Source organism: Schistocerca piceifrons, chromosome 3 (genome assembly GCF_021461385.2).
Source record: "Schistocerca piceifrons isolate TAMUIC-IGC-003096 chromosome 3, iqSchPice1.1, whole genome shotgun sequence".
In the NCBI taxonomy this organism is placed as follows: domain Eukaryota; kingdom Metazoa; phylum Arthropoda; class Insecta; order Orthoptera; family Acrididae; genus Schistocerca; species Schistocerca piceifrons.
In genome coordinates, this window is record NC_060140.1 from 712,035,975 (window position 1) to 712,324,332 (window position 288,358).

A 288,358-nucleotide genomic window follows, 5' to 3' on the forward strand; every position below is an offset into this window, starting at 1 on the left:
CTTGGTTAAGCACCTGACACAGATCTTGAAGTTGAGGTGGAAAAACAAAATGTATGTTGTGTACAAAGCTATAGTCATACATTGCTTTGTTGTGTTACTGCTGAAAAAAACAATGCATCAAACTGCTTGTGAAAGAACAACATAGGGATTCTTTCTTGCAATTGATAGTCTATGGGATATGGTTCTCCTACAGTTCAGGTAACAAAAGATTACGTGGGTCTGTGGAAGCAACTACGATCGCTGGCCACCTGTTCTACATCTACATCTACATTTATACTCCGCAAGCCACCCAACGGTGTGTGGCGGAGGGCACTTTACGTGCCACTGTCATTACCTCCCTTTCCTGTTCCAGTCGCGTATGATTCGCGGGATGAACGACTGTCTGAAAGCCTCCGTGCGCGCTCTAATCTCTCTAATTTTACATTCGTGATCTCCTCGGGAGGTATAAGTTGGGGGAAGCAATATATTCGATACCTCATCCAGAAACGCACCCTCTCGAAACCTGGCGAGCAAGCTACACCGCGATGCAGAGCACCTCTCTTGCAGAGTCTGCCACTTGAGTTTGTTAAACATCTCCGTAACGCTATCACGGTTACCACATAACCCTGTGACGAAACGCGCCGCTCTTCTTTGGATCTTCTCTATCTCCTCCGTCAACCCGATCTGGTACGGATCCCACACTGATGAGCAATACTCAAGTATAGGTCGAACGAGTGTTTTGTAAGCCACCTCCTTTGTTGATTGACTACATTTTCTAAGGACTCTCCCAATGAATCTCAACCTGGTACCCGCCTTACCAACAATTAATTTTATATGATCATTCCAATTCAAATCGTTCCGCACGCATACTCCCAGATATTTTACAGAAGTAACTGCTACCAGTGTTTGTTCCGCTATCATATAATCATACAATAAAGGATCTTTCTTTCCATATATTCGCAATACATTACGTTTGTCTGTGTTAAGGGTCAGTTGCCACTCCCTGTACCAAGTGCCTATCCGCTGTAGATCTTCCTGCATTTCGCTACAATTTTCTAATGCTGCAACTTCTCTGTATACTACAGCATCATCCGCGAAAAGCCGCATGGGACTTTCGACACTGTCTACTAGGTCATTTATATATATTGTGAAAAGCAATGGAGCCGGCCGCGGTGGTCTAGCGGTTCTGGCGTTGCAGTACGGAACCGCGGGACTGCTACGGTCGCAGGTTCGAATCCTGCCTCGGGCATGTGTGTGTGTGATGTTCTTAGGTTAGTTAGGTGTAAGTAGCTCTAAGTTCTAGGGGACTTATGACCTAAGATGTTGAGTCCCATAGTGCTCAGAGCCATTTGAAAAGCAATGGTCCCATAACACTCCCCTGTGGCACGCCAGAGTTTACTTTAACGTCTGTAGACGTCTCTCCATTGATAAAAACATGCTGTGTTCTGTTTGCTAAAAACTCTTCAATCCAGCCACACAGCTGGTCTGATATTCCGTAGGCTCTTACTTTGTTTATCGGGCGACAGTGCGGAACTGTATCGAACGCCTTCCGGAAGTCAAGAAAAATAGCATCTACCTGGGAGCCTGTATCTAATATTTTCTGGGTCTCATGAACAAATAAAGCGAGTTGGGTCTCGCACGATCGCTGTTTCCGGAATCCATGTTGATTCCTACAGAGTAGATTCTGGGTTTCTAAAAACGACATGATACTCGAGCAAAAAAAATGTTCTAATATTCTACAACAGATCGACGTCAGAGATATAGGTCTATAGTTTTGCGCATCTGCTCGATAACCCTTCTTGAAGACTAGGACTACCTGTGCTCTTTTCCAATCATTTGGAACCTTCCGTTCCTCTAGAGACTTGCGGTACACGGCTGTTAGAAGGGGGGCAAGTTCTTTCGCGTACTCTGTGTAGAATCGAATTGGTATCCCGTCAGGTCCAGTGGACTTTCCTCTGTTGAGTGATTCCAGTTGCTTTTCTATTCCTTGGACACTTATTTCGATGTCAGCCATTTTTTCGTTTGTGCGAGGATTTAGAGAAGGAACTGCAGTGCGGTCTTCCTCTGTGAAACAGCTTTGGGAAAAGGTGTTTAGTATTTCAGCTTTACGCGTGTCATCCTCTGTTTCAATGCCATCATCATCCCGGAGTGTCTGGATATGCTGTTTCGAGCCACTTACTGATTTAACGTAAGACCAGAACTTCCTAGGGTTTTCTGTCAAGTCGGTACATAGAATTTTACTTTCGAATTCACTGAACGCTTCACGCATAGCCCTCCTTACGCTAACTTTGACATCGTTTAGCTTCTGTTTGTCTGAGAGGTTTTGGCTGCGTTTAAACTTAGAGAGAAGCTCTCTTTGCTTTCGCAGAAGTTTCCTAACATTGTTGTTGTACCACGGTGGGTTTTTCCCGTCCCTCACAGTTTTACTCGGCACGTACCTGTCTAAAACGCATTTTATTACTGCCTTGAACTTTTTCCATAAACACTCAATATTGTCAGTGTCGGAACAGAAATTTTCGTTTTGATCTGTTAGGTAGTCTGAAATCTGCCTTCTATTACTCTTTCTAAACAGATAAACCTTCCTCCCTTTTTTATATTACTACTAACTTCCATATTCAGGGATGCTGCAACGGCCTTATAATCACTGATTCCCTGTTCTGTAGATACAGAGTCGAAAAGTTCGGGTCTGTTTGTTATCAGTAGGTCCAAGATGTTGTCTCCACGAGTCGGTTCTCTGTTTGATTGCTCGAGGCAATTTTCGGATAGTGCACTCAATATAATGTCACTCGATGCTCTGTCCCTACCACCCGTCCTAAACATCTGAGTGCCCCAGTCTATATCTGGTAAATTGAAATCTCCACCTAAGACTATAACATGCTGAGAAAATTTATGTGAAATGTATTCCAAATTTTCTCTCAGTTGTTCTGCCACTAATGCTGCTGAGTCGGGAGGTCGGTAAAAGGAGCCAATTATTAACCTAGCTCGGTTGTTGAGTGTATCCTCCACCCATAATAATTCACAGGAACTATCCACTTCTACTTCACTACAGGATAAACTACTACTAACAGCGACGAACACTCCACCACCGGTTGCATGCAATCTATCCTTTCTAAACACCGTCTGTACCTTTGTAAAAATTTCGGCAGAATTTATCTCTGGCTTCAGTCAGCTTTCTGTACCTATAACAATTTCAGCTTCGGTGCTTTCTATTAGCGCTTGAAGTTCCGGTACTTTACTAACGCAGCTTCGACGGTTTACAATTACAATACCGATTGCTGCTTGGTCCCCGCATGTCCTGACTTTGCCCCGCACCCGTTGAGGCTGTTGCCCTTTCTGTACTTGCCCAAGGCCATCTAACCTAAAAAACCGCCTAGCCCACGCCACACAACCCCTGTTACTCGTGTAGCCGCTTGTTGCGTGTAGTGGACTCCTGACCTATCCAGCGGAACCCGAAACCCCACCACCCTATGGCGCAAGTCGAGGAATCTGCAGCCCACACGGTCGCAGAACCGTCTCAGCCTCTGATTCAGACCCTCCACTCGGCTCTGTACCAAAGGTCCGCAGTCAGTCTTGTCGACGATGCTGCAGATGGTGAGCTCTGTTTTCATCCCGCTAGCGAGACTGGCAGTCTTCACCAAATCAGATAGCCGCCGGAAGCCAGAGAGGATTTCCTCGGATCCATAGCGACACACATCATTGGTGCCGACATGAGCGACCACCTGCAGATGGGTGCACCCTGTACCCTTCATGGCATCTGGAAGGACCCTTTCCACATCTGGAATGACTCCCCCCGGTATGCACACGGAGTGCACATTGGTTTTCTTCCCCTCTCTTGTTGCCATATCCCTAAGGGGCCCCATTACGCGCCTGACGTTGGAGCTCCCAACTACCAGTAAGCCCACCCTCTGCGACCGCCCGGATCTTGCAGACTGAGGGGCAACCTCTGGAACAGGACAAGGAGCCATGTCAGGCCGAAGATCAGTATCAGCCTGAGACAGAGCCTGAAACCGGTTCGTCAGACAAACTGGAGAGGCCTTCCGTTCAGCCCTCCAGAATGTCTTTCGCCCCCTGCCACACCTTGAGACGACCTCCCACTCTACCACAGGTGAGGGATCAGCCTCAATGTGGGCAGTACCCCGGGCAACCACAGTCGTAGTCCGATCGGGGGATGCGTGGGACGAGCTGGCCGTCCCCGACAAACCCCCATCCGGACCCCTACAGTGATGCCCATTGGCAACAGCCTCAAGCTGTGTGACCGAAGCCAACAATGCCTGAAGCTGGGAGTGAAGGGATGCCAACTCAGCCTGCATCCGAACACAGTAGTTGCAGTACCTATCCATGCTAAAAACTATTGTGCAAAGAACGTCTGAACTAATCTACAGCGAGCGCAAAAATCGACACAAAATTTAAACGGTTATTAAAATACAAGATTGCCTAGTAAATGCAGTAATGCTGCTACTTGCGCACTGCTGACACACTGCTCGGCGGCGGAAGGAGACTACGCGATTTTACACTATTCAGGTACTAAAACGCGATGCTACAACTCTCAAATACTATAATACGCCCGAAATTTATGAATTAACCAATGCAAGTACCAAAAACACGTAAAGAAATTAAGAATTAAACTATGTAACAAATGAGTGAGCTAGGAGTATACGACTTGCTGCTGCAGCTGCTTATCCAACGGCGGCAGGGAGCACACTGATTGTGACCAACCGACACTGGCCGTTCAAAACAAAAACAGAAAACAAACGACTACGCGAATTTACACTACTCAGGTACTAAAACGCGATGCTACAACTCTCAAATACTATAATACGCCCGAAATTTATGAATTAAACAATGCAAGTACCAAAAATACGCAAAGAAATTAAGAATTAAACTATGTAACAAATGAGTGAGCTAGGAGTATACGACTTGCTGCTGCGGCTGCTTATCCAACGGCGGCAGGGAGCACACTCCAGTGGACAAGTGCAACTACATGAGATCGTCACTTATGATCAATACCAGGATGCAGATGGTATTTTTTCACGATATAATGGAAGGCAGTGACTTGGTAATACTTTATCAAATTCTGTACTGAGTGATGTTAGTGAATTGTTTATAGTTCATAGTTTTTATAAGTTGGATCATACAAAATAAGGAGAAGGCAGAGTATGTTTGGGTGATAGATATAAATGCACCCTGAGAGATGCAGACCTTCTTCGCACCACAGTACCTGTATGTAGTTTCCAGACACACCGCAATGCAATAGCAAAATCCTCATCCTTCTTCCAGTTCCTGTACAGTGTGGAGTCTTCCTAATTTTCCCAATAAAAACACCACTGTAACTTCTCATACTATCTTTTCTACTACCTCATGTTGCAGGAGGAAGCTATATCTGTCACTGGCCTTACCTATTTGCGTGGCTAGTTGATCTATGAAAACATGTTCCCATTTCCAAATGGTCAAACATGTATTGCCATGGGGCAGAGACTAAGCAAAAGCTACAAAATTCAGAGGGCCTGTCAAGAAAACCACATTGGAATTTTTGTGTTTGGGATCCTTAGCAGGCAGGTTCGAAAAAGGTGACTCATTTAGAGATATCACAGTGGTACAAATATGGTTCACAGGTGGCTGTAATCATTAAAAGAGGTCTCCATAGGATCCAACGCAAGTATGTGGTTGAATGGACAGACTTGATTCCAAATCACATACAGCATTTCTACCAGAAGGCGTAACACTATCTATGACTCTTGTGTGTGACTGTAGAACCAAGATAGCTTTTTATGCAGGGTGACAGTAACATAGCCATTGCGATTGTGTTTTTAATAGTGCAGTCCTTAAATGAAATGTATATTGCTGATGGTATGATCCTTTAGTGGTCAGCTTCAAATGTTGCTATAGTATTCATCGAAAAAAACTTGTCTTCCCTCCAGGAATTCCTATTTTAGCTATCTGCTGAATGTAATCCGACTACTGAAAAAAAACTATCCATCTTCTAAGGTGACTCTCATGATCGATTTAATTAATTATCTAATCAATCTGATGCCAATAATGTGCCATCTGGTGTGTGGAATCGATGGCTAAAGTACCACTGATATGATTCTTGACTTGGTAATTAAGCATTTCTTTTTTTCGTTGCATTGATATCTTTTAACAAAATTTCAATCTTCCGCCTGCAAAGGAAGAGAAGACCACTGTAATAAAATCAGATGCATTACCGAATTTATAAAGTGATATGTAGTTTGCTGTCATCTTAAGAGTCTGCGTTTGTAGCGAGGCATTTAGATACTTAATGGGAGTTCGAAAAGGAGGAGACGTCCTGTGTCAGAGATAGAACTTAGCACTCTGTCATGAGCCAAAAATGAGCTTTATATTATACTCCCATGATGCACGATGGAACAGATATTAAGCTGATTATAACAGACTTTTTCCTACTTGGTGACAGAATACTTGGAGGAAATGTAGCCCTAGCCATATTGTTACGGGATTTTCAAAGCAAGTAACGATACTTTAGTGATGTGAAGAAGCGTGTATGCCCTCATTTCCTCTGTCTTATAAAATAACTTGTATAAAAGGGAGAAATCCACATTTTGCATGAGAAATTCAAGGTGTACTATCAACAACATCGCTGTCTCGGATTTGGTAAAGTTAATTTTTTAAAAGGGGTCTACGTCAGGGTTGGAATTGGTTAGAACTACTGTACACAGCCAAGACAAGGCTGTTTGTTTCGCAGTGCAATGCGGGTGGCTGCAAGGGTGGTCACGAGGAGCTGGCAGTCAGATGAAATGGATTAGCTCAGCTTGTGATGGGCAGTGAGGTACAAAGAACAGGCCAGTCTGTCTGATCTTGTCAGCAGTTCTGGGAACTAGCGAAGTGACCAGTGTGGTGGGTGAATGGGGATAGAAGTGGATACATGTATTGCGTGAGATTCAAAATGAAAGATGTTTGCTCTGGATGTATTGATAACATCTGAATTCCTACCACTCCAGTCATTCACTGATGCTCTCTATGGTCAGTGGTGGTGCACTCTGGCATACATACACATCCGTGGGTGTGGCTGCATTGTGGCTGGAGTTTTCACTGACCTCTGAGCAATGGTGCCGGTTGTTGTGTGAGGGATTGGTGCGCTGAATGTGGACATTGGGACATGAGTGCGTGGGATGTGCAAGTGTTTCAGCAATCTCCGGCATCCAGCCCTGACAACTACTGCAACAGAGTGGTTCGCTGCTTAAGTGCATTGTGTTTAGTGCTTTCAGTACATTGCAGTGGACTAAGGACTCTGTCTTGCAGTGGCAATTGCTGTTGTCTCTATCACGCAGCAGACCCTTCCTCCTGCTCCTCCTCCTTCCGAATGTAGCCGTGAGAACCAGTTTAGGAATTCTATAGTGCTTTAAAAACCCCAATCGCCACGTCAAGTTCCTGGCTGATAACCATCTCAGACATCTATCCATGACAATTACAGCTACTAAGAATTGGATTGTGGTTTAAGTGTATTATGTTTAGTACTTCTCAATACATTGCAGTGGAATCTGTGTTGGACCAATATTTGTTGTTGTTGTTGTCTCTATCCTATCATGGTGTAACTCAGAAAACCAGCCCACTTATTAATTCTATAGCGCTTTTAATAAGAAAGTATACTTAGCAGACGTGTAGTTGTCGGAAACTCCATAAGTATCATGGTCTAAATTCACGTCAAAATTTTAAATTCCAGCTATTATTTCATACGTCACTGCTTCCAGTCATGATGCCAAATAGTAATATGTTTGGATTATTTAATGAAATTTTCTCATCAGAAACATAGCACTACTGTTTATGAATGCAAACTACAGTGTAGTGTCAATCCATTTATTTCAAGTAGTTTCAAACTATATATATATATATATATATATATATATATATATATATATATATATGTGTGTGTGTGTGTGTGAGTGAAGCAAATTGTGTAATCGCTTATACTAACAATTTGATTAATACCTCCTCTGGGCACATCTTCTCTAAGCAACATTTGTGATATCTTCAACATACGTGTGTGTTTGACAATATCCTGCATATTGCCTAACACCAGATTTAATAACTCCTGAAATAGTTCATGAAGTGTACAACAAGAAAGTGCACCAACAAAGGCTGGGGCAGTTTGGAGTGTGTGTGTGTGTGTGTGTGTGTGTGTGTGTATGTGTGTGTGTGTGTGTGTGTGTGTGTGTGTGTGTATCCCTAAGGAAACAAACAGTGTAGAGTCCACGGCAGAACGAAGGAGTGTAATTGTTTAGATATCCCAAGCTAGTTCCTATATAATCCACAAAGAAATCTACAGCTCTCTCCCTCTCATTGTATACAACGATCTTTGTTAAAGTGTATTTCGAGTTACTCTGCTACTAGTATTGTGACATGGTCAGTTTTTGTGTGTGGAATAGCTATGTTTATCTTACGTCCTGTACATCACGATAACGTGACCGGAAATTAACTATTTATTAACTTCAATAGTGTTTCTGTATCGATTCCCTGTCAGGCATCTGCTTTGGAAGAAAGACATCTCTCATCTGCGCTGGTATCTGTCGGGTCGGTTCATGCATACGGACCACTTGAGATGGTGGGGGATGCTTTTGTTCCAGGGATTAGCGCAGTACTTCACGGGACTGTGGAGCAACCAACAGCTGACAGGGCTATGTGGGGTTTCCTATCGTGGGGTTTCCTACAAGGGTGCAGCAGGCAGCGAAGCTGTCCAGAGGAACTGGTTCCCTAACGAGGTGTTTGCGAACTGAGCCTCCCCCACTGCTTGTCTACCCCAGTCGCTCGCCCTCAGTGCAGGTGTTGTCACCGTTCCTCAGACAGTGTCGTCGTCGATCAGCATCAATAATTTCGCAAAGTTAACTTGCCGATTCTGGAGTTTCGTCATATACGTCATACTAAACTAATTATTTTTATTTGGCGTATCTCATTCACAAAAGTACGCTTTTAATGGTATTTATAAAGTCTAATACACAAGCTGCTATTTACTGAATTTTTATCTAAAAAAAACTGAAATTTTACTTGGTAAATTTCTTACATAACATGATCACTCGTCCTGTGAAGCTTCCAGAATTTTTGGGGAGGAAGGGGAATGGGGACTCAGACAGCTGGTTGCCCACTTTTCTGCCAGAGACTTTTAAACACTATCATATTTGCCTTTATTGCGCTCCAACAGGAGTATTTTTCAGTTGATTATTATGTAGTTCATTTTATAAAGATGAAATTCCAACTGGATGAACTTTGGTGGAGTCATCTATATTAAGCAACGAATTTTATCATCTGTAGACATCAAGAACAACACTCTAGTTATACGCCGCATCTAACAACAGGGAAATAATCTGTAATTTCTTTCAGATGAACAAGCCCATTGTCGCGTAAATCTTTATCTAATTACTAACTGCAAACCCGGCGTTGTCCGAATATTAATTCATCTCAGTTTTATGTCAGTTCATCCCCTCTTCCCTCATCTCTCTTGTCCATTTAGTCCTATCTCGTCTCTCTATCCATCCGTCTCTCTTTCCATCACATCCATCTGCCCCCCTCTCTCACAACGCTTCCTCCTCCTCTCCATCCTCCTCCCATTCTCCATCCATCTTCCCGTCTCTGTCCACCTCCTCCTTCGCTTTTTCTAATAGCACATCAAATTCACAATAACACCCCTAATTTAAGTATTTATTACAGTGTTCCATTAGTCAATCATCACCTTCCCCCTTTCTCTGTTTACCTGCTGCTCCCTCTCTCTTTTAATCTGCTTCTCTCACTTCTCTGGATACACCTCCTCCCCCCTCCGCGCCCCCATCACGTTCTCCTCTCTCCGTATATCTCCTCCTCCGCCTCCGTCATGCCATCTCCTTCTTCTCCGTCTATGAAAAAATACGTATATCAACTTTCATGCTGATTGACGAGACGATGTTGAATTTATTTAAAGGTAGGCCAACCATCCGCCATCCAGCATACGTTGGCTTGTGTAAATGCCTTCACCACGAAAACATACACACATGAGCCATCTCCCAAGCTGGTCAGTCAAACGGTGTGCAATTCTGTTGTAAGGCACCCTCTGCTATACACCGTATGAAATTTTACGTAGTCGGTGAGGTTCCCCTTGTTTTGAAGAACAAATGTACAAAATTTCGTCAAGATCGGAGCAACACTGTGGCTTTCGTTGAAATCCGTAAGTAAAGTACCCTCCACTTCGCACTGAACGAAGTTTTATGTAGACAGTGACCTTCCTCTTGATTTGGGAAATAGGAATTCATTTTTATACACCCCGATCGCTCTATGCCGACTTAGCTGCGAAACATAAATAATAGATTCGAACAACAGAAATCATGTAATGATTTCTGTCGTATCAGGGGCAACATAGCTATTAAATAATAGTAACGAGATTACGAGAGCAGTCACTTTCAGTGTTACGTACAAAAACGTTATATCTTGTAAATTATCACGACACAAAATGAAGATGATAAGCAATGTGGGACTTACTTCCGTTTGTGTTTGAAACTCTCGGAGAAACCCTGTGAGGAGGGGCAGGGGGCAGCAAGAGGAGCCACAATTTGTTTTGCCGGCCCGGGCCTCTGACAGGTTTATTGTCCCGCTGCTCGTATGACACCACACGGTAGGAAACCCCACGGTAGGAAACCCCACGACACTGCCGACAGTGGTGTGGCGGGCCCATTAGCATTTCCAAAGTCTACATCTACATCTACATCTACATTGATACTCCGCAAGCCACCCAACGGTGTGTGGCGGAGGGCACTTTACGTGCCACTGTCATTACCTCCCTTTCCTGTTCCAGTCGCTTATGGTTCGCGGGATGAACGACTGTCTGAAAGCCTCCGTGCGCGCTCTAATCTCTCTTATTTTACATTCGTGATCTCCTCGGGAGGTATAAGTAGGGGGAAGCAATATATTCGATACCTCACCCAGAAACGCACCCTCTCGAAACCTGGCGAGCAAGCTACACCGTGATGCAGAGCGCCTCTCTTGCAGAGTCTGCCACTTGAGTTTATTAAACATCTCCGTAACGCTATCACGGTTACCAAATAACCCTGTGACGAAACGCGCCGCTCTTCTTTGGATCTTCTCTATCTCCTCCGTCAGACCGATCTGGTACGGATCCCACACTGATGAGCAATACTCAAGTATAGGTCGAACGAGTGTTTTGTAAGCCACCTCCTTTGTTGATGGACTACATTTTCTAAGCACTCTCCCAATGAATCTCAACCTGGTACCCGCCTTACCAACAATTAATTTTATATGATCATTCCACTTCAAATCGTTCCGCACGCATACTCCCAGATATTTTACAGAAGTAACTGCTACCAGTGTTTGTTCCGCTATCATATAATCATACAATAAAGGATCCTTCTTTCTATGTATTCGCAATACATTACATTTGTCTATGTTAAGGGTCAGTTTGGAATGCCCTGACTCCAGGTAGCCTGTGCGGGTGGTGAGATGCAAGGACGTTTTTCAGATATGTTTAAGTGATCTGTGAGTGTGTAATTATGTGTGTCCTTAAATGATCACGATAAAAACTACTGCAATTGTTTAAATATTCCACCAAGTGCAATCAATTTCCTGACAAATTCTTTAAATAAGCTATATTCCTTACACCACCTAGTATCCTGCAAATTGTTTAAATAAACAGTATTTCACACACTGAAATCGATTTCCCGCCAAATTCTTTAAATAAATAAACTGTATTCCTTACACTGTCTTGTATCCGATAAATTGTTTAAATGAATAATATTCCACATATTGTCTAAACTGTTTAAACAATATTCCATAACTGCAATAGATTTCCTGCCACATGGCCAATCAACAGTCTTTTTCTCGTCAATTTTCAGGTGGAGAAAAGGAGAGGGAGGGCGGGGGGTTAATTAATTGATCTAATTGATTAAGGGGAGTTGGAAGTTCCAATCCTGACAATGTTAGCTTTAGTGACTTGGCTTCCCTGTATTTCAGGAACCACTGTAGCCATTGAAATGAAAACTTTTACAGGACATTAAACTGTATGTTCTGAGTCTACTGAAGAACAATAATTGCATTTTAGCCACTGTTTTCGGAGATACGATTTTTTAACTACATTGTTAAAATTTTGTGTAGTTTTTTGAACGATATACTAAATAATTTTAATTACACTTAACATTATGTTCTTCTTTTAGTTCAGTAGACTTAGGATATATATGTTATTACGCCTTGAAAATTTGAATACTCTACTTGAAGTTGTTTCTAAGATTTAGGGAAAAATGCGACAGAAAATGTAAATTTTCAGGAATGGTTTCATAAGTTTCAAAAGACTGTAACTCACTTAATATACGCTTAATTTTATTTTTATTTTTATTCAGTCACCCTGCACTATACTTTATATCATCCTCTCGATCTTTTTCCAACTTTTTTCTTCTTTTCTTCTTTCTGGGCTCTTTAGTGGCTAACTGTGATGCATGCTCTGCTTTATCAATGCGAAACTTGTCCACCCGTTCAAGTTCATTGATGCAGTTTGCTCCAGGATTAATTCCCATATGCTGTAGCACTTTCACCCTATCAGTGTTGCCATCATTCAAAGCAATAACAGCATCACTGACCCCCCGCCACTTTAGTGTCTTCATTAGAACAAAAACATTTTTTGGTAAGCAAGTCCGTATAAGATTGTTGAACGAAACATTGGGATTCTGAGTCTGGCTATGCAGACACTTCTTCAGTAATTCAGGATTTGCCAGGTCTCTGTTAATAGATTTCATGATATCCATGACTGCTGTTGGAATGGAATGTTTGTGGCTGTATGAACTGTTTGAGTACTGGGCATTGCAGTAATTGCACCATGAATCAGGTCCAGGAGGGCAAAGATAGTGTATTGGTTTTTCATCAGTTGACAGTCTGTGGAGGAAGGTAGCCCATACTGCCTGCTTCATTTTCAACAAATCCTCAGTATTATTTCTAATGGCCATCGCATAATACTGCTGTAGTTCATTAATCACTTTGTCTGTCAGCCTGCATCTTATGGTTTTACCATCAGAAAGTTTCTTGTCTCTCAAACTTTGTTTAAATGTCCTCAACCTGGTGCCCATTCTTTTCTGGACATGATCTTTATAACACAGAAAATCCTCATCCATCTATAGAAAAAAATTACCGATTTTATTAGATCTTGAAGCAATGCACGTAAAAATTTTAACACTTCGGTTTGCCTCTGAATGTATACTTGCCCCTCACACAGGCAATCTGCACTAAGAAATTACCCTGATTCTCTCATTGTTCCCCTACTAACACTGTCTCTGAACTGTCCACAGTAAGTCACTGTCTACCTTACATTCCTGTACATTACTTATGATACTCCTCTTATACGATTTTCAGGTGCTGTTTATATTACCCTACACTCGTTTGACCAGAAATCCATGTATTCCTTCCATTTCACTTTACTGAGCGCCACTATATGTAGCCTTGAGCCTTAGAATTTCTCTTGTAAGATTCTCTAGCTTCCGTCCCATGCTCAAACTTCTAATAGCCCATGCTCCGACTCGTAGAAAGTTACCCATTCGTTGGTCGTTCAGTCTTTCAATCGTGGTGGTCACCTCCGCCTTCGCAGTCAACTCCCTTAGATCCGAATCTGGTACTAGTCCGTAATCTTTTGCCAATGGAGAGCTCTTCATGACACTTGTTCAATTACAGGTCGCATGTTCTATGGCTGATCACACAGTATAGTTGGTGAATAGTTTGAGTCTCATTTCGAATAGGTACCTGACCCATAGTCTTATAGTTGGTGACGATTGCTGCTGACTTTCTAGCGATAATTCATGTTTATAGTCACTGGCAGGCAAAAAATATCATCCGAAATTGTACTTAATGCTTAATCCAAATATTGCTTTGAACAATTAGATCGAAGTGTAAATGGTAGCAATAACACTAGCCGCTTTAGCAATAAATAATCCTGAGGAAACAGAGAGTGCCGTGATACAAAGATTAGTAATTATAGCGTCGTTCTAGCGAGACTTGATACCGTAATGTCAAATCACTCAAAAATAAACGCAAAATATATCTATTTTAGAAAACAGATAAAAATTTGCTGATGCCTTCCTGAGAGACAACATCCATTCCTTCCAAACTAACTATGTAATCGTAGACCGGATGTGCCTAAGATTCAGAGTAATAATATTGATGGCAACTGAAAGTTTAGTGCGAATTACAGTAAACTAGTAAGAAATAAAAACAATTGGGTACAGTACACAAACCAGATCAGGGCACTGTTGCAGAAACAACGAAAAAAAGCATATAAGACATAAAAGAACTCATATTCTCCAATACTGGCGATAGTTTACAGAATCGAAATTAAGCGCTTTCTTATCCTTGTAACGAAATTCTGTCTCGAAATCTGGCAGAAAATCGAAAGAGATTCTGGTCGTATATACCTGCAGAAACACACAAAAGTACCTTCACTGCGCAGTATCAATGGTAATGTTACCGAAGTAAACGCCACTGAAGCGATTAACAAATCTTATGAAATCTTATATCATTAATAGTTACTGAAAATGAAAAACATATGAATTGTTCTTTTTCATTTTTTACTTTGATTTTTACTTGTATACTTCAAGAGAATCAATGCGTTCCCGAGGATGGTACCTATGATGAAAACATTCAAAGCATAAACATTCGGAGGACCGCGTGCAATGTGCGAGTTGAAAACAGGGGACTTCTGGAATCGACGAACGCATTTCTTTGCTAGTCGTTAAAAGTATGCGTCGCGGGGTTGAAAGAACGGGGTGCACTTTGGCAGAATTAATTTTTAATGGACACATTGATATTCCGATTTCATGAAAAACGGCCCATCGTATGAGAAAGGATAGCTTTACCCACACTACGAGTTAGTAATGTACAGAAAGGCCTTCATTTTTACGTTAAGTTTATAAAAATTTGTTCCAAAACTAATGATAGGTTTATTTTTTGAGAATTTCATATCTTATAGCTATAACGTCCACATTCTGATACCATTACATTAATTGGTTTTCTAGTTATTGCACTCGAGTGCCAAATTTGTCACTGACGTGGAGAGAAAAACTGCAAGCAACACTTTTCCGGGAAGTATTAATCCATACTGGGCGGTATAGGAGTACCTCAGGCGATTCAATCGACCAATAGCTTTTTCCGTAACTTTCTCACGATTAAAGATAACATTCTCATTATTGAGATGTGATACATCCCGTTTGAGGCGTTTACGCCGCGGAAGCGGACTGATGAAGTGGTGTCGCAATTTTGACCGTCGTCTTCTCGAGAACTATTCAGTTTCGGCACCGTAGCCACAATAGCCGCCTTTATTTTCGCCTTTCTTTCACACTGCGAAGTTCCGACTGTGTAAGAGAGCGACTTATGGGGGGTTACCCTTGTGAGTAAGGAGTCTATTTTTTTTTTTTTTTTGAGTCATCAGTCTTCTGACTGATTTGATGCGGCCCGCCACGAATTCCTCTCCTGTGCCATCCTCTTCATCTCAGAGTAGCACCTGCAACCTACGTCCTCAACTATTTGCTGGATGTATTCCAATCTCTGTCTTCATCTACAGTTTTTGGACACTACTGCTCCCTCTAGTACCATGGAAGTAACTCCCTGGTGTCTTAACAGTTGTCCTGTCATCCTGTCCCCTTCTCCTTGTCTGTGTTTTCCACGTATACCTTTCCTCTCCGATTCTGCGCAGAACCTCCTCATTCCTTATCTTATCAGCGCCTAATTTTCAGCATTTTCAGCACCACATCTCAAATGCTTCGACAGGCTTCAGTTCCGGTTTTCCAACAGTCCATGAGGAGGTACGGTGGCTGAAGCCACGGCTGAAACGGCCGTCACATCTCAGTCCAGCCGTCCTTTTATGGTGTTTTCCTTCTTTCACTATATCACTTCACTCCCACAGCCAACAACAGTCAGATTCTGTTACATGGCGGGAAATTTTACTTCCGCTTAGCAAGTATCTCTTTTACACTTCTTTCATGTCTTTGTCAATTACTCTTAAGAAACCGAATGCACTCGTCTTACTGAAATACAAAATTTATTATCACAAGAGACTAATTTCGTAAAAACAAAGTCTGGGATACTAAATGCTTACATTTAAAAATGAAGCACTGATATACGTCAATTTCGAGTATATGGTAAGTGGCCAACTGTTGTATAACAAGCATCCGTCTGCTTGGCTGCAGTATCTAGCAAAGAACTTACACGTTCAGCAAAACAATGTATCAGTTTGAAGAGCATTTCGCGGAAATTTTCTTGTACGGTCTCGTTCCACAGCTTCCCTACCCTGCTCCTTTCCAAACCCGTGAACCCCTCACCAAAAACATGACCTCGTCCTACTCCGCACATCTGGACGCCAGCTTCTACCAATCACCGTCAGTTGCAGGCCTCGCCAACGGTCATGGGGCAGGATAACTCCAAAACCCCACACGTTCTGGCAGTTGTCACGGTGAAATATGGTGCTACATGTTACTATTTAAGGGCTCTGAGCACCATGGGACTTAACTGCTTAGGTCATCAGTCCCCTAGAACTTAGAACTACTTAAACCTAACTAACCTAAAGACATCACACACATCTATGCCCGAGGCAGGATTCGAACCAGCGACCGTAGCGGTCACGCGGTTCCAGACTGTAGCGCCTAGAACCGCTCGGCCACACCGGCCGGCTACTGTTTATGTGTTTTCAATTTAGTTGCTCATTACTATTGTTTGAATGTTACAATATATTTTTATTATTTGAATGTTACAATAATTTTTTCTCTCACTGTTTCTCATATTCTTTCTGTGGGATGGTACATCCCACGAGTACATCAACTCTGACACAGTTTTACTTGTGCGTTCTTCCGTCTCAAAGAAGACATCGGTTTTCATGACAGCACTAAAACCTCTTGCTTTATACATTCTACAACTCTTCTCACTGTAATTAGCATAATTTCTCCACCGCCGTTCTCTAATCAATTCGGTGTAAATCAAATTTTCAGGCCAATGATCACAGCAGATTTTCTCTAGTGAACTTGCTGCGTACTTTTGTGAAGCGAAGCCTGCAATTTTTTCCGTTAATTATACTCATGAATCTGTGAGAACTTTCTTAAACGTATTTAGCACACAGTAACTGACCATGTAATAGCCATATAACAGCGCGAGAGGAACAAAAGGAGCTGTCAGACGGGTGAGAAGAGAGAGATCCTGTTCTCAAATGGGAAGATTAATGCGGCGCGTAGCTGTGATAAGATCAGCACCACGAGTTTTTATACTTTTATTTGCGGGCGAAACTAGGGCGAATCACTACGAATTATCAAGTAATATCGAAGAGGAGCAATGCGAGCAGGAACACCGTTATTATAGCAACTTTCGAACGTAATCGGACAGAAATACACGAGATAGCTCCACGATAAACTCATACCTGTTAGAATCGTTCCTCCAGCCGTAAAGGTGATAGCACCCACTTCTACTATCTGCTATCGCAGAATGCTGCACTGCTTCCCTCGGAGTAAATATAAAGCCTCTGAGTTTCACCATCTATAGAAAAAAAAAAAGATCTTTCGTAGGTGATCGGCAGTTTATTTTCGTTACTGAATGATTAGAGTTAGCGACATTGCGTAAAGAGTAATTCTCATGGTTTTGTTGTTGTGGTCTTCAGTCCAAAGACTGGTTTGATGAAGCTCACCATGCTACTCTGTCCTGAGCAAGCCTCTTGGTCTCCGAGTAACTTCTGTGACCTACAACCCTCTGAAGCTGCTTAGTGTATTCATATCTTGGTTTTCCTCTACGATTTTTACCCTCCACGCTTCTCTCCAACACTAAACTCGTGATCCCTTGATGTCTCAGAAGGTATCATACAAATCGATTCCTTCTTCGAGTCAAGTTGGGCCACATATTCCTCTTCTCTCCAATACTATTCAATACCTCCCCAGTAGTTAAGTGATCTACCCATCTAATCTTCAGCATTATTCCGTAGCACCACATTTCAAAAGCTTCTATTCTCTTCTTGTCTAAACTGTTCATCGTCCCTGTTTCACTTCCATACATGGCTATACCTCACATAAATACTTCCTGACACTTAAATCTATACTCGAAGTTAATAAATTTCTCTTCTTCAGAAACTGTTTCCTTGCCATCACCAGTCTACATTTTATACCCTCTCTACATTGATCATCATCAGTTATTTTGCTGAACAAACAGCAAACCGCATCTGGTGTTTTAAGTGTCTCATTTCCTGATTTAATTCCCTCAGCATCACCTGATGTAATTCGACTACATTCCATCATCCTCGTTTTGCCTTTGTTGATATTCATGATTATACCAAGTTATTTGTGAAATGCAAAATCTTGTATACATTTGACAAAGCATTTTTGCAGTTTGCAAATGTCCGATGGTTGTACCATGTTAATCGTGAAATGTAAAATCCTGTATACCACCGACAATGCATTTTCGCAGTTTGCAAATGTGTACGTATATTACTTGGACAGTATGGATATTAAATATGTTTATGTTATTATGTGAAGTAATGTGATTAATTAGGCATGTTCTCCTTGTTCATAGAACTGGATAATGGGATAATATCTATTGGAAGCAAGTGCTTCTCAAATTAAAAAAATCGCACTTGCGGATTTGTCGTTGCCGCCGGTGTTGTACTGAGGGCGGCGCCACCAGCCAGTGTTCGAGAGCACACAACTGTGGTGGCTGGCACATGTGCCGCATATCGTATGGAGGTGTAAATGGGATGAAGACTTGCAGCCTTGCCATCAGTTCTCAGCGGAACTCAGGAGCAGCACCGTTCTCCCGAATGGCGGGGACATGGATCTTCAAAAGATCAAATCATGTTGATTTTCGAATCCAGCGGGACCAAGAATTATTACACCGGGAAAGAATACGAAGTCACATATGTCACATATGCTTGCATCTAAATAAATCTCATGTTCAAGTGTGAGAAAGTTTTTCAAAATGTTGGCGTATTTGAGGTGGGACCTTGCTACCAGCCCGATATTTACCTAGCTGGACGTGGGGAACCACCTGAAAACGACACCAGGTTGGCCGGCTCGCCAGCCCCCGTCATCAATCTATGAGGCAGATTCTATCCAGGACAGCCTCGCACCTCCATATCCCGGAAGCGGCCAGTCAGTTCGCTAGGTTTTCCGGGCGGGTTATTACTAATACTCTTTTATGCCATCCTCAAAATCCGGTGTGCTCATATTACACTCCCACTTCCAACACACTAAAGAACAAGATCATCGATTTTTCGAAGACGTCCGTAAAGTGTAGCAATGATAGTGTGGTATGGGTAAAACCTAATAGTATACTCACGCATGCAGTCACAACAAATGCCTCTTCCACTGCCAATTGCTGCTCTGTCAAACATTATCACGTCAGTGAGTCCAGACTTTCTGCTGTCATTGCCTTATACAGCCACCCTTCTAGAGGTTGTAGAGGGGACTTAGTACGTCAAGTTTTACAGCAGGAACCCACGTCCGGAAACGTCATCCAACGACACTACAGAGCGTCAAAGACATAGGCGGTGGCGAATATAAATGTATATGTACAACATGGTGATTCCATGGTGATGCTACAAATTTTCGACGATAATGGACAAAGATAAATATATCAATCTGAGGTAAGGGGCCATGTACTGGAAATGAACGAGTCGTAAGTTACAGGAGAAAACTGTTCTGCCACCTCTGACAGTGGAACACATGTACTGGTACTGTTGTTGCTAAGACTGTAGGATAGGCAACTTTTAAGGGGGTTGTGTGGACCAAAACAAGAAAAAATCTCTGGTAAATGTGGGCTCTAAAATGCATACCTTAAGAGCTATGAGCCATTGTGCAACACAGGAGATGTGTTTCACACTGACAGAGATGAACAAGTGCCCATAACTCAGCAGGCACGCATTTCAGAGCCCATGTTTACTGGACAATTTTCGTTGTCTCAGTCCACACTACCAGCTGTGAAAGTTGTATACTCTACATACTTAGCAACAACAGTAGCAGTGCACGTGTTACACTGTCAGATATGAGAATGATTCTTGCCTGTAACTGCCGACTCGTTCGTTTCCGAACCATGAACTCTTGCCTCAAATTGATACATTTATCCGTCTCCATCATCTTTGAAAGTTTGTAACACCATCACAGAATCGCAGTGAATATACATACATTTACAGGCACCGGCGCTCTGCAGTGCGTTGTATGATTTTGTTACTTGACATGGGTTCCTCTTATTAAAACTTGATCTACTAAGCCCCCTCTACATCCTCTAGAAGAGTGTAAAGTGAATTATGGAACACCCTGTACATAAACAGCTGCTAAGGTTCAGAAGTAGGGTAGTAACCTGCTACGAGGTGTCGATTCAATGGAAATGGGAACATAATGTCCTAGCTCCACCAGCATTGTACGACGTGTAAAATGGTTCAAATGGCTCTGAGCACTATGGGACTTAACTGCTGTGGTCATCAGTCCCCTAGAACTTAGAAATACTTAAACCTAACTAACCTAAGGACATCTCACACATCCATGCCCGAGGCAAGATTCGAACCTGCGACCGTAGCAGTCGCGCGGTTCCGGACTGAAGCGCCTAGAGCCGCACGGCCACAGGGGCCGGCTGTAGGAGGATGACTGTATCACACAAACTATACTATAAGTCGCAAGAGACGCTCCCTGTGACTCTGTGTCGTTTGAAACTTTTTTTTTTTTTTTGCTGTAACACATTTTGTACACTGCCATACATTTTGTTTCTTACGCCACGACTTTGAGGTCTGTGACAGGTTCTAAACTGATATTAACACATTTTAATCCATTGGTTCTCACAGAAAACTAAACACCACATGGTGTAAATTAGTTGTTGCTGCTGCTACCATAGCACACCTCACACACTGGATGATTTTAAATAAAAGACAGTTAGAACATAAGGAAACTGGAGTAGTTTGACGACGTTGTGGAGCGTTTTCAAACTGATTTCCGGAAATGATTGACGACCTCTACATTAAACTCATTTGTCACAGTGACAGAATACCTCATAGTTTTGCGGTCCTTTTCGATTGATCCCTCACATTACAGTCATGTACGCAGTCACTGTTTCAGTGCTAGCCATCCCTAGAAGGTGTTGCCGCTCCACCAGAAGACTTTCTACATCTCAAACAAGCGACAGCAGTCAATCATTATTTGGTAAACAACAGCATACCAGTGGACGCATGGGATGGAAAATACACCATCAATGTACTGTAATAATAGGCATCACAGTTGACAGTGAGAACAATTTCAGGAATTTTACTGTAATTTCAACACCAACCAATGATGTGACAGCATGTTTCATAATTTCCGTATGATCGCTAAACTGACCCTTCTAATACTTTACGAGTATCATTGCGAATGTAGATAGATGACTGTGCAGTATGTGCATTCATTGTTAATTCTCGAGCATATACATCATCAAAGTATACCAGACAGTGTTCTACATATTTCTAGCACCTCAAGCATAGTGCATAGTTTACGATCTACACTATGTGATCAAAAGTATCCGGACACCCCCAAAAACATACGTTTTTCATATTAGGTGCATTGTGCTGCCACCTACTGCCAGGTACTCCATATTAGTTACCTCAGTACTAATTAGACAACGAGAGAGAGCAGAATGGAAGCTCCGTCGAACTCATGGCCTTCGAACGTGGTGAGGTGATTGGTGATCGGGTGTCACTTGTGTCATACATCTGTGCACGAGAGTTCCACACTCCTAAACATCCCTAGGTCCACTGTTTCCGATGTGATACTGAAATGGACACGTGAAGGGAGATGTACAACACAAAAGCGTACAGGCCGACCTCATCTGTTGACTGACAGAGACTGCCGACAGTTGAAGAGGCTCATAATACGTAATAGGCAGAAATCTATCCAGAACATCACACAGGAATTCCAAACTGCATCAGGATACAATGCAAGCACTATGACATTTAGATAGGAGGTGAGGAAACTTGGATATTATGGCAGAGTGGCTGCTCATTAGCCACACATCACGCCAGTGAGACTGAAAGATACTCTCGCACTATCTTTGACAAACCTGCCCTGCAGCACCGTTAATGATTTAATCTGCAGCTGACAAGAAGTAGACCGCTACATTTCGTGTCTCGTGAATGAATGGACCTTGTCGAGTCCGTGTCCATCCAAGTGTACAAGATTTCTCCAGATGCTCCCACGTCGAGGAGGTTAGCACCCCTTATCAGTGTATAGTAGTAGATTTGAAAGTGTTGCGATGTAATAGCAGATGGTTAAGAAGAACAAGAAACTGGTGGTTTTTGTGCATGATAGAGCTCTAGACGGATGGTGTTCGAAGTACTTTACATAAATCAACTACGCTACCAATTTTAAAATATTGTTCTAGGGTCTGGGACCAGTACCAGGAGGGTATGGTAAGAGAGGACATAAACACATGCACTCCTAAGGCTACCCGGTTCTACATTTAAAACAAGCTAAAATGTTAGATCGCTTCAATATCCAGGAGGGTATGGTAAGAGAGGACATAAACACATGCACTCCTAAGGCTACCCGGTTCTACATTTAAAACAAGCTAAAATGTTAGATCGCTTCAATATCCAGGAGGGTATGGTAAGAGAGGACATAAACACATGCACTCCTAAGGCTACCCGGTTCTACATTTAAAACAAGCTAAAATGTTAGATCGCTTCAATATCCAGGAGGGTATGGTAAGAGAGGACATAAACACATGCACTCCTAAGGCTACCCGGTTCTACATTTAAAACAAGCTAAAATGTTAGATCGCTTCAATATCCAGGAGGGTATGGTAAGAGAGGACATAAACACATGCACTCCTAAGGCTACCCGGTTCTACATTTAAAACAAGCTAAAATGTTAGATCGCTTCAATATCCAGGAGGGTATGGTAAGAGAGGACATAAACACATGCACTCCTAAGGCTACCCGGTTCTACATTTAAAACAAGCTAAAATGTTAGATCGCTTCAATATCCAGGAGGGTATGGTAAGAGAGGACATCAACACATGCACTCCTAAGGCTACCCGGTTCTACATTTAAAACAAGCTAAAATGTTAGATCGCTTCAATATCCAGGAGGGTATGGTAAGAGAGGACATAAACACATGCACTCCTAAGGCTACCCGGTTCTACATTTAAAACAAGCTAAAATGTTAGATCGCTTCAATATCCAGGAGGGTATGGTAAGAGAGGACATAAACACATGCACTCCTAAGGCTACCCGGTTCTACATTTAAAACAAGCTAAAATGTTAGATCGCTTCAATATCCAGGAGGGTATGGTAAGAGAGGACATCAACACATGCACTCCTAAGGCTACCCGGTTCTACATTTAAAACAAGCTAAAATGTTAGATCGCTTCAATATCCAGGAGGGTATGGTAAGAGAGGACATAAACACATGCACTCCTAAGGCTACCCGGTTCTACATTTAAAACAAGCTAAAATGTTAGATCGCTTCAATATCCAGGAGGGTATGGTAAGAGAGGACATAAACACATGCACTCCTAAGGCTACCCGGTTCTACATTTAAAACAAGCTAAAATGTTAGATCGCTTCAATATCCAGGAGGGTATGGTAAGAGAGGACATCAACACATGCACTCCTAAGGCTACCCGGTTCTACATTTAAAACAAGCTAAAATGTTAGATCGCTTCAATATCCAGGAGGGTATGGTAAGAGAGGACATAAACACATGCACTCCTAAGGCTACCCGGTTCTACATTTAAAACAAGCTAAAATGTTAGATCGCTTCAATATCCAGGAGGGTATGGTAAGAGAGGACATAAACACATGCACTCCTAAGGCTACCCGGTTCTACATTTAAAACAAGCTAAAATGTTAGATCGCTTCAATATCCAGGAGGGTATGGTAAGAGAGGACATAAACACATGCACTCCTAAGGCTACCCGGTTCTGCGTTTAAAACAAGCTAAAATGTTAGATCGCTTCAATATCCAGGAGGGTATGGTAAGAGAGGACATAAACACATGCACTCCTAAGGCTACCCGGTTCTACATTTAAAACAAGCTAAAATGTTAGATCGCTTCAATATCCAGGAGGGTATGGTAAGAGAGGACATAAACACATGCACTCCTAAGGCTACCCGGTTCTACATTTAAAACAAGCTAAAATGTTAGATCGCTTCAATATCCAGGAGGGTATGGTAAGAGAGGACATAAACACATGCACTCCTAAGGCTACCCGGTTCTACATTTAAAACAAGCTAAAATGTTAGATCGCTTCAATATCCAGGAGGGTATGGTAAGAGAGGACATAAACACATGCACTCCTAAGGCTACCCGGTTCTACATTTAAAACAAGCTAAAATGTTAGATCGCTTCAATATCCAGGAGGGTATGGTAAGAGAGGACATAAACACATGCACTCCTAAGGCTACCCGGTTCTACATTTAAAACAAGCTAAAATGTTAGATCGCTTCAATATCCAGGAGGGTATGGTAAGAGAGGACATAAACACATGCACTCCTAAGGCTACCCGGTTCTACATTTAAAACAAGCTAAAATGTTAGATCGCTTCAATATCCAGGAGGGTATGGTAAGAGAGGACATAAACACATGCACTCCTAAGGCTACCCGGTTCTGCGTTTAAAACAAGCTAAAATGTTAGATCGCTTCAATATCCGATCTAATCGTGAGTAATGCATGGCTGTTAATATTCCAATGCAAGAAATATACTTCCAGCGCATGACATACATCGTTCTTGAAGACTTTCTGTACTATAAACTATGGCAACAAACTGTAAAGTGAAAAACTACTTCCTTAAAATATCGAATCAGTGTGATACGTGCACAATGTAGCTTTCCAGAGATGTAAAACGTCGACTATTCACATCCGATCACGGATCTCAAATTGTACTACGCGTACATGAGTCCTTCATAAAATGATCGTTAATAATGGAGAATAACCTCTCACAAGGAAACAGATAAACACATAGTAGATGCGTTTGACATGTGAGATTATACGTCATGCTGCCACTAACTCTGTAAACAGTACAACTGTGAAGCGGACGTGTACACGGGGATTGCAGTGGCTTACAAACACCTATCGCTAACTTAGAATAATCTTAAATGTGAAACTGAAATCTTGATTTTATATTAAAGACACGACATGGGAATGGAGTATGTCACATAAGTCTTTGTTCATGAAGAGGAATGTATCGAAAAAGGATAGTAGCGTTTCATCACACATGAGATGGAAGTCCTCCGATGACTGAGAGGTTTGTTGTTAATGATCGCAAGTAGACAGTGCTCTAAGTCACATACCGAACACGTCGTTATATATGAGTCGAATGCAGGCTACGTCACATTACTGATGCATCCTGACAGGACAACGGAAAACAAATGGTTAAATGACCAGCAGCAGCATCTTCCTCCCTCTTTAGAATGCATCGTCAGTCTGCCATTAAATTGTAGATCGTTAGAGCTCCATCTCGGTCAATCACCCCAACCACTCAGTCTCATCTCTAAACGCAGATGCCAGTAAGTTTAGAGGCAGATGGTTCTCTGTTTCCCTGGAAGGCATCAGACAGAGTAGTCAACTCACGTGCATCATTGCTACCTCAATAGACATATGGTAGAATGCTGCCTCAATGGAAAAAAGAGTGTCTGTTTCCGTGACTCCTGGCGCTTCCATCTCAACCTTTTCCTCTTGATGTCACATACTCGTTCACATATACAAGAAATGTTCTGTGTCAGTCAAAAGACAACCAAGTACTTCCTCAATTTCCCTGCATTCCGGTGTATTTTCCCTCAATTTATACGAATTTCCCGTCATTTTCGTAGTTCTATCGAATTTATGTCACTTCACCCCATGCGATCATGACAACACTCCTCGTTGCGTACTCTAAAACTACTTGTAGTACAGCTGCCAACACCTAGCACAAATGCATTATTTTTCTGGTCAGGTGGCACACTATAGCACTGTAGCTGATTGCATCCAGTGGCCTCTACCTACATATTCCACACTTGCAGTGCATTTGCTCTGTTTTCTGTATGTCTGTGTATATGCATTTATCGCAGATGGCTCCATTGACTTGGTCCTCCCACTGGTGGACCCAACTTCGAACATAGAACACATCTTCCAACGTAACGCGTGGTTGGTCCACTTGCGTGTGTGGCAGATCCACGCTCTAACGCTAACTCAGATGTAGTATGTTGTGCATCTGCATCCCAACATTGCTCCGGACTTTGTGTGTGGTGGATCCACCTTCAAATCGTATACCGGACGTGGAATATTGTGGATCTGCATCTCAACGTCGCTCCATACATAACGCACAGTGGATCCACAATCGAATGCAAACTCGGGTCTACTGCGGGACGTGGCAGCCATGCACGACACAAGCGCATACATAGACATAATGACATAGTAAAAACAGAGCAAATGCACTGCAAGTGTAGAATATATGGGTGGAAGAGACTGGATGCAATCGACTACAGTGCTATACTATGCCACCCGATTAGAAAAATAATGCATTTGTACTAGGTGTCGGCAATGCAGAAGTGATGACGTGATCAGATGAGTGGAAGTGACATAAAATCGATGGAACTACGAAAATGACGGAGCATACGTACAAATTGAGGGGAAATACACCGAAATGTGGGGAAATTGGTGAAGTACATGCATATCTTTCGGCTGGCGCAGAACATTTCTTGTATATCGGAACGAGTATGTGACAGCAAGTGGAATCCCAGGAAACGTTGACATGGAAGCGAAATGAACCAGGGGAACAATCATTTCTTTCCATTGACGTAGCATTCTACTATATGTCTATTGAGGTAACTACTATATGTCTATTGAGGTAACAGTGATACACACAAGTTGACTACTCTATTTGACACTTTCCAGGAAAACAGAAAACCATATGCCTCTAAACTTACACGCATCTGCGTTAAAAGATGACAGAGAGTGGATGCGTTGATCGGTCGAGATGGACCTCTAACGATCTGCAATTTAATGGCACACTAATGATGCATTCAAGAGTGGGAGCTAGATGCAGCTGCAGGTCTTTTAACCTTTTTTTTTCTATTGTCCTGTCAGGATGCATCAGTCATGTGATATAGCGCGCATTCGACTCGTATACACTATGTGTACTTGGGTGACTTAGAGCACTGTCTACTTGCGATCGTTAACAGCAAACCTCTCGGTCATCAGAGGACTTGCATCTCATGTGTAATGTAACGGGACTATCCTGTTTCAACACATTCCTCTGCACAAATGAAGATTGATGTGAAGTGTCCATTCATCTGTCACGTCTTTGGTGTAATATTGAGACTTCAGTTACATAACTAAGGTGATTCGAAGTTAGCATCAGATGTTTGTAAGGCACTGCAATCCCTGTGTATATATCCACTTGGCAGACGAACTCTTTACAGAGTTAGTGTCAGCATGACGTGTAATCTCACATATCAAAAGCCTATTCCTTGTAAGAGGTATACTTCTTACCAGCGATCATTTTATAAAGGACCTATGAGAGCATAATACAATTTCCGCACCGTGATCGGATGCGAATAGTGGACGCTATACATCTCTGGAAAGCTACATTGTGCATGTATGACACTGAATCGATATTTTAAGGAAGAATTTTTTTCATTTTACGGTTTGTTGCCATAGTTTATCGTAGAGAAGGATGTATGTCATGTGCTGGAAATATATTTCTTACATTAGAATTTTAACAGCCATGAATTCCACATGAGTAATAGATCGGAAACTGAAGCGATCTAACATTATAGCCTGTTTTAAGTGCAGCACTGTGTAGCCTTAGGAGTGTGTGTGGTTATGTTCTCTCTTACCAATACCCTCCTGGTACTGATCCCAGACATTAGAACAGTACTTTAAAATTGATAGCCTATTTGATTTACGTAAAGTGCTTCGAACACCATCCGTCTGGAGCTCGATCATGCATAAAAACCAGCCATTTCTTGTTCTTCTTAACTGTCTGCCATTACGTTATAACACTTTCAAATTTACTATTATACACCGATAAGGGGTGCTAACCTCCTCGACATGGGCGCATCTGGAGAAATATAGTGCACTTGAATGTGCGCAGACTCGACAAGCTCCATTCATTCACGAGACGCAGAATGTAGCAGTCTACTTCTGGTCAGATGCAGATTAAATCGGTAATGGTGCTGCAGGCTGGGTTGGTCAAAGTCAGTGCAAGGGGATCTCTCAGTCTCTAATTTTATCCTAAGACTGCAAGAATTCCCTGTAACACCCATCTGCATAGTGATGGATCGTAAATTATGCACTATGCTCGAGGTGCTAGAAATATGTAGATCGCTGTCTGGTATACTTCGATTATGTATGTGTTCGACAATCAAGAATGAATGGACGTAGTGTAGAGTCATTTGTCTGCATTCGCAATGACAGTCGCAAAGTAGGGAAGGTGTGGTTTAATAATGATACTGAAATTATGAAACATGCTGTCACATCATTGGTTGATGTTGAAATTACTGTAAAATTGCTAAAATTGTTCTCACTTTCAACTATGATGCTTAATATTACATTACATCGACGGTGACTTTTCCATTCCACGCGTCCACTAGTACGCTGTTGGGTACCAGATAATGATTGTCTGACATCACTTGGTTGAAATGGAGAAGGAGTTTTGGTGGAGCGGCAACACCTTCTGTTGATGGCTAGCGCCGAAACAGTGATGGCATACATGACTGCAATATGAGGGATCAATCGTAACGGAGTGCAAAGCCATGAGCTATTTTGTCATCGTGACGGATGAGCTTCAATGTAGAGGTCGTCAATCGCTTTCAGACAGCAGTTTATGAACCCTCCACAACGCCGCCAAACTCTTCCAGTTTCCTTATGTTGCAACTGTCTTTTATTTAAAATCATCCAGTGCGCGTGATGTGTTATGGCAGCAGCAGCAAGAACATGGTTTACACCATACGACATCTAGTTTTCTGTGAGAATCAATGAATTAGAATGCGTTGTTTGGAACCTGACACAGACCTCGAAGTCGTGGCGGAAGAAACAAAATGTATGGCAGTATACAAAGTGTGTTAAAGCAGAAAAAAGACAACGTTTGAAACGACACAGAGTCAAACGGAGCGTCTCTTGTGACTTATAGTATAGTTTGTGGGATATGGTCATCCTCCTTCAGTACACGCGATGACACTTTACACTGGTATGTGCAATGGATCAATACCTGTGTATTTAATAGGATCATAACATGTTCTCGATGGCGGCATGCACATGGTATTTGTTTTCGATATATGAGAGGAGAGAGATGTGGTATAAATCTTATCGAGTTTTCTATCGGATGAAGTTAGTGGAGCTTTTATAGTTCGAATTTTTTCTCTGTTGGATGGTACAGAATAACAATGATAGGATGTTAGGGTGATAGACGTGAATGGGCCCTGAGGGTTGCAGATCTGCTTCGGACTGCAGCACCTGTATGTAGTTTGCAGTCGCACCACAATGCAGTAGCAAAATCCTCGTCCTACTCCCAGTTCCCGTACTGTTTTTTATACTACCTCGTGTTGCACAGCAAGCTGCATTTGCTGCGCACCTTACACATCGTACAATGTTGGCAGAGCTAGGACAACATGTTGCCTTTTCTACCGAATGGTCGAAACACGGTCCTGTCGCACTAACTCAAGTCACTCTGTTTCTACACCAGTTGCAGAAGTTGGTAGATACGGCTCTCTCCAACTTCTCCTCAGTTCCAGCTTAAATTGGAACCATCACATGCTCAAAGTTGCAGAAATGGCAGCAGTTGCAAGAGGCAAAGAAGTATTTAAATTTTACTGTAACAGATAGTTTCGAAAAAGGTGACTCATTCCGAGATTGACAGTGCCAGAAATGTGTTTCAGTAATGGCTGTAATCATTAAAAGACTTCTCCATAGGATACAACACAGGTATGTGGTTGAATGGAAAGACTTCATTCCAAATCCCAGACATCATTTGTACTGGAAAGAGATCTGAAAAGCTAGTGTAAATTTCTTACGACCTCAATCACCACACCATCTCAATCAACCATCGCTTATAACCCAGTGGGTATATCACCAAACCTCTGTTGTGGCATCAAGACAGAACGATTACAAATACTGGATAAATATCTAGCGGCGGCATGAAGCAGTTGCAAATACCGGCTTCATACAACGTTCCTTAGCCGAATCACTTTCTAAATTCGGTAATTTTATTATGAGGTTGCACTGTCGGCGACATGTAACCGTACTGTTGGTCTGATAATATACACTCTGGCCATCACCATCTATATTCAGTATCATGATATTTGTCTGGAAAACCACTTCATTTGGAGGTAATGCAATACCTCGATTTATAAAGCCAGTATAGCTTTTAACGTGAATACTTATGAGCACCTATAGAACGAAGACCGTTTGTAACGGTAACATGCAGTAGTTGTTGCGATCGTGTTTTTTATTTAGCGGTTTGTAGGAGGATTAGTTTTCTCTTTGTACCACTCACAAGAAAAACTTATGAGCTATCTCCACCTATCGCTGATTTTCGGACAGTATTGTTTCGTATCACCAGCAATCAATTATTGGTGAAGTATTGTACTTAGTAGTAGGGGATGCAAGATAGGTTTGCCTTGAGCATCAGGCTTATAAAGTATGTGTTTGAGTTTCGACATGTGCAAAGGAAATGAATATGTCCTGTCGTAAGGAAGGTATGGATTTCACGTGGAATAATGTGACAGCAAAGGGAAAAGTATGTCAGGTCATAAGAATGGGACAGATATTTCTATTTCCAGAGCCACAGCCGTCAGAAGAGTGTATTAACAATGCTTCGCTCATTGTTGAATGTCAACCAATTGAGACCACAGTCGTAGTATATAATAATAAGTACAGTGTATCACTGTACTTATTATTATATATTACGACTGTGGTATATATGTAGCCGGTTACCTAGGACGATTCTGTCTGTGGGTGTGTGGGGCCCAAGGGCGGTGGCTTATGGTGGGAATGATTCACATTTCCTGGTAATGGCAAGAGCTGTCTGAATGGAACGACTTGTTGGGATGCAGGAATGTACCTGACCCAACTATGCCGTCCTCTAGACGGCTGGATAGCGAACTAATACTCAGTATGTGCAGGGCAGTCATCGTGATTGTATGTGTTCTCGGTGGAAATTTGAGAAGATTCAATATGGACATGTGACTGCACTGGATCATTTTTCCCTCCCATGTAAATTGTCCTGTTGACTGCTTCTGCACATTTCCCATCTATATTTGGTTGAGAGAACATCGATTGTGGTGTGTATTGTATGCATCTAGGAGGTGAAGCACGGGTGGAAACCCGTTTGCCGATTCTCTAGACATGAGAAACACCGTAGTTGACTTCGTATATTATTAAGGTGATTTGGAATGTCTTATATCACCGACATCGGTATTCGCGAGTGGAAATATCAGTTTCATCTATTTTTTTCGAGGTTTCAAGTAAAGGTTTTCGCAGATGAGATAAGTTTCTAGTTATTCAGTCCTTAACAGCGCGCTCCAACTCGCTAAAGTTCCGGGTTTCTAGAGAAATAATTTCCGGTCTATACCTGCGGAACTACACTGCGCAAGCAATATCGATACACAAGGTATGTTACTACGTGACTGATATCGAGAAGTATCGCGAAAATGGTATGATATTCTGGCAAACCATGTGAAATTACGTTTGTTCTTATAATCCCAGAGTCTGGAGATAGATGTAGGAAGCAAGCAGGTTGGGGCCGGAAACAGTAAGGCTTTTGTGCCGAAGGGAACCAACCACGACTTTGTACAACAGTTCGGAAAGTGACTTCGATCCACTGAGGGCGCTCTGGTCACACCCTGGGGGCGGACAACTTGTGACCATTGGCTGTGGTGGATGACCGCCTGACCTAGCAGGAAGTATCTAGTGCAGTGAGATGTATATACGGTGCATGTGCTTATTCTGTCTGTCTTTGCGGTATATGTGCGAATGTCTGGCGGTCGATAGCTATATGCATGATGCAAAAGGGGCGATTTTGTATGGCGCAGGATACGAATTGTATGTTTACTACATCGACACAGTACGTGGTGATATATTGCTGGGTTTACGACTTCCGTGATGGGTTGATGTGTGATGGATGGGCTCTGCCATTAGGAGCACTCTATGCTATTCTGGAAAGCATTGCAACAGATTTCTATTGCACATTTGGAGGGAGACTTGGCTGATATTTACATAGACATGAGATGTCAGTATAGTCTTGAGAGCCTTTTAGCTGCATCTGTGACGGTGAGCTGCTATGCAGACATCTTTCTCGGCACTGAACGCTGCAGCTATGCATCAGCCACAGTGGTTATGTGAACACGTGCACGTCCAGAGGGAGACTTGGTTCTTATTTACGTAGACATGTGATGTCAGTATAACACTCGAAGAATTCTAACTGTATATCCGAAAATAGAGGCGACTTTCACCTGCTGGCTGCAGGCGGCAGTGCTGTGAGAGCAATGGCTCCTGCTCCTGTATTAGTCTCTCTGGCACTGGCTTGCGTATGGCTGGCCCTGCAAAGCGCATGTGCGGTGTTGGTGGCGTTGGCATGTGTGCACATTGGAACCTCTGTAGGGAACAGTTCGCTGATACGTTTCGGCTGACGACAGCTCGAAAACGTTTTTATGCGCTATGAGTGTTCGTGCAATGCATTATTTTCAGCTGTTTAAGCGTTGTGTGTGTGTTCTCACAGCTTTACATATGCATTATTTGTTCACAATTTCACAAGTAGTGGATGCGTCTGTTGCATTATTTTGTGAACAGGCATGTAGGCTGTACAATGCATTGTTTCTACAGTTTACAATTAGTGAGCATGTTTACAGAGCCTTTTGCAAGCATTATTTTACAATTTATGATTTGTTTCCGTGTCTGTACATCAGTGTACTGTATTATTTCGGTAAATTGCGAATAGTTTGCACGTCTGTATACTGTGTACTGCATTTTTCGATAGTTTACAATTAGCGAGCGTGTTTGCAGAGCGTTTTACATGCAGCATTTTGACAATTTACGAGTTGTTTTCGTGTCTGCACATCAGTGTACTACGTCATTTCGGTGATTTACGGCTACTCGTAGTTTGCAGGTCTGTAGGCTATGTATTGTGACACCAAGCACGTCAGATCGAGTATTTTGAATCAGTGTAATACATGAACTACGTGAAATCCATCGCTAAATAAATTGTTCCAAAATAAATAAAGTACAGTCCTTCCTACACAGCAGCCCAGAACAAAATAAGTGCTTTTCCCGCCATTTTCCCCCGACCGCCTTGGGATGACAGTGCCCTCTGGTGGCAGTATTGTGTACTAGGTCAGTTGGACTCCGGACCTCATGGTGAACAAGCTGGATAAAGCTATTGCCTATGGCAATACGAATTGCTTAAATAAACACTGCATGCAAAATAAAGACTTACGTCCATCCTATCCAGCAGCCCAGCACAGTCTGAGTCCTTTTCCTGCCAATTCCAAGGAAGAGGTGCCAGTCGGATGACTTAGGCTAGTGGAGATAGCCCAAGTGACGTTTTTTCCCCATGAAAACCTGAACTTCCCACCATTTTCTTGGGAAGGGGGAGAGGGGAGGGGAGGGTTTAAGTTAGTGGAGATAGCTCAATTGACCTATTTTCTCGCCAAAATTTGAACTTCCCGCCATGGCGTCATTGTGACGTTGCCACTTCTATCTCTGCCATCTTGGATCCGCCTTGTTGAACAAATCTGTCATCAATGCAATGTGGGGTGTTGCCGCCCTTGTCCCACTCCCTGGGTGCCTAAACAATGCCTGATCCTTTCAAGTGACTTATAATTAAATTGCATGCCTACGGAATATCCTCTCAGTTGAGTGACTGGATTCGTGATTCCCTGTTAGAAAGGTGACAGTTCGTAATAACTGATGGAAAGTAATCGAGTAAAACGGAAGTAGTATCTGAATATCTTGGGCTCTCCAAGGGAGTGTTACAGGCCCTCTGTTTCTACTGATCTACACAACCGATTTAGGAGGTAATCTGTGCAGTTCTCTTAGAATGCTTGCAGATGATACTGTCATTTACCGTCACGTTAAGTCTTTAGATGATCAAAGTGAACAACAAAATGATTTAAATAAGATACGTGTATGGTGCAAAAAGCGGCAACTGACTCCGGATCACGAAATGTGTGAAGTCATCCATATGAGCAGTAAAGAGAGTCCGGAAGTTTCACGATAAATCACACAAATTTAAAGGCTCAATTAATTACTTAGGGTTTACAATTGTGAATAACTTAAAATGGAACTATCACATAGTAATGTGGTGGAGAGAGCAAACCAAAGACTGCGGTTTATTGGAAGAACACTAAGGAAATGTAACAGGTTTACTAAGGAGCCTGCTTAACCTACACTTGTCCGCCCTCTTCTGGAGTATTGCTATGCGGTGTGGGATCCGCATCAGATAGGATTGACGGAGGACATCGAAAATGTTCATAGTAGCGCAGCTCGTTTTGTACTATCGTGAAAAAGGGGACAGAGAGTGCCACGGTATGATACACGAATTGGAATGGCAAACATTAAAACAAAGGAATTTTTCGCTGCGGCAGCACCTTCTCATGAAATTTCAATAACGAATTTTGTCTTCAGAGTTAGAAAATATTTTGTTGGCACCCACCTTCATATACAGAAATGATATTCATAATAAAATAAGGGAAATCAGTACTCGTACGGAAAGATTTAAGTGTTCGTTTTTCACACTCGCTTTTCATGAGTGGAACGGTAGAATAGTAGTTGTTTAAAGATGGTTCGATGAATCCTCTGCCACGCATTTAATCGTGAACTGCAGCGTAATCATGAAGTCATCGATGCAGAGGCAGACGTAAACAACACGTTATAAGAATGTAGACCTTAACATAAAATAGTACTCTGTGTGTAACCATAAATGTTTTCTAAATGAGTTTCAGATCAGCCTGTATTGTGCAACTCCATACATAATAGAATTCTTGACCCGCAGGAGCCATTTAGTTAGCGAACTAAAATCCATAAATCGAGTCTTTTTTCCTCGCGGCGTACTTCAACGGAACCGGTATAAAGCATAGATGGGAGATTACCGCGAGTCGGAAGAAAGCGTCTGTGTAGAAGTGGATCACAGTAATCAAATGCCGCTTAAGGAAGTTAGAGGAGCCTTTCACCTTTAATGGGTCTTGAATTTTCACTACAGTGCTCCTATTCCTTTTAACAATGGTATTGCTACCACAGTTTCAGGGCGCATATCTGCGTCACCAAAATACCCCATCCCTTGTTCCAGATATTTAGCATGGGGTGTCATTTCCTGTCATATATGACCCTGATTATGTATCCTTTATTTGCTGAGATCTGTTTACCCACATGTTGTCACCGACCCATAAGACGATTCCGTATTCCAGTTTAGCATAAGAGTTCACAGAACTCATTTCATACCCAAATGTCGTGATCCCATTGGACATGTAAAAAATTAATTGCAACTGCGTACTTTTTAACTATCTTTAAATCACTCACGTTGATATCTGTACGTTAAGGCTACGACACGCTATAATTTCTGAAATGACATGTATTCGCAATATTGGTTTACGAAACTCACCTCGCAGTAAGACTTCCTTGAGAACAGAAACATAACGGGCTACAGTTTTATCTGAAGTTACCTAAAGAACGAAGAACAGTTCCGGTTTGCACTAACGCAGGTGGAACTGACGAGGGAACCTCCCCATCGCACCCCCCTCAGATTTAGTTATAAGCTGGCACAGGGATAGGCCTTGAAAAACTGAACACAGATCAATCGAGAAAACAGGAAGAAGTTGTGTGGAACTATGAAAAAAATTAGCAAAATATACAAACTGAGTAGTTCATGTGTAAGTTAGGCAATATCAAGGATAATGTGAGCTTGCGAGCGCCGTGGTCCCGTGGTAGCGTGAGCAGCTGCGGAACGAGAGGTCCTTGGTTCAAGTCTTCTCTTGAGTGAAGAGTTTAATTTTTTATTTTCAGACAATTATCAAAGTTCAGGCACTCACACATAATCAACTTCGCTCTCCAAAATTCCAGGACATGTTCAGATTTGCTTGGACATATGCAGGATTTGACGGTCTACACACGGAAACATTTGAAAACGTAAAAAACATATGTTTTGACAGAGCACAGGGAAAACTGTGTGACTGCGACTCTGTTGCATTCATTTGTTGCAGTTTATGTGACAAACTCTTATGTTTTCATCACTTTTTTGGGAGTGATTATCACATCCACAAGAAAACCTAAATCGGACAAGGTAGAAGAATCTTTTTCCCCGTTCGCCAGGTGTGCAAGTTAGGTGGGTCGACAACATATTCCTCATGTGACGCATATGCCGTCACCAGTGTCGTATACAATATATCAGACGTGTTTTCCTGTGGAGGAATCGGTTGACCTATGACCTTGCGATCAAATGTTTTCGGTTCCTATTGGAGAGGCACGTCCTTTCGTCTACTAATCGCACCCCCCTCAGATTTAGTTATAAGTTGCCGTGCGGTTGCAAAATGCAGACACTAAACTTATTACAGTGAACAGAGACGTTAATGAATGAACGGACAGATCGTAACTTTGCGAAAATAAAGAAAGTAAAATTTTCACTCGAGGGAAGATTCGAACCAAGGACCTCTTGTTCCGTAGCTGCTCACTCGTAACTTTGCGAAAATAAAGAAAGTAAAATTTTCAGTCGAGGGAAGACTCGAACCAAAGACCTCTTGTTCCGCAGCTGCTCACTCCAATAAAGAAAGTAAAATTTTTACTCGAGGGAAGACTCGAACCGAGGACCTCTTGTCCCGCAGCTGCTCACTCCAACCACGGGACCACGGCGCTCCTCGGCTCACGTTCTCCTTGATGTTGCTTATGTTGCACATGGACTACTCAGTTTGTATATTTTGCTTATTTTTTCATAGTTCCACACAACTTCTTCCTGTTTTCGCGATTGATCTGTGTTCAGTTTTTCAAGGCCTATCCACTGTGTCAATTTATAGCTAAATCTGAGGGGGGTGCGATGGGGAGGTTCCCTTGTGAGAAAAAAATTCTCGTGATACGTAAATAAAAAATATATTATATTGATGGACGCGATTAGATGCATTACCAGAACTCAAATCTACAAGAAGTGTTTCCGTCATGCGGGAATCGAAACTGAAGAAATAAATGCCGCAGAAACTGACGACACGTTCGATGACACTGATGATCTGTAGCTATCTACATTGTTACCAGAAATCAACTGTAATATTCTGAATCAGTGTGATAGTGAAATGTATGCAACAATATATGATTACTTTGTTACAACCGTTGCGCAGACTGAATACGAAGTTATAAATGAAGCGAAGAATCAGCGCCACTGAGACGATCAAGTGAAGGAGGGAGAAGAAGAAGAAGGTTATGTTAGGTTAGGTTAGTGTTGTTTAACGTCCCGTCGACAACGAGGTCATTAGAGACGGAGCGCAAGCTCAGGTTAGGGAAGGATGGGGAAGGAAATCGGCCGTTCCCTTTCAAAGGAACCATCCCGGCATTTTCCTGAAACGATTTAGGGAAATCACGGAAAACCTAAATCAGGATGGCTGGAGACGGGATTGAACCGTCGTCCTCTCGAATGCGAGTCCAGTGTGCTAACCACTGCGCCACCTCGCTCGGTAAGAAGAAGAAGATAAGGAAGAAAGAAATAAAGGGCCTGTCCCTACAGTGAGTGGCGCTATAGAAGTCAGTAGAACTGTAAACATGTTCTATGAGACTAGGGGAGTGATCAGTGAAATATCAAATAAAATAATGAACATAGAACTTAATTTAGTAAATGTGTATTGGGGAAATATTCAGCAGACTAAAGTGACTTATTACTTCACTCCTAAGGAAAGAAATTTTGTGGGTACTGGACATACGGTATTCATGTAAGCTTAAGAGTGAATACTGTAAACAAAATAAAACAAGGCTAAATAAATTTGTTCTTTTCCATTTGCCACCACAATAGACTGAAAATACGAATCTCGGTTGCAACGATACTCGTTTATAACAACATAATTTTCGAGGTCCTTTGAAAGTTGTTCAAGCCAGGATCCATTGTGTGTTTTGATACTACATACACCACTTGCTATAAAATATAGATCACTTCTGCATTAACACAAAATCTAACTGTAATCGGTCATGGCGCAAATACTGACTAAAATCAAAATGCGAATCAAACATCGGTTGTGTTAGACTTGCGAGAATATCTGCTTACAGTCCAACTGTATGCTATTAAGCAGAAGCTATCTCTGCAGAATACGTCGTCTCCTTCCGTTACACTTGTTGCTCAGAATACGCGTCTGGACAACGATTCACCATCTTCAGATTCCGGAAAATACATATTTCCCTATATTACATATATGAAGCAGGAACCTCACAAGTCTTGAAGAATTTTCTGAACCAACATTTTATTTTAACAGTAGCATGAGAAGAGAACCCTCACGTGTGCGGGAAAGATGAAGATATAATTCTTTCGTGATTATAAGCCGAAGCGAATACAGCACTTCACATTCTTAAGAAAAATTTAATTAGTGGTATGTTTCTGAATGTTCTGCTAGGTTGTTTCCATTTCGTCCATAATATGGGACCAGAAACTCAACAAGCTACTGCAAGTACACCATTAATCAATCGCGCCGAGAAAATTTAAGACACCACAAAAGAAAAATCCGTTTGCATAGAGGTCAAACTACGACTGTAAAAAAACAAAAAAAACAAAAAAAAATCTTTTTCTTCCTATTCTGCTAGCGGTGGTACACCGAAAGGATTTGATTTCTCTGTCTGATAACCATTTGATTTCTCTGTCTGATACATTATCTCCAAGTATAGCAAGTATAATAACATACTAGTTTCTATGCTGTTTTATCCGTGTTGTATCTTGTAAACTTCGCGGCCGTTAACGATAGCTGGTGAATGACGAAACCAGCCACAATTTCGTCATTGAGTTCTACCTTAAGTTATATTGCTCTCTCTCTCTGGGTGAATACGATCAACATTTTTCGTACAAAATTAGTTGATTTGTTTTTCAGTTAGTGTACATTCTAGAATAGGAGAAGCATCATTGGAGCTGTGAATAAATAATGTACGATGCCCCGGATATAAGTGCAAAACATTCCTATAAATCACTGGAACGCTCGTAATAATATTTCAGTTACGTGTAATGGGGCTTGAAAATGCATGCTGAAACAAGTTGTTCGCCGGCACGAGTGGCCGAGCGGTTCTAGGCGCTACAGTGTGGAAACGCGCGACCGCTTCGATCGCAGGCTCGAATCCTGCCTCGGGCATGGATGTGTGGGATGTCCTTAGCTTAGATAGGTTGAAGTAGTTCTCGGTCCTAGGGGACTGATGACCTCAGATGTTAAGTCCGATAGTGCTCAGAGCCATTTTGTCCTCAAAGGGCTGAATCCAATGGCAGCGAATTATGTTCATGATACTGTTTAGTAATTTTCATATATATCTGTTGACGTGTGGGGGAGGGTACCCTATCAGTATCAATTTCCCTCTTTCGTATTCCATTCGCGTAATCTTTGATAGATGAAAGGGTAGAGCGATTTTCGCTTATTTTACCACTGTGTTCATTAAGCGAGATATGTGTTAGAAGACTCATTTTGGAACGTAGTGTCTTTTGAGTAAGGCTCTTCATGATCAATACATTTTTCCTTGTAATGTCTCCTTCACTCTGTGTTTTGTTGATCATTCATGTGACACTCGCGTAGTTGACTAAACAATCCGGTGAAGAATCATGCAGTTCTCCTTCGATCTTCCCTCATCCTTTCTGTAATCCAACTTGGTTAGGATCCCAGAAAGCCGGCCGGAGTGGTCGAGCGGTTCTAGGCGCTACAGTCTGGAACCGCGCGGCCGCTACGGTCGCAGGTTCGAATCCTGCTTCGGGCATGGATGTGTCTGATGTCCTTAGGTTAGTTAAGTTTAAGTAGTTCTAAGTTCTAGGGGACTGATGACCTCAGAAGTTAAGTCCCATAGTGCTCAGAGCCATTTGAACCATTTTTTTGATCCCAGAACAACTCAAGAATTGCTTGAATGAGGGTTTTATAGGTGGCCACTTTCGTACATGAATATTATACTTTTGATTCGTCCAGTAAATCAGAGTGTAGAATATTTCTTACAAACCATTAAATTTATGATATTTGATATGTACACTGTTGAATCAAAAGCATCCGAACAACTCACAGATGCCGCTTTATGACATGTTGCATTGTCATGCTGACACACTCACTGTCTCCGAACTGTTCCTCTGCTGTAAGCAGTACATAGTACTGTAAGATGTGTTGCTATACTTCCATATTGAGCGTTCTCACATCCTAAACGCGGAAAAAAACTCTCACCGCAATACCACTTCCTTGGTACCTCACTGGTGGGACTACATATGACGGCAGGTAACGTTCCCCAGCCATCACCAAACCCACTCCCTTCCATCGCATTGTCACAGGATTCAGAGTGATTCATCACTCCAAATCATTTCCAGTCATTCACTGCTCAGTACACCACATCGAGTGTCTCTTAGCACGATAGAGATGTGTGTGGCTTATGAGGAGCTGCCCATTTTTTTTAAAATTCCTTACGCTAAGTAACTGTGCTACCTGCAGTGTTGGTAGCAGCACTTTAGAACTCAGGAGTGATTCCTTCCGCTGATTACATGTGATGAAGGGTTCGACGGTCAAATGGTTCAAATGGCTCTAAGCACTATGGGACCTAACATCTGTGGTCATCAGTCCCCTAGAACTTAGAGAACTACTTAAACCTAACTAATTTAAGGACATCACATACATCCATGCCCGAGGCAGGATTCTAACCTGCGACCGTAGCGGCCGCGCGGTTCCAGACTGAAGCGCCTAGAACCGCTCGGCCACTCCGGCCGGCTCCTCGACGGTCCCTGTACGTCAGTACGCGGTCTGTCTGGTGTTGTTTTAGCTTTTGCTGTTTCTTCTCATTTTCACTTCACAGTCACGTCAGCGTCGAGTTGTGGACCGTTGAAAGAGTTGAAAAGTATCTGATGTATTTGTTGACATACAATGAATAGCCCATGTAGGAAGACAATGAGCTCTCCTAACCGATCCATTCTGCTGTCACTGCTTCTATACTGACAACACAACACTGCCGTCTGCGTTTACGCTGGGAGGTCTGGCTCTCGTCACATCTGGCGGCCAACTCCGCACTACAAGGGGATATACGGGACGTCATTTATTTCAGTAGCTGTTGGCTGATCGTGCAGTCAAACTGTATCGGACAGGCAGCAACTACGCAGTGTGCTTCCTCTTGCCATAAGCGCCAAATCGGTACGATGACGCTCAAGAACCTCCTTATCATATCCCTAGACCAGGGGTTACCAACAAAATTTTCTCGAGGACCCCCTCGTAGAGCATGATTGGTACCTTGTCATATCACAGTATCAAGTACCTAAAAAGCCGAATTAAGAGTCTTTTTATTCGTTTTCTTTTTAGACAAAAGATTGACATATTCATTATGGAAAAAATATTGAGCTTAAAACTTTTTCAACTTAGCCATCATTGTTATTGTCAAATTTTTGTTTATTGCTCAAAATCTTCGTCTTTAAATCTGACTGTTTAATATAACAAACTACTGAAAAAAATGAAAATTGAGTATGAACTGAAAATGACAGGAAAAAATTAAAACTGAGTGTATTGGTCTTTCAAGTATACTACACTTGAGATTGCATTGAGTAGACATTGTGAAAAACAAGAAAACAATAATTTCATACAAGGTATTATTTATTTGAAAATATACAGTTACAACAGCGTACTCCATCAGTATACAGTTAGTTTTAATTTTCAGTTCTTAATGAGATGAGTTCAATCTGACCTTTGAGTCCATTATTTCTGAAATATTAGGTTCCAAATTTGAAACTTTCACTCTGAAATTCGACCGCATGTCGAGCCGATTCCTATATTTGTTTTTCATGAAACACATGGAAGAAAATGCTTGCCCACACCGATAAGTGGTTGCAAATGGAAGGATCTTTTTCATTGCCTTATCTCCAAGTTTCTTGTAGTCCTTGCGTGCTGATGCCCAGAAGTCTGTAATTTTATCACCGATGAAAATGTTTATCATCGTAGCACAGCTGGACAGATCCACAAGTTGATCTTGCTCTTCTTCAGTGAGGCCTTGGAATTTGTCTATTTCTTCACAGCTGAAGGGATTTCGAATACATCTGTCGTCAGGACCAGGTTCGGGGAAATACTCTCTAAAAGTGGTGGCTAGGCTGCGTAGATGCTCGGCTACATTGATCTTGATCTGGTCAGGCAAACTCTCCTCTGATGACTCCAAGAATCGTTTTAAAGTAGAAAAGTTAGTTAGTGACTCGTTTTCTATCCTTGACACCCAGATCTGACACTTTTTGACCATAGCACTAATCTTATCCTCAACTTTGAACATGTCTACATTTTTTCCTTGTAAATTCAAGTTTAACACATTCAAGTGTTCAAACACATCAGCTAAGTATGCAACTGAGTAAAGCCAAGAGAAGCTAGTGAGAAAATACGCGTACTTTGTGCCAAGAAGGTAGGCACGAACCTCGTCTCGAAGTTCAGAAAATCTTGACAAGATCATACCTCGAGAGAGCCATCTTACTTCCGTATGAATAAGCTCACTGCTTATCTCTTCACACATCAAAGAAAATAATTTGAACTGCAGATGTCGAATTTTAATGTAGTTGATGATTTGAACTACTTCGTTAAGAATCTTTTGCAAAGGTTCAGGCAATCTTTTGGCTACAAAGGCTTCACGATGGATATAACAGTGAGTCCATTTCACCTCAGGGCCTACTACTTTGATACAAGCTGTAAGTCATGTATTTTTGCCAGCCGTTGACTTTGTTCCATCCGTCGACAAGCCTACACATTTTTTACGGGTGACATCGTGTTCATTGAGATAATAATTTAATGCAGTAAAAATAACGTCTGCTGTTGTATGCAGTAAGTAGTTCGCATTAAGAAAGAAAATCTTCGAACACTTGGTCCTCCCATAAGAATCGTGCGAAAACCAACATTATAGCTTTTTTTGATATGTCTGTGCTCTCATCCAATTGTAGAGCGTACATGTCACTCACGCAAACTCTAGCCAGCAATGTTTCTTCGATGTTAACTGCCATATCAGTGATTCGTCTTTGAACAGTATTATATGAGAACGGGACAGTTCCTATTATCTTGGTAGCTGCATCACCTAACATTCTCTTGCAAAGTATTATTGCTGATGGTAGTATAAGTTCCTCAGCAACTGTGTGGTTTTCCCACATTTAGCAACAAGCGGAGCCACCTCATAAGACGCAAGGGTTGCATTTTCATTTACATTTGCACCACAGTGTTTGGTAATTGTTTTACGAGATGTTTTCAACTGTCCTAATTTATTTTTGAAAAAATCTAATGACTTTGTTTGAAGATGGCGCCTGAGTTTTGCTGGTTTCATACATTCACTCGAAAGGCTTTCATAGCAAATTATACGTTGAGGTTTAGGCTGTTGCTCAAGTCCAGTGAACGTAAAACCGATTTCCAAGTAATCAGAGTTATATTTTCTAATTTTTCCAGTAAGCTTAACACTGATCTTGGAAGGGTTAGGTTCAAGGGACGCCGACGATTTAGGTTCAATGGACACTGACAACTTCGGTTCGAGAGTCACTGACTTACTTGCTTGAGCATCAAATGCATTATCTTCCTCTTCATCTGTAGGCCTTTCTCGTTTTAACGAACCACTTTTTAACCAACGGTCCATTTTTAACTACGCGAACTGTAGCTTCCGTGAATAACAACGCTTACAAACACCGCTGTTTTAGTACAGAATATTGAACATTTAAACAACACGGTCTATGAAAGCACTGGCAATAAATTAACAATGGCCGATTGCGAGTTTCTGTGTAAAGTGACTGTCAGTTGGCAGCTACAAAGAGGTAGCGCGCGCAGTCTAACGGCATACAGCAAAACTATTTGGCTCTATCTAATTCTAGTTTTGCGCTAGAGTGTCCTAGTGTCAGTTGGCTCTAAGAAGACGCTGGACGCATAAGTTAACGTTCGATAAAGCTCTGCTCATGCAGGAAGCGGCCAAAACAAAAAATCTGTTGCATAAGTTAACGTTCGATAAAGCTCTGCTCATGCAGGAAGCGGCCAAAGAAAAAATCTGTTATCATACGAAATATATTTAATATATTTTTTATTTTAATAGCATCTTGCGGACCCCTCTGGCATAGCTCGCGGACCCCTGGGGGTCCGCAGACCACCTGTTGGGAACAACTGCCCTAGACAAATATCGTCAGATGTTGGCGACTGTAACAATGCGTCAATTGCTTCGGGTAGCATTTTCTTCACTGTCCCATCGCAGTTAATGAAACACGACCTGTGACTAGCAACACCTTGAACAAACAGACGAAGGAATAAGAGCAGCCGGCCGCGGTGGCCGAGCTGTTCTAGGCGCTTCAGTCCGGAACCGCGCGACTGCTACGGTCGCAGGTTCGAATCCTGCCTCGGGCATGGATGTGTGTGACGCCCTTAGGTTAGTTAGGTTTAAGTAGTTCTAAGTTCTAGGGGACTGATGACCTCAGTAAGTCCCATAGTGGTCAGAGCCATTTTAATAAGAGTATCGACTTCCCTGTCCACAAATGAGAGAGCCTCCCATATCGTATTAAACGTAAGCGACGCTGTTTTCAATTTTCTCAAGGTTACAGAGAACACGACACAGAGAAATGGGAGGGTCGAAACTAACGTTACTAAGGTACTTATCTTGCATCATTGTGTACTGAACACCGGATCCGGTATCGTGATTCCGAATAAGTATTTGAAAGCAATTCATTGGTTCCATCCCATGATAGCTGCAATAACAGGTCATTATTTACACTCGAGAGATGACTGCTCGCTGGCCCTCAAATGATGGACGACTCGCAACGAGCAATCGATACTCGAGAGGTGCTTGGCGCGCGCGGTTCCTTTCACAGAGCCTCGTGCGTGTGTGTGCAGGAGATGCTGTGCAAAACAGCCGTCACGAAGTGGTGCTGACTAACGCTGCAGGGTGTACACGGCGCGCCGGGTTCAACGCGGCGAGCAAACGCTGGCCGCTTTGTGGCCGCCTGCTGACTCAGGCTCGCATTAAAGAGCTGCCGGCCGAGCCTTTCATTGCTGGTCCGCCGCCCTTCCCGGGCGTGATCCGGCAGGCTTTCACTCGCTCCTCGGTCTTCGCCAGTCTGCTCGGGATCCCGACCGCCGCATCGCGAGGGACGGCGCACGTACCTCTACCGTACCCGCCAGAAATTACGGGTCCCACTCACGTTTTAAGACTGTCGCCTATTTCGACAGCGAGTGAAAGGATGAAAGGGCAGGTGGCGCCAGACGTGGGTCAAAATCGGGACGGAATTGATGCAGATCTCTCCGAAAGTAATTTTACTGTCGTCACGTAATTAGGGAAATGGAAGTTCTCAAGAGACCGCTTATCATCGCAGTCTGTTGTCGAAGTCAAGGCATCGATCGCTGATAGCGTGTAATTCACGAGGAAAGTTATTAAGAAAACTCAGTAAGTCTTAGGAGACCACGATTTAACTCTATGTTATGTCGAAAGATAACGTAGTTAACAAAGAGACACACTTTTGAAATAAACAATGAGCGGTTGACAACCAACGTGTACCAGTGTTCATCATCAAGCACCTCTTTTGTTCGATTCCCTCTCTATTCTTTCTTTCACGGTCCTTTCAAATGGTTCAAATGGCTCTGATCACTATGGGACTTAACATCTGTCCCCTAGAACTTAGAACTACTTAAAACCTAACTAACCTAAGGACATCACGCACATCCATGCCGGAGGCAGGATTCGAACCTGCGACCGCAGCGGTGGCGCGGTTCCAGATGAAGCGCCTACAACCGCTCGGCCACACCGGCCGGCCTTCGTAAGTAGTGATAAATTGTGTATTTTCACGCTGTGAGTGCTACGAAGAAAAGGATTTCGCTCTATAGCATTAGCTAGAATCAACTTCAGTGATTTGTGCAATTGCAGCAGCATTATCGTCACTAAAAACAAAACAAAAAAGAAAGCGTTCGCCAAAAATGTGGATATCTACGGAATAAACTAATATTTTTCGGAATTATAGGAAGTTAAGATACCTGTTCATAACATATTACGTACCGGTAGTGAACCGCGTTTGTCGCTTACTCTTACTCTAGCACATATTATAACTAACATATTCTGTTACATTTAATTTTCCATTTCAGCAGCAGATTTTACTGTCTGTATTAGTCGTTAATTAACGCAGTTTTCGAGTTTCTTAGTAACTATAACCTCAAAAGAGTTTCTAGATACATATCAGCTTAGTTTCCCATGGATTATTTGCACTTCACGGTAATGATGTGGAACGAATCATTTTATATCCGCAAATTGATGTGTAAACATGGCTACATGCTGAACATTTAGTAGGATTTTTTTTAAAAATTTTTTATTCATGTGTTGCGTCTCCACCCTTCGCCTTTAAGACGGCATGTTCACTGAGGTTCCTGAACGTCTGTGGAGGAATCGTAGCCTATTCTTCCTCAAGAGACCAGACCAGAAAAAGGCAGTGGTGTTGGTTGCCGGAATATGGAGGGAATTCGGTGCTCTAGCCCATTCCAAAGATGTTCCATTGTGTTCAAGTCAGGGCTCTGCGCAGTCCACTCAATTTCAAGGCTTTCATTGTTCACAATCCGATGCCTCACACACGCTGCACTGTGATAGAGTGCATTGACATGCTGGTACAAATACTCATTGTCTCCGAACAGTTCCTCGCAAAGCTGTAAAACGTGTTCCTATCCTTTCACAGTTAGTTTTTCTTAAGTGCAATCAGGATAGCAGACCTTAATGGGGAGGAACACCACTTCCTCCGTGCTTCACTGTTGGCACGAAGCACGACGGCAGGAAACATTCTCCAGGCATTAGCATCAGCACAGCTGTTCCACTGGGTTACCATAGGATATCACCCCAAATCACCTCCACTCTCCAGTGACCCCCATCATTACGTCATTTCAAACGTCACTAAGCGTTGACTACAGAAACGTGTGGTTTACGAACAATTGCTCGACCACAGAATCCAATTATTTTTGATTCTCTACGTACAATCATCATGCTAGTTGAACTTCTGGTTGCACTTTAAAAGTTAAAACTAATTCCTTCGCTGATTTCGTGCGATGTTTTTACAACGACCCTTCGCAATACTTGATGGTCCCCCCTCGGCATAAGGGCTCTTAGCTGTGGTTGCTTCTTCACATTCCAGTTCGCGATCACATCACCACATCAGAAGGGCTAAAATGTCCCTGACGGACTTGTTATCCAAGCAACAATCAGTCGTTCGAAATCACTGAGCTCTCTTGGCCTACCCTTTCTGCTGTTCCTCTAACAGGGGAACCTCCCCATCGCACCCCCCTCAGATTTAGTTATAAGTTGGCACAGGGATAGGCTTTGAAAAACTGAACACAGATCAATCGAGAAAACAGGAAGAAGTTGTGTGGAACTATGAAAAAAATACGCAAAATATACAAACTGAGTAGTCCATGCGCAAGGTAGGCAACATCAAGGAGAGTGTTACCTTACGAGCGCCGTCGTCCCGTGGTTAGGGTGAGCAGCTGTGGAACGACAGGTCCTTAGTTCAAATCTTCTCTCGGGTGAAAATTTTAATTTTTTATTTTCAGATAATTATCAAAGTTCAGGCACTCACACATAATCAACTTCGCTCTCCAAAATTCCAGGACATGTTCAGATTTGCTTGGACATATACAGAATTTGACGGCCTACGCACGGAAACATTTGAAAACGTAAAAAATATGTTTTGACAGAGCACAGGGAAAACTGTGCGACTCTGAAACTGTTGCATTCATTTGATGCAGTTTATGTGACAAACTTTTATGTTTTCATCACTTTTTTGGAGTGATTATCATACCCACAAGAAAACCTAAATCGGGCAAGGTAGAATAATCTTTTTACCCATTCGCCAAGTGTGCAAGTTAGGTGGGTCGACAACATATTCCTGTCATGTGACGCACATGCCGTCACCAGTGTCGTAAAGAATATATCAGACATGTTTTCCTGTGGAGGAATCGGTTGACCTATGACCTTGTGATCAAATGTTTTCGGTTCCTATCGGAGAGGCACGTCCTTTCGTCTACTAATCGCACGGTTTTGCCGTGCGGTCGCAAAACACAGACACTAAACTTATTACAGTGAACAGAGACGTCAATGAATGAACGGACAGATCGTAACTTTGCGAAAATAAAGAAAGTAAAATTTTTACTCGATGGAGGACTCGAACCAACGACCTTTCGGTCCGCAGTTGCTCACTCTAACCACGAAACCACGGCGCTTATTAGCTATAATTGTCCTTTATGTTGCTTATCTTGCACATGGACTACTCAGTTTGTATATTTTGCTTATTTTTTCATAGTTCCACACAACTTCTTCCTGTTTTCTCGATTGATCTGTGTTCAGTTTTTCAAGGCCTATCCACTGTGTCAATTTATAACTAAATCTGAGGGGGGTGCGATGGGGAGGTTCCCTTGTAAGGAAAACACAATCCTGCCAGCCACCTTTTATACTGGCGGCTCGACCTCCCGTGACACCTAGCGGACAAATCTGCAGAACATACGTGTGCCGGACTCTTTCGATCAGATAGTGTAGCAGGATTTTACGCTCAGAAAACTAGGACGAAGCATTTGTAAGACTTTGAGAACAGGAGAACAGGATACCAAGTGACATGGAACTGAAACGAACAGCCAGTGACAGAAGAAAGGGACTGCATCGACTAGGCAGTAACGCAGTGTGTGTGTATGTGTGTGTGTATGTAAGTTACATAAAGCGACTGAGTAATACTTCAATGAGGGACTTAAAACATACCTTTGAGAGGACCACGTGGAAGAGCTATGTATGGCTCAACTTTAAAAGAATTGTTGACAATTCTCTAGAGATTGTACCTATAGTCCGATTAAAATTGCTGGTTTCCTCCAAGCAGAGCACTCAGCGACATGCCAAACTACTAGTTTATTTTCAATTCCTTGTTCGGCTTTCTTTATTAATCTGTTTGAGTCCCAAACTCCGGGTCTGGCGGTCATATTTCGTATCACACACAAATACACATACACACATACACACACACGCGCGCGCGCGCACACACACACACACACACACACACACACACACACATCGATGCTAACGAAATACACACTTTTCATACACAGCACTAACCAATCATTACGGGTCCTTCTGCACAAGACGTGATTCAGCGCCACATACACAGTTATTATAATCACAAGATAAGCTTCGTGTCAAATTGCGTGAGGCCCTATTTTTGAGCGCTGGATCATTGGTGTCATACATACAATAAATTTCCTCATTGTAATTGCGTAGCGTAGTGGTTTGTGTATAAATCTGACATGTAGAACGTGATAGCCTCGAATCTCGTGGAATGCAGAGAAATCTTTTGTTATTTTAAAGAACTTTATTATCATTTTTATTCGGTTAACTGCTTTCAATGCCATTTTTTTATTTCTATTACTTCGCTACGTTATTTATATCATCGTACTGACTCTTTATTTGCTCTGATTTTTCTTTCTGTTATTAGTTTCTTTTTTTTTTTTTTCAATCTGCTTGTGTCGCCTACAATCTTCAGCCAAGTGCCAACCGAGACTGTTCATCGATTAGGAACACGGCATTCCATGTAGCCAGTGTGAGGATAGTTTCAGGGAAGCAGTGGCAGCGAGAAATTACACTTTGTTACTACCGCTGAAAATGAAATTTTGCTGTGGAAAATGGCTATGCAGACAAATACATAATGGAACTGTTATGTCCACAATTTACCCGTAGAGGTGACCCGTAAACGCCGTCAACAAAGCGAACGCCATTTTACTGCTGCCACAGATTGTCGATCGCCGTTTTCTCGGGTACATTACACACCACGAGGTCGTCACTAGGTTAGGATACGAGTCTAAATTCAGCATTACAAAACCCATCGTCTGTCGCAGTTCAGTCATTGGTCATTTAAAATCAGCTGTGGAGAGAGCATCTCGCATTTCCGACATACAAGGTGATTATAATTGAAGTTAAATGTACAAAACGCTGTAGAAATAACACCACTGGCCAAAGTGACGTCAAATTGCAGCGGAATATTATCGGATAAGGGGGAAAATGTATGGCAAAAGAAAAAAATTGTGTGAAAATTGATCAATAGATGACGCTTTATGTGTCAGAATACGTAAATGAAAATACCTGTCATGCGTACGACCCACTGAAGTTGGTATAAACACTACGGGGTACGGGTACGGGTAAAGCGAGGTACCAAGGTTAGTGTTCAGAAGAGATAGGAAATGAAATTGAGAATAGCGAAGCAAAATCAGAGATGCTGAACTTGGTTTTCAAATGTTATTCTACAGAGAAAAACTCAGTACTGCAATTTAACTCTTGCACTAGTGCAAGGATTGTTAAAATTGTATGAAGTTTCAGGGCTCCCTGTCAGATTCTACATGGAGCTGGCCGCTGAGTTAGCCCGTCTTTTAACCACAAAACAATGCTAATTCTTCGAATAAAAACCGTTCCAGGTTGATGGAGATCAGCGAGACTACCGTCCATTATCTCTGACAACCATTTGTCGTATAATATTAGAAGATATTCTTTCGAACGTAATGACGTATCTCGAACAGATTAATCTTTTGCATGCGAACTAGTGTGGACTCCGAAAACACCTATCATTTCCTAAAGAGGCGGACTGCCCACAACTAGTCCACTCCGCTACTAATTTTGAAGAGTTAAACTTACAGAGTTATGGAGCCACCACCATCCTACACAGTGTCTTGGTGATGGCTACACTCTAACCCTATAATCAGCATTTTGTAACTCGAATCGGAACTCATCTGGCCAGGCCATGATTTTCCAGTCGTCCAGCGTCCAGCTGATGTGGTCACGAGTCCAGGAGAGGCACTGCAGGCGATTCCTGCTGTTAGTAAACGGACTCGCGTCGGCCGTCTACTACCACAGACTATTCCAAATATTGCCACACAGTCCTGACGTATACTTTTATCTCACGTCCCGCATTGATTTCTGCTGTTATTTCATGCAGTGTTGCCTGTATGGCATGTGACTAGGGCCTCCAGTCGGGTAGACCGTTCGCCGGGTGCAAATCTTTCGATTTGACGTCACTTCGGCGACTTGCGCGTCGATGGGAGATGAAATGATGATGATTAGGACAACACAGCACCCAGTTTCTGAGCGGAGAAAATCTCCGACCTAGCCGAGAATCTATTCCGGGCCCGTAGGACTGACATTCTGTCGCGCTGACCACTCAGCTACCGGGGGCGGCCGTTGCTTGTATGTTAGCATTGACAATTCTAAGCAAATGCCGCTGCTCTCGGTCGTTAAGCCAAGGTCGTCGGCCACTACGTTGTCCGTCGTGAAAGGTAATGCCTGAAACTTCGTATTCTCGGCGCACTCTTAACAGAGTAGATCTCGGAATGTTGAATTTCCGAAATGGACTGTCTCATGCCTGTAGCTCCAGCTATCATTCCGCGATTAAAGTCTGTTAATTCCGGTCGTACGGCCATAATCGCTTCCGAAATCTTTCCACGTGAATCACCTAAGCGCAAACGACAGATCCACCGACAGCTTCCAGTGACAGTTCTGCAGTCGTGTAATAACGCAATAAAGGGTCTTGCCGTCTATGTATTCGCAATACGTTGAATTTGTGTCACTGACACTCCCTGAGTGTTTCTCTCATTCATTTATTTATAAGTGTACTTACCTCATTGAAGCTGTGTCACTTCCATACTACCAGTTGAGAGTGCGGTTGTTCGCTGTATGGAGTTAAACTGCACTTTTCGTATTCTCCCTTTATTCCTCTCTCTAATTACTTGCAACAAACGCAAATGAATGTGGAGTTGGTGTGTCACATAGAGCAGAAATCATAGAATATTTTAGTGAGCTGTGAAGTTGTAAAACAATTTACGTGTTGTGACTCTTCAAGCTTTCCCGGCGGATGTGTTGTAAATAATCTTCACGGGTTTGCCGCAGGATCACGTTGTGCAAATTCCACAATATTTCTTCGGTATTCCTTGTCAGTGTGGGGCAGCGTATATAGGCCAGACATGCCGCACAGTACAAGAACGCTGCGATGAACATCAGCGTCATGCACGCCTTCGTCAACTTGAAAAGTCGGCAATTGCGGAACACTGCCTGAATACAGGACATGGTATGGTTTATGAAAAGACACCATCATCTTTCTGGGACTGTATCATTAAGGAAGCAATACATATCCGTACAACCGATAATCTAATCAACAAGGATACGGGATTTCAACTGAGCACAGCCTAAAACCCTGCATTGGCTGATATTAAATCACGATGCGAAAATCAAGATTCTTCGATAACAGGACCGTCATAACACTGGCCTAGTACGGCCGTTGGTGAGTAACGTCTGGCCGGCCTGTTGACAAAAGCAGCGTACAGCGCACGTGCGGGGGAACCGCTCTGCAATTTTCGGCAGAGGGAGTTTGAATAGGACAAGTCACTGCGCATGGGCGATTTCCGCGGCTGTGCATTCTTCGAGGGCGTGTTCTAAATGGTTCAAATGGCTCTGAGCACTATGGGACTAAACTTCTGAGGTCATCAGTCCCCTAGAACTTAGAACTACTTAAACCTAACTAACCTAAGGACATCACACACATCCATGCCCGAGGCAGGATTCGAACCTGCGACCGTAGCGTGTTCTAAAAACGGGGTGTCGGTGTGCAGATAATATCAGTCGTACCTAGCCACGAGCAAGGTTGAACCACGTGAAGATGTCGGACAGTTGCTCTTAGGAAATATTGTGGAATTTGCACAACGTGATCCGGCGGCAAACCCGTGAAGACTATTTACAATTTACGTGTTGTCTGCTACATTAGGCTGTTCTATGTTAATACAGGTCAGAGGTGTTCAGTCACGACTCTCAGTTTTTGTTACCACAGTTCACTGTAGTTACAGTCTCTCATGGCACCACACCAACATATTTGTAATACGTTACCAGTGTTAAGACGGGGTAATTACACTTTGCTCTGTGCGCCACGTCCAAATGGTTCAAATGGCTCTGAGCACTATGGGACTTAACATCTACGGTCATCAGTCCCCTAGAACTTATAACTACTTAAATCTAACTAACCTATGGACATCACACAACACCCAGTCATCACGAGGCAGAGAAAATCCCTGACCCCGCCGGGAATCGAACCCGGGAACCCGGGCGTGGGAAGCGAGAACGCTACCGCACGACCACGAGCTGCGGACTGCGCCACGTCACTTCATTTCATTTAAGCTGTTAGTTGCTCTCTGCAGGCGAGTTTTTTCTAGCAGATTAAGGATATTTTTTTGGCAACCACGAAACCACGCACGTTCTCGCACACCTTCCGAGGCAGCTGAATACTTGGGTCGTGAGCACGTCCCGGCGTTCTTCGAAACTTCCGAAGTGTGCTAGCGCACCGCAGAGTCCGTGAGAAATACCGTCGGTCTTACGGCAATTCACACAGCTTACCGGTGCATTCCTTGTGGGTTATCTCTTCTTAAAACTTTCCTTGGCGCGGCTGAACCGGTCTGGGACCGAAAGCCGTAAGGCGGCTGCGTGAGGCTCCAGACGCTGCCGCTAATGTCGAAAGCGTGTTGTATAGCACGCGGGCCCGACCGCTCGCTGACGGATACTAATGCGCCGTTATAAAAAGAGAGACTGCCGACCGCTTAGACGGGCGGCCTTCCCACACCGCCGCGCTGGTTGGCACCAGCAGGTACAGCACACAGCCGCTGCCGAGCGTCGCGCATCAAACAAATGACTGCCGACAGCGTCCACACGGCCCGCCAGGGTCGTTACGGAGGCGGCGACACAGGAGGACATCGCCAGCCGCCGCTTCGGTCTGCCCGGTTGCTCAGTCCGAATTAACGACGGGAGGCAGCAGCATGTCACATTGCGCACTCACTGGGCACAATATTAGTCACTCTCTTACAAATGCACAAAACTCGCTTTGGAGCGCTGTAAGTGGTGTGGAACTGCTACCAGGTCTTATGACACTCCACCGCTGACGCAGGGAACGGCAGTGAACTGGTGTGTATGGGGTCAGCGCAATATGACTGACGTGGAGACGTGACACGTCGAAAGGCAGAAATGACTTATCGTGTTTAGACAACTCACTACTACACCGCGAATGAAACTGCCCGACTTGTTTGCGCGTCGGTGTGGTCTACCCAAAGTGCCTGCATGTTATATTGTACTACTCGCCGCCCTGTAACATCCCGCAAGAACAATGATCGTAGAAACATCGGAACGCATAGGCACCGGAGAAAAGTGGCACTTTCTACCAATGACAATTGATTTCACACCTGACAACAACTTCTACTGTAAATCTGAACCAGTTTCAGTGTGAACGTTGCGAATCGTACTGTATTCAATGGACTTACGGAATCGGGTGCGCCGCAAGAGGCCATTATTCACCCTGGCTCATAATGAAATGTGCGTATGGCATATTTGGCCAGAAACCCCTATAGCGAGCAAAATTAGATAAAACCGGGAACGATTCAAAAACCAACGGAGACTGGCCGACTGGCCGGAAGCGTCGACTGAGAGCTGGCAGGTCGTAACAGGTGGACAACACGAGAGAAAGACAGATGATCGAAGTGGCATGAGAGGGTAACGAGACCAGAGGGCAAACCAAGATCGAAAACTAAGACATATCGAATTCAGTTCCAAGGCGACAATGGTCTAGTGAATATAGATTCTGACATGCATACCTTAAGAGTTATGAGCACTTCTTCACCTGCAATACTGTGAAACAGCCGGCCGCTGTGGACGAGCGGTTCTAGGAGCTTCAGTCCGGAACCGCGCTGCTGCTACGATCGCAGGATCGAATCCTGCCTCGGGTATAGATGTGTTTGATGTCCTTAGTCTAGGGACTGATGATCTCAGATGTTAACTCCCATAATGCTTAAAGCCATTTGAACCATTTTTGAACTGTGAAACAAACCCCTCTATTGCAACCTGTTTCCTTTCCATATATTGAGAGGGGTTGGTATGGACCAAAACAAGAAAAAAATGAGGAGTAAACATGGGCTCTGAAACGCATACCTCAAGAGCTATAAGCATTCTTTCATCTCCGCTTCTGTGAAATAAAACACATTCCTTCTATTGTAGAAGTGGTCGTAGCTCTTAATATATACATTTTAGAGCTCATGTTTAGCAGACGTAAAAGAAACATTCTTCACAATGATGAAAATCCGAGGGCAGATTACCAGTAATACGAGAATTGTCTCAGTCTGTTACGCAACCAAGTTGCTGACAAGGATAGTTACTAGAAGAATGGGAAGGAAAAACTAAGGTTCTGTTAGTTTGCTTTTGGGAAAGGTAAATGCAGTAGAGAGACAGTTCTGACATTGCTCTTGATAATGGAAGGAAGACTAAACAAATATTGGAAAAAGGATTCAGCAATATAAAATATTCTGATGTCACAAAAGTCAGGGGCTAGCAGAATGCACATATAAAGATAGCGGTAGTATCGCGTACACAAGGTGTAAAAGGGCAGTGCATTGGTGGAGCTGTCATTTGCACTCGGTTCAAAAATGGTTCAAATGGCTCTGAGCACTATGGGACTTAACATCTATGGTCATCAGTCCCCTAGAACTACTTAAACCTAACTAACCTAAGGACAACACACAACACCCAGCCATCACGATGCAGAGAAAATCCCTGACCCCGCCGGGAATCGAACCCGGGAACCCGGGCGTGGGAAGCGAGACGCTACCGCACGACCACGAGCTGCGGACTTGCACTCGCTTGATGTTGTTGTTGTTGTGGTCTTCAGTCCTGAGACTGGTTTGATGCAGCTCTCCATGCTACTCTATCCTGTACTCGGTTGATTCCTGGGAGAAAGTTTCCGACGTGATTGCGGCCGCACGCCGGGAATTAAAATACTTTCAACGCGGAATAGTAGTTGGATCTAGACGCATAGGCCGTTCCGTTCCGTAAGTCCTTAGGGAATTCAGTATTCCGAGATCCACAGTGTCAAGACTGTGCCGAGAATACCAAATTTCAGGCGTTACCTCTCGCCGACGGACTTCAGTCAACGAGCGAGTGCAGTGGCTATGCCTAGAGTTGTCAGTGCCAACAGAGATGCGGCACTGCGTGAAATAACCGCAGAAATCAATGTGGGAAGTACGACAAAGGTGTCAGTTGAGACAGTACGGCGAAATTCGGTGTTAGTGGGCTGCTGGCAGCAGGTGACCGACGGGAGTGCCTTTGCTGACAGCACGACGCCGCCTGCAGCGCCTCTTTTGGGCTCGTGATCGTGTCGATTGGACCCTAGGCGACTGGCAAACTGTGGCCTGTTCAGATGAGTCACAGTTTCTGCTGGTAAGAGCTGATGGCAGGTTTCGAGTGTGGCGCAGATCCCACGAAGCCGTGGGCTGAAGTTGTCAACAAGGACCTGTGCGAGCTGGTAGAGTCTCCATAACGATGTGGGTTGGGTTTACACAGAATGGACAGGGTCCTATCGTCCAGCTGAGTTGATAATTTACTATAAATGTTTACATTGCTCTAATTGGTGACAATTTACAGCCATTCATCACGCTCCCAAACAACGAAGCGCCATGTCACTGGACCACAATACTGTTCGCCATTGGCTAGAAGAACATTCTGTACAATTCGAGCTTATGATTTGGCCATCCAGATAGCCCGACACGCATCCCATCGAACATAATGGAAAGGCTAGTTTGTGCACACAGTCCTGTACGGGGAACACTTCCGCAATTATGGACAGCTACACAGACAGCATGGCTCAGTAATTCTTCAGCGGACTTCAAACGACTTGTTGAGTCCATGCCACGTATCGAGTTGCTGCACTACACAACGCCGGACAAAAGGAGGTCCGACACGATGTTCTCAGAAAAATAGATGTAAGGTCTACGAAAAGACAGGTAATATTCACCATTTATAAGAGCGAAGGAGGAACAACAAGAATGGAAGACCAAGAACAAAAGACTAGGATTAAAAAGGGTGTAAGACAGAGTGACGGTGTTTCTGCCCTCATGTTGAACCTACACATTGAAGAAGCATTCACGGAAATAAAAGATAGATTCAGGAGTGGGATTCAAATTCAGTGTGAAAGAATACGAGTGATCAGATTTGCTAATGACGTTTCTGCTTTCAGTCACGGAGAGAAATATTTACAGGACGTAATGAATGGAATCTATGTTCTACTTGGCGCAGAATGCTCACCATTACAATTGCGGACAAGGAAGCAGATGAAGTAATTGTGCTACCTTGGCAGCACAAAAACGTATGACAGATGAAGCAAAGAATAGCGTAAAAAACAGATTAGCACAACCAAAGAGGGCACTCCTGGCCAAAAGATGACTCCTAGTAGCAAATATTATCTTCCACGTGAGGAAGAAACTTCTCAGAATGTTCGTCCGGAATTTTGTATGGAAGTGAGCCATGGATTGTAGGGAAATCAAAGAAAAAGAGGACCTAAGTGTTTGAAATGTGATGCTATAGAAGGATACTGTAAATCATCTGATTCTATAAGAATAGTGAAATTATGTGAAGAATAAGGGAGGAAAGACATATGCCGAAAACATTGACAGGATAGTACGACATGTGATAAAACGTTGTGGAAAAACGTTCATGGCATCAGAGGGATATATATCTGGTAAAAACAGTAGAGGAAAACAGAGATTGGAATACAGCCAACAGATAATTGAGGACGTTGGATGTAAGTGTTACTCTAAGATAACGAGGTATAGCACAGGAAAGGACGTCGTGACGATTCGCATCAACCTGTCAGAAGACTAATATCTCTCTGTCTCTTCTCTCTCTCTCTCTCTCTCTCTCTCTCTTAGTATCCGAACTTCACAAAACCCTCTTGTACACTTTGCTGCACCAGCGCGCCTAGAAGAAACTCACGAGGAAATGTGTGTAGAAGAACTTCTGTGAAGTTTGTAGGGCGAGAGATGAGATAGTGGCCACAGTAAAGTTCTTAGGGCGGGTCGGTTGAACATCGCGACAGGTAAAGATTCGGGGTTCCAGTTCCGGTCCGACACAAAGTTTTAATCTGCAACAAAGTTTCAGATCGGCGCACACTCCGATGCATAATGCAAAGTCATAAATACTTCTTCGCTGTTGGGTGTTTCAGAATAAGCATGAATCAATATTTCCATGTAGCTCACTGTAGGAGATCTACTGCGGCTAGACGTTGTAAGAATTTACATAGTCAGACGCGGTTGGGTCCAGTATACACTGAGCCGACAAAAGTTATGGGACACCTCCTAATATCGGTCGGATCTACTTTGGCCCGGATTAGTGCACCAAATCGACGTGGCATGGACTCCGTAAGTCGTTGGAAGTTCTCTGTAGAAATATTGAGCTTTGATGCCTCTATAGCCGTCCATAATTGCGAAGGCGTTGTCAGTTCAGGATTCTATGCACAAACTTACCTCTCCATTACGCCCATGCGGAGAAATCTGGGTGGCCAAATCATTCGATCGAATTGTTGGGAATGTTCTTGAATGCTGAAGCGAACAATTGTGATTTGGTGACATGGCGCGCTGTCGTCCATAAAAATTCCATTGCAGTTGGGGGACGTGGAATCCGTGAATGGCTGCAAGTGATCTCCTAGTATGTGGACATAACTATTTCCAGTCAGCGATCGGTTCAGTTGGACCAGTGGACCCCGTCAATTCCATGTGAACACAGCCCACACCATTATGTATCCATCAACAGCTGGCACAGCGCATCGCTCAAAACTGGGGTCCATGGCTTCATGGCGTCTGCACCGCACTCGAACCCTACCATAAGCTCTTACCAACTCTATTTGGTTCAATCATGGGAGTCTGGTGGCCACGGAAGTACTGTAAACTCTTCCTGATGCTCTTCGGGCCTCGCACGTACACTGCCAGCTCTGTAACACATTGCGTTGTCCTGTTGGTAGATGTCATGCCACGATGACTTCATGCGGTTGTGGACAGCGTCCCCAGGGAGAGATAGATATTAGTATGATCCACAGTGCCTTCCAGAATGACGAGATCACCCAGGGAATGCTACGAAAACATTCCCCATACCATAAAGTTGCCTCCTCTGGCCTGCACCCTTATGTTTCAGACGTGTCACGCCGTACACGCCAACGGCCATCTGTCCGATTCCGATGGAGCACAAAACGCGTTCAGGCCACGGTTTTCCAGGTGTCTAGGGTCCAATCGATATGATCACGAGCTCAAGAGAGGCGTTGCAGGCGATATCGTGCTGTTAGTAAAGGCACTCTCTTCGACCATCTGCTGCCATAGCTCATTAACGCCAAATTTCGCCGCACTGACCTAACGGATCGTTTTTCGTACGTCCCGCGTTGATTCCTGCGGTTATTTCACTGTGTTGCTTGCAAACATCGCCGCTCTGAGTCGTTCAGCGAAGTTCCTGGTGAAAGGCAATGCCGAAAATTCGGAATGCTACGCACACTCTTCACGCTGTGGATCTCCGAATGTTGAATTTCCGAAATGGAATGTCCCATGCGTCTAGGTCCAACTTCGACTCCACGTTTAAAGTCTGTTAATTCCCATCGTACGGCCATAATCAAACTGTACACGTTTACACGTGAATTACTGCCTGAGCACGGCGGAGGTTCGAGTCCTCCCTCGGGCATGGGTGTGTGTGGTTGTTCAAATGGCTCTGAGCACTATGGGACTTAACTGCTGTTCCCCTAGAACATAAAACTACTTAAACTTAACTAACCTAATGACAAAAAAAAAATGGCTCTGAGCACTATGGGACTCAACTGCTGTGATCATCAGTCCCCTAGAACTTAGAAGTACTTAAACCTAACTAACCTAAGGACATCACACACATCCATGCCCGAGGCAGGATTCGAACCTGCGACCGTAGCGGTCACGCGGTTCCAGACTGTAGCGGCTAGAACCGCTCGGCCACCCCGGCCGGCTGTGTGTTTGCCCTTCGGATAATTTAGGTTAAGTAGTGTGTAAGCTTAGCGACTGATGACCTTAGCAGTTAAGTCCCATTCACACACACACACACACACACACACACACACACACGCCGGCCGCGGTGGTCGTGCGGTTCTAGCGCTGCAGTCCGGAACCGCGGGACTGCTACGGTCGCAGGTTCGAATCCTGCCTCGGGCATGGATGTGTGTGATGTCCTTAGGTTAGGTAGGTTTAAGTAGTTCTACGTTCTAGGGGACTGATGACCTAAGATGTTAAGTCCCATAGTGCTCAGAGTCATATCACACACACACACACACACACACACACACACACACACACACACACACACACACTACCTGAGCAGAAATGACAGATCCAGCAAAGCACTGTGCTTTTATGCCTTATCTACGCGATACCACCGCCATCTGTGTATGTGCATATCAGAGCATCTTCCACTGACAACGTGATGAAGAGTTGTCCAAAATGCACATCTTGCGCTCTCCAGTCAGTTAATGTGACTACCGCCTATGTTCGCCTTCACCGTGCAATAACCGCTCACAGAAGGCACGTGGCGTCACTAGCAATGAGAAGTATATAAGACGTGCCAGGGTGAGGCGGACAACAGAGCAGCCGTTGTCACAATGCAGAAGAGAGTGATTTGTCTCACATCCAAAAGGGCGTGATCATTGGCTTTTGGGCTAAGGTGGTAGCATTTCCGAAACGACTAAGTTTGCAATCTGTTCGCGTGTTGCTATAGTCAAAGTATACCGTGCGTGGCAAAATGACGCTATCTAAAATCGACGCCGAGGGGTCTGCACCGCACCACAGGCCACCGATGACAGGGGTTAAGAACAGCTGCGGAGATGTGTACGGCCGAGCAGACGTGCAACTGTTGAGCAGTTGACAGCACAGGTGAACCAAGGGCCCACCAGTAGTGTCTCTTCAGCGAACGTTGCTGCGTATTGGCCTCCGCAACAGGAGCGTGATTCATGCGCCCATGCTAACTGCTGTTATTGGCTACGGAGGTTATAATTTGCAGCCGTTATCGCAACTGGACGTCCACTGAGTGACAACAGGCAGCCTTTTCAGATGAATGGCGTTTTGTGCTCCATCGGAATCGGACAGATGGCCGTTGGCGTGTACGGCGTGAAACGTCTGAAAGACAAGGTTGCAGGCCAGAGGAGGCAACTTTATGGTATGGGGAATGTTTTCGTAGCATTCCTTGGGTGATCTCGTCATTCTGTATGGCACTATGTATCATACTAGTATGTATCTCTCCTTGGGGACATTGTCCACAACCGCATGAACTCATCGTGGCATGTCATCTACCAACAGGACAACACAATGTGTTACAGAGCTGGCAGTGTACGTGCGAGGCCCGAAGAGCTTCAGGATGAGTTTACAGTACTTCCGCGGCAAACAAACTCCCCTGATTAAACCAAACAGGGAATCTGTGGGACCACCTCGATCGGGCTGTTCTCACCACGGATCCTCAACCGAGAAACCCGGCGCAGCTGGCCGCGTCACTGGAGGTGGCGTGGCTCCACATCGCTGTCGGTACCTTCCAGAACATCTCTCTCTCCCTGCTCATCTCACAGCAGCCTGTGCAGCGAAAGGTGGTTATTCAGATTTATTGTAGGTGGTCACCTTAATATGACAGGACAGTGTAGCCCCAGACGTTATTTGTGGTTAAGATTGGGTTGACTGTTGTCGAACTAGGATGGTACGCAGGCAGCCTGGTGACCAATATCGTTGTCACCTTGGAAGGCGGAAGTGGCTTTGAATCACCACGCTTCTGTGAAAAGATCTATGCGTTAAGCATTCAACAGCTACCTCCCTCACACCTTAGCAGAAGATCTGACAGAGAACCAGTGAAAATTCTAGTCGTATGTAAAATCGCTAACCGGTCCTAAGACTTCCATTCAGTCCCTTTTGAGAAATTTGGTGTGGCAGCTGAATAAAGCAAAGGGAAAGACAAAGTTTTAAATTTCACGTTCAAGAAATCGTTAACACAAGAGAATCGTACAAACATAACGTCATTTGACCATTGAACAGACTCCCATATGAACGACATAGTAATAAGCACATCTGGCGTAGACAAGCAACTGAAAGATTTGTAAGCAAGTAAATTATCAGATCCGGATGGACACCTAGTTCGATTTTACTAAGTGTACTCTGCGGCATTGGCCGCTTACCTAGCTTGCATTTATCATGAATCTCTCGCCCAGCACAAAGCCCCAAGGACTGCAAAAAAGCGCAGGTGACTCCAGTATACGGGGTGGTCCATTAACAGTGACCGGGCCAAATATCTCACGAAATAAGCATCAAACGAAAAAACTACAAAGGACGAAACTTGTCTACCTTGAAGGGGAAACCAGATGGCGCTATGGTTGGCGCGCTAGATGGCGCTGCCATAGATCAAACGGATATCAACTGCGGTTTTTTTTTAAATAGGAACCCCCATTTTTATTACATATTCGTGTAGTACGTAAAGAAATACGAATGTTTCAGTTGGACCACTCTAGTGCGGTTCCAGGCTGTCGTGGTTGCATGTGGTCGTCTCATTGAGCAACGTTCAAAACCTGCTCTGTAAACGTGCATTTAACAAATAGTACCCTCTCATGTGGAAACTGAAATGTCTTTCTTTAAATAGTTTATTTATTTGATTGTCTTACGATTACCCATTTTTCATCGGGGCTCCTCTCTAGTAGCGAATGATTAATTATAACCAGCCTGTATAATGTAGTGGTTTTCATTGCCTTCCGAACCCTCAAGTCGTTGACAATTGCTGAGTCTTCCGCCTTTTAGGGGCAGTGCCCGATTCCAATGGCAAGAGGGAGCCCCGAACCTCTCTCTGCTCCTCCGCCCTCTTTGAAAGGCCGTTTGCAGAACGAGGGCGACTGCTCATGCCGGAAGATTTCGGACACAATTCTGATGATTTTTTACTCAAAATTTACGCAGTGCTTTGTATTGAAACCCGGCACCTAGGTCGTTCTGGTTACTAGTCAGAGATACCGAGGTGACTACAGAAAACAAAACGTATCCGGTGATGTAAAGCTAAATTGGCGCTGATAATGCAGTCGGTAAAGCATCGTGAAGATAAACGTTTCGAAATCGAGTCTCGGTCCGGCGCAAAGAGCACATACTCCGAGAAGTTTCAAATCAGCGCACACTCCGCTGTGAAGTGAAATTTCATTCAGGAAGAAATAGCCTTGTTGACGTATTGGGATGCGCCCCTTTTGTGACGGCGAACGCACGTGACCTTAACGCGGCCACGCGTCCACACGTGAGGCGGCGCCTTCTGACCCTAGAAACACACAGTGGCGGACGTAACCCGAGCGGGCGCCGGCTGAATTATTCAGGCGCCGCTCTCATATGCATGCCTACGTGTATAGGTGGGACTGTTCGTCAGGGGCTCGTTGAATATTCCCGGGCACAGAGCTCGCGAGCAGGTGTCCGCGGGCGCCCGCCCGCCCCTCCGACTCCTTTCGCCGGCCGACCGCAGGAGAAGTCAACAACCGCGGCTCCGTCTGCGCACGAGCGCCATTTGAATAGCCGGCGGGATGCTCGCGGGGTGTCCGGGAGGTCGCGTGTAGCAGCGGCCGACCGCCACCTTAAAGGTCACCGCGTCGACGGGCAAGGACAAGGCCGGATTTGCATCTCAAAACGGAGGCCGCTTAGTGGAGACGCTGTCCCCCATAGTCTGTGTGCCGCACGGACGACAGCCGCGCGCGTCTTCGCAATTCGTGCCGCGACCTCGCGTCCGGCCGCTGAAGAAATCAGTAACTACAGCAAACAAAAAAAAGCGTCTCGCCATCCAGCATTCACTCAAACTTCCCTTATCGTTAACTAATAAGACTCTGTAATTACCTGACATGGTCAGAAGGAGATCTAGCTCTATGTGAATGTAAAAAAAATTCCAAAATGGAAGTTGTATTCCCCACATCGCAGTTAACCCGGGCCAACAAGTGCAAAAATTATCACAGAAACAGATTAACAGATCATGCGTCCAACTTTCTGACAAGAATACTGTACAGAAGAATGGTAAAGAAAACTGAGGATATGTTTAGATGACGGTCAATTTGGCTTTAGGAAAGGTAAAGGCACCAAGCAGGCACTTCTGTCGTTGCGGTTGATTATGCAAGCAAGACTTAAGAACGAAAGAAAAAAAAGGGAAAACAAAACACGTTCACAGGAAAAGAAAATTGAAAAGTTGTGGTAAGTACTATGACACCAAACTGCTGAGGTCATCGGTCCCTAAGCTTACACACCACTTAATCTAACTTAAACTAACTTACGCTAAGGACAACACACCCATCCATGTCCGAGGGAGGACTCGAACCTCCGACGCGGGGAGCCGCGCCAACGGTGGCAAGGCGCCTTGTCCGCAGCTCGTGGTCGTGCGATAGCGTTCTCGCTTCCCACGCCCGGGTTCCCGGGTTCGGTTCCCGGCGAGGTCAGGGATTTTCTCTACCTCGTGATGACTGGGCGTTGTGTGCTGTCCTTAGATTAGTTAGGTTTAAGTAGTTCTCAGTTCTAGTGGACTGATGACCATAGATGTTAAGTCCCATAGTGCTCAGAGCCATTTGAACCAAGGCGCCTTACACAGCGCGGCTACACATTCATAGGATTTATCGACCTGGGAAAAGCGTCCGAACATGTCAAATGGTTCAAATGGCTCTGAGCACTATGGCACTTAACATCTGAGGCCATCAGCCCCCACGAACTTAGAAGTACTTAAACCTAACTAACCTTATGACATCACACACATCCATGCCCGAGGCAGGATTGGAAACTGCGACCGCAGCGGTCACGCGGTTCCAGACGGAAGCGCCTAGAACCGCTCGGTGACAAATGGTGTTCGATGAAAAAAAGATAGAAGTAATTTATAAGTAAAGACTGGTAATATTCAACATGTTCAAGAATCAAGAGGAACCAATGAGAGTGGAAGACCAAGAACGAAGTGCTCGAATTGAAAGGGTGTAAGGCACGTATGAACTCTTTGGTCCCTATTGTTCAGTCTATGCATCAAAGAACCAATGATGGCCATCAAAGAGACGTTCAAGAGTGGAATTAAAATTCGAGGCGAAAGGATATCAATGATAAGTGAAAGTGAAGAAGAATTACAGAATCTGCTGAATGGAATGGGCAGTCTAATGAGTACACAATATGGGCTGAGAACAATCGAAGAAAGACAAAAATAATGAGAAGTAGCAGAAATGAGAACAGCGAGCAACTTAACAGTGGGATTAGTGATCACGAAGTAGATGAAGTTATGGCAGCAAAATAACCTACGACGAACGAAGCAAGGAGAACATAAAAAGAAGGCTAGCATTGGCAAAAAGAGCGTTCTTGGCCGAGAGAGCTCTACTATTATCAAATATAGGCGTTATTTTGTCGAAGACGTTTCAAGAATATACGTCTCGAGCACAACATTGTATGGTAGAATACATGGACTGTGGCAAAAAACCAGAAAATAAGATAATCGAAGCATTTGAGACGTTATGCTACATAAGGATGTTGAAAATTAGGTGGACTGATACGATAAGGAATGAGGAGCTTGACGGAGTATCGGCGATGAAATGAATATGTGGATAACATTGACAAAAACAAGGCTCAGAGGATGGTAGTACTTCTCTGTTACAGCCAACTGCCCAACGCTATAATAGCGACTATTGCAACAATGCCGACCAGCCTCAGACTGCACACAGCACAGCCAGTGATTTTCATACAGAGCGCTACGTGGCGTCACCAATATAAAAACCTGAACAGCCTACTTAGAAGTTTACACTGTTCATCTTTCCCCCTATTTCGCACGTATTTTCCGCGCTTGACTTACGAAATTTATAACCTAACATCAATCATTTTCGTGACCGGAATATGCATTTCACCTCACTGAAAAGAAAAAATAAACCCTGTTTTAAGACGAATAACACCTGATGATGGACCCACAGGATCCCAAATGCATCATGTAATTAATAAAACACGAAAAGTTGTGACTGAGTGAGTTTTTTAATTCATACCTCCAGTGTGTTAAATACAGTCACGTTTGAAGTTGTGAAATATGGATAAAATTAAACATCCGGGAATTCAACATAAAGTTAAAGCTTGTTCCTCTACCTACCCTGCGTGACACTAATGCAACCCAGGTTCATATTCGTCTTGTTCCTGCTATTGGTCTTCCTCCACTTCCTTTTTCGGAGTTTTCCTGTACATTCTTGGTGGCTTAAATTACTGATTTCTCTGCTTCGAAGAGTCTCCTGCAGTCAATGAGAATTAAATTTCTTTGCATATTTAGTTCACCAGGCATTCCCATTGATTAAATCGTTGGACTGTACCATCATTGAAACATAGCAGAGCATTCCGCACACTTATTTTCAAACACAGCAGAGCATCCAGCACGTCTACTTTCAAAATATTTAGTACAACTATAAAGGCTTTCAGTATCCATTCACATACACAGTTGCTAAAACTCTCACTTGGTTTTTGATTCCTACCACGTAATTGCTTCTCTAATAAGCTTATGTCACTGAGGCACTGGAAACTAAAACGTAAAAATAAAGTGAGAACAAAATTCTGATTTTAACAAAGCAATATGAAATGGAATGAGAATGTGAGGACTGTAGTAGGGAAGGCGAAAGGGCGACTTCGGTTTATTGGGAGAGTTTTGGGAAGGTGCGGTTCATCTGCGACGGAGACCGCTTGTAGGACACTAGTGCGACCCACTGTTGAGTACTGTTCGAGTACTTGGGATCCGCACGAGGCCGAACAACAGGGATGACATCGAAGCAGTTCAGACGCGCGGTTTTAGATTTGTTACCGGTAGGTTCGAACAGCACGCAAGAATTACGGAGATGCTTCGGGAACTCAAATGCGAATCAGTGGAGGGAATGCGACTGTCTTTTCGAGGAGCACTACTGAGAAAATTTAGAGAACCGGAGTTTGAGGCTGACCGCCGTCAACGTACATTAAGGACCATGACGATAATATTAGAGAGACTGGAGCTCGTACAGAGGCATATAGATCGTCGTTTTTCCCACGCTGTATTTGCGAGTGGAACACAAGAGGAAATAACTAGTAAGTATACAGGGTATCCTCCACCACGCACCAAACGATGGCTTGGAGAGTATTTAGACAGATGTAGATGCATAAGAAAAAGAGTAGGTCTAGAGGCATGTTACAACGATGTGTATGTAGTTGGTAGTACAAGTCTGAGGCAGTTGTTTTTGTGGTAGAACTTTAGATTGGCATATCAGACTGACAATTTGACTGTTCAGAACTGTATAGACTCAGCAAGAAGTTTTCCAGTCATAAGTGAATGCGTGAGACCGCGTCGATTATGGTATCCAATACTTTTGCTATTATTTTCGCTGGGTATTTCCTTTTGGTCAATTGTGACTGATACACTATTTTTGGGACTAGTACCGGTAGTGACATATGTGAAACACACCATCAGCTTAAAATAACTAAGATATATTCCAAAAATTGTATGTGAATGTCTTGCGGTTCTGGTGCAACTTTTTCCATTAATTTCGTTCTCAATGGAATAATATTTTTCTTCGATTCTTGAATATTGCGTGTTTCGGAACGTTGGTGACAGTCTTATTGGTCTACAGATAGCTCTTGATAGGAAAATTAAAATAAATAAATAAGTAAGTAAAATCGTTTGCTAAGCACTCAAATTGACGTATTCAATATGGCAAAAAAGTTTGATTTTGATGTATAAACGTAGCCATTCCTTATAGCTGTCGTATCTGAGCATCTGAGCATTTTTTTATGATAGTAAAAATTTTGTTGCAACCGAGTGAAAAGGTTTCTCAGGATTATGTATCCTTGACAAGTCACACACAGTTCCCCATTTTATAAAGTAGTTCACGTCTTGCAATTGGGCACCACTCACTACTAAAGCCGGTCTGTTCCCTTGCCTAATTAAGCACTCCGTCTTCAGGCCACAAGTGGCCCATCGGGACCATCCGACTGCAGTGTCATCCTCGGTTTAGGATGCGGATAGGAGGGGCATGTGGTCAGCACACAGCTCTCCCGGTCGTTATGATGGTTTTCTTTGACCTGAGCCACAATTATTCGAGGAGCTCGTCAATTGGCATCACGAGGCTGAGTGCACCCCGAAAAATGGTAATAGAGCATGGCGGCCCGGATGGTCACCAATGCAAGTGCTGGCCACGTCCGACAGCGCTGAACTGCGGTGATCTCACGGAAACCGGTGTATCCACTGCGGCAAGGCCGTTGCCCTGTCTAATTAAAATGCTACGAAGTTCATGCCGTTGATGATAATTTCAGCGAATATTTTTTTCACCGCAAACAGAAGACCAGTAAGTAATACACAGATTTGTACGTCTTCTCCGTCTCCTTCGTTGCAGAGTAGAATGATTACAGCATTGTTCAACTTTTAGGAGAATATCTTCCTCTATATACATTCTGTAAATAGTTTCGGAAATTTAGCTTCGTATGCTTTCTGTATATATCAATTAAATTAATTAAAGAGAATTTTAAACCAAGTGCACTCCGCTTTTATTTATAAAACATCTTCGGTAGTTATTGATGTTTCTCTACACATTCTCCAAACCACCGCTTCTCCCCTCCCTGCTAGCAGCGGTTGATGTCGAAAGACTTCGTTTCACATAGACATGTGGGAGTTTTTGTCATTCTGCAGTATTTCTTGCGCTACATTTTGTTTTTTTAACTTATGTCGTAATACCGTGAAGAGTGAGAAGCATACATAACTTCAGTTAGTTTTACAAAGGTGAAGTGTAAAAAACCAAAATGCAGCGCAAGAAATACTGCAGAATGACAAAAACTTTTTTAACTTATGTCGTAATACCGTGAAGAGTGAGAAGCATACATAACTTCAGTTAGTTTTACAAAGGTGAAGTGTAAAAAACCAAAATGCAGCGCAAGAAATACTGCAGAATGACAAAAACTGCCAAGTGCATATGTGAAAGTAAGTCTTTCGAAATTAGCTGTTGGTAGCAGTGAGGGAACAAGCAGTGGTTTGGAGCATGTGTAGAGAAACACCAATAGCCATGGAAGATGCTCTATGAATAAAAGCGAAATTCGTCTGGTGTAAAATTCTCATTAATTAAATTGCAGTAAACTCAAGACGGAAAAACCAGTAATTGAATTTAACAGCTGCTGCGGAAGATGGCCATCCAAACAAACGTATTCTGCAAACAGTTTTGCAATTTTTTTTTCCTTTACTTTTCCACTAGCTTCAAACAATTCTATCGAATATTATACTGACGCATGAAATAAATGCATGAATACTTTACTTTTGATCAGCGCTGGATTAGCCACGTAGCAAGAGCTAACAAATACTACGGGTCCCGCGCATTACAGGTCCCCGCGCCAGTCTGTAAGAAATTCTGTAAGTTAGATATGGATGGTATACCGTCCACTAGACAGTGGTGTCGAAATCTACAATGAGTAACAAGAACTTTGACTCATTTGTAAAAGTGAACGCCGGCCACAACATAGCCTAAATTATGTGTCGTAAGTTAAGAACACAGCAAAACTTACAGGGAAATTTGCTATTGTAGTTCGAGGTAGTCGTAATAACCCGACTGGGCAGAATAGCGTTCTAGAGTGAAGGTTGCTTTCTTATTGGTGGACTATTGGTGTAGATCGTGTTTAAGTTTCACAGTTCCTGCGTTTCTTTTGCGTCGTCCCTTTGCCGATCGCTGTTGACTAACATGATTGAATGCTGCTGTTTAACAACGTTAGAGGATCATCAGAAACTCAAACACCGTCTTATCTAGTGATTGGAAAATCAGTTAACAGGAAAAAGTGAAGCACAGAAAAATGAGATGAGCTATTTTGTTTGTATACGCTATCAAGTTTTTTTTTAAAAAAAAAAGAGAGAGAGAGAAATGACTCTGCGTGTAACGTATATAAAAATATAGGTTATCTTTATAATACCTTTACTTCTGAATCCAGTAAATAAAGTATTTTTCACTAAGATACCGGGGACGGAACTGACATTTTGAAACCACCCTTACATGGATGTAGGATTGCGTGCCAGGTTTCACACCGTCCAACCATTTTCCCTAGTGGACCCTCGTTTGTTAAAATGTGGCGAAAATAATTTCTCGTGAGACACTATCCCTTTAAAAATAGCACTAATCTACTTAATAATCCCATAGCGTAATGGCCGGGGCTCTAGGCTCGTAAACTAAAGGTCGCGTGTTCAATACCTACAGAACGGTGATGTTCTTAAATCCTTATCAAAATGCGAGTGGTTTGTATTTTTATTCGTTTTATTTGGTTTTAAGAATAATTCTTTTTTTAAATTTAATTTCTGAGCATTGAATGCCTTTCTTTAGTCATTTTTGTTTAGTCCTTGTATTAACTTTATAATATTGCACAAATTGAATGAATTTGTATATTAAAAAAATATTATTTCATTAAGGTCGCGTATGTTTTCTCATGATGCGAAAAGAATTTATGTTTTAAATATTTGTACGAAGATAACTATCCAGGAAAACGTACGTCATTTTGGCACCAAAGCAAAGCGCTATATTAGTTTTTATCCTAAGCTTTGAGGCGTAAAGCATACCAATGGCCTCTTCTTATTATCTGCTATGGGCCCCACTCTGGCTTAATCCGGCGCTGCCTTTCTTCATGTATTGAATTATTTTGCAAATTCTGCCTAGCTTTCCTCCCAGAAAGTCATTACTTCCATTATTACTCATGGTTCTGGATCATCTCTTGAGCTATATCATTTAAAGGAATCTTGGAATTAATATGCAGTTTTTTGTGTGTTCTCCGTTAAAGTGCTGTTCGCCGTGTCACCTAATGAAACATGGCTGTGAAAACCATTAACACCTTTAAATTCATACCACTTACGTATCACTGTTGCTGCTACCGATTAATTAATTTAACGCTCCTACTTAGCCATCGTGAAGTTTAGTACTCCACATTTTAATCGCAGGAAGTAATAATTTTTCGGTTACGCATTACTTAATTGTCATTATAATAATCTCCTATTGTATGATACATAACAAATTAAGTACAAAACCTCCTTTTTTATACCCTACTAAACTGTAAATTTTGTGAGGGTTTAGTAATCTAGGGTTAATTGTTGGTCTTTTACTACTTCATTTATTGCTTCGTGTTTCCATGTAATGGGGCCATGCGGGATAGAAATTCTAAATCTTCGAAACTTGCTAGAGTTACCAGATATGTTACAGTTGCAGATACGATTCAAAAACTAGATTAGATTTTCCCATAACTGTGTATTTGTGAATGTGGAAACAAAGTACTTCTAACAATGTGTTAAAATTTGTTTTTTGTCTAGTTTATATTCATTGCTGATCGATGTCGGTTTTCATCTGTTTGCTTGTTTAGCTCACATGTTGCAAAATGGCCTCTCCGCAGCAGATATCATTCTGTGCTCTCGAGTTTGCGAATTGTAATTCCGCGATTACAATGTAAAGACGTTCCAGGTTGAGGTACCAAAGTGATCCTCCGAATGCGCGGAACATTCGCAGATGGAGTAGACAGTTTGTAGACGCAGGATGAGCATATTTGCGAAAAAAATGTCGCACGAATTCAGATCTTTTTCCAGGGTAGTCCTACGAAATCAAGTCGTTTTACCAGTCAAAAGTCACAACTGCCTACAACAAGAATTTGGCGTGTTTTGAGACGTCGGTTGGTTATTAAACCGCACAAGTTACAGCTGTTACAGGCTCTAAATCATGACGCCAAACGTCAAAGTGTGGCATTTTGTACCGAGTTTCAGGATGCTGCTAACAATGGTAATACTTTCGCACAACGCATCGTGTTCAGTGACGGAGCGACTTTCCACCACAGTGGGAAAATAAAAAACACAGAGTTCGAATTTGGGGCCTGCAGAACGCGTATGCACTCACTGAAAATGCACGATATTTACCCAAAGTCAGTATGTTTTGTGCTACATCCCACTCATCTCTTTACGGTGTATTCTTGTTTGATGGAAACACAGTTAACGGTCAGCAGTATTTGTTGTGTTACGCAGCTGGTTGTTTCCTAGGCTGAACAACGACAGCTTCATTTTACAAGACTGGGCACCCCCTCACTGGAATCGCCAAGTGCAAGAATATCTGAACGAAACTCTACATAGCCGTTGGATTGGTTGTCAAACATCCGGCGACTTAGTGCTTCTCAGCTGACCTCCACGATCGCTGAATTTGACGGCCTGCGACTTCTTCCTGCAAGGTTTCATGAACGACAAAGCTTATGCACCGACATTATCACAGAACCCAGAAGAGTTGAAGAGCTGGATCCGTACAGTCGTAACATCAGTGACAATGGATATGCTTATTGAAGTATGGGAGGAATTCGACTATAGATGTGATATTGTTCGTGTCGCTCGCGGAGCACGTCTCAACATCTGTAACCTAAACTTGAGAGATTCGTAAATATGTGTCCGAAGTTTCAACGTTCTGTGTCTTACAGTTTAATAAATATATGCGTTCGAAATACGTGCATTCTTTTTGAAATACGCTGTATTTTTCTTATTCTTTCAACAGATAAATATTATTTAGGTTACTGTCGCTTACTTACTATCGATGTGCATTACAACTGCATCTGATAGAATTAGAAACATAAAAATAAATATGATATAGGAATATTAAGCGTAAGGGCACACGGCCCTTACAACGCGGTGTATCGGTGTGGGTTCACTGTAACAACCGAGTTGGAAGATTATTCGGAAGGGAGGAAATAAAATACATTTACTCATTTCTTTTACAGCTGTACTCACGTGCTGCAATTCAGGCCTGTCACAACAGAAGCAAAGTAATTGCTCGATTTTAAGCAGCAGTTGCCTCACACCAGATAATTTTTACGAGCCGGCCGTAAATATACCCGGCCGAGTGTGGCGATTCACCTCGCTACAGTGGTCGGCGGCGGACCCGGCAGGAATTACATCCCAAGGCACTGCGTCAGCACTGTACGTCTTCCTAAGAGAGCATTAATTTCTCCGCAGGTGGAAGCTTTCACAGTGATGGCCCGTAACGCTTTCTGGGAAAAGCAATTGGTGCTGCGATGAAGCTTTAATGTTAAATGTGGAATGTTATTTCACACCAGCAACAGCTAGATCTCTTATACCAGTGGTTTCCAGCCTCTCTGAGACCGTTTCCCTTGAGTTCAATCAGATATTAGCTAGTACCCCCTAACCCCTCCCGTCCCCCTACCTTCATTCGCATTAGCACCTAACAAAACTTGAGAATGAAAATGAAATCTCCCTGAATCCTTTTATTTTAAAATGACGAAAGATAAATTATTTTTGCTGTCTGTAAGTCTTTTATGAAATCAGAAGCTAATGATTCAATGGGACAATTGGATGTCCAAAGGAAGATTGCATCATAATTTGGAATAACACAGGCTCTGCAATATTGTATCTATCCTTCGACACTGGATAAGCGACTGTCAAGTAAAGCGTCTCCCCTGTACGGGATATACGTAATGGGAGTACCAGTACAATTTGTAGACAATTGATTGATGACGCACGGAAGTTTGTGTCTGGCCCCAAGCAGTACTCGCATTCAACGTTCAACTTGAAGAGGGGTCATGTGACTTTCGCCAGACAAAGTGAAGAGAGCAATAACTAAAACAATAAAAAAAAGAAAAAAGAAAATGGTAAGGCGATCTCTAGCGATAAGCGGGAAATCCGGGATCGAGTCCCGGTCCGGCAAAAATTTTCTTTAGTGTCATTCCATTACACAGCTGCTGGTTGTCCATATTCTCAACTGCGCACACATTTAAAGTATTTCTTTGCATTTGGTTTGTTCTCAGTGCTCATCAAAAGTCATGTTCCAAGTCCATTCAATTTCTCGTCTGTGTTTTCATTGCTACCTCTGTCGAAAGTGTGGTACCACATCTACGAGGTGCGACAGTAATGTAATGAAACTGATTTTCTTTGCAAGATGTGGCAACCCTGTAGGCTTGTGCATGCACATGGTCTATAAGCTGCTTCTAGTCCAAGCGGCACATCGATGCAACTGCTCAGTCATGAGTTGTGCTGTAATAAGTGTTTGTGTCTCTCGTCACGGAAATGGAACCGCAAAATATTGCGCAACGGTATGCCATTCCTTTTCGCGTTAAATTGGGTGAAAACGCGACGACAACTTACAGTAAGCTTCAGAAGGCTTTTGGAGAGGAGGTTATGTCAAGAGCTTAAGTTTTTCGTTGGCATAAAATGTTAAGTGATGGCAGAACGAATACTGAAGATGAAGACCGCAGTGGACGACCATCAACCTCACGGACGGATGTCAACTTGGCCAGGGTGCACGAACTCGTACGATCTGATCGAAGATTATTCGTGAAAATGATTGCAGAAGAAGTGAACATCAATCGAGAAACGGTTCGTCTAATAATAACTGAAGATCTTGGTATGAGAAAGAATTTTGCAACAACGGTCCCCAAAAATCTCACGCCACAACAGCGAGAAACACGGAAAAATATGGCAGCCGATGTGTTACAGCAAACGGAAATCAATCCAGAATTGCTGAGCCGTGTTGTCACTGGTGATGAAAGTCGGTTTTTTGATTATGATCCAGAGACAAAACACCAAAGTTCGCAATGGTGCTCAAAGGGATCACCCAGACCTAAAAAAGCTCGCATGTCCAAGTCAAAAGTGAAATGCATGCTTGTGTGCTTCTTTGATTCCAAGGGAATTGTTCATAAAGAATGGGTGCCTCCTGAACAAACAGTTGACCAATATTACCACAAATGAATTTCAGAAAGACTTCGTAAAAGAGTTCTTCATTCAGTGCCAACATTGCTGATAATTGGATTCTGCATCACGATACAAGTAATGCGCCATCCCATACTGCTCTGTCAGTACAACAATTTTCAACCTCAAAACAAATTTCAGTACTATCACAGCCACCTTATTCACCAGGTATTGCTCCGTGCGACTTTTTTCTATTTCCAAGAGTCAAAACGGCGGTCAAGGGACACCATTTTCAAACAACACAAGATGTCCAATATGCTGTGACGACGGTCTTGGAGGATATTACAGAAGATGAGTTCCATAAATGTTACCATAAATGGCAGAAGCGCTGGAAAAAGTTTGTGCAATCAAAAGGGAACTACTTTGAAGGAGGCAACGCTAAACTTGACTAAAACGGTAAGCAACATTTTTTTTCACATCAGTCTCATTACTTTATTGTCACATCTCATACACATCCTCAATGCCATGATTTTTTCTGTACGTTGTTTTTGAGCACTGTGTGTGCGTGCCTGCATGTGAGTGTGTGTGTGTGTGTGTGTGTGTGTGTGTGTGTGTGGTTGGTTGGTTGCTTGATTTAGCGGAGGGGACCAAACAGTGAGGTCATCTGACACACCGGATTAGGGAAAGGTGGGGAAGGAAGTCGGCTGTGCCCTTTCACAGGAACCATCCCAGCATTCACCGAAAGTGATGTGGGGAAATCACAGATAACCCAAATTAGGATGGCTGACGCGAGTCTGAAGAGTCGTCCTCCCGAATGAGAGTCCAGTGCGCTAACCACAGAGCCACGTCGCTCGGTTGTGTGTGCGTCCGTGCATATGTGTGTGTGTGTGTGTGTGTGTGTGTGTGTGTGTGTGTGTGTGTGTGTATTAGAATGAATGCTGAAGCAATTCTAGGTACATTACGAGTGCTACTTAAAACTCTTCTCAGAAAAGAAAACCAACCGTCCACAGTGAGCACAGGTACGTGCTACAAAACATGCTTCCTCTGCACCATACCGGTTCCAACCTCACCCTGCACCTCCATTTAAAATCAACTAAATTAAAACGCATGCATTATACTTACTGTTTGTAAATCATTTGACTGTTGGACTCCTTATTTCTGAAATGGCAAAAATTGATAGATTTCAGGTCTTGTGTCTGGCCTCTACCACCAATAACAATAATTAATAAGAATATTACTCGTACAGCACTGTGGTAGCCATTACGGAGTTAGTGTTAAGTTCTGCCGTCAATTAATGCGTTCGCATGTTTCAAAGTAAGTAACGAAGCAATTTCTGCTCCGTTGCAGGAACTACTTACAACTTGGAGAAAAAATTTTCATAAGATGTTTGGCATTTGTTGCACGTCCCGCTTTTATTGTCATACAAGCACAGTACAAAGTATGTGTGTTGGCGGTGACTATGTGAAGAAGATGTTCACACAATCCTTTTATTTGCTGTAATCTCGATCAATGCATATAATGCATTAACACACGAATTTTAAAAAAAGGTAATTACTGAGCTCATGAAAGCAATATTAGTCTTACAATATTTATGGTAATCATAATAGTAACAATTATGACAATGATTCTTTAGAAATTGTTTCGTGACTGAGGCACTATCGTACCCTTTGGTTTTACCCCTCATGAGGTAGTTATTCTCAGGTTGGGAATAATTGGTCTGTACTATGCAATCTGAGCCTCACAGGATAGAGCTAGTATCTGCCGTCTCGAGAAGGCAGGCGAGCTCGTTGCTAATGTCAACTCACATCTGTTCGCAACAGCCTTGCATGTCAAGCATAGCGTACCTCTGAGTGAATCTGTAACTGTCCCACGAATGTACAGTATTCTCCACTATCCTATCAATTCTAAGGGCATCCTATGTTTATCGCCCACTACCGACCAAGGGCCTTCTCTAGAGTGTTTTTCAGCTGACTGCAGCGATGTCGCTCCAGCATATTCTGTAATGTCGTCTACCTACCCATTATTTCCTCGCCATTTTCATCTTTCCATACGTGCTGGTCTCTCTACCACTCACTCGTCTCGCTAAGTGTCACCCACCTACATATTTCTTTCAACACGGGCACTATTACGTATTCCACTCTAATCTGCCCGCTGATCTACAATCCCTCCTGAAAAAACTTCATACACGTACACATTATCGGCCGGTAAGTATATGATTAGATTAGCAGTTGTCTGTGATAGGCAAGACGTCAGGTAAAGAAGCCACCAGATTGCACTGGTACTGTTCGTGTTTAGTGTTGTTACCAGGCCTGGTAGAGACACTGTGGAGGACACAGAGATGGCACGTACTTGTGTCAGACAGCTTTACCACAAGTGATGATCGCCGTGTTGTGGACCATGCACATTATTATCCCGTCACATCTCTGACTGCCCACTGAGAACAAATAACGCCTCCATGCAACTTTCTTTGACACCGCGCACCATTGGTAGGAGACCAAGAGCTGCCGGACTAAGGAATGGCAGGCCTATGTGTAGGTTGCCGTTTACACCACAACAAAAATGACTGTGTTTTGAGTGAGGCCAGGACCGCCAAGCATGGACTGCGTCTCATTGCGTGCAGCAAGAAAATCACGGTTCTGTAATACCCTGGATGACAACCATCAGACAAGAAGGCGGCGACTTGGGGAGAGACCTCATTTTTCCAATAATGTGGAGAGGCAAAGCAGTGTTACTCGTGGAGTTATGATGTGGGAAGCCATTTGGCTACTAGTGACTGAGGGAGCGCTGTTGGCAAAACGGTACAACAAGGATACCCAGTGTCCTCCCGTGTTACCATTTATGTGACAGTATCTTGGTGCCACATTTCAACAGAAGAATCCTCGTCCGCAACTGACACATGTCTCTACTAACTTTCTATACGATACTGAGGTATTCCTGTGGCCAGCAAGATCGCCAAATCTGTCCCTCCCGAAAGAACAGCCAGCTCGGAAATCAACTGCGACCGAGTGTGCACTATCCGGGACATCAAGGACCTGTTACTACTAGTTGCAGAGAAAGCTTCATTCAGGAGGGGATATTGCGGCTTTATAACACAATTTCCAACCGCATCATTGTATGTATAAAGGAATAACGGGATGAAATGTCATACTGATAATTGGGCTCAAACTGTCACGGATGTCTGTAAATTTGATTCGATATTGTAATCGCTGAAATAACATCACACACTCTCACAACCATTGAAGTTTTATTTCGTTTCTTTCGTTTCCTCTTGCCTTTCACGTGCTTCGCTTTCGTTGTCAGGTAGTGTATTCCTGTATTTCTGTTCTTTTCTCTCATAGTGATTTCCAACATGTACCCTTCCATTGCTGAGTGAGCTATACTCAGTTTTTGAAATGTTTCCCGGAGTAAAACTGTATGTCTCGTTGCAATACGTTAGAACTGATAACACACACTGACTGTAAGTTTCCTGCTTCTTTTACTCTTCATCAGAGCCATCAGTATTCAGAAATACAAACAATGGATAATTTTCCTGTATCATCATTATTCATCAGTGCCACTGCCGAACAGACAGCAGAAAAGAAAAGAAAATATGGGTAAGGATGGTGTCAACTTGAAGCTTGATTTCAACACAAGTACTTTAATGACCCCCTTCTATTGTAAGTCGTACCTCCTTGCTTTTCTCCAGACGTTTGAAGTGATTTACCCACCAGGTATATGGGACTTGCAGCTTAACGTGCAGCTTCGCATATGAGTAATAAGTCGTTTTCGAGGTCTTTGATTTAATTTGTGATATTTCCTGCAGTAAGATGATAATTTGAATATTGTTATTTTAAGCCACGCTGTGTCTGTACACTGCATGCTAAAACGCCTAATAACGTCAAGAAGTAGTTCGTTTGTTTTACGACAGTGAACTCCACTAGTGTAGTCCACATGTAAAAATATATTTGAACTGAATTAAAAATAATTATCGTGTAAAAAGGACAAGGCTCAAACGCATAGCATTAAAATTGTAAAAATTATTCAAAGTATCAGTTTTCATAAACTATTAACAATTATTGAACAATCATGTCAAGTTAAAAAGACGTCAGACCAGGACTCGAACCCAGATCCCTGTTAACAGCAAGCAACTATCCTGTCTACGTTTGGGTGATAAGCATAGAAGTTAGTCTCAGTTTGAAGCTTTCATATACAAACAAGGGTACTACGGGTTTTGCGTGGCGTCGCCATCTTCAGATACGGCGTTATTACAGTAACTGACAAAACACTTTTCGCCAAAGCAGATGAAAGACCAGTATGCACCGTACAATTAAGCTAATGTACACTTAATTTCAAATTAAGGGTTACAGAAACAAGTGGCCCCCGATTTGACTGCCGGTTCTGTCCAGCACACAATTTAGCCTTGTAAAAAACCGTTATCGCTTCGTATATTCCAGCGCCAAAGCAGATGAAAGACCAGTATGCACCGTACAATTAAGCTAATGTACACTTAATTTCAAATTAAGGGTTACAGAAACAAGTGGCCCCCGATTTGACTGCCGGTTCTGTCCAGCACACAATTTAGCCTTGTAAAAAACCGTTATCGCTTCGTATATTCCAGTAAAGAGAAATGATAAGTTGTCTTCATAAGAATTAGGATCTCTTATTGAGTTTTACAATGTGCGAACAGTTGCGTTGACATTCTTTTTTTTAGATCGCGATTTAAAAGATACCTGTTCTAGTGTACATTCTTTCTTTTTGGGTAATAATTTACAAGTTCATACTATGAATACTATGATCATCTACGATTGGTAGAGCCACGCTTTTTCAGTTACCTCTGTGTGTCTCCATTGAAGCGTGGTCGTACATTTGAAGTCCTGCATGGGCCCTATACCAATAGGATAAGTTAGCGTGTGTCTAACCACAAGGCCATATAGTTAGAATGGGAATCGCCATCCTGCCTATTGTTGGTTCTGTGCTTGGCTGACTCGCTTTCGGTATGCTGCAGTTGCAGTTCTGCAGTGGTGAAGATTCTGGATCTTTACAATTACTTGTTGTGGTGATCAATAGGCGGTATGTGGGTTATTTCACTCTTGTGTTACAAATATTCACCCAATTATCAAAAAAAAAAAAAAAAAGTGGTTCAAATGGCTCTGAGCTCTAAGGGACTTAACTTCTGAGGTCATCAGCCCCCTAAAACTTCATAACTTAGAACTACTTAAACCTAACTAACCTGAGGACAGCACACACATCCATGCCCGAGGCAGATTTCGAACCTGCGACCGTATCGGTAGCGTGGTTCCAGATTGTAGCGCCTAGAACCGTCACCCAATTATCGTGCAGTCATTCCGTTACACAGAAATTGCAGTGCATCATAACGTCAAAGGTTATCCTTGTGCATGGAGATACGAAGCCTCATAGTTAACTAACTCTTCGTGAAAAGGAAACTTATTTATGGTATCGAGTAATAATATCTTTTCAGTCCACTGGGTTGTAGATCTTCTGTATTATACACGATTCAATCGCATTAATATGATCACGGCCTATGTACGATGTGAACGTGCAGTAACCACTTACACACGGCAGATGGCAGCACTAGCCGCTGAGGGTATATAAAGCGTGTTTAGGGAACCCGGTAAACGGCACAGTCGTTGTCGTAACGCGGAAACGGAGCAATTTATCTGACGTCCAAAGGGACACATCATTTGCTTTCGTGCCAAGGGTGGAAGCATTACCGAAACGGCTAAGTCTGTAAGCTGTTCGCGTGCCTTCGTCGTTAAAGTGTACCGTGCATGATTAAAGCATACCGTGCATGGCAAAACAGCGCTATCCGAAACAGGCGTCGAAGCAAGCACGGACCACAGATAACAGGGATGGACGATGATTGCGGAGATGCAGCTGTTGAGCAACTGACCGCCCAGGTAACTGTCTGCTCAACAGCCGTTCAGCACACGTTTCAGGGTATGGGCCTCCAGACCGGGCGCCTGGTTCACGCACGCATGCTGACCGCCCTTCATTGGCGACGGAGGTTGGAATTGGCTCGCCAGTACCGCAACTGGACGTCCACTGAATGGCGACAGGTGGCTTTTTCAGATGAGTCACGTTTTATGCTCCATCGGCAGTTGGCAAGTAAGCGTGAAACATCTTAAAGCGAATATCCTGTGACAGTTACTGCCTGGGGAGTGTTTTGGTGGCATTCCGTGGGTAATCTCGTCATTCTGGAAGGAAAAGTGGATTAACACAGGTATACATCTATACTTCAACAAGTAGTTTGTTTTTCTCCAGCACAGTGGCGTCTAGCAGCAGAACAATGCAACGTCTCACACAGCTTGCATGGTACGTACGTGGTTCGGAGAGCACCGGGATGACTTCACCCTACTCCCCTGGCCACCAAACTCCCCAGATTTAAATACAATCGAGAATCTGTGGGACCAACTCGATTGGATTGCTCGCACGGCGTGGATCCTCAGCGGAGTGACCTAGTGCAGCTGGCCACGGCACTGGAGTCGCCATGGCTACACATCCTTGTCGGTACCTTGCAGAACCTCACTGACTCTCTATCTGCACTCTGCACGCTCGCATCTGTCCCCATTGCAAAAGGTGATTATTCAAGTTTTTGATAGATGGTCACATTCATGTGGCTGCACTATGTGACTGGTTTGCAGTCTTGCTGGAAGTCTTGCCTGGAGAATATACACTCCTGGAAATTGAAATAAGAACACCGTGAATTCATTGTCCCAGGAAGGGGAAACTTTATTGACACATTCCTGGGGTCGGATACATCACATGATCACACTGACAGAACCACAGGCACATAGACACAGGCAACAGAGCATGCACAATGTCGGCACTAGTACAGTGTATATCCACCTTTCGCAGCAATGCAGGCTGCTATTCTCCCATGGAGACGATCGTAGAGATGCTGGATGTAGTCCTGTGGAACGGCTTGCCATGTCATTTCCACCTGGCGCCTCAGTTGGACCAGCGTTCGTGCTGGACGTGCAGACCGCGTGAGACGACGTTTCATCCAGTCCCAAACATGCTCAATGGGGGACAGATCCGGAGATCTTGCTGGCCAGGGTAGTTGACTTACACCTTCTAGAGCACGTTGGGTGGCACGGAATACATGCGAACGTGCATTGTCCTGTTGGAACAACAAGTTCCCTTGCCGGTCTAGGAATGGTAGAACGATGGGTTCGATGACGGTTTGGATGTACCGTGCACTATTCAGTGTCCCCTCGACGATCACCAGTGGTGTACGGCCAGTGTAGGAGATCGCTCCCCACACCATGATGCCGGGTGTTGGCCCTGTGTGCCTCGGTCGTATGCAGTCCTGATTGTGGCGCTCACCTGCACGGCGCCAAACACGCATACGACCATCATTGGCACCAAGGCAGAAGCGACTCTCATCGCTGAAGACGACACGTCTCCATTCGTCCCTCCATTCACGCCTGTCGCGACACCACTGGAGGCGGGCTGCACGATGTTGGGGCGTGAGCGGAAGACGGCCTAACGGTGTGCGGGACCGTAGCCCAGCTTCATGGAGACGGTTGCGAATGGTCCTCACCGATACCCCAGGAGCAACAGTGTCCCTAATTTGCTGGGAAGTGGCGGTGCGGTCCCCTACGGCACTGCGTAGGATCCTACGGTCTTGGCGTGCATCCGTGCGTCGCTGCGGTCCGGTCCCAGGTCGACGGGCACGTGCACCTTCCGCCGACCACTGGCGACAACATCGATGTACTGTGGAGACCTCACGCCCCACGTGTTGAGCAATTCGGCGGTACGTCCACCCGGCCTCCCGTATGCCCACTATACGCCCTCGCTCAAAGTCCGTCAACTGCACATACGGTTCACGTCCACGCTGTCGTGGCATGCTACCAGTGTTAAAGACTGCGATGGAGCTCCGTATGCCACGGCAAACTGGCTGACACTGACGGCGGCGGTGCACAAATGCTGCGCAGCTAGCGCCATTCGACGGTCAACACCGCGGTTCCTGGTGTGTCCGCTGTGCCGTGCGTGTGATCATTGCTTGTACAGCCCTCTCGCAGTGTCCGGAGCAAGTATGGTGGGTCTGACACACCGGTGTCAATGTGTTCTTTTTTCCATTTCCAGGAGCGTATATATATATATATATATATATATATATATATATATATATATATATATATATATATATATAATTTTAATTCATGCTGTATTATTTGCGAATCGAGATAGTCTTTGTGATTTATCTGCAATGCTCTGACAGCAACCTAAAAGTTGCGTCATTTGAATGAATTACTTATATTTCATTCAACCTGTCATTTCTTTTCCTCGCACGTAAAATAGTTCCATGCTACCATGTTGTTATGTTGTGAAGACCTATTGCTACAGGCTTCATTATATCAATGAACAGTCATGGGAAGAACAGATGACGGATTCACTCTTACGTTACTATTTTAGTCCAGTAATAATAAATGTCTCATCTTTGCTTGAAAGAAATTAGAGTTGTAGAGAGATACATCAACTGACGCTGCACTGGAATGATAAGGACTTCGGAAGACTGTGCACTACGTGTTTGTTAATAATAAGATATTTTGTGGAATGTAAGATAGTGAGGAGCTCTCTGTTTTGAAAAGCATGTGTATATTTGGTTCATCAGGTACGTAGTGGTCTCATTGGTTTAAAGAAGCATCTGAATAATTGTTATGTCGAGTGTAAATCCAATGTTTACAGATACGAGGAAAACAGCTCCAGTGCACTGCTTTTGGCTAAGAGCTGAAAATATACACTCTATATAGCTTTTGGACAGTTCCTTTATGAATGCTTACCTCTATGCATTTCCATTACCGTTGCCCTTCTATTAAGTTAGTGTGTCTACTTTGTTAATGATTCTAGGTCAGATTGCATTTTCATTTGTGTACGGGGGCATAAACATTCGTGTAAAATAGAATAGTTTGGTGTATCAGCGTTTTATTAAAATACTCATGTTAGTAGCTCATTCTTATAACACAGGACCCTCGGTATTTTTCATCGTTGACAATAAGAGAGAAACTGAAAGATATTTAAATACAGTATGTCTGATGTTTATTTGTGAAGCAAACAGTTTTGCAGTGGGAGCGTCTATGAAATCAAGCATCAGCACTGAATCGATATTCTCCCACTGTATCTGCTAACCAAGTTTCCTGTGGCACGAAGCTTCACAACCGTCAGACTATGTTGGAAAGGTTTGGAATGTAATTAAAATTATTTATTCAGTATGACGTCATTTCGGTTTATTATTTAATTTCTAAGTGATAGCTTACTATGAAGTGATTCAATAAATCATTTCTTTTGAGGACACACTTCCGTTGTGTTCCATACGTATAAATGGTGAAGACTCCTGGAATAGTTAAAGCGCCATGTCACGGATTGTGCGGTCCCTCCTGTCGGAGGTTCGAGTCCTCCCTCGGGCATGGGTGTTTGTGTTGTTCTTAGCATAAGTTATTTTAAGTTACATTAGAACAAATAAGCCCTCGGTCACAAATATTAAGTCAAAATTGACCAGGTTTCGACACTACTATGAGCGTCGTCTTCAGAATTGAACTAACTGTTCTAAAACATAATAGGTATATAAGACATTAATAAACTAAAGTGGGTACTGACTGGAAAGAGATACAGTACTTACAAGTCACATTCTAAAAAAAAATCTAAGCCGGAAAGACGACGTCATGAAAAGTTGTGAATAAGATAAGATGGCGAGCCGCTAAGGGCTGTTCGTATCTGAGTGAACACGGGTTGCAACAAAACTGTAACTAATATAACTCTGACATAGTCACTGAACCTTAGCAGCTATGTTCAAAGTTTTATCATTTTAAGTTAGTTTATGTAGAGTGTAAGCCCTTAGGACTTCATACACATTTGAACATTTGAATATTTAAACATGGATGACGCAAGGAGACTGTCGTCTTAAAAGGATCTAAACATTGACACAATTCATTTTGAACTATCACATTAAAATGGCGTAATAAACCGAAATTACCATCCTGAGGAATAAATATTTTTAATAAGAGCTCACACGAAAAATGCTGTTCTACCTAAAACATTAAAGAACTGTGGACGCAAGTAAACAGAAAATGATCGGCAAGGTATTGTCTGCCTAAGGATACAACCATGTTTTTAGAATCGGCGCCATCATGGGGACCTAAGTGTTCAGCATACAGAGAACCGAAGATGTCCAGTGTTACTGCTCAGGTACGGATCGGAAAGGTACAGTGACTAAGGTATTGGACTCGTATTTGGGAAGGGTGGTTTCCAAATCACCGCTTGGCAATCCTGATTTAGGATTTTTATGATTACCCTACATATGTTAACACTCAACCTTATCGAGAGCATGAATTATGTTTTTGTAGATGTTTTAGTTCTTGTACCACTTCAGAGCCCAAACTTAGAAGTTTGTGTTCATTGAAGTAATTCAATAATCAGTCTTTCATAGTTTCTCTGTTATTTTTCAGAATGATTACAGCTGGGAAAATGGCGATACTTTTCTGTACCTTCTGCATTGCCTTTATTTAGCACATGCCTCTTGGCTGTTTCAAATTATCTGGAAATTTCTCCGATGGAGATGACTCACTTACTGAATTTGTTAATGGAGGTTTAATGCTCTGTATGCGTTGTTTCAGTACTCATGTTGGTACTTCATCTAAGCCTACTGACGTTTTTACCTTCTTGCACGGTGGTTGGTAATAACATAATTGCATTTGTCGCACAATAAGTAACACAACATTTTCTTTTCTGGAAGCAGGTTGGTTTTATTTAGGAATCCAATACACCATCCTATTCCCCACTCCTCTGGCTACAAAACCCTATATTTAAACATAGTCACCGTTCAAACGACGACCTTACGCCACATTACTGGGAGGTCCTGTATGCCCGTCTGGTATGACTCTACTCGTCGTTGCCGGAGCCAACATTTTGTCGACACCAACCTGCATAGGGAGAAATGATCACCACGATAAAATATTTGGAAATCAGAGCTTGTACGGAAAGATATAGGTGTTCGTTCTTTCCACGCGCTATACGAGATTGGAATAAGAAAGAATTGTGAAGGTGGTTCGATGAACCCTCTGCCAGGCACTTAAATGTGATTGGCAGTGTATCCATGTAAATTTAGATGTAGATATCTCAGGATATAACACCGTTGAAAGTGCTTATAAGATGTAAAATGTCACATTACAGAGTACAGAGCATTGTTTTATTAACTTCATGGGTATACTGTTGGATTTGGATCTAGCCTTTGCAACAAGACAGAGCACTGCTTTAAAAATAAATATGCTTTTGAAGGCTGCATGTGTGGTTATTACCTAACGTCTAGTTACAGACACAATGTTCACAAACATTGGTTGTGCAAGTAGCCCAGATAACCTTCGCCCTTCGCCTTTCATTTGTAATGCTGTTGCTTTAATGAGTGAATGCAAAACTAACGCAGTGGCTCAGAGCTGAGATAGTGTTGTGCAGAAAATCTACATTTCAAATCAACATGCCCCTAATTTACATCATTCACTTCCTATTGTTCCAGCTTGACAGTAGAGAAGCACGTGGCAAATTTTACGCTTGAAACGATTCTTCTTTTCGCATCGTTTCATTAACTAGGTAAGGTGACGTTGATTTGTGTACTCCAAAGAAATAGGCACCGTTGTATGAATTAGATCTGGGGTGACAGAAATATCTTGTGCAGATCTTTGGACCAGCAGTTAGCGGGACGACTGACATATCTCACGCAAGGCTTGGATAGAGTCACTCAGTAAGAAACTTTGCTCAGGATTTCGATTTACTGCACTTTTATTTCGCGTTTTTATTCGTTTTGGTCGGTCGCGCTGTCGTCGTCTGCCGATCGTAGGATGCCTATTTTTCTGTTGTTGCCATTGCTGATGAAATCGCTACAATGTGCTTAAGAAGTGAATCTCAATTTCAGTCGGTCGCACTCGCTTGATGCGAGCTTATTATTACTACTGACGTCGCGATGACATATAGTAAACCGTTTCGTTTTTCATTTACATTCTGATTGCAATTGGAATTTGGACTGTGTGAATGTGTTTGACTTCTGTGCTCAAGTGGGTTTGCGTACGGACGCATTCCATTAGTATTCATGCCAATTATGTATATAAACATCCGCCTCAGCAGATAGTAAATTAGTTGATATATAGAAAAATTTCTTGATAACTGTTCTCTTAATAAAACCTATTTGGTACTTGTTTTGTATTTCCCTTAACAGTTTCGTATAATGTCGATTAACAGTCCTCATTGTGTACTGTCGTGACTTATAAAAAGATACTTTTTTTATAATAGAGCAAATTTATAGCACACCTTGCGTCCACATTCTACTTTTTCCAGTCTTTCTTTTTTCCTCACCACATGCTGAAGAAAGTTCACACCCTATAGCAGGCAATGTTACGTCCCCTCTTAACTGTTTAACAACGCCAGTCTCAACAAATATTTTGCAATCAGTAACACTACTGAAAGAAAATGGCGTTCTACGGATCGGAGCGTGGAATGTCAGATCCCTTAATCGGCCACGTAGGTTAGAAAATTTAAAAAGGGAAATGGACAGGTTAAAGCCAGATATAGTGCGGATTAGCGAAGTTCGGTGGCAGCAGGAACAAGACCTCTGGTCAAGTGAATACAGGGCTATAAATACAAAATCAATTAACGGTAATGCAAGAGTGGGCTTAATAATGAATAAAAAAGTAGGAGCCTGGATAAATTACTATGAACAGGATAGTTAACGCATTATTGTAGCCAAGATAGACACGAATCCCACACCTACCACAGTAGTACAACTTTATTGCCAACTAGCTCCGCAGATGATGAAGAGATTGAAGAAATGTATGATACGATAAAATAAATTATTCAGATAGTTAAGAGAGTCGAAAATTTAATAGTCATGGGGGACTGTAATTCGGTAGTAGGAAAAGAAAGAGAAGTAAAAGTAGTAGATTAATATGGACTGCCGAGCGGTTCTAGGCGCTGCAGTCTGGAACCGTGCGACCGCTACGGTCGCACATTCGCATCCTGCCTCGGGCATGGATGTGTGTGATGTCCTTAGGTTAGTTAGGTTTAAGTAGTTCAAAGTTCTAGGGGACTGATGACCTCAGAAGTTAAGTCCCATAGTGCTCAGAGCTATTTGAACCATTTGAATGTGGACTGGTGATAAAGAATGAAAAAGAAAGCCGCCTGGTAAAATTTTGCACAAAGCATAATATAATCATAGCTAAAACTTGGTTTAAGAATCATTAAAGAAGGTTGCATACGTGGAAGAGGCCTAGAGACACTGGAACGTTTCAGATAGATTACATAATGGTAAGACAGAGATTTAGGAACCAGATTTTAAATCGTAAGACATTTCCAGGAGTAGACGTGGGCCGTGACCACAATTTGTTGGTTATGAACTGTAGATTGAAACTGAAGAAACTGCAAAAAGGAAGTAATTTAAGGAGATAGGACCTGGATAAACTGAAAGAGCCAGGGGTTGTAGAGAGTTTCAGAGAGAGCATTATGGAACGATTGAAAGAACAGAAGAAAGAAATACAGTAGAAGAAGAATGGGTAGCTTTGAGAGATGAAATAGTGGAGGCAGTAGAGGGTCAAGTGGTTAAAAAGACGAGGGCTAGTAGAAATCCTTGGGTAACAGAAGAGATATTGAATTTAATTGATGAAAGGAGAAAATATGAAAATGGAGTAAAAGAAGCAGACGAAAAGGAATACAGACGTCTCAAAATTGGGATTGACAGGAAGAGCAAAAAGGCTAATCAGAACAAACGCAAGGATGTACGGCATATATTGCTAGGGGAAAAATAGATACTGCCTACAGGAAAATTAAAGAGACCGTGGGAGGAAAGAGAACCACTGAATGGATATGAAGAGCTCAGATGAAAAACCAGTCCTAAGCAAAGAAGGGAAAGCAGATAGGTGGAAGGCGTATAGAGAGGATCTATACAAGGGCGATGTACTTGAAGGCGGTATTATAGAAATGGAAGAGGACGTAGATGTAGATGAAATGGGAGATACGATACAGCCTGACGAATTTGGCAGAGCACTGAAAGACTGAGTCGAAGCAAGGTTTCGGGAGTAGACAACACCCCATTACAACTTCTGATAGCCTTGGGAGCGCCAGCCATGACAAATGTCTACCATCTCGTGAGCAAGATGTATGAGACAGGCGAAATACCCTCAGACTTCAAGAAGAATATAATAATTCAATTCCCAAGGAAAGCACGTGTTGACAGTCGTGAAAATTACTGAGCTATCAGCTTAATTGGTCACAGCTACAAAATACTAACACGAATTCTTTACAGAAGAATGCAAAATTTGATAGAAGCCGACCTCGTGGAAGATCAGTCTGAATTCCGGAGAAATGTAGGAACACGCGAGGCAATACTGACCCTATCTTAGAAGATAGGTTAAGGAAAGGCAAGCCTACATTTATAGCATTTATAGACTTTGAAAAAGCTTTTGACAGTGGTGATTGGAAAGCTCTTTGAAATTCTGAAGGTATTAGGGGTAGAATACGGGGTGCGAAAGAATGGTGCAGCTGATTCATGAAAGTATAGGGTGAGGATCTTGGGCCACACATAGTCAAATACCTGTTGTCATGGGTACGAAAATAAGTCTTTTTTAGGTTAAATCCAGACAACAGGTTCTCCTGCCTAAAGAGTATCTCCACTAGTTTAAGGAATATTGAAACAATCACTCACAAGACAGATTTTAACACTCCAAATATCACACATACCAGATGTCACAAAGAAAAACAAACCATTGGAAAGAGTAACATGGGGCATTTCACAGACTTAACAATCCTCCATCAAAACATGCAATCAATAAAAAATAAAATACAACTATTAGAAGTTGAGCTCCAATCTTTGAACAGCACAGCAGATTGCGTTACTGAGCTTTGGTGTAGAGACAGAAATCCAACATGTGGTATTATAGTTGTATGAAAGGGCAAACTTTTACTGCGAAGCTGCTTCAACAGGTAGAGGATCATGCATTTATATCAGAAAAGGAACACAGTTCGTATCAAGACATGACCTCAGTACAGTAAATGAAGACAAACACTTTGAAATATCAGCTATTGAATTAACAGGGCTTGATATCACCAAGAAACTAATCATTTTGTGTGTGTATAGATCAGCCAGTGGTAGTGTGGAACTTTTCTCAATATATTAGGAGAAGTTCTAGATAAAATCTCATGTACAAAGCTCAACATAATTCTGTGTGGGGACACTAACATCAACACTAATTAGAATTATATATTAATACCTTCAGCTGTTGATGGGCGTTGATATATATCAACGGGGACGGGAGAAAATGTGCGGCCCGACCGGGACTCGAACCCGGTATCTCCTGCTTAGATGGCAAACGCTCTATCCATCTGAGCCACCGACGGTACGGAGGATAGTGCGATTGCAGGGACTATCTCGCGCACGCATCCTGCGAGACCCACATTCTCAAGTTATACGTCCACACACTATGTTCGCAGTGTTCCTACAATACACACTCATTACTCGTAGAAGACATTATTACCTTGTCCCGTAACAGTTCGGGTAATATTTGTGCAGCCGCACAGAAGAAGACGGTCATGGCCGGTACTGTTTACGCTGTTCATTCCATTCAACAGCCCCTATAATTCTTCTTCATTTTCACTGAGGATATCAATGTCATTAATGAACAGTATCATTAATGTGTTTTTACGTTGAATTTTAATGCCGCTCTTGAACCTTTCTTTTATTTCCATCATTGCTTCTTCGATGTATATATTCAACAGTAGCAACGGAAGACTACATCCCTGTCTTACACCTATTTTTAATTTGAGCACTTCGCTCTTGGTCTTCTAGTCTTATTGTCTCTTGGTTCTTGTACATATATACGGACATGGTGTCTGTTCTTTCGGACATGTCCGAAAGAACAGACACCATATCCATATACAAGTATATAGTTCTGGCAATACCGGCCATGACCTTCTTCTGTGCGGATGTACACATATTACCCGAACTCTTACGGCACTTGGTAAGAATGTCTTCCACGAGTAATGAGTGTGTTGGGTAGAGCTCTACGAATGTAGTGTGTGGACATATAAGGTGAGAATGTGGCTCTCGTGGGAGGCGTGCGCGAGATAGTCGCCCTAGCACAATACTAACATCTCTTTCTCTTTCTGAGTTCAACACCTCATTCGTTATAGAGGGATGATGGCTCAGTCTTGCAGGATAGCAAACGGGAAGTTGTGGTACAGAAAATGGACAAGAGATCACCTGCGTGTGTGTGTGTGTGTGTGTGTGTGTGTGTGTGTGTTTGTGTTTGTAGTGAGTGAAGTTTTATGAAACAACGTGTGTATAGTGTGTGCAGTGACTGATAGTGAGATATGAGTGAACAGTGTGGCTTTACAGTATTTAATAAATTATTTCGGAGAAAAATATTATATACCAGGAGTAAATCTAATGATTGTCGCTAACTAGAAGTATGTAAATGTATGTGTATACGAATTAGCTTATTTTAAATTGTTCTAAACTTCTAAATACTTTGACATGTTCGATATCCTTGTAAAAAGAGATTTATGGGCGAATAAAGCTACTACTACTACTACTATTTACTAGTTGTACAGAAACTAGATGACAGTTGTAAGAGTCGAGGAGCACGAAAGGGAGGCACTGCTAGAAAAACGAGTGAGAAAGGGTTGTAGCCTATCCCAGATGTTATTCAATCTGTATATTGAGCCAGCAGTAAGGGAAACATAAGAAAAATTTGGAGTAGCAACTACAATCCACGGAGAAGAAATAAAAACTTTGAGGTTTGCCGATGACATTGTAATTCTGCCAGAGACAGCAAAGGACCTCAAGAGCAGTTGAACGGAATGGACAGTGTCTTGAAAAGAGGATATAAGATGAACATCAACAAAAGCAAAACGAGGATAATAGAATGTTGTCGAATTAAATCAGATGATGGCGAGGGAATTAGATTAGGAAATGAGACACATAAAGTAGCAGATGAGTTTTGCTATTTGGGGATCAAAATAACTGATGATGGTTGAAGTACAGAGGATATAAAATGTACACTGGCTATGGCAAGGAAAACGTTCCTGAAGAAGAGAAATTTGTTAACATCGAGTGTAGATTTAAGCATCAGGGAGTCTTTCATGAAAGTATTTGTACGGAGAGTAGCCTTGTATGAAGGTGGAACATGGACGATAAATAGTTTAGACGAGAAGAGAACAGATGCTTTCGAAATGTGGTGCTGCAGAAGAATGCTGAAGAATAGAGGGGTAGGGCGTGTAACTAATGAGGCGGTACTGAATAGAACTGGGGAGAAGAGGAATTTGTGGCACAACTTGACTAGAAGAAGGGATCGGTTGGTAGGACACGTTCTGAGGCATCAAGGGATCACCAATTTAGAAATCTCCTTATGTCACTTGTGTCCACAATTCTGCACACGCAAAATTGCTGTGATTCCCAGACACGGAAAGACTTTATTATTATTCTCAGGACAGTCCACGCATGCCGGAAGGGCTTTGAATAGTACACCGTAAAACACCAACACTGCAAGATAGTATTACATGCCTAGACAGGTCGCGACAGTAATAAACAAGTCCCTTCCTGTGCGAAAAACACCGCAGTTGTGGGAGTGCAGAACGTAGTCAGTCAGTGACACATGGGGATTTGGGTCGGTCCCGGAGGTGTGCTCGGATACCGTCCGCGTAAAGCTGGAAATTTCGTTGGTTCAAACGGTTCAAATGGCTCTGAGCACTATGGGACTCAACTGGTGAGGTCATTAGTCCCCTAGAACTTAGAACTAGTTAAACCTAACTAACCTAAGGACATCACAAACATCCATGCCCGAGGCAGGATTCGAACCTGCGACCGTAGCGGTCCTGCGGTTCCAGACTGCAGCGCCTTTAACCGCAAGGCCACTTCGGCCGGCTGGAAATTTGGCATTCGCAATCAGGAATACATTTCTTCGATTTCTTGTAGCTGTCCAGCATACATTGCATAGTACACCGAAAATTAGAGGTACAGCAAACAGTAATACTGTAGACCCAATTGAAAAAATGAATTTGATAGTGACATCTACGTAGCTACGACGCGGGCCGGTGTGGCCGTGCGGTTCTAGGCGCTTCAGTCTGGAACCGCGTAACCGCTACGGTCGCAGGTTCGAATCCTGCCTCGGGGATGGATGTGTGTGATGTCCTTAGGTTAGTTAGGTTTAAGTAGTTCTAAGTTCTAGGGGACTGATGACCACAGATGTTAAGTCCCATAGTGCTCAGAGCCATTTGAACCATTTTTTTCTGTAGCTACGACTTCCGTGGCAAGAGTCTATTAACTGATTATTGTGAATTTTTTTACAATTAATCTGCATGGAAGGAGAATACAGGAATTCTGTACATTAACTGGTTAAGTGATTTACGCTGGATAGATTACGTAACACTAGTAGCTTCTTAACAAACTGGAAATGTGTACGTTGCATTTATTCAGGTGCACATACATGTAACCACCAAATCAACTAAAGTTTTACAGTTACTCTTAACGACCCTGTTTCAGAACTCTGGCAGGTACACGGTAGAGAAACCTAAAATTTGTGGTACCTGTTAATGACTATAAATCAGAGCATTAGTTTCAACATTTTTGTAACAGTAAGGATTCAAGAATATACCGTGGAATTGTTAAGGACCCTCGCGGTAGTAATCGGTTGTCAAAGTATCCTCGTTGTGTCAATAATGGTATCGATTGCTCACTCATCTTCTTTTGCACATCTGGAAAAACCTCTGGCAACACGAAATAATATGCGTGCCAGTTTTTCGACGTTGAAAGCTCTCGTAGAAATGAACGGCAGCTAGACCCCTGGTGCTAATGTTTTGCAAGGAACGATGCTAAGCATTTCCAGCTTGAGCTGGATACATGTCGCTTTAGTGCTGAAGCCAGTCGTGCAGTTTCGCTTGTCCTACGGACAAACTGTATTACAGTGCTCACTGAGGTAACACACAAAGCAAACGAAACAAAAGTACGGATACATTATAAGCTTTTAGAAGGTCGCTCACATCTCATACGTTATTTAATGGCAAATTCAATTATTCAGGAACATAAAAAGGCGTTATATACCTCTGTGATATTCTTATGATTTTCGCGTAAGATTAAGCCAAGTTTGCAAAGCAGGAGGTTGTGAAGTTTAACGTAATCACGGAGGCGGCTCTTGCAGTTACAGCTACGTCTGAAGGAATCTGAGATGTCTCCGCGATTTTTAAGGTCATTGCAGAAGATATTTTAGTTTCAGATCCTCTTGAACAAAGATTGAGGGTAGTGTGTGTGTGTGGGAGGGGGGGGGGGGGGGGGGAGAAAACAGCCCTTGACGATAAACCTCGATGCATTACTCGATCGTTACCCCGTCTGAACAATCTGAATCAAAGTAAACAAGCTTTGTGAATTCTGTTAAATTTAATTTGTTATTCGTGAAAGATGTGTACAAAAGCAGCCAGCTGCCGTGTAGATTTGCCGACATTTGATGAATGACAGTGGAAAATGTTCCAAGTGCCATTTTTTTTCACAAAACGCGTTTTCAGTGCGGCTGTGTTTTTCGCTGTCTGTTGTCTGTTGCGTGTCTCTAGATTTGTTCCAAGTGTTAAATTATGTAGAAAATGCTTCAGGCAGCCATTATTAGGTTGCACATGGTGTTTGTGCCAGGCAGTACATCCCTCTGAAGTTCCACGTCCCATGCATCAAGCCTGGATGGTTTGAAGAGGCAGCACACAAGTTTTGGTACTGATATTTTGCAGTTATAGAGAGAAGAAGGAAAGTAAGCAAGGCCTTTGTTCGGCAAGATTTGCACAAAACTGTCGAGTCAGCTGAAGCTATGGATCCAGTCCACGTAATTTCAGTACATACAACTGACTTCTTTGACTGTAAAGATGCCGCTGAAACACTGTTGTCAGTGCAGGCGTGTAAGATATAAAAATGTAGTATGATCAAAGTGTCTCTTACTCATGCGTCTCAAATAGCTATTAAAAATTCTTACTTTGAAATGGAAGAACGAAAAAAATGTCATTATATTCAAAAGGGGAAAGACAGTGGAAGATATGCTTATACGGTGTGTTCAAAAAGTCTCTCCGTAGTGCCGTATGATTGTTAACCGCGAGTTCCGTATGCCACAGTGATTATACTGAAATGAAACGCAGTGAAATACACGTTATTAATTTACTGAAATTCATTTTTACTTACAAATTTTCACATTAAATGTTGAAAGTGTCCCCCCTATTGTTGAAGACACAATTCAATTCGTCTGGTAATGTTTCCAGACACAAGCTGTAACGTTTCTTCTGTAACAGAAGCAGTGAAAGTGGATATTGCAGTTTTCAGTTCATTTATTGATTTTGGACGGATTTTTTTTTGGACAGTTGGTTTCGCTGCACCCCAGAAGAAAAAGACAGGTGGTGTTAGGTCAGGCGATCGTGGAGGCAAAACTCCCTGTGAAATTATGCGATCACCAAAAACATCAGCAAGCAGTTGCATTGAAACGCGAGCTGTATGCGCGGTTGCACCATCTTGTTGAAAATAACCGTTCAATATTTCATTTAACACAAGTTCTCCTATGAGTGGGGACAGAATATCTCTGCAGTATCGTTGCGCGTTTATTGTTCCGTTGAAAAATATGGGACCCACAATCCGACGTCTAGAGATAGCAATCCAAACTCCTATTTTCACAGAATGAAGTGTTTCTTCATGAATACACAATGGATTTGCAGGACTCCACATACGAGAATTTTGCGAGTTCATGTACCCGGATAAATGTAACCACGCCTCACCAGTGAAAAACGTTTCATTAAGAATATCCCTTCAATTTTGTTGAACGAAATTTATGAACCATTGACAATAATGCAGTCTCTTGGCATGATCAGTATTTTTCAGTTCTTGCACGACTGTCACTTTGTATGGGAAAAGTTCTAATTTTTTCCTTATACCTATGTGGGCCGTTCCGACACTAGCATCGATTTCCTGGGCGAGTTTTCTTACTGACTTGTTCGGACTCATGAACATTTTATCGGAAATATCGAGTAGTTTATCCTCAGACAAAACGCTAGGACGACCACTTCTCGGTGCATCTGTCACTGAACCCTTACTTCGAAATTTGTTAATCAAATCTCGTACAGTATCGCGATGTGGGAGTGTTGTCTCCGGGAAAACTGAATTAAATGTTTGACGAACTGAAACCGTGTATTTACCGCCAACTTTGAACACTTGTTCCACTAAAAACACACGTCCTTCAATGGTTAGCATTTTGTCAGTCAGAAAAACGAAACAAACGAACAAAGGGACTAAACTTAAACGTTCACGTCAACACGTAACGACACACACCAACGATATTATGCTGGCTGAGATAAACGAAACAGAGGAATGTTGGGATAGTCAACTCGAAGGGAAGTAACACAGGCAGGCGAACAGTCATACGGCACGCGCGGCTAACAATCATACGGCACTGCGGAGAGACTTTTTGAACACCCCCGTATGTCACGCCGTACTTCATCTGAAAGATCAGACATGTTCATCAGTTGCATAACAGAAATACCTGTTGAAGATGCTGTCACTTTTTCCTCAACAGCACGGAGTTTTACGCTAAACATTGCAACATCTGATCCCAAGCATCAAGCTGTGCAATACACAGAAGGCAATACTGAGAGATTTTTTTCATGAATTTAATTTTGTTATCCTCATATAAAAAATTAAAACAAGAGAGAAAATTTTTTTCAGTTATATTACTTGAAACTTTACTCCTGTACGAGTATTACTGTACTTGTATTATCACAAATAAAATGTAATGTCTGTATTTATGGCACTTGCAACAAAAATTTTCTTTTTGTTAGTGAGAACCTGTAAATTTCTTCGTATGACACTAAGAACGTTCTTAATAGATTGTTTGTTTCATAATTCTTTTCATTTCTGTACGAGGATACATCCAGAGTTTATATTGCCTGGGGAGAGAGGTATATGCGTCAATTATCGGGAAGCAGCACCAAAAATCGTCTGCCCAGAAACGCGCTCTGGCACAGATGCGTTCTAAAACATTAAATAAATATTAATCTCGAAGTTTTAGTGTGCGATCTGGTAACTTACCTGTTCTCCCCAACGACGTACAACAATACAGGCGTGGCACCGACAGCTATTCTTTCTTCAAGTTGTTCCTCTCTGAATAGCCGAATTTTAAAATGCAAGTCGTCGCATCGGGAGAAGAAAATTAGGACGTACTTCGACAGTAAAAGAAAAACTTGCGACTCACGCACAGTAGAACTTGTACTTAAAACAATACTGAGACAACTCGACTACATACCTCTTTCTCGCGCCAGTTCAGAAGACCGACAGACAGCGAGATCGGTAAAAAAGACAAATGAGGTACATAAAATAATTGCTGTTTTTCGTCTTTCATTTTTTTGTCAGCGGAGATATAATCATACATCCTAACGATATCTTTGCAGCACGGAGACGAGGCGCTTTTGTATGGACTGAGTGAACTGCGTTGTGACACACAATGAAAAGATTATATAATAAATAAGATAATAAATAATATATGATAAGGTAATAAATAAGATAATACATGTGGGTGAAAAAACACCGGAAATCGGCCAGCAAGAGTACGAAGACTGAATGAGGTCATCTCCAGGACCATATATATAGAACAGTAACTTCGAAAATCACCACTGAAGCTGCTTAATAAATAAAAGAAGCGCAAAGCATATGGCGAAAACCAAACTGCACTTCATTTAGCTGCAAAGACGGACCGCACTTCCATGAATTTTAAGGAATTGTTTTCATTAATTCTTCTATATAAGCAATCTCACTACCCAACATCTGGACGCTTTACATCAGCCAGAGAGATATTAAACGTCGCTATTCAAGTAATTCACGGGTGATGCTACGGGAATTTGATTAGGAAATGAGACTCTTAGAGAAGTAAATGAATTTTGCTATTTGGGGAGCAAAATAACTGATGATTGCCGAAGTAGAGAGGGTATAAAATGTAGACTGGCAATGGCAAGGAAAGCGTTTCTGAAGAAGAGAAATTTGTTAACATCGAGTATAGATTTAAGTGTCAGGAAGTCGTTTCTGAAAGTATTTGTATGGAATGTAGCCATGTATGGAAGTGAAACATGGACGATAAATAGTTTAGACAAGAAGAGAAATGTGGTGCTACAGAAGGATGCTGAAGATTAGATGGGTAGATCACATAACTAATGAGGAGGTACTGAACAGAATTGGAGAGAAGAGAAATTTGTGGCACAACTGGACTAGAAGAAGGGATCGGTTGGTAGGACACGTTCTAAGGCATCAAGGGATAGCCAGTTTAGTACTGGAGGGAAGTGTGGAGGGTGAAAATCGTAGAGGAAGACCAAGAGATGAATATACTAAACAGATTCAAAAGGATGTAGGTTGCAGTAGGTACTGGGAGATGAAGAAGCTTGCACAGGCTAGAGTAGCATGGAGAACTGCATCAGACCAGTCTCTGGACTGAAGACCACAACAACAATTCAAGTAATTAAAGTATAGTTGCATGCAGTTTATGTAGATACTTCCATATAAATTAAACTCATTGAAAATCATCACAGATTAAAAGTAATGACAGAAATTCCTCTGACGGTTTGCTCCTAACCTTGTTAATTAGAAGCAGACGCTTCGCCCACGAGCAATGACATGATCCAGCCGAACGAATAAACCGGGCAACTGTGTGTCACTGAGGGAGGTAAGGTGAGGTTAGCGTGTCCTTAAGTTAAGTAACCGAGTTCGAGTTAGAAACTCTTCTGCCTGTTCCGTGCTGCAGTTCGTCTGATGTTTCTCAGAATCAATAGCGCTGCCGTACCACCAGCTGGTGAGATGTGACACCTGATAACAACGTGGAAAGCTATACTTAACAATGGCTAAATAGGAGTGCCAGCGCAGTGAGTTTACTGAAAGCTTCTTAAAAAACTGCACTTCTCATAATAACTATCATAATTAACTCGAAAATTGAAAATAAACTAATAGCCTACACGGAGATTTCGGCTGGATCATGTCCAAGCAGCGGCTGACTCACATGAAGCGTTGCAAAATTTACTATACAATATCTTACTGTTTCATTATTCTTCGTATTCTTTTGGATGACTCTGACTCATCATTTATTTAACAAACACCGTATTTATTGCATAGGAATATCGCTGTAATTACAGCCTATGATTCCTCCGTGACATTTTCTGTATACAACATAATTTATTTTTATTGACATTCGTGTTTAACATTTGGCGGGTAATCCTCGACCTGTTATATCGAAATGGAAAATACCTTCTCACATAGTGAGCCCCTCGTCACACCGACGATTTGCTTCAAGTACCTGCACTTTGTTCCACATTTGAAACGCGATGCTGTCGTGATTCTGACGGGAATGAATTCAACAAGCCATTGGCAGGGTTACCGGTAGTAAGTGGTACCAGATGTGTACTGTCACACAATACCCGTAAATTAGGCCCGGTAGTTTGTCAACGAGGAACTGGCACACGATAGCTTCCCAGATGTGTTCCTACGTGCCGATTCTCGTTGAAAGCAAACTCTAACTCTCGTAGTATGTTTTTAACCGCATCTACAGGGTGTTTCAGAAGTGACTGTCAGTATTCAAGGATATGACAGGAATAATCATTCGAAACAAAAAACTCAAGTAAACATGGGGGCTAAAATGCATACCTTAAGAGCTATGAGCAATACTTGATCTTCGATACTGTGAAACAAATCTCTTCTACGGCCAGCTCTTTGCTTTCCATATTTTGGGAAGTGGTAGTATGGACTAAAACAAGAAAAAAAATTCAATTAAACATGTGTCCTAAAACGCATAACTTAAGAGCTATGAGCAATTGTTCATCTTTGCTATACTGAAACACAACTCTGAACAAGTTGCTGCGGTCGGCAACGTCTATATAAGATAATAAGTGTCTGGCGCAGTTGTTAGATCGGTAACTGCTGCTACAATGGCAGATTATCAAGATTTAAGCGAGTTTGAAGATAGTGTTACAGTCGGCGCATGAGTGATGGGGCACAGCGTCTCCGAGGTAGCGATAATGTTGGGATTTTCCCGTATGACCATCTCACGAGTGTACCGTGAATATCAGGAAACGGTGGATTGATTAGTTAGAATAGAGAAATACTACTCAAGAAACAAGGAAATTCTATATGAGAGTTAAAGATATAAGGAAAAGATTCCTCTAAGCGCTGCAGTCTGGAACCACGAGACCGCTTCGGTCGCAGGTTCGAATCCTGCCTCGGGCATGGATGTGTGTGATGTCCTTAGGTTAGTTAGGTTTAAGTAGTTCTAAGTTCTAGGGGACTGATGACCACAGCTGTTAAGTCCTATAGTGCTCAGAGCCATTTGAACCATTTTGAAAAGATTCCAACTCGGAGCAGTTTTCTTCAAATGGCTCTGAGTACTATGGGACTTAATATCTATGGTCATCAGTCCCCTAGAACTTAGAACTACTTAAACCTAACTAACCTAAGGACATCACACAACACCCAGTCGTCATGAGGCAGAGAAAATCCCTGACCCCGCCGGGAATCGAACCCGGGAACCCGGGCGCGGGAAGCGAGAACGCTACCGCACGAGCACGAGCTGCGGACAGCAGTTTTCTGTAAAGATAAGGAGGAAAATGTGATTGGAGGAAAAGAGCAGATTTTAGACAGTTGGATGGAATATTTCAGTGAACTACTGAATGCAGAATTAGAAAATAAAGGTGGGGTAGATGCCAGTATGGCAGAAGTAGTGGAGCAGGAAGTAAACAGAGATGAAGAGCACCAGGGATCAGTAGCATAACCCACACTGTAAGAAGTTAAAGTTAGTATCAAGACTTTTAAACACAATAAAGCTCCGGGAGAAGAAAATTTTACAGTAGAAATAAAAAAAAAATATGGTGGGGAAAAACTAGTAATGGTTTGGCATGAGATTATAGTGGAAATATGGCGGAAATAAAATATGCCGAAACAGTGGAGTACAGCAATACTCTGTCCTATAGATAAGAAACATGGCAAAGTTGACTGCGGTAATTATAGAGGAATTGCACTACTCTGTATAGTATGTAAAGTATTAGGAAAAATCATGGCTGGGCGGTTAAGAACATGCGTAGAAGAGTACCTAGAAGACTACCAGCGTTGTTTCAGAACTATTAGATGCAATACAGACCAGATTTTCCCTATCAGACAAATCCTTGAAAAATATTATGAGTACAACATCGATGTCCACCAGCTGTTCATTGACGTCAAACAAGCTTATGATAGTATCAAAAGAGATCAACTTTGGAAGGCAATTCAAGAGGCAGGAATCCCTAACAAACTGATAACATTGGTTCAAACGACTTTGTGAAGAACAGTATGCAAAGTAAAGGTCGAGGGCACTTCGCCAAAGGCATTTGAAGTTGACCAAAGACTGCAGCAGGGTGATGTGCTCTCTACTATTCTGTTTAACGTCACCTTGGAGACTGTAAAGCTAAAGACACAAAGCAACAACCCTGGGGGAACACTGTTTAATAGAGTGACTCAGGAGCTTGCATATGCGCATGATATGGATTTGTTATCCAGAAGGAAACAGGATCTGAAAGAAAAGCTTGAGAAAGTAGAAAGATATGGTGCGGAGGAAGGGCTGACCATTAAAGAGTAAGTATATGTTAACATCTATGAAAAGATATAATGAAGGAGAAAGAGGCATGACTTTGAACGGAAAAGAATATGAACGCTGTGAGAGCTTTAAATATCTTGGGTCACTGGTAACTGAGGAGAAACACATGCAAGGACTGCAGCTGCTTTGCTCTGGTTAAGGTGTTTAAAGCAAGTAGCGTTAGTTTGAATCTCAAGCTGACGGTGTAGCGTACAGTAGTTAGACCTGTGGTGATGTACGGTTCGGAGATCTGGACTATGGCAGAAAACGATGAGGAGCTGTTGCTGAGATGGGAAAGGAAGATACTTACGAAAATCTACGGGTCTGTGAATGATAGGGATTTTTGGAGAATCAGAAATAATAAGGAGATCAGAGAGTTGCACAGCAAACCAGATGTCGTGACTTAAATGAAGAGTAATAGATTACGTTGGCTGGGACATGTAGAAAGAACCGTGGAGAACAGCACAGTCAAGAAAGATTTCAAAGGAAAACCCGGTGGACGTCGTATAAGGGGCAGACCAAGGACCAGATGGCTAGACAACGTGGAAGAGGACTTGAGAGGGACGGGAGTGAGAAAATGCAGGGCCAAAGCAGCCAGAAGAGAAGAGTGGCCAGATGTTGTCCGGGAGGCCAAGGCCCTAAAAGGGCTGTAGCGCCAAGGAGTACAAGTAGTAGTAGTAGTAGTAGTAGTAAGTAAAACATCAAATCTGTGAGATCGCTGCCACCGGAAAAAGATCCTGCAAGAACGGGGCCAACGACGACTGAAGAGAATCGTTTAACGTGACAGAAATGGAACCCTTCCGCAAATTGCTCCAGATTTCAATGCTGGGCCATCAACAAGTGTCAGAGTACGAACCAATCAGCGAAACATCATCGTTATGGGCTTTCGGAGCCGAAGGTCCACTCTTGTACCCTTGATGACTGCACAACACAAAGCTTTACCGCTGGCCTGGTCCCGTCAACACCGACATTGGACTATTGATGACAGGAAACATGTTGCCTCGTCGGAAGGGTCTCCTTTGAAATTGTATCGGGAGGATGGACGTGTACGGGTATGGAGACAACCTCATGAATGCGTGGACTCTGCATATCAGCAGGGAACTGCTCAAGCTGGTGGAGGCTCTATAATGGTGTGGGGCACGCGCAGTTTGAGTGATACGGGTCCCCTGATAGGTCTAGAAACGACTTTGACAGGTGACACGTACGTAAGACTCCTGTCTGCCACCTGCATCCATTCGGGGCCATTGTGCATTCCGATGGACTTGGGCAATTCCAGCAGGACAGTGCGACACCCCATACGTACAGAATTGCTACAGTGTGGCTCCACGAACACTCTTCCGAGTTTAAACACTGGCCACCAAACTCCCCTGTTACAGCATCGGTGATTTCAGCCGTAAATAGAAACATTAAAAAAGGTAGGAAGATTTTTCTGTTTAGCAAAAGTGACAAAAAGCACATTTCAGAGTACTTGACGGCTCAACACAAAAGTTTTATCTCAAGTACAGATAATGCTGAGGATCAGTGGACAAATTTGAAAACCATCGCATTAGATGAGTATGTGCCAAACAAGATCGTAAGAGAAGGAAATGAGCCACCGTGGTACAACAACCGAGTTAGAAAACTGCTACGGAAGCAAAGGGAACTTAACAGCAAAAATAAACATAGCCAAAGCCTTGCAGACAAACAAAACTTACAGGAAGAGAAATGTAATGTGAGGAGGGCTATGTGAGTGGCGTTCAGCGAATTCAAAAGTAAAGTTCGATGTACTGACTTGGCAGAAAATACTACGAAATTTTGTTCTTATGTCAAAGTGGTAGGTGGATCAAAACAAAATGTCCAGACACTCTGTGACCAAAATGGTACTGAAACGGTGGATGACAGACTAAAGGCCGAAATACTAAATGTATTTTTCCAAAGCTGTTTCACAGAGGAAGACTGCACTGTAGTTCCTTCTCTAGATTGTCGCACAGATGACAAAATGACAGATACCGAAATAGATGACAGAGGGATAGAAAAACGATTAAAATCGCTCAAAAGAGGAAAGGCCGTTGGACCTGATGGGATACCAGTTCGATTTTACACAGAACACGCGATGGAACTAGCCCCCCTTCTTGCAGCGGTGTACCGTAGGACTCTAGAAGAGCGTAGAGTTCCAAAAGACTGGAAAAGGGCACAGGTCATTCCAGTTTTCAACAAGGGACGTCAAACAGATGTGCAGAACTATAGACCTATATCTATTACGTCGATCAGTTGTAGAATGGTGGAACACGTATTATGTTCGAGTATAATGACTTTTCTGGAGACTAGAAATCTACTCTGTAGGAATCAGCATGGGTTTCGAAAAAGATGATCGTGTGAAACCCAGCTCGCGCTATTCGTCCACTAGACTCAGAGGGCCATAGACACGGGTTCCCAGGTAGATGCCGTGTTTCTTGACTTCCGCAAGGCGTTTGATACAGTTCCCCACAGTAGTTTAATAAACAGAGTAAGAGCATATGGACTATCAGACCAGTCGTGTGCTTGGATTGAAGAGTTCCTACATAACAGAGCGCAGCATGTCATTCTCAAAGGAGAGAAGTCTTCCGAAGTACGAGTGATTTCATGTGTGCGACAATGGAGTGTCGTAGCACCGTTGCTATTCACAATATACATAAATAACGTTGTGGATAACATCGGAAGTTCACTAAGGCTTTTTGCGGATGATGGTGTAGTATATCGAGAGGTTGTGACAATGGAAAATTGCAATGAAATGCAGGAGGATCTGCAACGAATTGACGTATGGTGCAGGGAACGGCAATTGAATCTCAATGTAGACAAGTGTAATATGCTGCGAATACGCAGAAAGAAAGATCCCTTATCATTTAGCTACAATATAGCAGGTCAGCAACTGTAAGCAGCTAATTCCATAAATTATCTGGGAGTAGGTATTAGGAGTGATTTAAAATGGAATGAACATATATAATTAATGGTCGGTAAATCAGATGCCAGATTCAGTGGAAGAAACCTAAGGAAATGCAGGCCGAAAACAAAGGAATTAGGTTACAGTACGATTGTTCGCCCACTGCTTCAATACTTCTCAGCAGTGTGGGATCCGTACCAAATAGGGTTGATAGAAGAGATAGAGAAGATCCAATGGAGAGCAGCGCGCTTCGTTACAGGACCATTTAGTAATCGCGAAAGCGTTACGGAGATGATAAACTCACGTGGAAGACTCTGCAAGAGACACCCTCAGTAGTTCGGTACGGGCTTTTGTTGAAGTTGTAAGTAGGCTGTTTAGGTTTTTGTGCTGGTAACGCCACGTAGCGCTCTATATGAAAATCACTGACTGTGCTGTGTGAAGGCTGTGGTTGGTTTGCATTGTTGGAGTATATGCTATTGTAGTGTCGGGCAGTTGGCTGTTAACAGCGCGTAGCGTTGCGCAGTTGGAGGTGAGCCGCCAGCAGTGGTGGATGTGGGGAGAGAAATGGCGGAGTTTTGAGAGCAGATGATCTGGATGTCTGTCCATTAGAGACAGTAAATTTGTAAGACTGGCTGTCATGAACTGATATATATATATATATATATATATCTATATATTATGACTTTTGAACACTATTAAGGTAAATACATTGTTTGTTCTCTATCAAAATTTTTCATTTGCTAACTATGACTATCAGTAATTAGTGCCTTCAGTAGTTTGAATCTTTTATTTAAGTGACGGTAGTGGCGCTCGCTGTATTGCAGTAGTTCGAGTAACGAAGATTTTTGTGAGGTAAGTGATTCATGAAAGGTATAGGTTATTGTTAGTCAGGGCCATTCTCTTGTAGGGAGTATTGAAAGTCAGACTGCGTTGCGCTAAAAAATATTGGCTGTCAGTTTAGTGTTGATCAGAATAGGTAAACAGCGAAATGTCTGAGTACGTTCAGTTTTGCTCAGCTGTTTGAAAATCAAATAGCGTAAGAATTTTATCAGCACAGTAATTCATAAATTTTTCTAAGGGGACGTTTCAAAGTTTCGAGAACAGATCTTGACCCAGGAGTCAAGCAGTATGTTGCTCCCTCCTACGCATTTCTCATGAAGAGACGATGCGGATAAAATCAGAGAGATTTGAGCCCACACAGAGGCATACCGACAATCTTTCTTTCCACGAACAACGCGAGACTGGAATAGAAGGGAGAACCGATAGAGGTACCCAATGTACTCTCCGCACTCGCAGTTAGGTGGTTTGCGGAGTATGGATGTAGATGTAGATGTAGACATGAATATCATTGAGCATATCCGGGATGCCTTGAAGCGTGCTGTTCAGAAAAGTTCTGCACCCCCTCGTACTCTTACGAATTTATGGACAGCTTTGCAGCATTCATGGAGTCAGTTTCCTCCAGCACTACTTCAGACATTAGTCGAGTCCATGCCACGTTGTGTTGCGGTACTTCTACGTGCTCGCGGGGACCCAACGCGATATGAGGAAGGTGTACCAGTTTCTTTGATTCTTCAGTTTAGATACTGCCTTACCCGTAGTAGTCTTCGTGTTTTCTTTTTCTGCCACCTTTCGTCAGAATGAACGTAGCACAAACTGCAGAGCAAAGAAACGGATGCCTAGCAGACTGCTTGAACAGGCGAGCAATGTGTGCACTCGATAGCACACCCGCGTGTAGTAGCGTTCTATCCACTAATTTGTGCGCGTGCGTTCTTGTTGCAATGCAGTGGCGAAGATCCATCGTGAGGACATACTTATGGCGAATAGTGTGTTTAGCAGAGATCAGCCATCGCTAGACAAATTACGGCTCAGCCGTCAGACATCGGAAGTATGAGGGGCAGTGCTCAGTGTGGGAGCCGCCTGCAGCCTCGGTCAGCGGCCGAGCATGTCTGGACCCGCCTCGCCTCGCCGGGAAGACCGGCTGCCGGCGGCGGCGACTTGAGACGCGGCCGCCTCGCAGCTGCAGCTGCCGCCGCTACACCGCCTCCGCACCTCCCTGGTTGCCCCCCGCGTGACTCACGGACTGCGTGACGCATCCGTGTACGAGGCCACGCACACGTCGGTATCTCGGCGCTCTCGCCTGTGTATCTCCGACGCACATTTCCCAACAAACTAGAAAGACGAGTCTGAAGGATGCGTCAGACTTCCGCAGAGGGCAGACGTTTAAGACAGGGCAGAACTTTTTTTTTTTGGAGGAGGGGGGGGGGGCGACGTCATCAGTCTTATGATTCGCTCTAAGCGGTCCACAGGAATTCATCTTCTGTGCCAACCTTTTCACTTCACGTCCTCAACTATTTGCTCGATATACACTACTGGCCATTAAAATTGCTACACCATGAAGCTGACGTGCTACAGACGCGAAATTTAGCCGACAGGAAGAAGATGCCGTGATATGCAAATTATTAGCTTTTCAGAGCATTCACACAAGGTTGGCGCCGGTGGTGACACCTACAACGTGCTGACATGAGCAAAGTTTCCAACCGATTTCTCATACACAAACAGCAGTTCACCGGCGTTGCCTGGTGAAACGATGTTGTGTGCCTCGTGTAAGGAGGAAAAATGCGTACCATCACGTTTCCGACTTTGATAAAGCTCGGATTGTAACCTATCGCGATTGCGGTTTATCGTATCGCGACATTGCTGCTCGCATTGGTCGAGATCCCATGACTGTTAGCAGAATATGGAATCGGTGGGTTCAGGAGGGTAATACGGAACACAGTGCTGGATCCCAAAGGCGTCGTATCACTAGCAGTCGAGATGACAGGCATCTTATTCGCATTGCTGTAACGGATCGCGCAGCCACGTCTCGATCCTTGAGTCAAAAGATGGACGTTTGCAAGACAACAACCATCTGCACGAACAGTTCGACGACGTTTGCAGCAGCATGGACTATCAGCTAGGAGACCATGGCTGCGCTTACCCTTGACGCTCCATCACAGACAGGAGCGCCTGCGATGGTGTACTCAACGACGAACCTGGGTGCACAAATGGCAAAACGTCATTTTTCGGATGAATCCACGTTGTGTTTACAGCATCATGATGGTCGCATCAGTGTTTGGCGACATCGGGGTGAACGCACATTGGAAGCGAGTATTCGTCATCGCCATACTGGTGTATCACCCGCCGTATTGGTACGTGGTGCCACTGGTTACACGTCTCCGTCACCTCTTGTTCGTATTGACGGCAATTTGAACATTGGACGTTACATTTCAGATGTGTTACGACTAGTGGCTCTACCCTTCATTCGATCTCTGCGAAACCCTATATTTCAGCAGGATAATGCGTGACCGCATGTTGCAGGTCCTGTACGGGCCTTTCTGGATACAGAAAATGTTCGACTGCTTCCCTGGCCAGCACATTCTCCAGATCTCTCACCAATTGAAAATGTCTGGTCAATGATGGTTGAGCAACTGGCTCGTCACAATACGCCAGTCACTACTCTTGATGAACTGTGGTATCGTGTTGAAGCTGCATGGGCAGCTGTACCTGTACACGCCAACCTGTTGAAGCTGAAAGAGCAGCTGCACCTTTACACGTCATCCAAGCTCTGTTTGACTCAATGCCGAGGCGTATCAAGGCCATTGTTACGGCCAGAGGTGGTCGTTCTGGGTACTTATTTCTCAGGATATATGCACCCAAATTGCGTGAAAATGTAATCACATGTCAGTTCTAGTATAATGTATTAGTCTAATGAATATGCGTTTATCATCTGCATTTCTTCTTGGTGTGGCAATTTTAATGGCCAGTAGTGTATTCCAATCTTTGTCTTCCTCCACAGTTTTTGCCCACTGCAGTTCCTTTTAGTGTCATGATGCTGTTCCCTGATGTCTTAACAGATGTCCCATCAGCCTGTACTTTCCTCTTGTCAATGTTTTCCAAATATTTCTTTTCTTGCCAATTCTGAGGAGAACTTCATCATCTCTTATCATACTATTCCACTTAACTCTCAGCGTTGTTCTGTAGCACCAGATCTCAAATACTTCTTTGCTCCTTCGTTCCGGTTTTCATATAGTCCTCGTTTCACTACTCTACAATGCTTTGCTCCAAATGTACATTCTCAGAAATTTCTTTCTTTAATGAAAGCCTGTATCTGGTAATACTAGACTTATCCTGGACAGGAATATCCTTTTTCGCCAGTGTTAGTCTGCATTTTAAGTCCTCCTTGCTTCGTCCATCATGGATTATTTTTCTGCCTATGTTGCAGAATTCCTAAACTTCATCTGCGTTATGATCCCCAATTCTGAAGTTAAATTCTTCGCTGTTCTTATTTATGCTACTCCTCATTACTTACGTCTTTCTTCGATTTACTCTCAGTCCATATTCTGTACTGTTTAGGCTGTTCATTCCATTTAACAGCCCCTGTAATTCTTCTTCATTTTCACTGAGGATATCAATGTCATTAGCAAATTATATCATTATGTGTTTTCGCGTTGAATGTTAATCCCGATCTTGAACCTTTCTTTTATTTCCGTCATTCCTTCTTCGATGTATAGATTCAACACTAGCAGCGAAAGACTACATCCCCGTCTTACACCCTTTTTAATTTGAGCACTTCGCTCTTGCTCTTCCAGTCTTATTATTCTCTCTTGCTTCTTGTAAATATTGTGTATTACCCGTCTTTCCGTATAGCTTATCCACATTTTTCTCAGAATTTCGAACATCTTACACCATTTTACACTGATCAACGCTTTTTAATGGTCGACAAATCTCATGAAAGTATCTTGATTTTTCTTTAGTCTTCCTTCTGTTATCACGGAACTGACTGTCATCTAAGTGATTCTCAATTTTCTTTTCCATTCTTCTGTACATTATTCTTGTCGGCAATGTGGGTACATATACTTTCAATCTGATTGTGGAATAATTCTCGCACTAGTCGACAGTATGAAGAACGAAAAATAACATACATCAGCAGTAGCTGCTAGTCTGCGTGGAACAGAACCTTATGTTCATAAACGAACATCATCATGTTCATAAACGAACATCAGCGATCTAATACCCAAACTAAAGGTAAGAAACTAAACATACTTGAAACAAACCATATACATAAATTTGAGTCCTCCTCAGAGATAAGGATATCGTCGTGAATGCTCGATTTTGACAAGGCCGCTCTTATTGCCTACATACGTACACGATCCGACAGACACGGTGAACATCAGTTAACGTCTTTTTGCTGATGACGCTGTTGTGTACGGAAAGGTGTCGTCCTTAACTGACTGCAAGAGGGAGACCAGATTCGTGTGATGAATGACAGTGGATGCATCGCAAAAAACAATCATGTAACATTCGAATACATCAGTAATGATGTGCTGCTCGACACAGTTACATGGATTAAATGTCCAAGCATAACGTTGCAACGAGATATGAGACGGAACGTGCCCGTCATGTTTGTAGTCGGGAAGGAGAATGCTCGACTCCGTTTTATTGGAAGGACTTTGGGAAAGTGTAGCTCATTTATAAAGTAGAAAGAGTATAGAAGGCTAGTACCAGCCAGTCTTCAGTACTGCTCGAGTGATTGTGAGTCCCACGAGAACGAATTGAAAAGAGGCGTCGAAGCAATTCAGAGGCGTGCCGCTAGATTTGTTACCAGTAGGTTCGTTCAGCACGCAAGTATTACGGAAATACATCGTGAACTCGAGTGGAAATACATGGAGGGAAGACGACGCTCTTTTCGAGAGGCTCTGTTGTGGAAACTTAGAGAACCGGCATTTGAGGCCGATTCTACTGCCGCCGTGTATTTAGTTACTTAGATATTTACATGGGCCATGATAGTTTCTAAGTAAGCTGTTGCCTAGTCTGACACATGAATCTCAACAAATCTACCCACATTCCAACAGACTCTAAATTCATGACAGCTTCAGTACATATCTATTTGAATATACTATTTAAAAAGATAACCCAAGTCTTATCTCAGGCTTTTCTTGGATACATCATGTAACATATCACCCACACACGACAAACCTTAACACCGCTACTAAATACGCCCTCCTTTAGCGCCCTCATTATCATGACTCACGGATCACTACTTATCGTAAGTGTAGCATACGGAGAACATGCATTATGACCACTGTCCTTCGCGAGTATAAATCCAGGTTGCTGGCGTTGCTGCACACGAACTAGGTACATGAGCCTCGTAGTGTGTGTCACAGCAGGTGACACTAAAGGTCTTACGAGTTGCAGCGACCTCTCCAGCGGGGAGTGAGTTACTATTTTAGACCAGTTTAATACTTCGTAGCTGTGCATTTAAATAGACTTAACGCTTTCCATAACACATGGCAACATTAATGACTTTAATGGTATATGCCCATGCACATACTGATTTCCTCCTGGCGCCAGACATAACCGAGCGTTCGCAATGTATGTCAGTCAAGGCAACTAGTGTGACGTCACATGTTCGTTCTGAGATTCGTATTTCCCACAGAGGTGTACAAATTCTCCTTCTAGCCTGCATGCCCCTACCTCAGCCGCAACCGTTTAAGCACCTCAACCTGCCGCAACGTGCACTGAAGCACAGGCGTTAAAGCAGGCCAATTAGACTTTTGGCAAGTCTGGCAACCTTCACGTGACCCGTTCACTCTCTCAGCCTGACAACTGGTTGCGCTATCAATCCAACGTCACTAGTCAGGTATATTTTTACATAGGTAGTTACACTGCATGTCAGTTATCATAACGGTGGGAACAGCAAAATGAACATACCAAACTTGAAGGAGGTTGAGGAGAAATTAAGAATTGGATTTATGTCAGTCATTAAACAGAGTGCAAGTTCAGCAGGGGAATAGCTGTCGTGTCTTTATGTAGCAGATTCAAATAATTCGGTGGGTGTCTCACAATGCTAATTGTATAAGAAGTTGCTGAACACTCAACCGGAAAGCTCTCTACGTGTTACGACATGTTTGTAAATTTCACCATTATAGTCCTCACTCGATAAATATTTTGAAACAGGACAAAGACTTAGTGGCTGACAGGTGTATGGAAATGTGTGCTAACGACTCGAGATCTTTTATGGTTGCAGTAAACAAGCTTTCCAAATTTAGGGCAAACATTTATTGAAATAGGGAAAATAATGTGGCTCAATGGATATTAAAAACCATAATCTGATGGTATGCAAAGTAGTGCGAAGAAAGGTTAATATGAAAGGAAAACCTCTTCGTTCAGACATGTACTTTTTAGATTAATACAATACGAAAAACTAACTTCGTATTTGCTAAAATACTTCCGGAGAGTTTAGAATAAACTATTTTCACCACTTAGAACGAATTCAGTGAACCCTGAAAACACATCCTGGAAGAAGTACGTTGAAATTGGTTTACCTGTGGCCATATCTGGTTGAAACAAATCAAGGTTACAGAAACAAGACTTCCAAATTCTTATGTTAGTTGGCGTTGCAGTAAAACACATCTCGACTTTCAGAGAAGGTTCTGTTTACTACAGAAAACATGTACAGAGGTGGCCTGATCATCGTTCGAACTGAGAATAGCCAGTAATAGCCGGAAGTGGGTGAAGTTACAGAGAAGATAGTTCACATTAAAATAAATGAATAAGCCCGAAATACGCCGAAAAGGGAAAAAATAAAAATCCACCATTTTATGGCCTACAGTAACCCAAAATGAATATATATTACAATGAGCTTCTTCCTGTGATACTTGGGTAAAAAAATGGTTTTCGTCAGTAATGAACGAGTACAGAATAAACTTGGATGGAAGTAAAGCAGCCTGCCCGCTCTGGTGGTCAATCGGGCAGCTTTCCTGCCTTGCTTACAGGCAAGCATGGGCTTGTTAATAACGGTATGCATGTGCCTCTGTGCCTCTGACTTCCCGTGGGCCCCGGTTGCTGGCACATGACACTATAAGGGAAGTATATGATCGGAAAGGACAATAATTTTAGCGACGATACACGCCACTAATGGGGAAAACGATTGACAGAAGGGGAGAAGGTTAGCTTTTTATGGCCTGAGAACAAGAATCTCAGAAACGGCGAAGCTGGTCGGCTATTGCCGTGATGCTGTCGTGAACTTCGATGGAAAACACTTCAAAGACAGTAAAACCATGAGTAGGATACAAGATGTTGGACATCAACGCCGTCCGCAGCTCGTGGTCGTGCGGTAGCGTTCTCGCTTCCCACGCCCGGGTTCCCGGGTTCGATTCCCGGCGGGGTCAGGGATTTTCTCTGCCCCGTGATGACTGGGTGTTGTGTGATGTCCTTAGGTTAGTTAGGTTTAAGTAGTTCTAAGCTCTAGGGGACTGATGACCATAGATGTTAAGTCCCATAGTGCTCAGAGCCATTTGAACCATTTGAACATTAACACCTCATCACAGAACATGGTGATCGCAAACTTGTTCGTTCTGTACAGTAGGAAAGGCGACTACCTTGGGCAGATCTGACGACAGGGAGCAGACACAAGAGTTTCGGAGAGTACTGTTCAGTGCACATTGTTAAACACGGTGCTCCGCAGCAGACATGTTCCTATGTTGGCCCAACGACATCGTCAATTAACACACCAGTAGGCATGATATCATCAGGAATGGATCGTGATCAAATTAAGCGTGACGCCTGATGGGATAAATTACAATCGTGGTTGGATGTGAAGGGCTTCTCGAAACACGTACCGCTCCACCGAACACAGCTGGTGGGGCCAGTGTTATGCAATGGGTGACATTCAAATAGGCTTCCATCTACGTTGGCAGTATGAAATAAAACAGCCTCTTGTTTTACATTCCTTTGGCGATACTCTAATGAAATACTCTGCGAAGAGGCATTCATTGAAAGTTTCGTAATGCCAATTGTATCTAATAAGTGATTTCCTGTAATACATTAAATTTCATAAAATTTATTATTTCATTTGTTTACTTGTATGCCACGTTCATCCAATATATGCTAGCATTATTTTGCATTCACTAATAGACCCATAATTAAAAAATTAGGTTGTCATTGTTGTTTTTCAGTATTTTGCATAATTTGATGTATATCTTATGTAAAAGTATTTTATATTGTATACGCCAGTTTGGGCATAAAATAAGAAAGGTTTTGTGTATAGCTATTCGTAATAACTTTTTACTTGTAACTATTAATTTTAAAAATTTGCACTCCAGTTTTGTTCACTTCATTCTTAAGGACATATAAATAGGGGGAACAGAAGGCTCAGAAAAAGCTCAGTTGGAGACTGTTCACAGACGCGACCATTGTGTCGCACGTCAGTGTAATAATATAATTGTTGTACTACGGTTTTGTGAGTGAGTAGCCTGTTATATGGAGTGGGCTCCCACCAAGAAGACGTTGTGCAGATTGTCATTAATAAATCACTATAAAACGACTTGGTTCCTGGATTATTTCATGGAATCCACGTAACTAGATCCAGTTTGCAGATGAAATGGACTGGGACGACGACTTCAGCAGCAGTGGCAGGAAGCATATTACTCCGAGTTACACCGAACTAAGATATGTATGAGCAGTTAACTGAACTTTGTGTGTCACTGCAGAACTAATTACTGAAGTGTAATGTTTGGAAACTGTTCTAGCAGTAAACATATGTATTTGTCTCAAAGTTATCTTCCAGAGGTGGAGGCCAGAGTGATCAGTAATACATACCCCAATGATCACACGTTGTTGATGTTATTGTAGCACAAGTATAGGAACAAACTTTCGAATTCTCTGTTTAATCAAATAATCTTTCAACGATTATTTTTGCGACAATTCCAGTGTCTCCCATGAAAAAAATAAAATTTCGTTACAAGTATACAAAACGCTTCTCGACAGCTGCGGACAACGTGAACATTGCTCCTAACTGCTTGCATTCCATTATGCTTAATCTCTTCCTCAATAGCGAAGTCATATTCTAGCAGGATGTCTGCCTCGCAAGCCAAAATCATGGTACAGTGGTTTGCGTGCCACAATAGTTAATACGTAGTGATGTGTTGACTACCAAATTCGCCTGTTTTGAAGCCGATGCAACAAATAAGGAAGCTATACGGCAACAGCTACTCGACCACATGCTATCGGCTAGTAATTTACGGAATTTGTGTGACCTGTGCTGGTGACGCCTACCACCTGAAAGCTATCGAGGACTTGTCGAATCAATACCATGAAAAATTGCGTATTTGTTCCAAAGGTTGCCCTACATGCTTTTAAGTAGGTAGCCATAATGCTTCGTCTCTTGAATCACCTTGCAAGGAACCCTTTCCGTCATCAACATCATGGTTTGCCTATTGTAAGGTATGATACACCATCCTGATATTTACAGAGTGCAGTGAATACAAAGAACTGGAGAATTTGGGGTACCGTTAAATCGCGTGTTCTTCACGAAGAGTCACTGCAGTCCCCATGAATGAATGTGTGGTATGAATTCGCAGGCATCTTTATTCTCGGTCCGTTCATACACGCAGAGGGCCTGTCAGGTGTACCTTGCCGTCAGCGCGTTATCGCGACCTCCTTGCTTAATACAACCTTTCATCAACGTTTTACCTCCAGAGGTTTTCCAGATGCATGGCCTGCGAGATCACCTACTTGAATTCATGTGACTTTTGGCTCTGGGAATATTTAAAAGAAGGCTTCTACAAGGGACACATTCGGTGTCTACTTGATCTGAAGGCCAGCCTACAGGAACGCGTTTCTCAGATTCCTGTGGGGAAACGCTGCTGAAGTCGTTTTATTGATGGAGCATCTATACGTCGTCTCCGGTGCTCATACTGAACAAATTGCAAGAGCCGCGATTAATAATGAAATCAACATTATGCCTTTCTCACTTACTTGACCTTTTCTAATCAAATCTCGTTCCTAACCCATTGTATGCTGAAACATACATATTTCTTGGATTCACAGTGCCAGAGTTGCACCTGGTGACCAAAATTAAAACTATTTTTTTTCAGCGTAAAACGGTTCCGCGTTAACGCATTAGAATATCTACCAAGTTTCGCTGCTATACAATAATTGCAGCCCACACTGGACCTCCATGAGTACGTTCACTTTAATTCTAACCAACTGGTGTTTATTAAAAACTGGTTACATAAGTAGTATTAAAGACTATAGTAAAGACTATCATCTCACGTATTAGCAAATGCTATTTAGAAAGCCGTAAGTGGTCGGACCGTAGTCACATTCACAAATATATCACATATATGTAGTCTTAAAACAGATTTTATCAACATCATTACAGCAAAACCCGTACAAATGACTGTGGAACATCATAACACAGGTAACTAGTCGGGGATGGATGATTATATCGCGATGACCTAATGCAAATAAAGAAAAAGATACACATGGGGAATATGACCCTTACCCGTGGTAAGAAGACTCGAAAGCCATTTTTGCTCTAAATTGAGGGCTGGAGAGAAGAACACAGTTTTAGTGAAATGAGTGTGATCGAATCCGTATAAAATATTCATCTACTCAGGAAGACGCCGTACGGTGCGTGAAGGGCATGTTGTACCACTACAAGAAAACAAAGTCATTTCCCCTCCTGTGCACTCGCAATCAGAGCGAGGGAAAGGTGACTGTCTGTATCCCTCTGTGCGAGCTCTAATTTCTCTTACCTTACGTTCGTGATCCTTACGCATAATGTATGTTGGCGGCAGTACGATCGTTTTGCATTCAGTTTCAAATGTCGATCTTCTGAAGTTTCTCAATAGCGTTCATCTTCTCTCCAAGGATTTCCATTTGAGCTCCCAAAACATCCTCATAATACTTGCATGTCAATCGAATGTATCAGTGACAAATCAAGCAGTCCCCCTCTGAATTGCTAAATGGCACTCTACTAATTCTGAAGTGGAACATAACTGGATTTATTTTCCTAATCATCATTAAGTAACTTTTTTCTCCATTTACACCTAAAAATTCATGAAATAACTTCTTCTGGTAAGCATGTTCACAAGCCATGTGGTTACAAGAGGATGTACATTCGATGAGCCGGTCTGAGCAACGCTGTAGAGAAACTTGTATTTCCTTGCAGTCCTTAAAGTAACAGAACCTAACAGTGTTCACAGTAGCTCAAGAAGAGCAGTGGAATTTATTTCGTGCAGAAAACATAAATACCGCGGTTTAAAGTATCACAGATCGGTGTATGTGCTATGTTTCAGTATATTTCTTCTGCTATTAAAACAGCAACATGTATTTTGTTCTTTTCAAACATACAAACTCAGTCTCAAACTCTTATTTGTTTGTATGTTTCTTCCCATGATTCATATCTGTTACATAGTGTGAGCTACACCTTGGTTAAGTTTAAACGCATTAAATAAAAAATCCGAGTGATGAGGCACACCAGTTACCACGACGGTATCGAATTTGGAAGCAATTGGTTTTAAATCCACGTTCGGTCATTTATTAGCCTTCTTATCCTTACACTACTAGAGCTTGGTCTTCGTCTCTTAATGACTACATCACCAACCGTGCTTTAAAGTTTACTCTGTTGTTATGAACTGATGTACTGATGCGATCTAACACACCTGCTGATACGAAGAAAGTAGGAAATTTACTTGTTTCTCAGTCTTGAAGCGTCACCGCCTCCTTTAGGCAACATTCCAAAGACAGAGTGCTCAGGCATTCGTTTTACTATTGTGGCACGCGTGTGGTATGCGGCCCCAGCGATCGAATGAAGTATGATCGTCCTCGTTACTAAGATCCTCGGTAATGGCCAATAAGAAAGACACTGGCATTATATTGCGGTCAAACATGTCGAAGCTGCCAATTAGTTGAAACCAAACGTCTGGGTTCATTGTCTGTGGACCGTAACGACTAAAGCCTACCGAAAAATGTAGCCAAGGGAAAGCAAATAACATACATAAATTTCAGATCGCTGTTAACAGACTGAAGAGGCCACTCTCTGTGCTTTTTTTTGACATGTTCTTGTCACATTATTGAGCTTCTTCTACTGGAATGTGGCCTGTGTAGTCCTCGGCTTCTTCCCAATAGTAATTACTGACGAGAGCTGATGAGTACCAATGTTCTCTCAAGACAGGTGCGTTTATCCGACGTAATCTAGAAAATTCGAAAGACCCAGCTAGCTACGCTCTAAATAGTGACCGAGAAGTAAGTAGCTTCTGAAAAGCTTGTTATCCCTTCTGATGAAAGGGCGCTTTCCAGGTTAATGTCTAACCGGACCCAGTCGAACATGAGCTTGTAAAAGATAAAGCCAAGGAAGACGTAACAGATTTCTCTCTTTACAGATCCCGAATTTACAGGCTCAAGGGACAATTCTTATTACCTGACATTCTCTTCATTCCATATACAGATTAAATTCAATGCCTTCAAAAACTGACACTACTGCTCATCCTTTGGGTAAAATGTCCAGACGCTAGCGCTGGCGTATCTCTACTGTTTTGATGTAATTTTACGTAGTGTAAACAAACTCCTGACTACTCGAGCTAGCCACAGATTTATGAAGATATTGGTCCACTTCTGGAATGCAGTGCAGTAGCAGTTCTGCATGGTGAGGGTTAGACGTGTCCTTGATAGGTAGGGATGTCGTATTTTGTGAAATAAAAAAAAAGGAATGACGACTCGTCATTTGTTTACAACAATATTCTCGAAACTGAAATACACATACATGTCATATCAAACAAGACATTACATAGCTCTTCCATATATTTAATAGCGCACAAAAACATTAACAATGCGGAAGTACACATATAAAGAACACAAAAGTACATATTTATCATTTTCAAGGGATAGTTAGTCAAATTCAGATTGATTTTAATTGCGTTTCACTGAACCTCTGGCACTTTTTAGTAACTGAACATTACTCTTTGTAAATTTAAGTGATTCTGAACAGAGCTTGCTTTCATAGATCATTATCGCCTGGAGTTCTGCTGAGTACGTTTCCTGTGTCACACTATTTATTCTGGCTGGATGGAAATATTCACGCTAGAAAAGCACTGGAACCAGGGTTACTGAACAAAAATCCTACCACTTTGATAGTTAGGTACACCTAGCGCCAGCACTGAAAAAAAAGAAAACAATTAAAGCCAGTTTGCAACATAATCACCATCTTTGTTCTCACTGCTGCTAGATGATTGTTGAATGCCCTGTGTATGTTATCAATGCAAATATTTTCGCTTTGACGAAACAGTTCCACAACCTTTTTCTAAATTTTCGAACTCAGGGGCTGTCACCTATCATATCATACCAAAATAAGTTGTCTTTCCCTCTCTGCTGGATTTTAGAGTTGAGAAATATAGTAACACGGCCTCCTCTGAACTATCTTTCGCAAAAAATGTTAGACAGTCATTTTAGACAGTCAGGGATACGACTGAAGTAGCTTTTGTTTCCCAGTTATGAAGAAGTCAAGAAATGGCTGGTGTTAATGAGAGCCACGTAACTGGAATATGCCTCAAATTTCACTGCACTTCAAATTCATAAATTCAGAGAACTATTTCAATTCCTCTCTTATTTTGGCTGAAACAGAAAAGTGATTATATACCTTGAACACTATATTTTCAACATTAATATCTAATCTGTTACTTGCAGACTTAATTGTGTTTTGTATAATATAATTAGAACAATTAGCTTTCAGTAAGTTAGCGTTTTTATTTCTTAGCAGCTGATATATGAAATGCATTTTTCCAAATTTCACACAAGCATTTTCAGTACAATAATAAGACTCGTCATTCATATCGAAATTGTGTTTTTCTAAGTTCTGTAGTAACATGTTAATAATTGCTACATATGTTTCCTCAGCGCTTTCAACAAAATCTAGAACTTTATTCTGCAGTGCCGTTAAGTGGATAAAGTAACTGATGCAAACTGGGAACATTTTTCCAATGCTTTTGTTTTAAACATGGGCTGCCAACGAAAAAAATGTTACAGTCTTCTCTGGACACAGTACAGTAGACACAAAGCTATAAACACTTTCAGGAGCAAATATCTTCCGCTTTAATGTGTCGTGAATGGAAGTTTGGAAACAATAGCAGAATCATTAAAAATATGGGGCACAAGATTCTTTCCGTACACCAGACTACGTTTCGTTGCGTGATACACCAAGCCAGGTTCACACCTGTTGCTGTTATCATACTCTTATTTACTGTTTAAGTTAATAAAATAGCTCGATAGTTTATTTGAACTTCCACAATTACAGTTTACGGTAATTTGGATCCTTTAAATGCAGTCATGCCATTTTCTTTGTAGTATTTGATCTCTCCCGTCAGTATTGTTTTTTCATCTAGTTGTTACATCTTCAGTCCTTATTAGGTCTCTAAGCCTTAACGCAAAAAGCGACCTCAGAAACCTCATCACAGCTGCTTCAATTATTTCCTCATGGCCTTTTCGTAGGATCCAGTTTTCACTATCACACATAAGCACAGGCTTAGACACCACATTGTCTAGTCTTAGCATCATCTTCTTCTTTATATTTGTTCCATGATCCATTTATTGCGTTATTTTTCAGTATGTTTCGAACCACATCTGAATTAGTTTTGTATACTGATGTCTGTGTTTCGAGATGTTTAAGGGAATATACTTGTTATATTATTTTGTTGTTTATCATTACTTTAGCTCTTCTTGGGTGTTTCTCTCTTTGCCATCACTAGATTTATGCACAGATATAACCATATGAACCATCTGTATGTTTGCAAAACTTTATTCAATTTAACATATTTTCTTGTAAAGCCCCTTCACTGTCTGCTAGGAGAACTTAATCATCAGCAAATAAAACAGTGTTAATAAATCTGTTCCGTCCTATTTCCAGCTTCTTGGGGTTTTTATAAATGCACCCGTCTAGAACTTTATTGCTGAGATGGCGTTGCCCAGATTCGCATTTATTCCAATCTTCTATTAGCCCATCTTCTTCTCCCCCCCCCTTCCCCTTCCCGGTTTATTTCCCGTTTTAGTCCATCTCCTCCTATCCCTTTGTCCACAATTCCCCTCCCTCTCTGTCCATTTGCAAGCTCCCCTCTTTGCACCTGCTCCTTCCCCCTCTTTCCACCTCCTCCTAATGCCAACTCCTCCTCTCTTTGCCCTTCTCCTCGTCCGCCTCTCTCTGTTCCTCTTTCCTCTTCTCTCTCTCCATCTCTCGATATCTACCTACTCCCTCTCTCTGCTCATATCTTCCCCCCCCCCCCCCCGCCCCACTGTCTCTATGGACCTCCTCTTCTTTCCTTTCTCTGTTCATTTTCCCCTCCCCCCTCTCTCTATCCATCTCGTTCTATCTGTGCCTAGCTCATCCTCCCTCTCTCTGTCTGCCCGTCTCATCCTGCCTGTTCTCTCCCCACGTTATCACGCCCACCCCAATACGAGGCTAGTGGTTTTCATCCACATGGTATTCCTTTCCATATCGGGACTAATATATGTACCAAATTCGGTTGAAATCCTTCCAGAAGTTTAGGCTGAGCTTTCTGCCTGTGGCTTTGCTCTCGAACAAAAATGTCAAATATATTTCATGTGTATTTTGCGTATTTCACACGTGCTTGTACACATATTTCATCTGCATCTCTAGCGAATTTCGCCCTGCAGTTTATAACGTAGTATCTCCTGAACTGTGAATGGTAAAATGATATATTTTTCTAAGTACATTAAATGGTATATGTGAATACTTTATGTGAAATGTGTTGTGAATGGACTTACTGGCAAAGAAGTAATAAATTTAAATTTCATTCATGATGCGGCAGTTTTTCACGCATTTCACTGTTCATGACGTCATATCTCCTAAACTATGTGTCGTACAATGATATAATTTTGCTGGCCCATTAAGTGGTATAAGTGAATACTGGTTGCGAAGTGTGGTGCGAACATAGTTTTAAATTACTATTAAAATGAAACGTAATGCTCGACGCGGCTGTTTACTGCCTGAACAGCAAACGAGTAGAAAGCGAGAAACGATTTTCCTTTTAACAATTTGTGGAATTGTCAGCGAGGAAAAGTTTCTTGAAGGTTTGAAATTATGTTTAAAGTTTGTTACAAGTAAATAAGCGCTTTCACTCTCAAATAATGGATGCATAATTTATGGGTATTCGTGCGCCGTGGCTACATCCACATCTACATCTACATCTACATCTACATACATACTCCGCAATCCACCATACGGTGCGTGGCGGAGGGTACCTCGTACCACAACTAGCATCTTCTCTCCCTGTTCCACTCCCAAAGAGAACGAGGGAAAAATGACTGCCTATATGCCTCTGTACGAGCCCTAATCTCTCTTATCTTATCTTTGTGGTCTTTCCGCGAAATGTAAGTTGGCGGCAGTAAAATTGTACTGCAGTCAGCCCCAAATGCTGGTTCTCAAAAGTTTCTCACTAGCGATTCACGAAAAGAACGCCTCCTTTCCTGTAGAGACTCCCAACCGAGTTCCTGAAGCATTCCCGTAACACTCGCGTGATGATCAAACCTACCAGTAACAAATCTAGCAGCCCGCCTCTGAATTGCTTCTATGTCCTCCCTCAATCCGCCCTGATAGGGATCCCAAACGTTCGAGCAGTACTTAAGAATAGGTCGTATTAGTGTTTTATAAGCGGTCTCCTTTACAGATGAACCACATCTTCCCAAAATTCTACAAATGAGCCGAAGACGAGTATCCGCCTTCCTCACAACTGCCATTACATGCTTGTCCCACTTCATATCGCTCTGCAATGTTACGCCCAAATATTTAATCGACGTGACTGTGTCAAGCGCTACACTACTAATGGAGTATTCAAACATTACAGGATTCTCTTTCCTATTCATGTGCATTAATTTACATTTATCTATATTTAGAGTTAGCTGCCATTCTTTACACCAGTCACAAATCCTGTCCAAGTCACCTTGTATTCTCCTACAGTCACTCAACGACGACACCTTCCCGTACACCACAGCATCATCAGCAAACAGCCGCACGTTGCTATCCATCCTATCCAATAGATCATTTATGTAGACAGAAAACAACAGCGGACCTACCACACTTCCCTGGGGTACTCCAGATGATACCCTCACCTCCGATGAACACTCACCATCGAGGACAGCGTACTGGGTTCTACTACTTAAGAAATCTTCGAGTCACTCACATACTTGGGAACCAATTCCATATGCTCGTACCTTAGTTAGGAGTCTGCAGTGGGGCACCGAGTCAAGCGCTTTCCGGAAGTCAAGGAATATGGCGTCCGTCTGATACCCTTCATCCATGGTTCGCAAGATATCATGTGAAAAATGGGCGAGTTGCGTTTCGCAGGAGCGATGCTTTCTAAAGCCGTACTGATGCATGGACAGCAACTCCTCTGTCTCAAGGAAATTCATTATATTCGAACTGAGAATATGTTCGAGAAACCTGCAACAAACCGATGTTAAGGATATTGGTCTGTAATTTTGAGGATTCGTCCTTCCATCCTTCTTATATACAGGCGTCACCTGCGCTTTTTTCCAGTCGCTCGGGACTTTACGTTGGGCAAGAGATTCGCGATAAATGCAAGCTAAGTAAGGAGCCAATGCAGTAGAGTACTCTCTGTAAAACCGAATTGGAATCCCATCAGGACCTGGCGATTTATTTATTTTCAACCCATTCAGCTGCTTCACAACCCCAAGGATGTCTACCACTATGTCATTCATACAGGAATCTGTACGAGATTCAAACGGCGGTATGCTTGTACGGTCCTTCTGCGTGAAAGATTTCTCAAATACTAAATTTAAAATTTCAACTTTTGTTTTGCTGTCTTCCGTTGCCAGGCCAGACTGATCAGTGAGTGAGTGGATGGAAGCCTTCGACCCGCTTACCGATTTTACGTAAGACCAGAATTTCCTTGGGTTTTCAGCAAGATCTTTTGCTAAGGTATCACGGTGGTAGTGGTTGAATGCTTCGCGCATCGCGCTTTTTACAGCAGCACGAATCTCTACTAACTTTTGCCTGTCCTCATTCTCCCGATCTTTCTTGCACCGCGAGTGCAACTGCCTTTGATTCCTGAGCATTCTCCGAATTGCGCTGTTAAACCACGGTGGGTCTTTTTCGTCCGTAATCCACTTTTTCGGCACACACTTGTACAATGCGTGATTTACAATGTGTATAAAATTTGTCCATAATTCTTCCACGTCCAACGTACCGGAAGTAGATGAAATCGATTCATTTACTAAGTGGGATGCTAACAACTGCTTATCTGCTCTTTCTAGTAAGAATACCCTCCTAACCTTCTTGACCGACTTTTTAACTTTCGTAACCATAGTCGTAATGACAACATCATGATCACTAAACCCTGTCTCTACACTGACACCGTCGATGAGGTCTGGTCTGTTTGTGGCTACCAGATCTAAAATACTTCCATTACGCGTTGGTTGTCGATTGAGCTGCTCAAGACAGTTTTCGGATAATGTGTTCAAAAGTAATTCACACGACGGCTTGTCTGTACCAAATGTAATGAATCCATAGACATCCCAGTCTATACTAGATAGGTTGAAGTCGCCTCCGATTAATATAGTATGATCCGGGTACTTCTGCGATACAGAATGTAGTCTCCCTCTGAATGATTCTAGAACTGTCACGGTGGATCCTGGTGGCCCACAATTAACTTTATTTCCCGTAGCCCTGTTAAACGTGTCCAGACAACTTCACAGTCACACTCTACTTCGACCTCAGTAGAGACAATATTTTTGTCAACTGCAATGAAGACACCACCTCCTACGGTATCTAATCAGTCTTTCCGATACACGTTCCAAACCACACCAAAAATGTCAGAACTTCCTATCTCAGGGTTCAGCCAGGTCTCAGTCCCGAGAATAATTTGCGCGCCACACGCTTCCTGGAGGGCAGTAAATTCAGGAACTTTATTCCGAACACTGAAAATTTACTGCTAATATCTTGATAGCTGAAGTGTCTTTACACTGAGCGCGTCCTGATTCCCTTGCCTGCACGTCTACTGATGAGTGTTCATAAGGACACCTCGCACTACTGCCTACCCTAAAAAACACCCATGTGCACGCCACAAGTACTCTGCTACCCGAGTAGCCGCTTCCTTTGTGTAGTGCACCCCTGACCTATGTAGGGGCATCCTACAATTCCCCACCCAATAGCGCAAATCTAGAAATCTGCAGCCAAGACCGCCACAGAGTCGACGAAGCCTCTGGTTGAAACCCTCCTCTCGGCTCCAAAGCAAAGGACCCCGATCCACTCTGGGAACGACACTGCCTTTTGAACCGCATCGACACCGTTTGATAAATAGGTACTTCTTACCCCCAACAGCGATTATCTCCAGAGAACAAGTGATATGTATACCAGATTTGGTTGAAATCAGTCTAGTGGGATAGGAGGAAATCTGGAACGTAATTACATACATACATACGTAAATACATTTTTCTGAAGGGTATGGATTATTATTGTGTTAAGAGGTATACTTTTCAAGACATTGTTCAGTGAAGTTCTAAGTCTAAAACCTTTTTTTTTTGCGTTATTCGTATCTTGGTAAATACAGCGTGGTCCATTGATAGTGACCGTGCCAAATATCTCACGAAATAAGCATCAAACGAAAAAACCAGAAAGAACGAAACTCGTCTAGCTTGAAGGGGGAAATCAGACAGCGATATGGTTGACCCGCTAGATGGCGCTGCCATAGGTCAAACGGATATTAACTGCGTTTTTTAAATAGGAACCCCAATTTTTTATTACATGTTCGTATAGTACGTAAAGAAATATGAATGTTTGAGTTGGACCACTTTTTTCGCTTTGTGATAGATGGCGCTGTAATAGTCACAAACGTATTGTGTCGAGCCAGTTGCTCGGCCACCATTGACCAGACGTTTTCAATTGGTGAGAGATCTGGAGAATGTGCTGGCCAGGGCAGGACTGGAACATTTTCTGTATCCAGAAAGGCACGTACAGGACCCGCAACATGCGGTCGTACATTATCCTGCTGAAATGTAGGGTTTCGCAGGGATCGAATGAAGGGTATAGCCACGGGTCGTAATACATCTGAAATGTAACGTCCACTGTTCAAAGTGCCCTCAATGCGAACAAGAGGTGACCGAGACATGTAACCAATGGCACCCCATACCATCACGCCGAGTGATACGCGAAAAAATGACGTTTTGCCATTTGTGCACCCAGGTTCGTCGTTGAGTACACCATCGCAGGCGCTCCTCTCTGTGATGCAGCGTCAAGGGTAACCGCAGCCATGGTCTCCGAGCTGATAGTCCATGCTGCTGCAAACGTCGTCGAACTGTTCGTGCAGATGGTTGTTGTCTTGCAGACGTCCCCATCTGTTGACTCAGGGATCGAGACGTGGCTGCACGATCCGTTACAGCCATGCGGATAAGATGGCTGTCATCTGGACTGCTAGTGATACGAGGCCGTTGGAATCGAGCACTGCGTTCTGTATTACCCTCCTGAACCCACCGATTCCATATTATGCTAACAGTCATTGGATCTCGACCAACGCGAGCAGTAATGTGACGATACGATAAACCGCAATCGTGATAGGTTACTATCCGACTTTTATCAAAGTCGGCAACGTGATGGTACGCATTTCTCCTCCTTACAGGAGGCATCACAACAACGTTTCACCCGGCAACGCCGGTCAACTGCTTTTTGTGTATGAGAAATCGGTTGGAAACTTTGGTCATGTCAGCACGTTGTAGGTGTCGCCACCGGCGCCAACCTTGTGTGAATGCTCTGAAAAGCTAATCATTTACATATCACAGCATCTTCTTCCTGTCGGTTAAATTTCGCGCCTGTGTAGGTCATCTTCGTGGTGTAGCAATTTTAATGACCAGTAGTGTACGTTAAAGGTTCGTAACAGTTGGGCCTTTGTAAGGTCTGATGTACCTGTCGACTGGCCTAGGGGAAGGAAAGCGACGTCCGACGAGGGTGAATGCATAGCTGAGCCCGGCGCCGCAAGGCGGGTGCCACGTGTGGGGACTACGGTAGCGGGGACGACTGGCGGCCCGCCTGTGTAATCAGGCGGCGGAGGAAGCCGATACGAGTATCAGGCGGTGTCGGCGCCCACGCGCGGCCGCCGGCGCTGGCGCACTGCGGCGCGGCCCGGCGCGTGGGAACGGCAAACAGCGCCAGCCGCGGCGGCGGCGGCGGCGGCTCGCCTATCTGGCTGGCAGGCAGGCTGGCTGCGAGTCCGCGCCTCGCCGCCGCTCTCGTGTGACGACACGACAGCCAAACAGCGCCGCCGCCTACTGCCCGACCCGCACGTACACGGGCTATCGCGAGCAAACACCTCCGGCGAGACCCCGCGGTCGGCTGGCAGTTTCGTAGTAGCCTAACTCAAGGACGCCGTCACGAGCGAAGTCAGCTCAGCCAGAGATTTCGAAGGTCATTTTTTTTTGTTTTTTTTTTTAATCGTACGGTGATATTATACAATATACAGTTGATACAAGGCAAATGATTTTATGCATTATACATATGATATGAGACAAGATTAATCCTTAACGTCCGTGTTTTTCAACCAATTAATTAAGCTGGGTGTGAGAGTAAATAAGTCGTCGGGATTCCATGGTATGAATGAGGTGGACAGCGTTGGACTAGATGTTCAAATTATTAAAATACTAAAAAGCCCGCCTCGATTGCGAAAAAAGCACCTAGTGTTAACCCAGGTTTCGGCGTAGATAACTACACCTTCTTCAGAGCAACAATAAAACCCACACGTCCCTAAGAAGACCTTTGTCAATGATTAAAAGAACACCATAGCTATACATTTATAAACGAAAAACAAAAGGAAAACACAAACAGTACACATTCACAAAGTCAAAACCACTACTTAATGGTGTACGCTCCACCTCACGCCAGCCTATGTTCGATGGGCCACGACCCGCCATAAATTGCAGCTACAAATGGTCGTTCACTTACAAGCCTGACCCGCTACCTATGCACATGCGCAAGACAAGGGAAGTTACTTGAATGCGCATGCGCATATGAATACGAGAAAGTTTATACATGGGCCGGGGCTAAATAGCACAATATTCCCAACCGTGGATCAACGTATATCGAAAAATGGAATGGATAGAACAAGAGACGAGCTAAATAGGAGATGAAACCTAAAGATAACCGCACACGGTTGCTTATGCTAGTAAAGAAACTTATATATGAAGCTACCTATGACAACAGGAGGAACTCTTAAAAACTACACCTAAAGCCAGTAGTTAGCCTAGGGGGGGGGGGGGGGCTGAGCGGACGTAATCTAAGGACGTCGTGGTTATAAACATATAGGGATAAAACGTGAGGTGTTCAACGGACTAAAATCACCTTCATCGTAAAAGGAAAATGAGGATAAAAAGAAAGATGAACAGCTTGACCAACCGCGCTCGCCATTCAGCGCACCCATGTGAGAATCCCCAGATCATCAGATTTACAAGTATGAAGAACAAAGTAAAGGCGCGAAACCTTCAAAAAACTTTCTATTTCTTAGTTGGAGTTGGTCGTTAAGGATATTGTCTTTAGCATGTTGCAGATGCCTAAATATCGGCATTTATTCCAAAACATCCAGTTTTAAGCCTTTAACCTCGGCATGAAGTAACTCGATATTAACTGGAGGGCTCGGCGCATGAGCCGTTTGTACAAGGCGTTCCGCATAAGTAGAGCCCTTAATACCGTCACCGCTTCTAGTAGGAATATGCTCTTTATACCTGAGACCCAGAGCTCGCCCCGTTTGCCCGATGTAAAATTTTGGACAATCCCGCATGTAATTTTATATACTCCTGATTGGGAAAGTTTATCGCTCTTACTCTGCAAGGAGAGAATTAAATTCCTATGTAAACTATTATTAGTAGAACAGGCGACTCTGAAATTATGGGCTCTGATTAAACGCCCCAATTTGTAACTTATATTGCTTATGTAAGGGATAGATATCGTTGCCACCAGTTTGTCATCTAACGCATCCCCTAGGGTGGAAGACGTAATATTATTTTTATTTATTTGCTTGTTATACATCTGTCTTACCAACTGAGGCCTATGGCCATTATTTATAGCAATATTCTCAAGTGCGACCACTTCAGTTTCTACCACATCTGGTGCAAGAGGGATAGCTGTAACTCGATGAATATTAGAAGGAAAAAAAAAAAAAAAAAAACATCCTTTGCGCATTCGGATGGGCCGAGTCTGCAGGTATAAGCATAAGCAACCGTGTGCGGTTATCTTTAGGTTTTATCTCCTATTTAGCTCGTCTCTTGTTCTATCCATTCCATTTTTTGATATTCGTTGATCCACGGTTGGGAATATATGGGCTATTTAGCCCCGACCCATGTATAAACTGTCTCGTATTCGTATGCGCGTGCGTATTCAAGTAACTTCCCTTGTCTTGCGCATGTGCATAGGTAGCGGGTCAGGCTTGTAAGTGAACGACCATTTGTAGCTGCAATTTATGGCGGGTCATGGCCCATCGAACATAGACCGGTGTGAGGTGGAGCGTACACCATTAAGTTAGGTAGTGGTTTTGACTTTGTACATAGGTACTGTTTGTGTTTCCTTTTGTTTTTCGTTTATAAATGTATAGCTATGGTGTTCTTTTAATCATTGAAAAAGGTATTCTTAGGCACTTGTGAGTTTTATTGTTGTTCTGAAGAAGGTGTAGTTATCTACGCCGAAACCTGGGTTAACACTTACCACTAGGTGCTTTTTTCGCAATCAAGGCGGGCTTTTTAGTATTTTAATATATTATCCAACGTTTGCTGAAGCGCTACGATGTTGAAGATTCTTAAGATGTTAGTTGTGTGCTCTTCCTGATTACATTCACACATTGGTCAACTGATCCAGCAGCATTTGTACCTGAAGTAGCTACAACAACCATGTCGAGTCCTTAACCTGTTGAGCCGGCACCAGAGGTTCCTCGGTAGGTCAAAACATTTTGGCTTCTTTGTGGTATCAAGGTGATGCGCTCTTGTTCCCAATGTTTTTGTTGACCATTCATGCTTCCAGCTTTCATTTAGATCAAAACCATCCGCGATGAGTTGTCCTGCAGTAACACTTGCTGGTCTTGATCGCAATCGTTTCTGTGGCGGGTGACAGAACTCCTGGTGAGTGTTCATCGGAGGTGAGGGTATCGTCTGGAGTGCCCCAGGGGAGTGTGGTAGGTTCGCTGTTGTTTTCTATCTACATAAATGATCTTTTGGATAGGGTGGATAGCAATGTGCGGCTGTTTGCTGATGATGCTGTGGTGTACGGGAAAGTGTCGTCGTTGAGTGACTGTAGGAGGATACAAGATGACTTGGACAGGATTTGTGATTGGTGTAAAGAATGGCAGCTAACTCTAAACATAGATAAATGTCTATTAATGCAGATGAATAGGAAAGAGAATCCTGTAATGTTCGAATACTCCATTAGTAGTATAGCGCTTGACACAGTCACGTCGATTAAATATTTGGGCGTAACACTGCAGAGCGATATGAAGTGGGACAAGCACGTAATGGCAGTTGTGGGGAAGGCGGATAGTTGTCTTCGGTTCATTGGTAGAATATTGGTAAGATGTGGTTCATCTGTAAAGGAGACCGCTTATAAAAGAGCAGTTGAACGGAATGGACAGTGTCTTGAAAGGAGGATATAAGATGAACATCAACAAAAGCAAAACGAGGATAATGGAATGCAGTCGCGGAAAGACCACAAAGATAAGATAAGAGAGATTAGGGCTCGTACAGAGGCATATAAAATGTAGACTGGCAATAGCAAGGAAAGCGTTTCTGAAGAACAGAAATTTGTTAACATCGAGTATAGATTTAAGTGTCAGGAAGTCGTTTCTGAAAGTATTTGTGGACGATAAATGGTTTGGACAAGAAGAGAATAGAGGCTTTCGAAATGTGGTGCTACAGAAGAATGCTGAAGATTAGATGGGTAGATCACATAACTAATGAGGAAGTATTGAATAGAATTGGGGAGAAGAGAAATTTGTGGCACAACTTGACCAGAAGAAGGGATCGGTTGGTAGGACATATCCTGAGACATCAAGAGATAACCAATTTAGTATTGAAGGGCAGGGTGGTGGGTAAAAATCGTAGAGGGAGGCCAAGAGATGTATACACTAAGCAGATTCAGAAGGATGTAAGCTGCAGTACATACTGGGAGATGAAGCAGCTTGCACAGGATAGAGTAGCATGGAGAGCTGCATCAAACCAGTCTCAGGACTGAAGACCACAACAACAACAGGTTCAATAGTTTAAAGTGTACACAGGGCATTTGAAAGTCTTTCCGACAAACTTCTAGCGGTGACAGATCGCATCATGGGGAACAACATTTCTTGAAGGCAAATCGTTCTCTGAGGTTCCCGGCGACGCCAGGCCTCATTGTATTGAATTCGCCGTCCTTGGGTCACGACATCTAATCGAACTGCAACGGCCTACTAGCCAGGTATGCCACACTTGCATACTATGTAGCACAGTAATTTTATTGAGTTATTTTCAACAATAAAGCCTTCAGAATGAGTGTCTCTAAGCGGAGAAAGATGTTTCATATGCTCGGCGCATAACCTTTCACATGGAGCATACAACTGGCTTATAGACGATACACATTGCATACGAGCGTCACAGAGTATCTATGCCCTGATGCTTTTCATGGGCATAATCAATTACTAGACACACCTAACATCGAAAGGAAGCGTCGCCGAATACTTTGTCTGTAACAAAACTTGTTTCCTGTGACCCCTACATGTTTGTCGCTCAGACTTTGGAACACTCTATGTATGTATGCCTTGATAATCTACTTTATCTATTCCGTAGTGGTAATTATACTATTTCAAAACACCTATTCTTGAGTACTGCTCGAGCGTTTGGGATCCCTATCAGGTCGGACTGAGGGAGGAGATAGAAGCAATTCAGAGGCGGGCTGCTAGATTTGTTACTGGTAGGGTTGATCATCACGCGAGTGTTACGGAAATGCTTCAGGAACTCGGTTGGGAGTCTCTACAGGAAAGGAGGCGTTCTTTTTGTGGTATCACCGCCAGACACCACACTTGCTAGATGGTAGCCTTTAAATCGGCCGCGGTCCGTTAGTATACGTCGGACCCGCGTGTCGCCACTATCAGTGATTGCAGACCGAGCGCCGCTACACGGCAGGTCTAGAGAGACTTCCTAGCACTCGCCCCAGTTGTACAACCGACTTTGCTAGCGATGGTTCACTGACAAAATACGCTCTCATTTGCCGAGACGATAGTTAGCGTAGCCTTCAGCTACGTCAATTGCTACGACCTAGCAAGGCGCCATGTTCAGTTACTATTTATATGGTGAATAATCTACAGTCAAGAGCGACGCTCATCATTAATGGATTAATGTTAAGTATTCCACCAGCTACGTCCGTTTTTCTAAATTCTAATTTCCTTGTCCTGTTCCAGACCTCACGCCAGCCTGCGTGAGCTAAAACGCGTGCCTTTCGGCTTCCTCTAGTAACACGCTGTTGGTTCTCCTGCCAACCCACAACACTTTTCGTGAATCGCTACTGAGGAAATTTAGAGAACCAGCATTTGAGGCTGACTGCAGTACAATTTTACTGCCGCCAACTTACATTTCGCGGAAAGACCACAAAGATAAGATAAGAGAGATTAGGGCTCGTACAGAGGCATATAGGCAGTCATTTTTCCCTCGTTCTGTTTGGGAGTGGAACAGGGAGAGAAGATGCTAGTTGTGGTACGAGGTACCCTCCGCCACACACCGTATGGTGGATTGCGGAGTATGTATGTAGATGTAGATGTAGACGTAGATGGTGCAGTGGTAGAGAGGGTGATGCAGAGATTTTCTTGGCCTCCCCCAGTAGAGCTTGTTTCCGCCTTAAGTGAGGTGGAGGATGTGACTCAGTACAGGTAACCAGTGGCATGGGGTTGATTTGATGGAACCGGTAATGCAGCGCATTGTGTCGTTAAGTTTTGTGTCTACCTTCTTCACATGTACACTTTCCAACTAGACAGGTGCACAGTACTCGGCAGCAGGGTGCACAAGACTGATGCCAGTTAAACGCAGACAGTCAGCAGAGGTTCCCCAGGTGGTACCACTGAGCTTATGTAGTATGTTGTTCCTTGCAGCAACTTTATGAGAAAGCTTTGTGATGTGTTCTTTGTAGCTCAGGGTTCTATCTAGAGAGATTCCGAGATATTTTGGGAAAGGATTGTACCTCAACGTTTCTCCATTGAGCAGAACTCTTGGTTTGTAGTTCGCAGCACGATTCGCTAGATTGAAACAAGAGACTTCAGTTTTTGATGTGCTTGGGAACAATCTCCAGGTCTTAAAGAATGTTGACATCTTCTCCAGATCCTCCGTAAGAATTCGTTCACCATCTTCGAAATTACTGCTCTATGCCACCAGTGCGATGTCATCAGCATAGAGGAATTTGCTGATGACATCGCACTGGTAGCATAGAGCAGTAATTTCGAAGATGGTGAACGAATCCTTAGGAGGGTCTGGGGGTTGATCGTTGCTCACGTCCGTAGGTATAACCTAAATTACCCTACATGTGACCCCTGGGTGGTGCTAAACGAGCAAGTGTCAAAGGTGATATACAATATCTCCGGAAACATAACTAATAACCGTCCTTTTCAGGATCATCCAACTGGAGACGAGAAACACCTAGTTCGTATAATGCATTTTAATTTCGAAGGTGAAAAACTTCGACGAGAAGCTGAAATGCATAGGTGATGTCTCGAAAAGAGGTTACAGAATAGTCATAAAAAAAGGCCAATCGATGTAAGGATTCTGTGGAAACATAATTATGTGTACAGATGGTTAATCTATGAAGGAAATCGAACATCTCGACGATTTGCGCCTGTTATCGTTATCGATACTGGAAAGAATCGTTTCCGGGTATTCCAAGTCTTTCGATAATGTTTTAACGTTAACTTTTGACTGTTCTGTATAATTTCGCGTTTGCTGTCGTAATTTCTGAGAGAAAAAAAAGGTTTTAATGGGCGGACAGACAGATGAATAACAAATGACAAAAAATATTTAATTCAGTGTGATATACAATGAAGCGCCAAAGAAAGTGGTATAGGCATGCGTATTCAAATACAGAGATATGTAAACAGGCAGCATACGGTGCTGTTGTCAGCAACGACTATAACAGACAAGTGTCTGACGGAGTAGTTATAGTTACAACGCTTACTGCTACTACAATGGCAGGTTATCAAGATTTCAGTGAGTTTGAAGGTGGTGTTACAGTAGGCGCACGAGCGATGGGACACAGCATCTCCGAGGTAACGATGAAATGGCGATTTTTCCCATAGGACCATTTCAGAAGTGTACCGTGAATATCAGGAATCCGGTAAAACTTCAAATCTCTGACATCGCTGCGGCCGGAAAGAGATCATGCAAGAACGGGACCAATGGCGACTGAAGAGAGTTGTTCAACGTCACAAAAGTAGGACCCTTCAGCAAATTGCTGCAGATGTCAGTGCTGCGCCTACAAGTGTCATCGTGCGAACCACTCAACCAAACATAATCGATATGGGCTTTCGGAGTCGAAGGCCCACTCATGTACTCTTGATGAGTTCACGACACAGAGCTTTAGCCTGCCCGGGCTCGTCAACACCGACAATGGGCTGTTGATGACTGGAAAAATGCTGCCTGGTCGGACGAGTCTCGTTTCAAATTGTATCGAGTGGATGGATGTGTACGGGTATGGAGACAACCTCATGAATCCATAGACCTTGCGTATCAGCAAGGGACTGTTCAAACATGTGGAGGCTCTGTAATGGTGTGGTACGTTTGAAGTTGGAGCGATGTGGGACCCCTGATGCGTCTAGATACGACTCCGACAGGTGACACGTACGTAAGCATCCTGTCTTATCACCTGCAACCATTCATGTCCAACAGTCTTAGACAATTCCATCAGGACAATGCGACACCCCACACATCCAGAATCGCTACTGAGTGGCTTCAGGAACACTCTTCTGAGTTTAAACACTTCCGCTGGCACCAAACTCACCAGACATGAACACTATTGAGCATAACTGGGATGCCTTGCAACATGCTGTTCCAAGAGATCTCCACCCCTCATACTCTTACTGATTTATGGACAACCCTGCAATATTCATAATATCAGCTACTTCCAGCACTACTTCACACATCAGTCGAGATCATATCACGTTGTGTCGCGTGTTCGCGGGGCCCTACGCGATACTAGGCAGGTGTACCAGTTTCTTTGGCTCTTCAGTGTAGTTACAAATTGATAGTTTTCGGATTTTTTCCTTTACTTGTACCCTGAAACGTTCGTTCTTGCCTAATTTCATGATTCTGAGTCAACAGTAAGTATCCTTCAGGTTTTACAATGTTACTTATAATCCGTATTGACTGCAAAATGTTTATTCATATGACCGGTTTCGGTTCCTCTAGAACCATCTTCTGATCTGATATTTCGGTTACAGGAGCAGCCCGTCCACACACAGCAACCTTCACATGCTGCGTCACATATGACAATGTAAAACCACTGATTGCGGTTATCCCATCAGACATTATGTCTGTTTTTGCAAACTTCATGTTTTAGTGAGTGAGTTTGCGAATATCAAAATATGTTACATAAATGACCTGTTTTTCGATTACATTGACTTGGAATCTTAATTTTTGTACACCGCCGAGGGACTATAGACCTCAGTAAGTGACATAAATTTCACTTCGAATTCCTGACTAAAGAGTGTTTTTAACAGCCGAACAGACAGAAAAAGAGGGACAGACGGACAACAAAGTGATCCTACAAATGTTCTGGTTTTACCAAATGAGATACGGAACGCTAAAAGTAGCAAAACAACAGTGATGGAATGTCGGAAATGGCCGCTAAAGTTAGTGGACCAGTTCTGCAATTTAGGCAGCAAAATAACTGACAATGGACAAAGTAAACACACTCTAAAATAATGTCTCTAGAAAAGAAATATATGTTTATGGGAATTTAAGTCGCCAGATGGACTTTTTGTGATTTTTTCCAAGGCGTTTGATTGAGTAGATCCCCTTACACTCTTGCAAACAATCAGATTTTTTTCGGAATCGATGGCTTTAGACACAACTGGTCTGAATCACACGTAACAAATACAAGGCAAAAGTAGTGCTGAATAATTCAAACAATGTTGGAAGGGTAGAAAATTTTAGTGACGGGGAAGAAATCACAAAGGGAGTCACACAGGGTTCAATTTTGGTTCCACTGAAACTCCTTCTGTATCTGCATTACCGTCCACTTAAGATTCAGGAAGCAGAATTGGTACCTTTGAAACGTCCCATTTTGAACAATTATACAAGACTGTGCTTAAACTGACACACAATATTTTTAGCGCAACGCAATCTGGCTTTCAATAATCCCTACAAAAGAATGGCCCTGACTAACATTAACCTATACCTTTCACAAATCACTTACCTCACAAAAATCTTCGTTACTCGAACTACTGCAATACAGCGAGCGCCACTACTGCCAGCTAAATAAAAGATTCAAACTACAGAAGGCACTAACTACTGATAGGAATAGTTAGCAAATGAAAGATTTTAATAGAGAACAAACAATGTATTTACCTTAATAGTGTTGAAAACTCATAATATACATAGCAGTTCATGACATCCAGTCTTACAAATTTCAAAACTCCGCCATCTCTCTCCCCACATCCACCACTGCTGGCGGCTCACCTCCAACTGCGCAATGCTACGCGCTGTTCACATTCAGCTGCCGCTGCCCAACACTACAACGGCAGACAACAATGCAAACTAGCCACAGACTGCACACAGCACAGCCAGTGATTTTCATACAGAGCGCTACGTAACATTGCCAATAAGAAAACATAAACAGCCTACTTACATAGCCCCCATGCTCCCCACAAAAAATTTTACAAATTGTTTTGGGCAGTGGCCAATAATGATTTGATAAAATTTTTCATAATTACAATAACAAAGAAATCAAATGAACACACTTATTGATACAATGTTGGTCAAAAGCTAAAATTTTCTCACAGTCCATAAAGACAGTCCTGATCATTCATCACAGTAAAATAGCTGTGTTTTTCTCAAAGTCTGAGCAGTAAAAGAAAATGAACAGGGAAGTTGTGGATTTCTATGCAGTCTTGAAGAAGTAGTGTTGTCCTTCCAACGGAAAGACAGTGCTGACTCTTGACATGCAGACAGGTAATGGGCCACAACAGAGCAGTCCCACAGCAGAGTCAGTCGAAGTTCAAGAATATTGGTAGGTAGGTCATCACAGAGCAGACCCACTGTAGTCCTGGTAGAGATTACGGTAGTGGTGGGCCACCAGAGGTGCAGACCCACTGCTGTCCTGGTAGAAATAATGGTATTGGTGGGCCATCAAAGGTGCAGACCCACTGTAGTCCATGTAGAGATGGCCAGCAGCCATCTGTTGTGACTGTGCAGGTGCACAATCACCATCGAAGAGTCTTGCAGAGAATGTAGCAAGTCCATAAACCACCACTTGTGCACTCACAAAGTTTTTTTTAATTGTCCTTAGAACCAGCAATGCTGTTATCCAGTCCCTTGCTGAATTATTAACACACATGCAAACACTGTCAGTCCATACTTCTCACATTTTGTCCATATACTATGACCAACAGAAACGTGTGCAGTGAAATGTAACTTACAAGTTACTTAATTTGATGAACTGGTGTCAATTACAATTTTATAACATAAGAATACAATTACAAAGGTACAAAATACATCATTAAAGAACATAACAATACAGATAACATTTGTAGTACAGGCTTTACAAAAGAATCGAAATAACATATACATCAGTGTTACAGGAATTATGACATGAGTACATACATAAAAGATCAGAATAACTTTCGAAACATCAACTTCACACATGAGCATTAAAACAGAACAGAATACATAGTGTCTAAACATCTTTACAAACAAAAAAACATATTATCAGAAAAATTCTACAACATAACTCTTATTAGCTAAACACATAAAGACAGGAAAAAGACAAATACACAATGGGACATAAACACATAGCAAAATAATACAAAGGGAAGACAGGGTTCGTTTTCATTGTGACATTTGGTACTGCAGTCCAACCCAAAACTTCATTCCATAGATCTTTCGTCTTATTTCAACATTTGTTTCTACCAAAAAAATCCTGTCCAAGCATGCTTTCTGTATTTATATGTTCACATATTTCTTAGCTCATTATTTATTTTCCATTATCTTACATCATTTATTTCCAAGAAAATCCTACCTAAACTTTTTGTCTCTAAAACCTACTTTCTCTTTCAGAATACTTTGTTGGGTAAACCATATTCTTATAGCTTCTCAATGTATTTCTCCCAATTCATCACAACTCGTTCTCTTACATAGCCTACCCCATTTTAAGCTAACTTAAATCTACTGAGCTCAGATATATATACTAAGGGACGAGGCAATGCAGCAGCACAAAACAATTAACACAAACATCAATGACAAAAAATTCAAATTGGCAAAGCAATTGCAATATTACAACTAATATAAGGCACTGTGCAGCAAACAAGAAAAATAAATCCGTAGTAAAACTGGCTTAACAGCATAATACAAAGCGAAATTTAGTAGCACTATGCCTGGCAAACAGCAGCAGCAAATGCAATAACTTATATCTAAACATGACATAGCTCAAGCAGAAAAAATATTACACTAAAGACAACAGCGCAGACAAGGGAAATGTATATTAACATCTTAATGTCTACGTAATTAAAGTGGTGCACCACACAAAAGAAATTACCAAGTACTTGGAAAGAAAATTCTGTATGCAATTCCTGTGAAGGGAAATGTTTTTTTTGTGCTCCTTCGTTTTTTTTTAAGTCCATCATAAAGTTACTATTTACTGGATCTGTAGGCATAAAATATTTATATTAGTACATCTATTAAATTTTATTTTAACCAATGCTGCAGTGCAGCTAGAAACTAGATATTAAACAAAATGAGTAAATAAATACATAAAGCTAGCCATATGGCATTTCTCTCAACTAGCAAGACAATAGACGTGAAATGTTTCTCATCGTTTCATTAGGTATTTTAGTAAATATCATAAATTAAGAGCTCCACAGTATAATCGTACGTTTTCAAGTTTGAGCGTGTCGTATTTGCGATGCTTTCTACAAAGGAATGTCAATAGCGAGGATAATGGCCTCCCCTTTTTTTTCTACCTCTGCCTCTGAAAAGGCACACACTAATGGCTTTTTCTCCAGGCGTCTGACACAGCTGGGTGCCCACGGCGCATTACGTGCAGATGGTCACTTAACTTTCTTACGGAAATATTTACGACAGCAGTTTTCGCTACAGTGACAGTCTCATATAAAAATATTTCACAGGTCAAGAATTTGCGTTACAAATCTGTAGAAACAAAATCCTATAGACATAACGGAGTCCAAAAAAATGTCGTCAGCATTGTAACACATTCACACATTTACATACATTTCATAACTCTTAAAGTACGATTCTTGGTTTCCAACATCCTTTTCCACAAATCAGAGTCCCTAACCACTACTCATTATTCATATACGTATTCGTCGACACTTCTTCAATATTTCATCATAATAAATACGTAGCATAATCAAATTCCTCATATACGGTAGCATCATCTTATTGATCATAAACATACCTCAACAGCATAATGCACATCGTCGTCATAAAAATAACATCATAACACCTCAGTCAAATCTCAAAAACGTCATAGCTTTCTGCAATAATGTCAAAACCTAAAAAAAATTCTCTGCTCATTTCAATAGTGTCATCTACCTCAAACGAACTTTAAAACCATGCTCCCTTACCAAATACATCATTCAAAGCTCTTATAGTATCACAACGGTTCCGAAAAAATATGAACAGTTCACAAAGTACAGACAAAATACAATTCCATAAGTGTGAAGTTACCCAACTGTGTAATTGCGTAAACATGTGTCACTGGTGTAGTAAAAAAAATGTTTATCTCTCAGTTAAATGATCAGATAGCTGTGTAATTTGTGTGTTAGAAAAATATGGTACCGATGTGTAAAGTTGTATAAGCAAATGCCATATTAGCTAGGGCTCCTTGTGTTTGTCAAACACATGGTACACAAAGTAAGCGTGTACCCCCCTGAGGATTAATGTAATTATACCCTCAGGTGTTACAGGTTACAGCAATCGAATGAAATGTATCACGGAAAACCTTTGTATCATTGTACTTCAAATATCTTTAAAAATAAATGATTTAAGTGCAAAATTAATCACTCAAATACGTGTCCTGTAGCGCTAAATGTGCGTCTTGTTGTAAGACAATCTCTGTGGAAGTGTCGTAGTTATTGTCCTCCGAAAGCTAAGTTCTGCAGAAGCCAATGTACTTACCTCATGATAAACAAAAGTGAAATGCTTTGCGTATAGATATCTTAGTTATTACACTTATTGTCGTGATAAAGAAAGTACTGTGCCGTAACGTATTGTTGTGCTACGGAAAAGGCAGTCTCATTGTAGTTATACCACAAAAGTTACTACTAAAACATGTTTTACTTTCCAGAATAATACAGAAAAACTGTGTAGATATAAAACAGAAACACCGCAAAAGCAACATTGTATATTGTCACTCATTAGTAGCGTCGTAATAAAATCGTGTAGCTGTCACATAAACTAACTACTGTGTCATCTGGTATCTCACAGAAAGTACTTTAAATCCAGAATGTATTTCAAGTAAACCAAAATGTTGCATTAAAATCTCATTAGCAGTACCAGTATATGTTCTAAGTATGTAAGCCTTATAGTCGTTACGTAATCGTGCAACTAACAAGCAAGAATATACACACACAATAACACTGTGACGTCTGTTCACTATAACAATGCATTCGTAATATCTGTTTAAATAAGTTCTCTTGGTTCTTGATTGGATATTTAGCTTCAAACATTGTTGCATGGTAACAGTTTCTAAGTCTGACAATGCATACTAGAAATGTGATGTGAAGAGATTTATGGCAAAGACAAAGTTAAAAAGCAGATTATCTTTCAATAAACGGTTTTACGTGTGAAATGTGGTGTAAATCTGTACTCTTCCTAGTACGCAGAGTTTCAACTTCAACGCAATTATCATGTGGTATACGTCGGATTCTGTAAGGTCCATTGTAAACTAGAAAGAATTTGTGACTCAAGTGTTTCTTCTTATGTGACAATGAATGAGCTTTAATGAGAACTTTCTGACCAATATATAATTTCTTTGCATTTGCTTTACCGTGTAGTTTACTCTTTTTGTCTGCTGCAGATTTTATATTTTTAAGAGCCAAGTCAATTAAGTCTTTGTGTCGAAGTTTACGTGTATTCGGGAAAGGTACAAGCTCTCTGATTCTGTTCGGTGGTTCTTCATTCTTCAGTACAAGAGTAGGTGGTAAAGCAGTGGAGTCATGAGGCATTTCATTCAGCACGTTTTGAAATAAGTGTAAATATCTGTCCCAATGCTGATGCTTTCTGTGACAATAAAGTCTGCAAAGCTTATTGATGTCTTTCATAATCCGTTCGGAGGGGTTACAATGTGGTGAGTACAATGAAATAAAAACAGGTTTGATTTTATGATTCCGAAGCATGCGTGACCAAACAGCAGATCTGAATTGCGGTCCGTTATCTGAAATGACTTTACTAACGTGTCCAACTTCACGTAAGAAATTTTTAACAAAGGCGTTGGATACAGACCATCCAGTGGCTTTACGTAACGGAGTGAAAGAAACAAATTTTGAAGTAAGTTCAACAGCGACTAGAACGTACGAAAATCCATTAGATGTTCTGACAAGTGGTCCCAAGACATCAACAGCAGCAAATTCTTTTAATTTAGAAGGAATAATAGGAAACAACGGAGCACGATGTGAGATAGTAGATGGTTTCGCCTTTTGACAAAGTTTACAAATAGACAACACTCTTCGAATTCTCTTTTCCATATTGTTAAAATAACAAGTCGTTCGAAGAACATGATAACATTTTCGTGGACCAAAATGTGCGTAGCTGAAATGAATGTACCAAATGAGCTTATTAACAAAATCGTCTGGGATGCAAAGTACCCATAGCTTGTCATCAACAGTGCAGCGTTTGAAGAGTATGTTGTTTCTAACCGGGTGATAATGCCGAATCTGAGTGTGTGTCTTTTCATGCCATTTACTTTTAATGTCTTTCCAAATCGGATCTTTATCTTGTTCATGAGCAATGTCCTTTAGAGATGTGGAGATGAAGTTTTCAAAGGCGACTTTCTGAATGTAAAGAATACTGAAATTTTTCTCGAGGTTACCTTCTGTGTTACTTTTCTCAAGCCCAGCCGGTGCGCGTGACAGTGCGTCCGCAACAATGTTTTCCTTGCCGGGAATGTAGACTATTGTGAAGTGGAATTCTTGCTGAAACAATGCCCAACGTTTTAACCTGTCATGATTTAATTTTGAAGACATAAGAAATTGTAATGCACGATGATCACTGTATACTTTTACGTGCTTACCAGAAAGAAAGAAACGGAATTTGTTAAATGCCCAAACGATAGCTAAAGCTTCTAATTCAGTAACGGAATAATTTTTTCAGATTTTGTTAGCACTCGGCTAACAAAAGCAATGGTTTTCTGAACGGTAGTGTCATTTTATATGGCTTCTTGAAATAAATGGGCACCAAGAGCGACTTTAGAAGAATCCGTGCTAAGGCAGAAATCTTGTGACAGATCTGGGTGAGCTAGTATTGGCGCGTTAAGTAACGCTTCTTTCAAAGAATTGAATTCCAACTGTGATTGTTCGTCCCAGTTCCAAATAGTATTTTTTCCAGTGAGAGAACAAAGTTTTGGTGTAACAAGAATTTGCATATTCAGAAAACGACGGTAAAAACTTACGAGACCTAGAAAACTGCGGACTTGTTTCTATGTGGATGGAACTGGAATGGCTCTGATTGCTTCTAACTTTTCAGGATCCGGCTGAATGCCTTCAGAAGAAATAATATGTCCCAAAAACCTCACGTTTGACCTACCGAATTCAGACTTTTCCAAGTTAACTGTAATTCCAGATTCGGCAAAAATACGTAACAGACTGTTGAGGATGCGATTATGTTGTTCCCATGAAGCTTCTGCTATTAGAATATCGTCCACATATAAGGTTCAAACCAAAAGGAAGTTTCCGAAACTGATAACAAACGCCGAAACAAAGGAAAGCTGTGTATTTTCTACATTCTGGATGAAGTTAGATCTGATAAAAACTGGATCTGAGATCAATGGAAGACAACACTTTTAAACCATTAAAATTTTGAAGTAGTTCTTCCAACGTTTGCGGTCTGTCTGTTTCAGGAATAATTATAGTATTGATTTGTCTCGAATCTAAGACAAGCCTGATCGATCCATTTTTTTTTTTCTCAACAACATGTAATGGATTGTTGTATGAGCTTACTGCAGGCTCAATAATGCCCTCGTCAAGCATAGATTGTATTTCTGTTCTAACACGGTCCCTATAATGTGCTGGAATTACGTATGGTCCAACACAAAATTTAGTATGCTCACGAATACGAAATTGGTATTGAAATCCCTTGATCGTTCCTGTTTTGTGAGTAAAAACTGTGGAATGTGCTTGTAAAATCTCAAAAAGGTCCTGCCTATCAATGTCATTACAGTTCTCAATTGTTTGAATTTTATTCTGAATTAACTCATCAGTGTCAAATACGCCGTCGATATCATCCCTGTCAGTACTTGCAGAGTGATTGTTAGTGTCAAGTTTCGTCGAAAATTCCGAACTGTTGTCTAGCAGAAGGTAAAGCCGATTAATTTCCTCATCATGGTTTGAGAGCCAATCTTCGAATTTCAAAGCTATTGACTTACCTTCTTTCTCTAAACTTATTTCAGCATCGTGAAAGTTTAAGATTGCTTTGTATTCATTCAAAAAGTTTACTCCCAATATAATTTCCGTCGACAATAATGGAACAATAAGAAAGTTCATAGAGAAGCTGTGGCTTTGACAAATGAATTCTAAGTTGGTTTGTTGACGTACATCTACACTTTTTCCAACGATTGCACCTTGTAATTTAATCTTACGTAACGGAAGTGTGGGGCAATCGTTCGATTTGTTGCATTTGCTAAAGGCTGTTTCACTAATTACTGTAATGGGACTGCCAGAGTCAAGTACTGCAGTAAATTTTACGTCATTTACTGTAATGTGAATCACAGGATATGCAATGTTGTTATATTTTACGTCGTGTTCCTGGAGTAAGATGTCCCTAATGTCTTCCATTTTTACGTAATTACTAGCTACGGCAGCTGCGTCGTCAGTTTCATAAGTACGTTTTGTGGCTGCCAGCGGTATGAGTCATTGCCTATTGTGTCTTCGTTGGCGCGCGTCGTTATTGGGATTTGGAGACCTGACTTCTACAAATTCACCTTGTCGAGAGGGCCCTGCTCTGTTTGAATCCCGCCAGTTCTGATGCAATATCGTGTGTCGTCATGTCGGTAGATTCCATAGTTTCTTTCTTGTCGGTCATGTGGTGGAGAATTTCTCCCTGAATCGCAACTGCGCGCTGGACCATTGCGTCTAAAGTTATTCTGTCTCCCCTGATAATATTTATTTTGGTTCCTATATTGTCTGTTTCTCTGATTGTCTCTGTGATTGTTATTACCGCAGAGACGTGATCTTTCCCTGTAATTATTACTACTCTGCCAACGGTTGTCATACGGGTGGTGTCTGTTTTGGTCACGATTTGTGTTGTGAGAATAGCCTTGTCGTGTCCAGTTATTATTTCTTTCATCGCGGAATTGCGACGGATGTGACCTGTAATTGTTGTGTTCCTGGTTTCGCGTTCCGCGATTGTCAGTGTCAATTTCTAATTCTTGTAAGAGTCCCTGAAAAACTTCAATGTCGTCTTTCCAACGTCCTTCCGAAATAATATGTCGTAAATGTTCAGGCAATTTGATTAAGCAAATGCGGATGAGTTCTGAGGGGCTGTATGGGTTTGACAGGTACTGATTCTTGTGCAACATGTCTTCAAAATATTTCACAAGTCTGGAAAATTCAGATTGTTCGAAATGTTTCATCATTATGATGCTCGGTCTTGTGTAGCTTGAGACCAATATGCTGAGAGGAAGGCATGATAAAATTCTCCTTCACTGTGACAATCGTGAATGACCGATCGCATTCTTACAGCTGGTTCATTCTCTAAATAGCCACACATAAATTCTAATCTGTGCTCTAATGACCAGTTGGGAGGAAAACAATGAGAGAATTGATGGAGCTACGCTTGTGGATGAATGTTGTTGCCAGAATTCTTACATTTTTAAATTTATCGGTAGTAATGAACAGCTTATAGTCAAAATCATCGTGTCGGCGAGTCGCATATCGGTCATGGTTACGTCGTTTCGGCGGTTCCATTTCAAAATTCGGTGCACCTTGCCAATTTCTTTTATAATTTCCAAAATGCGCTGTGTTATTATTTTGTGGCTGTTCCGTATTTCTATGTCCCTCTTCCCGTATTGGGGCGCGAGTGTCCTCTGAAATACGTAATTCTTGTATTACCTGTGACAACTGATCTTGTACTCCCTGGATTTCCTGGATTTGTCTTTGGTGTTGCGTATTAATTTGATTCTGATTTTGTTTGAATTTCCTAATTTGTTCACACTCTTCTGTATCATTAAAGACTACCGGTTTTGTGTCATTCAGATTATCATCTACCTTCGTAGATAAATTATTTAGCTGATCCGAAAGTTCAACTACTTTCTCTGATAATGAACTAATTTTCTCCATGTGTCTTTCTTAACCAATTTTCAGAGTATTTACTGTGTCCTTTAAGTTTTTCTGAGTTTTTGCAAGTTGCGTAACCGAATCAGTAGATACAACTGAGTCAATTTTAGCTTGCAAGGTCTCATGATTTTCATGAACAATAGTTTGCAGTTCTTTTATGGCTGCTTCATGATTCTGTAATGGATTTTCATGACGCGAAAAAATAGGTTGGAAATGCTCACAAATTTGTGTTTTTACGTCATTACAGACTTTTTGACATTTCGAGTCGATTTTATGTAACTCAGTAGTTAAATCTTCACGTGTTTGTTCAAGCGTGGTGTGAAGATTTTGTTCCATTGCGTCTAACTGTTGCTGTGTTTGTCTCTGGTGTTGTTCCATTGTGTCTAACTTTTGAAGATTTTGTCCCATTTGTTTCTGATTTTGTTCAAGCGTTGTGTCTAACTTTTGTAGCCTTTGTCCCATTTGTAGCATTAACTGTAATAACAATGCGCTGGTGTCTGAAACATGTTCCTCAGTGCTTTTCGGCAGTGAAGTTGCAACAGCAACATTCACATTTTGACAAGCAGAAAATGTGTCTTGACTTATTTGAGAAAATGGTGAGGACCCAAAACCTGAATCTACAGTATTTGCAAGATTGTGTCCTGTCATTTCGGATTCCTGAGCCGAACTGTTGCTGACCGATCGATCGATAATGCTTCCCTGTTCACTACCTGTTTCACTGTCTACACCATTATTTGACGCCCGCTCCATTTCCCTATGCACAGTTACCAAATTACTTCTTTGAATATTAGTTAATTCATTACATGGTGGCGCTAACACACTGCTTTCGTCTTCACTGTCATTTCTCAGTTTACTTTGGAGCCTAGTATTACGTTTTTCACACGCCATTATTGTCACAATATTTCACACAACAACACAGAAAAGCACAATTTGAAGAGCAAAAATAAGAGAACACATTAACATAGCACTGAAAATAATATCTAGTTAATTGCAAGTGCAGCTGCGAAATACTTGGTGCAAATCTACATGCATGCCACAACAACAACGAAAGACTGCAACTACAGAGGAGATTCTCTCTACAATTACACACTACAATAGACAATAGCTACACTAATTACACAAACTACAAGAAAAAATCGGAAGATTCCAGTGAGGTATCCTGGCAGGGTCGCCATATGAAACGTCCCCTTTTGAACAATTATACAAGACTGTGCTTAAACTGACACACAATATTTTTAGCGCAACGCAATCAGACTTTCAATAATCCCTACAAAAGAATGGCCCTGACTAACATTAATCTATACCTTTCACAAATCACTTACCTCACAAAAATCTTCGTTACTCAAACTACTGCAATACAGTGAGCGCCACTACTGCCGGCTAAATAAAAGATTCAAACTACGGGAGGCACTAACTACTGACAGGCATAGTTAGCAAATGAAAGATTTTAATAGAGAACAAACAATGTATTTACCTTAATAGTGTTGAAAACTCATAATATACATAGCAGTTCATGACATCCAGTCTTACAAATTTCAAAACTCCGCCATTTCTCTCCCCACATCCACCACTGCTGGCAGCTAACCTCCAACTGCACAATGCTACACGCTGTTCACATCCAGCTGCCGCTGCCCAACACTACAATGGCAGACAACAATGCAAACTAGCCACAGACTGCACACAGCACAGCCAGTGATTTTCATACAGAGCGCTACGCAACGTTGCCAATATGAAAACATAAACAGCCTACTTACACCTTTTACAGACGATAGTAGTATTATAATAAATCCCATTAAAGAGAAAGTCACGGAAGATAATGTTACTGATGTTATTCAAAGAATTAGTAAGTGGTCTGCTGAAAATGGACTCTCCCTAAATTTTGAGAAAGCCCACAATATTCGTTTCTGAACAAGTGAAGTCATATCAAAAATTTATGCAGCACATGAACCAGAGTCAGTAAACAGAGTAAAGTACTACACATTTTCGGGTGTACATATTGATGAAAACTTGGACTGAAACAAGCACATTCCGAGTCAGTAACATATTCTGAAATAATATTCTGTACTATTTCATCACTATTTAAATACTACTGATCGTATAAAGGAGAGCAGTAAGAATAATATGTGCTCTTCACCTGCGGGCGTCATGTAGGTGCCTTTTCAAGGAGTTATGCATTGTAACTGCATCGTCACAATACATATATGGTTTTTCACAATTTATGTTACACATTTCTACAGCTTGTAGACGGGACTTAGTAGATGATACGTAGGAACCCATGTCCAGAAAGTCATCCAACAACGCTACAGAAAGCCAAAGTTGTAAGCAAAGGCGCCTGTAGACGTATGCATATGAAGATGATGTCGTGATTATTTTACAAACTTTCAGGAATGATGGGAAAGGATAAATGTATCAGTCTGAGGTAAAGGCCCTATACCAGAAACGAACGAGTTGGAAGTTGTGGACGAAAACCGTTCTGATGCCTCTGACAATGGAATACACGTATCGATACTGTTGTTGATGAGATCGTAGGGTAGGCAACTTTCAGAGGTGGTAGCAGAGACCAAGGCAAGAAAAAATGTCTACTGAACATGGGCTCTAAAATGCATAACTTGAGAGCTATGAGCACTCGTCCAATAGAGGAGATGTGTTTCACACTAGCGAAGATGAGCAAGTGATCATAACTTCTCAGATATGCATTTAACAGCCCATGTTTACACGACATTTTTTCTTGTCTTGGACCATGCTGGCACCTCTAAAAGTTGCCTACTCCACATTCTTAGCAACAACAGTACCAGTACATCTATTCCATTCTCAGAGTTATCAGAATGATGTAACTTCGTTTTCGAACCAGGAACCCTTACCTTAAATTGATAAATTTATCCGTCTCCATCATCCTTGAAAACCTGTATAATCATTACGGAATCACTCCGTGTATAAATACATTTGCAGGCCCCGGCACCTGTAACTTTGTCGCTCTGTACCGTAGTTGGATGACGTTCCCGTACATGGGTTCACTTCAACGTTTAGAAGTGTGCAACATCATTAACGAAGCACCCTGTATATTGGCTAATGAAATTCGTCATTAATAATCCATCCTTCTTTAGCCATTATTAAGTCTGTCTGTGGCTCATAAAAGAATTAAATATTCAGCAAAAAAAACTGATCATTTACCCCATAAACATAAAATATGTGCCAGGTACCAAAGCAAGCTTCAAATCTAACATAAAATCATTCCTTTTGGACAACTCTTTCTGTTCCATAAACGAATTTCAGTTTAAAAACTGGAAGCCTGAAGAAAACCTCGTTTCTAAACGAGGTTGCACGAGTAGAACTAAAATACAAAGTGTTCATTAATGTTAATACTAATCATGTTCATGTGTCCTGTCAACTGTCTCGTTCCACATAAAGAATGGTTCGTAACATGTATCAATGTAACTAACAAACCTACTATGCAAACAACTGTTGTGTGTAAATCTTCAAACATATTTTTCAACCTTTGTGCCATCAGCAGTGGGTTGGTTTATTCTGTTTTCCAAAATGCAAGCATTTTTTAAGTATTAATTCTTATAATGAACAGTTTATGTCAGTTGTAACACATTTCTGAGTTTTGCTGGACATTCTTTACATTATTTTATACTGATGGTTTGTCATTTGCCACTAACTGATGTTACTGTGAATTTGGCTGGCGAGTGAACGAAACACTTCCTGTATAGACCTAATTTTGTTGCGTGAAAATATTTCGCGACTATCTGTTTTTCTCTCACTTAACAGAATTACGTTTGCAGGTAAAGTGACTTGTTATTTACGCCAGCCAAACTCAAAGTAACATTATATAGTTGCAGATGACAATCTTTCGGTGTACAATAAGGTAAAGTAGTTCTTAGAGAACCAAGCAATGTAGAAGATAAGGCAATAGCCACTACAGAGGAAAAGCTCGTTTAGGCCTACATTTCCTTACAATAATAAGAAATTCAATGATGTTTGCATTTTACAGAATGAAATAAACGTACGTACTGACTATGGCACATAAGTGCTGAAACATGTCTGGACATTTATAAACAACAGTTGTCTGTATAAGAGGTGGACGTGAGTGCCTGTAGGTCCACAATTTAATCTGCAAATGCGGCTGCTGACATAGATGATTAAATATACGTTTATCTGGAATGTAACCTTATACGTAAAGGAAACCTCGTCGATAAAAAGCACAGACACGAAGAGTCAAGAAGCTTCTGAATGTGATATTACAGAAGAAAGCTGAAGATTAGATGCGTTAACCGATGGAGAGGTACTGAAGCGAATAGGTGAGTAAATAGCTTTATGACACGACTGAAAGAAAAGATAGGTTGGTAGAGCGAAATCTGGGCATCAAAAATTTGTTAGTATGGTAACGTGGGGAAGTGTTTAAGGCAGGGCTTAACAACCGGCCGGTTTTGAGCGTGAGTACTCGCGTCTGCTCACGCATGTGCTCGCGAGCAGGTGCAAGGTCGCGGAGTAGGGAGGGAGGGGGGGAAGGGGAAATGCGCGCGCACGTTTGAATGTGATCTCGCGTTCTTAGCAGATTTAACTAGCCATCTGAATGCTTTGAACATTTTACTACAAGGTAAACATCTGCTAATTACTCATTTCATAGATCGAATACGAGCTTTTAACATGAAATTGACACTTTGGGTGAGTCAGCTGGAAACAGGAAACCTAGCTCATTTTCCTAAATTATCATCCATGCAAGATGTTCACAAAGACTATGAACGTTATTCACGTAGTTTAGTTGATCAGCGCTTTCAAGATCTGACAGCACTAGACAGTGATTTTGATCTGTTCTCTCCATATTCAGCGAATATTTAAGAGATTCGTCCTGAGCTGCAGCAAGAAATTATTGACCTGCAGTGTGACAGAGAATACAGAGACAAATTTCAGAACAAGAAAAACATTTTGGAATTCTACAGACACTTCCCTCAGGATAGATTTCCTCGTTTGCACAAACTGGCGGCTACAATAATATCAATGTTCAGTTCCACGTATGTTTGTGAACAACTGTTCTCTGCAATGAAATGTAACAAGACGCGCCTGAGAAACGCATTGTCTGATCGAAATTTAAACTGCACGCTGCGTCTAAAATGTACAAGAACAATTACTCCGAACACAGACGCAATTGTAAAGGGCAAAAAGTACAAGATAACCGAGGATCCCACACGTCAGTGACACCTTTTATTGTGTAACAGTTCACAAGTTAATGCGAATGTAGAGGCATACACTAAGCTAATAAAATTATGTGGCATGTGTACATTCTCCTTCATTTGTTTCATTTGTCGCATTAATAATTCGTGAGTGATATCCCTGCAGGTGGCCGCGGATTTACATTGACTGGCGGCAGCTGTTGTGTGCCCCACGTGACTCTCCCCAGTCTCCGCTCTGGTCCGGTAGTGGGGGTAGCGTGCTCGCGCTGCCCCGTGCTCGCGCCTTCCTGCTCACAGCTTGCTCCACGAGCACGTATGTTGTGAAGCCCTGGTTTAGGGGATGTGGAGGGGGGAGGCGCAAAATCAGTAGAGGGTGACAAAGTTTAAATGGGAATAGGTTGCGATAGTTATATAGAAATGACCATACTTGTACAGGATAGACTATAGTTAATAATTGCATTAAACCAGTTAGCTTACTCAAGACCATAAAAACAACATCCATCTCAGACACCCATATGAATGCGCTGTAACATGTACACTCTTTAGCAACGTAAAATTTGTGCATTGTTTTATCAACAATGAAAATGAGTACAAAAATTAGAAACCAGCGCAATATGTGATTACATTCCTCCATCACCCTTCAGAACTGCAAAGATGTAATCGAACCTATCCTCTCTGACGCCAAACTCGCGTGAATATCTGCTCCATTAAAATCGTATAGCTCACTCACAATCCCTAAACGTCATACGCTCCTACTCACTTATCACACGCGCCTACCCTCCCAATTTGCATCAACTAATAAATTTCTGGTTTCTCCTCTCTTCCTGTGTACAACTTCGAATGTCATACAGCTGCTGCAAACAGGACACCACCCACCCAATAATGTGAACCCTCATTTTCAGTCCTAATGCTTTGCCGTACGCGCACTTCGCAACGAAATTTTAATAACTTCTTCGTATTTGGTCATGAGTTCGGTTAACGATATATCCATTCCTCCATATTTAACGAAATACTGCTCTTTCTCTACATGTCGGGGCTATAGTTATCCGAGAACACACAACACTAACAGTCTCTATTTAGCCACTAACTGGCTCCTTGTAACATATTCTGAAATTGTAACATTTACAGTTTCACAGGAGAACAGTTCAAAGGAATATAAAGGTATCATACCACATCACGCGCTCCAATTTCGCAGAAACACTATAGTCTATATCTATGTAAAGAATCGTTACCGAGTTCACGCTTTCGACTGTACTTTCTCCAACTAACATGGCATTAGTTTTCTGATCCAGAGCAAAGTACCTCTGAATAGTAATAGTTAGGGCACTGTAAACTCGAACCTGGAAGTTGCAACTGCCTGCCTGTTGTTGGCGCCTGAAGTCAAGCGTGACTGCCTTAGACGACAAGAATCCTTCTAGAACTCTCGGAACTGTCGATAAGACTCTACGATCAGGATCCACCCAACCTGCCTCCTCCGACCATGAACTTCTATGGCCGTCTACCCGATTTCGAGAATTCAGAGCAACTCCCAACACTAGTTAAATTCTTGAGCCCCTTTGACTAACGCCAGCGCAACGGCTGCAAAATGAGGTTCTTGGTTCTCTTCCGCGATAATTCTTATTCCTTTATTATCACTAGCCTTGGATCCCAGTCGAAACTTTAATGATCCCTTGGCTTTTGACCATGAAATGTGTCAACGACCTACCCATCCAACCACGTTTAAGGAAATTCTGCTGTTTCTTTTCAATGCTGATCGAACGAAAGACCAATCAGAAACACGAAAAACGTATTTGTTGCCCACTGAAGGCTTCCTGGAGTCTCACATAGTAGTCAAATCTGGTAATAGTCGCTTCCTCCCCCCTTCGTCCTCTTGAGATTGTCACGTTCATAATAAAGGATTATGAATGCAAATATACAGAAATCAGCAAAACTGTGCAGATGAAACTGTAGACGCTAATGACTGTAGGTTAACATTAAGGACTATAAAAATTGTAACTGTTACACTATACGGGTCGCTACTGTGCTACTGAGAAAAAAAATTAGAAATGTGGCATCAACAAAGAAAATAATGAAAACATGGATCACCCAGTTTTTCACTATTGAAAATATCCTATCTTCTATTAACCCTCTGTACCAAAAAGACATAGTAAGTAGAGAAGAAAATTATAATATTTTAGTTGCACAAATTGATGAAAAATTAAGCTGGAAAATCCATATAGCAGACATGCTAAAACATTTAACTTAGTCTACTTTTGCCATGAAAACTATTAGCAGCTGTGGGGCTCTTGCAATAAGTAACTTTATTTCGCGTATTTTCATTCACTGATGCCTTAAGGGATAATATTTTGGGTTAACTCCTCACTTAGGGAAAAGTATTCATCACGCGAAAGAAAGTAATTAGAAATGCGTGTGCGTTTTTCACACATACATCCTGCAGACATCTCTTTAAACAACTGCAAGTATTGACTACAGCCTCACAGTACTTTTATTCACTTATGAAATTTCTTGTCAAAGTCTGTCTGAGTTCGAGAGTAACAGTATATTTAGAAGTACAACACTAGAAAAAAAATGATCTGCTTAATGAAACTAAACAACGGATCAAAAAAATCTATAATTCCAATTTGTCTTGAAGGGGGACATCCAATGGTACCACACTCGACCGACCCCGGGCGTGAGTGGCAGGAGAAAACTGAAATCTTTAATGGGGACCCACGCATTTTATTGAAGATTACGATTCTATACCAAAATCGACATAAGTTGTTCTGTCTGAAGCATTTTCTTCGTTTCGTCGCAGATGGCGCTGTAATTGGAGGAATAGAAATGGGTACACAATCATAATTTACAACATGCTAGTCAATGGTTCTTGAATATCCAATGGCACGTGGGACCCTACCTCCATGCTGTGAGGGGAGGTATGTCAGTATTTCATGAGTTATTTTGGAAACCCCATTTCGCAACGTTGTATTCCTCCGACGTATCGAACAGGGGACTACTCGACGCGCCACCGTGGCCGATTAGCGAACTACGACGTATCACAATAGGAAGCACACTGCTCTAAACGTTACAATACTTGCTCAATCCTTATTTCCTGCAGGTCTGCCTGTCATCTGGAGAACAAGTGTGCAAGTGGGCGATGAATATTGCTAACATAAAAGAAACAATTGAAAGGATCCTGATTTACGGATAATGTAGGAGAAATCTTGAGGCTGCTGTTGCCTTGTGTGCTGAGCGTTTTCCGGAGAAAGCCCGCTCTTGTTCGTTCTTTTACAATTATGTGTATGCCTTTGTCTGATGGCAGCGCATAGACCGGAAAATGAAACGAAGCAAGTGTGTTGCAGGAGAAGCTGATGAAATTGCTGTACTAGCGGCAGGTCACCACAAGCCACGGATGAGTGCCCCAACAATTATAACGCGATTCCGGTATGTCCGTAGGTAGTATTGTAAAAAATACTGCATTGTCGTAATTATCATTCATGCCACGTGTCACTGCATTAAGAACTTCCTGGCGCCGATTTCCACAACTGGGTAGTGTTTTGTTACGGGGCACGTCAACAAATGTTGTAAGTAGGCTGTTTAGGTTTTCATGTTGGTAACGCCACATAGAGCTCTGTATGAAAATCACTGACTGTGCTGTGTGCAGTCTGTGGCTGATTTTCATTGTTGAAATATTTGATATTGTGGTGTTGGGCAGTTGGATGTGAAAAGCGCGTAGCGTTGCGCAGTTGGAGGTTGGCCGCCAGCAGTGGTGGATATGGGGAGAGAGATGGCCGAGTAAGACTGGATGTCATGAACTATATATATATATATATATATATATATATATATATATATATATATATATATATATATATATATATATAACTTCTGAACACCATTAAGGTAAATACATTGTTTGTTCTCCATCAAAATCTTTCATTTGCTAACTATGCCTATCAGTAGTTAGTGCCTTCAGTAGTTAGAGTCTTTTATTTAGCTGGCAGCTCGCTGCATTGCAGTAGTTCGAGTAACGAAGATTTTTGTGAGGTAAGTGATTCATGAAAGGTATAGGTTATTGTTAGTCAGGGCCATTCTTTTGTACGGATTATTGAAAGTCAGATTGCGTTGCGCTAAAAAATATTGTGTGTCAGTTTAGTGTTGATCAGAATAAGTAAAGAGAGACATGTCTGAGTACGTTCAGTTCTGCTCAGCTGTTTGAAAATCAAATAACGTAAGAGGTTTACCAGCACTGTCATTCTTAATTTTTCTAAGGGTGTGTTTCAATGTAAACAAGCCATACCTTCTTTGACGAGGTACTACTTTCCGATGAGTCTATATTCAGAAACCATGGAAGTATTATCCGGTATAACATGCATTACTGGAGTGCAGACGATCTCCACTGGTTGCGGCAAGTTGGCCATCAAAGTCCTTCGTCGGTTAACGTATGATGTGGCATCATGGGGAAGAAACTCATTGGTCTGCATCTTACTGACGACACGTTGAATGGACGCAAATATCGAAAGCTTTTGGAGCAGGAACCACCGGTACTACTGCAGGATGTTGCCCCGGACGCTCGACAACATATATGGTTTCAGCATGCTCGGTGCCCAGCACATTACGCAATTGAAGCACGCGTGGGAGGAGGGTGTGTGTGTGTGTGTGTGTGTGTGTGTGTGTGTGTGTGTGTAGATGGTGTTTGCTCCTTGCAGACTATACGGTCTACGCCAGCGAAGCAGCGGGCACCCCGCTAGCACAGCTCTTTGACGATCTAATCACGGATGTGGAATATCTAACACAGAGCAGATATATTCTGAACTTTGTATAACTGTTTCTCTTTAACAACTCCATCTAAAAACACATGACTTCTTGAACATAAATAATTAGTCATTTATACAGACAGAACGGCAAATGACCAGAATGTAACCAAATAAATATGTTCTTATCCTTTTTTAAAATGCGTTTTCTACTTTTTTCAATTGACATAATCCACATTATAAAGCTTAATGTGAGTATGATCTACGGAATTTCGTAACTAACTAAGTAACAAAGATATTCCTAGATTGTGTGCCATTCAGAACATCTTAATAACTATGACAGTCCCCTCATCGATATTAATGTACGTAAAATGCCACTTTGGAATGAAATCTGACTCGAGCAGTCACTCCACTAACTACCTATTCCTACAGTCATGGAAAACGTACGTTACGATAAAAATTCTTTTTAAATCAACGGAACCCTTCCGACAATGAATAAGGTAATGAATAATGCCAGACCTCCTTGAGGGACACAATATCCTACAACGGAAGCTGTATCTGAATTTTCTAGGGACACGCTGTAGTCAACATATTTAGTTTAGTGGGTTTAGTTCTCATTTTTTAATATCATTAAGATCATTTGTTGCAAAGCCATTATCCAAAATAGAAAAAGGAGTGAACCGCGGACATGACGCTACATGTTGCCACCAGAGTACGACCTATGAGTCGAAAGGCGACAAAGAAGCTTCGACAGCTCGGGAAAGAGGAGCACTTCACTGTTAGCTTGAAAGACACAAGTGAACCGGAGTGAATACGGACTCTAAATTAACTCTGGTACACTTGGCAACCAGTGATTAGTTTCCGGATGTTTTCCACACTCGTCTTCACACCTGTCCCCCATATTCCGAAAGAAATAGATCACATCTACTGTTTGAACACATATATACACTGAAGAAAGTTCACGACAGTAACTGATTCATAGTTCACGAGACTTTGGTCCTTAAGACAGCAATTGTAGCAAGAGGAGGGGCAGCCGGGGACACAGTGTAAAGTAATTTAATTAATATATCACAGATGGGTAACTGTTCATCATTTGTAGATCATATCACACGGGACAAAAAAATGAGAAAGAAGCGAAGTCTTGTATATAGTTGTCTAAAGTCAAGGTCAACGATAGTAAAAGTTGTTATTATGGTTGTAATAATCTAATGTGTCAACTAGAGGAGTGTTTAACAAAACGTAGAAAGTTTGAAGAACGTTTCGAGCTTGTAAAACTAGCATAGCTTTAATACAGCACATCACTGAAGAATGTTCAGTAAACTCAGGCAAGAAATATGTGAGTCGGTCTATGGTCCCTGCTACATTACCTATTAGATACTTACGTACTACACGTAAGGGTTTCTGTTGTAGACACGGACTGTACGAGGACATATGATTAGGATACGATACGATCGCTACCCTAACTTGGAAAACTAATCTAGGGCTGCAAACTATGGCAATAGATTATATCATTAACACTAAATTGGAGATCTTGTCCATTGCGTGAAATAATACATGCGACTGTATACGAATTTTGCCTATTCCATTTTCAGCCGCCTAGTCACGTTCGACCGATATACGAAGAATGAGATGGCAACTGTTTGAAGATACAGGTTAAAAAATGGTTTATATGGCTCAGCATTATGGGACTTAACAACTAAGGTCATCAGTGCCCTAGAACTTAGAACTACTTAAACCTAATTGACCTAAGGATATCACACACATCCATGCCCGAGGCAGGATTCGAACCTGCGACCTTAGCGGTCGTGTGGTTCCACACTGAAGCGCCTAGAACCGCTCGGTCACACCGGCCCGCTACAAGTTAAAATGTAGCAGTAAAAACTGCACTGAATGGTGGGTACAAATTGGTCATAAACACTTATTTGCGCAAGCATTTATCAGCAGCTCTTCATTTTTATCTGTGACGGAAATTTCCGAGAAGCGCTCTCTATATTCTGTATCGGACGTCACAGAGAAAGTAAATACATCGAAAGAGGTCGTGGGTTACAGATAACGAAAGTTGTCTTACACAAACGTCATAACGCGGAAGAAAGTTTTTGGGTGACAATTATGACAAGCAGAAGCGTCCGTATTGTAGAGGTTTGTATTACTATGTACTCGACTATACAACCGTAGCTTCTAGTTTTTTAGACTGAATATGATCATTTTAACCTCGTGAAGCTAAGTGATTTTAATAGGGTACATAAACAATCTACATCTACATCTACATCTACATGATTACTCTGCAATTTACACTTAAGTGCCTGGCAGAGGGTTCATCGGAACATTTTTATACTACTTCTCTACCATTCCACTCTCGAATGGCGAGCGGGAAAAAGGAACACCTAAATCTTTCCGTTCGAGCTCAGATTTCTACTATTTTATTTTGAAGATCATTTCTCCCTACGTGGGTGGGTGTCAACAAAATATTTTCGCATTCGGAAGAGAAAGTTGGTGACTGAAATTTCGTAAATAGATCTCGCCGCAAAGAAAACCGCCTTTGTTTCAGTGACTGCCTCCCCAACTCGCGTATCATATCAGTGACACTCTCACCCCTACTTCGCTATAACATGAAACGAGCTACCCTTCTTTGCACTTTTTCGATGTCCTCCGTCAAGCCGCGCGGGATTAGCCGAGCGGTCGACGGCGGTGCAGTCATGGACTATGCGGCTGGTCCCGGCGGAGGTTCGATTCCTCCCTCGGACATGGGTGTGTGTGTTTGTCCTTAGGATACTTTAGGTAAAGTAGTGTGTGCGCTTAGGGACTGATGACCTTAGCGGTTAAGTCCCATAAGATTTCACACACATTTGAACATTTTCCTCCGTCAATCTTACCTGGTAAGGATCCCACACCGCGCAGCAATATTCGAGTAGAGGACGGACAAGTGTAATGTAGGCTGTCTCTTTAGGGGGTTTGTCTCATCTTCTAAGTGTTCTGCCAACAAAGTGCAGTCTTTGTTTCACCATTCCCACAATATTATCTATGTGGTCTTTCCAATTTAAGTTGATCGTAATTGTAATTCCTAGGTATTTAGTGGAACTGACAGCCCTTAGATTTGTGCGATCTATCGTATACCCTAAATTTATCGGCTTTCTTATAGTACCCATGTGGATGATCTCGCACTTTTCTTTGTTTAGCGCCAATTGCCACTTTTCGCACCATACAGAAATTCCCTCTAGATCATTTTTTAATTGGAATTGATCGTCTGATGATTTTACTAGACGGTAAATTACAGGGTTATCCGCAAACAATCTAAGGGGGCTGCTCAGATTATCACCTAGATCATTCATGTAAATCAGGAACAGCAGAGGGCCTATGACACTACCTTGCGGAACGCCAGATATCACTTCTGTTCTACTCGATGATTTACCGTCTATCACTACGAACTGTGGTCTCTCTGAGAGGATATCACGAATAGAGTCACGCAGCTGAGACGATACTCCATATACACGCATTTGACTAACAGTCGCTTGGAGGGACGGTATCAAAAGCCTTCTGGAAACCTAGGAATATGGAATCGATCTGAGATCCCTTGGCGAGAGCAGTCATTACTTCATGGGAATAAGCGTTGCACAAGAACGATGTTTTCTGAATCCGTGTTGGTTATGTATCAATAAGACATTTTCTTCAAGGTGATTCATAATGCCAGAGTACGGTATATGCTCCAAAATCATACTGTAAATTGAGGTCAGTGACATGGGTCTATAATTCAATGGGTTACTCCTATTTCCTTTCTTGAATATTGGTGTGACCTGTGCTACTTTCCAGTCTTTAGGAATAGAACTTTCGTCAAGTGAGAGGTTGTATATGATTGCTAAGAAAGGTGCTATTGTGTCTGCAATGCTCTAGTCTGAGAAGCTGTCAAAATGCAAAATTAAACTGTTTACACCAAAAGTCCTTTTATCATAAACTTTACTACCAAATAAGAACCAAAAGAGCTTATTTTCAGGTATAGTGAAGAAACTGTTTGAAGACATAGTAGGGGGCTGCTGAGACTATGGCTCTAGTGTGAGATTTCAATAGATTCTCCAATGCGTCATAAGTAAATGACTATTTTCGGTATATAATAATTACTGTAGTCAATAAGGGAATGTAAAATTCGTTAGAATTCACGTTGGCATATGACTGCGTACGTATGTAACATCAAGTCGAGCGTTTCGGCCACTATTGCTGCTAGCATTCATCAGATAACTTTTTGCCAAAGGTGTGGCTGATTTTCTCTCAAACGGTGTTACACTCGAGCAACAGTAAGCTTTAAAGGATAGAGCGTCCTTCAGTTACCAGCAACTTAAGAGATCCAGAATAAATCTTCCCTTCCGCAGCGGAGAGAGTGTTGTTTCGAGGCCTCCTTACAGATTAAAACTGTGTCCGTGGACAAGAACGTAGCCCGGAACCTCGCAAGATTCGGGACTTGCATCACGGTCCTGTATACCATCAGAAAGTTTCGACAAGACAGTTTTTTGGCTAGGAACTCTTCGTACGTTGTTAACTAAGTCTCCCATGTACAAATATATGCCCAACAGGATGAGGTCCCCAGACGTAGGAAAAATAGTTTGCTTTGGTGGGGATGATTCCAATGGATTCGGGCCTCCACCCTGTGAAGCTGCTGGACACTGGTCGTGGGAGCTGTTATGATCTGGTGTTAACACCTCATCGAAGATACGGTAATTTGGAAGTGGCCCACTAGGATAGGCCGTATAAGAATACGAAAATAAGGAGGCTTTGGCTATTTCAAAGGAATCATTTTGCTTCACCAAAACACCTAGAACGGGTGTGGCAGCCAGCTCCCATACGTAGGTCCAGTTGTACCTCTTACAAGTCAGTGCGTGTTGTCAGATTTTAATGCGTTATCAGGACAACTGTAGTGACTGAGATGACCACAGACATCGCAATCTTATAGTTTTATTTCTTCTCCTTTAACTTTAATTCCTTTTACAATTTTCTCTAGAGGTTCCCTTTACTGCTTTGTCAATGTAAAGATTGAATAATGTCGAGGATTAGGCTACAACTCTGTTTCACCAACTTCTCAGCTCCTGCCTCCCTTTCATGTCCATCGTTTTCGTAACTGCAGTCTGCTTTTTGTACAAATTATAGGTAGCCTTTCGCTGCCTGTATTTTATTCCAACTATCTTCAGAATTTCAAAGAGTGTATTCCAGTGAACAGTGTCAAAGCTTTCTTTGTAATTATGGATAGCAGCAACATAACCTATAGAGTGGAACAGACTGGGGATCTTGATGGCAGAAATGTATTTTAGCAGTTATTAGCAGATACCATTTATTAACATCACTTCTGCTGCACATAATTACCAAAAATATAAAGCAGAACGATTCCAGTATAAATTAAAATGAGCACAAAAATAATAAAAACCTTAACTGCTTTCCAATTAATAATTTGCCACAACAATTGTGCAAAATCTTTGGTGAGTACAATACCAATTACTATAACTCAGTAACAGTAGAATTAACTCACACTTCAACATACGTAAAGAATATGCATGGCATAATTGAATTCTAAGTCGAATCCCTCGAAATCCTCCAAAAAAAAAAAAAAAAAAAAAAAAAAAAAAAAAAAAAAAAAAAAAAAAAAAAAAAAAAGAATGTAGGGCTGCTGAAATCATAACTTAAAATCCACAACAGAACAAATGAAGTACAAGATGCAAGTGTATAAATGAAGGACATATACAGAATTATTCACTATACATGAATGTGTTAACTAACACTATGGACTAATATCAGGCAGAAGTGTCAGAAACTCAAAGAGCTAAACGATAATCTGCCAGAGAATTCCCCAAACACACAAGTTGTAATAACACTGTCCAATGGGATCTCAATAACACTGTCTTGGCACAGATGCCTGTAACACTTCCTTTGAGCAGGTGAAAGGTGTTCGTCTATTAGAGCACATCTTTCACTAGAGTATAGCCTAACAGCTAGATACGGTATTTGATCATTTTCATATGCCATCTTTATCATTTTCTACTCAGACCGATGCCTATAAGAATTGATCAGCGGGGTAGGCATTTTATTTTAACCCTAACTTTTCCCTTATGATCAGCAGCGTCTGTTTCATGAACACTCCTTGCCTTGAAAAAAAAATTGCTCAGGTTTCCAACCGCGTCAAGTAATCAAAATTACATGAGCTTTCAGCCAAGTACTCGCAGGCCATTGTCAAGCGACACGACTGCCACTGGACTGGTGGTCTCACAACAACTGCGATCTAAAAGGTACATCAGAATACCTGGGGTCTACAAGATACGAGGGCTACTCAGAAAGTAAGGTCTGATCGACCGCAAAACGGAAACCACGGGGAAAATCTGATTAAGCTTTGCAAAGATGTGTCAGACATAGTCTCTAGTATTCCCATTGATCGCATCACTTCGCTCTTTGCAGTTCTGAGCGCACAGTGAGCACGTAAAGATGCCTAGAAGAATAATCTCTCCTTGCAAGTATGAATGCCTGTGAGAGATTTTGCTTAATTTCACGCAGTCCACACAACGTAATTGTCATGCGTTTCCTTCTTCATGACAGTTTTCCGTCGTACACTGCACGGGCAATGAGGAGCTCCTACTGCGTTTTCGATGGAAGGTGTCTGATAACTTACCATTCAGGTCGTGCTTCGCTCCCTCTGACTTACATCTCTGCTCACTTGAACCGCTGGCTATGAAGACAACATTCTGGCACAGACAACAAGCTGCAGATCGGCGTACAGAATTGGCAGAAAGCACAGGCGGCTGCCTTCTATGACGAAGGTATTGGAAAACTGCTACAAAGCCACGACAAATATCACAGTCGGAGCGACGACTATGTAGAGAAGCTACTGGAATGTGTAACTAACTGTTGCAAATGAAACATTTTTGATTTTCAGTGTGGTATCCATTTCGCGACCGATAGGACCCTACTTGCCGAATAGCCCTCGTACCTTGCGAGTATGGCCATTCTTATATTGGACAAACAGTACGCAAGAAGAGCATGAGAGGTTTTATCGCCTACGCTACCCCGAGAAATCTGCTTTAGCTGAGCTTGCTTTAAAAAACGGAAACCGGATAAAAATTTGACGAAACGTCTGTCGCGGTTCTCACGAACGGCTTCTGGGACTGTGTATTTAAAGAAGCCATTGAAACAAAGCACAAGGAATCGAAGCACAAGGAGAAAGATGTTGGCAGAGAACACTAGCCCTCTCTGTCTCGGTGTACGTGAGTTGGGGCATGTAGGTGGAATGATTTCTCCGGCCGAATTCGTGGGCGTGTGTTCTACTGGTTACTGGTTTTCACTGTGCTCTGGATCCAGAGGGCTATGCCAGACAGGCCAAAGGGAGGGAGCCAGACGAAGTGTGTCTCACAACGACCTATCAATCCTGTCTCCTTTCCTATCCTATCCTATCCTTGTCATTTCTAATTCCCTACAGCATAGGGCAGATAGGGCTCTACAGGCGTAGTGAAACCGGTCTCCCTAAGGGAGTAAACCATATACAAATCCAGATCCTCCAAGTTGGGGGTTGATCATGGGGCTAACAACTCCATATCGGAAAAAACTCATTGTTCAGCAACCAGTTCAACCAGTTCACAGAGGGAACCGGGCTGTCTCAAATTTACGACAACCAAGGCACGTTAAATGGCAACGAATTTGTTACATCGGAACATGGAATGTAAGAAGCATCTTTCAGGCAGGAACCAGTAGGAAGCTCGAGGATGAATTATTGAGGTACCGAATTGATGTTACAGCATTTCAAGAGATAAGATGGAAACAAACAGAGGTGGTTGATCTTCAGCATTATGCCTCCATCAATAACGGGGAAGAAGAAAATAGATTAGGAACAGATTTTATGGTAAAGAAGTCCATCAGTCACGCCATGGTGGAATATGAAACAATAAAACCCAGATTATGTCAATTGAGGCTGAAGGGAAAATTCTCCAACTTGTCGCTGATTAGTGTGCATGCCCAAACGGAAGATGCAGCTGAAGAAGACAGAGAAGAATTTTATGAGAAATTGGAGCAAGTATATGATAAGCTGCGCAAAAGTATGATGTCAAATTTTAAGCTAGGGGATTGTAATGCTGAAGTAGGTAAAGAGAAAGAGAACCAACCGGTGGCAGGTCTTCTTAGTAAACACTTGGAATCAAATAACAATCGTTGGAAACTGATTGAATTTGCTTTTAGCGAAGGACTAGTGATTAAAAGTACGTGTTTCCCACACAAAGACATTCATAAGGAGATTTGGATATCATCAGATGGGTTGACGAGAAATCAAATAGGTGATGACCTGATAGGTGGACGGCATGCCTCAGATATCTTGGATGTGATTAGCCGCCGAGGAGCGGATATTGATTTAGACCATTTTTTGGTAAGAATCAGAACCTTACAAAGGATTGCAGTTAAACCCAGAAGGGCTGGGTTGGAGAAAAGTAAGGACTACAATGTGGAGACGCTCAAAGATCAGAAGAAAAAGGGAATCTTACAGGGACAAAGTGCAAGAGAAGTTGTAAGAGATCAGCGAGATGGTGGGAAAGGATATCAGCGTACTACGGAGGAAACTAAGATAGCTTTAAACACAACAGCTCAAGAGGTACATGGAGAACGAGGAAAGCAGAAAAGAAACAGATGCTGTGATGAGGAGATGTCAGAGGCACTAGATCATAGAAATCCAGCTCGACAGAGAATGTTACAGAGACTTACACGAAACAATGTGGCTATATTTAAAGAGAAGAGAAGGGTAGCTAAGAACTTAGCGCGGATTAAATAGACACTAGACGGAAGAAAAAAGATGGATGAAATACAGAAGAACTTTGAAAATAAGCAGGGGAGGAAATTCTTTTACGGGGTGGGGCAAATAAAGAGAGGATATTAGCCAAGGGTGGATATGCTGAAAGATGAGACGGGCAGTTTGATAGTTAGGAAGGAAAAAATAATAGAAACAAGGGCACAAAATTTTGAAGTGTTACTGTCAAACACCTCCCCCCAAGAACCATGGACCTTGCCGTTGGTGGGGAGGCTTGCGTGCCTCAGCGATACAGATAGCCGTACCGTAGGTGCAACCATAGCGGAGGGGTATCTGTTGAGAGGCCAGACAAACGTGTGGTTCCTGAAGAGGGGCAGCAGCCTTTTCAGTAGTTGCAGAGGCAACAGTCTGGATGATTGACTGATCTGGCCTTGCAACACTACCCAAAACGGCCTTGCTGTGCTGGTACTGCGAACGGCTGAAAGCAAGGGGAAACTACAGCCGTAATTTTTCCCGAGGGCATGCAGCTTTACTGTATGGTTAAATGATGATGGCGTCCTCTTGGGTAAAATATTCCGGAGGTAAAATAGTCCCCCATTTGGATCTCCGGGCGGGGACTACTCAGGAGGACGTCGTTATCAGGAGAAAGAAAACTGGCGTTCTACGGATCGGAGCGTGGAATGTCAGATCCCTTAATCGAGCAGGTAGGTTAGAAAACTTAAAAAGGGAAATGGATAGGTTAAAGTTAGATGTAGTAGGAATTAGTGAAGTTCGCTGGCAGGAGGAAAAAGACTTTTGGTCAGGCGAATACAGGGTTATAAATACAAAATCAAATTGGGGTAATATAGGAGTCGGTTTAATAATGAATAAAAAGTTAGGAGTGCGGGTAAGCTACTACAAACAGCATAGTGAACACATTATTGTGGCCAAGATAGACACGAAGCCCACGTCTACTACAGTAGTACAAATTTATATGCCAACTAGCTCTGCAGATGACGAAGAAATTGAAGAAATGTATGATGAAATAAAAGAAATTATTCAGATAGTGAAGTGAGTCGAAAATTTAATAGTCATGGGTGACTGGAATTCAGTAGTAGGAAAAGGGAGAGTAGGAAACATAGTAAGTGAATATGGACTGGGGCTAAGAAATGAAAGAGGAAGCCGCCTGATAGAATTTTGCACATAGCACAACTTGATCATAGCTAACACTTAGTTCAAGAATCATAAAAGGAGGTTGTATACCTGGAAGAATCCTGGAGATTCTGACAGGTTTCAGATAGATTATATAATGGTAAGACAGAGATTTAGGAACCAGGTTTTAAATTGTAAGACATCCCCAGGGGCAGATGTGGACTCTGACCACAATCTATTGGTTATGATCTGTAGATTAAAACTGAAGAAACTTTAAAAAGGTGGGAATTTAAGGAGATGGGACCTGGATAAACTGACTAAACCAGAGGTTGTACAGAGTTTCAGCGAGAGCATAAGGGAACAATTGACAGGAATGGGGGAAAGAAATACATTAGAAGAAAAATGGGTAGCTTTGAGAGATGAAGTAGTGATGGCAGCAGAGGATCTAGTAGGTAAAAAGACGAGGGCTAGTAGAAGTCCTTGGGTAACAGAAGAAATACTGAATTTAATTGATGAAAGGAGAAATTATATAAATTCAGTAAATGAAGCAGGCAAAAAGGAATACAAACGTCTCAAAAATGAGATCGACAGAAAGTGCAAAATGGCTAAGCAGGGATGGCTGGAGGACAAATGTAAGGATGTAAAGGCTTATCTCACTGGTGGTAAGATAGATACTGACTACAGGAAAATTAAAGAGACCTTTGGAGAAATGAGAACCACTTGTATGAATATCAAGAGCTCAGATGGAAACCCAGTTCTAAGCAAAGAAAGGAAAGCAGAAAGATGGAAGGAGTATATAGAGTGTCTATATAAGGGCAATGTGCTTGAGGACAATATTATGGAAATGGAAGAGGATGTAGATGTAGATAAAATGGGAGGTACGATACTGCGTGAAGAGTTTGACAGAGCACTGAAAGATCTGAGTCGAAACAAGGCCCCGGGAATAGACAACATTCCATTAGAACTACTGACGGTCTTGGGAGAGCCAGTCCTGAAAAGACTCTACCATCTGGTGAGCAATATGTATGAGACAGACGAAATACCCCCAGACTTCAAGAACAATATAATAATTCCAATCCCAAAGAAAGCAGGTGCTGACTGATGTGAAAATTACCGAGCAATCAGTTTAATAAGTCACGGATGCAAAATACTAACGCGATTTCTTTACAGACGAATGGAAAAACTGGCAGAAGATCAGTTTGGATTCCGTAGAAATATTGGAACACGTGAGGCAATACTGACCCTACGACTTATCTTAGAAGCTAGATTAAGGAAAGGCAAACCTACGTTTCTAGCATTTCTTAAGAAGCTAATAAAATTAATTAAGATGACCCTGGAAAACAGCAAAAGCCAGGTTAAAGTTCAGGGACGTCTGTCGAAATCGTTCCCAATGGAAGAAGGCCTAAGACAGAGAGACCCATTATCTCCAGTACTATTAAACCTGGTATTAGAGAATGCGGTAAGATCAATGACCACAAACGCAGGAGGCAATATTTACGATGGACTTCTGCAAATCTTAGCCAATGCAGATGATGTAGTAATAAGAGCTAGAAGTACGGAGGCGCTTACACCAGCCTTCATAGAGTTTGAAGCCACTGTCAAGAACCTTGGTTTAGAAATTAGTGAGACAAAATCTAAGTATATGGTAACTGGGAGAGTTAGAAGAAATACAAATGATCTACAGTTAGAAGGGTACAACTTTGAAAGAGTAGATAGCTTTATTTATCTTGGCTCAGTAATAACATCAGAACACAGAGTGGAGGCAGTTATAACAAACTGAATTAAGGTTGCCGACAGATCATATAGAGCCACTACATACCATGCTCAAATGTAAAAGCCTAAGTAGGAAACTAAAGCTGACACTTCACAAAACAGTCATCAAACCAGTTCTTATGTATGGCAGCGAGACACGGGTACTGACGGAGGCTTTGGAGAAGAAGCTAAATGTATGGGAAAGGAATGTGCAGAGAAAGATTGATAGTCCTGTAAGAGAAGGTATATGGAGAATCAGGACTAATGAAGAAATAAGGGCTCTGTACAAAGAACTTGGTTTGGTAACCTCAATCAAAGCGGGAAGGCTAAGATGGCTAGGACATGTCCAACTGATGACAGAAGAAAGGCTCCCGAAGTAAATTATGATGGGATATCCTGGTGGTAGAAGAAGGAGAGGACGACCGCGTGTGAGATGGCTGGAAGATGTGGAAGCCGACCTGAGAGCAATGGGCGTAAGGAGGTGGCTCAGGCTTGCTGACAACCGAGACGATTGGAAATCTGTGACTGAGGAGCCAAGGCCCTCAGAGGACCGTAGTACCATTGAGTAAGTACGTAAAACTGGTTTTCGCTGTAAAAGTTTCGAGATCTTCCGAGAGAGTCCGTCCGTTGAAACAGGCCAACAAGGAATCCATACGGCGTGCTCCTGACACTAGCCGACTGAGCTGTCGTGTTGCACTCGGAAGCTAGAGCTGTGGTTACCTGGAAGGCGCCCCAGGAAGGACGTCCTCTCGCATGTGTGATGTAGCGAACGAGGCAGCTGAAGAGGGGGCGAGCTGGAGTCTGGACCAGTTGGAGATGCGGTTGACCGATGGGGACGACCAATGAAGCTGTACCACGAGGCAATGATGCTGAGATGCAGTGCAACTACTTGCTGGCATACCGTTAGTTCGTGATCAGAGCTAGTTATAAGTCCCAATTCTTTGCACCAAACTGTTACCCAATTGCTGACGTCTTGCCACATGTGGCGTAAGCTAAATTCTCTACATTCCCCTGTTTTAGTTTGAACAGTCTGTTTGCTCTTGTGTTAGTGTCTGTGATTATCCATTTCTTCTCTCGCCCTTTTCCTGACTTGTGCAAATCGGTTAATGACGTTTTAAGTTTATCAACACCACGAATTCTCTGAATGAGTAGTAACAACTTTCCCTCTTGTTCTTTGCCCTCAGCAAGGTTTATCTGTGTTGCAGCATGTTGGATCATGCACAAGCTTATAAAATCTTTTCCATTGGCCCCATAGAGGCACACTCCCCTTCATGCTGATCACTTTGTCTGTTAAGTTACTGTCAAGTCTGCATTTCATAAGGCAGAGTAGCATTTAAGAACATTGTTTGTTACGCAGTTAAACTTCCTTCATGTATAAAGTAAGCGTTGCACTTGTAGGATGCGAAACCTTCATCAGTGGATGTGGTAAAAAGAAAATAGGGATTGGCAGTTAAATATATTAAAGAGTCATTTTGTTTAATTTTGAGTAGAAACACAGGTTACTGTCATTAGTTTATCAATAGATCACTTTAAGATACCACACATAAAAACACAGCCGGCACCACAAACCAGCATTCAGTAGTATATCATGCAGAAGACTCAAAATAAAGCTTTCACTATCTTTAGCTAAGTACCAGTGTGCCTGCGAGAGAATGTCTTAATAGCGCTAAACGGACGTGGTTAGTTCCTTAGGGAGTTCTACGTATGAGATACAACGTGAGGGACAGTCAGTGTCTACGCGCTCCAGGAACAGAGCACCTCGCACCATTTTACATTGTCGAACAGTTATTCGAGATCGACAAATCCTAGAACGTGTCCTGATTTTGCTTCAGTCTTATTTTCATTATGAACCGCAACTTCAGAACCTCCTCTCTGGTGGCTTTACCTTTCCTGAAGCTAAGCTGATCGTCATCTAACACATCCTCAGTTTTATTTTGCATTCTTATTTGTATTATTCTTGCCATAAACTTGCATGCATGAGCTGCTAAGATAATTTTGCGGTAATTCTCGCACTTGTCGGCTCTTGCTATCTTCGCAGTTGTGTGCATGACGTTCTTCCGCAAGTCTGATCGTATATCGTCAGTCTTATACATTCTACACATCAACGAATGTAGGCGTTTTGTTGCCACTTCCGAAAATCATTTTGTAAATTGTGATGGAATGTTATCTATCCTTTCTGCTCTATTTGATCTTAAGTAATCCAAACTCACGCTCTATCTTTTTTTTTTTTTTTTTTTTTATACTCGCTCCCCTGTCGTTCCCAGTTTCTTCTTCTAATAGTTCATCACACGATTCCTCCCCCTCACAGAGGACTTCAGTGTACTCTTTCGACCTATCCCCTCTCTGCTCTCCATTTAACAGCGGAATTTCCATTGGAGCCTGAATGTTACTTTCCTTGCTTTTAATTTTATCGAAGGTCGCTTCTGACAATCACTTCGTTTTTGACTTCTTCTCATTGTTCATGTAGCCATTACGCCTAAGCTTCTCTGTACTCACTATTTATTTATTTCTTAAATGATTTGTACTTCTGTATTCCTGAATTTCCGTGAACGTTTATGTACGTTCTCCTTTAATCAGTCAATTGAAGTATTTCTTCTGTTACCCACGGTATCGTCGCAGTTACTTCCTTTGGATCTTTGTTTCTCTTTCCAATTGCTGTGAAACCCATTCTTACATAAGTCCATTACTCTTCAATTGAGCTGTGTACTGACCTGTTCCTCCATTATTTAACGCAGTATCCATAGCCTCAGACAACTTCAAGCATTTTTCTTAATTCCTTAGTATTTCCGTGTCCCACTTGTTTGCGCATTGCTTCTCATACAGTAGCATTTCTCCTCTCTTACTCCTATTATCATACTCACATTCTACCGTAGACCTTTACTCCGCTCCTTCTCCTACACTCACATTCCAATCCCCCATGACTATCAGATTTTCTTCTTCCTTTACATAGTGCGTTACCGGTTCAGTGTCCCCGCGTATTTTGTCTGTCTCTTCATCTTCTGCTCTCGACGCCGACACGTGCACTGAGGAGACATCTACATCTACATCTACATCTACATTGATACTCCGCAAGCCACCCAACGGTGTGTGGCGGAGGGCACTTTACGTGCCACTGTCATTACCTCCCTTTCCTGTTCCAGTCGCGTATGGTTCGCGGGAAGAACGACTGTCTGAAAGCCTCCGTGCGCGCTCTAATCTCTCTAATTTTACATTCGTGATCTCCTCGGGAGGTATAAGTAGGGGGAAGCAATATATTCGATACCTCATCCAGAAACGCACCCTCTCGAAACCTGGCGAGCAAGCTACACCGCGATGCAGAGCGCCTCTCTTGCAGAGTCTGCCAGTTGAGTTTATTAAACATCTCCGTAACACTATCACGGTTACCAAATAACCCTGTGACGAAACGCGCCGCTCTTCTTTGGATCTTCTCTATCTCCTCCGTCAGACCGATCTGGTACGGATCCCACACTGATGAGCAATACTCAAGTATAGGTCGAACGAGTGTTTTGTAAGCCACCTCCTTTGTTGATGGACTACATTTTCTAAGCACTCTCCCAATGAATCTCAACCTGGTACCCGCCTTACCAACAATTAATTTTATATGATCATTCCACTTCAAATCGTTCCGCACGCATACTCCCAGATATTTTACAGAAGTAACTGCTACCAGTGTTTGTTCCGCTATCATATAATCATACAATAAAGGATCCTTCTTTCTATGTATTCGCAATACATTACATTTGTCTATGTTAAGGGTCAGTTGCCACTCCCTGCACCAAGTGCCTATCCGCTGCAGATCTTCCTGCATTTCGCTACAATTTTCTAATGCTGCAACTTCTCTGTATACTACAGCATCATCCGCGAAAAGCCGCATGGAACTTCCGACACTATCTACTAGGTCATTTATATATATTGTGAAAAGCAATGGTCCCATAACACTCCCCTGTGGCACGCCAGAGGTTACTTTAACGTCTGTAGACGTCTCTCCATTGATAACAACATGCTGTGTTCTGTAACAGAAGTGATGGGGTGCCTCATAACATCGAGTGAGACTTCCTTTTGCCGGGGCGTAGTGCAGCAACTCGACATCGCATGAAGTCAACAAGGATAATTGCGAAATTGGGCCAGTGCAGGGCCTGCCGCAGTGGCCGAGCGGTTCTAGGCGCTTCAGTCTGGGACCGTGCGACCGCTACGGTCGCAGGGTAGAATCCTGCCACGGGCATGAATGAGTGTGATGTCCTTAGGTTAGTTCGGTTTAAGTAGTTCTAAGTTCTGGGGGACAGATGACCTCAGATGTTAAGTCCCATAGTGCTCAGAGCCATTTGAAGCCAGTGCAGGATGTTTTCTACGAACTGATCTCTAGATTATGTCCCACAAACGTTCGATGGGTTTCAGGTCGGGCGATCTAGGTGGCCAAATCATTCGCTCGAATTATCCAGAATGTTATTCAGACCAACCGCGATCAATTGTGGCCCGGTGACATGGCGCACTGTCATCCATAAAAATTCCAGCGTTATTTGCGGGCACTATGGCGCTGCAAACCATTTCCAGTCAACGATCAGCTCATTTAGACCAGAAGTCCCGGTTACTTCGATGTAAACACAGCTGATAACATTATGGAGCCACTACCAGCGTGCACAGTGCCTTATTCACAACTTGGGTTTATGGCGTCGTGGGGTCTATGCCATACAAGAACCCCACTAACAGATCTTACCAACTGAAATAGTGACTCATCTGACCAGGTAACGGATTTCCAGTAATCCAGGGTCCAACCAATACGAGCACGAGGCCAGGAAAGGCGCTGCAGGCTCTTAGCAAAGACACTCATGCCATCGCCTGCTGCCATAACCTGTTAACGCCAAATTTCGCGTTACTGTCCTAACGCATACGTTTGTCGTATGTCGCACATTGACTTCTGCGATTATTTCACTCTTCTCTGTTAGCACTTAAAACTCTGCCAATGCCTCTGCTCTAGGATGTTGTGCGAAGGTCGTCAGCCACTGTGTTATTCGTGATGAGAGATAGTGCCTGAAAGTTGGCATTCTCGGCACACTCTTGACACTGTGGTTCTCGGAATATTGAATTCCTAACTGTTTACGAAATGGAATGTCCCATACGTCTAGTTCCAACTACATCTTTGCTTCCAAAGTTTGTTAATTTCCGTCGTGTGGCAATAACCTTTTCATATGAATCAACGAGCGAGGTGGCGCAGTGGTCAGCACACTGGACTCGCATTCGGGAGGACGACGGTTCAATCCCGCGTCCGCCCATCCTGATTTAGGTTTCCCGTGATTTCCCTAGATCGCTTTAAACAAATGCTGGGATGCTTGCGTTGAATGGGCACGGCCGACTTCCTTCCCCGTCCTTCCCTAACCCGATGAGACCGATGTCCTCTCTGTTTGGTCTCTTCCACCAAATCAACCAACCATATGAATCACTTAAGTACAAATGATAGCTCCACCAATGCGCACCCTTTTTATACCTTGTCTATGCGGTACTACCGCGATCTGTTTATATGTATATCCCTATCTAACGACATTTGTCACCGCATTGAATACCTGAACTTTTTTCGTTGGTGTTGGTTTGCTGTCGATTCATATGGGAACACTGAACTGTTACCCTGCAACTGTAATACCATTTATTCTGCTGCTGATATTACCCTGTTCTCGTCTAAACAGAAATCTTCTTTCTATTCCATTTCACTGTTACCTAGTATATCTATATAGAGCCTTAGCATTCCCTTTTTCTGATTTTTTAACTTCCCTACAACTTTCGTTCCTATTACCAAGCCCATATTCTTCCTTAACCATTTCCTCTACTCCCTCCTTAGAACCGTATTCCAATCCCCCATGACTATTAGATTTTCATCTTCCTTTACGTACTGAATTATCCATTCAGTATCCTCATATACTTTCCCTTTCGCTTCATCTTCCTCTTGCGGCGTCGCCATGTATACCCGAAATATCATTGTCGGTGTTGGTTTGCTCTCAGTTCTAATGAGAGGAGCCCTATCACTAAACTGTTCTACCCTACATTCGCATTCATAACGAATCCTGCTTCAGCCGCACCATTTTCTGCTGCTGTTGATTTTACCCTATATTCATGTGCCCAGAAATCCTTGTCATCTTTCCGTTTCACTTCACTGACCTTCACTGTATCTAGACTGAGCCTTAATATTTCCCTTTTCAGATCTGCTAGGTTACCTACCACGTTCAAACACCAGACATTCCACGCCCCGACTCGTTGAACCTTACTCTTTCGTTGATTATTCAGTCTTTTTCTGCACCTTGACAGCCCCCTCCCGGTAAAGGAGGGATCTTCATGACATTCTTCAGTTACATACTACTTGTCTTGTGGATACGCATAATGTGTCTGTAATGCAGCGGTTTCTATTGCCTTCTGCATCCTCATGCCGTTAATCGTTGCTGGTTCTTCCGCCTTTTAGGGGCAGTTTCCCACTACAAGGGCAAGAGTGCCCTGAATCTCTGTCGACTCCTCCCCACTCTTTGACAAGACCATTAGCAGTACTATGTTGACTTCTTATCCCGAAAGTATTCGGTATCATTGATGATGCATTTTATTCAAAATTTAGGCAGTGGCGATGTTAGAAGCGGAGACCCACGATGTTTCGATCACTAGTCAAATACGCCACCCCCTCCCCCCCTTTCTCTCTCTCTCCCTGTTGTGTGCGTGTGTATTTCTAAAAGAATCGGTGGTGTGATCAAAATCCCATCCCATGACTTCTCAGCTCCCATGCACACGCTTTTCCACTTTTAATTTAAAAACGCTACTCAAAACTGATGAAAACAAATGGCGATGTATTGTTGGAAGACGGGATAGTCCTATCACCCCCTCTATCTACGATGTGATGAACATAGTTTCCCAACAGCCGTGCAATTGTATTGGACTTTACCCCCGGAAAATAGGAGTCTGGACGCAACAGAATCTCAGCCGAAAAAGTGGTCTCAGCGGATCGAATTAGATATGGTGCTTGTTTTTCAGGTCAATGCGAGTTCGCTTCGTGGAAATGATAGGTAAATCTAGGTTGTAGTACGTCTATAGCGGGACAACGACTCTAAGTCTTGTACGAAATAGGCTATCATTGATGAATAGCACGTTGTGTGCCACTTGATACCTCGAGGACGCCACAGCCATTGGTTGAACAGTAAGGCTAAAATAAAACCACACCGTCTTCCTAGAAATTTGCTGTGATGACCGTTCAACAGGTGCCGTAAGGTCAAGCTCTGCCCTATGCATTAAAAAATGTGAGAGACAATCAGCCTCGAAGTATATGTTAGCAACATAAAATTCACGGACATGTTTTTACTGGAAATTAAATCGACCAACAATGACTGTTGGATCAAAACCGCCCAGATGCAGACAATAAAGTAACCGAGACGTGAATATTTGGATTGCGTGAGAGATAGTCAATACAATGCGCCGAGCAAATAGAACAGACGCTTTCCTTTGATGTTTAGATAGAAAACGGCTAGACAGCTCTTTTAGTTTCCTAGCTATCATTCTGGGAAGAGAAAATATCTCAGCGATGTAACACTCTTTACAGAAGACGTATGTATCCAAGATCCAAACTTTCTGAAGCAATTTAAAGAAATGCCATTCATGTTCCAGGTTTTGCACGTTGTGTCTTCTCCGTAACGGAATTCCAGTTAACTATAGCCGTTTGGAGAGGAGAACGATCAGTTATAACTCCCAAAGATTTATGTCTATCGACCATCGACGCACACGAAATGATAGCATTAGCAAAACCCCGTAGTTTCATTTACCTTCGTTGATGCGGGCACCAGCTGCAAGGCAAAAGACATCTAACGTAGCCCTGAGCAATGGAATCTTAGCGTGAAATTGGAGTAACAGCATCGTATTGCCCACTTATGCACGCATCAAGATCGACTCGCGCATCAGTATCCATCCTTGTAACTGGGCGACGATTCTTCGAAACAGAGGCTCACGTGATATAACCAGTAACGACTTTGTAAGCGAACTTCCCCGAGGGAAACCCCTACGATGGTAATGGGAGGTGTCAGTTGGCTATTGACAGCCACCGAAGCTTGGGTACATGTAGATAAAATAGCCCGTTAATGGTGAACCCAAAGGCATCCAGTACCGGCAACAGGAAGTTGTGGCTGACCCTGTCGGACGCTTGTCAAAATCAAATAAAGTCACGGCATTTCCAGCAACACAGATAGCCAGCTTTTCAGCGCCATCGCCAAAGTCTTATAATCAAAATTTAATACGTTGATTGGGCGAAATTCATCAGTTGCTGTCTGACTTCACTTTTGGAGATATTAACACCATTTCCCCAATTTTAAACGAGTCGGGCACAAACCCACCTCTCAACATTTCGTTCAAAAGCAAAGTAAAAGTAATACCCAAGAAATGCCAAACACGCACACGGAAGTCCTTTGGCAGACCATCCAGCCACGACGACTTACAAGAACGTGATCTGCTAATAAGGTAACAGACATCGTCATACTGAAAATTATCTAGAAACGCAGCATTATGAGCAGGTGTAGGTCTACGATCTAGAGCCTAAACAAACAAACTGGATGACGTATCGACAGGAATGGTCCAACATAGAATTAGTGTCGAACATGAAATATGTCCTTCCGTGCCGTCGCGACATTACTCCGTCTTCAGAGAGACGTGATACACACTTGCCGACGCAGTCTGATGTCGAATCAGATGATACAGAGAAGTCATTTCATCCGCTACTAAGAAACGTGGTTTGGAACACATCCTTAATCCTTCCATTTGAGACTGCTTCAACCGCAACAATTGCACCTTTACACGCCTGACGTCTGCAGTCGGTAGTGGAGTCCAATGACTGCTATCACAAAGGTCACGTAAGACAGAGTCGCAAAAATCTTAGGTCCTCAGAAATTCCCGTGCTCTATCAGCTCAGAAACGTATCAACGTTCATCGGAATCTCGGATTTTCGATGTGAACCCTGTACTCCAAAAGTTGAACGGAGTCTACGGTCACACCCTTTCCAGATCATCTCATCGAGAGAGGGCTCCTCCAAGTGGGCCACATTTAGCATCCACGGCGATCGTAACAATTTCACCGACTGTCGCGTGTGATTTAAAGTTGCAGTAACTGCACAATGGTCCGTGAAGATGGCGGAGATAACATCGACAGACAAAATCTTATCACGCACCCAGTCACATAAATAAAAATTTTTCAAGCCTGCTGCTAGAAGCAGCAGTAAAATACGTAAATTTGACAACTGTCGGATGTTTACAGTTCCAGACATCTTACAGTTTCAAGGAACGAACTAAATCTTGCAATTCCCTACGGAAATTAAAACTGGGAGATTGCTCTACGGGGCGCAACACACAGTTAAAACCACCACCTACCAAAATACTCTGTGGACTTTTCCGTAACAAATAAACAACTTCTTCCTTGTAAAATCTGGAACGGTCAAAGTACACCCGCTACCGTGCGGCCGTAAAAGAGACTCAAGGTCAGTCGAAGAAAGGTGCATACTGTACCTTTGCCATTATTAAGAACTTCAACCCCTTCAAAGGGAGTGCCCTCCCTAAAACAAGAAAGCAGTCCTCGTGGACACACTCGGGTGCCACATTAAACACAGTGCAAAAACCAGAGAGAGAGAGAGAGAGAGAGAGAGAGAGAGAGAGAGAGAGACGAGTAAATTGAACGTCTTGAAGGAATGCGACATTCGTACAGGAATCGCAGCTACACTATGTGATCAAAAGTATCAAAAATGATTCAAATGGCTCTGAACACAACGGGACTTAACAGCGGAGGTAATCAGTCCTCTAGAACTTAGAACTACTTAAACCTAACTAACCTAAGGACATCACACACATCCATACCCGAGGCAGGATTCGAACCTGCGACCGTAACGGTCATGCGGTACCAGACTGAAGAGCCTAGAACCGCTCGGCCACGCCGACCGACATCAAAAGTATCTGGACACCCCCAAAACCATACGTTTCTCATAGTAAATGCATTGTGCTGCCACCTACTGCCAGGTACTCCATATCAGCGACCTCAGTAGTCATTAGACGTTGTGAGAAAGCACAATGGGACGCTCCGCGGAACTCACGGTCTTCGAACGTGGTCAGGTAGGTGATTGGGTGTCACTTGTGTCATACGTTTGCACGCGAGATTTCGTCACTCATAAACGTCCCTAGGTCCACTGTTTCCGATGCGATAGTGAAGTGGAAACGTGAAGGGACACGTACAGCATAAAAGTGTGCAGGAGGACCTTGTCAGTTGAGTGACAGAGACCGCCGACAATTGAAGAGGATCGTAATGTGTAATAGGTAGACATCTACCCAGACCATCACAGGATCCTCTGCAAGTACCATGACAGTTAGGCGGGAGATGAGAAAACTTGGATTTCATAGTCGAGCGGCTGCTCATAAACCACACATCACGCCGGTAAGTGCCAAATGACGCCTCGCCTAGCACAAGGACCGTAAACATTGAACAATTGAACAGTGTAAACACGTTGTGTGGAGTGACGGATCACGGTACACAATTTGGTGATCCGATGGCAGGGTGTTGGTATGGCGAATGCCCGGTGAACGTCATCTGCCAGCGTGTGTAGTGCAAACAGTAAAATTCAGAGGCGGTGGTGTTCTGGTGTGGTCGTGTTTTTTAATGAAAGGGGCTAGCACCCCTTGTCGTTTTGCGTGGCAATATTAAAGCATAGGCCTACAATGATGTTTTAAGCACCTTCTTTCTTCCCATTGTAGAAGAGCAATTCGGGGATGGCGACTGCATCTTTCAACACGATCGAGCACCTGTTCATAATGCACGGCCTGTGGCGGAGCGGTTAGAGTCATCTCTAATGGACTGGCCTGCTCAGAGTCCTGACCTGAGTACTATAGAACACCTTTGGGGTGTTTAGGAACGCCGACTTCGTACCAGGCTTCACCGACCGACATCGATACTTCTTCTCAGTGAAGCACTCCGTGAAGAATGGGCTGTGATTGCCCAAGAAACCTTCCAGCATTCGATCTACTGACGAACTTAATAACGTCGTCAGTGTGCGTCGGAGTCGACTGCCTAGTCCACTGACGGGTCAGATGCTGGGGGGCTTGTAGCCTCGCCTCTGGAATCTTTATATTTCTTCTTTTTACGATCCACCCTGTACTCAGGCTGCATGCGTTGTCTACAGAGACTACGAGGCAATACAGCATCAACAGTCATGGACGTAGGTGGTTCTTGAATATTAACCAAAGTGTGTGACAAACAAGGAGTCTTAGAGGCGCATTCCACAGGATGGGATTCCTGAAGTTCAGATCGACGCACAAGAGAAGGATCGGTCATCACAACATCTGCGTCGACAAGTGGGACTTCGTGGCCACCAATCGCCTCCGCCGGAATAACGAAAGTAGGGCGTTCCGACGTCATCTGAATTAGTGAGCCGGCCGCAGTGGCCATGCGGTTCTAGGCGCTACAGTCTGGAACAGCGCGACCGCTACGGTCGCAGGTTCGAATTCTGACTCGGGCATGGATGTGTGTGATGTTCTTAGGTTATTTAGGTTTAAGTAGTTCTAAGTTCTAGGGGACTGATGACCAAAGAAGTTAAGTCCCATAGTGCTCAGAGCCATTTGAACCATTTTGAATTAGTGACATCAAGTGAACAGGTAAATTTAGGGGCGCCTAAGTTTGCTGCTGTCGAACCACTGAATCATTGAAACACCAAAAGGAAGAACGACTTCCGCACCCTTGGGTGGTTCCAAATGGTTCAAATGGCTCTGAGCGCTATGGGACTTAACATCTGTGGTCATCAGTCCCCTAGAACTTAGAACTACTTAAACCTAACTAACCTACGGACATCACACAACACCCAATCATCACGAGGCAGAGAAAATCCCTGACCCCGCCGGGGATCTAACCCGGAAACCCGGGCGCGGGAAGCGAGAACTCTACCACACGACCACGAGCTGCGGCCGGGTGGTTCCATGGAAGTTACATCAACCGCGGGAGTATTACCAGGAGAAACACTGGAGACCTCAGCAGCTGTTTTTACGCATCATCGACCTCCATCAGGAATGAAAGACTCAGCACTACAAGACACATGAACCGACAAACGTACTTCATGGAGGAGTAGTGAGGAGTTGACGTATCCAACTCCTCACCATCGTGAATACATCTCTTATGTTGCACTGCCAACACTGCCGTCATTGCAACACGACCGTGCTGCAAAGGTAAAGACGGAAAGTCTGGAGCAGTAAGCTGCGCGTCCCACTGTTAATCCATTTACACAGGGAAAACGTGGCACCTATCTTCTATTAAAAACGAGATCAGCTAATATCTATTTTCGGTGCTATTCAAATGAGTTATTCAATACAAATACCCTCCGCAGGCAGTTACGTCTAAGGTGGGCACTTTCACTGCAGGGAAAACATGTCCCAACTTGACCACTATACGTTATATAGTGCGGTAGCTACAGACTTGTAGATGCGAAGGAATGTTACATTCGATTACCATCCCAAATGGGCGGAGTCTGCTGTAACATTGCAACCAGTGTTGAGTGGAGCAGCGTTCGCCTCGTATACACCTCACATCTCCATAAGTGAGCAGAACACCTTTCAGTAAAGTGTCATTAACTTCGACCTGGAGATTGAACACTCGGACATTTATACAATCCAGTCCCACGTTATTAAGAAGCGCCATACATATGGAACCATCACGATGCTTAGAGAGAGCGTGCGAACCATAACGCAAAAGCAGCCTATCTACATGTAGTGGATTCAGAAACTTAACGAAACAGACATAGTTATCAGAAACGAAATAGTCATTATGAACCTGGTCAAATGTTACAAGAATGATATCAACGAGCCAATCACGAATCTCCAAATATTCGGGTGGCACGGAATGCTTGGATTTGTTGAAATAAAGCTGACTGTATCTTTTCTCGGAACACACTCGGAACTAATGGCCAACATTATAAGCAGACTACGTAGCTACCAAGGGATACACACAACAGATAAATGTTACGGATCAAATGGCGATGTAACACACACGACAACACCAGCAACATTGAAGAAAAGATGTCCAGGGGCGAGCGATACTACGGTGAGGTGGTAAGTCAGTAACCTTCCCGCTCGGCGCTCGAGCCGGAACTAAATTGCTCCTAGACCGCGGGTGCCATCGTTCTTGCACGTGCTGTATATCATCAGCCTTTCCTTACAGATCAGTTCCATTTTTCTCATAATTTCGAACATTTTGCACCTTTTACATTTCCAAAGGATTTTTATAACACTGCCTACGTTTCTTCATTTCTCTACATTTTCGCTTCTATTATGAAGTGCAACTTCAGGACTGTCTCTCTGGTGCCTTTTCCGTTCCTAACGCCAAACTGATTGCCATCTAACAGAGCCTCAATTTTCTTTTCCATTTTTCTGTATGTTATAATTGTCAACAACTACGTGAATGAGCTATTAAGCTGATTGTATGATGTTCTCGCACTTACCTGCTCCGGCTATCTTCGAAATTATTTGATTAATATTTTTCCACAAGTCTGATGGACGTCGCCAGCGTCATATATTCTTCACATCAACTTTATTAGTGCTTTGATTCTCAGTTCCCTCAATGATTCCAGAAATTTCGAAAGAATGTAATTTATGTATTTCGCATTGTTTGATCCCAGTTCATCCACAGCTCTGTCAAACTTTGTAATATTGGTTCCTCTATGTCTTCCAAATCGATTCACATTCCTTCTTCTACCACGTCACCAAACAGTTCCTCCCTATTGCTGAAGCCTTCAGTGTGTTTTTTCTACCTATCTGCTCTCTTCATGTTGATAGATTTGCTTTTAATTTTACCTAAGGTTGCTTTGATTTTTCTGTAGACTGAGTCAGTCCTACCGACGATCGTTTCTTTTTCTATTTCTTCACATTTTTCCTGTGACCATTTTTCCTTCCGTTCCGCACACGGCGTGTTCATTTTATTCCAAAGTGATTTATATTGTTGTATTCCTGTCTTCCCATGAAGATTTGTACATCCTTCTTTCACCCATTAGTGAAGTATTTCCAGCCGGCCGCGGTGGTCTAGCGGTTCAGGCGCTCAGTCCGGAACCGCGGGACTGCTACGGTCGCAGGTTCGAATCCTGCCTCGGGCATGGATGTGTGTGATGTCCTTAAGTTAGTTAGGTTTAAGTAGTTCTAAGTTCTAGGGGACTGATGACCACAGATGTTAAGTCCCATAGTGCTCAGAGCCATTTGAACCATTTTTGAAGTATTTCCTCTATTACCCAAAGTTTATTCGCAGTTACCTTCCTTGTACATATGTTTTACTGTACAACATAAGTGATCGCCCTGTTCAGAGATCTTCATTCCTATTCAATTGAACCGCATACTGTTGCATTCTTTGCCGCAGCATCCACATTCTTAATAACGTTCATATGCGTTTCATCATTCCTCAGCGCTTAACTACCCCACTTCCTTGCACACTGATTCTTCCGGACAGTTCTTGTACGCTTCAGTCATTCTTCATCACTACTGAATTGTGATCTGAGGCTATATCAGCCCATGCGTACGCCTTACAATCCAGCATCAGATTTCGGAATCTCTGTCTGACCATGATGTAACCCTGCTGGGATCTTCCCGTTTCTCCGAGCTTTTTCAAGAATAATTTTCCATCTCCTGATTCTTGAACAGAGTATGCGCTATCACAAGCTGGCATTTACTGCAGAACGTAATTAGATTATCTCCTCTCCCGTTCTACTACCAAGCCTATATTTTCCCGTAACTCATTTTTCTATTCCTTTCCCTCCAACCGCATTCCATTACCCCCCCCCCCCCCCCTCCCTACCAATGATCATTATACTTTCGTCTCATTTACTTACTGCATTACCTGTTCAATTTCGCCACACACTTTCTGTATCGTTTAATCTTCTGCTTGCGTCGTCGTCATGTGTACCTGAACCATTGTTGTCAGCGTTGGTTTGGTAGCATTTCTAATGAGAACTACTCTGTCGTTGAACTGTTCACAGTAATTCACTATCTGTCCTCGTTTTACATTCATAACGAATCCTACACCTGCTATACCATTTTCTGCTGATGTTTTATATGATCCTTTGTCTGACCAGAAATCGTGAAGTGTATAGGATCTCTGCTCCGTGCGTGACGTGCGGCGACTCAGTAGCGAAGAGTGCTACCTGCCTGCCACACTTAACGTGCTCATCACACAAACGATATGCAAACTGGTGTAAGCCTTATGTTGCCTTAATCCGGCAAATTATTAATCACAGTAATTTAAAAGTGCTGTGCAGTATCCAGACTGTGCTGAATGCAAAGGAGAGCAAGTCTCGTCAATTGTTTCTCATGTAAATTAATTAAATTTCCTACCATACATCTACTGATCCGTGTAGGGGCACCTGCTTTACAATGGAGTGGCTCCACAGTGAGTCCACAATTTATTTATGGAGAAGAAATGGGTCATACTTTTAGTTAGGGATCACCTGACGTGATTTGTTGTTGGACTATGGAAAAAAGGGAAACAAATCAGTTGCTTTACACACTCGATCCTTTTTTTTAATTACTTAACGAGTAAAACGGGTAATTTCTCGAAATGAATCTGTGATCAATTATTCATCTGATGCTCAAATAAAAGAGAATTTGTCTCTGCAAAAGTTTATCAAATGAATTTCTACAGCGGTATACAGGTTTAGGCGCTCTGTCGATGTGACCTCTCGGCCACGCGTCACCACGCTGACTTCTATTCTGGTTAACATTCCCCTCCACTCCTAGAAAACTACGGAATTGGGGGGGGGGCGGATTTACAGCTTTCGCCGCAGTGACGACCACGAATCCCTCTTAACACGTTGAAACGCAGTGGAAGCCTGCCAAAACTTCTCCACTACACGCGTTATTGATCCTAAATAATTTCGAAACGAAGACTGTTTTCATTCTGAAAAAATTCTCCACAAAAATTGTTCAAATGGCTCTGAGCTCTATGGGACTTAACATCTCAGGTCATCAGTCCCCTAGAACATAGAACTACTTAAACCTAACCAACCTAAGGACATCACACACATCCATGCCCAAGGTAGAATTCGAACCTGCGACCGTATCGGTAGCGCGGTTCCAGACTGAAGGGCCTAGAACCGCGTGACCGCTACGGTCGCAGGTTCGAATCCTGCCTCGGGCATGGATGTGTATGATGTCCTTAGGTTAGTTAGGTTTAATTAGTTCTAAGTTCTAGGCGACTGATGGCCTCAGAAGTTAAGTCGCATAGTGCTCAGAGCCATTTGAACCATTTGAAGGGCCTAGAACCGCTCGGTCACTGCGGCCGGCAAATTCTCCACTAATTTTAACTTTTCGGAGGTTGGTACACTGCAGATGCTGCGTCGCACCTCATTGCTTCGATCATTAACACTACAGCATATATGCTGATGACACTTCTGCTTGGCTGATATAACTCAGACAGTTCAATTCTAAAATTTTCCCACACTGAACGCGGCACGTCGGCGCCGCACATTCGCAACCGCCGCAGAAAATGTAGGTTCGTCACACCAGAAACGCTCAGGGGATCTGTGATCGCCCTGCTATCTTCCAAGACCGTGCTGCCTTGCGGACAACAGAAATCGGCTAACGTGCGGCCACAGTACTTCAGCGAACCAGCAGCCCACCAGGGGAGCCAAGCCGTATTCATAGCGCTGCGACCAATCAGCCCCTGGACCTTTTCACCCCTGCATCAGGGACACACTTTCCTTCAACGCAGTTAACAACATTAAACTACCAATTTTACTTATTAACCCAAAGCGATATTTGTGATGGTACTGGCAAGATCGTCACCCTTTACATTTCCCTTCACTGATCTCCACTACGTCTAAATCGAGTCTCTGTATTTCTCTTTCCGGATTTCTACCACGTTTAATCTTCTGACACTCCATGTTCTGACTTGTGTAATGTTACCCTTTCGTTGATTATTCCTGTTTTTTCTTGTCTACTAATTCTGTTAATGATGATTTGCTTCCCTTCAGCCTTAGCTTTGAGGAGAAGTCGTACGGTCAGCTGAAACCGCGCGACCGCTACGGTTGCAGGTTCGACTCCTGCCTCGGGCATGGGTGTGTGTGATGTTGTAACGCCGGAAATGCATATACTCCTATTTCCATCTATTGTACTATTATTTTTTTTCCTTGTTTTGTTACCTCAAGATATGACATTTCTGTCTCTTTATATATTGTAATTGTTTTACTGTTTGTATATATATATTTATGCACTCATGTCGATGTATAATTGGTTTGTTTCGTAAATATTATTTGTATTTTTACGCTGGGTCTTGCCTAGGGAAAACTGCTATCGAACGATTACGTCGATAGGTCGTGTGACGAATCAAAGTGTGTAGGATCTTTGGTAGTGTTAACTCTGCCGCGTGGAGCGCGGGCAGGGCAGGGAGAGTCTGGCGGGAGTAGCGAGTGGAGCAGGTGTCGTGTGACGCTCCCGCGAGTTGCCGCGCTTTCGGGGTTTGGCAGCATGTAATTGCGCTCGACTCGCGATGATAGTTTCTGACATGGTGTCGCGGACGGGAAGCATTAGCTGGCGCACATCAAGAGCCCGTTTCGCCTGGTGACCGTGTCGAGAAGAAAGCGCGCCAACATCCAGCTTCTGCAACAGCGACGGCCGACAATGAGTGACTGTCGCCACCTCCTCGATCGACGGCTTCAAACCTTCAATCAACCAACAAGGAAGACTAAAAGCACGTAAAGTTTCAGAACTGTATGGCAGACCTCAGCTTTTCAAATTGTTCCATTTGCCTCGCAAAATTACAGCAACTTAGCATGAACCTTTGTTGCTCATTGTCCCAATTGCATTGCCAAGCAGGGTCCCTTCCTTTTCCGAAATGAACCCGAGTGTCGTTGAAATTCAAACGCCAGCATTAAAATAATATAATTAGATTTCACTGCTTTAATTTCAAAGTTCTGTAGCTGGCTACAATATTTAGGTTACACGAGCACAAATTTAGAGTGCGAGTTTTGTTAGCATATTTTAGCTTACCTGTGACTGCAGCTCAGCTTGGTACGTACTAAATTTTACTATTGTTAATAGTTCAGAATCATTTAATTCAAGTTCAAAGTTAAATCTCTTGTTTCTAAATTGCGTAGAGTCAAGTTGCTTTTGAAATGATTGTTGAGGTAGTCCAAGACTAACCGTATTTTACTGGATTTCGATGTGCTTCAGAAAGAAAGCTCACTATTAACTTCAGTCACTAAATTAATTTTCGATTTTCCGGTTTTATTAATTCTTTTGCTAAATTAAGTCAGAGTGTAGCGAAATTTATTACTTCTGACAAACTTTCAGTTTTCACACTACACGTGTCAACCTTCAGTTGCCACGCTTCTAGTGCTAATTATATGTGTAGTAACCTTTCTTTTTCAGTTACTATAGTAATTGTCCTTAGGACTGGCGACCGTGATTTCCCCCAAATCTCAAATATCTAATTACCGCTAGTTAATTGTTAACGTAACGGCCGCACATTTACTTTCTTTATTAACTTTACCCCTTTTCAAAATTGATTTCCACCAGTTTCATTTGCATTTTTCCTTTCATTTAGATGTAATTCTTTCCTCCCTCTTTACCGATAGATTAACTTCGGTGACGATTGCTTTTCCCAAATTTCCATTAGGTACACGCGGTTTAATTTCTCACTGTCATTAAGGTCGATAAGTGAGGGGGGAGGTTACACGTGGCGACCTGGTGACAGGACAATCTTCGGATTTGAGGTTGTTCTGGACACGAATTTTGGATGTTGCAAATCTCGTAACGAAGTACTGGTTACGTACAGGCCGTTACGTCAGCAAGAATAAGTAGTGGGAGTAATCCTAATTATATTTGAGATTTGGCATTTATATTGAAAATTATTAAAATGAGTGAAGGCAACAATTACCAAAATTTGGTAGACTTGGATACGAAACAATCGGTCGAACAGTGGGAAACGCGCACCGCGGTACCCATTGTTCAGGGGCAGGCGGCTAGCATGAAAGACGCGACCGGCGAAACGCAACAAAGAGCAGAAATGGAATTCCAAACTTTAGAAAATGTTTCGGAATCAGAAGTGAAAATCAAATCTGAATCCCTTGATGACGAATACGGGGGGACAATTAAAGAGGAAGCCGCTACGGAAGTAAAACCGGTAGTTTCCGGGAATTTAACTGATTTATTGAACGTTTTGATTAACGAAATCAAGAGTCAATCGGTCAAGCAAGAAGCTCAGTCTGAAAAATTTGAACGGATGCTAGACAATCAGAACAAAGCTATTAACGTTGTCAACAACAATGTTGGAGTTGTTAACACAAAAGTTGATAAAATCAAAGAAGATATTGTTGTAATTAATACCGAAATCGGTAATCTTAAACAGGAAATGATAGGCGTTCAGGCGGAAATTGCGAGCATAAATACTCGTTTTAATTCTGAAATTAGCAGAATCGAGAAAAGTGTAGGAGAATCAGTTGCTCCGATCATCGAGAATAAGGTGACGGAACAAATTCAATTAGTGAAAAAAGAGGATCAAAAGAAGGTGAAGGTTACCAACTGTACGAGTCGTGGTCCCATGCAAAGTATAAGGCCTAATGACACCTTTGAGTTACTGTGCGTGGACTTGTACGGACCTTTGCCCAAGTCGTCAGGAAACTTTGCTTACATTTTAGTAGTGCTAGAAGCTTTTTCCAAGTTCATCAAACTATACCCGATTAGGAAAGCTACAGCCAAAGCAGTCTATAGCAAGCTTGTGAACGATTATTTTGTTCATATTGGTAAGCCCAAGGCGATTCTATCAGACAATGGGGCACAATTTACTTCTAAGTTGTGGAATGAAGGCTTGGAAAGTAATGGGGTCGAGGTGATCCATATTTCAGCTTATTGTCCGGCTGGGAATCCCGCTGAGAGGTATATGCGCGAGCTAGGCCGACTGTGCCGTACCTATTGCCATCACAACCATAGGGCATGGGGCAAATATGTAGCAGTATTTGAGAGAATTATGAACACCTTGAGACATGAATCGACGGGATTTTCTCCAGAGGAAATCCTGTTGGATGACAGAAGTAAAAGTTTAGTGGAAGAGATAATCAAATTCCCTCCACGGATTGACATTAGTATTGGTGTGAAAAAAGATCGTTTGCGAGAAGTAATGAAGCTTAAAGCCGATGCTCGCATACGTCGTCATGACGCTAAAGCGCGTTTTGCTAAGTTTGCGATCGGAGACTTAGTACTTGTAAAAGCTCATGAGAAATCGAGCGAGATAGACAATGAAATCTCTAAATTTAAGTTTGTTTATAATGGACCATATAAAGTCATTGGTATACCTCACACAAATGCTTATTGCTTAGAGTATCCAAGCTCTGGAAAGCTATTAGGTATACGAAATATAATAGATTTGAAATTGTACCAACCTAGGATCGATTAATACCACACAATGGGTAATTTGTACAATATGTAAATATAGAGTGTAAGATTTAAGGTTTGCTAGATTGCCATGCTTTTGACTGACCAAGAGGACATTAAAGAAGTTGTAATTAATAAGTAATTAATTTTGACTAAATGATTTAAGAGAGAGTGATTATTTATCAATTGAAGAATCCAAGCTGCTAATTTAAGTTTTCAGCTGAGTCACAGTAGATTAAGCAACGTAAATATGATTTTGTAACTAGCTGTAAGATTTCATGAATATGTGTTTTACTAGTCATTGCCGATGTACTTAGACGCTGTTTTAAGTTTCAGGCTAGTACATGCGTGTGATGATGGACAGTGTTGAGTTATCCACTGTGATAGTATTAAGGGACTCCTTGAGATTACTCGGGAGTGAGTTTTTCCTAAAGAATTCAGTGAAACGGACGTTCTGGAAACGCCGTCACAAGGGCGAGTGAGATCAAGCGTGCCGCACACGCGGGCGCAACAATACTGGCGAGGCGAGCCGCTGTCGGCTCTTGTGCCGCTGTTGGCTCTTGTGCCGCTGTCGGCATTCTTTGTACTTGCGAGTACGAAAGGCGGAATAGTTTTTCTTCCCGGACAGCTGATGTGAAAGAATTCTGCTGTCAATATTTATGTTTTTTTCGATCTACTGAATATTATTTTCTTGTTTAGCGTTAAGTGGAATCTCATGACGAGATATTAATTATGAAAAGGTTATGTAAAAATGTGTATTCTATGTAATTAATTATTAATTTGCGTATTTTGATCTACCTGTTTTTATGACCATGTACTCTGATTAATTTTGCAAATAGTATTCCATTTCTCATAGTGTTACGAATTTTAATGATTTTGGAATAGCTAAACCATTCTCTATATCTTCTATGAATTTTAATATGTTGTCAACCTGTTTTATTTTGTGCAAGATGACAGAGTGGAATAAGATTAGGAGTGTCCCCACTCAATTATTATGGTCTAAAAATTGATTTATGATTAATTAGACGAATGCTAAATTTTGTTGATGTTTTGAGCATATGCATTTCCGCTGTTTCTTTTTTGGGACATTTTCTGAGTCTGTTTACGTTACACGAACATCCTCAGACAATGTGGGGCACGTGTAACGCCGGAAATGCATATACTCCTATTTCCATCTATTGTACTATTATTTTTTTTCCTTCTTTTGTTACCTCAAGATATGACATTTCTGTCTCTTTATATATTGTAATTGTTTTACTGTTTGTATATATATATTTATGCACTCATGTCGATGTATAATTGGTTTGTTTCGTAAATATTATTTGTATTTTTACGCTGGGTCTTGCCTAGGGAAAACTGCTATCGAACGATTACGTCGATAGGTCGTGTGACGAATCAAAGTGTGTAGGATCTTTGGTAGTGTTAACTCTGCCGCGTGGAGCGCGGGCAGTGGGAGTCTGGCGGGAGTAGCGAGTGGAGCAGGTGTCGTGTGACGCTCCCGCGAGTTGCCGCGCTTTCGGGGTTTGGCAGCAAGTAATTGCGCTCGACTCGCGATGATAGTTTCTGACATGGTGTCGCGGACGGGAAGCATTAGCTGGCGCACATCAAGAGCCCGTTTCGCCTGGTGACCGTGTCGAGAAGAAAGCGCGCCAACATCCAGCTTCTGCAACAGCGACGGCCGACAATGAGTGACTGTCGCCACCTCCTCGATCGACGGCTTCAAACCTTCAATCAACCAACAAGGAAGACTAAAAGCACGCAAAGTTTCAGAACTGTATGGCAGACCTCAGCTTTTCAAATTGTTCCATTTGCCTCGCAAAATTACAGCAACTTAGCATGAACCTTTGTTGCTCATTGTCCCAATTGCATTGCCAAGCAGGGTCCCTTCCTTTTCCGAAATGAACCCGAGTGTCGTTGAAATTCAAACGCCAGCATTAAAATAATATAATTAGATTTCACTGCTTTAATTTCAAAGTTCTGTAGCTGGCTACAATATTTAGGTTACACGAGCACAAATTTAGAGTGCGAGTTTTGTTAGCATATTTTAGCTTACCTGTGACTGCAGCTCAGCTTGGTACGTACTAAATTTTACTATTGTTAATAGTTCAGAATCATTTAATTCAAGTTCAAAGTTAAATCTCTTGTTTCTAAATTGCGTAGAGTCAAGTTGCTTTTGAAATGATTGTTGAGGTAGTCCAAGACTAACCGTATTTTACTGGATTTCGATGTGCTTCAGAAAGAAAGCTCACTATTAACTTCAGTCACTAAATTAATTTTCGATTTTCCGGTTTTATTAATTCTTTTGCTAAATTAAGTCAGAGTGTAGCGAAATTTATTACTTCTGACAAACTTTCAGTTTTCACACTACACGTGTCAACCTTCAGTTGCCACGCTTCTAGTGCTAATTATATGTGTAATAACCTTTCTTTTTCAGTTACTATAGTAATTGTCCTTAGGACTGGCGACCGTGATTTCCCCCAAATCTCAAATATCTAATTACCGCTAGTTAATTGTTAACGTAACGGCCGCACATTTACTTTCTTTATTAACTTTACCCCTTTTCAAAATTGATTTCCACCAGTTTCATTTGCATTTTTCCTTTCATTTAGATGTAATTCTTTCCTCCCTCTTTACCGATAGATTAACTTCGGTGACGATTGCTTTTCCCAAATTTCCATTAGGTACACGCGGTTTAATTTCTCACTGTCATTAAGGTCGATAAGTGAGGGGGGAGGTTACAATGTCCTTAGGTTAGTTAGGTTTAAGTAGTTCTAAGTTCTAGGGGACTCATGACCTCAGATGTCAAGTCCTATAGTGCCATTTGCACCATTTTGAACTTATTAAACTAATGGTTTTGTGATACTGAAACCTGTCACCACTTGTCTTCGTTTTTATTAGGATTGTTACATTCTTGTTGAAAGTGAATACACACTATCGATTGGACAGAAAGTCAAAGGTGACTCTCTAAATACAGCAACAGACATTACAGCCGGAATTAGAAGAAATTGATCACGTCAGGTCGGCACCATTTCCATGAGACGACGGAAATTCCGTTTGAAACGGATTTTCCATAATAAATGTATCAACAGCGTTCAATAACAGAGAGCGGCTGCAAGCTGAGGCACGTAATCTTCATGTTCGAGCTAGCGACTTGTCGACGATAGGGTGACAGGAGATACCCACTTGAGTGGAATCGTGAAGAAGGTGATAAAAGGTGGGTACGAGTGGGGTGTATAAGCAGTGGTTGGACGCACCCAGAGCCCGGGGGCCACAACACGAGACGCGGGGCTGGGCAGCCGCCCGCAGGGGGCACGCGGTGGGAGGGTTCGCCCAGTGCCGTCGCATAATAGCCGGGGAGGCGGTATGCGAGGCGGCATCGGATACAGCACACCCGGGGGCGGGCACGTCCTCGTGTAACGCGCATGCGCGCCCGAAAATTACCGCACTCGACAGGCGGGCGGACATAAGCGCCGTGGATAGCCGGTGCGGCGCCGATCCGGGCCCACAATTACGGCGCGGACGACTCCGTTACGTGGCTCTAAGGAGAGCCGTCACAACAGCCCGCCAGAGGCCTGGGACCGACGCTTCCCAACAGCCCTGGCACACCCGAGAGCGTCCACACAACGCGTGCTCCACAGTCTCATGTCTGCTGCCGCATCAGATACAAGGAGACGCCATTAATTACTGTTTACTTTACGTCTACCGTGCTCGACGCATTGTAGTGTCAATTAGCTACGGCAAATTAGATAATACATTTTATCATAGTCGTCCACACGACACAGATAACACATGAGACACTGCCCTGACCCTCAAGAGGCAGCAGTAAAACTTTACAATTAGACTACAGAAAATGAAGCATTAAGAGCTAAAAATTGGTTCAGAAACCTTAGTAAGAGGGTGAGTAAAATGAAAACATTAAATTTGTAATAACAAATCGATATTTCGCGCCATTATCCTGTAAGTTTGTAAGCGTGCTACAAACAGCGTGCAGAATGGCCTGTAGGTGGCAGCATAGTGCAGGAACCCCTTCCTTATGAACCTTTGGAAGGCCATATAGCCTAGTATCAGTATAAAAATGGCCGCCCCACTTGCGACTTGTACCAGGAAAGAACAGCGTTCTGTTATTCGGATTTTGCCTCGTAAAGATGTGAAACCTATTGAAATTCATCGACTAATGAAGGTTCAGTGGGGTGATGCATGTTTGTCACAGCAGTAGGTCTACGGATGGAGTAGAAAGTTCGCAAATGGAGTGACTTCAGTGGAAGATGCTCCTCGTCCAGGTCAGGCACAACGAGTTGTGACTCCACAGAACATTGCAACAGTTGAAGCCATAGTGAAAGAAAACCGCCAAGTGACAATGAATGACATTGCAGCATATTTACAGATTATTCATGGATCAGCACATCGCATTGTGCATGATGTGCTCCAGTTTCACAAAGTGTCTGCAAGATGAGTGCCACGGCAGCTGACTCCTGAAATGAGAGAATGACGTGTTGATGCTTGTGAAGAGCTTCTTCGACGCTTTGAACGAGAAGGTGACGGCTTCCTTGCAAGAATCGTTACTGGGGACCAAACCTGGGTTCACTTCCACCAACTGGAAACGAATACAGCTAGCAAGGTTTGGCGCCATTCCTCACCACCAAAACCAAAGAAGTTTCGAACAGAACAATCAGCAGGGAAGGTTATGCTGACTCTCTTTTGGGAAGAAAAAGGCGTCATTTTGGAGCATTACATGCCCAGAGGGACCACTGTCACCATTTTCAAATAACTTCCGGGAATTCAGCCACGTAACACTTTCAGCGACCGCCGATATTTCGGCGGGAGAACACCCCGCCATTTTCAAGGCAAACTGCAACGGACAGGCGGCGTACATGCAAATTTAAAACCTCGGTTCTCCGACAGAAGCAGCAAAGATAACACGCATACACACACACACACTGAACACTAGTGCCACCAAAGATGACCAAAGTCAGAGCTATCGATAGTGAGACTATGAATTCGCTGGTGAGGCAGCATTGACTCTGTTCCTCTGTTTTTTGACAAGGGAGAGAGCCGGATTCCAAACAGAGTTTAAACAGAAACCTCCATCCCTGTTAACGAGGTTGCTCGCTAATTTAATCTCAACTGTCTCCCTAATGACTCTGTCCCAATAGCTGGACGTGCATGCCAATATCTCGGTGTTATTATATAACATGGGGTGACCAGTATCCAAGCAATGTTCGGCAATAGCAGATCTATTTGGCTGCTGTAATCGTGTGTGCCGTGTATGCTCAGTACATCTGTCCTCCACGGTCCTAATAGTTTGACCAATATATGCCATGCCGCAGCTACAAGGAATACGATATACACCCGCCTTACGCAGTCCAAGATCATCCTTAACGGAACTCAAAACTGCTCTAATTTTAGATGGAGGTCGGAAAACACATTTCACATCGTATTTCCGTAAAATACGACCGATCTTATTGGACGTGTTTCCTACGTAAGGCAAAAAGGCAGTAGACTTAGGTGTTGACTCAGAATTATCATCAATCACCTGATGTACAGTTGGTCGATAGCGCAACTCACGTTCAATCTGTCTATCACTATAACCATTTTGACGAAAAGTAACTTGAAGATGGGACAGCTCACTATCGATAGCTCTGACTTTGGTCATCTTTGGTGGCACTAGTGTTCAGTGCGTGTGTGTGTGTTATCTTTCCTGCTTCTGTCGGAGAACCGAGGTTTTAAATTTGCATGTACGCCGCCTGTCCGTTGCAGTTTGCCTTGGAAATGGCGGGGTGTTCTCCCGCCGAAATATCGGCGGTCGCTGAAAGTGTTACCTGGCTGAATTCCCGGAAGTTATTTGAAAGTTGTATACGCCAGGAGAAACTCAGGTCTCACATTGTTTACCTCTACGGGGAGGAAATGTATCGGTGTTTACGGAAGTTGGATAAACTTCGTAGCTGTCGAGTTAGACTGCAATGTGCTTTGTCGTTTTTATTGAGGTGCCGTGATGAAAATCATGTCCCATCATTTGCTAAGGTTGTGCACCATATTAATTCTCCTGCCGCCAATCGTATCAAGCAACGTGCTGGCTTGGCTCTTGTTCGCGAAAGGATTCGTTTTACTCGTCGACGTTTGGATTCTGTTTCCAAAGAATTGTATCGTTTTCATTTAATGGTTGCATCTGAAGTGTCTGATTTCACTTGGGATTGGTTGGACGGTGCCTCATGGACCCAAGCTGACTGGGAGTACAACTCCGTTACTGTACGGCATTTGGCAAAGTTTGAACGTTTCCATCGCGCGGAGTCGGATGTTATATCTCGACGTTCTGTGATAAATCACACAGAGAAATCTTTTGACGACGCAACCTTATCCGTGCTAGGGAAGGGTTTAAATTTTGCACCCACTCCGAAGAATTTGCCGGTAGTTGATTTTATTAGTTCAATTGAACAGGCAGTTTGCAAACTACCTCCTGACGCTGCAGAGGAAGTTAGGAGGGAGGCATGCCGTGTTTTGACTTGGGCTCGTCCACCCAAGAGTAATGTAACAGCAGCAGAGAGGGCTGCTTTACGCTCTCTCAAAGTTGATCCCAGTATTGTTATTTTACCTGCTGACAAGAGCAATGCCACCGTTGTTTTAAATAAACATGATTATGTACAAAAGATGCAACGTTTACTATCTGATTCAGCGTATCGCAGAATCGATGCTGACCCCACGAAAAGTGTTGAGAGAAAGACCAACAGCCTCCTGAAGAAAAGTGGTTTGTCGCAGGACACAATAAAGAGGCTTAACACCTATAGTGCCGTTCCCCCTAGGTTATATGGCCTTCCAAAGGTTCATAAGGAAGGGGTTCCTTTCCGTCCTATAGTGAGTAACATCGGCGCTCCGACATATCGTGTATCCAAGCATCTTGCTTCTCTGTTGAGTCCACAAGTAGGACGGTGTGAACATCATATCAGGAACTCAGCTGATTTTTTACGTCGTTTGGAGGGACTGAGGCTGAATGACCGATATTTTAGTGAGTTTCGATGTGGTCTCTCTCTTCACTCGTGTTCCTCTGTCTGATTCGTTGCGGTTAATTGAAGCCAGGTTTGGTGCTGATTTAACTAATCTCTTTAGGCATGTGTTGACATCCACTTACTTTTTATTTAATGACCAGTATTACAAGTAGACAGATGGAGATGCGATGGGTAGTCCGTTGTCTCCTGTGATCGCAAATTTATTTATGGAAGACTTCGAGGAACGTGCATTGGAGTCGGCGCCTTTAAAACCCGCCTGTTTCTTTAGATACGTTGACGATACCTTCGTTGTTTGGCCTCACGGTAGGGGGAATTTGAATGTCTTTCTAGAACATCTGAACTCTATCCACCCGAATTCGTTTTACGATGGAGGTGGAAGAGGATGGTTGCCTTCCCTTTCTCGACGTGTTGGTTAGGAGGAAGGATGATGGATCATTGGGACGTGCAGTCTACAGGAAACGTACTCACACCGACTTGTACTTACAAGCTAATAGTTGTCACTATTCGGCTCAGCGTGAAGGGGTACTTCGTACCTTGGTACACAGGGCACATGTCGTTTCTGACGCTGAGACTTTGCCAGCTGAGCTGTCCCATCTTGAAGTTACATTTCGTCAAAATGGTTATAGTGATAGACAGATTGAACGTGCGTTGCGCTATCGACCAACTGTACATCGGGTGATTGATGATAATTCTGAGTCAACACCTAAGTCTACTGCCTTTTTGCCTTACGTAGGAAACACGTCCAATAAGATCGGTCGTATTTTACGGAAATACGATGTGAAATGTGTTTTCCGATCTCCATCTAAAATTAGAGCAGTTTTGAGTTCCGTTAAGGATGATCTTGGGCTGCGTAAGGCGGGTGTATATCGTATTCCTTGTAGCTGCGGCGTGGCATATATTGGTCAAACTATCAGGACCGTGGAGGACAGATGTACTGAGCATAAACGGCACACACGATTACAGCAGCCAAATAGATCTGCTATTGCCGAACATTGCTTGGATACTGGTCAACCCATGTTATATAATAACACCGAGATATTGGCATGCACGTCCAGCTATTGGGACAGTGTCAGTAGGGAGGCAGTTGAGATTAAATTAGCGAGCAACCTCGTTAACAGGGATGGAGGTTTCTGTTTAAGCTCTGTTTGGAATCCGGCTCTCTCCCTTGTCAAAAAACAGAGGAACAGAGTCAATGCTGCCTCACCTGCGAATTCATAGTCTCACTATCGATAGCTCTGACTTTGGTCATCTTTGGTGGCGCTAGTGTTCAGTGTGTGTGTGTGTGTGTGTGTGTGTTATCTTTCCTGCTTCTGTCGGAGAACCGAGGTTTTAAATTTGCATGTACGCCGCCTGTCCGTTGCAGTTTGCCTTGAAAATGGCGGGGTGTTCTCCCGCCGAAATATCGGCAGTCGCTGAAAGTGTTACCTGCCTGAATTCCTGGAAGTTATTTGAAAGTTGTATACGCCAGGAGAAACTCAGGTCTCACACTGTCACCAGTTCATCATACACAGATCTAAAACATCATCTGCGGCCTGCAATCAAATCAAAGCGACGTGGAATTCTGTCAGCAGGTGTCCTTTTGCAACTTGACTATGCAAGGCCCCACACTCCCAGTACAACAGTTGCAACAATCACACACCTGCATTTTGAGTGTCTTCCTCATGCACCATACTCACCAGATCTTGCCCCAAGTGATTTCCATACGTTTGGACCACTCAAAGACGCTATGGGAGGAAAGAAGTTCCGTTCTGATGAAGAGGTAAGCCCCACAGTGCATGAGTCGTTGCGCGGACTACCAAAAGAATTTTTTTCTAAAGGAATTTATGCACTTTGTAAGAGCTGTAGGACTTGCATTGAGCGTGGGGGAGATTATGTTGAAAAGTGATACAGCTTTGTACCCCTTCTGCACAATATATAATATTCAAAAAATATTTAAGGTATTCATTTGACTCACCCTCGTAATTAATGAGTGGACCAATTTACAGTAGCAGGTGAATAAGATACCCAGCCAGTTGCCATATGTGCTGGTGTAAGCTGCCTCCAGCACACAGGCCGATAAAGAGGTTGCGAGAAGATCGACAGACGGCACCGGAACCAGCTAACCTATCAGGACAGAGGCTAAAGACAAACTCACAAGAAACGCGCCGCAACGCCCTCTCGGCCGCCAGTAGTTAGATCGCCGCCGGAGACCAGAGGGCCTACCCAGTCAGTCATCCAGTGAGTCAACGAGTCGAGTCATCAGTCACAGCCCGGTGGAATCATAGTCGTGGTTAGTTTAGCCTCTAGCTCAGAGTCAGTCAGTACCTAGCCACCAGTGTAGTGTACACAGCGGACTTGTACTTCACCAGCAGTGAGGCTAACGTGGACTATTACAAAAGAGCTTGTACCACAACACCTGGACTATCTTAAGTAGCCCTCTTTTTCCGTTAATAAAGAACCCTGTTAATACAAGCGTGCAGTTCTGTTGTAAAAAGAAGATACTGGCCACCAACAACATCCTCTCCTTGCTTCCCATGGTACAAGCCTACAGTGACGAGAAAACGCAAAACAATAAATGGTGGTTTTCAATTAACCTTAATCATGGTTTCAATGGATTTAGGCTCATCTTCTTCAGAAGAGAGAAAAACCTGCTTACAGCGTGACAGCATAAATTACAATTAAAACATCATGGGCCAATATTACGTGTCATACATAAACTACTACCAACAACAAGAACAGGCAGACGCCCTCTCATCCTTCCACTTAGGGTCAGAGAGAAGGGCGCTGGTTCACAAAACGTTTTTCCTGGGCCAGCGGCAGTCCACCGCGAAGGCAGCCAGTTGGCGGAAAGTGGGTGGACGAAGCTGCTGTAAGATTATCATTTGTGCAAACAGTAGGAATGTCATAAAACTCTGTGCATTCTTATGTTAGAAGCTGGGATGATACGGACTGAGCGGTGCTGCACGTGTGTAGTGGAGACAAGACTGCAAATCCCCTGATGCCAAGAAGTCACCAGGTTCTTTTAGCGAGCAAAAACATATATTTCATGGACATAATTGTCTGGAAAGCTTAGCAGCACTCTTTTAGAAGCTGGAAATGGTCGACCTGGGAAGATTAGATCTTTCTGTAAATGGGAGACTGTTGTCCCATCAAGGTAGCTATTTTTTGCCAAAACATGGCCGTTCTTACTGTAGTGTTGGCAGAAGAGCCAACACTGTTTTTCTTGAGGAGGCCGAAATGCACGCGTTTAATTACACGCTGACTGGCGTGAGGTCTGGAACAGGACAATATCTTGAGAATTGCAAATAAAGTACGTAGTTGATATAATACTTAACTTTAATCCACAATTGTAGAACATCTCTCTTGATGATACATGCTTCATATAATAAATATCAATTGAATACGGCGCCTTGCTTGGTCGTAGCAAATGAAGCTGAAGGCTATGCTAACTATCGTCTCGGCAAATGAGAGCGTATTTGTCAGTGAACCATTGCTATGAACGTCGGCTGTACAACTGGGGCGAGTGCTAGGACGTCTCTCTAGACCTGCCGTGTGGTGGCGCTCGGTCTGCAATTACTGACAGTGGCGACACGCGGGTCCGGCGTATACTAATGGACCGCGGCCGATTTAAAGGCTACCACCTAGCAAGTGTGGTGTCTGGCGGTGACACCACACTTACTATGAGAACGATGCCTCCCTAGTCTAAAATCTTCTTTTTTAAAGTAGAGGCTTGCCCCCTCCCCGGCGTAGGAACCCCAGTGCTGTGTATGGATTGACTACCAGGTCAGCAAAACAGTCAAGAGGGGAGATTCATTGAGCAGAGGACAGTTCAATTGGTTTTTGTAATGTGGGGACGGATTAGTTTTCGCTAATTCGGCTCCCGTATCGAGACTTGATAGAAAGCGCTTGTGATTCTTGGTCTTCTTCGTTTTCTGTTCCTCCTCTGATGGGGAACTTGGAAGTCTTTCTCCAGTAGGTGAGACTTGTAATCTGTACCTTTTGGTGGACTAAGAGTCAGTTGCAATCTGTGCCGAAGGTTGAACTGCATATCATCCCGGACATATCGCGTATCATGAGGGTGAGCTTATTTGTCATGAGCCAGCCGTCTGACGTTTGACAATTCTAGCATGCGCCGTCGTGCCTGTGAGTAAAACTGGTTTGGCCAGACCAGCGAACGGGCGCACCTCACGCTGAAATCTGCCGGGATTACAGGGATCTTATAGGGAAGCTTCCAGCGCTCTGGTAATAAGAACGCCAGACCGCGTAGTTGGCAAATTTTCGTGGACGCGTCAGAACATTACAACTGCCGCAGCGCACCAGTCCTCGTCCACAGCGCGCCGTTTTCTGCTGCCGCCTGAATCGAGGTGAGAGCGTAAAGTATTTCTGCACCGGCTTATGGTCTTTAAATGATATTCGCAACGCCCTGTCCTCAGATGGACCACAGTTTTTGGTATAGTTTATACCATTTAAATAGAACTGATCCTCACAGTGGATTTATGTAAACAAAGTCAGATTGCGTTGAAAAAGGGAGTAATTAGGAAGAATTTTGTATGGTTCAAATGGCTCTGAGCACTATGGGACTCAACTTCTGAGGTCATTAGTCCCCTAGAACTTAGAACTAGTTAAACCAAACTAACCTAAGGATATCACACACATCCATGCCCGAGGCAGGATTCGAACCTGCGACCGTAGCGGTCTCGCGGTTCCAGACTGCAGCGCCTAGAACCGCACGACCACTTCGGCCGGCGAATTTTGTATGGTTTCCACCCCAATGAATGCTTTGCCAATCAAACACAATTCTTTTTTCTGTTTTGTGTTTTTCATTTTTGTGTAAAATACGTTAGCCAGTTAAAGTTACAGGAGGATTAATAAAATTTTTCATTATTTTGTAAACTTAAGTATGCCACTGTTCTCGTTTATATCTCTCAACTAGTCACTGTTTTTAGTTTATTTTGGTGTTACATGAGTACACCTGAAATTTAAGGTTCAATCTTATTAAATTAATTAATTTGATTGTTAATTTGCGTTCTGAAAGTGACCACATGCATAGGCAACAGAAGTGTCATTAGTAAATTCATTAATTTTTATATAAAAATTAAGGGTGTAGCTGAAGGTTATTGAGATGATAATACTTTGGTTTACGTAAAAATAATAACATTTAGCGTCGCTCAGACATGCATTTTATGATTAAAGCAAGCAGTCCGTTAATAAAGCCATCTAACATCTCCACATGAAAAATTGTCGGAAACGATCTGCACATCCATTTTTAAAAGTTAAGGCCCCTAAAAAGGGTTCAAATGGCTCTGAGCACTATGCGACTTAACTTCTGAGGTCATCAGTCGTCTAGAACTTAGAACTAATTAAACCTAACTAACCTAAGAACATCACATACATCCATGCCCGAGGCAGGATTCGAACCTGCGACCGTAGCGGTAGCTCGGTTCCAGACTGTAGCGCCTAGAACCGCACGGCCACTCCGGCCGGTTAAAGCCCCTAAAATCAAGGGTTTGTCACACCAGTAAAATCAATCACATGAAGTGTCACACCGTTTTAAGAGCTACGTGCTGACTGAAATAGAGTGGAGAGCGTGAGTACCGTGAAAGCAGATCCTGGGGTATATGCGGCGATAAAAATGTGCGCTTAGCTTCATAAACAGCCAATACTCATAAGCGCATTGAATTTGCTAACAGAATTACAGAAATAAACCAGGCGGATAAATGAATGTAGAATAAAACGTTGAAAAAGACAAATACAAAATAAAATATACTAACGTACGTTAAGACCTTATAGGACCATCAGCACATTATCGTAAGAAAAAAGAGATATCTATGATTAAGTACGTTATTACAAGCATAATGACAAAAACAAATTAATGTGACCTCCAGTACATCATCGTACGTATAGTAATAATGCCAGTGCACAAGCACGCTATTGAACGTTATGACAGGAAGGAGCAAATGTTCATACGTGTCTGTATAGTGACAAACGTAACAAGAGTGGGTGGAATTAATATATCATAAACATGAACTGACAAGCGAAATTGTATGCACAAAAATTGTATAATAGAATTTTGAGGAAATGAAAGACTCGCAAAGGCTAGCAGTAGTCGTATAAAGTTTTTTTTTTTTTTGGGGGGGGGGGGGGAGGGGGCGTTGAAGCTATCGAAAACTTGTCTACAGTAGAGCTGCAGCTGGCTGCGTAGTAAATTACCGTTTGTGCGCTCAAGATACTTGTAGATTTCTAATTCTTCCCAAAAGTCCATCCTACGTCCAATGACTTCTCTGTGAAGTATCGTTGGATGTTTCAAATTTTTCGGAGTGTGGTTGGCAATCAGTTGTTGTTCAAGAAACGTAGAGCTATGTATGTCTGCTCCTTTCTTTCCTAACAGATGCTTTTAATATCTTGTCCTGACAGCTGTGCCTGTTTGGCCATTGTAGTGGCAGATCACTTTTATGTGTGACACGACGACGGCCTAAAATTGTAAGTAGATAATTATGACAAACAGCTTGGTCAACCAAACCATTTTGACAACTCAGTACAGAGAATTTTATTCATCAGTTGTCATCGTTGGTGCCTTAATATATACCCACTTCAGTGTGTAAGCGTTTATTTCCCCTCTGCGTCTAACTGTATTCTCGCAAACACATTACCTAATTTAGTACTTGATGTTTTTTTGCATGTTCGTAGCTGCACTGGGAAGTGGACTACGCCTGTCAGTATAGACTTTCCTTTTGCCCCTATACGTCCACATCTCAGTATCTGACCTGCTGCCCAGGGAAAATAAAATTTAAACGCTTTTTCGTGCTACGCCTTCTTGGTGGTGCTAACCGAACTAAAAATATACTATTGGTAATAGCTACAATTATTAGTCTGCAAATGAAATAAATACAGGTGTAATGGTGTTCAATATAATGTCTTCAGTCATCACCAGAAACATCTGTACTTACACTCCCGAAGCCCTGTATAGGAAGTGGTTGATGGGCAGTGAAACCACGAGTAGATGACAGGGCTTTCGACTCCAGACCTCATCACAGGGCGTGAAGGTCGCCGGCTTGGCTACTCTGCATAGCAGGATAGATTACCATCTGTGATAGATTTGACGACAGAGTACAATGCTGGTACCGGGGCAAGTGCTGTGGAACATAAAGTTCTGCGGACATTGTGGTACTTGGGGCTCCACAGTGGACTGCAGCTATGGGTTGCCATGTTTGCCCAACGACATCGTCAAATACGATTCCAGCGGGCACTGGATTATCGAGACTGGACCGTGTTGTCTGGCTGGATGAATCACATTTCTTGTTACAACAGATAATTGATCATGTTCAGATACGCAGTCATCCAGGCTGTCTACTATAATGTGTTAATTTTTTTACCACTGAACTTCTCATTTTTATCTCAAGTTTTAGAAATGGCAAACTTCGTGATTTTTGTATACTGTGTGTGTGTGTGTGTGTGTGTGTGTGTGTGTGTGTGTGTGAGAGAGAGAGAGAGAGAGAGAGAGAGAGAGAGAGAAACAGACAGAGACACGGAGAGTGGGGTGGGAACATGTTTTAGAACATTTTTATATTTCAAATCGTGTTGAATTTTTATTATCATACTTTTTATATCCACACTTATATAAATTTATACCGACGATAAAGGCATTGCTGCCGAGCTCCCAAATCAGTACATCATATAATCTGGTCAATCCTAAAAAAGTAATTTAATACTAGCCTGATGTATTTATTTTGAGAAGTAGGAGAAGGAAACTCCCTTCCAAATGTAAGCCTACATCAAAGTAACGAGAAAATATAATGCTGCGGCTATGGAAGTTGTGAAGTTTAGTTAATATCATATTAAGAAGGACGGTGATATCAGTATTAGTTTGAGAGACGTAAAAGCTCACTTCGAGTCTTTATATTTACAGTGTTAAATCCAATGTCTGCGTTTTTAATTGATGCTTGTGAGCACAGCTATCGACACACAGTGCATTTCTTCGCCTTGGCCCCGTAGAAATCGATAGACTTTGGCCGAAGGATGTACTTCACAGTAACTACCTATCAAACAAAGCTGTAGCGTAGTAACAGCCACGACGCTGTTACTGGAATAGTGGCTCTGAGCACTATGGGACTCAACTTCTAAGGTCATCAGTCCCCTAGAACTTAGAACTAATTTAACCTAACTAACTTAAGGACATCACACACAGGATTCGAACCTGCGACCGTAGCGGTCGCGCGGTTCCAGACTGTAGCGCCTATAACCGCTCGGTCACCCCGGCCGGCTACTGGAACAGTAGAACACATTAAACGACACTCAGCCTTTGAAAAGCAAATTAAGATCAGGTTAAGTGAAATTTTTTATGATAACTGCGTCCGCATGTAGTATGTAATCCGATATGTGTTTGGTATGAAAACGACGCTTATCATTCCATTTCCCTCTAATGAATGCAGTTTATTTGTGCAGTACGGCTTACTATTTTGAGTAAATTGTTTTCGTTTACATTGACCGCTGTTTATTTCGAGTAAATCTGTTCCGTCATCGCGGTTGTGGACAAATGAAATGAAAATTAACAGATACATTTAATGTTACAGGTAGATTACAGTTCCCTATAATTTCTGCACAATAGTGGTTTGGCGAAAGGGGAAGTAGTTTACCGCCATATTTCCAGTCAGGTCGTTGGGCCTAATGTATTGGTTTCTTTTCTCTGTGTTGAGGCTATGTTTCTTGTAGAAATATACTACGTAAGAGATTAAATATTTGTCAGTATTCGCTACGGTCGTAGGTTCGAATCCTGCCTGGGGCATGGATGTGTGTGACGTCCTTAGGTTGGTTAGGTTTAATTAGTTCTATGTTCTAGGCGACTGATGACCACAGAAGTTAAGTCGCATAGTGCTCAGAGCCTTTTGAACCATTTGTCAGTATTCTGGCTGTTTCCCTGTCAGTTTTCGATAACGCCTACCATCTGTCGTGTGCATTTTTTTAGTTCATTTATAACTAATTTATTTCCACATTACTTACTTTGCATTCTTGTAAGGTGGTCGTGCCACTTTGATTTTTGTGTGATACCGATGTGCACATCGGAGAGAGAGCAAGTTACATTACTGTCAAACAGTCTTTGGTCTTGCGTGGCACAGTCTTCGCCTCTGCGCAGTCTGATACATTCTTAGTTGAAGTGTGGTAGGTGATGCACATATTCTGTAGTGTTGTGTAAAGTTCCATATATATTTTTAGCTACCAGTGATTTCGTTCTATGTTTGTACTTCGGGGCTCAGGTTTTCTTATAAATTTGGTCCTATTTTTTCCGTTTCCTGACCTTCTTCTGTTTCTTCAGTAACGCGTTAGGTAAAGGAACTCGAAAGAAAACTGATAAAAGAAAATGAACAAACCGATGGGTTGTTATTTATCAGAGGGTTCTGAATCTGTAATCAGATTGCTTTATTCGTGATTATTAGGATTTCCTTTCTTTGCTAAGCATAGTATTGTTCAGACCTTCGTTGTGTGGGTTTGTGTGTTTTGTGCGTGTGTGTTTGTATGTGTATGTGTGTGTGTGTGTGTGTGTGTGTGTGTGTGTGTGTGTGTGTGTGTGTGTGAGAGAGAGAGAGAGAGAGAGAGAGAGAGAGAGAGAGAGAGAGAGAGAGCGAGAGAGAGAGATTCACGCGAAGTTTTACCGTCTTTTGAAAGGTATGTTTCATTCTAAAATCGCTGTCTTGCAACATCATTTCATAGGAATAGTTACACTCCCCATCCCACTGTTTAAAAGTTTATCATTACGCATTACCACATTGCCCCATACACAATAGTTTGGAAATTTTATTTAGAAATAGAAATCTATTTTAGGCTCTGCCTGCTTGCTGTTTGCTGTTGTGCTTTCGAGAAATCTGCAACAATGTTGTCAAGACACATCGTAAGTAGAAAGTTTGATTAGGCCCAGGTAGTTATTTTACTTCAGTTGTACATCTAATATAAAGAGAAGTTGTATTCAGATCAGTTATAGTTCAGTTCAAAATAGTTTGTATTTAGCCACAGGTTAGCATGAAAGTTTAAGTTGGATAACAGTTTGTGGGGACATAGTTTTGGTAATACGTAGACTTGTTATAGAATGACAGGTAAATCTGGGCTTAAGTTCAGACGGAAACAAATATAGTGGGGAGGTTACAAATTGTAACATCTGTTTGCACTAAATCTTTTCACTCCTTGGAAATTAAATTATCTCTTATGAATATTTTAGCAGATACTCTACGAACACACACCTTTTTCTCTTAAAGACTGTGCATATACGACTTGCTACAGCCACTCTTTCCTTGTAACTCACATGGTGCACGTCTCACTTTTCGACAGTATTGTGAACATAATACTTTGGCTTTGTAACGCTGCGTGGCGGAGCGTACGTATGTGCACCCGATCTAGCCTGCAAACAAAGAAAGAAAATCCTAATAATCACGAATCACACAGTCTGATTACCAATTCAGAACCGTCTGATAACGAACAACCCACCGATTTGTTCATTTAATTTTATCAATTTTCTTTCGAGTTTCTTTATATCGAAAGCGTTACTGAAGAAATAGAAGATCAGAAAACAGGAAAACAACACTAACTTTATGAGAAAACCGTAGTCCCAAAGTACAAACCTAGAACGAAATCACCAGTATGGATGGAATATTACGGAACTACAATGATGAGACACGCGCCCGTTGAAAACAATACACAGAAGAACTGCAAGATAGTAAGAACTCCTAGAATGCATCTAATTTAAAACAACGAGTGTGAGAGAGAAGTGCAAGGTCCTCCAGTCATGAGACATGAATCTCAACATATTCTCTGAAGCCTTAAACAAGAAAATGCAACTGTTGTCGATGAAAATCCTCAGAATAGCTGGAAAATTTAGGTAACATGATGAAAGACCAATTATTCAGAGTAATAAATGACTTATGAAAGAGTAATCATGCCAGAAGGCTTCACACAATGATGGACCATTACCACACATTAAATAGGAAATTGTATAACACAATCAATGTTATGACATCTCTCAAAATTACTCATTAATATAGTTAAAAGCAGCATAAAGGGAAAAGTAGATAAGAGTATTGGAGGAGACCAATTTGGAAAGATGCAGAGGAAGAAGGGAAATGACATTGGTTCTGCGTGTGCAGCTGGACAGAAGAATGAGTAGAACCAACATTGCTTAGAAAAATCTTTTGACAGTGTGAACTGGGACTACCCTTTATCATTATGAAAAAATAAGACTTGAATAGAAGGACAGAAGAATGATTAACGAACTATATGAGAACCAAAGAGTAAAAATGAACATTAGTAACATAGAGGTAGAGTCCAAGATTAGAAAAGAAGTTAGACAAGGATGCCCCCTATCCCGACATCTATTTAATGTGTTCGCTGAGGAAGGTACAACATCATAAACGAAAAGGCAAAGGGAATAAAAATCAATGGTGAAAGGACACGTTCTCAGAATGAAATTTTCACTCTGTAGCGGAGTGTGCGCTGATATGAAACTTCCTAGCACATTAAAACTGTGTGCCGGACCGAGACTCGAACTCGGTTCCACAGTTTTAATCTGCCAGGAAATCTCATGTTAGGATATGTTGTATTGGATTTGCTGATGACATCATGATAGTTGCAGACTCACAAAAAGAAATGAACGGAATGTTCTTAAATCCATTAACGAATGGAAAACAAAGGTAATGGCAGTATGGAAAAGTAAAGGAGAAATGAAAGCCAATATAAAAACTGATGATAGCAGAATTGAGCTGGAGAAACAATATTGTTATCTCGGTTGTATAATCACAGAGGATGCTCCATGCTTAACGGAAGTGAAGGATAGTACTGGCAAAGCTTGCCATTAATCACTAACAAAAATATTTTAGGTTGCAAACATACGAACATAGATATCAGAAAATCTTTCGCAAAATCATTTGTATGGAGTAAATCGCTCTATGGGAATGTAAGATGAGTTTTGGGTAAATTGTAAAGGAATTGATTTGAAACTCCTGAAATGTGGATTTAGCGGAAAATGACAAGAACGAGCTGGACAGAAATAAAAACCAAACTGTTTAAGTCTTGAGGAAAGTCAAAGAAGAGAGATTATTAAAGGAAATGGAAAAGGTTTGCTGGACACATCATCAGACACAACCCCTTCATCGTTAATATTCTTCAAGCACGAATGCTGGGAAAGAAAATAAAGAGGACGGCCTAGGATGAGGCATTTGCAAGGCGTCGATAAGGGGATGGGTGAGGCAATTAAATGTAACTGAAACGATCAGCTACAGACAGCAGAGAGTGATTGCATCGACAAGGCATTAGCCTTTAGGATATATATGTACGTATGTTCCTTTACTTTTCAGATACGGTGTAACCCTTTAAAAAAGATTCAGAGAGAAAGGAGACGTTTGTAATTATTGCTTAAGTATGGAGGAAGCAAAATACGGAAATGGATTTCGGCTGCGGTCATTTTGAGTGAAGTTTTTGATATACTCAATATGGGGTCAGCCACCAAAAACTCTTCCAGCTTTAAAGGGTTCTTTTTTCTTCCACACGCAGGTTGTAAAACGGAGACTTCTCGAGGGCATACAACGAGTATGGCACGACCACAACGGCTGTCCGGGAAAGATCCTGTCACAAAGGAAGAGAGCCAAATCAAACTAATTTGATAATTCAAAAAATAAAAAAAAAATAGAAAAAAGCAGGTTCGCGTTGCTTGTAAAACTTCGAGCTTATTGATAATACTCTCATGCCGAATGGATCATTAATTAAAAATCGCAAAACATAATCGATCTGATTAAGCAACTAGATTAGTTTTCTCCCAGTCTACGAGTTCCACCGATGGATTGCCTACATGGAGTATCCTCAGATGCATAGGGCGAAGTAACTTCCTCGTTTTCCACTGATATAAGTAAATACTATATATTTGGATTTCGTTATGGTTATTTCTGATAACTTTAACTGATTTTTCTAATGGTGACTGCGTAAGCCGAAGATTTATTGGTAATATCGACATCCATTAATCTACGTTGGAAGCTATTTATTTTAATCTTGTCTTGTATATCATTTCTGGTGCCCTGTACCTCGCAGTTCAGGTCAAAACGGCAAACCAGAAAACATGTAATCACTTCGTCTTTTGGCACAAACAGTTTTTAAATGTTCACTGCCTCATCCAACATGTTGCAGTTGAAGGTTGATAAGTTTGTCGTATTGTACTGTCATTTTCTGGATTGCACTCAAGTGGGTATTCGGAGGTTAAGAGTGTGCTAACACGTTTTCTTCTCTGTACTTGACTTTATATATTTATTATATTTATTACTATCGCTACCGACCTGTAATTGAAGATCTCACTCGTTTCTGTAAGACAATTGCATTTCGTACCACTTACTGTATAGTGTGTAATAAAGTGTACTTGTCTACCTGTCACTTACCTCACCCGCTTGTTTGATTAAATTATCAGGCGTGGCCCAGTTACCCATGACACACAGGTGCCACACATCACGTAGCCGTATTGATAACAGGATTTATCAAACTACGAAAAGAAACTAAAGGCCACAATAGCAATGTTACTTTTTGCTAAGAGACATCAAAAAGGTTTTATACATTGAATCGAGAATACACTTAATTTTCAAGGGAACAAGGGCTTGAAGATTGATGTGATAGCCTTGGCACAATTGAACGGATTCATGATAAAAATGATATAGCAGCTATTTTCTGGACTATTACCAGTGATTGCAAAGTAAGTTAACGCACCAAACAAAAGACCGGGAAAGCATAAGCAAACACTAGAACTCTCGTCTAAGTGCATAGTGGGTGAAGCTAGCTGGCTGTGAAAATTAAATCAGCAAAACGCCATCTTGATGATAGATAAATGACAGGGTGCTTGCCTCCTTTTGTTCTATGCAAATATCCCTCATACTTACCACTCTAGTGATTTACGAGAAGAAAGGATGGCTGGACTAATCTCTGAGAATTCTTAGTTCATCCTCGGCATCTGAGTTCTGCACTATGTTGCAGATACCTCGCTTTGTAGCGCTGATGTTCCCTATTATGCCTGCGCTACAGAGACCCTGCAGTAAGCTATTTCTCATTCTCCTCTACGAAACTTAGCTTGTTCTTCCAGCATCAGAATCTGACCTGCCAACTGCAACAGAACTTGCGAGTTCTGACCAATGATAATTTAATGAACATGCTAACAAATTCCCAACTCTTACAGATTCTGCCATGGTTAATTAATGGAGTACATTTCTCCATTCGATCGGGGTAGAAGGTAGAAAGTCTCCTCCACAGACTTCTAATTATGATTGATGAGAAGGAGTGCACATACACTTATGTGGGAACTCCTCCCCCCCCCTCCCGCCCCCACTCCCCAACCCCAGTACCAAAATAATTGCTATGAGTCAGTCAGGGATCTCCTTACTAAATTGTGAAAAATATTCCAACTGGTATTCTTCGAGCCTTTCGTCATGTTTTCTCCTGTCCTTCAGATATTAGCTTTGCTAAAAGTCATTCTTTGCACTTTGCGCAGAATGAAACTGGATAGGCAGGAACGCCTTCACTTGTCACTCTCACTGCGTTAGTCTATCGAAGCACTGTTATCAACTTCTGGCGGAGATTTTGGTTCGAACAGAAACATTTTTGACGACCTATGCATCTCGCCTCATTAATGTCACCCTTCATCACATAGCTAAAAGTCCTACGTTGCAGAATATTACACAAATACACCACCAAACCAAAAGGACAGTAGCTAGAACAAATTGAATCTGCAATAGGTGATATTTGTCATTACCGGTTGCAGCTTTCGTGCAACATGAGTGATTTGATTTACTAGTCAGATCTGCATACTGCATTATTAAAGGTTACGTGACGTCTACATCCAAATGATTATTCTGCAATTCGCATTTAATTGCCAGGCAGACTGTTCTTTGAACCGCCTCAGACTATTACTTTACCGTTCGTCTTTCTGTACGAACTCTTATTTCTCTTATTGTAATACAATGATCACTTCTCACTATGAGGGTTGGCAACAGTTATTTCCACGTTCGAGTAGAAAGTTGGTGATTGAAATTTCGTGAAAAGATATCGCCGCAACGAAAAACCTTTCTTTTAATGATTGCCACCCCAACTCACTTATCGTATCCATGACACTCTCTCCCCTATTTCCTGATAATACAAAACGAGTTGTCCTTCTTTGGACGTTTTCGATGTACTCTGTCAATCCTATAGATGAGTAGGATCCCATACCGCACAGCAGTACTCTAGCAGAGGATGGACAAGCGTAGTGTAGGCAGTCTCTTTAGTAGACCTATTGCATCTTCTAAGTGTTCTTTCAATGAAACGCAGTCTTTGGTTTGCCTTTCCCATAACGTTATTTACGTAATCATTCCAATTTAAGCTATTCATAATTGTAATTCCTAGGTATTTAGTTGAAATTACAGCCTTTAAATTTGTGTGATGTATCGTGCAACCGAAATTTAACGGACTTCTTGTCATACTCATGTGGATGACCTCAAACTTTCCTTATTAATAAACAATTGTCACTTTTTTAAAAATATAGATATCGTGTCTAAGTCATTTGAAACTAGTTTTGGTCTTTTGACTTTACTGGACGAGAAATGACAGCATCATCTGCAAACAGTGCAAGAGCTGTAGAGTATGCCTTATTTTAAAACCACGTTTTAATCATTTTTTTTTTTTAGATTTACGTTTTGTAACGCGTCCATACATATCAGTAACATTCAATGAGCTCAGACAGTACTGTAGAACGCGTAGCAGTGAGTAATATTACTGTTCCCATGCTGGCTGAAGTAGCTGCTGGACCCACTGGCGTTACCAGTAGACAAAGGAATGAGAAGCTGTGCGTATCTGTGAGAAAGACAGTTACATCAGTGCATGATACATATGGAAAAGACGCCTATCCTGGCGTGAAGCAAGTGATTTTGTTTAATAAATATTTATTAAGAAAAGTCCCTTTTTCCATCAAAGATATCAGGAGAAGTCTACTACTGGCCACAAGCACTCTCTTAAAGGAATATTATGACCCAAGAAAGCAGTCGTTTCAAAAAACACATGAACAATGTTTAAGGTACTGAAGCTGTACACTTAGTTCCATTCATTTCAGTCGTAGGAGCATTCACCGTATGATCACTCCCTCCCATACCTGACGCATCGGCTAGGAAACATTAAGTGTAGTGTAGTGTAGCTAGGTGTTTATTGAAAAGAATGTTTATGTACTGTGTTTCTTATTTTCTCAAGTCGTTTATAATAAATGAAAAATTGTAAACGGTACATCGAATAAGCAAAAATTGTGTGATTATTGACTGGTATAAACATTGTAGTCGACGTCAAAGAGCCATGAGCTCTCTCTGACATCATGGCAAATATGAAGAAAATAAATACCATGAGTACAGAACTTCTCGGTTACCAGTGCTTCCACTGCAAGCAAACTGATCGCTCGCAGCAAGGATTCAGTTTCTCTTTCCGTTCTACTGAAAGAAAAGTGACGTTAATGTTACGCGGCTCTACTTCAAAACGTGAGCAATTGGCGTCATTGTGGATTTTGGCAAGAAAGCATCGCGTCGCATCTTGCAGACTGTGCTCCGTTCTGCGGACGTCGTGTTGTTCTACCTTTTGTATGAGGCTTAAAGGAACACTCATTTTATCGACGCACCCTCGTGAATCACTCGGACGTCCAGCGACCGGTTCTCCGGGCGTAAATGCGGACACTGGAAGCCTTATTCGCCCCGCCGAGTCGATCAGCAGACATGGAAGCGTCTACCTACGAACTCGGTCGTATTTCAAGAAGATGAATTGCCGTGTTTTCGTGCACATTGTGTCCTAGGGAGTGAAGAAGGGGACGCTGGCCAGCCCGACGGGAAATCACCGCCATCTCAAAGTCTGGTTCTCTGATCGGAGATGTGAAATCGCTCCTGACGCAACCGGACTACTGCACAATGGAAACGGGAAATGATCGCTGATCCTCCCGCATTGTAAATCACCCGCATACGGCCGGTACTGCGGAATGGCGTTCACCTCTGTTCAAAAAAGCAATCGACTTGTTTATGACCGGCTGTACCTGCTCCGTCGTCAGTCTTTATAGTGAATTGATGCGGTTGGAAGCATGCTGCATCGAACAGATGCAACCGAAGACGGGAATTATAGTAATTTATAGACTGATTATTGTGAATAACTGCCTCATATAATGTAAATGTTACTAATTCACCAGAAAAACAATTATCTTCTTAAGAAATGAACTCATTATCCATAATGTTATGCTTATTACATTCATATTAATTTCACTTGCTTTCTTTTTATTATTGTTTCTTACGTGGTGCTACACTGGTGGCCATTAAAACTACAGCTCCAGCTACTGTAGCAAATAGCGAAATTTTACTTACTGTGTGCATACAATGTAACAGGAAGAACACGCGACTAAATTTGTAGGAGATTTGGCAACCTATGACCAGACGTTTTCAATGGGTGAGACATCTGGAGAACGTTCCGACCAGGGCCACAATCGAACACCCTCTTCATCGAGATGGGTGAGGAAAACAATGACAACATGCTATCTTGCGTTATCTTGTTGAAATACAACGCCACGCATACATGAAGATAGGGCTCCGCCACCAGTGTTAAGGAGGTAAGCTACGTATCCTCGATTCTGGAACCAATATGCAGTTTTTTTCAGTAAAATAATGAACAAATTATAAAACTGACAATAGACCTTTATTGTACATCATGAATATTGCATTAAGTGTTTTTTATAAGTAAGAAACTTGCACCCAGAGCACACTAGACGACATCGATGAAAGTCCTTAGCGGAGTGCAAAGGCACTCTGGACGCTACAATTTTCAACCTGGAACAAAATTTCAAGTCCTGCTTGGAAACTGATGATATCATCTAAAATAGTACGCAGAAATATACATAAAAATGGTTTTTAAATAAATGACGGCACTCTGAAATAAAAGCCAATTGTTTCCGCAATAAGTCGCTATGAAAAAGTGGACCAAAAACAGAAATTAAAACATATCGCAAAAATTCTACCTACTACAGTAGAGAAAATAACACCGACTCACAAGTTACAAAAAGGCACATTATAATTGCATATTTTATTAGTTATAACTTCCGTCAACTTGAAAAATCGTTTAAAGTATCAGCTTGTGTTTTTTAATATTGAAATTGATCAAACCTTTAATCGGCAGTGCCAGCATCGTAAAGTTGGTCATTATATAGCCGATGTTGAAACACTATCATTTTGACGAAATCTTTTTCAACAACTGGCTTCTGCTTACGAATCAAAGGGTTTTTTTTATTTTTACGCTATTGGGATTACCTATCGAACCTTTCCTATCCGTATAAAAAAGTTTGTTTGCCACTTTCAAGCACTCACGTTCTACTTCGTATAAAAAGCAAGCAAAGTGACAAGTTATGCAGACGCGAGACAAGCACGTGCTTTCAGATTTCTTACCATAAACGGAACATGTTACGAAGAGAAATCTTGATGAGAATAGTATTTTAGTTGATACTAACGCCCTGTGTGATACTGTCCGAAACTAACAAGAAGCCTATTCCGTCCTTAACTATTATAATATTCAATCGATTGCATTCGAGCGCTCGAATGTGCCAGACTCGCATGCAGTAGGTGGTGGTTTCAAAATATTTTAACATTTGTAGCTAACATCATATGAATGAATTTTTAAAATAGACTAAATAAGGAACATTTTAAGCCAATGAAAATTAGGATGAATAAATTTCTACCCTGGTATACTCCCTTAGCACAAAAGAAATGCAACACGTTCCAAATTACCGACTTTGTGAATCAAAGATTACCTTATTGGGTACGCAGTGGCATCCCACAGTGTCATGCCGGCAACGTGTTGGGCCAGTGAGGAAATGACGAATGCCACCAGGCAACGTCAACCTCCTAGTGGGCCCACACAATATTCGCCCTCAATGATGCTACACGATGGATGGGTTGCCGTCCATGATCCTCTCTCTGGCGTCACGTGAAGGGGAGCTGCTACAATGATGGACTTGCTGACACTCCGTGGTGCTCCAGCTGTATTCCCATTCCAAGTCCATTTCCTTACTCAAGGTATTTGGCCCATAGCCGTACTAGCCCACACGGGAGAGAGAAATATATCTGTCCCCTTGGATGCTAGTCACGTGTGACCACTGATATCAAGCATGGTGTTGAGTATGGCTCTTCTTAATCCATCATTTCCATATCCTTTGAATCCGACCAACGCGAGCAGCAATATTGCGGAACGATAAACTGCAATCCCCATAGGCAACGGTCCTGTCACTCCAAATTTCGACACTTGTTTGTAGTCGTTTCTCCAAATGACAAACACTCACATGCGGTTTTGAATGAGAAACATGCTGCGCAACCTTTTCCTATAAACGGTGTGTGGAGGGCGTTACTCCTGCCTACACCCGTACCATACACTTAAGGACGAAAGTAACTGTCTCACGATGTGTCACTGCCCAGTAACATAGCTCGATGAAACTTGAAGAACACATAGAAAGAAATGATATAATATAGCATAGCTAGTGACTGAAAGACATAAGCAATGAGACGAACAGAAATGACACTTTCATTCAAAGACACTAATTACATTGAAGTCACAGTGCTTCATTATGGTCGCCTGGACGTTAGAAAAGGCGGAAAATGGTTTTTAACAGGGCGTATGAGCACCACGGACGGCACTGCATGCTCGGCAGCGTGCTCCCATGCTGACAACAAGGTAGGCAGAGAGTTCTTATGGACTCAGTTTTCGTTCCATAGACCCAAAAATGAGATGATTCTCGTGGGTGTGGAACATGTCAGAAAATATAACAAAAACATTGAACATCTGATTATAATACTCATTTCCCTGATCATTTGTCAGCAGATTATTAAGATACGTGAATACATTACAGTAAACTGGAACTGCTAATACTTACAGAATCAATACACTGTCAGAATGAAACATAATTACGTACTTTCAATAAATTTATCATGCACAGAATACCTAATCTTGACTGCTGTGGCCAAGTGCTGTCAAAACTGATATATAACAGTTACTTTTACTTAAGCTGGTCTAACTGTCCCTGTTAACAGATTCATCTATAGAGTAGAAGTAGTTGCCTAGCAAAAAGTCTTTCAGACACTGTTTAAATAGTGCTTTATCTCAAAACCAAGTTTTTAATAGTTGCTGGCACTTTACTGAGAATCTGTGTTCATGTATTTTGGATCCCTTTTTGGACTAGCATAAGTGATTTTAACTCTTTATCTAGATTATTCTTATTCCTAATACCGATACTATGTATTGAGCTCTTTTTGCGACCAGCCACTAATTCCTCTCCTGTGCCAACCTCTTCATGTCAGAGTGGCACTTGAAACCTACGTTCTCAATTACACTGCTGGCCACCGTAAATGCAACACCCTGAAGGAAGCATCCGAATCAAGTGAAATTTACACCATGGGTTTGTAGCGATGAGATATGCAACTGATTAGAATTTCAGCGCAGACGCACATCACGCGCGCCCGTGGCGCCACCTCATAGCGCCATTTAAGGCTTGGCGATTTCGACGAGTGTACGTTCGGCACGCGTGTTTACCTTGTGGTTGTTTCACAAGACGATCAGTGATGCCTCGTAGACAACAGCGAACATCGTTTGATCAAGTATCCGAGTTCGACAGGGGAAGGGTAGTGGCTTACCGAGATTGTGGATTATCATACAGAGAAATCGCTAGTCGTGTTGGACGAAACCAAACAACTGTAATGCGGATATGTGACCGTTGGATGCAGGAGGGTACGACGGACCGACGTGGTCGATCGCATTCACCTCGGTGCACCACTGCACGTGCTGATAGGCAAATTGTGCGCATGGTAGTGACGGGTCGCTCAGTGACATCCCGAACCATAGCACAGCACATTGCGTCTGTAACGCATCATCCAGTGTCTGCGCGTACCGTTCGACGCCGTTTACAGCAGAGTGGTCTGTCCGCAAGACGTCCATTGCTTCGTCTACCATTGACGCAGAACCACAGACGTCTCCGTCGCCAATGGTGTGATGACAGACGGATGTGGACGGCAGAATGGAATGACGTTGTCTTTACTGACGAGGCACGCTTCTGTCTGCAGCACCACGATGGTCGGATTCGAGTGTGGAGACACCGTGGAGAGAGGATGCTGGACAGCTGCATTATGCACCGCCACACTGGTCTTGCACCGGGTATTATGGTATGGGGCGGTATTGGATATTACTCTCGCACGCCTCTAGTACGCATTGCCGGTACTTTAAATAGCCGGCGCTATATATCCGAGGTGCTGGAGCCAGTTGTCCTTCCTTACCTTCAGGGCTCGGCCACAGCCATATTTCAACAGGATAATGCGCGACCACACGTGGCACGCATTGTCCAAAGGTTCTTCGTCAATAACCAGATTGAAGTGCTTCCCTGGCCGGCTCGCTCTCCGGATCTTTCGCCGATAGAAAACATGTGGTCCATGGTTGCTCAACGAGTGACCCAGATTACATCCCCAGCTACCACACCAGATGATCTTTGACAACGTGTGGAAGCTGCTTGGGCTGCTGTAACCCAGGAACACATCCAACGTCTCTTTGACTCAATGCCGAGACGTGTGGCAGAGGTGATCTCCAACAATGGCGGCTACTCTGGCTACTGATCAGGAACCACATGTCACAGACGTCTGTAAACGTAATCATTTGATACTTGGTCAACATGTTATCTACAAAATAAATTTTGTTGTGCTACCTCTTGTCTTTCTTGGTGTTGCATTTACGGTGGCCAACAGTGTATTTGCTGGGTCTATTCCAATCCCTGTCTTCCTCTACAGTTTTTGCCCTCTACAGCTCCCTCTTATACCATTGAAGTTGTCGTGCATCTGACCTTTGTATCTGCACACCGAGTGTACTAATAATGTGTGCAAACTTAGCTTACCACTTAGCGCGCAAATGGACAAAACATGTGAACTGTCTTCTCAAGCCCAGGGTGTCAAATAGTCATTCTAAGCAAATATAAACCTGCCCCTGATAGGCAGCTAATATGTGGCGCGGATCATAATAAAAATCATTAGAAATGCTGCTGTCGTGTACCTAGAATGCATGAATTAATAAAAGTGAAAGTTTGGGGTCCATTCTAGAAAAACAACACAGCTATTCCCTATTTTATTCTACATATAATTTATCAACTGCTGCTTTCAGGGGTCAAGTGATAACAATCATGTTCAATTACTTTTAACACTCAGTAACAAAATATTTAATTCTTGGACATATTGAAATGACGATTATTAAAATCGTTATCTCTACACACGAAAATTTTTTATCACAGTACAGAATGATTATTAAAAATCTCCATTAGCTCATTTAAATCTACGTTGTTGTACCTGGTCAATGCACTGACTTGGTGGAGAATAAATTTACTTTCTGAACCAATGAAATACTCAATGTGAGTGTAGGTTAGTATCCTAGCTTTTGATGTTCAATGGTCAAAGCATACGCAAGTTGGAATGAGCAAAATCTAGACTAAACATTTACAGTGGCCTAATGCGCGAGGGTACTTTACCAAGCAGCATCTGCAACAGTTTTGTGTTTGTGCTGGATCTGAATCGCTAATTCCCTACTCTGACCTTGACGGAATTCACTCAATCTGAACAAGGTGCCCTCATGCTGGCCAAGAGGTAGGCTGTGAGTTCTTATGGCAGAGAGTTGTATTGTTACATCAGCGCTGTTGACAGCTGCTGGATGGTCTTTGGTGCATGTGAACACTTTGCTGTACAACCGCAATATGCTCTATGAGATTTTAGACGGCGGAACAGGCAGGCCAGTCAGTCCACAAAATATCCTGTCATTCCGGAGCTTGTCTACCAGCGCTGTTCGAAACGGTCACGCATTGTCAACCGAGGCACATGGGAAAGGATTGTCAGCCAGTCGCTGCTGAACTCTAGGTTTCCCACGGTCTCAAGTAAAATTTCCAGACTTTGCAGCAGCCAGGTGTATCGGCAAACATCAAACACCTAATTGTCAATTGCAAAGTGACATTCCGCCAACGGCCTTGCCGCAGTGGTATCACCAGTTCCTGTCAAATCACTGAAGTTAAGCGCTGTGAGGTTGGGCTAGCACTTGCATGGGCGGCCATCCGGTCTGCTGAGCGCTATTGGCAAGTGGGGAGCACTCAGCCTTTGTGAGGCAAACTGAGGAGCTACTTGACTGAGAAGTAGTGGCTCCAGTTTCAGAAACTGACATACAGCTGGGAGAGAGGTGTGCTGACCACATGCCCCTCCATATCCGCATCCAGTGACGCCTGTGGACTGAGGATGACAATGCGGTCGGTCGGTACCGTTGGGCCTTCATGGCCTGTTCGGGAGGAGTTTAGTTTTAGTTTTAAAGTGACATTCCCACGAGCTGGCTAAAATGTTTATCCACAGCTCATCCAGTTTTATTGTTTCTGCATCCGGTTCTTTTCACACTGCGTGAGGGTGACCGGCGAAACTGCAGACTTCTGCTCCTAAGTGAAAAAGTCGGGTCAATACTGGGCCATTGACGAGCACAATCAAATAGACTAAATCCCGTATCATGTCTCTGCCTCAACAACCGCACCCCATGTTTCAAAAGGCAGACAATATGGAAATATAGTTCTGGGATACTTTAACAAAAGAGGAGGGCCTGGGCAAGTACATCAGCGTTGTTCTCTGGTCCGCTAAGCCGGTTCTTATAATGTGTCCGGCCGCGCCGTCGAACAAGGCAACAGTCGCTCTCGCCCTGCGGAAATTCCAGTGGCCTTAGCCCAGCCCAGACCAGTATTCGAGGATTAAACGTGCAGTAAGAATCCAATCCTCCCCCCATGAACCATGGAACTTGCCGTTGGTGGGGAGGCTTGCGTGCCTCAGCGATACAGATAGCCGTACCGTAGGTGCAACCACAACGGAGGGGTATCTGTTGAGAGGCCAGACAAACGTGTGGTTCCTGAAGAGGGGCGGCAGCCTTTCTGTAGTTGCAGGGGCAACAGTCTGGATGATTGACTGATCTGGCCTTGTAACATTAACCAAAAGCGATCGGTTGGTAGGACATGTTCTGAGGCATCAAGGGATCACCGATTTAGTATCGGAGGGCAGCGTGGAGGGTAAAAATCGTAGAGGGAGACCAAGAGATGAATACACTAAGCAGATTCAGAAGGATGTAGGTTGCAGTAGGTACTGGGAGATGAAGGAGCTTGCACAGGATAGAGTAGCGTGGAGAACTGCATCAAACCAGTCTCAGGACTGAAGACCACAACAATAAAGAATCCAATGCTAAATTAAAATGAACAATATGACAATCAAGACGTTAGTAGTGCAAGAGACAAGGATGACCCATAATCCCGTGTTGTAATATCTGTGCCATAAGTATTAATAAAATCTGAAAGATATGATATAACAAGCATTACTCAAGGTGGACTTGATTACAGCCCGATTTAAGTCAAATCATTTAATAAAAGATGAAGAGGCAGTCGGTGAGTTTCCTGCCACCTTTCGCAATTATCTCATAAAAACTGAGAATTAATACTACAACTCTTTGATTAGTGGCTCAATGAATAGCAGATAGTAAGTTTTCAACGGGCAGCATGACATGGTCCTCAGTTTCATCGAATAAGATTTGCACATTAATTTCTGCGAAGATGCCCATGCGCATGACTGAGCATAGGCTCACATATAGTTTTATGCACTACATTTTTGCATGACCAGAGAACTTAACCCCACTTACCCCTTTTTTCTCCCTCTTCCTAACAATAAAACTATTGAAGAACTGCAGCAATGTTGTACTAATATCAGAAGACAGTTGGGATTAAATTTTTACGCGTACGAACTTCCAAGTTTCTTAAATAATTTTCAGAGGATAAAGAAGGATGGAAACAGTCTAAAAATGGCAAGGAGTTCTAAAAAATTCCAAGTTACGTTTAACACAGTCTCAGTGGCTCGTGTTGGGAACTGATTTCGATTAAGAATCTGTGAAACGCGCCTCCGGTCCCCCTGAATGAGGATCTATTCCCGACCAGATTCTGAAGTCGTTTCATGGCCACGTCTACTATTACAGCAGTGCTTATAGACACGCTCATCAGTGCGCCGGGAAACACCAACAAATCCAGCATCTTGACACACCCGACGGCCATTGGCACGGCCAAATACGATTTTCCCTCTCTACCTTTCTGTCACCTCCTTACATTTAGTCATGTGTAAGTGCAGTGTCTGTTTGGAACATAAATGCCCCACTGATCGCCGTTTCTTTACGCTCACGTAAAGGCAATGTTAGCGCGGTCGAGCACGTGAATCGATCGCTGCGCCATCTGTAAAGGCTTAATGATTCACCTGCACGTGTGTACTTGGGTGACTGTTTTCTTGTTCGATGAGCATACTTCCTTGGAATAATTCTGAAATTACTTTAAATCTGTCGATACTGGTTCTTCAGAGCAACAAACTGAGTTCTGTCTGGAAGGAAGTACTGAATCCGGTCATAAAACTGGTCAGATACTCGGTACCTTGTACATTATTCACCAAACTACAGTGCGGAACTGTATCAAATGCGTTCCTGAAGTCAAGGAACATGGCATCAAGCTGGCTCTCCGATGTTCAGATGTGAAGAGACTGAGCTGAGTCGCTAGATCACTATTTGAGCAATCCAGTTTGATTTTTATAGAGGAGGTTTTCCTCGATTTGCAGTCGTGTTATGATACTTGAGAAGCAAACATGTTCCGTAACTCTACAAGAGATTGGCGTCACTGACATAGGCTTATAATTTTCTGCATATGTACTACGAGTCTTTTGTACGTAATGTATGCGCGTTAAATGGACTCTGTTTGCTGGCCCCCACTTCTGTCTGTGCAGTGGAATGAGAGGCAGCTGGTCGGCAACATTTCGCCCAACTCGATTCATTGCCTCTGGCGCGGTTCATCATTTCTCGTGGACTGTTATTGCTGTCATTGACTTGTGCTTGTTATCGAACGACTGAGTAATTACCTTGGCAGTGGGCCCATACACATTCCCCAATATGTGGTCGACTCCAATCTATGACTAAAGCAATGGCGGCTTCGGCAGTTGCGCAGTACTACATTAGCGAAATTGCAGCAAGACGTCGATTATCGACAGCTGCTTTCTACGGACACTTTGTTCTGACGTTGGCCTCCAGCATCAGCTGGTGCACATCTGTGCGCAGTGATTATTCATCTGCAGGCTACGCGGAAGGTATAACAATCGTTCTCCATACTGGCTGAACCGAAACTATCGCGCGGCTCTGCTTATTGCCATGTCTGCACTGAGACATTAATAAAATTCTATCAAAATTCGTCTTCGACAAACTGTATTACTCGTTGAAATACTGCTCTGTAATATTCACAAACATTCTGTTGCATTTGTGTAATTGAATAGTTGTCGTTCCGGATACGTCTCACTTTGTGTTGTGCTTGGGCAGTGCTTGGAACATTGATACACGTCACTCCGCGCTCAGGGCAGTCTTTCATTTTAAGCACGAAACAACGTATTGTGCTTATCAGGCAACTTTTGTTTTCTATTTTCATGAGGTTTTAGGAAACAGTCAAAACAATGATTGTGAAACGAAGGGTGACAAGCATAAATGCTCATGACCTTCTTTGAGAATATAATCTCGTTTATTTAGATCGGAATGATTTAAAAAAACACTGATAGTTGTGGATTTTCCAACAGTGACTGAAATTTGTAGGGCACTATCATTCTTAAATTCATATTTATTATGCAGGTGTTTTACAAATAATGTGAGGTTGGGAACTCATACCCATGTCTGCTGACAATGTTCCCACCACGACTCAAGTCTTTCATAGACACAATTCACATATGTTTATTTTGTTCGTTACAGGTGGAATTTGATCAAAACAAATATTCACTGCCAGAAAAAAATAGTCACTTGGATGGCGTCGCCGATTTCGATATCATTTTGGTATATGCCACCTGGAGGATAATAGATGTACGGATAATTGTTTCTACTTCTTCCTCCAACAGAGAGTGTGGTGGCGTAACTACAAGAGTGCCATATCTGTCTACCCTTTAATAGGGGATGATTACAGCCAGACGGCTTAGTGTGGTACAAACGTCTGAAGCGAGCAGCCAACCAGGCCACGGAGACACACCAGTATTTCTTACAGCTAAGAGAGCGAGTTCGAAGGGATCAAATTGTAGCCTTCCGAGTGGAACGATAGTCCATTTGGATAATTGCCTCACACGTTGGTGGTGCAGCGTCAGTTGTGCAACGCGCCTGGTATCAATGGTCACATGAACTTATACACTACTGTTGTTGTTGTGGTCTTCAGTCCTGAGACTGGTTTGATGCAGCTCTCCATGCTACTCTATCCTGTGCAAGATTCTTCGTCTTACAGTACCTACTGCGACCTACATCCTTATGAATCTGCTTAGTGTATTCATCTCTTGGTCTCCCTATACGATTTTTACCCTCCACGCTGCCCTCCAATACTAAATGGGTGATCCCCTAATGCCTCAGAACATGTCCTACCAACCGATCCCTTCTTCTAGTCAAGTTGTGCAGCAAACTTCTCTTCTCCCCAATCCTATTCAGTACCTGCTCCTTAGTTATGTGATCTACCCATCTAACCTTCAGCATTCTTCTGTGGCACCACATTTCGAAAGCTTCTATTCTCTTCTTGTCTAAACTACTTATCGTCCATGTTTCACTTCAATACATGGCTACACTCCATACAAATTCTTTCAGAAACGACTTCCTGACACTTAAATCAATACTCGATGTTAACAAATTTCTCTTCTTCAGAAACGCTTTCCCTGCCATTGTCAGTCTACATTTTCAATCCTCTCTACTTCGACCATCATCAGTTATTTTCCTCCCCAAACAGCAAAACTCCTTTACTACTTTAAGTGTCTCATTTTCTAATTTAATTCCACCAGCATCACCCGATTTAATTCGTTTTGCTTTTGTTGATGTTCACTTTATATCCTCCCTTCAAGACACTATCCATTCCGTTAAACGGCTCTTCCAAGTCCTTTGCTGTCTCTGACAGAATTACAATGTCATCGGCAAACCTCAAAATTTTTATTTCTTCTCCATGGATTTTAATACCTACTCCGAATTTTTCTTTTGTTTCCTTCACTGCTTGCTCAATATACAGATTGAATAACATCGGGGAAAGGTTACAACCTTGTCTCACTCCCTTCCCCACCACTGCATCCCTTTGATGCCCCTCGACTCTTATAACTGCCATCTGGTTTCTGTACAAATTATAAATAGCCTTTCGCTCCCTGTATTTTACCCCTGCCACCTTCAGAATTTGAAAGAGAGTATTGCAGTCAACATTGTCAAAAGCTTTCTCTAAGTCTACAAATGCTAGAAACGTAGGTTTGCCTTTCCTTAATCTAGCTTCTAAGATATATACACTACTGGCCATTAAAATTGTTACACCAAGAAGAAATGGAGATGATAAACGGGTATTCATTGGACAAATATATTATACTAGAACTAACATGTGATTACATTTTCACGCAATTTGGGTGCATAGATCCTAAGAAATCAGTACCTAGAACAACCACCTCTGGCCGTAATAACGGCCTTGATACGCCTGGGCATTGAGTCAAGCAGAGCTTGGATGGCGTGAACAGGTACAGTTGCCCATGCAGCTTCAACACGATACCACAGTTCATCAAGACTAGTGACTGGCTTATTGTGACAAGCCAGTTGCTCGGCCACCATTGACTAGATGTTATCAATTGGTGAGAGATGTGGAGAATGTGCTGGCCAGGGCAGCAGTCGGACATTTTCTGTATCCAGAAAGGCCCGTACAGGACCTGCAACATGAGGTCGTGCATCATCCTGCTGAAATGGTTTCGCAGGGATCGAATGAACGGTAGAGCCACGGGTCGTAACACATCTAAAATGTAACGTCCACTGTTCAAAGTGCCGTCAATGCGAACAAGAGGTGACCGAGACGTGTAACCAGTGGCACCCCATACCATCACGCCGGGTGATACGCCAGTATGGCGATGACGAATACACGCTTCCAGTGTGCCTGCACCGCGATGACGCCAAACACGGATCCGACCATCATGATGCTGTAAACAGAACCTGGATTCGTCCGAAAAATGACGTTTTGAAATTCGTGCACCCAGGTTCGTCGTTGAGTACACCATCGCAGGCGCTCCTGTCTGTGATGCAGCGTCAAGGGTAACTGCAGCCATGGTCTCCGAGCTGATAGTCCATGCTACTGCAAACGTCGTCGAACTGTTCGTGCAGATGGTTGTTGTCTTGCAAACGTCCCCATCTGTTGACTCAGGGATCAAGACGTGGCTGCACGATCCGTTACAGCCATGCGGATAAGATGGCTGTCATCTCGACTGCTAGTGATACGAGGCCGTTGGGATCCAGCACGGCGTTCCGTATTACCCTCCTGAACCCACCGATTTCATATTCTGCTAACAGTCATTGGATCTCGACCAACGCGAGCAGCAATGTCACGATACGACAAACCGCAATCGCGGTAGGCTACAATCCGACCTTTATCAAATTCGGAAACGCGATGGTACGCATTTCTCCTCCTTATACGAGTCATCACAACAACGTTTCACCAGACAACGCCGGTCAATTGCTGTTTGTGTATGAGAAATCGGTTGGAAACTTTGCTCATGTCAGAACGTTTTAGGTGTCGCCACCGGCGCCAACCTTGTGTGAATGCTCTGAAAAGCTGATCATTTGCATATCACAGCATCTTCTTCCTGTCGGTTAAATTTCGCGTCTGCATCACGTCATCTTCGTGGTGTAGCGATTTTAATGGCCAGTAGTGTAAAACCTATGGACGAGGTTCTGGACATCCATACAGGTCGCCAGAATATTCGTATTGTAGGGGCAGCAGTGGCAGATCGTACATATACCACAGTACAGACAATAGGGTTTGCGAACCAGACGTCTCAACACGAACCGTTGCGACCCGGTTGTTAGCAGTCGGAGTACGCGCACGCACACCTCTAGCCCATGTCCCACTCGTATTAGAGAGTCGACGTGCAAGGCTCGACTGGTGCCGTCACAGGATCACTTAGAAGATGGAAAGACGCTCCGTGGTTTTCAGTGATGAAACCAGATTCTGCCAAGACGCAAGTGAAGGTCGTTCACGCGTACGAACTAGACCTGGTGAGCACTGTCTTGTACACTGCATTCGTCCAAGATTCATTGGCCCCAACCGAGGCCTTATGGTCTGGGGTGCGGTAAACTATGATACAATTCTCGTTAACCTTTGGTGCTCCTGGAAGGGGCGCCAACCAGCGCTCAGCACACGCAGCATGTTGTTAGACCCGTTCATTTGTCGTTGTTGCAACAGGAAGGTAATGTGTTGTTCCAGCAGGATAATGTTCGCCCGCCTACACACTGCCCGTGAAACTCTACGTGCTCTGTAAGACATGCTGCAAGTTCCCCTGACCAGTAAGATCTCCTGACTTGTCTCCAATCGAGCGTATGGGGAATATGATGGGACAAGAAATGACTCATGCGATTCGTCAACCAACAACTCTTCAGAACTACGTGAACAGGTCGAGCAGGCGTGGCATAAGGTATTTTATTAGCCATCTTTATGATCGGGTTGCCAGTCAGCGCGTGCATTACTGCGTGTGGATGTTACACCACACACAAATATGGGTTTTCGGAATGGGTCGACACTTGGTATCTCGGAACCTCCTGTGTTATTGATCTGCAAATGTAATCATTTCATGAACTCCAGATGCACTGTTGCCACTATAAATCTTGAATAAAATGAAAACATCTAAAAGGGAGAACTAATTTCTTCTGGTAGTTGAAAGGTGGCTACACTGAGCCACGGCGCCAGAGATTGCGCCAAAGAGTATTATTCAGCCGCCTCCACAGTGCCTGTCGAGGACTCGTAGTAGTCAGTGCTTGCTAAGAACTCGTAGTAGTCAGTGCTTTGGGAGAACTCGTGGTAGTCTGTGCTGAGATGTCGTAGTGAAGAGTGTTTGTTGAGATGTGCTAGTAGGCAGTGCTTGCTGAGATGTGATATTGGAGAGTTCTGGTTGAGATGTGGTAGTAGCGAGTCGGCGTGGAGAGATTGTAATGTCTAGAGTGCTTTTCATCAATATAAATTAAGGTAACAAACTACTTTTCTTTTTTTTTCTCATTATTTCAATGTCCTAAATAATGTGTCATTACAGGTTCAGTCAACAAAGCATCTGGCTTGTGTTCTTGTATTAGAGTGTAATTCTGCTTTCCTTACGCAATTATAGTATTTCTATTTTTTTATCACGTCGGTATAAATGATATTTAAAATTTCTTGTCTTATTGAAGAAGAACCGTGCCAGATGTGTACGTTGAGTCATACTTCCACACACAGAACAATTACACTTGTGCTTTGGTTTTGTAGGTTTTATAGTTGCTGGGGACTTAATTAATTAATTGTGTTAACGAAAATTTTCATTTCATTCTTTGTTGTTGTTCTATGCAGTCAGATTGCGTAATAATACTAGTCAGGGCCAACCGTTTACGAGACTTGCGTAATCGGACAGACAGCTACTAAAAAATATTTGCATTTTATTGAATTAAGCCCCCATGCACGTGGCGACCGCTGCTTCGGATCGTCCCTTGGAATTCTTCTGATTGTAAAAATAGTAGACAGTAGTATTGTTGCAGTAATTTGTAGTTTAGTAATTGTAGTCTATTTTGCATGTGTAGATTTCGTAATTGGCATTCTTCTAATGGTATTTTTCAAAATTTAATTTTTATTGTCTTGTCTGTGGGTTTGACAATTTAGGGCAATTATTTCAATTGTTCGATTAATCGTGTTTGAGGGAAACATTTCATGTAAATGGTATTGTTGGAGATAAAGAGTGATTGTGTGTAATTTTCGTACAGTGACGAGTTTTGTATGTTTTGTAAATGATTACGCGATCGATGAAAAAGGCGAAAATGATGAATAGTGAGAATGACGAAATTGTTAACATGGCGAACTCGCCAACACAGGAGAACAGTGTGATGAATAATGAAGTGGAAAACAATTTAATAAGTCGGGAAAACAGTCCGGAACCATTTCAAAATTTTTCTCAATCAGAAATTCACAGAATCCGAGATTAACGATAGAAGATTCTGGAATAGTATCGAACACAGATAGCTTTACAGCTATGACGAAGGAAGCTGGTTTTGTGGGAAATGTTAGGGGCGAAAGGAATTTCGAACAAGTTAATATGGAGCAGTTGATGAGTGCAATATTAAATTTTCGATCTGAATTAAAAACAGAGATAGGAACAATTAAAACTGAGATAGGAACAATTAAAACTGAGATGGGAACAATTAAAACTGATATGGGAACAATGGAAACACGGTTAGGATCTGAATTTATAACAGAGATTGGAACAATTAAAACAGAGATGGGAACTTTGGAAACACGGTTAGACTCACGAATAGGGACATGTTTCAAAAATATGAAGGATGAATTAAAGAAAGAAATCAGAGAAGAATTACAACCGATTTTGAATTCTCACAATAATAGATTAATTGCAGTAGAGATTAGACAAAGGGAACAGGATAGAGAACAGGAAGAAAGAGATCGCGTGATAGTACAGAAATTTTCAGAGTTAAATTTACAACGTGCAAAAGATAAGGAAGAAATATTTTAGAGAATCGAGGAATCCGTACCAAATGACAGATTAAATAACCTAACACAACAGTATGAACAGTTAACTACTAAATGTGTTAATACTGAAACCCGAGTCGCGACACTTACGGAAGACGTGAATAAACAGAAAGAACAAATAGGTGATTTATCGGAAAGAGTTGAGGAGATTTCAGACAAATTGACAAATCTTAGTTTAAATGCGGACAGAGATTCAGATGATACAGCACCATTGCCATTTGCAGAAACCGAAGAGTACCAGAACATAAATAAGCATGTTGAAAATCAGGGAAAATTTAATGAACGAGTGAAAAGGGAATTTGAGGCATTAAAAAAGCAAGTCAAACAAATTGAAGGCGAAATTGTAGGAAAAGACAGCAAAAGAAATTTGGAATCACAGATAGCAGAGGGGTTTGAAGAAAATAATTTGTTTCATTTACGGGATGCAACAAGAGAGCGCCAGGCGCGCGAACTTGGCAATAATCAACATTGGGACTGGGACAGACGCGGTAGGTCTTTGTCGCCACGAGGCGAAAACTTTGACTATAAACACTTTTTGACTGTTCGGAAATTTAAGATCTTCCGCAATTCTAAGAATGACATACATCCATGTTCATGGTTAGATCAATTTATGTACGCACTTCCACCAAATTGGCCACTAAGTCACAAACTAGAATTTATGTGTGGATATTTAGAAAACGAACCGGCGACGCGCATGCGTGCACTTATTAGAGATTGTAATAATCTAAATGATTTTTATCATGCATTTCTATCGGCATATTGGTCCGAAAACACACAAGACAGAGTCAAACACAGTCTCATTATGCAGCGTAATTTTAAACAGTCTGAGTTCCGCACGCCGGCAGAATACTTTGAAGACATGATTCGAAAGAATCAGTTCCTGTCCAACCCTTATAGCCCGACTGAATTAATTCGCATTTGTTTAACTAAGCTGCCACATTCCATAAGACAAATTGCTTTAGCCGGAAGATGTAAAGACGACATTCAGACTTTTAAGACGTTGCTACAAGAACTTCAGTATGACAACGACGACGGGATTTCTTGTAATTTTTTCAGTAACAGTAATTACAATAGATTTTCAGAGAAAAGGGATAGTGATCGGAACGGGCGTTATATGGGTAATTTTGAGAATGACAGACGTAACAGACAGGCCAATAGATATCAGCCTTATGACAATTACAGACGTTCTAACAGAAATTACACAGACAATTATAATAACGGTAATTCGTACCGGAATGATCAATCATACGGCAACAGTAATCGGTATCCTCAAGACAGAAATTATTCATACAATAATAGAAATTCTTACTACAGAAATAATCAGGGTAGTAGATACAACAATAATTTCAGAAGTGACAGTCGAAATTATACAAGAAGTAGTCATGCAGACAGACAGGAAAATAGAAATTTTAATAACAGACACAACCCAGAATTTGCATCTAACAGACAGGAGGGACCTAATTGGCATCCTCCACGTGACAGAACTTCAGAGAGACAAGTGCAAATCGTAGAAATTGATCCGCGAAATGACGCGAATAATCAAAGACGTGACGCAAACAATCGACAATGACTTCCAGCTTCGGCTTCTGGCAGCAATATAGACGGTTCAGAAAATAATGACACTACGACTTTACACTACGTACGCCTGGAAGACATGAGAGACATTTTGCTAGACGAAAAGGAAAATAATGTAGATGCATTTTTACATCCTGTTATTGAAGTATGTGTGGGAAAGAATAAGTTCACTGCAGTTTTAGATTCTGGGAGCCCATTGAACGTATTTAGTGAATCGGTTTTTCGTATATGTGTAAGAACTATTGCTTGTCCTGTGTTACCTGTTTCTAAAACTACAATTCGAGGCGCTATTTCTGGAAAAAGTGTGGAAGTTAAACAACAGACCAACTTAAATTCCATTTGTCAAGGATACGAATTTTCTGCTAATTTTATTATTGTTCCATTACTCAGTACACAAATTATATTAGGTATGGAGTTTCTTAACGCACATAAGGCAATTTTGAACTTTAAAGAAGGAAGTGTGAATTTGACTGTTGCTGGAATGCCGAAATGTTTGAAATTTTTCGAGTGTTTAACTAGATGTGAATCAGATACAAGATGTTTAAGGTTTCTTACTTCTGATGATTTCGTTGAGCATTATGACGACAGTGTGTTTATTCATGACAATGACAATAGATACAGAGACGCGATGGATGATATAATTAATAGCGAAGAATTAATTAATGAAAAGGTTGAGAAAGCTGAAGTGCCAGATAATGTTGCAAGAGAAGAGCTGCACCACATTTTGACTTCACATGCTACAGTGTTTAGTCATCACACAGGAACTATACAAGGCTTACAATATTTATTTAAAGTAAAAGAACACACACCATTTCGTGGGAAAACGTACGCTATTCCTTTGGCTTACAGAGACAAGGTTAAGAGTGAACTTCAATACATGTTAGATCAGGGCATTATTGAGCCAGCAGTCAGTCCTTATACCAGCCCATTACATGTCGTTCTTAAAAAGGATGGGTCAATTCGTTTGGTTCTGGATTCCAGACAGATAAATAATATCATCATTCCTGAAACTGACCGTCCACAAAATTTAGATGAACTTCTTCAACATTTCCATGGAATTAAAGTTTTATCCACGATTGATATGCGCGCAAGTTTTTGGCAAATAGAACTCCACCCTGATTGTAGAAAATATACTGCCTTTTTAGCCTTTGGTAACTGTTACCAGTTTCGGAAATTACCGTTTGGACTTACTGTATCTTCAGCAGCATTCATTCGTAGCTTAAATGAAATTTTACCTGTTTATCTTCGTGACAATATTACTTCATATGTTGACGACATTCTTATTGCTAAACATTCTTGGAGTGAGCACAACAAAATTTTGGATTCATTATTACGTATTTTTGCAAGAGTTGGCATTACATTGAACTTAGAAACATCTGAATTTGGTCGTTCTCAGGTGAAATTTCTCGGACACATTATTTCTACAGAAGGTATTCTTCCTGATCCAGAAAAATTAGACGCTATTCGTAATTATGCTGTTCCTACCACAAAACGTGATGTTCGTAGTTTCCTTGGTGTCTGTAATTTTCTTAGACGCTTTGTTAAATTGGACGATTTGGCCACACCTCGTTTATGTGAACTATCCGGAAAGAATTCTAATTGGTGTTGGGATGAGGAAGCTCAGTCAGAATTTGAACAGCTTCGTGATGCTTTAGTTGCTGCTCCACCTCTTTCACATCCGGATTTATCTAAAGATTTTTGTTTGGCGACGGACTCATCATACAAAGGCCTAGGTGCACATTTATTTCTAGAGATAGAAGAAAACGGCGTTGTAGTACAAAAAACTATTGCATTTGGAAGTCGTGTTCTTTCTAAATCAGAAAAGAATTATTCGATTACGGAACTTGAAGCTTTGGCTGTTGTTTGGGCTTTTACAAAATTTCGCACATTTTTGTTTGGCAGACATACTAGGGTTTACACCGATCATCGAGCTCTGGAATTTCTTATGTCGACAAAATTAACTCATGGCAGATTGTCACGATGGGCGTTGTATCTACAAGAATTTGACTTTAGTATTGTTTACATACAGGGTTCTTCAAATATTGTTGCTGATGCTTTATCACGTGCACCTATGGGTTTGAAACAAAGTGCTGAAGAGGACTGCATAGAAAACAATTATTGTTTGATGTATATTCAAGGTGTTGCGTTTGAGAACTTTATTTCGTCTTCGCTCCAGGACATCGCTAAGGAGCAAAATAAGGATCCAATCTGGAAGGACATTAAGGAGAAGTGGAGGAGAAAGGAAAGCGTAGCGATTAGACAGCATTATTTAGTTCGCAATGACATTCTTTTTAAACGAAAATCGGTCGACAACTCTGTTTAGTTAGTTTGTATTCCTGATGAGTGGGTTAATAAGCTGATTTGGTATACGCATTTCAGTTATGCACACTTTGGTCCCAGAAAATGCTTTCATAAATTACGGGAAAATTGCTACATCAATAATATGGAAAAACGTATTCGATCTGTTCTGGCCAAATGCAAATTATGTCAAAAGGCTAAGCCGCCAACAATTTCTCACAGAGCGCCGTTGTTTCCTATCATTCCAGCGAAATTAAAGGACATGGCTGCAGTCGATTTGTTCGGTCCAGTGGTTCGTTCTACTAATGGTTTTGCGTACATTTTCGTAGCAGTGGAGTTGACATCAAAATATGTGTGTTTTACACCATTACGCAAAGCAACAGCTCGTTCAGTATCTAATGCTTTCATTAAACATTTTCTTAAAGAAGTGGGTCATGTTGATAAGGTTATATCAGATAATGGATCACAGTTTCGTTCTAAAATTTGGCTTCGTGCTCTACGGCGTCGTAAAATTAAACCAATTTTCATTTCACTTTTTCACCCTCAATCTAACGCTTCAGAGAGATGGATGAAGGAAATCAATAAATTGTGTCGTCTTTATTGTCATCAGAATCACAGAACGTGGGATCAGTATCTTCATATTTTTCAAAACATTCTGAATGAACTTCCTAATGACTCAACTTCTTTATCGCCAATACTGATATTAAAAAACAAAGCACCGACAAATCGCATATCTGAAATCGTTCCTTTTCCGCCTTCACGGAAACTGCGGCATTCTGAAGTTGTGAACCTGGCTCTACAAGATATTGCATCTGCGGCTGCTAGAAGAGAGAAATCAGCTAAACATCCTGGTCGTTTAAAAATCTTGTCAGTTGGTCAGAAGGTGTTAATTAAGTCTCATCGTTTATCTCACAAAGGAAAAGGCTTGTGTCGCAAATTTTTTCTGCTTTATAACGGTCCATATAGACTTCGCAAAATTATTCATGATAACACTGTCGAAGTAGAAACTCTTAAATCTCGACGCTCTAAGAGATTACATCACATATCAAACGTTAAAATTTTTGTGGAATGACATACTTGTGAGAAAACAACAGTTATACGTAAACATGCGGAGAGTGCAAGGATACAGCGCTGTGTTTTGGCGGCGGCACATACTCAAAGCAACAGTCAAGTCTGCGCACCGCACAAGGCAGTCGTTGACCGCAAACAATTGCTTCCTACGTCACGCGCCTACAGCTGATCGAGCGCTCAGTGCGAATGCACTGACAGCCGTAAACAAATACACAGTCTAATTTCTCCGATTAAATTCAGTATAAAGCTATAGTGACTTGATGAATTATGTTATTAACATTCAGTATTTTTCAGGATACGGTTCTATAAAATATTTAAGAACTTCAGGTAAATTCTGTGTGTCTCCGACGTTAAGAGGACGTGCTATCGAGAAAATTTCAGAAAGAATGTAATTTCCAAGAAGAAACTAATAAACTAAAAAAAGGTAACTGTTAATTGAGTTCATTTTTCAGGTAACATATTTCCACTTAGGTACGTACTTTAGACGTAATTTGCTGCTCGCAATTACGTGATTCATACTTTGTGCTAAATTTCATGTTCTATGAAATTACTTGTGAAGCGACGTGCTTGCGTACGTTAACTGATTTTGACAATGATTGATGATTGAATAGGGTTGTTATTTGTATATATTATGCATCGCTTGGCTGCACTGCTTTTTCACTGATGTCATATTTTTTAATTATGTGCCTGCTGTGCTTATTTATTTAAATTATAATTGTAACCTGATTAATTGTGCTGATGTGGTTAGGTATGTAAGTTATACTTTGTGATTTATCTGGTTGCGCCTTCATGTTTACTTATTAAGATTACATATGACCATTTATTTGCTTATGCTGATATGATGCTAATGACCTGTTTGCTGCTATGCGTATGAATTGCATATTTATACACCTCTGTTTGTTGTCGTAACTACTCTTTAATTGGTATATAGAAATGCTGATGTAAGGTGTGCGAACATGGAGTTTAGGCCACAGTATGGTGTTAATTATAGATTGTTTGCTTGGCAGAGCCTCGTTGTAAGAATTGTTCTGCATCCACTTGTTGACGTTCTGTTCTCTACTGGTATATTTACTCGCTATTGCATGTTTTGCTTACGCTCAGTGCCTTATATTTTTAAGATAAGAAAATGAACTGCTATAATTCGACGAACGACATTAGTACAAGAAAGTCATAGAAGTCACATGAGCTGAGGTTTTATGGAAGCGGTATAAATTTATGCTAATAGGAAGGAAGCTAACGACATGACATACCATTACTAGGTTTAGACCATTGACAGTTATTACACTGCATTTTTCGTGAGCAATTGAAATAGGAAGTGACACTTGACACAAGAAATACTCCACATGTTTGCTTCTGTTTGCCATAATTCTTGAAGTGGTGTACACACTGTGAAATATTATGATCATTCACACTCCGTAATCGTACTTAATTACTGAGAGTTTTTCGAACTAAGTCTGTTAGAGGTCATGTATGCATTTCTTTGTTTATAATTCATAATGAGTAGAAGATTTGGGTCAGATGGATTACACAGAGGTTGTGTGTTGACAATGTGTCTTCGGATTGTATGGGATGATGAGGTTTGCATTAGGATTTTATCTGTACTTGTTCGAGGAGACTGACTAGAGGAAAGAGTTGTTTTGGAAGTGAAATGATATTGGCGATAAGGTTTATATGTGTCGACGTATTGAAGAGATATTATTGAGGTATTGAGATTATATGAAGTTGATGATTATTGGAGATTTGGTGGACAAGAGGTAAGGTAAATGCTATTAATGATAAGGTTTATATGTATCGACGTAAGAGGTATTATTGAAGTATTGAGATTATGTGATGCTGATGATTATTGGAGTTTTGGTGTATAAGAGGTAAAGTAAGTGAAGTAAGTGAGGAGCATATTTTTTTTGTTGGTCTATATGGAACAAGGAGGATGAAGATAGCAGACTAGAACACTCAAGTAGAAGGAAGATTGTCTACACACACTTTGTTAAGTCAATAAGCAGTACATATATATATATTTTTTTTTTTTTTTTTTTTTTTTTTGTAGAGAGGAAGTAATTGCATATCTTGGCTCACTGACAGTTGTTCAGCAACAGTACATTTGATCTGACTTGGCAAACATTGGTCTTGACATGATGACTATGACGTTGACTTACCTATTATTGACTGTTATACATTGCTGCCACTACTACTTGATACACATGATGAACATCAAATTTTGACAGAATTGCATTTACACAGTTAACACTATTCAACTACACAGTAGTACATAATGTGGATGAAAGATGAGTGAGTGTGTTTTGTGTGTTTTCCTTTCCTAATCCTACCCATCTATCTCCTAAATATTACTTTATTTGTATGTAGTGGCTTGCACTGACACCCATAAATATTATAGGTTTACTGATATTTGTGTATTTGTAATAGTTAATATGACAATTGTCTGACATCATTTGTGTGTTTATTAGAATTTATATGTTTAGTGTGTAAAAGCATTTGTATGTGTATTCAAACTATTGTTCAAGCCTGAACTGTCTGATTAGTGATGGTGAATATTATGGACTGTTACCTGCACTTTTCAACATGATGTGTGACACTTAGAAATGTTTAATTTCTGCTGATGAACTGTGTGATCAGTGATAGTAAATATTATGGACTGTTACTTGTACCTTTTCTACATGATTGGTGCCACTAGGACATGTTTAATTTCTGCTAATAAACTCTGATGAACAGTGTGATCAGTGATAGTGAATATTATGGACTGCTCTCTGGACCTGCTCATCATTGCTAGGTGCAACTGATGGATTGCTTCTACTGAACTAATGTCACTTGTTGGTGTCTGCACTTGTTCAACACTACTGGGTGCCACTGTTAGAACTGTTTCTACTGAAATGATGTTACTTCTTGCTGTCTGCACCTACTCAACATTGCTGGGTGCCACTGATGGATTGCTTCTACTTAAATAATGTCACTTGTTGCTGTGCGCACCTGTTCAACATTGCTGGGTGCCACTGATGGACTGTTTCTACTGAGATGATGTTACTTCTTGCTGTCTGCACCTACTCAACATCGCTGGGTGCCACTTTTGGAACTGTTTCTACTGAAATGATGCTACTTCTTGCTGTCTGCACCTGTTCAACATTACTGGGTGCCACTGATGAACTGCTTTTACTGAAATAATGTCACTTGTTGGTGTCTGCACCTGTTCAACATTGCTGGGTGCCACTACTGGAACTGCTTCTGCTGAGAAATGTGACTTGTTGTTGTGTGTACCTGTTCAACATTACTGGGTGCCACTAATGGAACTGCTTCTGCTGAGAAATGTGACTTGTTGCTGTGTGTACCTCTTCAACATTGCTGGGTGCCACAGATGGAACTGCTTCTACTGAAATAATGTCACTTGTTGCTGTCTGCACCTGCTCAACATTGCTAGGTGCAACTGATGGACTGCTTCTACTGAGATAATGTCAGTTGTTGGTGTCTGTACTTGTTCAACACTACTGGGTGCCACTGTTAGAACTGTTTCTACTGAAATGATGTTACTTCTTGCTGTCTGCACCTACTCAACATTGCTGGGTGCCACTGATGGATTGCTTCTACTGAAAAGATGTCACCTGTTGGTGTTTTTTTTGTATAAACTGATCTTTTGTGTATTGTGTGAACTCTTATGTAAAGTCCCATGTATGAAAAGAAGTTGTATTGCTTACTGTATTTCATATATTAGGTTATTGAAAGGTCAGTGCAAAGCCAAAAATTTTATCTAATTATGTGATATTTAGGTATTAATATTATCTTTTATTTTTGTCTGTATTTTGTGGACGAATTTGGTGGTATTTTTACCACCAATGCTGGCAAAAATACCATCAAATTCTGGCCCGTGGAGGAGGGGCATATGAAAGGTGGCTACACTGAGCCACGGCGCCAGAGATTGCGCCAAAGAGTATTATTCAGCCGCCTCCACAGTGCCTGTCGAGGACCCGTAGTAGTCAGTGCTTGTTAAGAACTCGTAGTAGTCAGTGCTTTGGGAGAACTCGTGGTAGTCTGTGCTGAGATGTCGTAGTGAAGAGTGTTTGTTGAGATGTGCTAGTAGGCAGTGCTTGCTGAGATGTGATATTGGAGAGTTCTGGTTGAGATGTGGTAGTAGCGAGTCGGCGTGGAGAGATTGTAATGTCTAGAGTGCTTTTCATCAATATAAATTAAGGTAACAAACTACGTTTCTTTTTTTTCTCATTATTTCAATGTCCTAAATAATGTGTCATTACAGGTTCAGTCAACAAAGCATCTGGCTTGTGTTCTTGTATTAGAGTGTAATTCTGCTTTCCTTACGCAATTATAGTATTTCTATTTTTTTATCACGTCAGTATAAATGATATTTAAAATTTCTTGTCTTATTGAAGAAGAACCGTGCCAGATGTGTACGTTGAGTCATACTTCCACACACAGAACAATTACACTTGTGCTTTGGTTTTGTAGGTTTTATAGTTGCTGGGGACTTAATTAATTAATTGTGTTAACGAAAATTTTCATTTCATTCTTTGTTGTTGTTCTATGCAGTCAGATTGCGTAATAATACTAGTCAGGGCCAACCGTTTACGGGACTTGCGTAATCGGACAGACAGCTACTAAAAAATATTTGCATTTTATTGAATTAAGCCCCCATGCATAGTGTATAATAGAACTAAAGCGGGTGACCTACTTGTACCAGAGTTCTACATTATGCAGGAACTTCCACAAGCGTGGCAGGAGGCTCGCAACCGGGAACCATCAAGGAGGAATGTGGAGCAGGTATATAGTCACCAAGGCCCAAGCCACGGAAAAGTAAGTAAGTATACTGTAACGACCGGGCCGCGCGGGATTAGCCGAGCGGAGCGGCCTCAGGCGCTGCAGTCATGTACTGTGCGGCTGGTCCCGGCGGAGGTTCGAGTCCTCCCTCGGGCATGGGTGTGTGTGAGTTTGTCCTTAGGATAACTTAGGTTAAGTAGTGTGTAAGCTTAGGGAGTGATGACCTTAGCAGTTAAGTCCCATAAGATTTCACACACATTTTAACATTTTTTTTTTGTAACGACCGGACCTGTTCCGGGCCGCTACACGTCACAAGGTTGAGAGAAGTGGTGAGGGAGAGGGTACATTTACGTCAGGAAGTACAGTCAAACAGTGGTAGTATTCACAGGTGATGGTTGAAGCAGTCTTACAGCACTCCCGCTGCCCTCGCGGATGTGTTGTGCCCTTGCAAACGCCACCGGCCACGGAATGTGATGACGCCCCGGTCCGCCGGTGTCGTCTGGCGTCCATACACCGTGATGAGGGGCAGCTAATCAGCGGGGACGCCGTGTGTGCCGCCGGCTGTGAAGAACAAGCGTGGCCCACCCAAATCCTCAGGAGTCTTGTAGTCGGCGATTCTTTGCAGTGGCCGACCCAAGATGTCCGATGCCGAGCAGCAGTGTCTCGGTCACCCTCATCTCCAGGGATCGACCGGGACGATGGCTGATGACTTCTAGGTGGCTAGCAGGCCGCGAGGGCGCGCATCACCAAGAGCGGCTCGTGGTTTCTCTGAAACTCAAAAGCCTCTCATTCACTCTGGTGCAAGACGCAGACAAAATGGCGGTATGACTGCATGATTTGAGCTCGTAAGCTCCATTATTTATACGCTTATAGCTGCGGCCTACTGGAGGGGAATAAGTTTGTTTCCTACTACTTGTTCTGTCAGCTTTCCCTAGCTCGCTCTGCAACGAGCACGAGTTGCTAGGTCCGGTTAAATTTGCAACATGTGAGTTTCTCGGTATCACCCAATTGCCTTTAACAAAATGTTACTGTACTCCCGGTCACACCGTGCTAGCTGTTCCATGCGCTCGACCGTTGATCTGTGTCGCAAACTCCAGTCTGCCTGGAGTGTTTAGTCATAATGTTAACAATACCATCCACTGGCTTCCCTGATTAACACATCGGTTGTGCTGGCCTCTATTGCCTGACCGCGGTAGGAACATAACTTTAAAAATTCAGAATTCGCAGGCTGAAACTTCTCGATACGGATTCGTCACTGGTTGTTCGTCTGCCACGTACGGGCAATTTAATTCTGATTTATTGTTCTATCTCGGTTACACATTTTAATTAGATTACATGTTTCGACCACTCTGGATCATCTTCAGATCTAAGTAGCAGCGTTAGCAATAGGTTTTGTCTTTCCAGAACCACGTATCAGAGTGAGATGATTGTGATTATAAAGAGACTTAACTACATAATTGTTAGATCCTCAGTCCTCTCATATTGTTTGAAGACGCAATTATGACACTTTTTTCATAGTAATAATGCTATGATGTGTAATAGTGGAACAAACTTGTAAAATCCAACTGTCATTAAAGTAAAAACTAAGATCAATGTGCAAAAAAGGGAAAACTGTGTATGTTCGAAATGTTTCGTTGTTTAAGGTGGATTCAGGAATAAGGAAATGAATTGTGTTGTGCCTGAGGGTCACTCCAACCTCCCCTGCTACAGTTCCCTAGATCGATATCTAATGGTGCTGATTTTAAATTTTGTCGTAACGTACACTCCTTCAAAGGAGGTGTAGTACACTGTAATACATCGTCCACTGGAATATCTGGCAGGCGCTTTTTCGATAGGGTTGGCAAAATAAAACTGGCACGAAGAATGTTTATAAAACTGAAAAGGATTTCACCGCAATTAATGTACAATAGAACTGGAAAGAGATTTTCACTCTGCAGCGGAGTGTGCGCTGATATGAAACTTCCTGGCAGATTAAAACTGTGTGCCGGACCGAGACTCGAACTCGGGACCTTTGCCTTTCGCGGGCGCTTGGTAGAGCACTTGCCCGCGAAAGGCAAAGGTCCCGAGTTCGAGTCTCGGTCCGGCACATAGTTTTAATCTGCCAGGAAGTTTTACAATAGAACTGTCCAACACAGAAAATGCTGGAAACCGTGATTTCGATGTAACAGTGCTTTGCTGTCATATGTCACATGCACATCTCCCGCATACTCTGTCCCGAGTAGTTCGCTGTGTCATCACGTTTCAGTGAGTGAGAGGAGAAGACGTGTTTAAACGACAGTTGAATGCAACTCGAAATGGTGCACTCGAGAAAACAGCGCGTCAAGCTCATTGTCGAATGTTACGAGAAGCGCAGTTCGTGGAGAATGTCTCCAGATCCATAAACTATTTAGTCCATACGTGCATCAATCTACAGAAGATAAATGAGTTTATATTTTCGGAATGACAGAGGAACAGCAGACACAAACTTGACAACATTGTCCTGAGAGTAGGAAGGTGTTTTGTAAGGACAACCAATAGAGGTATTGAAATCTTCCGGCCTGAATTCTATCCGTGTGATTATATCAATGGGGAATACTGAGGGTCAGATGTACTTAAATAATCGGCGCACACTGGAAGATCTGCAGCAGAACACTGAAAACGTTATTGCTGCTATCTCTCAGATAGAGCGGCTAGATCTGTCTCAGTTTTATAAACAGAGCACGGTGGGGCATGGACGTCAATGGTGGCCATTTCCAACCAGGGTCAAACGCACGCCAATGTTATCGTAAATATTTTTCGGTAATTTTTACTTTGGTCACCCTTTAGAACAGAGTGACGTCGTATGGATGGGTTCACTAGCTATACAGTTAAGCTCGAACTCCAGGGGCAACTCTTTGCAGATTGTTTAGGAATATTTTCTGAGTACCTTATAATCAGGTACCCGTTGCCCATTACAGAGTAACTGCATTTCATTTGCTTTCTAATCATCATTTACCTATGAAAATACACTGAATTGAAAATATCTGCACGATAGTGCAAATGTAGACTATTTTTCTCGTTCGGAAAGAATTACTTTTCTGTTAACTGCTACAGAGCAACAATAAGCTGTAACAGCAGTTTTATTATTCGTTCTTGTCTCGTAGATTGAGAACTAATATAGTAAGGCAAAGAGTTGATCCGGGCAAACGGATTATCATTTCACCTAGTAGCGTTGTGTAGTGGGATCGCGTGTGTCACAAAGACCTGGACGGCGTGGACAATAGCAGTGACGTGCTACCGCTACATCAGTCGTGTGCAACACAGCTTGTTTTATTCATACCACGACATCATGCAAACAACAGATTCACGTAAGCAGGTAGCTTCCGTTTTCCTAGTGAAACACTTCGGCCTTCGCGCGAGCTTCTTAGATAATACTGCACTCGAGTGCAGTACGGAAGTCACTTGGCAGATCAATGACGATCGAAGGCTAGCCTACTCTGTCTACTAGCGAGGTGCATTTCTGCAAGTAACCGACAAGTAAACTGGCGAAAAAAAATCACAACACTAAGAACGTATTCTTCAACATATATGAAAGTTGGTAAGAGTGTGTTTCTACATCTGAAAGATGATCTCTATTCAAATATTGAGCCAGTCTCTAGTAAAGCTACTATGTGGATGCGAGTCAGGTTTGCATTAAATACTCAGTGTATCGGTCGTGAACGTTGGTTACCTGTGAGATCGAACGTGGTGAGTTGCCTTAGTCAAGAATGCCTTTAAGCCGACAGAGATGCTATTATCAACATATCTCTGAGTTTTAATGAGTTCGTGTAATAGGGCTACGAGAAGTTTGATGTTCTTCCTGGGACACTGCAGAAAGACTTGGCAGGAATGTAGCCACTGTACATGATTGCTGGCAGTGGTGGTCACGGGAATGTACGGAACACCGGCCTGTAGGCAGCCATGTGCCACTACCGAGAGACGACTGCCGTGTTCTGCGTATGGGTTCAAATGGCTCTGAACACTATGGGACTGAACATCTGTGGTCATCAGTCCCCTAGAACTTAGAACTACTTAAACCTAACTAACCTAACGACATCACACACATCCATGCCCGAGGCAGGATTCGAACCTGCGACCGTAGCGGTCGCGCGGTTCCGGACTGAGCGCCTAGAACCGCTAGACCACCGCGGCCGGCTCTGCGTATGGGCTCTGGCGCATCGTACTCCATCTGCAACAGCAGTGTGAGCAGCAGTTGCCACCGTAGTAACGCAATGAACTATTATAAATTGGTTACTTCAAGAACAGCTCCGAACCTCGCGCCCTCTAGCGTGCATTCCACTGACCCCAAACCACCGTCAATTTCGGCTTCAGCGAGAACTCATTGGAGGGCAGGGTGGAGGTCCGATGTATTTTCTGATGAAAGCTGGTTCTGCCTTGGTGCAAGTGATGACCGTGTATTGGTTAGGAGGAGGCCAGTTGAGGCCCTACAACCGACCTGTATGCGTCCTAGAAACACTGAAACTACACCTAGAGCTGTGGTCTGGGGTGCGATTTAGTGTGATAGCAGGAGCACTCTCGTGACTGCAAATCTGCACATCAGTCTGATAATAGAACCTTATATGCTGCCTTTCATGAACACCACATTAGGGGGCGTTTTCAAACAGAATAACGCTCGCTCATATACCGCTTTTGTAACCCGACATGTTCTACGTAGTGTCGAAATGTTGATTTTGCCTGCTCAATCACCAGATCAGTCTCCAATCGGGCACATATGGGACATCATCTACCGATAACTCCAGCGTCATCCACAACGAGCAATAACCGTCCCTCTATTGAGCGACCAAGGCACTGAACTTCATCCCACGAACTGACATCCGGGACCTGTGCAACACAAGGCCTGCACGTTTCGACGGTTGTATTCAACATTTTAGCGGTCACACCGGTTATTAATGTACCAGCATTTCACATTTGCAGTGACTTATATCGCGATTATACACTACTGGCCATTAAAATTGCTACACCAAGCAGAAATGCTATTGATAAACGGATATTCATTGGACAAATATATTATACTACACCTGACATGTGACTACATTTTCACGCAATTTGGGTGCATATATCCTGAGAAATCACTACCCAGAACAACCACTTATGGCAATAATAACGGCCTTGATACGCATGGGCGTTGAGTCACACAGAGCTTGGATGGCGTGTACAGGTACAGCTGCCCATGCAGCTTCAGCGCGATACCACAGTTCATCAAGAGTAGTGATTGGCGTATTGTGACGAGACACTCTGCTCGGCCACCACTGACCAGACGTTTTCAATTGGTGAGAGATCTGGAGAATGTGCTGTCCAGAGGAGCAGTCGAACAATTTCTGTATCCAGAAAGGCCCGTACAGGGCCTGCAACATGCGGTCGTGCATTATCCTGCTGAAATGTAGGGTTTCGCAGGGATCGAATGAAGGGTAGAGCCACGGGTCATAACACATCTGAAATGTAACGTCCACTGTTCAAAGTGCCGTCAATGCGAACAATAGGTGACCGAGACGTGTAACCAGTGGCACCCCATACCATCACGCCGGGTGATACGACAGTGTGGCGACGACGAATACACGCTTCCAATGTGCGTTCACCCCGATGTCGCCAAACACGGATGCGACCACCATGATGCTGTAAACAGAACCTGGATTCATCCGAAAAAATGACATTTTGCCATTCGTGCACCCAGGTTCGTCGTTGAGTACACCATCGCAGGCGCTCCTGTCTGTGACGCAGCGTACAAGGGTAACCACAGCCATGGTCTCCGAGCTTATAGTCCATGCTACTGCAAACGTCGTCGAACTGTTCGTGCAGATGGTTGTTGTCTTGCAAACGTCCCCATCTGTTGACTCAGGGATCGAGACGTGGCTGCACGATCCGTTACAGCCATGCGGATAAGATGGCTGTCATCTCGACTGCTAGTGATACGAGGCCGTTGGGATCCAGCACGGCGTTGCGTATTACCCTCCTGAACCCACCGATTTCATATTCTGCTAACAGTCATTGGATCTCGACCAACGCGAGCAGCAATGTCACGATACGACAAACCGCAATCGCGATAGGCTACAATCCGACCTTTATCAAATTCGGAAACGCGATGGTACGCATTTCTCCTCCTTACACGAGTCATCACAACAACGTTTCACCAGACAACGCCGGTCAATTGCTGTTTGTGTATGAGAAATCGGTTGGAAACTTTGCTCATGTCAGAACGTTTTAGGTGTCGCCACCGGCGCCAACCTTGTGTGAATGCTCTGAAAAGCTGATCATTTGCATATCACAGCATCTTCTTCCTGTCGGTTAAATTTCGCGTCTGTATCACGTCATCTTCATGGTGTAGCAATTTTAATGGCCAGTAGTGTATTTACCTGTGATCTTGCTATGTTAATCATTTCAATATGTTAGCTACACAAAGATATCCCGAAAGTTTCTTTACACTGCATAAATTATTTTTTGGTGTTGCGATTTTTTTCCGTCAGTGTGTTAGCACTAGGTGAGGTCGTAGCAAGCGACATGTATTATAGTTGTATTTGTGATGTCGGAAATTACGCATGCTTTGAGGTTATGCAGAACTGCGTTCCTTTTTGCGTAGCATTTCGCATTCTAACTTGCCGTGGGAAACGTTATGCCTTTGTTCTGTTTATTGATCTAGCAATAACACATCGTTATTAGTATCCGTTTATGATTTAACAGTCCGTGAATTGAAGTGACTAACAGCTTTTCTCACTCTCAAGTGCTTCTACTTTTTAATATTCTCTTGCTATGTTGTTCGCTAGAAATATTAAACGGTTTGATCTGATAATTTGTACTTATCCATAACGGATAACTTAATGTAATTTTTCTCACACAAACATTTAATTACATTTTCAAATGTTTGCCGTTCGCTAATTAGCTGTTTTGAACCTCTTGCTTTGTTCAGAAATGTCAACAATATGTCCCAAATCGCTGCATGTATATATTTAAAATTTATTTCATTATGATGTACCCAACTGACATTCTTTACAATTAACTCTGGGGTAACAGAACACTAATATGCAGTGCTTAGAGTTGTCTTACGTAAGAATTGTACAGAATCACTAATAAGAACTCGTAGTTTCAGTAAATCGAGACATGCGACGGCGAAGACGGTATCATCGGAATTTATTTCTTCCACCAAACCAATTCATAGATTGACACGTTCTTAAGCAGAGGACGTTATAAATAACAAACACATTTGTCCAACACAAGTTGAGTCTGTGAGGCACATATTATTACACGTTGAAGCAGTATAATACGAAGGATGCTTTTTTTCTCAAACTCCGATCGGTATCGAAATGTAAACTGCAGTGAAAATAAAAAATGTTTCATTTTCAACATTTAACTAAGTCTTCCAAGTACTTCTCTACATAGTCGCCGCACCGACAGACATTTGTTCGTAGCTTGGTACCAACTATCGAGTATCTTCGTCACCGAAGTTAGCCGCTGTGATCTCCGTCAGTTCCCTACGCTGGTTTGTAGCTCGTTGTCTGGGCCAAAATGCTGTCTTCATAGCCAGCGGTTCATGTGAGCGAAGAGATGAAAATCAGGGAGAGACAGGTCCAGGCGGTGTGGCGCATGAACAGCCACTTCGAATCGGGAACGCCGCAGTCTGCGACCGAACATTGTAATGAAAAAGGAAGCGCAAGACAATTACGTTGTGCAAGTTGGATGCAACCTGGTGAAACTCTTCAACAGGAATTCACTCACACTTGACATCTTCACATGCGACATGACGCGAAAAACAGGCATACTAGAGACAATGGGCAACACATGTACTTAAAGTTTCAATGTATTTTCACGGTGTTTTTAATTTCGAGACCGAGTGGAGATTGTAAAATAAAATAGCCGTTGTACTATGTCCGCAGTCAATGCCCTAATTGTAATATCGTCGGTTTTACTTTCTAGTAACACCTTTCCTCTTTTTGTTGCGCTTGGTAAGTTTTACCGTTTCCGAACGCTTTCCTTACAGTCAGATTGCCTTATAAATGGGTCATAATTTGTACATGAAGAAAGAGAAAGATTTGTATAGTGTCTGATAACAAAATTAGTTGTGATTATTTTGGACGCGTCACATCGTACCTGAATTCTGGAGTAATATTAAAAAATACTCCCCACCATGAACCAATGACCCAGATGACGGTGGGGCGGCATCCATGGCTCAGCGAAACAGAAAGCCGTACTGTAGATGCAACCACAGTGGACGGGTGTTTGTTGGAAGGCCAGAAGCTTGCTGTTGCTAAAGATGGGCAGCAGCCTTTTTAGTAGTTGTAGGGGCAACAGTCTGGTTGTTTGACTACCCTGGCCTTCTAACATCAACCGAAACGGCCTTGCTGTGCTGGTACTGCGACCGTCTGAAAGCTAGGGAAACTACAGCCGTAATTTTCCCCCAGATCTGCAGCTCTACTGTATGGTTAAATGACGATGGCGTCCTCATGGGCAAAATATTCCGGAGGAAAAGTAGTCTTCCATTCGCATCTCCAGCCAGGGACTACACAAGAATATGTCGTCATCAGGAGAAAGAAAACACGTTATACGTATCAGAGCGTGGAATATTAGATCACTTAATCGAGCGGATATGTTAGAAAATTTAAGAAGGGAAATAGATAAGTTGAAGGTAGATATAATGGGAATTAGTGAAGTTCGGTGGCAGAAGGAACAGAACTTCCAGTCAGGTGAATACAGGGTTACAGATACAATATGGCCGGTCGGTGTGGCCGTGCGGTTCTAGGCGCTTCAGTCTGGAACCGCGTGATCGCTACGGTCGCAGGTTCGAATCCTGCCTCGGGCATGGATGTGTGTGATGTCCTTAAGCTATTTAGGTTTAAGTAGTTCTAAGTTCTAGGGGACTGATGACCACAGATGTTAAGTCCCATACTGCTCAGAGCCATTTGAACCATTTTTTTATACAATATCAAATAAGGGTAATGCAAGGTTTGATTTGATAATGAATAAGAAAATAGAAATGCGAGCTACGCTACTACGAACGCATTATCGTAGCCAAGATAGACAGAAGCCCACACCCACCACAGCAGTACAAGTTTATAAGCCTACTAATTACTCAGATGATGAAGAGATTGAAGAAATGTGTGATGAGATGAAAGAGATTATTTAAGATAGTTAAGGGAGACGAAAATTTATTAGTCATGGAGGACTGGAATTCGATAGAAGGAAAAGTAAGGGAAGGAAGAGTGGTAGGTGAACATGGACTGGGGCAAACGTATGAAAGATGAAATTTGCACACAATACAATTTAATCATCGCTAACGCTTGGTTTAAGAACCATAAAAGAAGGCTGTGTACGTAGAAGAGACCTGGAGAAACCAGAAGATTTCAGATTGATTATATAATGGTGAGACTGAGATTTAGGAATCAGATTTGAAATTGTGTGACATTTCTAGGGGCAGATGTGGGCTCTGACCACAATTTAATAGTTATGAACTGTAGATTAAAACTGAGGAATTTGGGAAAAAGGTATGAAATTAAGGAGATGGGACATGGAGAAGTCGAAAAAACCAAAGGTTGCTGAGAGTTTCAGAGGGAGCGTTAGGCAAAGGTTGACTAGAACGTAGGAAAGGAATACAGTGGAAGACGAATGGGTAGCTTTAAGAGAGGAATAGTGAAGGCAGCAGAGGTCCAAATAGGTAAAAAGACAAAGACTAGTAGAAACCACTGGATAACAGAAGACATATTGGTTTTCATTGATGAAAGGAGTAAAAATAAACGTAGCAAATGAAGCGGGTGAAAGGGAATACAAACGTTTAAAACGTGAGATTCACAGCAACTACGAACTGACTAGGCACGAGTGGCTAGAGGACAAATGCAAAGATTTAGCAGCATATTTCACTAGGTGAAAGATAGATAACGTCTATAGGAAAATTAAAGAGGCCATGGGGAAAACAAAAGCAGCTGTATGAATATCAAGAGTTCAGATTGAAAACCAATCCAAAGCAAAGAAGGGTAAGCTGAAAATTGGAAGCAGTATATGGGGAGTCTATACAAGGGAGGTAAACTTGAAGGTAATATTATAGAAACGGGAGAGAAGGTAGCTGAAGATGAGACAGGAAGCGCGATACTGCAAGAAGAATCTGACAAAGCTGTTAAAGGTCTAAGTCGAAAGAACGCCCTGGGAACAGACGATATCCCGTCAGAAGTACTGACAGCCTTGGGAGAGCCAGTCATGACAACACTTTTCCATCTGGTGCGCAAGATGTGTGAGACAGGCGAAATACCATCAGACTTCAAGAAGGAGGTATAAATTCCAATTCCAAGGAAACCAGATACTGACATGTTTAAAGATTAGCTAACTGTTGGTTTACAAATGATTGCAAAATACTAACACGAATTCTTTACAGAAGAATGGAAAAACTTGTAGAAGCCGACCTCAAGGAAGACCAGTTTGGATTCAGGAGAAATGTAAGAACATGCGAGGCAACGCTAACCATACGACTCATCTTGGAAGGTAGGTTAAGGAAATGCGAACCTACGTTTGTAGCACGTAGACACTAAGACAAAGTTTTTGAGACTGTTGACTAGAATACTCTCTTTGAAATTCTGAAGGTAGTAGGGTAAAGGCTATTAACAATTTGTATAGAAACCAGGTAGCATATATAAGAGTCAGGGGGTATGAAAGGGAAGCAGTGGTTGGGAAGGGAGTGAGGCAGTGTTGTAGCGTGTTCCCCATGTTATTCAATCTGTACATTGTACAAGCAGTAAAATTAAACCAAAGAAAAATTTGGAGTGGGAATTAAATTTCAGGGAAAAGAAATAAAAAGTTTGAGGTTTGCCGATGACGCTGTAATTCTGGCAGTGACAGCAAAGGACTTGGAAGAGCAATGAACGGAATGGACGTTGTCCTGAAAGGAGGATGTAAGATGAACATCAACAAAAGCAAAACAAGGACAGTGGAATGTAGTCTAATTAAATCTGGAGTTGCTGAGGGAATTAGATTAGGAAACGAGACACTTAAAGTAATAGATGAGTTTCGGTAATTGGGTATCAAAATAACTAATGACGGCCGAGGTAGAGAGGATATAAAATGTATACTGTCAATGGCAAGAAAAACATTTCTGAATAAGAGAAATTTGTTAACATCGAATATACGAGATTTAAGTCTTAGAAAGGCCTTTTTGAAAGCATTTGTCTGGAGTGTAGCCATGTATGGAAGCGAAAATTATACGATAAACAGTGTAGATAAAAAGGGAATAGAAGAATGTTGAAGATTAGGTGGGCCGATCACGTAACTAATGAGGAGGTACTGAAGAGAATTGGGAAGACAAGAATTTTGCGGTACAACTTGACCAACAGAAGTTATCGGCCGACAGGACGCAATCTGAAACATCATGGAATCACCAGTTTAGTACGGAAGGGAAGTGTTTGTGTGTGGGGGGGGGGGGGGGAGGGGGGGGGAGAACGCAAAATGAGGATAAGAGATGGATACAGTAAGCAGATTCAGAAGGATGTAGGTTGCAGTAATTAAACGGAGATGAAGAGGCGCACACAGGGCAAACTAGCCTGAGAGCTACAACGACTGAAAACCACAACAACAACACAAAGAAGTATTATGAAACTGGACGATCACGTAATGTGAGAAAGGCGAATTGAAGACTTAGGTTTGTTGGGAAAGTGCGGCGCGTGTGTGAAGGAAATCGCGAATAACACGCTGGTGTGACAAATCCTAGAGAACTTTTGCACTGTTTTAAGGACAGAGGTATGCAAACACTCATACTTCTCTCAAAACACGAATTGGTTAGGAATTATAATCGATGATTTGCACAATGTACCCTCCACCATGCATGGTAATGTGATTTTGTGGAGTAAAGACGTAGATGCAAATGTAGATGTTTTAGAAAAAGAGAAGCTGAATATTACAACTTAGTGATTCTGCCACATCGAGTTTGATCCTTTCGCCAAACGGCCAAAAACACTCCATAACAAATTCTTCGGGAAATGATACCTCGAAGTCATTCCATCTTTCCTATCGAGCTCTTATAATATTACTGATATTTTAAAAAAATAATGTTATATAAATTTTTCATCAGTTCTGCTGATGGCAAAGCACCCGGAATGGTAGGATCGTGCACAGAAAATTTTTGCTTGTTAATAATGAAATTGTATTCCGCCATCCAGCATCAGATTCCCATCACACCGACGCGAACGTTGACCGACGGCATTGCTTAGAGGCCAGTAACCGATCTCAAAATTTTGCAATTAGCGTAATTACATTTCCCGGATACTGTAAAAAAGATTGGTAAAAGAGATCTCAGGAACGCTGAAATAGAAGTTTAATAAAGTAAATGCCAACTGAACACAAGTAGCGTTCAAGTGTGGCCACCAAACAATTCGTCGGCAACCCTCCTTCGGCGCAGCCTGAAAAACTTTCAAATACAACATAATAAATTCAAATGGGACATTAAATGAAGAGGAAAGTAGGTTTCTTGATTCAAACAGGGCTATTATAATTAAAATAATGTCATTATTTAACCAAAACTTTCAGATACGAGAGCGACACATTTTATGAAACAGCCATCGAAAAGAAACGAGAGAGAGAGAGAGAGAGAGAGAGAGAGAGAGAGAGAGAGAGGGGGAGGGAGGGAGCACAGATCCTGCTTTTATACAGTCAAACAAAATTACGGCGACTGCCTTTAACTTGGTTTACAAAGCGTCTTTTATCAAGTTTCGATATATGAACATTCCTCTGGAACATTCTTTATCGGAACAGCACAAAAATGCGTCTCCTATATTAAATCACGATCTTCTCTCCTTCCTTTAGATTTATTTACAGAAAGAAAATGTATTCTTAATGTCTTTTAGCATTGATTAAACGTTTGGGGCATATTTTATTAATTATTCAGAAAGCATTATTTCACTCTCTTCTCTTCCTATCGCAGCACGAGCGTACTGGCTTGCTGAATTATGGGCAGCTGTCAAAACACATACCCAGAGATTCAGAATTATGTTACCATCCGTATTTAGAACTTTCTTTCTATCGCTTGCCTCCTCGTTTTCCCCTGACAATGATTTATTAATCTGAAAAATACCGAGTTCTATCGAGGTACAGACTGTATATTAATCTGCAGGTCCCTCTATAACTGACCGCTGGTACGACGCTGGAATAGTACTTGGGAAGACGGCGGTTCAGATTACCGTCCGGAAATTCAGATTTAGTTTTGCTAAATCACTTAAGGCAGAAGTTCATTCGAAAGGGCATGGTTGCCTTATCTCGTTGCCGGCGCGACTTTGACCCTAGTATCTCTTCCTTTTTTGTAACAGGCCAGGTAAGTTAGTTCGAAGGACTGAGGAAGGGAAGGGCGTACAATCTCTAATACTATCACGTCTATTACAGTACGGCGGTTTTCGGAAGAACCTTCGGTATGGGGACAGCTTTAGTTACGGTTATAATCAACATTTGAGGCGTTGTCTCACTCTTCCACATAAATCTGAATGTAAATTTTGCAATTAGTTATCGACCTAGTTTTTGAGTTTTTCTGTAAGTCACACAAACCAATGTACAGGTTTCCCATTTATGTTAAGCATAGCAAATGACTTTCTTTCCGCAGCTCGTGGTCGTGCGGTAGCGTTCTCGCTTCCCACGCCCGGGTTCCCGGGTTCGATTCCCGGCGGGGTCAGGGATTTTCTCTGCCTCGTGATGACTGGGTGTTGTGTGATGTCCTTAGGTTAGTTAGGTTTAAGTAGTTCTAAGTTCTAGGGGACTGATGACCTCAGATGTTAAGTCCCATAGTGCTCAGAGCCATTTGAACCTTTTTTTTTTACTTTCTTTCTAAAAGGAAAACAACAACAGTATCAAGCAAATGTTTACTTATCAGAGGGATATTAACCTGCAGTGACGTTGTTCGTTACAAAGACATCAACAGCAGTACGACTTATTTAAATAATTTCTTAGACTTTCTCTTCTCAACACCTAAACACCTATTTAAAAGTCTTTCACAGTGTACCGTCAAGTAAACTTGACGTTATTAAGAACATAACACGAAACTAATTTTTATTCTTCTGCACTAGCAAACAATGCAAGTTCTCAGGGTAATGTAACTCGTCCACAAGTTGAAGTTGATGCTTTTAAAACAAGACGTTCTGCTTGTAACGGAAACACTCTTGGCAACAGCAAAAGTCAACTGAATTGTCTGACACCCAACCCAAGCGCCGAGTTCCTCCACCATAAATCTAATTCAACTCTCACCCTTTCTCTGTAAGCAATCGCCATTAACTAAACAACGAACATTGACCACCTCTGAGAGCATCTAATTTTCGCTTTCCATGTAGGAACTGTACTATTGCACATACAGCGTGTTTTAGTTTTCACAATAAGAATGGTCGCAGTAAACAGTAATATTTCAATCCACTGAAGGCTTTAGACTGAATAAATGAGTTACTCACAGTCACTGCCGACACAGTCGCAAACTGTCTTTTATTGTAGATGTTTCCATTTCAGAAGCATTGGAGCCCGTTTGTAAACTGGAATAAGACACTTTTAATGTAATGCAACCCAATTATATATATATATATATATATATATATATATATATATATATATATATACCAACATTTTCCCCAGTTAACTGAGATTCGTATTCGGTCATCTGACAAGAGTAAGATTAGAGCAACATAAATTTGTGGCCTGTCAGAGGATCACAGTCAAAGAAAAACACTATTCCAGTCATTTTAAGTCGCTGTCTCTAGCATTCGTTATTACGTTTTTCAATCACCCATGACACCGCCATCTTGTCGTGTGTGTCTCTGCCCTCGATTCATGCTCTCTCCTTTGACAATCGAGGTCGATTTTTTCGGCTCGGTCGGACCTGTCCGTAACCAGGCGCTGTACTCCAGTGGAAGCAGACGGAAATCATCCGGGCGCGTTCTCCATATGCCTGTATGTCTTCTTAGAGAAAAGAACTTACAAGAAAAGTAATCTTGCCGCTTAGTGTACCACTGCTAGCTAAACAATATTTGCTTGACGCATTTTTTATGTTGCTTCAGGATAAAAATTTATTTCCTGTGCTCTAGGTAAATAAGGCACGCCGAATCAGAACCTCATGCGTTTTCGGCGTTAATCACCAATTACCTTTTATTTTATTTCCATTGATTTGTCATAACGGGTATCGGAACTTTTACCTTCCCATGATGGTTTTTGACAGGGGAGAGAAGTGCTTTGTGACAGAGTTTGACTTAAAGAAGGAATAAGATGATAGGAAACTTCCTAAGGCATCAGGGACTAGTAAAATTGGCGACGGAGAGAAGTGCACGGGTGATGGGCGGGGGTGGGGGGAGGGCAGTAGTTACACAGAGATGAAGAGTCTTGCGTGCAGAGCTGCATCAAACCAGTTTTCTGACTGAAGACAACAACAACGTTGGCCTGGAAGTGCTGGTAACAGATAAATACCCCTTAATCGCGTGATTGAGGAACTGTTGGTGATGAAACGGCTCGCAGTTCTTGCGGTCTGTTGCAAAGTAAAGATGGTGGGGTAGAATGCAACGGCCGCTCGAAGCGTAAAAATCTGAACACATTTTAAATCGTCGTTCTCGCCAGCGTTACGAAACTCGGAGGCGAAGCGCATCACTTAAAGTAGCGAGATCACGAGGCGAACTGGCCAGCCGCCAGTAGGACACCAGCCCCGTTATATAAGGGATTATCGCGGTCTCGTGTTCTGCTCAGAGGGCACGGCGAAAGCCGACCCGTCGCTGTCGCTTCGCTTGCCTGACGGGATTTAACCAGTTATTCCGACTGGCGCAATCGCAGCGCCGTCAGATGTCTGGCAGGCCTGCGAAAAACAAGAGATAGACGTCCGAGAAGCAGCAACAAACAACAATGGAAAATGATGAAACTAGGTTCGTTACCGACAGCAGACAGTTAACAGTCATTATTATAACAGCTTTTAGCATTGTACAGATGAAGAAAGGCGTGAAACAAATAGACCAAATAGAAATGTATTAAATACATTTGCAATTGCGAATAATGACAACCATCAGCTGTAAACTGGAATGACGACAAAGAAAATTTGTGCCAGACTGGGGCTCGAACCCGGATCTAACGCTTATCGCGTACGCTCACCTTACCATGTTTTTAAACATTTATTTAAAGAACAATGTTACACATTCCCAATACATACTAAGTACACGTATTAACCATGCACACATATTACACATGAAACGATTTAAACAAAAACAGTTTGATCATTGCAGTTATGCTGATGTTAAAGAAATACAACAGAAGAATATGTTAATGACTAAATTACCAGAAAGAATTAATTTGAACATAAAGAAAAGTCTTTTAAAGATATGCAAACTTCTTCAAACATGAATAAATAAAAAACTGCTCATTGAATTACATGTGCTCCGATCTTTACAGAAGCGTAAATAGCACTTTATGAAGGATATCAGCAAGTTTCTGGAATAATTTTTAATATATTAATGTAGACAAGGAAATCGTCTCCGTGAGATACAGGTTAAGGAAAGAAACTGACCTGTAACCTTTTCAGCTTAGTAAGACTAGCTATGAGCATTTCACACAATTGTATGGAAGTCACCAAAATTTATACATAATATGGAACATTTATGCCCTTCGCACATAAAAAACGATTTAATAATCAGACAATCTCTTAAATACTTGAGAATGGCGGAAAAGAGATGTTATAAAGTTGACTAGCCTTCCAGCTACACTTTCTGAACATTAATGGATTGTTAATTATCTGAAGTGATCAGACCCGTATAATAGATGTTTCACTGGAGAACTGACTTACACATCACAGTGCAAAAATGAACAGACCAATTTTCCAGCCATTGAATATTACATTATATCAGATACAATCTTATGGTTTTAACCAATCGATAAAGACATTTCCATAAAAACTGTCAATTTTCATATTTATACCATAAACCAATAACGCAGCTGTAATATTTTGTGTTTTGATACTATTATACACGCAATCTGACTGTCACATAAGTTCTGTACATTAGCTTATAAAATTTCAAAAACTACTTTCTGAAGTAGAAAAAGCACACACCAAAAATGTACAGTAAAATTTTAAATAATGTACTTAAGATAACTACAGTACATCACTGTCAACACAGTCTTCTCTTTTTATATTAACCAATGCACATTCTTTCAAATATTAATTTTAACATATTACCAAACTTTATCTTGTGATTCGAATACCTTCAAATTTTGTGGCATTCACACAGCATTTGAATCTTGAACTCTATTGTGCTCTAGGATCCTAGTTTCTTAATGACGTAATTAACAAAATTTCCCAGCAACCAGTACACTGCGCTATTTCTTCCCTCTGGGAAATAGCGTGCTTCAGCCCTGTGCATCAATGACAGCGATATACTCTCAGGGGATGTCCTTGTAATCAGAGCTGTTCGCTTTCGGATCCACTTCCAACTATTCATATGACCGCTGCAAGTGTATCTATTAATTATTGTGTCAACTAGATCGCATTGTTGACATAAATTCGTTTCACAGAGTCCGATTGGTTACAGTCTTTCAATGTTGCTAACTATGTTGTTAATTGTCTTGCACCATGAAGTTTTTATATTAGACGTTAGCACATTAGAACTAATGTTTTTTTTACAAATCTCAGTCCAATCAATGTTTGGAAACTGTCGTTCTATATTGTTCCTTCCTTCGCTTTTCTTTCGTTCCGGCAGTATGGCTCTTCACGTTAAGTGTCGTGACTGACTGATTTTGGCACTTACATAACTGAAATCAACATAGAAAATCCTCACATGCTGTAAACGACTGTTGATATTCTGCACGTCAATCGGGGGAAGCAGGCTTTGAAGTTTAATAGTCTCTAAAACTTGGCTGGTTACGCTTTCTCGCGAGTCTCTTATTAAATTAACTTGCCTTTTGATAAAAAGTGCTGAGGCTTAATCCGTAATATCAGTTAATTATAGTCCACCATTTTTAGGATCTAAAGTGGTTACTTTCGCAGATACTCTGAACACTTCACCTTTCCACATAAAGTTTGTGATTTTTCTCCGTATCATTCTTGGTAGTCTACTGGAAACAGCTGGGCAGTATAATAAGCTTTAGCAAGGATACATGAGTTGATATACTTTGTTCTTTGAACTTGGTTCAGATATCGAGTTAAATTCTCTGTAATGGCTCCTTGCACTTTATTTGCTGCAACTTTCCAATTTAAAGCCGTTTTTGATATTATCAAAACCTCTGAGATTCAACATCTTACTTTTTTTTCGATTGCATTGGCTCCAGACGCTCTACAGTACGAATCAATCACTGTTGCTAGCGTGGTTACCTCTTCATTATTCCTTATAATGACCCCTATATCATCAGCATAGGCGCTTATAACTGTTTTATTTCCTGATGATGTTAAGCCTTTTAAACTAGCGTGGACATGTCAGAGGAAAGGTTCCAGTGAAATGGCGAGGAGCGACATGGACAGAGGACTTCAAAACACATACCCAGAGATTCCTTTTATTTGTATCGGCCTGGCCTGTTGACAATTCACCGCTATTTTTGCATTTATTCCAGTTGCTATGTTCTTCATCAACTGTATGACCCTATCATTGAAACCTATTTTCTTCAACGTCTCTAGAAGATATTCATGATTTACTACAATGAAGGATTTATAAAAATCTAAAAAAAGGCACATTTTATGTTCGTTGCAGAAGTTATTGCAATGATATCCCTGAATTCTGCTACATTTTCAAAAATGATTTTGCCTTGAGCGCAATTCTGATGTGTACTAATAATTTTATCTGTAAGGCATGAAATTGTCTTGTTTACTAGTCTAGCTATTAATTTATAATCAGAATTGCGCTCTGGGCACTGTACTGAATAAGAACGTTCCTCAAGTTTGGCTTCGCCATTTTAACCCACCAGTCGATAGCAGTGGCATATCTACTACAAGTACGCAGGTATATGGCCCATGTTTCTTTAATCAGATCTTCTAAATCATGATTTACTAACAAGGAAATGTTCAAATTCCACTGATTCTTGAATCGCCGAACTGGCTGTCTTGTTACATTATGCAAGCTAAGACAATTGAACGGTCTGAAAAGTACGAAGAAATGGTTTCTACTTTTGTGACAGAAGTTTCAAGATTTTTAGAAATATATAATCTATCAATCCTACTACGAGATGTTGCCGTGACAAAGGTGAACTCAACAATGGAGGGGTATTTGATTTGCCATATACCCTTTAATTCTAAACCAGTAACTAGATGTTTTAGTTCACGTGAGAAATTAAAATTAGGTAACTGATCTTTTCGATTTAAAACACAATTAAAATCGCCTCCAAGTAATAACTGTCTTGGAATTTTCCATAACAAGTATATCAGTTCATCTTTGAAGAAACGTGCCCTGTCAGCTCGGTGAGAACTTCCTGAAGGGGCATATTTAGTCCTGTTTCCCTTACGGATTCCAGTCGTTCCACCTCACTTACTGGAATCCCTTCCCTCTCCAAAACAGCTGTTCCAACACTTGTTTCGTGAGACACATTTATGTAACTGACATAACCGGGAATTACTGAATTTGACATTAGAACTTCCTGTAACAGGGCAATATCAGTCACGGTTTCGTACAAAAATTCCTTACATGCCGATAATTTCAAACCGGACGTAATTTTATTCATGTTTATAGTGGTGACAGAATAAGACTGCGCCATTGCGCTGTCACTATGTAGTTGTTCTGAAGAACTAATTTAGTTTCCTGTGGTTCAGGGTTCAGTTAAACTATTAACAGTTTTCTCGGAAGGCTGAACACGGAATAACACTTCGGTCAATTTATTAGCTACTGTCCCGTTTTTTTTTTTTTTTTTTTTTGTTTTTTTCCTACTTCTGAGGTTTTCTCTTGTACCGCTAGCAGACTGATTTCCTTGTAAACTTTCTGATTTTTCCACCAGTGATTCGTGTAGGACCATTTCGAACCAAACATTCTTTGGGCTTGGGTTGCCCTTTCCTGATTTTCCCTTTCCTTGGTTACTAGCTAAATTCACATTTGGTTGCGTTTTTATTTTACTCCGCGGCTCATCTGGAGAAGCAGCAGACGCCTTCGAAATTTCTGTTGTCCTGCTTTGTTGGCCGTGATTTCATTTTGGCCACCACTTCTTTATTTCCAAGTCCGTATCGATCCTAGTGCTGAGTTTTCACTCAGATGGCGTTTTGGCGTTAGGCGGTTGTTTCCGTGTGTGATCGCTGGCCGGGGTTTAGCTGGAGGCGTGAAGACAGTTCGGCTCCGCTGGGGTTGTTTGCGTCTGGACGTCGAGTGGGGCCCGATGAGAAGACCGGACCGTGATTTTACGGCGAATAGTATGGACAGCGGCGTGGTGTGCCGTTTAACTTGATTCGCAAGGGTAGCAAAATCTCGCCTGTTGTAGTTTGTCGAGCCTGAGTTTGAAATACCTTCTATATGCAGCGGGATGTCATTTCGTCCTCCTGTCTCTCCGTCGCTGGGATTGCTATCATCGTTTACCGTCCCATGGATGTACATCGATGGGCTGCGCTGCTCTCCGTATTCTACTAGACGCTGGTGATGGAAGTGCGTCGTTCAGCGGCACGTTAGTCCGGGTGCTTTATGTTTGATCTTCAAGTGCATAGTCTCCGAGTGGCACTCCTTGGAGTCTGTCTTGCACAGTTAGATTTGACTTTATTTTGTCTTGTGGTGCTTCCTCTTTCCGTCAAAGAAGGTTAAGCTTGATTCTCCACTCCGTACGACGCTTGGCACCTCAGCAGGCAGGTTGGAACCAACTTCGCGACTAAATGGAAGCCTTTGGACTGAGAGGTCTTGTGTTTTGCATAGTGTTCTTAAATTGTTGTTTTGGTATTAAGTTGGCTGAGGTTTCTTATGGATTTGGTCTATTGTCCGGCCCGGACTAGGTCTCGTTATTTTAAAGGTTGGTCCTTGCCTTGGCTTAGTACGATTTTGGTTTACTGCCTGGTGATTATGGTTGTACGACGGGTCGCTGTGGTTATGTTGCATTTTGTATGAGGCTGTGCGCTCGGAGCCGTGGAGTGCCATTTGTGTGAACTGCTTCACTGGGGAGTACTGATCGGGCCATTCTTGGTCCTCTGCTGTATATTATTTTAAAGTAACATTATCACTTAAATGATTTAATTCTTGTTGCGTTAATTGCAACTTGGATACTGAGAAATTTAATCTGTTAATTACCGGAAGACCTTAAGCTCATAGTCATATGATGTTATTTTCTTAAATTATTGTATTTTTATGTCATGTTATTGTTTTGTTAATTTGCTGATCACTGGTGTACTGTTCCAAGTATTAAAATGTTTCAGGTAGCTATTACTTGGGTGGAACGTGCGGAACCGGAACGGAGAGAGTAGTTGCGTGCCTTACGTGTCCGTTGCTGGTTCAAATGGTTCAAATGGCTCTGAGCACTATGGAGGTCATTAGTCCCCTAGAACTTAGAACTACTTAAACCTAACTAACCTAAGGACATCACACACATCCATGCCCGAGGTAGGATTCGAACCTGCGACCGGTCCGTTGCTGGCGCGGCCTGGTGTCCGTTGTTTGTTTTGGTGCACCTAAGTATTGTGTTGCCTCCTCCCTTGCGGGCCCGTCGTGTTCTTCTCATAAACATTTCCTTCAAGGCATTTCAGTTAATTTTATGCTAGTATTTTTATTTCTTACATTTGTAAAATTGTTCGGCCTTCATTATGCACACTGTTTGTCATAGCGGAGTTGATGTGCCATTGTAATTTGTTAACTCCATTGTGTACCCTTTGTGATACATATTGTTTATTGATTGATTATGGCAATTATAATGTCTCACATATCATGATGTGCGTGTGTAATGGTGTAATAAATGGGTGATTGTTATTTCTGTTTTGGCGCCCTTCATGCCTCCTTTCTTGCCCCTATTGGTACGCTATCCTTGCACTTGTGTTGGTAGATCACATCAATACCACTTACTTCCTGATCGAGGGCATCGGGACAACGACATATGGAAGTCTAATTGTAGATGGAAGTCTGATTGTAGCTGTGGCTCGTGCACAGATAGCCAAATGGTTAGCCGGCACGGTAGCTCAGCGTGTTCGGGCAGAGGGTTAGTTGGTCTCTGTAGTAAAAAAACTGAGTGTACGGATCAACGATGGGCTTTAACGGGTGCCATGTGATGTCCGCCCCGAACAATTGCAACGAACAAAATGAGATTAAAAAAAAGTGTTAAGGCGACTGCTCGCGATAAGCGGGAATTCCGGGTTCGAATCCCGGTCCGGCCCAAATTTTCATAATCCTTATTCCATTCTGCAGCTGGTAGTTGCATGCATGTCCAAAGGAACCTTGTATAGAAATCAGAATAACACAGGCACTGCGATATCGTAAATAGAAATAGAGTGAACGGAAATGTCGAATACTTACTTTTTTTAATTTTGTTTGAAAAGTTCTGAAACATACTAGCATAACAGGGCGTCAAACTTTCAAACATAGGGATGATATGCCAGTACCGATAACGAAAGATCAACGGCCTGTCATTTCAATTCACTACTTTCGTTTCCCTTGTCTCATTCTTAATTTTGTATCGTCTAGTTATTTTAAATTTTAATTACTTTATGTTGGGTTGGCAGAAGAGCCAACACCGTGTTACTAGAGGAGGCCGAAATGCACACGTTTTAACTCACGCAGGCTGGCGTGAGAAGGGAAGAACTATACTGACGTGAGGTCTGGAACATGACAAGGAATTAGAATTCAGAAAGCGGACGTAATTAGTTTCATACTTAACTTTAATCCATTAATGTGAACGTCGCTCTTGACAGTACATGATTCACAATATCAATATCAATAATAACTTAATATGGCGCCCTGCTAGGTCGTAGCAAATGACGTAGGTGAAGGCTATGCTAAAATGTCGTCTCTGCAAATGAGAGCGTAAGTAGTCAGTGAACCATCGCTAGCAAAGTCGGCTGTACAACTGGGGCGAGTGCTAGGGAGTCTATCTAGACTAGACTACCGTGTGGCGGCGCTCGGTCTGCAATCACTGATAGTGGCGACACGCGGGTCCAACGTATACTAACGGACCGCGGCCGATTTAAAGGCTACCACCTAGCAAGTGTGGTGTCTGGCGGTGACACCACACTAAATTACCGCATTTTCAACATTGGACTTTACTGTTTGCCAGTTCTATTTCGAGTGGACTTTTTATGTTACTGCATACAGAACTGGAGGGAATTTTGCTTTTCTGTAGGATTTTCCAGAATGTTTTACTCGTGAGCATACATCATGATCAGACGTTTGACAAAAGCCTCTTCCAGATTTCTCCACTCATTATACTCTTGTTCTATGGATATCACGTTCCTCGCCACATTCTCTAAAGCTACTAACCGCCTCTCAACAGATCATCCTTTTTCTCTTTCCTTATCTCTTGGAATCGAGCAAAGACTTTGTCGTCTATCTTCCACCCATCCTCTGCGGTGCGGCTCCTGTCCGTTATCATTTTATTGCCATTACAACCATAGCTGAGTTTTCCGTCCAGTCTGTTACTTGGTCCATTTGTTTGTTTACCTCATCTCCAAGGATGTCCTATCACGTATCACTCTCCATTGCCCACAGGGTGACCTTCATTTTTAGAATTGTCTCCGGATTCAAAGTCTATGTCTGCCATAGCTGAATTCTGATGGCACACACTGATTACTAAATTTCCCTTTTAGACACATAATAAGATTGGATTTTATAGTTCTGTTTAGGTTGCTAAAAACAATTATGGCACGCACTAAAATTGATTTAACTGAAGTGGCGTCTTTCTCTTCCACCTTCATGTGGAATCTTCTGCCATGACACTTGAAACACACTTTACTACAATTGTATTTATTATTGATTTTTTGCTCTGTAAACCGTGCGGCTGGTCCTAGAGGAGGTTCGAGTCCTCCCTCGGGCATGGGTGTGTGTGTGTTTGTCCATAGGGTAATTTAGGTTAAGTAGTGTGTACGCTTAGGGACTGATGATCTTAGCAGTTAAGTCACATAATATTTCACACACAGTTCAACAGTTGCTCTGTAAGGTCGCGGTGTGACCTTACGAATGGATCCTATTTTGGTCTAACAGAAGTGTTTACAATTCCAGATTTTTCCCTATGAACAGAGACGACCTTTCGTGTTAATTTCCTTAAATTAGCCAGTGTGTATTGCTACTAACCAGTATACAACGAAACGAAATGACTGCTTATTTTCGAACTCAGCAGTCAGTGCAATTTCACATCAGGAACTTCAGAAAGTACGTTACCCATTTTGTCCCACGTTAAGACCACCGTGCAACAAGAGTGGCGTAATGTCAGAAGAAAGTACGTGTCTCGAGTTTCTTGCAGACACACTTTTGCTGCGATGCAGACCGCAATACATCACACTATGCGATATTAACCCGCACAGCCACTGGAAACTTAATCTGGAATAGGCGGGACACTACGTTGTTTTGAGCAAAGAGTCTAAATTTCACACCGAGTCGCCGTCAAACTTTGTCGATCTAGGGACCAAATGCAGTGTAGTATTCAGCCTTAGAGAAATGGTGACAACAACCTGATCAAGACCACAGAGAGATATGTGATGCTGATCGGGAAGTCCAGTTCTAGCTCCATGCCATTTCCATCTCTTCGGCAGTCTGAAAGAACGTCTGGAAGGAAAAAGATTTTCTGACGATGAGGACATTCACACACCGGCTCTCCGCGACGAAGGGGCGGATTTAGATCTTCGAGGAACCGAACGATGTGTAGAGCGTTCTGACCGTCGTTTAAAGAAACTTGGTGATTACGTTGAAAATTGTTGTCTTTTATGAGTGTCCCTTTGAAGTGTAGTGCAGCATTCAATAAAAGTTACCTAGCGTGGTATAATAATGTGTAATTTATTTTTGGAAGTCCTCTCGTACCAATATGCCGCCTTACTCGGAGAAGGTCCATTATGCTTGGCGGCAGGCTATACCGGCACGGAAAGCTGCGAGACGTGTCCCCATGACACGAACAGCCCGATCGATGTGGTCCCAAGGATTCCCGATTGGGCTTAAATTCCGGGAGTTTGGTGCCCAGGGGAGCTCGGTAAACTCATCCTGGTGCTCTTCGAACCACGCGCGTACACTGTGAGCTGTGTGGCACTTCGTACTGTTCTGTTGGTAGATGACATCGTGCCGAAGAAAAATAAACTGCACGTAAGGGTGGGCATGGTCCCCAAGGATAGATGCGTACTCGTATTGACACACTATGCCCTCCAGAATGGCGAGATCATGCAGGGAATGCTCTGCGGCGTAGACTCAAATGGTTCAAATGGCTCTGAGCACTATGGGACTTAACATCTTAGGTCATCAGTCCCCTAGAACTTAGAACTAACCAACCTAAGGACATCACACACATCCATGCCCGAGGCAGGATTCGAACCTGCGACCGTAGCAGTCCCGCGGTTCCGGACTGCAGTGCCTAGAACCGCGCGGTCACCGCGGCCGGCGGCGTAGAATCTTCTGACGATTATTGCAGGGTGTTTCCTTTCAGACGTTTCGCGTCGTACGCGCCAACGGCCATGTATCCGATGGGACATAAAACGTGAGTCAACTGCAATAACCACTTGTCGCCACTTAGTGAATGTCCATTTGCGGTACTGGCGTTCAGATTCCAGCCTTCATCGCCGGTGAACAGCAGTCCACATGGGTGCATGAACCAGACGCCTGCTGCAGAGGTCCGTACACAACAACGGTCACTGAACTATTTTTGAGGAGACGCTATTCGTAGCCTTTTGTTTCATCTGGGCGGCCAGTTGCTCATCAGTTGCACGTCTGTACTCCCCGTACACCTCTCCTCAGCCGTCGCTCACCGCTATCATCTACGACCGACCGATGATCTACGAGAGCTGCCTCAGTGCCAGTTTTGGACGGCGCCATATTGTCCTCTACAGTACACTTTAACCACGGCGACAAGCGAACAGTTTACAAACCTAGCGGTTTCGGAAACGTTTCATCCCACGGCCTGAAAGCTAATGATCATGCGCCTTTGGACATGCGCTTCTCCTCATTTGAACAACCTCTACACTGTTTTCCGCGGCCCCTCGACACGCTTTTTGTGTAACCTCCACTGCTGGTCCTGCCACCTGACGTCGAACATAGGCTGTGATCACGTTAACGTGGCTGGACCGCGTACTTGCATGGTCAGTGCAGGCTTTCCAAGCGCCGCTTTCTTCACTTACGAAAGAATTCCTAGTGTTTATAGTTCGCTCATTCACTATGACGAGGGTCGTCATAGTAATGCGACTGACATTACGGTACAAATTTCTTATCCAGCAGAATTTCAAAAGTCTTATCCTCCCAGAACATGAATTAAGCCATGAAATCTACTTTGTCTTTCAACTATGATCTGTCCCACCACCCCAAACGGAAGCTCTAAGGCATCGATTCCTTCCCCAGATGGCATCCGGCTCATTTGACACCTACATACTATCTGTCGGATCATTTCCGTACGTGTCTCACGCGTCCCTGCCCATATAACATCTACTCTAATACATCCCATATAGCAAAACCCAATCCATAACTAGTAGGAGAGATATCACCATCATCATGGTATATACACCACTTAGTCATATTTCATCTTCTTAATGTAGCGCGTTAAGAGCACAGATTTGGCTGTATGCTATTATAGCATTTACTGGGAGGTTATAATTAAACTTTCCCTATTCAACACCTTTAAATGTCGTGCGACTAGGGCCTCCGGTCGGGTAGACCGTTCGTCGGGTGCAAGTCTTTCGATTTGACGTCACTTCGGCGACTTGCGCGGCGATGGGGATGAAAGATGATGATTAGGACAACACCCAGTCCCTTAACGGAGAAAATCTCCGACCCAGCCGGGAACTGAACCTGGGCCCTTAGGATTGAGATTTTGACGCGCTGACCACTCTGCTACTGCGGGCGGACATTTAACACCTTATAATACGGGAATTAATTACCGTACGTGTACCAACCTTGGTAGCATTAATGCCCAGAGTATGACGTGCGCGAATTCCATGCGTCACAGTGCCACCGTCCAGTTCCAAAAGGCCACCAGATGCCGTGATCAGCCATCGTGATTCATAGTCTCACATACCTGACAGGTCGCAGTGCACTTACTGACGTGTCAACATGAACTTGGTCAAATGAACGGGGCGTTATTGGTGAAGCTCTAATACCGAAACAACAGTAATGCCAATAATACTGCAGCTGCACTTCGAAAATATCGGAGGCTTAAAGGATAACGGGAGGGTCCTCTTTCTCCATCTGCTGTGTGGAGCATGATGACGTACTTCAAATCTCTCCGGGAAGAGGCCGACGACCGGTTGCACCACAGGTGGTTCATGAAATCGCTGTTGCTGTACCAGCAACGCTGGGCACAATTTCCGATCTTGAGGCAGTGCGCGTGCTGTGTCACGACAGTTGAACATCCCGTGGTCCACTGTAAGGAAGGTGCTTCGAACCATTCTCAAATGGTATCCGTACAAGATCCATATCGTGCAACTGCTTACACCACAGGACGCACAAGGACGTGTTGACTTCGCTCTCCACTTTCTCGCAAGGATTGAAGTTGATGAGGGCTGGCCCTGGACCATCCTATTGACAGACGAAGCTCATTTTTCTCTGACGGGTGAGGCGAACCCACAGAATTGCCGAGTATGGGGATCCTCACCTCCAGTCACTGTGCATGAAGTTCCTCTGTATAGTGGACGTGTCACCGCATGGAGTGGCTTCACGACTCGTTCATCATTGGCCCATTCTTTTTTGAACAGGGTGGCACTCAGGGACCAAGGACGTGCAGTGCGACAGTCCAGCGTTACTGCGGTATGCTTCGCCATCATGTCATAGCCGTCCTACAGGAGAGAGACGCGATGAACTCAACAGTTTCCATGCAAGATGGGCCCCACCGCACATCGCTCGTGAAGTTCACCTGCTTCTCCGAAACACGTTTGGAAACGATGCTTGGCCGGCACGATCACCTGATCTCACTCCCTGTGATTTCTGGTTGTGGGGACTACCTGAATGACAAGGTTAACTAGAGGAACATGGGCTGATCTGAAGCGCAGCATATCAAGAGATGTAGCTAGCATACCTACAGTCATGCTTCGTTCTGCTGCAAGGAACCCAATCCTGCGCTTTCAGACTCTTATGGACACTGATGGGCGCCATATTGCGCCCCTTCTATAGCAGTAATGATACCGGTATACGATGGTATGATGTACCGTTGCAGCACATTAAAGGCTGAAAGGGTCCTGTAGCCACCTTTCATTAGTCCGGTAGCCCATTTTCATTACTATTTCTCTTTCCTTCCTTGTTTCTCTTTTCCCATAATTATCATAGTGGTGTGATTGAATGAATGTGGTTGTGTGTCACGTTGCCAGATGGTGGCGTAGTCTGCTGCAGAAAGTCTGCGATAGTCGTACAGATTCAGCAGCAGTGGTACAGAATAGCCAACTCTCGTAGTGGTCAAGTCGGCAAAGAGGTTTTCGCTACTTGTGAGAAATCCACCTGCGTTAGGTTGGTGGCGGAAATGGCATCTTTGGGTTTTCCGGGCCACGCGGAGCGTGGAAGAGGCTGGAGAAGCGGGAGGCAGTTTGCCGCCGTTTCGGGAAGCGTCCACAGCTGTGCTCCAGTCGAAGAAGGGTGAGTTAGACTGACCGCGTGGCGCGTTGTTACTTGGCGAGGGGAGAGCTGTTAGCTTTTGGCCTCGCTTTTCAACTCTGAAAGATTGCTTTGCCTTGTCGCACATAGGAATGCAAGACTTTAGCAAATGTTTCATTTAGTAAATTTCTATAGCAGACTTGGATCCACCGGAAGAGCGCCACACAAAGGTGTCGATAAGAAGAGAGCACTCGCTTCTGTATGAATGTCTGTTTGTCTTCAGCTGTGCCTGTATAAGCTATCATTTTTCTAAATATTAATAGCTTTGCCTTCTCGTAAATTTTCCTTGCTTTATGTATCTTTCGTCCGTGGGGAGCCGACCACGTGGTTGAACATTAAAGTTTTGTTGGGCTACCGTCATCACTGACTGTCCGGTCGCATGCTTGTTTTAAAGAACTTTAACCGCTCATGATTGTGTGATGTGATATTGTTGCAACTTGGACACGATACCTACGAGGTGCGTCTCCACAAACCACGTGGGCACGCGGGTGTACTGCACAACGTGTACCGCTTTACGAGTTACTGCGATCAGGCAACAGCAGTGGTATGAATGATTCACACCAATGATTTTAGGTGTAGATTATAACGGTGAATGTATCTATGCTTTTCTTTAATGTCTTAGGAATAAATGATTTTATCCACAATTTTCCCTTGTGTTCCGAGGTTACGTTTTTGCACCTGAGCCACTCACTTCATAGCTTTCCCGTTAGCACATCCAACGCGTTTCCTTACGCACAGGTCCAGTGATTTAGTTTCCTCTTTTTTTTTAATACTAGTGTTTTAGGTTAAGTCTTATTTTCAGGTGTGTTGCTGGGAGCTGATCTTATGCAGTGTTCATGCATGTTCTATTTTATTTTAAATGTTTGATTGTCGTGAACAGTGCACGGGCAATACTATTAATTACATTGTATCCGCTATGAGCGACATCACAACGTATGCATTTTTGTGTGTTTTTGGTTTGTGATCAAGTTAATTTATTTTCCGACTCGACCAAACCTTCGATTAGTTGTATGGTTAGAGTCGGTGGCGACCCTAATCTTCTCGCCGGCCAGGGTGGCCGAGCGGTTCTAGGCGCTACAGTCTGGAACCGAGCGACCGCTATGGTCGCAGGTTCGAATCCTGCCTCGGGCGTGGATGTGTGTGCTGTCCTTAGGTTAGTTAGGTTTAAGTAGTTCTACGTTCTAGGGGACTGATGACCTCAGAAGTTAAGTCCCATAGTGCTGAGAGCCATTTGAACTATTTTTTGAACCTAATCTTCTCACGTCAACTTCCCAAGCAATAAGTATTTACAGTCTCAATAATAACGTAACAACCCGTAGAAACAGGTTAGTTACAAAGCGCTTCAGCTGAATTGATTGTGCATTCTTTATCTTCCCCATGTCCTTTACATTAACGCTACCAATTTTGGTACTCGAAACGGTAATTAGTTTCCGTGTTATAACGTATTAAATAGGGGATGTTTAATATTAACCGCCCGGTATTGCCATTTAGTTGTCGTCGGTTTCGCTTTCCAGACGCAACTGCAGCGGCATCTGTGGTAAATACTTGGATCGGATAGAGGGTTTGAGATGTTGCCTCCCTATTCATGTAAATTAATGACAAAGCACTACTGTCAAATTAGACCTGTCTACTGCTGTGGTTGTTCCAGTAAAGGCAAAATGCCGCCCCTCGCATGCTTTTCGAATAAGTTTTCCTCCATTTCCATGCCGATAATTCTCAGGGCAAAGAAAACATGGTTTCGTTACATGTTTCATAAGGCATGTAAACCAATGCTGCGGCAATCACTAGAGAATTCCAAACGCTTAATCGTAAAAAGTTACGGAATTTCCTGACGGCATCTTCGGAGATAACGAAAGCAGTACAGTGCGGACATAAGCGTTCGCTGTGGACGGAATGAATGGGTAAACCACCGCATCCGCCGCCGCTCCGCCGAGTTGCACCTCCAGTTTTTCCCTGTTCCGCTGTTCCTTGCGCGCGTCCTAGTGGCGCGGCCGATCATAAATTTGTATCGGGCGAGCGGCTGCCACTGGCTACGAGTCAATCGGCGCGACGCCGTCCATAATTCAGGACGCACGTGTCGCAATGCGCATGCGCGCCGGTGGCGTACCCGCACCCATGCGAGGCACGTGGCATCGGTTCGCCGCGCGCGCCCTCACTCTTCCTGTCTCGCAAGCGGCGCCGCCGGTGTTACCGGTTCGTACCGAACAGCGGGACGCGACGCCTGCTCCTACTGGACGCGCTTCTCAAAGTGGCCGACGGATCGAGGGCTCCTGCGCTACAGATAACAACGCCAAATAAACAATCCTAACTCAAATGCTCCTGCTTCCCCACATCAAACATTTTATTTAAATAAAATAATACCTAATTTCTATGATGCTGTGTAAGGAAATTATAATTCAAATTACAGTTTCAAAACGCTGTTAAAAAGAACCGTTGCTGAGAATTACACATTTGAAAGAAATATTGTCGAAGACGGGTAAACGTTAGGGAAACAAAATAACAAATTAACGAAAAGTTTCCCACTAAAAGAGGCTGTGAGTGTCGTAATGTGAATGGGCTCGGCTACAAATGACAAGCAGCTGTTTCACTGGCTGTGAAATGTGTGGAGGAGTGTTATCTTGCATAAAAATGATCCTACTCACATATCCGTGCTGCTGAAGGGTTGGAATGACTTTGCTACGCAAAAGAATCTCCAACCGTACAACGGTGACAGTACAGGCAACAGAACCCGTAGGAGCCATCTCCTCGAAAAAATGTGGCTCTACGGTAAACTGTGCCGTCACCCCGCACCACAGAGTTACCTCTCGAGAATTCTATCGGATTTTCAGTTGTCCACCTTCTGCAGGTCTGCGTATTGACATGTCCTTGGAGATTAATATAGGCTTCGCCTGTCAAAAAATGGTTCAAATGGCTCTCAGCACTATGGGACTTAACTTCTGAGGTCATCAGTCCCCTAGAACTTAGAAGTACTTAAACCTAACTAACCTAACGACCTCACACACATCCATGCCCGAGGCAGGATTCGAACCTGCGACCGTAGCGGTCACGCGGCTCCAGACTGTAACGCCTAGAACCGCTCGGCCACTCTGGCCGGCGGTTCGCCTGTCCATAGAATGGTCCGGGAGCCATTTATTGTCCATTTCCATGCGAGCAACAAATCATAGAGCAAACGTTTGTCTTAATGGCAGGTCAGCATGAAAGAACACCTGAACACGGCTAATTTTGTGTGGATAGCAATGCAGCCGGCCGCTGTAGCCAAGCGGTTCTAGGCGCTTCATTCCGGAACCGCGCTGCTGCTACGGTCGCAGGTTCGAATCCTGCCTCGGGCATTGACGTGTGTGATGTCCATAGGTTAGTTAGGTTTAAAACGTTCTAGTCTAGGGGACTGATGACTTCAGATGTTAAGTCCCATAGTGCTTAGAGCCATTTGAACCGTTTTTTATAGCAATGCAGCATGTTTGGCAGAACATTTTACATCGCTTTCGCAGGCATGTCCGAGGTTCAGGCATTTCTCCGTGCGCTGCATATTTGCACAGCACAGCTCGACGTCTGATCAATAGTTTTCCTCCCTCTTTCACACTGCACTTCAAAAGAATCTTTCTTTCCGAATTTCCTGACCATTTTCACCAAATCTTTGGCAAAAATCAGAAAACCGCCTTCCACAAGCTTGAGTGTCTGGAACTGCTACAGAGCAGAACACATTCTTTCGTGTGTTAGCAAGTGTTTTCAATTTTTGTAATGAATTTCCTTAGTGATGTAACAATGTAAACATACACTCCTGAAAATGGAAAAAAGAACACATTGTCACCGGTGTGTCAGACCCACCATACTTGCTCCGGACACTGCGAGAGGGCTGTACAAGCAATGATCACACGCACGGCACAGCGGACACACCAGGAACCGCGGTGTTGGCCGTCGAATGGCGCTAGCTGCGCAGCATTTGTGCACCGCCGCCGTCAGTGTCAGCCAGTTTGCCGTGGCATACGGAGCTCCATCGCAGTCTTTTAACACTGGTAGCATGCCGCGACAGCGTGGACGTGAACCGTATGTGCAGTTGACGGACTTTGAGCGAGGGCGTATAGTGGGCATGCGGGAGGCCGGGTGGACGTACCGCTGAATTGCTCAACACGAGGGGCTTGACTACACTACAGTTTGCCGTGGCATACGGAGCTCCATCGCAGTCTTTTAACACTGGTAGCATGCCGCGACAGCGTGGACGTGAACCGTATGTGCAGTTGACGGACTTTGAGCGAGGGCGTATAGTGGGCATGCGGGAGGCCGGGTGGACGTACCGCTGAATTGCTCAACACGTGGGGCGTGAGGTCTCCACAGTACATCGATGTTGCCGCCAGTGGTCGGCGGAAGGTGCACGTGCCCGTCGACCTGGGACCGGACCGCAGTGACGCACGGATGCACGCCAAGACCGTAGGATCCTACGCAGTGCCGTAGGGGACCGCACCGCCACTTCCCAGCAAATTAGGGACACTGTTGCTCCTGGGGTATCGGCGAGGACCATTCGCAACCGTCTCCATGAAGCTGGGCTACGGTCCCGCACACCGTTAGGCCGTCTTCCGCTCACGCCCCAACATCGTGCAGCCCGCCTCCAGTGGTGTCGCGACAGGCGTGAATGGAGGGACTAATGGAGACGTGTCGTCTTCAGCGATGAGAGTCGCTTCTGCCTTGGTGCCAATGATGGTCGTATGCGTGTTTGGCGCCGTGCAGGTGAGCGCCACAATCAGGACTGCATACGACCGAGGCACACAGGGCCAACACCCGGCATCATGGTGTGGGGAGCGATCTCCTACACTGGCCGTACACCACTGGTGATCGTCGAGGGGATACTGAATAGTGCACGGTACATCCAAAACGTCATCGAACCCATCGTTCTACCATTCCTAGACCGGCAAGGGAACTTGCTGTTCCAACAGGACAATGCACGTCCGCATGTATCCCGTGCCACCCAACGTGCTCTAGAAGGTGTAAGTCAACTACCCTGGCCAGCAAGATCTCCGGATCTGTCCCCCATTGAGCATGTTTGGGACTGGATGAAGCGTCGTCTCACGCGGTCTGCACGTCCAGCACGAACGCTGGTCCAACTGAGGCGCCAGGTGGAAATGGCATGGTAAGCCGTTCCACAGGACTACATCCAGCATCTCTACGATCGTCTCCATGGGAGAATAGCAGCCTGCATTGCTGCGAAAGGTGGATATACACTGTACTAGTGCCGACATTGTGCATGCTCTGTTGCCTGTGTCTATGTGCCTGTGGTTCTGTAAGTGTGATCATGTGATGTATCTCACCACAGGAATGTGTCAATAAAGTTTCCCCTTCCTGGGACAATGAATTCACGGTGTTCTTATTTCAATTTCCAGGAGTGTATTCTTGCAGATACATACTATAACTTTATTTTACGCTATTTATGGAACTCCTAATTGTTACCTGTAGCTTCAGTACAGCGTTCTCGCCGAGCTATATATGTGTGTATGGTAGATATATTGATATAATGCGCATACCGACGGGCAATTCAGAATTTTTAGCTTTTGTAAAACGTAGTGTATTTGTGGTCGTGAATACTTTTATAAAGCAAGAAAGTTATACGTACGATGCACTTATTGTAGATACACTTTTTAAAACTTGTTGTTGCTGTTGTGGTCTTTAGTCCAGAGACTGGTTTGATGCAGCGCTCCATGCTACTCTATCCTGTGAAAGCTTCTTCATCTCTCAGTACCTACTACAATCTACATCCTTCTGAATCTGCTTTGCGTATTCATCTCTTAGTCTCCCTCCACGATTTTTACCCTCCACGCTGGCCTCCAATACTAAATTGGTGATCCCTTGATGCCTCAGAACATGTCCTACAAACTGATCCCTTCATGTAGTCAAGTTGTGCAAGAAATTTCTCTTCTCCCCAATTCTGTTCAATACCTCCTCATTAGTTATGTGATCTACCCATCCAATCTTCAGCATTCTTCTGTAGCACCACATTTCGAAAGCTTCTATTCTCTTCTTGTCAGAACTATTTATCGTCCATGCTTCCCTTCCATACATGGCTACACTCCACACAAATACTTTCAGAAACGACTTCCTAAGACTTAAATCTATATCGATGTTAACAAATTTCTCCTCCTCAGAAACGCTTTCCTTGCCATTGCCAGTCTACATTTTACATGCTCTCTGCTTCGAGCATCATCAGTTATTTTGCTCCCTAAATGGCAAAACTCATCTACTACTTTAAGTGACTCATTTCCTAATCTAATTCCCTCAGCATCACCCGACTTAATTCGACTACAATTCATCATCCTCGTTTTACTTTTGTTGATGTTCATCTTATATCCTCCCTTCAAGACACTGTCCATTCCGTTCAACTGCTCCTCCAGGTCCTTTGCTGTCTCTGACCGAATTACAATGTCATTGACGAACCTCAAAGTTTGTATTTCTTCTCCATGGATTTCAATTCCTATTCCAAATTTTTCTTATGTTTTCTTTACTGCTTGGTCAATATACAGATTGAATAACATTTGGGATAGGCTATAACCCTGTCTCACTCCCTTCCCAACCACTGCTTCCCTTTCTTGCCCCTAGACTCATAACTGCTAAAAAATTGTTCAGATGGCTCTGTGCACTATGGGACTTAACAGCTGAGATCATCAGTCCCCTAGAACTTAGAACTACTTAAACCTAACTAACCTAAGGACATCACACACATCCATGCCCGAGGCAGGAGTGGAACCTGCGACCGTAGCGGTTGCGCGGTTATAGACTGAAGCGCCTAGAACCGCTCGGCCACAACAGCCGGCGACTCATAACTGCCATCTCGTTTCTGTACAAATTGTAAATAGCCGTTCGCTCCCTTATTTTACCCCTCCCACCTTCAGAATTTAACACTTATAACGTTAAAATTTTACATTATTTGGTATAAAGCTTCAAAATTAAGACAGATAAAATGTTTACGAATGCTGTTATGCTCGTCTAACATCAATGAGTTAGCATTGTGTTTAATTCTTGCATCATCAGATATCTCGTATATTGTAAAAACAAAATAATTTAATACGTGTATGAACTGTTTACAAAAGTTTGTGTGGTTTGACATCATGACGTGCTCAGTTTGATAAGGAGATACTGTAATATGGCCGTAGCATGAATGCAGATATTGTTTAGTTTGACAGAATGGTATGTTCAGTTTTCCTGTTGGTATTTGTCTTCATTGTTGTACTTAGTTGTGTTAGTTTAGCGACTGAGTGAATAACAGGAAGATAACAGTATGTCAGACTGGTACCTAGATATAATTTCTAAGAGTACTGTTATGGCAACATTCCTCTGTACAGACTTAACAATCCTTGTAGAGGTGAGCAAGCAAGCTGCCTCTGATATTGCGGAGGCTGGAATACTGCTGGCATAGCATGGCGCAATAACGCAGTCCGGCGCAGCAGCGAGCATGCCACGGCCTTGCGCTACACTGCCTTAGTCCACTACATGACCGAGGATGAAACCGTTGACTAAAAATCTGGCTGAAACAGCTATAAATAGTTGCTACTCAGACCCTAGCAGTACCCTGCTTTGACAACAGCTGCTGCCGAGACGTTCTCCATGCCAGCGTCGGTCCCATGTGGGCCAGTAAGTCTTTTGAGTGTGAAGTCACACTATTCGCTGCCACTTCGATGAGACAGCACACAGCTTGATTTGACGTGTTGGTCTTGGAATGATGCTTTCAATAGCTAACGATTTGTGATGCATCTGATAAAAAATGTCAGTTTGAAAGTATACAATAAGTCAAGGAAGGTGATCACTGTATAACGGTCGCTTTTGTAATTACTAGTTGTGGCTAATTTTTCGTCTTCTTCGTGATATTTAACTTATGGGCTGTTTCTGACCAATACTGGTTGTTTAATAAAGTGACTACTCTGTGCAGATCATAATTTTCAAAAAAAAGTTTTAGAAGCCGTACGTCATTGCCTCCTCAAAATAATTCAACGTTTATAACACAAGAGAAAATCTGAATATGCCAAATGACTTTGTGCACTGTCGACTTGTCACTGACAATGTGCCAAGAGGTGACAGCGTTGCCTAGCAGTCGTAGGATGTGCGCCCTACCGGCAGTAGAGTGGTTGAGTGTTCGAGCGAGTCGTAAGCCAACAGCGTATGATGAATGTTATATAGTGCTCATTGTGCATGAAGCGTATTCTTGGAACATCTATGGATAAACTTGTGTTTGGATTATAGATCACTGTTGGTAGTGAACACGAGAAGTTCTGATGATGGGTTTGTTGTTTTAAACAACGCTAACAGGCATCCCTTCTCAAATTTCGACTACGTCACATAATAGTTCATGTAAGCCTGGGTGTGCGATTCACGTACAGTACCAGATCCATTTCAGACAGCAATACCTGATCAAGATCCGCAGTCTCGTTGTGACAAGGAAGTGCTGCACAACACGTAGAGCAAATGATTTTGAGAAGATCCGAATACAAAAGTTCCAGACTGATGCTGTGTATTTCACGTCAGCCACATTTTTCTGATAGAGTAGATCGGGGGGAGATGCCTGTCGGGGTGATGCCTAAAGCTGGCATTTCCGCCGGCTCTCAACAGATCGCGACACCAACAAGCACGGCAATCGCTAGCTGTAGTATGGGGCGAAGGCAGCTCTGTGTATCGCTGTGGTAATTGTTTCTCCGCTTTGGAAGCAACAAATACGAGATAAGAGCTAAAACTGACGCCTTCTTAATAGTGCACAGCTATTTTCAAGAGCGCACGAGCGTCTGAATTATGTAGCAGAGACAAATGCTGCACATGTTGAGTGTAGAAGATACCTTGTAGCAGGGCCGGCGCAAGGCACGTGCGAAATGTGCGGCCGCACGGGGCGGCACTTTCCGAAGGGCGGCAAATCTACCAAATGGTTCAAATGGCTCTGAGCACTATAGGACTTAACATCTATGGTCATCAGTCCCCTAGAACTCAGAACTTCTTAAACCTAACTAACCTAAGGACATCACACACATCCATGCCCGAGGCAGGATTCGAACCTGCGACCGTAGCAGTCGCGCGGCTCCGGACCGAGCGCCTAGAACCGTTAGACCACCGCGGCCGGCGGCAAATCTACCGCCCCCCTTTTTTTTACATTCATGCCCAAGAGGGGATTCGGAACCAAACCTCGGAGAGAGCAGCTTCGGGAACTGTGGCATGGCGCCTCGACTAACTGCCGGCCGCCCCTGTTGAACAAGGGGAGGGAGGAAGACTAATTTCTTCCTAGCCACTGTGGCAGCACCGTCGTATTTACGCCGGAGGAACAGAGAGGGGGAAGCAGTCTGGCGTACACGCCACGAGGCTTATCAGTGGAGCGCTGCCAGCTTGTTACGCGCCGTGTGTTTACTCACAACTAATTTTGCGGAAGACGGAATTCGAATGCAATCTTCGATACTGCGGTTACATGTTAAGCCTGAAGCAATTTTGCTAAGCCCTTCAATGGCAGTTTCCGAGTGTTTTATTCTTCCCGCAATTATGGAAAAAAATGGTTGGACATTACTACAGTCAAACTTGTCCAACACCTACAATGGCTAGAAGTATTCAGAATGGGTAAATACGCTGCGAGTAATTACAAAGGATAAAGACATTGCTAATTAGCCAGACGTAAGTTGGGTTTCGAAGTATTTTTGAAGATTTTTGCTATCCTTTTCTGAGTGATAGTCGGACGTGCTGGTTTTTGAGCCATGAAACACCTGTCTCCGCCTGCATGAACAATAATTAAACTCTGACCGCCACTTTTGTTTGACAATACTACTCGCACACTATCACTTTGCCAATATTAATTTACTGTATAATTGCGTGTGAATCCATGTTTCATATTAGTAAACTACTGGTCGCTTTGATTCTGATGAAAACCTGAGAAAGTATGGTCTTTTAGCAACAATGCCCTCTCGTCCGCACAAAACAAAATGGTTCAAATGGCTCTAAGCACTATGGGACTTAACATCTGAGGTCATCATCCCCTAGAACTTAGAACTACTTAAACCTAACTAACCTAAGGACATCACACACATCCATGCCCGAGGCAGGATTCGAACCTGCGACTGTAGCGGTCGCGCGGTTCCAGACTGAAGCGCCTAGAACCGCTCGGCCACAACGGCCGGTCCATAAAACAAAAGGTTAATTTTGACACCTTCTAAAACGAAAATCCATAGTCAGAACATTGCTTCTAAGGGGTTCCTTGCCAACTGATGACAAAAGTTGTGCAGTTTTCGCAAAGTTCGTTTTTCTTTCTATTGTTCGTAATGCCATAGAAATTGCTGCTTGATAATACATTTATCCATATCATCGGTCGCATACTTATTGTGAGCTTCTTGCTTCTTCTTCTTGGGCGCTAGTTTAACCGTAGCCTCGCTGTACCTCGTCACGTGACCTAGATCCTGGCACTGCCGCGTCACCCATTCGCCTTTCCAGGCAATAGGCATTGTTGCGTTCTCTACAACGAAAACTGCAGAATTCGTTTCGGTAGTTGGCCGAGGGAGTCAAGATTGGTCAGAAGCACTTTCATTGCGTTTCGGAAGAACAGAAGAATTGGTGTGTCTGAATTTCTTGCAACTTGGGATGTAATGGGTAAGTGCTTTTCATATACCGTTCTATTAGTATTGCGCGTGCACGTTACTCATAAGTTAGAATTTTTCTATTTCAAGATTGCATAATAGGAAAACTTATTTTTCTTATGACCTGTTACTTCAAAAATTGGCAAGTCGGCAAATAAACACGCCTCGTCCCAATAGCTAGAATGAAAATAAAGCGAAGGAAAGTGAAGTGATGCGGCGATGACTAATTTGTTAGCCCTTATTCCATAATCAGACACGAAAGAAGTGACACATGGAAATTAAGACAGATGACGAGAGCCAATTCCTTGAAATGAACAACCGCAGTGCTGTGAGTTAATATATTTCGACTAGAATTAGTACCAGTCGATGCCCGGGTGTGTATTTATTGCATTATTATGTTACTCCATCTCCTTATTCTTCCTCTCTCCATTGTCTTCCGCCCCATTCTTGACCGTTTCACCTGGGTCTGTAGCGAAATTCGGCCTGAAATTCAATTTCACGCAGCTTAGTTCTTATGACTTCATCTCCTGAACAGTGTATCCTACAGTAATATAGTTTTCCGTTTACGTGCAGTGGAATATCAAGAAATTGTCTGCGAAGTGTGTTGCAAATAAAGTTAGTACACTAACATCAACAGTTAGTTTCACGTAATCGTTCTTTACAGGCTGGATCGAAACATGTTCGACGGTAGAAAAAGATTGTCTGGCGGTGAATATAGGAAAAGACGGGCGCTGAAGGAAGATGACGGTAAGAAGCAAAAGGATGCACTACAACGATATTTCAAGCCAAAGAGAGAACGACATAGCAGCGGCGAGGGTGGAAAAAGAGATCCTGAAAGTACAGAAACTAGTGGAGCTACTGCAGCTACATCTTCATCTTCAGGACATGACCAGAAAGTTGACGAACACAGTACAGCGACCACCGCATACAGTAACAATGCTGACGGTGGGCCATCTACGACGTGTTCAACAGACGTCGTCTCGACTCAAGACCTGCTTTGTGACGAAAGCTCCGAAATTGAAACATCAGGCAGAACTAAAATTAGGCGACCCGATTCGGAAAATACCGGAGGAACGTCAGCCGAGGCACTCACCACCGGAGAAGGGATTGAAGGCGAGTCTAAACTGGAAGACACAATTGACTCTGATCCCGGAAGATGGCCTGAAATTATTACCGACTGCATTCGAACGACTTTGATCATGCGAGGTCCTCCCGAGTGCATTAAGGAAGCTGAAGAATGTCCTAAAAACGCGGACAACAGGCGTTTCAGCCCTATGCGCTACAGCTTTTCTTTGAAGAATTTAGAAGAAGCAGATAGACATTGGTTGGTGTACTCAAAGAGCAAGGATGATGTGTTCTTGTAAAGAACGGTATAAGCGACTGGCGGCAGGTTGCTTCGTATCTCGAAAGTCACGGGAAGTCTACCGAGCATTTGAATTCACATAAAAAGTGGATCGTGTCTTCTGAGAAACTGAAAAAGTCACGGACTGTCAACGCCGATCATGAAAGGCTTCTGAATGCTGAAAGCGAACATTGGTTAAATGTTCTTGAGCGCTTAATAGCAATAATTCATTTCCTGGGTCGGCAATGTATACCTTTGAGAGGAAGTACAAATACTCTCTTTCAGCCTGACAACAGAAACTTCTTGAAACTCGTTGAATTATTCGGAAAGTTCGACACTGTAATGATGGAGCACCTGCACAGAACAAAGCAAGGTGAGAACAAGGGTCATCATTGTCTTGGAAAAGAAACACATAATGAAATAATTCATCTTATTGGATCATCTATAACCAACAACATTCTATTAGTGATGAAATCTGCAAAATATTACTGTATAATTCTGGATTGCACACCAGATATTTCAAAAGTTGCACAGATGACAGTTTTGGTACGTTTCGTCCAGGAGACAAGACTCGACGGGGTATACGATGTCCGAATTCGGGAGCATTTCCTGGGATTTCTTCCAGTGGCCGATTCTTCAAGTTCCACTTTGACGCAGGTCGTATTCAAGTTCTTGGAAGATAATAAAAAACCTATTGTGTAATATCAGAGGGCAAGGACACGACAATGGTGCTAACATGAAAGGGAAGAAGTCTGGTCTCCAGAAAAGAATTTCAGATATGAACAAGAGAGCATTTTATGTACCATGCAGCAGTCACTCATTGAATCTTGTTATCTTGTTGTAAACGATGCCGCTATGTCTTCTAAATATGTTGTTCCCATGTTTTCGACAAGCTTGTATGACTTCTTCTCGTCCTCCGTACGACGTTGGGATGTCTTGAAGAAGTATCTGCCTAACTTGTCGCTGAAGCCACTGAGCGATAGAAGGTGGGAAAGTCGCATCGATGCACCTACTCCCCTGAGGTTTCAAATTGGAGGCGTTTATGATGCACTGGTTCAGATGTCAGAATTCGATGGCATGACCGCTCACGAAGCAATGTCACTTGCGAATCAAATAAAAAATTACACCTTTCTCACTTCTCTGGTAATCTGGTACGACGTTCTGCTTCGCATCAGTGTAGTCAGTAAGACCCTCCAGACCATTGACATAAATGTTTCTGAAGCTGTGGAAATGTCTGAAAAAACGAAAGCATGTTTTGAGACCTGCAGAACAGAAGAAAAGTTTGTGTCTTTCTTGACGGATTCCAAAGAATTGGCTACAGAATTAGAGCTAGAAGATCTAACGTTACCGTGGGTAAGCGTTTCCCGGCGACGAAGTAAGAAGCCAATACACTTTACCTATGTAGGAAGGGATGAGACAATAGATGACCCAACAAAACGTTACAAGATTGAATTCTGCTATTATCTTTTAGATATAGTAACCACATCTTTGGATGAGAGATTCAATGAACTGAAATCTCATTGTGATTGTTTTGATTCTCTCTACGATACCGGTGACCTGAAGAATGCACCTCCTGACAGCCTGGACACAAAGTGTAGAAACCTCGCAGCGATTTTTCAAGACCATGAGTCAAGCGACATTGATGCACTGGAGTTGAGGGAGGAACTAAAAGTGCTTTCAACATTGTTGAAACCTGGAATAGATCCAAAAGAGACTCTGAAGCTTATAGGAGGACATAATTTTTGCCCTAATGTTAATATTGCTCTGAGAATTCCCCTAACACCCCCAGTGACAGTTGCGAGCGGAGAGAGGGGTTTCTCAAAACTGGAATTGATAAAGACATACCTCCGATCAACGATGAGCCCAAACTCGTTTGAATCATCTTGCAACAATATCGATTGAGAACGAGCTTGCAGAGGACTTAAATTACACAGATCGTGTGAAAGAGTTTGCACAAGCAAAAGCCAGGGAGGTTCGATTTGTCTAGTATTTTTTTAAAATTTTTGTATAACGGTCAGTGTCTTGGTTATTTACGGTGTTGTTTCTTATTTTGTTCAACATTATATAGTTATTGTAAATGTTATTGTTCAAACCAAATTATCGGTGAATTGTAATTATATTTTGTTTTCCGTTGAATACATTCTGTTCACAACCACTGAAAAATGTTTATTTACGTTAACTGTAAGTTCATGCCGCGCGGGATTAGCCGAGCCGACTGTGCGGCTTATCCCGGCGGAGGTTCGAGTCCTCTCTCGAGCATGGGTGTGTCTTTGTCCTTAGGATAATTTAGGTGAAGTAGTGTGTAAGCTTAGGGACTGATGACTTTAGCAGTTAAGCCCCATAAGATTTCACACACATTTGAACATTTCTGTAAATTCACAAGGCTTATTAAAATTAGCTATATTTCTTCGATCCGGTTTGACTCTCCATTTTTGAGCTGGTGCCCAGCGACCGTTCTGTACAAATCTGCAGAGAATGTCAGTTTTTGTTCCTATTTTCCAGATCTACATAGATTTCGGGACAGTGTGGCTATTCTCAATGCTTTGAGTTATATTTACATCTATACCGTCATGGTGAACGTAACTGCCAACATGACGGTTTAGATGTAAGCACATATTAAAAGCTTTGAGACTGGCCACTCAGTGGCCGAAACCTAGGTAGATCTGAAAAATAAAAACCTAAAATTGCGATTGATTGCTGACATATCCTACAGATTTTTTCAATAAAATTCCACAAATGTTAAAAAAAACGGGGGGGGGGGGGCGGGGCGGGGCGGCAATTTAGCATTAGCAGCTCGCTCGGGGCGGCAATTGGGTTTGCACCGGCCCTGCCTTGTAGTTTAAGTTGCCATCCGCCGTTGCCACACAACGGCCATGTTGTGCCGGTCACCGTAAGGGGTATCTCACCCCGATCCTCGGGAGAGACGCTACTCTGTTTTCTCGGGGTAAGATGCCGAGTCGTATCCCTCAGGAACACAGACTTTCTTTTGGTAGCAAATGCCTCGAACGTATGTTAAAGCATCAAACAGGGGTCAGTGGTCTGAAAAATCCCTAAAAATGGCTATGGAACATGTAACGACTGGTGCAATGAATAGTTTTAGAGCTTCCCAAGAATATGGGATCCCATATAGAACTCGGAAATGACGTCTGGTGAAGAAAGATGAAAGGAAGCATGGCATGGGCCCACAAAGGAGGCAGTATTCTATTAATTATAATGTTTTCTTTGATTATGAAGCAAAACACGAATAATTTCTAATTGAAATTAATTCACATAAATATTAATGTTTGAGTTACACTTTTTTAATTCCTCAAACTTTTCTCAGTGATGAATAACTATCACATTATAATTATTGTTATCATTTATAGGTAGCCTTGGTGAAGAGAATGAGAAACAACTGCGCACTTACATAAGACAGTGGATTTCCACCAACTGGAGAAACTCTTCGTAGGCTGGTATTCCAGTTTGCGGAAAGAAATGGAATTCCTCGTAGATTTTCTAAAGAAAATCACATGGCAGGTTGGGACTGGTTACAGTCCTTTCTGAAACGTAACCGGAACCGCGCGACTGCTACGGTCGCAGGTTCGAATCCTGCCTCGGGCATGGATGTGTGTGATGTCCTTAGGTTAGTTAGGTTTAAGTAGTTCTAAGTTCTAGGGGACTGATGACCACAGATGTTAAGTCCCATAGTGCTCAGAGCCATTTGAACCATTTTTGAAACGTAACCCACAGCTAGCTACGAAGAAGCTACAAGGTCTCTCTATTGGCAGGGCTATGGGAATGAATAGAGAAGATATTGCACCATATTTTTCTTTATTTCTGGACGTCTTAACAGCAAATTCTTTACTGAGTAAGCCTGGCCGCCTGTACAACATGGACGAAACTGGGTTTCAGATGAACCCTAGGCCAGACAAAGTGATAACAGAAAAAGGTTCTCCTTCTTTGTATCAAGTAGCTTCCCAAGATAAAGGGGAAACCATAACGGAAACACTTGCTGCAATTCTGAAGGCAACTTCATTCCTCCAGCGTGCATTTTAAAAGGTAAAGGAAACAAGTCTGAATGGGAGGATAGACTTCTGAATGGTACGATTGTGTTTATGAATGAGAGATCAGGGTATGTCGACTCTGATATATTCATGAGTTGGATGAAAGACCACTTTATTCCCAGAGGAAAAGTAGTTCTGCTTCTCGATGGGCACACCTCACATTCTACTGATCCAGATGTGCTTCATCTTGCAACAGAAAATCATGTGACCATGATTTGTTTACCTCCGCATTCAACACACTACCTTCAGCGTCTTGACAGGAGTGTTACCCAATCACTGAAAGACGCTTTTTACAGTACAATGCGAAACTGGACATTGTGTCATTCTGGACGTAAAGTCTCAAGAGCACAGTTCCCAGTCCTCAGCGAAGCCTGGAAGAAAGCTGCAGTTCCATCCAATGCTCAATCTGGATTTGAAGCTTGTGGCTTGTACCCATACGATCCGGAAAGAATTCCAGAGGAGGCATTTCAAATTTCTGAGCTGGTTGCTACTGCTGTGGCAGACAAGAATGCAGGGTATAACACCGACTGTAGAGGATCTGCTCAGATTGTTCTCCCACAGAAAGGCAATAGAAGACTTAAAGCACAGGTTGATAATGAGCCGATGCCCGGAACATCGTTCGAAGAAATTACTCCTATGCCTATCTTGGATCCATTACCATCTAGGCGCAGAAAGAAAATCGCTGAAGTTCTCACAGAAGGGAGTCGAAAAGGAGCAGCAAGAGCTAGGTCACAGCGAATTCAAAGCAAAAAATCAACTCCAGGTCGGTCTAAGGTTATCAGACCAAGTAACTCAGTAAATTACAGTGATTATTGTGCTGAGTGTGCCAAGAATTACTATGATAAAAATGGACCACAGGTGGATTAGATTCAGTGTGTCATTTGCAATAAATGGTTGCATGAAACCTGTACAGAGGAAGAAAACATGTGCAATAACTGTGCAAATGAATTGATTTCATTTGGATGCTTTCTTGTCATTTGCTTATTCTTAAATGTATTTATATATTTGTTTTGTATTCTATTCCTTACAAACGTAATAAATTTGCTTTCTGAATTACTTATGTTGTTATGTTGTATCATGCATGCACAAAACTAGTGCTGAAATCTCCTTGCAATATAACAGTCATTTCACTCCGATGCCTGGGGTGAGATGCCTAAACGACACTGTTCATAAAAAAATTAAATACGCATATAATTACTAATGGTTTCGTAACGCCAACTGGCCTTTACATAGAAAAATCTCATCAGTGAACAATATATCAGTGCTGATCCTAAATCTCCAATTCTATCTCGCCTTTTGATCCTCCAAACCCTAAGTATGAAATCTTCCCCTGACCTACTCTATGTTTATCAGGCGGCAAGCACGACGTGTCATTTGTGTACTGTTCACTGCTGTAACTATTTTTTAACTTCTTCTGCCTCTGAAACTGATTGGGTGATGACATAATTCTACATCCTCGTTTCTACATTCCTATTGTTAACATCACACGCTGTTAGCTCGACAGCTGAGGCAATGAGAAAGTTGACCTCTGGTGAGAGTAACCCATTTCCGTGTCCCGACTTGGTAGATCGTCTTAATCAGCAGTTGAACATCTCGTGCACTTATTGCTCAGAACACTCGCGACAGCATTCTCTCCCTGGTTTAGATCTGCTGCTGAGTCACTTTCTGCGTTTACTTTCTCTTGCTTTTCACAATGACTATTACAGTATAGCTGTAAATCAAGACCTGTACAGTCGAAAAAATTGTCCCCGAAGTATCAGACCTATCAGTACGCTTGGCACGTTAAGCTACTTGTTTTAACGCTGTTCATATGCTGGTGTGCGAGGGAAGAAAGTGACCTCCAAAGTACAAAACGTATATAAATATATCTTCTCTCGCATTACTGCATTAGACTCAACTTGTAATAATAAATATTACTCCGTTTAACCTCATTCACTAGAAATTTCATTTGACTGAGCTCGTTGTTGTAGAATTGTAGGTTCTTTCTGGTCAGATCTCATTCCAGTATGTGAAAGACTATGTTTTGCTCAGGTAAACTGCCAACGCTGTATTTAACTTGCTTCGTCTTCTTTAGACTACCACTCTCCTAGATAATATCTTCAAAGTTGAAACTCTAAGTACTATGCCCCAAATTTTTGCCTCTGTTCTGCTTTTGAAAAAACATGCTTTTATACTTTCTTTTCAAATATGTATTCATCTTTCGTTTCTCATCCTAGAGCCACTGTACTTTACTCACGCTATTTTCATCGTTCTCCCACACATGTCCTCCACATACTCCATTTCAGTTTGTTCATGAACTGAATACATGTTCTTTTCATACAAATTTTCTGCAAGTTACTTTATTAGTATGAAGCATATTTGCTTAAGTGCATGTATCATTGCACCACAACTCAAAATGGTCTTAAGGATCTATCGTGCCGTCCCTTCATATTATCGAATATGAGTCGGGTGTCTTTAAGTTCCCTTAGCCAGGAATCAAGTACACTGAGTGGAAAGTGAAAAGTTTTTGGCTTCACATAGAAAGATTAGAGTCTTGATATACACATTCAGTCATCAGGTTTCGACATTACTGTAGGAAGTATTCTTCTTCTCTAACGTTTTTGACATACCTTCACGGGGAAACAAAAACATGATGCTTGCTTCAACCTCCGCCCCTCACGTTCTACGGAAACTAAAAGTTATTGAAAAACAGAGAATATCATATGGTATTTTCACAGTTCCGTAACAAAATACATCAAGCTTTGATATGACATGAGATTATTTTTTCATTGCTAAGTGGATGTAGCTGAAGGTAGAAATTTTCAACACGGTGCCCTCCCCCCCTTTTGATATTTACCCTTCACAATTTAAAATAAATATGTTGTTGTTGTCGTGGTCTTCAGTTCAGAGACTGGTTTGATGCAGCTCTCCATGCTACTCTATCCTGTGCAAGCTTCTTTACCTCCCAGTACCTACTGCAACCTACATACTTCTGAATCTGTTTAGTGTATTCATCTCTTGGTCTCCCTCTACGATTTTTACCCTCCACGCTGCCCTCCAATACTTAATTGGAGATCCCTTGATGCCTCAGAATATGCCCTACCAACCGATCCCTTCCTCTAGTCAAGTTGTGCCACAAATTTCTCTTTTCTCCAATTCTATTCTATACCACCACATTAGTTATGTGCACTACCCACCATATCTTCAGCATTCTTCTGTAGCACCACATTTCTAAAGCTTCTATTCTCTTCTTGTCTAAACTACTTATCGTCTACGTTTCACTTCCATATATGGCTACACTCCATACAAATACTTTCAGAAACGACTTCCTGACACTTAAATCTATACTCGACGTTAACAAATTTCTCTGCTTCAGAAACGCTTTCCTTGCCATACCCAGTCTACATTTTATATCCTCTCTACTTCGACCATCATCAGTTATTTTGCTCCCCAAATAGCAAAACTCATTTACTACTTTAAGCATCTCATTTCCTAATATAATTCCCGCAGCATTATCCGATTTAATTCGACTACTTTCCATTATCTTGGTTTTGCTTTTGTTGGTGTTCATCTTATGTCGTCCTTTCAAGATACTGTCCATTCCGGTCAGCTGCTCTTCCAGGTCCTTTTCTGTCTCTGACAGAATTACAATGTCATCGGCAAACCTCAAAGTTTTTATTTCTTCTCCATGGATGTTAATTCCTACTCCAAATTTTTCTTTTGTTTCCTTTACTGCCTGCTCAATATACAGGTTGAATAACATCAGGGAGAGGCTACAATCCTGTCTCATTCCTTTTCCAACCAATGCTTCCCTTTCATCCCCTCGACTCTTATAACTGCCATCTAGTTTCTGTACAAATTGTAAATAGCCTTTCGCTCCCTGTGTTTTACCCTTGCCACCTTTAGAATTTGAAAGAGAGTATTCCAGTCAACATTATCAAAAGCTTCTCTAGGTCTAAAAATGCTAGAAACGTAGGTCTGCCTTTCCTTAGTCTATTTTCTAAGATAAGTCGTAGGGTTAGTATTGCCTCACGTGTTCCAACATTTCTACGGAATCCAAACTGATCTTCCCCGAGGTCGGATTCTACCAGTTTTTCCATTCGTGTGTAAAGAATTCGTGTTAGTATTTTGTAGCCGTGGCTTATTAAACTGACAGTTCGGTAATTTTCAAATCTGTCAACATCTGCTTTCTTTGGGATTGGAATTATTATATTCTGCTTGAAATCTGAGGGTATTTCGCCTGTCTCATACATCTTGCTCACTAGATGGTAGAGTTTTGTTAGGCCTGGCTGTCAGTAGTTAATATGTATCCTTTTTAATTCAAAAAAGACAAATTGAAATTTCATTTGCATTTCCGATGTTTGTTCTAGACACAATACCAATATATGTTACTTCTCAAAGAATTTATACTCTGGATTACATGTGAATACCGCAAGATATATGAGATTTCTATAGCATATCCCATAAATAAGGGAACAAACCTAACTATCTGCTCTTTATTGGCATGGAGCGAGTGAAATATTCGCCAGACGTTCTGAGCACCATTACTAAGATATACAACGTAACTGACTTCAAACAGAATTTCATCCATCATTTACATGACTTGCGAGTACTGTCGCCAATAATACTAAAATACAAGATTTGTAGGTATGACGAAGTGTCTAAATAATCGAATATTCTCTTCTAACCTAACTACCACCACCTTCTCTCATACTTTTGTATTCAAGTGCACATAATGTATTTTTGGCACATTGGAAATGCCATGTGGCTTGGGCCTCCCGTCGGGTAAACCGTTCACCTGGTGCCAGTCTTTCGAGTTGACGCCACTTCGGCGACTTGAGTGTCGATGGGGATGAAATGATGATGATAAGGGCAACACAACACCCAGGACCTGAGCAGAGAAAATCTCCTACCCGGCCGGGAATCGAGCCCGGGCCGTTAGGTATGACATTCCGTCGTACTGACCAATCAGCTACCAAGTGCGGACTTTGGCACATTAGAATTATCATACCACCACAAATTTTCACTCTGCCGCGGAGTGCGCCCTGATTTGAAGCTTCTTGACAGATTAAAACTGTATTCTGAACCGAGATCTGAACCTGTGACCTTAATCTTTCGCAAGCTGTGATATCCTCACAGATTTACTTTCTCCAGAATCTCTTCTCCTACCTTCCAAAGGTTTGCACTGGCTTCACGCAAAATTTCACGACCGTCTGCAGCCGCATTCCACGCGCTGCTGGCGACAAGCAGCCGCAAGACGAACCATATCACGAATTTCATCAATAAGGTAACGTTTCTCGTGGGGCTCAGATCATTTCTAGGCACTACTTCAAAAATAAGTAATTTGGTAATGCTTTTGTTACACACGTTGGTTCAGTTTCCGTTTCCATAATGACGCGAAGCTAAAGTCATACCATCAACACTACCATGAACGTGTAATGGGAGCTATGCGTCACTTCACCCTTCAGCTGACGATAAGTAGTTGTTTTCAATACCATGTATGCAAGGCATAGGTGTAGGTCCTGATTGTATTTTTCTTTCCAAGTCATACATTTTGCCTTGGATTTGTGAAGTGTTATGGTCACACTTCTTTTCGCAAGTAACAATCTATTTGGTTAGTTCTCTCCTTGATTCTGTTACAGATCGTTTAATCTGTGCAAATTCCGCGTTACATTCTGTTTGTATTTCGGATTTAATACCGAATACCTTTTCATCCACTTTGGTACAGACTAAGGGTTCTATTTGACCTTGAATTTTAATTACTTCAGTGTCAAATCTCTCATTAATGTCATCAATCTGTCCTTGTATGTTGGCAATATTGCCGTTGATGGCAGTAATTTCGCTTTTAAGGTTTTTAATTTCATTACTCATAATCTCTACTTTTACATCAACCTTCTCGATTTGTTCATTAAGATTGTTGCTTTGCGCTTGCGTTTGTTGATTGATATCATTACCCTGTGCTGCGATTTTTGCCTTAATATTGTCATTTTGTGCAGACAGTATTCTAAGCCAGTCAGTCAGGTCTAGTGTCTTTCCACTTTTAGATTCTACCGCATTTTCGTGTTCACATCCTACACCCCTTTCTGTTTTTGGTGATACAAACATATCCCTCGATTCATTAGCATAGCCACTGTTTTCGACAACATCGCCTATTTTGTCTTGTTTAGTACGCGCGACATTCATTGCTGCAATCTGTTTATTGACGTCCGCATGATATCGTACGTAATTTAATTCGCGCGTAGTGCCATCTGTTGCTGTGCTGCCTGAGCTGCTCTCGGTTGCATTTCTAGTGTCCTGTCCATTTTAGTTACTGTTAAATACTGATAACTTTTATTCTCAGTTTAAGCAGAACTTTCACTACCAGTTCTGTCAAGTAAGTTACAGGTTCGTGCCGCTGGACGTTTTCTGTTCACTCTATGTTTGTAAAATACTAACTACTTGTAATTTTTTTCCGTCTGTAGGTGCAAATTGAACAACGTCCTGTCACACGGCAACACTTCCGTCCACTACTGCTATACCATAACCTCAAAGCTGGAGGCAGTTTGTAAAATAGAACTATTTTATTAATTATGGTATAAAGCAACAGAGCAGTGTTACCTTCTGAGAGGAATTTTGTTATGTTGACCGTGTTGTACCTAACGGAGGTGCCTTATCGGAAATAAGTCAGAATTACTTAATATTCGAACAGTGACAAACAATATTTTGCCTGTCTACACTGTTTAAAGAATAAAGAAAACGGTCGCCAGCCTAATTAGGCAAGAGAATGATTAACATTCTTGTTTAAGAAAATAGGTATGAGTAACTTCAATGGACAAACACAACCTATATTTAGCCACACGCAAGTGAAATGAACTCTGACACCTTCATATGTTCACGGTTAAGATTCGAAGCTAACAGAGCAGGACAGACTATTTGCATAAATATAACAGATAACGGAACACACTATTACTTTCAGGGCTTATTCAAATCGAATAAGTTTTATAACATTACTATTAATATTCACTTCAGAATCATAAATTGGACATAGGTTAAGCATTATTTTCCAAACACTTTCCTAGTTGACATAAAATTATAAATGTAGTTCACTGCAAAATTATGAACTGGTCACAGGTTAAGTCTCTCTCAGTTAAATACTTTACTAATTAAAATGAAAGTTAATTTGAATTCACTAACAGGTTACTTCTCACTATCTTTTGAATACAGAAATTATTGATTTCATAAATAGTGGTCTTTCTACTTAATTGTTATTTATCATGAGCATAAAGGATAACCTGTGGATCCTATTACACTATTAATATGCACTTTCATTACCCAAAAGAAACAAGTACTTAGCAAGCATGAGTATATAACTTTCCACTATTGCAGTTTTCCACTTTTACTACAGTGAGACACAATGTTGACAAATTTGCAAGAAACTGACTCACCTTTTAGAATTTACTACAGGCAGTACTATGATCATTAACTAAGCAAAACTTTATAAGCCTCAGTTTTAAGAACTTTTAACTTTAAAATAAACAGAAAATTGTCTTTATTACCACAGTTTTCTACTTTCAAGAAAAAGATTAAATAGGTGACTCTGAAACTCCACAAAACTTTAAATTGGACTGTTTCCATCACTGGGAGGCTTTCACAAAGCTACATTTACTACCTCCCACAATTTCACTAAATCCACAGTAAATCTGAATACTCCCTTCTTGCCAAAGATCAAACAACATTACTGAATTAACTATTTGGCTTTGAGGCTTTCATTTTTTCCACAAACTAGGACACTCGGTAATCATAGTTCAAATGGAGAGGAACCTGAGAGGTGTTGTGATAGGGAAAAAATCAAGGTAGGTACATGAATTCAGTTATAAGTTATCTTATATTTGTGCACATTAAACCATCCAAT